This window comes from Phascolarctos cinereus, unplaced genomic scaffold (genome assembly GCF_003287225.1).
Source record: "Phascolarctos cinereus isolate Bilbo 61053 unplaced genomic scaffold, phaCin_HiC Scaffold_5;HRSCAF=322, whole genome shotgun sequence".
Taxonomy (NCBI): domain Eukaryota; kingdom Metazoa; phylum Chordata; class Mammalia; order Diprotodontia; family Phascolarctidae; genus Phascolarctos; species Phascolarctos cinereus.
Window position 1 is genome coordinate 300,342,730 of NW_027555958.1, and position 232,175 is coordinate 300,574,904.

At 38.7% G+C, this 232,175-nt stretch overlaps 3 protein-coding genes, 1 long non-coding RNA gene and 1 pseudogene across 9 annotated transcripts; 3 read left to right on the plus strand and 2 right to left on the minus strand.

Moving 5' to 3' along the window:
- Positions 1 to 38,090: 38,090 nt before the first annotated feature.
- On the plus strand, positions 38,091 to 38,529 carry LOC110215649 (large ribosomal subunit protein uL15 pseudogene; annotated as a pseudogene).
- An 18,285-nt stretch (positions 38,530 to 56,814) lies between these two features.
- LOC110215929 (transcription factor CP2-like protein 1) lies at positions 56,815 to 69,305 on the plus strand. 2 transcript variants are annotated; one of them, XM_020997785.2, is made up of 15 exons: positions 56,815 to 57,051; positions 57,771 to 57,925; positions 58,691 to 58,764; positions 59,337 to 59,505; positions 59,749 to 59,855; positions 61,089 to 61,241; positions 61,470 to 61,580; positions 62,327 to 62,424; positions 62,815 to 62,869; positions 63,400 to 63,493; positions 65,022 to 65,112; positions 65,599 to 65,681; positions 66,243 to 66,388; positions 66,653 to 66,704; positions 67,678 to 69,305. In XM_020997785.2, the coding sequence occupies exons 1-15, from the start codon at positions 56,969 to 56,971 to the stop codon at positions 67,713 to 67,715; spliced, it is 1,509 nt and encodes a 502-aa protein (XP_020853444.2). In that variant the 5' UTR covers positions 56,815 to 56,968; the 3' UTR covers positions 67,716 to 69,305. The 2 variants fall into 2 exon arrangements, with proteins under 2 accessions (XP_020853444.2, XP_020853446.2); XM_020997787.2 differs by having other exon boundaries at positions 59,337 to 59,442.
- A 552-nt stretch (positions 69,306 to 69,857) lies between these two features.
- Positions 69,858 to 178,403, minus strand: FBXL20 (F-box and leucine rich repeat protein 20). Of its 2 annotated transcripts, none has more exons than XM_020997551.2 (15): positions 178,028 to 178,403; positions 122,884 to 122,945; positions 100,206 to 100,260; positions 99,431 to 99,505; positions 97,922 to 98,016; positions 97,428 to 97,496; positions 95,005 to 95,100; positions 92,575 to 92,701; positions 91,262 to 91,336; positions 88,463 to 88,593; positions 85,681 to 85,741; positions 82,011 to 82,055; positions 79,812 to 79,868; positions 78,612 to 78,824; positions 69,858 to 77,320 (listed from the first exon to the last, which is right to left on the minus strand). In XM_020997551.2, exons 1-15 carry the CDS (start codon positions 178,214 to 178,216, stop codon positions 77,213 to 77,215), a joined length of 1,458 nt encoding a protein of 485 aa, XP_020853210.1. In that variant the 5' UTR covers positions 178,217 to 178,403; the 3' UTR covers positions 69,858 to 77,212. The 2 variants fall into 2 exon arrangements, with proteins under 2 accessions (XP_020853210.1, XP_020853211.1); XM_020997552.2 differs by lacking the exon at positions 178,028 to 178,403 and adding an exon at positions 177,119 to 177,529.
- LOC110215774 (uncharacterized) lies at positions 176,786 to 178,946 on the plus strand. 2 transcript variants are annotated; one of them, XR_002326609.2, is made up of 2 exons: positions 176,786 to 176,981; positions 178,491 to 178,946. It is a non-coding gene; the product is annotated as an uncharacterized LOC110215774 (long non-coding RNA). The 2 variants fall into 2 exon arrangements; XR_013487210.1 differs by lacking the exon at positions 176,786 to 176,981 and adding an exon at positions 177,585 to 177,739.
- Positions 178,947 to 180,719: 1,773 nt separating this feature from the next.
- On the minus strand, positions 180,720 to 217,840 carry MED1 (mediator complex subunit 1). Of its 3 annotated transcripts, XM_020997548.2 has the most exons (18): positions 217,599 to 217,840; positions 207,953 to 208,046; positions 206,931 to 207,037; positions 204,647 to 204,725; positions 203,679 to 203,733; positions 203,422 to 203,554; positions 202,694 to 202,722; positions 199,986 to 200,057; positions 198,733 to 198,807; positions 198,183 to 198,256; positions 197,717 to 197,806; positions 193,567 to 193,681; positions 192,506 to 192,630; positions 192,193 to 192,311; positions 191,080 to 191,281; positions 188,600 to 188,695; positions 188,377 to 188,482; positions 180,720 to 187,297 (listed from the first exon to the last, which is right to left on the minus strand). In XM_020997548.2, the coding sequence occupies exons 2-18, from the start codon at positions 207,990 to 207,992 to the stop codon at positions 184,051 to 184,053; spliced, it is 4,764 nt and encodes a 1,587-aa protein (XP_020853207.1). In that variant the 5' UTR covers positions 207,993 to 208,046; positions 217,599 to 217,840; the 3' UTR covers positions 180,720 to 184,050. The 3 variants fall into 3 exon arrangements, with proteins under 3 accessions (XP_020853207.1, XP_020853208.1, XP_020853209.1); XM_020997549.2 differs by lacking the exon at positions 207,953 to 208,046; XM_020997550.2 differs by lacking the exon at positions 217,599 to 217,840 and having other exon boundaries at positions 207,934 to 207,998.
- Between the last annotated feature and the right edge of the window lie 14,335 nt (positions 217,841 to 232,175).

Sequence of the window (232,175 nt, forward strand, 5' to 3'; positions counted from 1 at the left end):
CCTATCCAGAGCCCAGCCCTCAAGCCATTTATCCTCAAAAATCACTCCCTTTCCCCACACCTCCAGGAGATTTTTCTGCCCTGTCCAGACCAGCCTTCCCCTCTGTAGTGCCAGAATTTTAGATGCTTGAGCATTTCCAAGAAGAGTCGTTTATGTTTTCCTCCTGCTTGGGGCAAAATCCTAGTCTAGACAAAGTGGTAATGCGGGATTGTGGTCCTGGGTTTGGTGATCAGCTAGGAAGATGTTATAGCCTTCTTGTCAGGGACTACCCAGTTGCTCTATTATCTCATTTTCTTCCTTTTAAAGGATTTCTTGCCTTTCCCTCCTATTTCTCCAGGTAGGGAGAAAGACCTCCCCACACTCTTCTGGACTGCCAGTGGGGAGAGTGACTAAGAGAGAAGGAAAAAATGGGTTTGATTATCAAGCACTGAAAGAGATTCTAGTCAGATCTTATGATGAACTTCTCAGATGGAAATAAATCATGAGGCAGATGGCCAAGGGGGAGGCTGGGAAATTTCGAAAAACATATCCCACTCAGGCCCCAGGTCTCCTTAGCTGAGGCAGGGGGTTGGAGGCTATGACCTCTGGAGGTCCTTTGAGAATTGGATGACTTCCTGAAGCATCCCTGCTCCTGACCAGAATAGTCTTTCTTTAATAGTGTCTGAGTCATGGCCTGTGCTGCTACTGACTAATGATAGGCCACTCCCCAATCTTGTGTCTGACCCTGTTAATAAGGATAACAATTCACATTTTCAGAGTGCTTTCAGGTCAACAAAGGGCTTTCCCCACAGCACCTCTGTGGTATAGGTGGATCAAATATCTCCATTTTGAAGATGAGAAAACAGTCTAAAAGAGGTTGCCCAAGCTCACAAATCTTACAAGTATTGGGCTCAGGTCTCTTACTTCTATGTCATACTGCCTTTCAATGCTTCTAGACCCCAGAGGACTGAGGTTCCCAGAAGAGAAAGAGAGTGGAGTTAGGGCATCTACTCCTGGAGAAGGCTGAGGGAGGGACCACAGCAGAATCATATCCCATTTTCAGATAAGGTTGGACCCTCCATTCTCACTGGAAACTCAAATGAGTTACAGGAGGGTTTCATTTCGGGAGGAGGGATAGCAGTAAGAAGGTTAACAGTTAGACTACAAGAAGGATTGATCTGCTGCCCACCATGAGGGGTGGATAAACAAGCTGGAATTATCTAAGATGTTTCTTCGGAGGAGAACTAAGGGAGGAGAGGATGAGGTTGATTTGGCATGGTAGGGGATGGATTTTCATCCTTAAATCTGGGCCTTGATGAATTCTCTGTGTCCCCTCAGCAAAACCTAATGTATGTGATGTTCAAATGAGAAGACTTTTAAGTCCTTTTGCTTCCTCCCTGATGTCTCTGACCCTTTCTGAACAGACTGAAAATGCTGGGGCTGGAATAATGGCTCACTTCTACTTAGGTGTTCCCAGCCATGAAATCTGGCGATCCTATGGGAATGGGACTGAGTGGTTCATTTTTCCTGATTTTCTTGGTCTCTGTGCTGGGAAGGAGAGCAGTGGTAGTCAGCAATTTTACCCAAATGGGGTCACAAAGTGGGGGCAGTGCCTATGGATGGAAGGCAGTGGGGTTGGCCAAGAAACCAGCCCATGTCTCAGCCTTTCCTCCATCCGGGCAGGTCTTGTGCCCCTGGGCCCCTGGAGGCAGACACCACTCTAATGAGCTAACTGCCATAGCAGCCATCAGTAATTATGACTTTATGGAAATATGAAGGGAACTTACGCAAGTCCCTGACACACTTCCCGTCTCCCAGCATCTGGGACAGCCAGGTCCCCAGGGGCTGGTAGAAGGGACAAGAAGCCAAGCTGTGGGCCCCCACTTCACCACCAGCTTCCCAGAGCCTCAGGTAACTGGCACAGAGATGGATATTGGACTCTGTTTTCTAAGGCTGCCTGTCTCTTCATGTGTCTGTGTCTGCCTTCAGGTGAACTATTCTTTTTTCTTTGTTCCCCACCCTCCCCAAGGGGAAGGATGCTTCCTGGCTCTCTCACCCCCAAACTAGGGCTTTTGTGGGATGCCCTTATAGGCCAAGGGGGGCTACTGTGAAAGGAAGTATGGTATGGGGGACTCCCATGTATCCCAAAAGAAAACTATTTCTTTCAACTTTCCAGGAAAATACCTTCTCTCCCTTTCTCCCATGCAGACAGACCGGGCAGAGGGCAGAGGATTATAGATGCTGAGAAAACAGACATTAGGGAGGAGATACGGGGAATAAGTGAGAGGGGGGAGCCCTGTGAGTGTGGCCGCTTGACTATCCCCACTTGGCCCTGATCTGTCTCTAAAGTCTTCTGTCTCCTCTCATCCTCGACCCCAACCCACCAGGCACCTGCTGCCATGGTAACAGCCATGGGATTAGTGTTTCTGGGGTGGGGAAGAAAAAAGCTGATTGGATCCAGAGTTGTAGTGAGTAGAGGGGAGGGATATCTGGTGTTTCCCTGAATGATGGGATGAGGGTCTGTCTCCTGTTTTTTTTTTGGGGGGGTGTTGTTTGTTTTTGGAAAGGGGTAACTTGGGAGAGTGGGCAGATAGAAGGGATAAATCTGGATTGGGAGAGTACCTTTATCCCAAGTACTGATCCTCCCCATCTCTTCTGCTTGGAGGGAAAAGGGTCTTCATTCTTCTGTTATTCAAGATATTCAAGCTTGCCTGGTGCCCTGAGTACTAGGGGAGAGCTAGGAGGGGTAATGGCTAGGCTGAGGCCCTGTGTAAGGACTACATCCAGACCTGGTGGCCATAGGACATGTGGTAAACCACTCCACTCCAGTATCTTTGCCAAGAAAATCCCAAATGGGGTCACAAAGAGTTGGACATGAATGAAAACTACTGGAACAACAAACAACAAAGGAGAGAGAAACAGAGGGGCAATAAATATAGGGCAAATTGAGTCTCACTTCTAAACCGGTCTAGCTTTCAGGTTATTAACCCTTCATAGCAAAGACTATAGAGTTTAGGGCTTTTGTTCAGTTATATATAACTTTTCATGACCCCATTTTGGGGTTTTCTTGGCAAAGATACTGGAGTGGTTTACCATTTCTTTCTCCAGCTCATTTTACAGATGAAGAAACTGAGGAAAACAGGGTTAAGTGACTTGCCCAGGGTCACACAGCTAGTAAGTGTCTGAGGCCAGATTTGAACTCAGAAAGATGAGTCTTCTTGACTCCAGGCCTGGCACTTTATCCAATGTGCCACCTAACTGTCCATGGATTCAAGACTGGAAGACATCGTAGAAGTTAGTCTGAGGCAGTCTGACGTAGAGGACAGCGAGCCCGTCTCTGAGCCTGGGTTCAAGTCCTGCTCTGATATATGCTACCTGTATGATCCTAAACAAGACATTTGACCTTTCAATGTCCCTCAGGATAACAGATCTAGAGCTAAGAGGGACCTTAGAGACCAAGTCCAACCCCCTCATCTTACAAATAAGGAAATTGAAAGACAGAGAGACAAAGTAACTTGTCCAGGGTCATACAACTAGTAAGTACCTGAGGCAAAATTTGAACTCAGAGCTTCCAGTGCTCCAGCAAGTACTTCTCTAGCACTGTAAGGTTTGCAAAACACTTTATCCACATTTTCTCATTGTTCCTCACAAAAACTCTGTGAATAGTAGTTGCTATTATCATCCCTGTGTGACAGATGAAGAAACTGAGGATCACACAGCAAGCAAGTGTCTAAGGCAGGATTAGAATTCAGGTCTTCCTAAATCCAAGTCCTAAATCTCTATCCACAGCGCCACCTAGCGCCCATACTGGCTCTGTCTAGGACCATAAGTTCCAGAGCAGGTGTCCAGGTGCTTTTCTGTGCCTTGATAGAGGGGATTTTCTCACTCAGAGTTTCCTATTGCAGGGAAATCTTGGGTCCTATACAAAAATTAGATAATTTAGTACAACTCCAATTGAAGCAACAGCCTTCTAATTGATATCTCCATCTCCAAGCCCTCATTGCATATCAAAATTGGCTTAATCTTCCTAAAATGCTGATTTCGTTAGGGTCACCCCCCAAAAAAAAACCCTCCAATGACTCATTATTTTTCTAATCATTTTTAAATTTTATCTTAAATTTTAACGATGCCTTTTATTTTTATTTGTACCACCGTTGCCTCTCAATATACCTGACACTCAGAACCTTCCATTGCAACAAAGAAAAAAAATAACACTCACACCTTCACCTCATTATTTAGATAAGGAAAGTAAGGCCTAGAGGAGAGTGCCTTTTCCAAGGTCATACCACTAAGAAGTGGCAGGGCTAGGATTTCAATGCAGCTCTTATGAGTCTAAATACAGCGTTCCTATTGTTCAGTCTTGTCCAACTCTTTGTGACCCCATTTGGGGTTTTCTGGGTAGAGATACCAGAGTGGTTTGCCATTTCCTCCTCCAAGTCATTTTACAGATGAGAAAATTGAGGCAGACAAGGTTAAGTGATTTGTCTAGGGTCACACAGCTAGTAAGTACCTGAGGCCAGAGTGGGACTCACAAAGATGAGTCTTCCTGACTCCAAGCCCAGTTCACTGCACCACCTAGCTGACCACAATGTTCCTACTATATTATTTAGGGAGCGTGGCATAGAGGTTAGAAAGTAGATCCTGAAGTCAGGAAGATCTGGGTTCAAGTCTTGCCTCTAACAAACTAGGTAAATTTAACTCTGGGTAAGAAACTTAACCTCAGGGGCAGCTAGGTGGTGCAGTGGATGGAGCACTGGCCTTGGATTCAGGAGGACCTGAGTTCAAATCCAGCCTCAGACACATAACACTTACTAGCTGTGTGACCCTGGGCAAGTCACTCAACCCCACTGCCTAGCCAAAAAAAAAAAAAAAGAAACTTAACCTCTCAGTGCTCTAGACAATTCTCTAATCCTATATATTACAGAGATAGTGCTGATCTACATTGGCAAAAGGAATTTTCTCACCTGGGAGTTCCCTATACAAATGAAATCACAGGTCCAGTTCCTAACTCTCCACTGCCTCTATTTAAGAAGCTTTTCAGTTGAGCAATCCAAACCCTCAGCCTTGAAAGAGTACCCACTGAGTCCAGCCAAGAAGAGATGTCTATGCCCACAACAAGGATCCACCACCAACTTGTCAGTTGATATCCATTTATTAAGTTCCTGTTATGTGCCAGGCACTATTCTAAGCTCTGGGGTACAAAGAAAGGTAAAAGAATCCCTGCTCTCCAGGAGCTCACAGTCTCACAGAAGAACACAGGATATGGTCCAACCGTGGGAAAGAGTCAACCACCGGAAATCAGGAGATGTGTATTCTTAACAGAGTGGCTTACATATTACAGGCACTTTAATAATGCTTGTTCAATGGAATGGAATCAGCCTTAACTCAGCCACTGACACACTATGTGATCTTGTATTTGGGAAGGAAAGTCAGGGGTGGGGGAAGGAACGCACATTTATATAGTACCTACTAAGTGCCAGGCACTGTTTTAAATGCTTTATCTCATTTGATAAGATACATTTAAATATTATCTAATTTGATAAGATACATTTTCTCTGGGTCTCAGTTTCCCATAAAGCCATAAACCACATGAACTGCTCCATCTTTTGAAACATTTTCATTGATATCTTTTTCTTTTACATGAACCTTCACTACTAAATATATCTTTCATTCCTTCCCTAACCAATGAGTCATTCCTTGAAACAAAGGTTTTTTTTAAATCTAGTTCAACTCTTTCTTTTTGCAAAGAAAGGGCAAAAAGTACTTCAGAAAAATTGACCAGCACATCGACCAAGTCTGATGGTATATGAATTATTATATGCCCATAGTCCTCCACCTCTTCAATGAAGGGAAGTTGGTACATTTTCTCAACCCTTTGGAGCCAGCCTGGGTCATTACAATGCTACAAAATTCCATTATTTTTTTGTACTTTCTATTTACATTATTTTGGTCATTGTGTATATTGTTTTCCTGGTTCTGCTTACTTTATTCAGAATCAGTTCACATAAGTCTTTCCCATGCTTCTCTGGATTCCTCATATTTATCATTTAAGAGTACAGAGTATGTTCTCCTTTCTTTGAAATTCCATCCTCTCAGTTGTGAAGTGGTCCAACCATTTTGGAGAGAATTTGGAACTATGCCCAAAAAGCACTCAAACTGTGCATACCCTTTGATCCAGCAATACCACTACTAAGTCTGTATCCCAAAGAGATTTTAAAAAAGGGGGGGAGGGAAGAACCTATTTTTTTTTTTGGCTAGGCAGTGGGGATAACTGACTTGCCCAGGGTCACACAGCTAGTAAATGTTATGTGACTGAGGTCAAACTTGAACTCAGGATCTCTTGAATCCAGGGCTGGTGCTCTATCTACTGCGCCACCTAGCTTTCCCCGGGAGAACCTATTTGTACAAAACTATTTTTAGCAACTCTTTTTGTGGTGGGTAGAATTGGAAATTGAGGGGACGCCCATCAATTGGGGAATGGCTGAACAAGTTGTGGCATATGAATATAATGGAATACTATTGTGCTATAAGAAATGATGAGCAGACAGATTTCAGAAAAACCTGGGAAGATTTAAGTGAACTGATGCAAAGTGAAGTGAACAGAACCAGGAGAATTGTACATAACAACAGCAACTATGAATGACTTAGCTATTCTCAGCGATACAAACATCCAAGACAATTCCAAAGGCCTCATGATGAAAAATACTATCCACATCCAGAGAAAGAACTGATGGAGTTTGAATGCATAGCAAAGCATTCTATTTTCACTTTTGTGTGTGTCTCTGTGTTTTTTCTTTTGATCTATTTCTTCTTTCATAAGAAGATTGATATGGAAATATGTTTTACATGATTACACATATATAACCTATATCAAAATACTGCCTTGAGGGGGGGAGGAGGGAAAAAATTTGGAACTCAAAATTATTTTTTAAAATGAATGCTAAAATTTTTCTTTACATATAATTGGGAAAAGACAAAATACTATTAAAAAAGAAAGAAAGAAACTCCATCATCTCTTGGACACTCCGCTATCTTGCTTGGTTCTATTATTCTGACCACCTTTTTGGAGCTTTCGCTGGCTCCTGCTCCTCTTCCTCCTCATGTCCATTAAAGGTTAGCATTCACTAAGGCTCAGTCCTCTAAGCTATGATCTCTCCATGTCTTTCATTGGCTCCAATGGCTTCAGTTATCTTCTATGTGGAACTAACTCCCAAATTTACATCTCTGATCTTCCCATCTACCAGGAGCTCCAATCCCAAATTTGCAATATCCTGCTTGATATTTCCACTGGTCTCTTTCACTACCCCCTCAAACTCTACATATCCAAAACTGAATTTCTCTTACCTTTCAAAACAGCTCCCCATTCCAATTTCCCTGTCTCTATCAGTGATATTGTTCTACTCTTTACTCAGTTGTAAAACCTGTCATCAACAAAAATGTTTTCATTTATTTCATTAAATATTTCCCAATTACATTTTAAAAAATTAACATCCATTTAAAAAAATTTAGTTCCAAATTATCTCCCTTCTACTCTTCCCTCATCCTTGAGAAGACAAACAATATGATATCAATTATAAATGTGAAGTCATGCAAAATCTATTTCCACATTAGCCATGTTGCCAAAGAAAAGACACGAAAATCCCCAAGCAAGACAAAGTGAAAAAAGTATGCTTCAATCTGCTCTCAGAGTTCATCAGTTCCTTCTCTGGAGGTGGATAGCATTTTTCATCATCGATCCTTTGGAATTTGTCTTGGATCCTTGTCTTGATCAGAGTACCTCAGTCTTTCAAATCTGAACATCATTGTAATATTGCTATTACTGTGTACAATATTCTTCAGGTTCTGCTCATTTCACTTTGCATCAATGCATATAAGACTTCCCATAAAACCTGCTCATTTCTGATATGCCCCTAGTTCATCTCCTATACATAATAAAGTGAGTCATCAAGTCTTTCCAATTCTTCATTCATGATGTTTCTCAGATTATACAGATTCAAATCTGTCCCCTCCTCTTCATTCCCACCATCATTAACTTAGTCCAGGTCTCCCCATCTCATGACTGGATTGATGCAATAATTTCATGATTGGTCTGTCCAAGATTTAAACTCAGATCCATGAAGTCCAGCTCTCTATCCATAGTACCACCAATCACCCATACTAGCATTCCCTAAGAAAATAAGTTGCAAACCAGGTGCCCAGCTGATTATTTGAATTGGTAGACCAGCTTTTCTCATAAGGAGTTTCCTATTTCAATGAAATCTCGGGTTCTGTGCAAACAACAACAACAACAACAACAACAATAATAATCTTGTCCAACTCCAATTGAAGCATTAGATTCCTGATTGATCTCTTCCTTTCTGATCCATTCTTTATTTCACAGTTGGCTTCATACTCCTTCAGTGGTGATTTCATTGCATCATAGCCATCCAAAACACTCCCAAGGACTCTCTATTTTCTTTTTTTAAAATTTAATTCTATTTATGTTTGAAAGATGCTTTTTATTTTTTTACACCACAGCCGCTTCCAAATATACCTCAGCCCAACAGAACCTTCTCTTGTATCAAAGAAAAGAAAGTACAATTGACACCTTGTCATCAAATCTGACAGTGTATGCCATATTCTGCTCCCTTAGTCCCCCACCTTTATACTGAAAGGATCACAGGATCATAAATTTAAAGCTGGAAGGGATCCTAGAAGCCACCTAATACAACAACCCATTTTACAGATGAGGAAACTAAGGCTCAAAGAATTGTGATTTGCCTAGAGTCACATAGATCTTCCAAGTCCAGTACTTCATGTACTATATCGTGTTCTGTGTGACTATTTCTTCTGATGAATTCAGCTCCAATCCAATCCAATAAACATTTATTAAATGCCTACTATGTATCAGGCACTGTGCTTAGTGCTGGGGATATAATTAATAAAACAAAAGACAGTACCTGCCCTCGAGGAGTTTTTAATCTAAAGGGGGAGACAACCCACAAAAGGAGGCAGGAAAGGGTGACAGGACACCAGAGGGCATTTTATTCACCGGAGTTGAAGTCAGACAAGGCAGCAGATGCAAACTGGAATGAAAGGAGTCCAGTTCTGCCCTCTATAAAGGAAGGCATTGGGAGGAGTTTGGTGCTCTGTCCACCAGCCCTCCAATCAGAGGGGAGAGGGAGCTGAAGGAGGTGGACTCAATCAAGACTCCAGTTAGCATCACGGTGGTGAGTTCTGAAGCGATGAGCTTGTCCTGGGAGGGGCATCTTGTTCCATGGGGTTGAAACTAGGCAGGGCCTATGTTAGCAGATGCAAATACAATAATAGCCAGCATTTATATAGCACTTCAAGACTTAGAAAGCACTTCACAAAGATTATTGTCATTTGATACTCATAACAGAGCTCTGAGGTAAGCGCCATCATCACTTCCATTTTACTGGAGAGGAAACTAGGAGCCCAGAGAGATTAAGTGACCTAATTGCATATTGTCCACACGTCTAGTAAGTGGTAAAAGCAGAATATTAACTCAGATCAATCAGTCAACAAACATTTATTAAGCACTTACGATGTGCCAGGAACCGTGCTAGGTCCTTGGGATACAAAGGCAGGCAAAAAACACAGTCCCTGCCCTCAAGGAGCTCACATTCTAATTCTAATCTAAATAACATGGAAATAACCATGTACATACAAGATATATATTTATATAATGTATGTATATATACACACATATATATGGAGAGAACTCTCTATAGCTCTGACATTATATGTGTATGTATATATATGTGTAATATGTGTGAATATATAATAATCATATAATAAAATATATACATACGTGTGTAAGGTGTGTTCATATATATATATATATATATATATAATACAGAGACAGAGAAGGGGGAGAGAGAGAGGAAGAAAGAGAGGGAGAGGAGAGACAGAGAGAAAGAGGGACAGAGAGAGGGGGAGAGAAGGGGTGAGCTCTCTAGCTCTGACATATATATATGTGTGTGTGTATGTATGTGTGTATGGGAGGAGGGAGATGGGGAGAGAAAAAGGGACAGAGAGGGAGAGAGAGAGGGAAGAGACCTCTCTATATAGCTCTGCCACTTTTATATTGTGTGTGTGTGTATGGGGATATGTGTATGTTTGTGTATATACATATATTATATATATACATATACATGTATTATATATGTGTGTGTGTGTGTATATATATATATATATATATATATATATATATATATATATATATATATATATATATATATATATAGAGAGAGAGAGAGAGAGAGAGAGAGAGAGAGAGAGAGAGAGAGATAGAATATCTCAGAGGAAAGGCAGTAGCATGGAGGGGGTACTGAGGAAGACCTCCTATAGAAAACAGGATTTGAGTTGAAACCAAGTGTTGCTAGCTCATAGAGTATGTGGAGGGGAATAAAAAAGAAGACTGCAAAGGGAGGGAGGGACCAAGTCGTGAAGGACATTAAATGCCAAACAGGTCTTCCTGACTTCAAGTCCAGGTGGCCATCCATTCCACTAGCTAGCTAGCTATTAGCCTCATCACTGTAAATATTACTTTCCTTGTTCTGTTTTCCTTTCTGTTTCCAGCCATGCCACACTTAAACCCCTCTGCCTGATTTTCAGGACCTGCTATCATCTGGCTCTTCTCATTTCCAAAACACCACTTGTCAATACGCTTTTGTCTCTAATCAGGCCGCTCTTTCCATTGCCCATGAACCTGCCTCCATGATATAACCCACCTATCTAAAACGACCCATTTTTCAAGTCCTACCATTTCTAGGAAGGTTCCCTTGAACCTTCTCCTCTCAGTTCCTAGGGCACTGAGCATCTTTAGCTCTTAACCATTGGCTATCTTATTTTCTTTTTTATCTGTGTTATTCTTGTCCCCCAACTATACTGTACTCTCTCAAGAGAAGGAATTGTGTCATATAAGAGAAGCATTCTATTTCTTCATTCTATTTTTTTCTGCTACTAATTAGCAGTGGACATTTGAAGAAGGCACTTTTTCTTTCAGAGTTTCAATGGCCATCACTATAAAATGATTAATAATAAGCATAGTCATCCCTAAAGCACTCTTAAGTTTTGTTGTTGCTCACTCATTTTTCAGTCAAGCCTGATTCTTTGTGACCCCATTTGGGGTTTTCTTGACAGAGATACTAGACTGGTTTGCCATTTCCTTCTCCAGCTCATTTTACAGATGAGGAAACTGAGGCAAATAAGGTTAAGTGACTTGCTCAGGGTCACACAGCTAGTAAGGCCACATTTGAACTCAATAAAGATGAGTCTTCCTCACTCCAGACCTGTCACTCTATCCACTGCGCCACCTAGCTGCCAAATAGACATTTCCATATATATAGTATAACAGAAGAAGATTGTTTACTAAGCTACAGATCTGTATTAGGTATAGCTTGATTTTCTTTTAATATGTAATGAATATGTTCATTATGTATTATATTATATTATATTATATTATATTATATTATATTATATTATATTATATTATATTACATTATATTATTATATTATGTTATATCATATCATATTATACCATACTATACCATATTATATATTATATTATATCATATATTATTATATCATATTATATATATCATATCATATCATATTATATTATGTTATGTTATATTATATCATATTATGTCATATGTTATATATTATATTATAATACACAATAATATATACCTAATATTGTATTATAATACACAGTCACCAAAAGTATTAGTGTAGTTTTAAGCTACTAAAGCTGAAAATTGTATTAACTTTTGAGACACCCTTTATCATCATCATCATCATCATCATCATTATTCCTATTCTATCACTTTTTTTGCAGGAGGTGAGTGTCATGCCTCTTTATCAGTTCTCTGGAATTATGGTTGCTCTTTGCATCAAAACAAAGTTATTCGTCTTTATGTATAAATTTACATATATATGTATATATAAAATTACATATAAATTGTTTTGGTTCTGCTCACTTCACTCTGCATCAGTTCATGCAAGTCTTCCAAAAGAATGGCTGGACAAGTTGTGGCATAGGATAGTGATGGAATATTATTGTGCTAAAAGAGATGATGAGGAGGAAGCTTTCAGAAAAACCTGGAAAGACTTGTGTGAACTGATACAAAGTGAAGTGAGCAGAACTAAAAGAACATTATACACAGTAAAATAAATATCATAACAATGATCAACTGTGAAAGACTTGAGTTTCTTGTGAGGATCAAATGAGATTATGTATGTAAAGGGATCTGTAAACTTTAATACTCTATATACATGTTTGATATTCTATATACACTCATATTCTAGGACTCTGCCTCTGTGTCTCTCTGTTTCTATGTCTTTGTCTTTCTTTCTTCCTCCCCTCCCCCCACCATGGCTAGGCCCAGATATAGGACAGAGACAAAGGCCACTTGAGTAGGATCTACCTCTGTCTGTATCTCTGTCTGTCTGTCTGTCTGGATCTGACCCTTCTCATGCCCAGGTACTCTGCTCTCCCCTTTCTCCACACTGGGAGTTTGCAAGGATCTGAGCCTTTAGTCACAGACAGAATAAATAGTTGAAAGAGACACAGGATGGAACGTATAGACAGAGAGACATGTGAGCCCAGAAACAAGGACAGATGGTATGGACTTGTGGAGGCATGGGACGTGTGCATCCATAAACAAAGATAGATATATAAATACAAGACAGAAAAATCCAACCTAATACTTCTCCTGGACCTGTGTTTTTGTTGTTGTGACTGTTGAGTCATTTTTCAGTCGTGTCCAACTCTTCGTGACCCCCTTTGGGGATGTCTTGGCAAAGATACTGGAGTGATTTACCATTTCCTTCTTCAGTCCATTTTACAGATGAGGAAATTGAGGCGAACAGGTGCCCAGAGTCACAAAGCTAGTAAGTCTCTGAGGCTGGATTTGAACCCAGATCTTCCTGACTCTGGGCCACTCTATCCACTGCGCCCCATGTAGGTGAGTATGTATGTAGCTCCTACTATGCCAAGCCCCATCCAGACTGAGAGTGGTGTTTCTTTTCCTCAATCTCCTCATTTCTTGCTTACTTTATCAGTCACACATTTCCCACTCCTATTGCTCAGCTAGTCCTGCAAGCAGGACCCCAGAAGACCTGGCAGATGTGATTGCTGAACTACTGACAATTATCTTTGAAAAACTGTACAGTACAAGAGAGGGTAAGCCACAGGCAATTGTTGTCCTGGTTTTCAAAAAAAGGAAGAGACTGAGTTTTGCAAACTATATGTTGGTGAATGTTGTTTTAATTCCTGGTAACATTCTTGAATATGTTACTTACAGCCCAGGCCCCTCTAAATAGTAGACTCTCTGAAAGCAACCCTGAGGTCAAGGCATGCTTTGGGTCAAACCATAGGTACAGTGAAAAGAGCGCTGGATTTTCATTCAGGAAGACCTGAATTCACATCTAATGTCAGACACTGACTGTGTGATCCTGGGCAAGTTGCTTAACCTCTTTCTGCTTCAGTTCCCTCATCTGTAAAATGGCAATAATAATAATAACACCTACCTCCCCAGGATTGTTGTGAGAATAAGATAATATATGCAAAGTGCCTTACAGCATCATACACCTTAAAGCACCATATCAATGCTGTTATGAGCCCCCACTGATGTTTCTTTTGCTAGACAAAACAAAAGACACAGTTCAAAGCAAAAGACATTTAATTGACTAACTCAACAAGACAGACAAGAAAATTCTACCCATTTGCAACAGAAAATTCTTTCCTACAGCAAATTACCCACCCACTTCCCTGTGGAGAGTCTAATAATCCCTGTCCTTTCCAATTGACTCATCACCTGTCACCTAGATGACTGCATCACCCTTCTAATTGGTCTCCCTGACTCAAGTCTCTACGAACTCTCAACCATCCTACAGACTAAGTAATTTTCCATAAGTACAGAATTGACCATGACTTTCCTACTCAAACAATTCTGATGGCTTTCTATTATCTCTAGGATAAAATACGAACTTTTCTTTTTAGCTTTTAAAGCACTATACAGTCTGGTCCCAAGCTATCTTCTCAGCCACATGGAGTAGTATTCTCCCTCCACATTCTGTGATCCAGCCTAAGTGACCTTCTTTCTGTTCCTCACCTACAGCGCGCCTTCTTCCATCTCTGTGCCTTTGAACACGCCTAGAATGGATTCCCTTCTTACCTCTGATGAACGGCATCCTCTTCCTTCAAGATGCAGCTCAGTCGCCATCATCATGAGACCTTTCCTCCAGCTGCTATTGCCCTGACTCCCTCACTATCTCATATTTAACTACTCTGTATATGTTTCCATTTACAACTTTATTTTTGTGCTGCTTGTATTTTTATATGCACTTGTCTCTCCCATCAAAATGTAAGCCCTTTGGCAGCTGGGATTGTTTCATTATTTGTATTTATATTCCTGGTGCATGGCTGGCACATAGGAGGTGCTTAATAAGTACTTGGGATCCACCTCCAGAGAAGAACTAGGGAGTTTGAATGCAGATCAAAGTATACTGCTTGCTCTCTCTCTCTCTCTCTCTTCTCTCTCTCTCTCTCTCTCTCTCTCTCTTTCTCTCTCTCTCTCTCTCTCTCTCTTTTTTTCTTTCTCATGGTTTTCCCCTTTTGTTCTGATTCTTCTTTGACAACATGACTAATGTGGAAATATGTTTAATATGATTGTACATGTACAGCCTATATCAGATTGTTTACCGTCTTGGAGATGGGAGAGGGAAGGTAGGGAGGGAGAAAAAAATTTGTAACTCAAAATCTTATAAATATGAATGTTGGAAAAAAAATAAAATGCTATTAAGTGGGAAAAAAAAATAAGTACCTGCAGATTGATGAATTTATTGATTCATACCACAGGAGAAGCCAGGGGTGGGGAACCTGTGGCCTGGAGGCCACATGTAGCCCTCTAGGTCCTCAAGTACAGCCCTTTGACTTCAGGGCCACACTTGAGGACCTAGAGGACTACATGTGTTCTTGAGGCTGAAGGATCCCCACCCACTTTCTAGTCTAGGAAGTTTGCAGGCTCCCACGTTTTCCCTGCTTGTCCCAGCTTACAGTTTGCATTGTCTCCCAAAAGTCCTGTTTCCCCAACACTTTGAGAGGAAGACCAGCTCAGTCACTCACAAGAAGTGGTAGGAAACCTTGCTTTTGGCCTTGGGGCATGCTGGGAATCTCAGCCTTGAAGCCAGTAGTGTTTATTCTCTGGATAGGAAACACTTCGCATATTATCTCCTTCAGCTGATGTCAGTAGATGTCACTTCTCCCATAACAGATGTATTTCACCAGTGTGGTCTGTCTACTGCAGCTGAAAGGAAGGACTCTTGCAAGGGAACCCAGCATTTAGGCATTGTTGTTCCTTGTGCTTCCCAAGCTAGCTCCAGAAGGAATTTGGTGCAGTGTCCATAATCTTTCTCTTCCAACTTCTTTCAGACTCTTTTAAACTCTCCCTCATCCAGAGAGATGCCCCTATGTTGAGTGTCATGAATAGCTCTCTGGGACATGACATTCAGGACTCTATCTCAATGAGCACAGTTCTCTGACCTGAAACCTTGTGAAGGGATGTAGTGCAGAGAATCTGCACCTATCCAGACCTTAGTCTCTTACACATTAAAGGGATAGTTTATGAGTGTAGGACAGGGTCCCTAATCTATTTGATGAGATGACAGGTTATGAGGTTTAGGTAAGAGAGAATGAAATATAAGGATATACTCCTTTCAGGTTCTGAGTGGTCCATTTGTAAGAGAGTGATATTTCTCAATGATTTGCACTTAGTAATATGGCATTGAACATTAGAAGAAGGCAATTGATTGAGAGTATCAGTCATGCCCCTCATGGCCTAATCTAAAAAGCTGGCCCACTGTGAAATAGTCAAAAAGAAAGCCACCTATGGAGGACATACCTCGCTCTTCAAGAACCTCTGGGGAAATGCAGCAAGGTAGAGAGAGGGGATTTCTTTCTCCTTCCACCTACCGCCATTAACAATAGTGACTTGCAGTAGAAGCACATGGCAGTATCCAGAGGGACAGGCAGTCCAACAGCTGAGTCAAGTTGAGTTATCAGCAAGAAGAGAGAGCTCCTGAGGCCAGGACCCTACTGCTCGGAAGAGGGCATGCCTCAGAACCAAGACTAAAGGAGCAGAAGTGGGTAGGATCCCGCTGAGCCCAGGGTAAGAGTTCCGGATCTCCCCCATGAAAAGGGCATACAGTAGCCAGGGTCAGGATTTCAATGGGGGCAGAAGCTGGAGGAGTGGTGGTCATAGCCAAGGAGGGAAAGAGCAAAACCAAAGTCATCTGGAGCAGTGAGAAGACATCAGTGCCCCACAATATCAGAGGCAATGTGTTCACAGTAACATAGCATGTATTTGCAGGAAAGTGGGCGCCAGGTATATGGGGCAGATGTGTTGTTGCTACTTTTCTTACTTTGCTAATTCAATAAATGCCTTTGAGTTAATTAAACACACAGCTGGGGTTTTGTGAGATATAGTTTTAGGAGGATGCCTATACCCTGAGCACCTTGAACATCCTCCAGGAGACTTGACTATCAAGGGGTAGCCCAGAGGGGCTCCACATCAGTATTTAGAAAGGGAAGCAGGCTTCATCAAGAGCAAGTCATGCCAGATTAACCTCATTACCTTTTTTATTTTTCATTTATATCTGATTTTATTTTTTTATTTAATTTATTTTGATTTTATCAACAATCACTTCCATAAGCTTTTTGAGTTTTAAATTTTTCTCCTCACAACATCACTAATGTGAAAATATGTTTAATAAGAATGTATATGTATAGCCTATATAAGATTACTCGCCTCCCTCCCTACTTTCCTCCCCAAGACGGCGAATTCTTTGGATGTGGATAGCATTTTTCCATCATGAGGCCTTTGGAGATGTCTTAGATCCTTGTATTGCTGGGAAGGGTTAAGTCTATGAATATTAATCATTGCACAACATGGCTGTTGTTGTATACAACATTTTCCTGGTTCTGTTCACTTCGCTCAGCATCAGACTATACGAGTCTTTCCAGGTTCTTCTGAAGTCAGCCTGTTCATCGTTTCTTATAGCACAATAGTATTCCATTACATTCATATACCACAGCTTGTTCAGTCATTCCCCAACTGATGGGCATCCTCTCAATTTCCAATTCTTTGGAATTTCCTTTTATGACAGGGTTACCAGACTACAGGGTAGAGAAGGGAATGCTTTAGACATAATTTACCTAGATTTCAGCAAGGCATTTCACAAAGTGCTATCCTTGTGAACAGCTCCTACCCCTGGGCTATATGCTAATGTAGTTAAGTTCAAAATTGGTTGAAAGACTGGACCCAAAAAGTGGTCATGAATGGGTTTCTGTCCAAGGGAAGTCTTCTTAATTTTGTTCCTTTGTTTTGTGCTACTCAGCATGTTTACTAATGACTTAGATAAAAGGGCAGATGCACGCTTATCAGATTTGCAGATGCTACAAAATTAGGAGGGAGAGCTAAAAGACTAGGCAACAATCAGAATCTAAAAATAGGTCAGGAGACTAGAATGATGGGCTAAATCTAAGATTAAATTTAACCATCGGAGCTATTTATGTGGCATTTTGAGATTTCCAAAGCACTGTAAATATTCTATCTCTTATTTCTCCTAATAATCCTATAAAGTAGGTAGGGTAGTTTTTATTGTGCCCAATTTACAGAAAAGGAGCCTGAGGTTCAGAGAAGTTGGGTGCCTTTGCCCAAGGTCACATATTTAGTGTCAAAGATGGGATTGTAAACTAGGCTTTGCCCTATTTTGGGGCTAGAACTCATTTCACTCTGCCATACTACCTCTTGAATCCTTAGGGATAAAGGTAAAGTACCCTGGGGTTCAAGGAATCAATTGCACAAGTACAGGATTGGGAAGGTTTGGCTTGACAGAAGTTAGTAATAATAATAATAATAATAATGTTGTTGTTCAGTCATGTCCAACTTTTCATGACCCCATTTTGGGGTTTTCTTGGCAAAGATACTGGAGCGGTTTACCATTTCCTTCTCCAGCTCATTTTACAGATGAGGAAATGGAGACAAACAGAGTTAAGTGACTTGCCCAGGGTCACCCAGAAAGGAAGTGTCTGAGGCCAGGCTTGAGTGCAGGAAGATGAGTCTTTCTAACTCCAGGCCCGGCACTTTGCCCACTGCACCACCTAACCACCCCAATGACACTGGCTAGCATTTATATAGTACTTTAAGATTTATAAAGTGCTTCACAAGTATTATCTCATTTGAGCTTCACAACAACCCTATGAGATAGGTGCTATTGTTATCCCTATCTTACAGAGGAGAAAACTGAGGCAGACAGAGGTCAAGGGACTCGCCCAGAGTCACCCATCTAGTAAGTGTCTGAGTGAGGGATTCGAACCTGGGTCCCTCTGACTCCAGGCCTTGAACTCTACCTACATTGCCACCTCACTGCCTCTTAATATGAAAAATATCCTGAATTTTTAGCCTTCTACAAATTCAATATGAATCAACAATGTGATCTACTGGTCAAAAGAGCAAATAAAATCTGAGGCTACATCAAGAAGGCTGCGTCCAGAAGGGAGGAGATAACACTCAATCTATTTCTACTCAAATCAAACTGTCTTCATACAAAATGAGCATTGCACTCATTTCAACTTAAAAAGAAAAACATTAACAACTCAGAGCACGCCCAGATAAAGGTGACATGGATGGTGAGGGAACTGGAGACTACACCATAAGAGGACTAGAAGAAGGTAGTGAAATGTAGTCTGGAGAAAAGAAGATGTAATAAGACATGATAATTACTTTCAAGTAACCAATAATAATAATAGGGCAGCTAGGTGGTACAGTGGTTACAGCGCTTGGCCTGGAATCAGGTCCAAATCTGGCCATGTATACTTAACTAGCTGTGTGACCCTGGGCAAGTCACTTAACTCTGTTTACCTTAGTTTACTCCCTCTGTAAAATGAGCTGGAGAAGGAAATGGCAAACTACTCCAGTATCTTTGCCAAGGAACCCCTAAAGGGGTCACAGTCAGACACAACTGAAAAACAATTGAACCGAAACCAATAATAGATATAATTTATGTAGACCTCTTAGGTTTGCACTAAATAGGTTTCCATTATGGAAGAGAGATGAGATTTGCTCTGCTTGGCCCCAGCAAGCTAAACTAGGAGAGACAGATAGAAAGGTCAGAGAAGTAGATTTCCACCTCTTTCTGCTTATCCTTTCTCTGGCTTTCAGAGTGGTGACTGGGGAATGATTTGCCTGCAGTTTAGATTATAGGGGGAATTTAATCCACTGGAGAATGAATGAAGATGTCCTCATTTTAAAGATCAATTAATCATTACTGAAATTGAAATCCTCAACCTAGTACTAGACTAGATGCTTTGTGGGAAAACAGAAGAGGAACCTTAGCAGATGGAATGTCAGAGCTAGAAGGGACCTTGGCACACAGAATGTTAGATCTAGAAGACAGCTTAGAACATAGAATATCAGAGCTTGGAAGGACCTTAGAATATAAAATGTCAGAGCTTAGAATGCAGGACACCTAATACAGAATGCTGGACCCGGAAGGGAGCTTAGAACATACAATATCAGAGCTGGAAAAGGATCTTAGAACCTAGCATGTTAGATCTAGAAGAGAGTTTAGAATATAGAATATCAAGGCTAGAAGGGAGCTTAGAACATAGACTATCAGTGATGGAAGGGATCTTAAAACATAGAACATTAGATCGGTAAGAGAGTTTGGAATATGAAATATCAGAGCTGGAAGAGACCTTAGAATGTAGCACGTTTGATCTAGAAGAGAGTTTAGAATATCAGAGCTAGAAGGAGAGTTAGAACATAGACTCTCAGATCTGGAAGTGACTTTAGAACACGCAACGTTTTGGGTAGAAGGGAGCTTAGAATATAACATTTCAGAGTTGAAAGGGACATTTCAAAATGTTTTATTAAGTTCATAATAAAAAACGGAAAATTTTTAAAGATATGTTAACAATAATAATACACCCAAGTCCCAATGAGTGTGAATCACATGTATTCAAATTCATACTATCTGAAGTGTTAATTATGTAAAACACAGTCATTGGTTCCAGCCCAATGAATATATGCAGTTTGAATTATAATATTGTGACATCTTTACAGGATCCATTATTCACACTAATTGAGGACTTAGCTAGTTAGTATTTACAAGCATACCTCAAAAGATACTGCCTGTTTGGTTCCAGACCACCACAATAAAGTGAGTCACATGAATTTTTTGGTTTCCTAGCACATATAAAAGTTATGTTTACACTATACTATAATCTATTAAGTGTGCAACAATATTATGTCTAAAAAATAATGTACATACCTTCATTAAAAAATACTTTTTTGCTAAAAAAAAATGCCAACCATCATCTGAGCCCTCAGAGAGTTGTAATCTTTTTGCTGGTGGAAGGTCTTGCCTCCATATTGATGGCCGCTGACTGATCAGGGTGGTGGTTGCTGAAGGTTGCGGTGGCTGTGGCAATTTCTTAAAATAAGACAACAATGAAGTTTACCCCTTTCAGCTCATTCTTCCTTTCACTTCAGCACTTAGAGGCCATTGCAGGGTTATTAATTGACCTAATTTCAATATTGTTGTGTCTCAGGGAATTGGGAGGTCTGAGGACATCGAGATGTGTCAGCATAGCAGTCAGAATATACATAATATTTACCAGTTTTAATTTAATATTTAATTAAATTTAATTTATTAATATTTAAATTTACTATATAACTGTGTTAAGTTCACCATCTTCTATGGAAGTGGTTCAAAACAATTACAATGGTAACATCAAAAATCATTGATCACAGCTCACCATAACAGTAATAATGAATAATGAATTTCAATAACGAAAAAGTTTGAAGTATTGTGAGAATTACCAAAACGTGACACAGAAACATGATGTAAGCACATACTGTTGGAAAAAATGCCCCCGATAGACTTGCTCAACACAAGCTTTCAATTTGTAAAAAAAAAAAATTCGATTATCTGGGAAGCACAATAAAATCAGGTGTGCCTGTATATTGAGCTTAAAGATTTGCAAAGCTCATTAGAAATATTATCTCGTTTTATCTTTATAACAAAGCTGGGAAGTACCATTATTCTACCTGGGAGGTGCTATTATTCTCCACATTTTACAAATGAGGAAACTGAGGCAAACAGAAGTTAGGTGACTTGCAAGTAGATATTAGGTGCCTGGTACATAGTAGCAGAAGTAAAACTGAAAGTAACTGTTGGACAATTAGGTGGGAGACTGGGGCTTTTGGTAAAACTCCCATCAATGGGCAGAGAAGATTGACAGGCAGAGGATCTCAACTGCCCCTCCCTCTCTCCTTAATCTGGTCTCACTCAGCAGGCCCAATCAGCTTTCAGCAACCTTCGCGTCACCCTCAGCTCCCAATTTCCATTATCCACAACGGCAGGAGGGAGGCTGGAGACAGCGTCTAGCGACTGGGTCCTTATGTTGGCCCCCGCCCCGTGGCCACTCCTCATGGTTTAGCTAAGATTGAGCCTCCCTGTATCTCTTCCCAGAGCTCTTTCTAATCGTCAAAAAGTATTTATTAATTGACTTTATTGAGCTTCGCAGATATTACTTTTTTTTTTTTTTACAAATTGAAGGTTTTGGGCAACCCTGTTTCCAGCAAGTGTTAGCAGCGTCATTTTTTCCAATAGCATGTGCTCATATCATGTCTTTATGTCACCTTTTGGTAATTCTATATATCTGTATTTTATGTATACATAGATAATATATATGGTATTTATGTGTATACATGAATATGTGTGTGTATATATGTGTGTGCGCATATATCTATATATCTTATACTCATTATGCTAGTTAATATAATGAATTGGGGGCAGCTAGGTGGCACAGTGGATAGAATGCTGGGTCTGGAGTCAAGAAGATTCTTCCTGAGTTCAAATCTGGCCTCAACTCTTACTAACTGTGTAATCCTGGGCAAGTCACTTAGCCCTGTTGGCCTCAGTTTCCTCATCTGTAAAATAGGCTGGAGAAGGAAACGTCAAGCCACTCCAGTATCCTTGCCAAGAAAACCCCAAATGGGGTCGCAAAGAGTTGGACATGACTGAACAACAACATAATGAGTAGAGCTTGGAGTCAGGAACACCTGAGTTCAAATGTGCCTTCAGACACTCACTAATTTCATAACTCTCCTCCTGACATAGGAGACGGAAGTGGGACAGGAGACATTCAAATTCCACTTCAAATATTTATTCCACTACATGGCCCTGGGCAAATAATTTAACCTCTCTGTGCTTCAGTTTCCCCATATGTAAAATGGGGGTAATAATAGCATCTACCTCATAGGGTTGTTGTGAGGATCAAATGAAAGAGCACACATAAGGTGCTTTAAAAAATGTTAAAGTACAAGGCAACTAGATGGTGCAATGGTTACAGCCCTTGGGTCAGAAGGACCTGAGTTCAAATCCAGCCTCAGACACTTGACACTTACTAGCTGTGTGACCCTGGGCAAGTCACTTAATCCCATTGCCTCGCCAAAAAAGAAAGGGGAAAAAAAACCTTAAAGTACAAACACGAGTGCTAATTATTATCATTTGTATTAGCCTCTCTGTGCCTCAATTTCTTCATCTGTAAAATGGAGATAACAGCATTTACCTTATCTGGTTATTAGGAGAATAAAATGAGTTAAAATATGTAAAGTGCTTTGCAAACCTTAAGGCTCTATATAAATGCTATTATTGTTATTTATAAGCACCATTTTTTTTTAATGTGGAAGGAAAGGGAGGATTTAGTCCCCACCCATAATTCAGTTGATTAGTGACAGTATATAGTCACAGATGATAAGATGCTAACGTGTTAATTGGGTGTTGTATTTATATCCTGTTATCCCTTTTTCAAGTATGATCACCCCTCTCTAATTGAATCAGAGATGGGGAAATGCCATTGGATGACCAATGATTGGCTTTGTCCCTAGGGGATCCTCAAAACACACAGTCCAGTCACTTGAGCCAGGGCAGGAAGGACTTAGCAGTCAGGGAAGACCCCAGATCTTCACCTCTTGGGTGGGAGAAGGGGATTTTCTTTACTCATTCCCCATCAGTCAAGGCCTCTTTGGCAGCAGAGTTACTCACTCACCCAGGGGCACCCTATCCAGTAGTTGCAGAGTCAGCTAGGGAGTTCAAGACCTAATAGGAAGAGCAAAAACACACTTGCCATACAGACATAGATACAGAGAGATAGTCACTTGAGGCCAGAAGCAGCTGCTTCAAGGAACGTGAGCTCCAGCAGCAGAAAAAGGAGTTAACTATGGGCTCCAGAGAGGGCTAGCCTTGGCAATCGAAAGTCAATCACGGAGCAGAGCAGACACCCTGGGAACCTGGGTGGGTAATCTCAGGCCCCTCAGACACATTGCACCTGGAAGGGGGAGCTTTGTGAGGACTCCATGAAAAGCCAAAGGGCACTGAGGCCCTGCAGTTCAGAAGTTGTGAATTGTCTTGTCCACATATAGTCCCATGTGAGTTTAAATCCACTCTTCTCACTGGTGCTTTTGTATTTTGGGAGAGTGTAGACCACATTTGAAAAGACAAAGATGTTTTATTACAACTATTCCTACTCTACTTTTGCTAAGAGATAATTATGCCTACTGGCACACTGCAGGAGGCTCAAAAGCTTCATAGTAGAAGTGGGTACCCACAGAACCTCTAGAACCTGAGCATGGCAGTCTCCCTCTAGTGAACTGAACATGCCAGTGCAAGTGGAATTTGAGGGAACTATCCAAGGCGGAGTGCTACTTATATTTGATCTTATTACAGTGATTCTATAGATGGGATACTATCCTCTATATTCAAGAGGCTTCTTGCAAGTGTGAGCTTTTACTTTCTTTCTAAGTGAGACCTCGGTGTTGTTATGCCACACCTTCCATGCTCATGTAAGATTATTAATGAGAAAGAACTTTAGAGACCTGGGCTTGAATCTCATCTTGGATACTTTCTGGGTGACCACGATAATGGTTTAGTAGAAAGAGAATTGGATCTGGATTGAGGAGAAATTGGGGTCAGAGCCTTGCCTTAGACCTTAATGATTTGTGAGATCATGGGCAAAATGACTTAATCTTTCTGTACCTCATTTTCCTTATTTTTAAAATGGCAAAGAGTTGACACCTGTCGTATCTATCTCATGGTGCTATGGGTGAAGATCAAATGAGAAAATATATGTAAAGTGCTATGTAGATGTTAGCTTTGATGGGGCAGTGGGGAGGGAAGAAGGTAGAAATGAAGAATGTCTATTGCCCAGATTATGGCATGCAGTTCAATGGACAACCTGTAGAGCTCATCCATCAGTACTCCTATCTTGGACAGACACTGACTGAGTTGGGCTCGGAATTTAACAGAAAGGGAAAAGCATGCTGGATTGCCTTTGGGAAACTGCTAAGTTTTTAAATATCCCAATCTTCTCTCCAAAACCAAGACCCATTTAAAAAATTTTTAAATGTTATTTAAAAAATTTTTAAATTTGTTTTAAACTTAAATACAAAACGGGGGTGGGGGGAGAACATTTTTATGTACACAGCAGAACACAAAGACAGAATTCAATATAAAACCATGGAATTCCATTTCAGACTGTTTACCTTTCTTTTTTAAAACTACATAATAAATACTACCCAGCTTCTCTATGCTTCCTTCTAAGTTTTCTTTTGGTCTCTACTGTGCACTTTTTTTTACTTCCTCCCTCCCTACACTGCCCTAGAGAAGGCTGCAACTAAACCCTAATACATATGTGTGTGTGTGTGTGTGTGTATAAACATACAATTAAACCCAAATATATATGTACATACATACACATAAATATATGTGCAAAACCATATTGTACATAGTCTAATTATGAGTTCTTTCTCTGGAGGTAGATAGTATCTTCCTTCATAGGTCTAAGTCTTTCCATATTTTCCTAAAATCAACCAGCTCATTTTTTATAGAGCAGTAGTATTGCATCACAATCATATACCACAACTTGTTTAGTCATTCCCCAATTGAAGGGCATCTATCATTTTAACCAGTCTGACAGATGTAAGATGATATCTCAAAGTTTTAATAATTTGCATTTCTCTAATCAATGATGATTTAGAGCATTTTATTCATGAATTTTTTATATTGTTTTGATTTCTTCAACAAAAACTGCCTGTTTATATCCTTTGACCATTTATCTTCTTCAGGTAATTGGGGTTAAGTGACTTGCCCAGGGTCAGACAGTTAGTGTCAAATGTTTGGTCTGAGGCCAGATTTGAACTCAGGTCCTCCTGACTTCAGGGTCGGTGCTCTATCTACTGTACCACCTAGCTGCTCCTGACCATTTATCAATTGGGGAATGACTCATAGTCATAAATTCAACATAGTTATATATTTGAGAAGTGAGCCCTTTATCTAAGAGACTAGGTATGAAATCACCACCACCACCACCACAAATTTTTTGCTTTCCTTCTAATCTTAGCTACATTGGTTTTATAAGAACTTTTAAATTTAATATGACTGAAATTATCCATTTTGTACCTTACAATTGTCTTTTTCATTTATTCATAAATTGTTCTCCTATCCATGAGTCTGATAGGTAATATGTTTCATGTTCTTCTAATTTTCCTGTATTTCCCTTTATATCTAGGTCATGTATCCATTTTGACCTTGTCTTGGTGCATGGTTCAAGATATTGGCCTGTGACCAATTTTTGCCAAACTGCTTTCTAGCTTTTCCAACAATTTTTTTAATCAAATTCATATCTCCCAGACTCAAATCTTTACATTTGTCAGACACAAGGTTACTATAATCCTTTACTATGTATTGTATGTCTACTCTGTTCCACTAATCTACTTTTCTACTTCTTAGCCAGTACCAGATAGTTTTGATATTTACTGCCTTATAATATACGTTGAGGTCTGGTATTGCTGTATCTCCTTTCTTTACATTTTTTGTTAGTTTCTTTGAAATTCTCAACCTTTTGTTCTTCCACATCAATTTTATTATTATTTTTTCTAACTCAGTAAGATAATTTTTTAGTAATTTAATTGGGATGGCATTGAATAAATTAATTAATTAGGTAAAATTGTAATTTTATTATATTGGCTTTGCCTATCCCATGAACAATTAATATTTCTCTAATTATTTAAGCAAGACTTCATTTGTATAAAGAGGGTTTTATAATTATGTTCATGTAGTTTCAGCAAGTATACTTTCAGGTATTTTATATTGTCTACTGTTATTTTAAATGAGGTATCTCTTGTTTTCTCTTCTTGTAGGGTTTAATTGATGATATATAAAAATGCTGATGATTTGTGTGGGTTTATTTTATATCCTACTACTTTGCTAAAATTATTGATTGTTTTCAACTAATTTTTTAGTTGAATCTTTAGGATTTTCCAAATATACCATATCACCTGCAAAAAGGATAATCTATTACCTCACTTCTCATTTCATTCATCCTTCAAATCCTTTTTCTTCTCTTATTGCTATTGCTAGTATTTCTAAAACAATACTGAATAATATTGGTGACATACAGTGTATTTTCCCTGTTTATCTCTTTTAATTAAATCTATTTTAGCTTTAACTTTGTCTGAGATCATGATTGCTACCCCTACTTCTTCTTTTACATCAGATGAAGCACAATAATTTCTATTCTAGCCCTTTATTTTAACTCTGTATGTCTCTCATTTTTAATTGTGTTTCTTGTAAACAGAATATTATCAGATTCTGATTTTTAATCCATTCTGCTATCTTTTTCTATTTTATGATCAAATTCATCACTTTCCCATTCAAAGTTATAATTACTAGTTGTGCATTCCCCTCAATCCTATTTTTCTTCACTATTTATCCTTCTCACCCTGTTTACCCTATCCCTCCTTACATGTCTAATTTACTTCTAACCACTACCTTGCTCTCCAGTTCCTTAATCTGCCTTCCTAAGAATCTCTCCCTTTATTCTTTCCCGCCACCCTCCACCTTAATCTACCTATCCCTCTAAGGGTCCCTCTTTTGTCCTCTCCCCCCACCCTCTTAATTCTTAATCTACACCCTTCTAAAAATCCTTACCTTATCCTATCCCCTTATCCTCTTATTTTCTTTTTAAATTATAGAAGACTTTTATACCCTTTTAGCTGTATATGTTGTTCCCTCTTTAACTCAGTTTCATGAGAGTAAGATTCCAGCATTACTGGCCCTGCACCCCTACTTCTATTTTAAGTTTTGTTTTTTTTAATGAGGCAATTGGGGTTAAGTGACTTGCCCAGAGTCACACAGCTAGTGTTATGTGTCTGAGGGCGGATCTGAATTCAGGTCCTCCTGACTCCAGAGCCAGTGCTTTATCCACTGTGCCACCTAGGTGCCACCTAGCTGCCCCCTCCATCCCTACTTCTATATCACTTCTTCCTTTCACTCCTCACTTGTTTGAGATAATTGCTCCTTTTTACCTCTCCCTACCCAGTTTTACTTTTTAGAATCAACCCATCTTATTCAGTTCAACCCAAGACTTTGTTTCAAACCACCCAAGTAATGATGACAGTCTTAGGAGTACTGATAATATTTTCACATGTAAGAAGTAAACAGTTTGACCGTATTAAGTTCTTATAATTGATCTTTACTATTTATGTTTCTCCTGAATCTTATGTGTTGAATTTTCCATTAAATTCTGGCATTTTTGTCACAAATACCTGAAAGTCTTTCAATTCATTGAATATCCATATTTTTTTCATTCAGGAGTATACTCAACATTGCTGGTAAGTTATTTTGGTTGCTACCCCAGCTTTTTTGGTTTTCAAAATATTATGTTCCAAGACCTGTGATCTTTTAATGTAGAAGCTGCTAGGTCTTGTGTGATCCTGATTGTAGCTCTGTGGTATTTAAATTGTTTTTTTTTCCTTGTTGCTTGCAGTATTTTCTCCTTAACCTGGGAGCTTTGAAACTTGATTATGATATTCCTGTAAGTTTTAATCCTGGGATCTCTTTCAGGTGGTGATTGGTGGATTTTTTTCCTATTTCTACTTTATCTTTTCATTCTAAAACTTCAGGGCAATTTTCCTTAATAATTTCTTGTAATATTGTATCAAGACTCTTTTTTGGTCATAACTTCCAAGTAGTCCAAAAATTCTTATATTGTCTCTCCTCAATCTGTTCTCCAGATTAGTTTTTTTTCTAATAAGATGTTCCAGATTTTCTTCTATTTTTTTCTCATTCTTTTGAGTTTGGTTTATTATTTCTTGGTGTCTTATAACATCATTAGCTTCCCCTTGCCCAAGTCTAGTTTTCAAGGAGTTATTCTCTTCCTTGAGTTTTTGGACCTCCTTTTCTAATTTGTTGACTTTCTTCTCATAATTTTTTTGATTTTCTTGGGTTGCTCTTAATTTTTTCCTAATATTTCCTCAATCTCTTTTATTTGATTTTTGAAGTCCTTTTTAAGTTCTTCCAAGAACTCTTTCTGGGCTTGTGACCATTTGACATTTCTCTTTGAGTTAGGAATAGCTTTTTAAACTTCACTATCTTCCTCTGAATATGAATCCAGATCTTCTCTATCCACTTAGTAGCTGTCTGTGGTCATGTTCTTTCTCCTTTACTTATTTATTTTAATTTTAATTTTATTTTATGTTACTTTTAGAAGTTTATTATTGTAATTGGCTCAAGTCCCCTGGGTATTGGGAATGGTGCCCCAGACTTCCGGTCTTTCTTACTGTTATTTTCTGAGCTCTGACCAGGGTCCCAACCTTGTCTCCACCCCAAGCTTCAGCTATGGCCCCCAGCCATGCTATCCTACAAATGCACTCCCTGTGAAGACCCCTCTTTTTAATAATATGCCACCTGATGGCAAAGAATTGGAAATCAAGAGGATGCCCATCAATTGGGGAATGGCTGAGCAAGTTGTGGTATATGAATGTAATGGAATACTATCATTCCATAAGAAATGATGAGCAGACAGACTTCAGAAAAACCTGGAAAAACTTGTATGGTTTGATGCTGAGTGAAGTGAGCAGAGCCAAGAGAACATTGTACACAACAACAGCCGTGTTGTGTGATGATTAATATTGATAAACTTAACCCTTCCCAGCAATACAAGGATCTAAGACATCTCCAAAGGCTTCATGATGGAAAATGCTATCCACATCCAAAGAAAGAACTACGGAGTTTGAATGCAGATCAAAGCATACTATTTTCTATTTTTTTTTCTTCTGTTGTATTTTGTTTCCTCTTTCTGGTGGTTCCTCCTATTGGTTCTAATTCTTACTTACAACACCACTGATGTGAAAATATGTTTAATAGGAATGTATATGTATAGGCTATATCACATTGCACCCTCTTGGGGAGGGAGGTGGAGAGGAAGGGGGAGAAAAATTTAAAACTTAAAAGCACATGGAAGTGATTGTTGATAAATCAAAATAAATTAATTTTAAAAAAAGAAAAAAAATGCCACTATAGTTGTGATTTGGCTTCAAGTTATGGAACTATAACCAGCAGGTGTCACTATGGGGCAAGGTTCATTTGGACACTGACTCAACTCCTTCCTCCCAATAGGAAAGGGAGAAGGAAATTCTTTTGCCTTTCTCCTCCCACTAGATGCTGCAGGGTGTCTGTGTGTGTGTGTGTGTGTGTGTGTGTGTGCTCCCACGTGTACGCATCTTTTCCTTGGTCTAGTCTCTAGTCTATCCTCCTATGTTCAGAAACTGAATATTTTGCCTAAAGTGCCTGCATTGGTGCCAGTTATAACATAAATGACCCACTTTTAGCCTAGGTCCATGTGGATCATCACTTTGTTATAAACTTACAAAAGGTTATTAATTAAAAATCAACACCACAAGATCCTCCTCCACATTATAGCTTGTGGAATCTCTGCTAGAGCAAAACCTTGAAGTTTTGGGGTTTTTTCAAAGATATAAGTCTCCGACCTGGTTAAATTCTGTATATTTCCAGCTAGTCATTGGAAGCCTCCATTTTGCACTCCCTGGCACAGAAGCAACATGCAAGCATTCATCTCAAAATACTTCTGATTAAATACAGATTTTTTTAAATGTGTAACAAAACCTGGAACTAGAAACAACTTAAAGAAATAGAGGGAAAAGAAAATAAATCTACATTAAGAATCTGCAAAAATTAGTGAGGAAAAAATTAGGTAAGAGCACCTGCTAGAAAGCACTTAGGTAGAGAAAGTTGGGGGATTACTAAAAAACCTTTTCGCAGTTTTTCTCAGTTCTTAAAGGGATAATCAAATCTACCAGTTTCAGTCTGAGTTCTTTGTTCCATAAGTGGAGGCTTAGTTGCTGAAGCCTTTAGACCCAGAAATGCACACTGCAGGATGCCTGAAGAAATCTATAACCTCTCCCCTCCAGTGCAGGTTAGTCTAGTTTTTCCTCAACAAGTTATTGAGACATTCCTTAGGACTTGGTTGACTCAGGAGTTGTTGGGCTCAGACTGTTGATGTCCTCATCACTGAGTATAAAGCAGCCACAAAAATCTGGTGGAGTGGAGGGTGGGAAGGGGGAAGGGTGGGTCTCAGAGGTGGTGAGAACTGGTAACTCAGGATGGGTAGGTAAGTCCAGGGAATTTTACTCAGCTGAATCATCTCAAGATGTCCTCAGTGCCTGTACTTGCTGAATATCTTTCTCCTGCTGTGGCTAAGTAAATCTTTCGTTAGCTGATAAATGAGTTAGCAAGGGTCTCATTTTTTCCAGATTACCAGGGACTAGCCTGAGTCAGGCCCAGCCCAGAACAATTGCTGTAATCTCGTAGGATTGGAACATAATTAGTTCACCGAGGTGAGGGCTAGGTAGTGCAGAGGAAGATGAACCCAGATTGCCTTCATGCATCTGGTAGTATTTTTGGTGATGCCTCTAGAAATAGTGACTCCTTATTAAGAGGTGCACTCTACTCCTAGGAAAACTAGAGAGTAAATGCCTCTCCCCACTCCAAAAAAAAATGAGTGTGCTCCATGTCCCTTAAGACCTATACCAGGAAGATAATTCTGGCAAACTGTGTTTTAGGACCACTATCTTCCTTGGGCCTTCCAGCCTGAGTATCTAAGCTTCCTCCAAGTTCTACTAAGGAATGTCTTCAGAACTCAGTTTACTTTCAAAGCATCCCAGAGGGACTGACTTTTTTGGGGGATGGTGAAAGAAGAAGAACTAGTGTTCAGCCTTTGCTGGGAATGTTTGCTTTTGAGTTGCTAATGGTCATCACCCAATTGCTTTGAGAGGGGCCTCCTGAAAATGAGGGTGCTGCCAGCTTTAAGGCAGTCATCATCTTTGTGTAAGCTTGTTTGGTTTTGAATGGCTTTTTGGAAATGACAAAGTAAATGAACCAGCCATCCTCAGTCTCCAGGCTGAACTTCTAATTCTCTGGACTTTTTCTACCATGTCACAGAAATTTCTTCATCCTGGAAACTTACTTCGCACACTAGAAGTACCCTCCTACCTTGTGGCATCTTCCTTTGATTGGCTGGTTCCTTCTAGAACTGCCATTTAAAAAGGACACCCAGGCCAGCCATGTGTTCATTCTTCCCTGGGTTGCATTCCTTTCTCTACCATGTCCTTTCCCTTTATTTCTCTCTCTCCTCCTTTAGCTTTCTTTTATGTGTTATCTTTTAGATAACATTAGAATTTTGTCTATTAGAATATAAGCTTCTTGAGGGCAAGGACTGTCTTTCTGCTTGTATTTGTAATCCAATGTCTGACATGTAGTAAGTGTTTAATAAATGCTTATTGATATGACTCCAATATGACTGCATATGTATGTGGCCAACCATTGAGGGGTGGCATAAGGGACCTTGAAAGTGAAAAAAAATGCAAACTAAGGCAGATCCCTGGAATCTTTTTTTTTAAGGGCAATTGGGGTTAAGTGACTTGCCCAGGGTCACACAGCTAGTAAATGTCAAGTGTTGGGTCTAAGGCCGGACTTGAACTCAGGTCCTCCTGACTTCAGGGCCGGTGCTCTATCCACTGTGCCACTTAGCTGCCCCCAATCCCTGGAATCTTAAGAATATCTAACAGCTGTGCTAAAGAAAACATTTGAATTTTTCTTTCTTCTTTTTTAATTTGGAATCTGAGAGAACAACACCAATTTTGCCACAAGAATTTTGTTGTGATTCTTTGGTACAATGGTACAAGCCATTGGGGGAGACACTTAAAAGAATAATGCTAAGTTTTCCTCAGGAGCTAGAGATATTTCTGTATTGGGGATAATTGAGAAACGGCCCAATGTGCCAATTCTACCTCCATTTAATCAGCTGAGAATAGGCAGGGATGTTGTGCTAAAAGATTTAACAATCCCCCATCTTTCTCTATCCAAGTGCTTCTCTGTGAAATTTTTTCCTCAACATTTTTTGCAGATTCTAATATTGAATTCTACTATTGATTCTACTGTTGTAGTAGTCTGCTGGTGGGGCTGCAAGCCTCAAGTCTCTCCCCATGCCAATCCATTCTCCATTCAGCCGCCAAAAGAGCAAGTCATTCCTTTACTCAATAAATTCCAGTGGCTCCCCATCACCTTCAGGATCAAATATAAAATTTTTGGCATTCAAAGCTTTCCATAACCCTTCCTATCTTCTTATACAGTCTCCAACCTGGACTCTGATCCAGTGACACTGATATCTTGGCTGTTCCACAAACAAGACACTCCATCTCTGGGCTCCAACCATTCTCTCTGGCTATCTCCCATGCCTGAAATTCTCTCCATCCTCCATTGTTACTATGATCTCTCTGGCTTGCTTTAAGTGTCTACTAAAATCACATCTTTTACCAGAAGTTTTCCCCAATCCCTCCTAATTCTAGTGCCTTTCCTGTGTTAATGATACCCTATTTATCCTATATTTCCTATTACATATACTTACGTACATATATGTCTATACATTTGTGTCTATATGTATGCATGTACATATATATACATACATATATAAAGTGTTGTAAGCTGACTCTTCAGATTGTAAGCTCCTTGAGGAGGGAGATTCTTGCTTCTTTTTGTATCCCAAGAGCTTAGCACAATGCCTGCAGATAGTAAGTACTTAATAAATGTTGATGGATTGATTGATTTTCTTTTTCCCCTTCATTATTTCTTTAAGCAATTTCTACTTCCCAGTTTTGTTGCAAAATCCTCTCTAGGAAGGGACTAAGCTAAACGGACTGAGAAATGGCGTTGTTGGAAAAAGAGTTTGCTTGATGGCAACAAGGGAGGGGTGAAAACACCTAACCAGTCCCTATAGAAAAGGGGGGAGGGGAAGCAGTTTTTTTATATATATAAATATATTTATTTTCAGTTTTCAATATTTACTTCCACAAGTTTTTGAGTTCCAAATTTTCACCCCATCTCACCCCTCCCCCCACCCCAAGATGGCATGCATTCTGAATACCCCTTCCCCTAGTCTGTCCTCTCTTCTATCTCTTCCCCCCTTCTCTTATCCCCTTCCCCTTCTATTTTCCTGTAGGGCAGGACAGACTTCTGTACCCCATTTCCTGTATTTCTTATTTCCCAGTAGCATGTGAAAACATTTTTTTAAACACATGTTTTTAAAACTTTAGGCTTCAAATCTCCCTTCCTCCCTCCCCACCCACCCTCATCGAAAAGGCAAGCAACTCAATATAGGTTATACATGTTCAGTTATGCAAAACACTTCCATAGTAGACACGTTGTGAAAAACTAATTCTATTTCCCTTAATCCTATCCTGCCCCCCCCCATTTATTGTATTCTTTCTTTTGACCCTGTCCCTCCTCAGGAAGTATCTGCTTCTGATTACCCCCTTTCCCAATCTGCCCTCCTCTCTATCAACCCCCTGCTCTCTTGCCCCCTTCTCCCCCTATTTTCCCGTAGGGTAAGACAGATTTCCTTACCCAATTGGATGTGTATGTTATTCCCTCCTTAAGCCAAATCCTATGAGAACAAGATTCACTCATTCCCTCTCACCTGGAAGCAGTCTTTCAACGGCCTCTGATGGGCAAAAGTTTTATATTCCATTCCTTCCCTGATGGGGCACCTGAGGAAAAGACAGTCCTGGTGGGTGGGTCAGGAATAGCTAAGTGGGTGACAGTACAGGGCAGTTCTCTCTGACCTGTGATGAGGACGAGTAACTACGAAGCAAGTGCCATCATCTTTGCCATAGCCCTAATGTTCCTGGTTTTGTTCTTGCTTATGGTCAATTTTTTTTCATTGCAACCCACTATAAACTGCCACGATTTATCACCCTCCACATAGTTCTAGTTATTTAGACCCAGGACTCAGTCCTTCCTGGGACTCAGATTCAGTCACTTCTTCCAAGAACTGTTACACTTAGTTTTGGTTTTGATTTGGTGTTTCTCTTCTTCTTCTTTTAGTGCTGCCTATATCAGGCTTCCTGAATTGCAGAGGTCAAGGTAGAACAGTAACAGACCTAAAGCCATTTAAGTGGTGAAATATCCTTTGGAAGACCTTAAGGACTTTAACCATCAAAGGATGGGGTGTGGTAGGAACCATAGCTAACTCCTTCCCCATGCAGGTTAGGTTAGTTTTTCCTTAAAAAGACATTCCATAAGATTTGGTTGGCTCAGGAGAATAAGAGTCAAGAATGTTGATATCACCTGATGTCAATGCGCTCATCACCTGAGCACAAAGCAACCACAAGAACCTTCAGACAGCAGGGTTGGGGTGGGTCTCAGATGTTTGGTTGGTGGGTCAGGATGGGTAATGAAGGCAAGGGAGTTTCCCTTAGCTCAATCAACTTGAGGTATCCTCGTTGCCTTTCCTTGTTGAATATCCTTCTTCATCTATGGCTAAATAAATCCCCTTTTGCTAACTGTTAAATGACTGTCACATTTTTTTGTTTTAAAATGATTTTTATGAATGTTTTCTGTTCCTTATACCATCACAGTTTCTCATGTATCCTTCTCCCTTCCCATCCTCCTCCCCAAGAGCCATCCAATATGACAAATAGTGTTTGGGGTTTTTTTGGTGAGACAATTAGGGTTAATTGACTTGCCCAGATTTGAACTCAGGTCCTCCTGACTCCAGGGCCAGTGCCACCTAGCTGCCCCCAAATAGTATTTTTTAAAGAGGAACAAAAAGTCAGTATAACAGATTGGTACCCTGACAAAGTCCAAACACCTGTGCAATGTATAACACCTGTGGACCTCCTACCTCCACGAAGAAGAAGGTTGGGAGTCTTCTCACATCTCTTCATTCAAATCCCACTTGATCTTTATAATTTTGTCACATTTACTTTTGATTTTTTGGTTTGTGGTTGTTCTTTGATTTACATTGTTTTAGTTATTATATATATTGTTTTCTTGGTTCTGCTTACTTCATTCTGCATCAGTTCATATAGATCTTTCTATGCTTCTCTGTAGTCATCACATGCACCATTTCTTAGAGCATAGCAGTATTCTATTACATTAATGCACCACAATTAATTTATCAATTCCCTGGTTGTTGGGGATCTCCTTTGTCTCCAATTTTTGGCTATAACAAAGAAGTCCTGCTATAAATATTTTGAAGTACATGGGGACTTGTTTCTTATTGGTGGCTTCCTTGGGGTATAAACCCAGTAATAGAGTCTCTAGCTCAAAGAGTATGAACATTTTAGGCACTTTATTTGCATAATTCCAAATTGCTTTTCAAAGTGGTTGCACCATTTCACCACTCCACCAACAATATATTAGTGTGCTTCTCTTCCCACAACCCGTCCAGCACTGACTGTTGCCATTTTTTGTCATTTTTGTCAATTTGCAAGGTGTGCGGTGAAATTTGAGAAATGAGTATTGCATTTTGTTCCAACATTGAACCTAAACTACCAGGGGAGTGGTCTGAGTCAGAGTCAGTCTAGAACTCCACAGCACTGTTGCTGCTGCTGTTTCCACTGCAATATACTTTCAGCTCCATCTCCTCTCTCCCTCCTTCTCTGTCATATTTTAAAAATTTTTTTTTTAATTTTTAACGTGTGTTTTTAAAACTTTGATTTACAAATTTTCACCCTTCCTCCCTCCTCACCCACCCTCATTGAAAAGGCAAGCATCTCCATACAGGTTATAGATGTGTAGTCATGCAAAACACTTCCATAGTAGTCATGTTGTGAAAAACTATATTTCCCTTCACCCTATACTTCCCTGCATTTATTCTATTCTCTCTTTTGACCCTGTCCCTCCTCAGAAGTATTTGCTTCTGATTATCCCCTCCCCCAATCTGCCCTCCCCTCTAACAACCCCCTGCTCTCTTGTCCCCTTTGCCCCTTATTTTCCTGTAGGGTAAGATAGATTTCCATATCCTGTTGTGTATGTTATTCCCTCCTTAAACCAAATCCTATGAGAATAAGATTCATTCATTTCCCCTCACCTTCCCCCATTTCCCCTACATTGTAAAAGCCTTTTCTTTTTCTTATCTGTTTCATGTGAGATAATTTACCCCATTCTACTTCTCCCTTTCTCCTTCTCCCAGTATAATTCTCTCTCACCCCTTAATTTTATTTTCTAGATATCACCCCTTCATCTTCAACTCACCCTGTGCCATCTATCTATCTATCTATCTATCTATCTACTATCTATCTATACACACATACATGCAATTTTTTCCCCTCCCACTACCCTAATACTGACAAAGGACTCATGAGTTACAAATATCATCTTTCCATGCTGGAATGTAAACAGTTCAACCTTAATAAGTCTCTTAAGATTTCTCTTTCCCGTTTACCTCTCCCATGCTTCACTTGCATCTTGTATTTGAAAGTCAAATTTTATATTCAGTTCTGGTCTTTTCCTCAGGAATGTTTGAAAGTCCCCCATTTCATTGAATGACCATTTTTTACCCTGAAGGATTATACTCAGTTTTGCTGGATTCTGTCACAGTTTTATTCTAAAGCTCCCACAGTTACAAGTTTTCTCCCCATCCCAGAGCTTGCAATAGACGCAGGCTCTCTAGGGGGGAGGAGACAACACTGTCTCTTTGGAAACTTCAAATCCTAGAATTTAGTTTGTTTTTGAATCTCTTTCTGAACACAGTTCAATCTAGATGGTGAATTAGGGACAGCCACCCAGCTGAACTCTCCCAACATTCCTCTCCAAACAATTTAAAAATAATGGCTCAAATCAAATTTTGGAGTGGCATAGCCAACAAAAAATTGGAGTGAGATATTTTTCCAGCCTAAGAAAACTCAAGAGGTAGGCAAGAGAAATCTGTAACACCAGAGTAGATGTCTGGTAGAGGTCTATCTGGAGCCTACACATGTGGCAGCAGCAACAGCAGTAGCAGCTTTGGGAGTTCTCAGCCCAAAGATGGTAAGAGGGTTGGACAACTTGGTCAGAAAGAGATTACAGGGGACCCTTGGCTGGCACTGGGTACCAATCAGTATCTCTACTGCCCCAATGCAAGTCTGGGTCACAGTTCCAGAGTAGAGAGGAGTGCTGGTGGTTGGTCACAAGAGAATAGGGGCCCTATAGGGTTGGTCATAGTACAAAAGCAGAGAGGACAACTAGCTTGTGTAGCTGCAGGACAGCAGGGGCACTTCCTAGGTAAAGAAAGACCAGAGCTCAGACCAGGAGAACAGTGACCATACCTCTCCCAGGATCCTGCTAACTTGGAAGCACCAAAAACTTGGATACTCTCAGAACTAGCTTTGAAAAAAGCAACACACACACACAAAGCCTGAAGCTTGAGACAGTGCCTCCCCACCCCCAGGTGTGCAGAGCCCAACTTTACCATAAAATTCAAAGTCAATAAATAGGAAGGAAAAATGAACAAACAACAAATGAACAAAATGAACAACAACAACAAAAAAAGAATCTGACCGTAAAAAGCAGTGGCAGGAAAGACCAAGACTCAAAAGAAGACAACAATGTGAAAACAGCTACCAAAAAAATCCTCAAAGAAAAACGCTAATTGGATCCAAGCCCAACAAGAATTCCTGAAAAAAATTAAAGAGATAAGAACAGTAGAGGAAAAAATGGGAAAAGAAATGACAGTGATGCAAGAAAATTATGAAAAAAGAACTAACAGCTTGGTAAAAGAGGCACAAGAAATACTGAGGAAGATAATACCTTAAAAAACACATTTGGCCTAATGATTAAAAAAAAAAAGCAGGTCTTTGCTCTTCTCAGGACACTTGCAGTGCCCCTTCCTTTTCTCTTTTGCAACAGCCTGCTACATGCCTTCCCGACTAAGGAAGACTCGGAAGCCCCACGGCACCTCAGCCATGGCCAGGGGCGCATTGCAAGCACTGGAAGCACCCTGGAAGCCACAACAATGCAGGAGGGCTGCTCCATCACTGGATCAACTTCAACAAATATCATCCAGGTTATTTTTGGAAAGTGGGCATGAAGCATTACCACCGGAAGAAGAGCCAAAGCTGCTGCCCAACTGTCAACCTTGAGAAGCTGTGGACACTGGTCAGTGAGCAGACCAGGATTGATGCTGCCAAAAGCAAGGAGGAGCTTGCTCCTATGATTGTGTGGTCAGGGGTACTACAAAGTCCTAGAAAAGGAAAACTCCCCAAGCAGCCAGTCATTGTGAAGGCAAAGTTCTTCAGCAGAAGAGCAGAGGAAAAAATCAAGGGTATTGGCAGAGCCTATGTCCCTGTGGCGTAAAAATCCAATGTTATCAAATAAAACAAATGTCTTTATTTAAAAAAAAAGCACAAAAATTCACTGAAAAGAACTCTTTCAGAAGCATAATTGGACAAATGGAAAAAGAGGTACAAAACCTCATTGAAGAAAATAATTCCTTAAAAATTAGAATTGGGTAAGTAGAAGCTAATGACTCCATGAGATATCAAGAAACAATCAAAGTCAAAAGAATAAAAAAAGAAAAGAAAAGAAAATGTGAAATATGTCATTGGAACAACAACTGACCTGGAAAATAGATTGAGGAGAGACAGTTTAAGAATGGACTACCTGAAAGCCATGATCTAAGAAAGAGCCTAGACATTGTGTTTCAAGATATTATCAAGAAAACTACTCCTATTATCTTAGATCCAGAGGGTAAAACAGAAATTGAAAGAATCCACTTATCACCTCCTGAAAGAGATCCCAAAAGGAGAACTCCTAAGAATATTATAGCCAAATTCCAAAGCTCCCAGGTCAAAGAGAAAATACTTCAAGAAGCCAGAAAGAAACAATTCAATATCATAGAGCACAGTGAAGGTCACATAAGATTCAGCGGCTTCCTTGTAAAAGAGTAAAGGGCTTGGAATACAACATTCTGGAGGACAAAGGAGCTAGGATTATAACCAAGAACCTACCCAGCCAAACTGAGCGTAACCCCTGAGGAGGAAAAACAATGGATATTTAATGAAATAGAGGACTTTCAAGTATTCCTGATGAAAAGATCAGAGCTAAATAGAAAATATGACATTCAAACAAACAACTCAAGAGAAGCATAAAAAAAAAAAAAAATGAAAGAGTAATCATAAAGGATTCAATCAAGTTAAACTGCTTACATTCCTATATAGGAAGATGATACATGTAACTCCTAAAAACTTTAATATTATTAGGGCGGTTAAAGAGGATACATTGGAAGAAGGGGGAAGGTAGAAGTAGAATGGAGAAAATTTTCTCACACAAAAGAAGCATGCTTTTACAATGGAGGATAAAATTGGAGTGTGACAGGCAATACTTGAACCTCAATCTCAGCAAAATTGGTTTAAAGAAGGAAGTGTATATATACAAACTCAACTGTGTATAGAAATGTACCCAGTAGAGAAATAGGAGGCGAAAGGGATAAGAGAAAGGGAAGGGATAAAAGAGAGAGCAGATTAAGGGAGGCAGTTGTTAGAAGCAAAATAGACTTTTGAGGAGGGGCAGGATAAAAAGAGAGGAAGAAACAGAAGAAAATGGGATAGAGGGAAACACACAGTAATCATAACTGTGAAAGTAAACGAGGTGAGCTAACCCATAAAATGGAAGTAGATAGCAGAATGGATTATCAACCAGAATCCAACAATATGTTGTTTGCAAGAGACATACCTGAAAGAAAAAGACATATAGAGTTAAAATAAAGGGCTGCAGCAGAATCTAATATGCTTCAGCTGAAGTGAAAAAGGCAGGGATAGCAATCATGATCTCAGACAAGCAGTAGCCAAAAACAAAAAAAAAATACCTAATTGAAAGAGATAATCAGGGAAACTGCATTTCTCTAAAAGGTACCATGGAAAATGAAGTAATATCAAAAAAAATTTAAGGATAAATTTCTCTGATAAAGACCTCATTTCTGAAATGTATACTGAGCATAGAACTGAATCAAATTTATAAAAAATAAGAGCCATTCTCTAATTGATTAATGGTCAAAGGCAGTGTTCAGAAGAAGAAATCAAAGCTATTTATAGTGATATGAAAAAAATGCTTTAAATCACTATTGCTTAGAGAGATGTAAATTAAAACGACTCTGAGGTACCACTTCATACCTGTCAGAAATGACAAATGTTGGAGAGGATGAGGGGAAAATAGGTACACTAATGAACTGATGGTGGAGTTGTGAAATGATCCAATCATTCTAGAAAACAATTTGGAACTATGTCCAAAGAGCTATAAAATATTCATACCCTTTGACCCAGAAACACCAATACTAGGCCTATATCCCAAAGCAATCAAAGATAAAAGAAAAAAAACCTATATGCACTAAAATATTTACAGCAGCAATTTTTGTAACGGCAAAGAATTGGAAGTTGAGGGAATACTCATCAATTGGGGGATGGCTATACAAGTTGTGGCCTATGGTTGTGATGGAATACTATTGTGCTATAAGAAATAATGAAAATGTGGTTTCAGAAAAACATGGCAAGACCTATATGAACTGATGCAAAGCGAAGTGAGAAGAACCAGGAGATCACTGTGCACCGTAACAGCAATGTTGTAACAATGATCAACTGTGAAAGACTAGACTACTTTGATCAATACAGTGATCCAAGTCAACTCCAAAAGGCTCATGATGAAAAAATACTATCCACCTCCAGAAAGAAAACTGATGAACTCTGAGTGCAAATTGAAGTTCAATTTTCTCACTTTCTTTATTTTTCTTGCTTTTAAAAACTGGCTAATATGGAAATATATTTTGCATGATTTCATATGTATAATTGATATTACATTGCTTGCTTTCTCAGCTGGTAGGGAGGGGGAGAATTTGAAACTCCAAATTTAAAAAGAAAAGAATGTTAAAAATAAATTTAAAAAAAAACTGTCCGATCTCCAAAGAAACTGAAATTGCAAATCACCCAAAGGTCGATGGAAAGGCATATGGTAGAAGTGAGCAGGCTGCTACATATTACAAATAAGGAATTTGAAGTGTAAAGGTCAAAATCACACCCACCCTACTTGGCCCTGAAACATTTATCAGACGAGAACACATCTCAGTTTTCCACAAGCTGTGAACAATGCTTGTACACCTCCTTAGGTATGATAGAAAATCTGTCAGATTGGGAGACCTGTCTAAAACCAGGGAACTAGTTGGAATGAGAAATTCTAGTAAGCAGTAAAGCTGAATGGGGCATTCTAGACAAACCTCTGAGGAGAAACACCTTAAGTTTTCTCTCTTTTTGGGAGAAAAGTACCTAAGCCTCAGACTTGATTTTTCCTTTACCCCTTGGCAGCAGGAGGACCTTGTGAAGGTCAAAGGATCTGGAAGGTTTTGGACTTCCCAAGATCCCATCAGCACTCAGCTAACGACAAGAGCAGTCTGCTTAAAGTCTGCATCTGCCTCTGGAGCCAAAGACTAACTGGATGCAGATTCAAGGGTCTATGAGGCTATGGACCCTGGGCAAATCACTTAATCCCCCACTGACCCTAGCAGTTCTCCAAAGCTATAAATTGCAGAGTAGGTAAATTGCCAATCTACATTGGTAGAATGTATTTCTTCATTGGAAACTCTCTATCCCAATGAAGTCAAAGATCTGGTCCAAAAAGATAGAAAAGTAGATGAATGGAACCAACTTAATAAGCAATAATCAGATAACCAAACTCAATTAACTCACTGTTTGATAAAACTGAGGACATAAACTACTTGGGAAAGATTTCATATTTGACAGGAATTGTTGGGAAAAAATAGGTTTAGACCATCATCTTGTGCCATATGCCACAATATGTTCCAAATGGATACTCAAATATAAAAGGTAACATCACATTTTGAACATGAGGGAAATGGATGGAGATTAGCTCTCACAACTGTGGCTAGGGGAAGAATTTTTGTTTTGGTTTGGCTTTTTGAGACACTGTCTTCCTATCTTGCCCAGGCTGGAAGTACCAGCAGTTACTTATGGCCTAATCCCAATATGGTTTAGCACTAAAGCTCTGACCTCCTCCATTTTTCCTGACCCTCCTAGACTGGTTTACCCCTCTTTAGACAGCCAAATGGCCCTCCACTCCTGGGGGCCCACCATATTGGTGCCACACTTAGCCACACATGGTCTACCCTTAGCACCCGATCTTTTAAGTGATCCACCAACCTTATCCTCTCAAGAAGCAGGGATTGCAGACCTTTGAGCCACCATGTCTAGCTAGAGAAATAATTCTTAACTGAACAAGGGCTATAGGAGATCATAAAGGAAATATATGGATAATTTTGATAATACGAAATTGAAAACTTTTGCATAAACAAAATCAATACACATAGGATAAGAAGGAAAAGCTTGGATTGGGGGAAAAATCTTTCTATCAAATATCTCAGATAATGTCCTAATATCCAAGGTACATTGTGAATTTACACAAATATATATAATCAAGAGGAATTCCCCAAAAGATATGAATAAATGATCCTCAAAATAACTACAATTTTTTCTTTTTCTTTTAAAATCTTTGTTACAAGGTAAGATTCATTGGACAAAAGGAAGAAGGATGTATTTGGAAATGAATGGATATAAAAAACAAATGGTATCAATGTTTTGGGTTTTTTTGCTTTTTGGTGAGGCAATGGGGTTAAGTGACTTGCCCAGGGTCACACAGCTAGTAAGTGTCAAGTGTCTGAGACTGGATTTGAACACAGGTCCTCCTGACTTCAAGGCCAGAGCTCTATCCACTGCACCACCTAGCTGTCCCATCAATGATTTTTTTTTAAAGAAAAAAATACAACTTGGGAATCGAAATCACCTGAATTCTAGTCTCAAATGCACTACTAACTGGTTAACTGTCCTAAGTAAGGCATTTCCCTTCCTGGGCCTCATTTTCCTCTTCTGTATAATTGGAGCTAGATAAGGATAGATAGCTGTATAATTTGACTAGATAGTCTTTGAGGTTCTTTTCAGCTCCAGAGTCTTATGAGAAACATTTATTTTAGCATCCTTTACAGATCTAAAGTGACTTTGCTAGGTTAGGAACATAAAAATGTATTATGTATAACTTGGTTTGCTCATAAAATTATCATGCTTGATATATTTAGAGATGTGAAAGCCTGGGGGGAAAAAAGCCAAAAAAAAAAATCTAGGGGAAAAATCTTTTAAAAAGGAAAAGGACTATTAGGGAAAAAAAAGTTATCCCCCGAATTTTCCAGTCATGCCTTTTGTTCTGACACAATAGACACTTCCTAAAGAACACAACCAATTCCCCCCTAGAAAATACATTCCCCCCAAAACAATTAAGCAATAGTGCCTGATAGAATGACTCACATTTCTTGATACAAGTGATTGTGTGTCCAAATTGCATAATGGGCTACAATTCTAACTAACGTTTGTAGACCTGTGTTTCATCCTGACATCAATGAATTCTATCAGTGTAGACTCTGATGCAATTCTCCCACCTCATATAATTTTCATTAAGAATGAGTCAATTAGCATGATTGCACATGTATCACCTTTATCAAATTTCTTGCCTTCTCAATAATGGGGGAAGGGAGGGAGGATGGGAGAGAATCTGGAACTCAAAAATTGTAAAAATTTAAAAAAAGGTTAAATTGTTTTTACATGTAATTGGGAAAAAATAAAATATTAAAAAGAATCAGTCAATTATATTGAACTTGCATCTTGGTATGGCATTATGAACATCAGGTTCACAAAGTAAGGTCTTCCCTAACATCCGTTTTAACAACATATCCTACATACGTAATCAAGTAAGCATCTTTAATTATTTCTGCTGCTTCACCCAGTTGCCATTTATAACAGGAAACTTTCAGCTCTTATTAGCTGATGACAAAGGTGTTTAGGCATGTGGGCAATTCTTCTCCTATTGTATTGTCTGCAAGTGGGAGCATTTGAAGCTGTTTTGCACGTCTTGCCAAATATTCTTTTGACCGTAGCAACTGCAAGCAGCTCCAATGTTTCTCCTGTCAAATGAGGTTTTTACACTTAGCAATTCATTATGCAACCTTATATAATGCAACAAATCCTTTTGATGTCACAGATACGGTTTTTGGAAAGCTTTGTTGCTGCTTATTAAAGTATCTAAATTTTCCCTACAAAAATTCCCTTGCCTTGCCAATGTATTCTTTATGTACACTTTTAAGATGGCATTTTAGTTTATTAGGTTTCATGCTGTCTGCAACTGAAACATTTGTACAAAGCAAACACAGTGGTCTTTCTTCTACATTGATAATAGTATTTGTAAGTCCCATTGATAATTATGATGGATTATATTTTCTGGATTTGAGGTTTTTACTTTATATTTCTGTATTTCCACTGCTCCATTGTCTTTGCATATCAGACTCTCCAGTGGATTTTCTCCTTAAATCAGTTGTGGATTTATTCATCATGAAGGCATATAATTTCATTTAAAATAGTTAAAGACAATAAAACAACTGAATAATAAGGAAAGCAATGGTGAATTTCCAGTGATTATTTATAAGTATACTCCTAATTTTTTAATTTGAATTTTTTTTCATTTTTTTAGGAACAAATTTATTATATTGTACTTACCAATATAGTTATACTGATAAATATAAGCGCTATTATGGTATTTTTAATGGCCAAACAAATATTGTTTAACTTTGAGTTTCTACATTTCACATTCAAATGTAGCAATGAGTGAAGCAAGCAATTCACCTGTATCACAAGCCTACTCCAACAGCTGTTGACAGTGTCAGGTTGAACCTTTGGCCAAGTTTGACATACATGGACTTAAATTCAACCTAAGTTGTCTATATTTGATTAAATAATCTCTTTACCCCATTTACTATCAGCTGAAGTAAATTGGCCATATTAATCTTATGTTTGTCTGCTTTGACTGGAATTTCACTCTTATTGGAAAAAAATGCATGTATGACTCTAGAGTTGTATGTAAAATTATCCAATGATCTCAGCCCCATCATTTCATGATCTTTTTTTTTTTGTCTAGGCAATGGGGTTGTGACTTGCTCAGTGTCACACAGCTAGTAAGCATTATGTGTCTGAGACCGGATTTGAACTCAGGTCCTCCTGAATTCAGGGCCGGTGCTCTATCCACTGCGCCACCCAATTCACCCATCACTTTGTGATGTTGAGAAGTTCTTGCTCCTTACTTTTGGACCCCATGGGTTAGGGAACTCTGCCTCCAGGCAAATCACTTTTCCTCTCTGGGATGCAGCGTCTTGTGTACAATGAAGAAGTTGGACCAGATGGTTTCAAAGCTCTCTTTTAGCTCTAATATTCTGTAGTTCTAAGATCCTCTCCCCACTCAAAGCAAAGTCCATCCTTGTTGGTCAAAAAAGTCTCTTTAAAGTATGGTAACAATCAAAGACAACATGAATGCAGGGTAAGATGGGGACAGAAGGCTGGGACTCAGTTTCTCACCTCCCTGCAGTAATACTGATAACCACTGTGCCTGGGCCATCCCAGAGGTTTTCTTAGGCACCCCTCTGCTTCTGGGTGCAGGTGGTCATGGCATGTCAACAGCTTGTCACCAGGTTGAGCTTCCTATGGATGACAGTACTGAAGTTGGTATTTTGCCTATTCATCACTATCTCTTTGGTGCTGCTATCTTTTTTTTTTTAATACACAGATTCAGTTAAACCAGATCATTTTGAAAACATTTACAAATGAAACTGGAAGGAAGGGGGGAAAAGATTTTTAAAAAGAAAAAGATTTGTCAAGATTTCTAGAACCAACTCTTTTCTTCTATAAATATGGTTGGAGTCACTACATTTGTACTCTAACATGCTGTATAAAGAAAGGGAAAGTGTACTAAAGAAAACAAAATTGGGAAAAACACTTGGATCAGGTCAAGTATACACAGAAAGCATTGCGGGATCTACTCTCAAAATATCTGGAAGAAAGAATGATACTAAAAGCCTGTGGGTGGCTGGGTGACCCACAGACTTTACTACTGATAAAAATAGAAACTGAAGATATCATTAATTACCAACCCTTAATCTTACATTCTCATTTCTATAAATTCCTTTTTTTTCCTTTTTGATGGGTTAAGTGACTTGCGCAGGGTCACGAAGCTAGTAAGTGTCAAGTGTCTGAGGCTGGATTTTAAACTCAGGTCCTCCTGACTCCAAGGCTGGAGCTCTATCCCCTGCGCCACCTAACTGCCTCTCTATGAACTCTTTATGAGAGCAATTTACACACATATAGAGGACACCCTTAATGGAAATGTGAAGAGAATAGGTAACCATTCAAAAATAACAATCTATAGCAGATCATACAATTGGTGGGAAGATGCAGAGAATTAAGGATCCTACCATGTTGATTTTTTATTTACTAAATAAACAAAAACCCTCTTAGTTGATTCAGTAGAACAAAATGTACTCTTAATGACTGACTCTCTTCCTACAAAGTGTATCCCATTAATATATTAAAATCTGAGATTACGGAATCTTTCTTGATAGATGTAACAACAAATAACTGTTTGATGAGGAAAGCTATGCTCAAAAAAAGTATTTATCTGGATCATCTGGAATAGAGTCAAAATGGAAAAGATAGAGATGGAGATGACATCAAATCATGGAACACTGCAGAACCTCCCTAAATAAAAACCAAATTCACTCCAAACAGTCTAACACCCCACACAGAAAAAATCTGTTGATGAATGCCTACTGCCCATACTATGAGGGACAGGAGCTGGTCCAGTGTTACACACATAGCAAGAACAGGTACCCCATATGTTAAGAGGTGGAATGCTAATTGCTGACTTAATCAATGATAGAGGAGAGGTAAACTGGCATAGGGTGCCTGAACCTGGGGAGAACATCCTGGGATGGGGGCTTGAGCTAATAGTATTAGAATAACCCCACCGCCTTCATGGGTATTCCTGAAGGGGAGATATAGCTAGCCAGACCTCTGAAGACCCAACTCATCATCACTGTGAGTGGGAGTTAGGATAAGGAACCCAGGGTTTTTATGAGTTATTATTAACGGTAGCATCCTTTACATCTTGAAATTCCTGTGTCTTACTTTTTATGCCCGTTGTATTTACTAGTCTGGCTTCCTACTTTTCAAATATGTTGTATTTGTTTCTGAGGCATATCACCAGTAGGCAGGCTAGCTGCATGGTATTGAGTTTTTTGGCCATAGCAACCCATGGAACAAAGAAAAACATAAAATGGCCCTCAGTCCTGTGAAGCCATTTCAGCGGTGATTGTGGTTGGGGAAAGGAAAAACAGAGCGCTGAGAATCAAGTAGTTTTCAAGACCATCTATAAATTTTAATTTTGCTTTTGAGACTTTAATTATGAGATCTTTGTCCAACGACCCAAAAATGGATATATTCCTGGAGAAGGTGAATCATATCAATTGACATTCTTGTCAGAAGGAAAAAAGATGTCACAGTAAATGGAAGGATGCCGCAGGGGTATGCCTTAGAGATGCAGAGAAAGGAGTTGGCAGAGTGGATTTTATCATATGTCTAGAGGTAACAAGAAAAAATATTTCATGTGATATCTGGTCATCAGTGTGGTAGTACTAATAAGCATTTGCAAAAAGACTTCCATATAAATGATTGTAGCTTACGTACCAAAACTGGTTGCTAAGGAGAAAGAGGTAGAGAAATTTTATGATGAATCCTGTATGAAGACTTTGCAGATTAATGATACACACTCTGATACTATGTATAGGCACTGTGCTAAGTGCTTTTCAATTATTAGCTCATTTGATCCTCACAACAACCCTGAAAGGTAGGTGTTATTATTATCCTCGTTTTATAGATGAGGAAACTGAAGAAAACAGGGGTTAAGTGACTTGCCCAGGGTCACATACCTTGTAAGTGTCTGTGGGCAGATCTGAACTCAGGTCTTCCTCAATCTAGGTCCAGTGCTCTATCCACTCTATCACCTTAGATGCCCTGATATTGGGAACCTGGGTGACTGCAAAGCTGACAGTAGCCTTTATGGAAATTTGGAGGTATTTGGGAAAATGGTGAGTTTTATCGTACTGTAAAAAATAGGAGGGGCAGGTAGGTGGCGCAGTGGATAGAGCACCGGCTCTGAAGTCAGAAGGACCTGAGTTCAAATCCGGCCTCAGACCAAACACTAGCTGTGTGACCCTGGGCAAGTCACTTAACCCCAATTGCCTGGAAAAAAAAATATGAAGAATTCAGAGAAAATTCAAAAGACTTGTGTGAACTATTACAGAACCAAGTAAGTGAAATGCAGAGAAAAATTTACACAATGACCACATGTAAAGATAATATAAATAATGTAAAGGAAAACTTTAAGGCTATTAAAACTCTGACCTATGCAACTGACTAAAGAGGATTAATAATGAATGTATCTTCCTTGTTTGGGCAGAGAAGTGGTAGATGACAGGTTTGGAATGAGGTATATTCTCCAATATAATTGATTCATTTTGCTTAAATATACGTCATTTTAAGAGAGAGTTATAAGGTGGAGGAGAATCATAGAGAAACAAAAACAATGTAAAAAAGCAATAAAATATTTATTTTTACAAATATGCAGTCAGGTCTATTTTGAACATAGGATCAGAGATTTAAAAGGCACCTCACTGGTCATCAAATCTTGCCTCCTCATTTTATATGTGAGGAAACTGAGTCAGCGTTTAAGTGATTTGCCCAGATCACAGAGGTGGTAAATATCTAAGGTGAGATGTGAATCCAGGTTTTCCTGACTCCGGGTCCTATACTCTACTACTCCACCTGCTGCCTCAAGGATATTCAGCAGGGAGTTGGCCAATGAGAAGATTAGAGTGAGTTGTGTAACCAAGGGTGTTTAAAATGTTGTTCATCCTCCATTTTCAAAGAGGATCAATGACATCGTGGGGTAATGAGGCAGAGATAAGAGAAAGGGCCCAGGACATAGCCTTGAGGATTTCCCATAATTAATGGCTGGCATCAGGAGACCCAAAAAAAGAAACTAAGGAGGAATGGTCAAACATAGAGGAAGAGAACCAAATCAAGGAAGGAGAAAGTATCTAGAAGAAAGAGAAGGGGTGATCAGAAGTCTCCAAAGATGAAGAGAGGTCAGGTAGCATGAAGACATGGGAATGATTAATGTAGCAGTTAAGCAATGGTAGGTAACCTTAGAGAGCAGTTTCACTGTGGAAGGGCGGGATTGGGGGTGATGGTGCTCAGAAGCCAGACTGCAAAGGGTTGACAAGTGAATGGGGGAGAGAAGGGGAGGAAATGGAAGCAATATGTGAGTATACAGGAGTTTACCTGGCAAAAGGGAAGGGCAATGTAGCACAACAGCAGGAGGGAACAACAAGGTTAATTGAAGGTTTTCAATGAGGAGACCTGGGTCCCTTTTTAAAAAAAAAATTCATTTTTAAACTTAGTTTTTATTTCCTTTTGTTGAGTTCCAATTTCTTTTTTTTTAATTTTTTATTATTTTATTTTGATTTATCAACAGTCACTTCCATAAGCTTTTGTTTAAAATTTTTCTCCTCCTCCCTCTCCCTCCCTTCCCAAGACAGCATGCAAATCTGATATAGCCTTTGCATATAGATCCCTAGTAAACATATTTTCACATTAGTCATGTTCACATTAGTCAAGGAAGAATTAGAACTAATAGGAGGAACCACAAGAAAGAGGAAACAAAATTAAACAGAAGAAATAAAAGAGCAAATATGCTTCAATCTGCATTCAGACTCCATCGTTCGTTCTCTGGATGTGGATAGCACTTTCTATCATGAGACTTTTGGAGATGTCCTAGATCCTTGCATTGCTGAGAAGAGCTAAGTCTATCAATGTTAGTCATCACACAACGTGGCTGTTACTGTGTACAACGTTCTCCTGGTTCTGCTCACTTCACTCAGCATCAGTTCGTACAAGTCTTTCTAGGTTTTTCTGAAGTCTGCCTGCTCATCATTTCTTATAGCACAATAGTATTCCATTACATTCATATACCACAACTTGTTCAGCCATTCTCCAACTGATGGGCATCCCCTCAATTTCCAATTCTTTGCCACCACAAAAAGAGCTGCTATAAATATTTTTGTGTATGTGGGTCCTTTTCCCATTTGTATGATCTCTTTGGGATACAGCCCTAGAGGTGCTATTGCTGGGTCAGAGGGTATTCACATTTTTATAGCCCTTTGGGCATAGTTCCAAATTGCTCTCCAAAATGGTTGGATCATTTCACATTAAGTTCCAATTTCCGTCCCTCCCTCCAGCCCCTTCCCCACCCATTGAGAAGACAAGTAATATAATACCCATATAGATGTGCTGGGTGGGTCCCTTTGTAAGTGGTGTTGAAGGAATTAATGAATAAGGAGAGCTTGGGGATGATGGAAAAGAGAAGACATTGGGAGGTGAGCTAATGGGAAAGATGGGACAAACTAGGCTTGAGAGCACTGAAAGAGGAGCTGACCCTGGCAAGGAGAAGAACCATCTACCAGAGAGCAGCAAAAGATGAGAGGATGGGTGATGGTGAAGGTGGTTTTTTGTTTTTTTTTTTTAATAAAGGGACTTATTTAATAGCAGTAGATTTTGGCCAGTAGGGCACAGGCTCCACCCACAAGACAATCTTTTCCTCAGCTCTTCTGCTGAGGAACTTTACCTTCATGAGGAGTAATGTCTGGAGGAGCTTCCTTGGCCCAGGATTTTTTAGGAACCTCAGTGCATTAATAAAGGCAGCTAGGCAGCACAGTGGATAGGGCACTGGGCAAGTCAATGTGTGCCTCAGTTTCCTCAACTGTAAAATGAGGAAAACAATAGTACCTGCCTCCCAGGGTTGTTGTGAAGATCTAATGAGATTATATTTGTAAGCTGCTTAGCACAGTACCTGGCACGTAGAAGTCACCCAGGCTTGTCAATGGGGCATTATTCTTGACTGATCACTCTGGCTCACACCATATAGCTAAACAGCTGTCCAAGCTTCTCATTTTTATCTCCATGTCTGTTGCAGCCATCCACTTCTCTTCACTCTCATAGGTACCACCCTGGTTAAGGATTTCATCACCTCTTCCCTGAAATACTGAAATAGCCTTCTCTTTTTTTAAAAAAAAATGTTTATTTATTTTTAGTTTTCAACATTCACTTTTATAAGATTTTGAGTTCTAAATTTTCCCCCCTCCCTCTATTCTCTCCTCCCCAAGACACCATGCAATCTGATATAGGCTATATATGTATGATTGTATTAAACATATTTCCACATTAGTCATTTTTTTCTTTTTTTTTTGGCTAGGCAATAGGGTTAAGTGACTTGCCCAGGATCACAAAGTTAGTGAGTGTTATGTGTCTGAGGCCAGATTTGAACTCAGGTCTTCCTGACTCCAGGGCTGGTGCTGTATCCACTGTGCCACCTAGCTGCCCCGACATTAGTCATTTTGTGAAAGAAAACACAAAAAAGGGAAAATGGTACACTTGCAATAGCTTTTTCTAACTGGTCTCCTCGACTCGAGTTTTCTCCTCTCCAATCCACCCTGACATAGCTGCTAAAGTGATTTTCCTCCAGCACACATGCGATCAGATCCCTCCCCTACTCTGCAACCTCCAATGGCTCCCTATTGCTTTATAGGATGAAATAGAAATACCTCTGCGTCACTTTTAAAGTCCTTCATAACCTGGTCCCAACTTATTACCCATGACTTCCCTCCCTGCATGCTACAGTTCAGCCTAGCTAGACTTCTTTCTGTTCTTCACACACGATACTCTAGAGCCCATCTCCTTGCCTTTGCACTGGCTGAGGCTCATGCCTATAATGCATCCCCACCTCTTAAAATCCTTGATTTACTTCAAAATCCTTTCTTTCTTTCTTTTTTTTTTTTTTTTGGTGAGGCAATTGACTTACCCAGGGTCACACAGCTAGTAAAGTGTCACGTATCTGAGGTCACATTTGAAGTCAGGTCTTCCTGACTCCAAAGCCGGAGCTCTATCTACTGCGCCACCTAGCCGCCTCCCAAAATTCTTTTCAAACCTTCTACATGAATACTTTCCTGACTCCCCTTCCCTAGTATTATCCCTACCCCCAAAATGTATCCTGAATTTACTTTATATTTATTTTGCATGTGGTTTTGTGTTGTCTTCCCTGATAGACTATAAGCTTTTTGAGACAGGTACTACCTCATTTTTCTCTTTGTATGTTCCATGCCTAGCACAATGCCTGGTATATAGTAGATGCTTAATAAACAGATTGGGAGACTTGAGGAGAAAGGAGAATGTTTGGAACAGCAGCTGTGAAGAGTGAGATTCAAAGTCAGAGAAAAATAAAAGGATTATCATGAAACAGGAAGGCCCATCTGAGCAGTATAAATGATAGAGCAAAGAGATTATGCCCACAAAAGGATGTGGGCTGGTGAAGGGAGCTGATAGATAGCCTATTGTCTATGTAAAGTCAAGAGGAAGTCTCTGAGCCCACTGTGTAGGCTCCACAGTGGGAAGGGAAGAGGAAGGAAATAAGTAAGCATTTATATAGTACCTACTATGTGTTAGGCACAGGGCTAAGCACTTTACAAATATTATTTCACTTGATCCTCACAACAAAAGCCCTGTGAGGTAGGAGATGTAATTATCCCCATTTGCAGCTGAGGAAACAGGCAGAGAGGCTAAGTGATTTGCCTAGGGTCACACAGCTAGTAAGTGTTTGAGGCTGGATTTGAACCCAGGTCTTCCTGACTCCAGACCTACCACTCTATCCATTGTACTACGTTGCTGCCTCTACAAGAGAGATGTAAAGGCAGGGTTGTGTTGCATGAAACCTGCCCTCCTAGAGGGAGGACCTATGACATCACGGATTCACCGACCCATTGAAGTCTATCTTTTCTGGAATTAGTGAGAAGCACCAGCCCCTGCACAGAAAAAAAAAAGGGACATGCTTAGAGTGTTAATATCTTAGCATTGGGTGTGGGGAGGAGAGTCAGAGAAGGCAAAGAAGAAAGGGAGGGAACAAGGCTTGGGAGCTGCATGATCTCAGGGATGGAGGGACAGAGAGAGGGAAAGATTAGAGGAGCAGTAGAGACAGAGAGACAAATATTAAGAGAGAGAAAAATAGCAATATAACGTCATGGAGGGAAAAAAAAAGAATTGCAACAGCAGTCTAATCTCACTGGGGCTTTTGTCAACTCCTGGGCCTCAGCTGGAGGTGGGAGGATTGTTTCAGTTTTATGTATCCCACAGCTATTCTGGGACTCATTAGTACAAAAGTCTTACTTCTAGCCCTGGCATATGAAGAAACAGACTGAGAGATAAGAGGTGAGCCAAGAGAAAGAAACAGAAGCAGCTAGGTAGCACAGGGCATAGACTGCATTGCTTAGAATCAAGAAGGACCTGAGTTCAAATACTGCTTCAGGAGTACTTATCTTCCAGGCCTCTCATGAGAATAAAATGATATATTGGTAAAAGTATTCTTAGGGGCAGCTAGGTGCCCTGGAATCAGGACCTCAGACACTTGACACTTATTAGCCGTGTGACCCTGGGCTGGTCACTTAATCCTGATTGCCCTTAAAAAAAAAGTGCTCTGTCCCTCTGGGTCCTCTCCTCAAAATTTCTCTCTGCAGCCAGGAAGGCCTTAGGTCTCCCTCATCCCCCCAGCCTCAGCCCCCACCACTGGGCACTATAAACTTAGAGGATCATCCACTCCCTTACCTTCAGGCCCTCTTCCCTCTTTTTTTGTGGTTCTTGCTTAGTCTCATCTGACACTGTGACCCCATTTGGGGTTTTCTTGGCAAAGATACTGGAGTGATTTGTCATTTTCTTCTCCAGCTCATTTTACAGATGAGGAAACTGAGGCAAACAGGGTTAAGTGACTTGCCTAGGGCCACACAGCTAGTAAGTATCTGAGGCTGGATTTGAACTCAGGTCTTCCTGATTCCAGGCCCAGCACTCTGTGTACTATGGCACCACCTAACTCTCCTCTTACTGCCTGGTTTTCCTAGGGAGGGCAGGAGATGTTCAGAGCTAAAGAGGGAAAGAGAGGAGAGAGGAGAGAGGCTATGGTCCTGTCAATTCATCAATAAACTTTGGTGGAGGGCCTTTTCTTACCAAGGCACCGGGGCGGGCAGTGCCAAAGAGACTAAGGTATACTAAAAGGAAAACAGACCCTTCCCTGAGCTTGCAGTTATAGAATATGAGATTCAGATCTGGAAGGGAACTGAGCCTCAAAGAAGCTGAGACTTTCCCAGGACATAATTGCAGAGAGAGACCAAAGAATTCATAATTAGCTAATAATGGAGATGGGGCGAGGGGTGTCCGGATCTCCCAACACTCCACATCCTATGTCCCTCACTCCAGGATGGAGAGCCTTGCTCAGAGGTGGGCACAGGCATTAAGGCAATCAGCTTCCTAACAGGAGGTTATGTTTTGAAGCGAGGTGGAGGCATGGTTCTCCTTTCTAAACCTCCCTTCATTCCAGGGATGTTTTGTGTACAGTATGTGTGTGTGTGGGGCATGTTTTATATCCTCTGTGGGGCCTCTCAGTGGTGGCTTTGGTCCCCCCACCCCATCCTCCTCCTATCCTACTCACCCTCTGCACTTAACGATGCCTTTACTCCCACCTTCCCCCCTTATCCTGTTTAACCTCAAACAGCCAAGTTCTGGGTTGAGATAAGAACTCTGTTTAATATCAATAAGGGGCAAGGGAGTCCCCCTTTTAGGGCAGTCAGCATTTGCCCACAAGTACTCCATCCCCTGATGTGGAAGATACCAATGGGATGAGGAGTCAAGGAATGTCCAGATTGTCTTCATTAGGAGATATTGATTGCATTTACAAGCCCCACGAAGGAAAGTCTGGCCCAGGTCTGGGCACTCCATGTCCAGGGTGACCCAGTCTACTAGAGCATCCACCCCTCAGGGAGAGCGTAGCTAGCTAGCCCCTAGCTCCTCAGGTCTGTTTCCCCCCAGGCTCAGCTAGTCTGTTTCCACAACAAGGCAGGCTGTGTGCCCTGTAAACTTGGTCCCTCCCCATTCCACACCTCTATGCTGGGGACACTGTGACCTGAGTGGGGGTGGGAGCTCCCTGGACCCAACTCTCCTTTCAAGAATGAGAGAAGGGTGCAGCCCCTTCCCCCCTCCTCCAAACCAGGGAAGTTGGGGTGACTCCCACCACCAGGACCTAATGAGGAACCCTAGGACTCCTACACTCTCTCAATGGCGAGTAAACTAGCACCTCACTTCCAGAGCTAGAGCAGATAATGCCTTATGTTCACAGGATCTGGAGGTGAGTTGTATGCATGTGTATACGAGGATCTGTGTATATAAGATTGTGTGTGTATATACACATTCATATGTATATATGTATGCATACATACACAGTGCATGTGTATATACATGCATGCATGTATATGTGTGCACACACATGTGTGCAAAGCTATTTAAGTATACTGCGTGTGAATGTGTGTGGTAAATAGATAACTAGCTTTAAAGCCAGGATCCCCAGGATCTGGGTTCAAGTCTCATCTCTGACATATTCTGGTTGTCCCAAGGTTCTGAATCTTCAATCAGCAAATAAGCATTTATTAAGCATGGCCGAAGAAAGCTAAGTTTGACAACAGAGGTCTTGGGTTCAAATCCAGTCTCTGTTTCTCCCCATACCCCTCCTCTCCCACTTTGGACATGCACTTTTTTTTTTTTTTGGTGAGGCAATCAGGGTTAAGTGACTTGCCCAGGGTTACAATGGACCCGCACTTTGTCTTTGATATTTTGCCTCAAACTCTAGCTCTGTGACTGGAAGCAAGTATCAGTACCAGGCTTAACAACAGACCCTGGAGATACAAAGCCAAAAGCTTACTTTATCCAGCAGAGACAACATGAACATGTAAGGATATAGAGTATAGATAAAGAATAGGCGGCAGCTAGGTAGTACAGTAAAAAGACAGCACTGGCCCTGGAGTCAGGAGGACCTGAATTCAAATGCAGCCTCAGACACTTGACACTTATTAGCTGTGTGACCCTGGGCAAGTCACTTGACCCCAACTGCCTCAGAAAGAAAAAAAAAGATTCTGTATGTATAGAACTCTATCTCTGAACATCTATCTTCATGGTTCTGTGTGGGCCCCCCATATTTGTAAATGTTCTTCTCTGTTCATATCATGTTTTCATGTCTCTCGGTAAAATCATAGATTGAGAGCTGGAAAGAGTTTTAGAGGCCATTGAGTCATTCTCCCCTTCCCCCATTTTACAGATAAGAAAACTGAGACCCAGAGAGGTAAAGTGACTTGCCTAGGGTCACAGTGCTAGTAAGTATCTGAGGCAGAATTGGAAATGGAAAGTGACATGTCCAAAGTGGGGGGGGGGCGGGGAGAGAAAGAGACTGAATTTGAACCCAGGATCTTTGATATCAAATTCAGCTTTCTATACTGTATTACAACACACTGGGGAGGGAGAGAAAGTATAGAAGAATCCCCATAAACTTGTTTTCCTCATCTCAAGATCCAGCCTCCCCTACTGTCACCCTCCCATGGGTTAATAATTATTGGATATCCCGTTAGTGGCTCCCAGTCCCAGCCCCTTCCCAGACTCAGCTGCCTTTGGCCTGTCTGGGCTTTAGGAGGAGTCCTGCTCTCCAGCCAAACAGAGCCCTTAGGCTTGGCCCCGCCCCATCCCTGGGTTATTTTTCCAGGATCTATAAAGTAAGAGACCCCAGGTGGGGCCACTCCCAGTGGAAAGAACCTGTATTCCACCTCCAGGACGTTCTGGTGCTGCTGCTGCTGCTGTTCTGGGTTGCTACTCCTCCTCTTCGATTCCCTTCACCCCTTGAGCATCACCATTGCCTTCCACCATTCAGCATCTTACCCTTGCCCACAATGTTACTCTGGCACAACCAACCAGAACATCTGTGGCCCAGCCCAGGGGAACTATACCCCTGTCCCACTAGCAATCTGCTCAGGTAGGTGCTTCCAGCCCCAGGAATACCCCCAAGGCCTCTTCTCCCTCATCCTGCAGCTCGCCCTGAGGGCAGTCATTTGCCTAGGCACCCACCTTAATCCCTTGCAGTCAGTCCCTTCCAGTGTCTGTCCATTTCTCCCTGCCTCATCTGGGTGCTCCCTGTTGACCCTGGTTCCCCCAATCTGCAGAACAGGCCAGGGGAGGTGCTCCTCAAATAGGGAGTTTCTTTGAGGGGAGGGGAAAATGTCACCTAGGGTTGACTGAATGAGGAAAAGGTGGGCAGAAATGCCCCTCTTAGGTTTCCAGCCCCTTTGGAGTCTGAGTCCATCTGGGGCTTAGCCATAGTTCTGTGGATCTCCAAGCATTTCCTAAAGGTTTCATTCGCCTTTATGCATCCTCTGGGTTAAAGCAAAACCTGATCTTATCCAGAGAAAGAAGATTGTGAGGTCCAGGAAGGTTTAGTGACAGGGATGGGAGGTACTCTTTCAGGCACTGAACCATGTCAGCACTTCCTGGCTAGATTTCTGGAAGAAGGATTTTCTAAGGAGAGTCGGAGCCTTTTGGAAGATGGGCAGGACACACCCAAGGATATGGGAGAACTGGGAACCATCCTCTGTTAACCTGAGCTGTGAGTGGCCCAGTACTGGGGAGAGCAGGCAGTGTTTGAGAGATGGAGGAGGAGAGCCTGGCAGCTGAGGGACAGTGTCCATCTCACCCCAGCAGGGAGTCCCTGGCACTGCCGTACCTGAAGCAGGAGGACCCTGCCAGCATTTCTACCTCAGACATGCACTGTCCTGTCTTCCAATATGTCCTCTGTGCTGTCACCTCTCCTGCTGTCAAGCAACATGAGGAAACACTCACCTACCTGAACCAGGGTAGGGTACGACCGACATGGGGCAGGGGTGTTGGAGACCGACTACTCAGTGGGTTTTTATCGGGAACCTGGAAGACCCAGGTTTGGATCCTACCTGTAATACTTACTATCCATGTGACCTTGGGTGTCATTGGAATCTTAGTTTTCCCATCTGTAAAATGGGGGTAATAACATTTTCCTCACAGGGTTCTTGTAAGAGTTAAGCACATGATGTGTGGAAATTGCCCTGCAAACCTTAAAGGGCTATGTAAGTGTCAGTTGTTCGGTCTCTGTATCCCTAACACCTGGCTAGCATGGTACCTGGTACCCTGACAAAGGGACTTAAATGTTTTTGAATTATCATTAAGAGGCACAGTGATGTAGGGAATAGAAAGCCAGCTTTGGAGTTGGAAAATCTGGGTCCAGATTCTACTTCTGATGAATATTGGATGTAACCCCAGGCAGGTCGCTCAATTTCTCAGTGATCCAGACATCTCTCTAAGAACAAACTGTAGAGGTGCCAATTTGTGCTGTCAATCTTCATTGGAAACTCCCCGAATGGACCTTTAAACAAACTGTTATTAGTGGGATTGGAGCCCGGATACCACAATGGAGTTGATGAGTACAGATGATGGACCTGAGCCCCAGGGGGGTCACAGACCACAGTCAGCACGGGCAATAGGAGTTTGGAGGGCAAAGGGACCCCAGGATGGAAGGGATCATCTCTGGTCTTCAGATGGTCCTCCCGGCTTTAGGCATGACTGATTCCCATCCTGATCTCTTCCAGGGCAATCCTATGAAGTCCGGATGCTCTGTAACCCCAAACTAGGGGACGCTTCCCAGTGGCCTCGACTGCTGAAAGTGAGTCTCTCCTCACCTCTGAACCTTCATTTAGAGCAAATGCCGGATAAAAACTATTGCCCCTCAGGTGTGAAGGTGCTAGACAGGAGGTTGCCTTGTCTGCTGTTCCTTTCCCCGCCATCTTGAATGCTGGACACCATTCTTCAGAGGCAGCAAAGATAGAATAATGGAGAGAATATTGTATGGGAGGTCAGGAAGCCTAGGATTCAAACCACTAACTAGCAGTGTAAACATGGAACCACTTAAGTCACTTAACCTCTCCAAGAATCAGTTTCCTTACCTGTAAAATGGAAGAGATAACTTGTAGAGCCGGGTCTTACTGAGAGGCACAAAGGAGATCATGCATTTTAACACCTCCTGCAAACAAAAGCATTTGGGAAGCATCAGGCTCCCAGGCAAATAATTATTAATCAGTCTTTCAATCCCTGTAGGATTGAGCAATTGTCTTCTTATTAGGGGGTGGGGGAGAAGAGGGAGAGGAGAGGTAGCTTGAATCAGATGACGAGTACTTGGAGGGCTAGACTCTGGAATTTCTCAAGTGTGTCTCTGAGTGGGGGGTCTGGTGTCCACAGAGTGTGGTACGTGTGGTCTTCCACGACCGACGCCTGCAATACACGGAACAACAACAGCTGGAAGGCTGGCGGTGGAGCCGTCCAGGAGACAGGATACTGGATATTGGTGAGGGGAGGAAGGTGGAAGAGCCCCCCCATGGGACTTCCCTGGACAGGATACTGGATATCGGTGAGGGGAGGAAGGTGGAAGAGCCCTCCTCATGGGACTTCCCTGGACAGGATACTGGATATTGGTGAGGGGAGGAAGGTGGAAGAGCCCCCCCATGGGACTTCTCTGGATCCGTGGGGACCTGGAGAGGGGGCTTTGGGAGGCTGTGGTGGTGGGAAGCTTTCAGGATGCTGTTACTTTCTGCTGCTCCCTTTCTATGAGTTTAACTTTGGTGCCTGCCTACCTCTTCCCCTGTGCCTACAGATGTGCCCCTATCGGTGGGGGTGATAGAGCCCCAGGTACTGCCCTCACTTCTCAACACAGTGGAGTTTCTCTGGGATCCTGCAAAGAGGACATCTCTCTTCTTGCAGGTCAGGGGTTAGGGTATATCAGATATCATTCCTGCCCTCTAGTCGATCATTGACTGGGTGGTGGGATGAGGTATGATAGGACACAAACACATTAGGAATAACTAATGCCAGGAAGTATATGAAACTTGGTAGGTGACTGGTACTGGGGGAGCTCAGAGGCACTTGGGTGTTCAGGAGGAGATGGTCCTTGAGCTGGGGGCGGGGGGCACTCTGGGAGAGGAGAGCCCTGGGAGGCAGGATACTCCAAGCAGATGATTATGCTACTGGGTTTAGATAAGGACAATAAAGGGGTAAGAAGCAAGATGATGTGGGGTAAAATATTGAGCTGGGTTCTACTGATGCTAACTGGCAATTTGACTTTGGAAATCTTGGATGTTCCATTTAGAGGATCTGGGTTCAAATCTCACCTCTGACATACCAGTGCAACCAGGGCAAGTAACTTGACCTATGTCTCAGTTTCTTTATCTGTAAAATGGTTAGACTAGATGATCAGTGAGGGCTCTTCCACATCTAGATATGAATGATTCTGAGTCATTGTTCCTTAACTCACAGTTCCCCCATCTTGAAAAAAATGTTTATTTGCTATAAATACAAATATTAAATAAATAAATACATATACTTGCTATATGCTAAGCACTTTACAAATGTTATCTCATTTGAGCCTCACAACAAGGTTATTATAACCATTATACAGATGAGAAAACTAAGGCAGACAGAGGTGAAGTGATTTACCCAGGGTCACACAGCTGGTAAATGTCTGAAACTGGCTTTAAACTTAGGTCTTCCTGACTCTAGGCCCCGTATTCTACCCACTGCACCGTTTAGCTGCCACAACAAGGCCAGTAATGTTCCTTCCAGGTACAACGTCCTGGGATAGATATCAGAATAGGTAGAATATCCCACATGGGAGGAGAGGCTAGACCAAGTGATTCTTAACCATTGTGTAATGACAGCAGGATGGATCTCTCTGGTGGTCTGCTGAAGACCATAGGCCCCTTCTGAGAATCATTTGTTTAAATTCACAAAATGAAACAAAATAGACTACAAAGGAAATCCGTTATTTAGACATAGTCATAAAAAATGGTGGGGGTGTGTGTGTGTGTGTTTGCAGACCCCAGATGAAGATCTCCTAGAACAGATGAATCTGTTTTTTGGCTCTATCTGGTAGCAGAAATTCTGGCCCTGGCTAAGCCCCTACTTTTGTCCGCTTATCCCCTTCCTTTTCTGTCACAGGTTAATTGTATCAGTACAGAGTTCACCCCTCGAAAAAATGGTGGGGAGAAGGGTGTCCCCTTCCGCATCCAGATTGACACCTTCAAACCAGCTGACAAGGGGATACCCATAGAGCATCTGCACTCAGCCAGCTGCCTCATAAAAGTCTTCAAGGTCTCCATTTGGGCCCGAAACTGCCCTCTCCTCCTTGGACCCCAGCACTGTCTCCAGCCCATCTTGTCTTTGGCAGCTCCTCAAGTTGTCCTAACAGACCTCTGGGGGACGTGGGCTTCTTGACTGCTTTGCCCTCATTCCCATTTCCTGAATTGTTTTCCTAGAGGGGGGGTGGGTGGAGGGGGTTATGGATAGGACCCTGAGGTTTCCACATGGACTCCTCTGCAGCCTAAAGGGGCTGACCGGAAGCAGAAAACAGACAGAGAGAAGATTGAGAAGCAGTCACCACAGGAGAGACAGAAGTACCAGCCAGCCTATGAGACCACTGTCTTCACAGAGGTGTGTATATGTGCAGCAGCACCCCTACTGGGGCTGAGAGTTGAGGTTCTTGGTATGAATCCTTCTACGGTCTCATTTGTCTTAGTGGAAGGGCACCATAAGCAGTTGGGAAAAATAAGGCCTATATTGAAATATTTTAAAACTAAGCACAGAAGAAAAAGGCAGAAAATGTGGGTGAAAGCATAGACAAGCAAGATAGTTTTGCAAGTAATATGTAGAATTTATTGCTTTAAAAAGAAAAGTGAGTAGTGTGAAAGAGATATTCATGATCTCACTTAGAATCTTCTTTTGGTGTTCTGCTGTGTTATGTGGAAATGGCTTTTCTTTGGCGGTATTTAAATTCAGAATTAAAAAGAAAAAAGAAAACCAAGTCCTAGAGAGGATCAATTACTTTCCACAGGTTACATAGTCAGAGAGAACCCTAATCTAACTTCTAGCACAGAGCTCTGGATCTACACTGGTCGGTTTTTTTTTTTTTAGGATGGAAGCTGGAGAGGGTGGAGGTGGGGTGGGCAGAGAGACATCCTGGTTCTCCAAGCAGACATTCCCCTCAGGGATGGATCTACGTTCCTTATCCACAAGCCCTTTCTTCTGGGGAAGGAAGAGAACTGGGCACAAGGTGGCACCCTGGGTCTCTGAGGGAAGCAGAGCTGAGGATGAGAGCTAAGGAGGGGTCCCTTTCCTTTCTCAAATCCCAATCCTAGGGGAGTCACATGTCCTCTAAACATTCCCCCTCTTTTCCCCAGTGTTCACCGTGGCCTGAAACCTCTACCGGTCTTCATGCCTCTCCCAGCCCTTCTGGCCTGACTTCTCCCCATTCTTTCAAGTTCCTGACCCCTGACAGGTGAGTAGAAACTGGGGCAGGAGAAGAGGATTGGTCTCATCTGTTTCTTCTTCATCCCCTTCTTTTGCCCCTCAGAGGTATAAGGTCAAGGGTGATTAAAGGGGGGAGGGAAATGACATTGATTCATTCATTCACAAAACATTTACTGAGCACAGTTTAATGGGGCATGGAGGGTGGGGCACAAAGACGAATGGGACACAGTCCCTACCCTCCACGTGCTTCCAGTCTAACAGGGAGAGAGATAAGACAGGAACACAGATCACATGTTCCTATCCCAGGTAGTAACTGCAAGGCGATGGAGGTAACAAGGCTAAGTTCTGTAAGAGCTCAGAGGGCAGAAACAACACCCCAGTGTCCAGCCTTCCAAGTCCTGTCTGTTGTTTCTCATAGGATCTGTTCTTCCCCACCCTTCTCTCTGGACAGCTCAGTGGACAGCCCGGGTGAGGTAAATCTCCCCCCAGACTTTCCTGCTTCATCCCCTTTCTCAGCAGTGTCACCCTGCCCCCTGGTGGCCATGCTTGGCATTGACCTGAAATTAGTCGGACGGGCATTGCCCAGGTTGGATAGAGATGATACTTACTTCACATACACTTCTCTAGCACTTTAAAAGGTTTACAGAGTGATTTCCTCAAAACAACCCTGTGAGGTAGGAAGCATAAGCTCATGGTTCCTATTCAGATACAGAGAGACAGGGCTTCAGAGAGAACGTGTTACAGAGCAACATATGGGACTCTTGCTCATAACCTTTACTATCAGCCCAGGGCCTATAAAATGAAATCTGAAGTCCTCAGCCCCGCATTCAGCTCCTCTCCCAACCTATCTTCCCAGCTTTGCTTGTCATTTGAACACTCCTTGCACCTTCACACTCTAATCAGGTGCCTGGTACAAGCTCTACCCATGAGGTAACTTTAATCAATGCATTTTTTACCACTCACTAAAATAAGTACGCGTTTTGCCTCCTGCCTCCCTTCTCAGGCTCTCAGCCCTGGGGCTTCTATCTCAGAGACACAGCAGTGGTTACACCGTCACCGATTCTCCGGCTATTGCAGGCTGCTGGCCAACTTCACTGGTGAGGCTATCCCCTTGCCTCCACCTGCTGTGGGGTGGGTGGGCAGGACTCCCCAAATCTTTCTGTTTTGTCCCCAGCTTACTAAGCAAACAGCCAATACCTAGCATTTGTATGGCTTTAAGATCTGTGAAATACTTTACATATATCATTTGATCCTCATAACTAACATATATATATATATATATATATATATATATATATATATATATATAGAAGAGAGAGAGAGAGAGAGAGAGAGAGAGAGAGAGAGAGGTGCTATTGTTATTTCCATTTTATAGATGAAGAAACTGAAGTTGAGAAGCTAAGAGACTTTGCCCAGGGTTATATAGCTACTATGCGTCTGATTCAGGATTTAAACTGGGGTCAGTCCAATTCCACCCTGTAAAGTGGGGCTAGGGCAGCTAAGTGCCACAGTGGATAGAATGCTGAGCCTGGAGTCAGGAAGACCTAACTTCCCGGGTTCAAATCTTGCCTCAGATGCATAATAGCTGTGTGACCCTGGGCAAGTCACTTAACCTGTTTGCCTCAGTTTCCTCATTTGTAAGATGAGCTGGAGAAGGAAATGGCAAACCACTCCAGTATCTCTGCTAAGAAAACCTCAAATGGGATCATGGAGAAGTGGGGCTAACAAGACTTGCACTACTGGCTCCCACGGGATTGCAGTAACAATAATGGCTAGCATTTACATAATGCTTTAAGGTTTAGAAACTACTTTTCAAAGATTATTCTCATTTTATCCTCACAACAACCCTGAGAGGTAGATGTTCTTATTATCCCCAGTTTACATTTGAGGAAAATGAGGCAGACAGATTAAAGGACTCACTCAGGCTCATACAACTGGTGTGTCTGAGGTTAAATTTGAATGCAAGTCCAATACTCTCTCCACTGCGCCACCTAGCCGCCTACACTAAGAACTGAAGAGAATGCTCTTGAAGGGAGAAATATTCACTTGACAAGAGCTTCCTGGTCTTAATTCAATTATCAGTTTCACAGAAAAAACATACTATGCTGTCCTGGAGGTCACATAGCTGGAAATACAGATATATCAGGGTGGTGTCTATTTTTTATAATTGAGTTAAACTCAGAGTCAGGCAGGCACATTAGATTGTAAGCTCCTTGACAAGAGTCTTTTTGCCTCTATTTGTATCCCTAAGTGCTTAGTGCAATGCGTGGCACACATCTGTGTGCCAATCATTAAACATCATGTCTATGGACCAAGCTCAGATCATGTCTCTTAACATGCTTGTGTGACCCTGGATAAGTCACCTAGGTACTCAGTATACCAGGTAACTTTCTAAGCCTGAGAGCAGATAATGGTGCATTTGCATTCTGATAGGACTTTTGGGGAAAATCTTTCTAGACCCAATTCCACAAATATAAAGTGCCTTCTAAGTGCTAAGCGTTTTGGATACAAACACAAAAAAGTGCCTGCCCTCAAGGAGCTTATATTCAACACTAAGAAATCAATCTTTAATATTGGAATTTTAGACCGTATGCTTCTCCCCAAGCCTCTGGTATGTCTTTATAGGTGCAGATTTGCTAAAACTCTCCCGCCAGGACCTCATCCAAATCTGTGGAGCTGCTGATGGGATCCGTCTCTCCAATACCCTGAAAGCCAGGTATGAAACCTGGCACTGCCCACTTACTGAGTTCCTCAATGCTTGCCAGGCCTCTTCCTCTCTACCCCTCTCCTCCCTTCAGATCTCAGCTTGTCCTGCATTCTGCAAGACGCCTTTTCCCCTCGTGTCTTCCCTTTGTTGGTTACAAAGTTTGCCTTCATCAGGCTGTGAGCTCCTTTTGAGTAGGGGCTATCTTTCACCTTTTTTTCTATCATCAGTGCTTAGCACAGTGCCTGGCAGTTGACCGATGGGAAGATAAGGCATCAACTAGGAATGATTTCATCTGGAGGTGGGGGTAGGAAGCTGAATTCTCTCACCTCTCGTTGCTAGTAGCTAGCTAGGTCAGTTACTCCTGGTTCCAGCTCAGCACCAGTAGAGGCCCTTCAGGGGCCATTGAGATTGTTTCCTATGGTGTGTGGTCGAAGATGGTGGGAGCCGACTGTAGGGAAGGGAGAGGTTAACTAACAGCTCACATCTCTGGTCCAGGCCTATCCGTCCCAGACTTACCTTGTATGTGTCTCCAGAGGCCCTGAAACCAGGAAGTGAGACCCCACGGAGCCCAGACTCGGGTACAGAAGCCATTTCCATTACTTCTTTCTCCCACCAGGTAGAACCACAGATATGCAATCCCTTCCTGATGTCTATGGGGTTGGGGAGTTTGCATGATTCCCAGTTTGTCCTCACCGTGGCCCAGTGTTGGTCTGCTAACAGCTTTGTCAGGAACCCAAGAGGTCTTTCTCTCTTGAAAAGTCAGGTTTCTTCCTTCTCTTGCTCCTAAACCCAGAGTGAATGCTCAGGCAGTCTTTCCTGATCCACCAATTTGGTTCTAATATCTTGTTACATAACTTACTCTTGATTTTCAAGTCACTTTGTCTGGGACTATACTGTATTCTTCAAAGAATGTTAGCTCCCTGAGGGAAGGTACTGGGGCTTCCAAGTTAGAATTTTTTTTTCTTTCTGATTGCTCTGCATTGGGTTGAGTGCAGTCTTGGGTGAGAATTAGTGATGATGCAAGCCCCCTCAAACTGTTTGTATTTTTCTTGATCCAATCTCAGATTATTGCCAAGATCCCCTGGTCCTGCCTTTCCCTGGACCTTGGGTCATTTACTCCCTCATTCTGCTGCCTCTAGGGTCTTACCAGCAGATATATCTGGAGGAGCTCAGCACTGCTGAACTGACTGGAAAACTGGCTGAACTCTTATCTCTCCCAGCCAATCAAATCCATCGGCTATTTCGCAAAGGCCCTACTGGCATCCATGTACTCATCAGTGACCTGGTAAGAGGGTCACTACATCTTTTCCTCTTTTACCATACCGTTCCTGGGGAACTGTGTGTGTTATTTGTCTCTTTTGGACCATAAGATACCCTAATACATTCCTCAGCCAACCATCCTGGTGTCTTTCCAGGGTTTAGATATTTTCCCTCTGATCCAACCTCCCTTATGCTGGTTTGTCTAGATTTGTCCTGACTTTGGGGGTGGGAGTATCTAAACCAATTTCTCCTTTCCTAACTTGATACTCTCTTCTTGACTACTCCATAGGTGGTCCAAAATCTGGTGGATGAATCCTATTTTGTGGCTGTGGCAAAGAAAGGTAGGAGTACTAAGGGGACAGGCTGGCAAGTGGTGACAGCTGTGTGAGGGCCATATCTTAATCCAACATTTAAACACCTACTATATGCCAGATGTGGAGGCAGGGGGGAGCAACAGATATACAAGACAGTGTGGTATAGTGGACAGAACTGATGGTAGTAGAACCAGACCATCTGGATTTGAATTCCCACCCTACACTTACTGTGTGACCAGGCAAATCACCTGAATTCTCAGCATTCCAGGCTGATAAATCACACACTCATTTACCATCTACAATAATCCTCAGTGGGAGTTCCCCTACATATCCACTAGCACATTGCTGCACTCCAGACTATGGTCTAGGTAGGGAAAGGAGTACTAACAACATAAAACAATTTTAAGTGCCAAAAGAGTGACAGAAAGTATGGTCTCGAATATGGTTCTATACCTGGGGTCTATGAACTTTAATTATTTCAATATAATTGTTTCCTTTTATACATTTAAAAAGGGGTCCACAGGCTTCACCAGGTTTCCCAAAGTATCTCAAACACAAAAAAGATTAGAATTCATTTTTCAGGGGCTCAGGCAAAGGTAAGAACACTGGACTAGGATTACAAAGGATGTTTCACAAGGCTGTGAGCTAGGTAGTACAAGAATTATATCCATTTTATGGATGAAGAAACTAAGGCTCCTCAAGGAGGTTAGGTTCATAACTTACCTAGGGTCATAACAGTTGTAGCCATTAAGTGCCATGGCTCCCAAATGTGAAGGTGTTACTGTGTATTTGAGTGTTGAAGGAGGGCTTCTTGGAAATGGGCTATGAGCTAGGCTTTCCTTCATGGATCCAGGAAGAGGGAAAAAGGTAACAAAAGGGGCCTCTCAGGTTCCTTCCTATTATATCATGTCTGGACCACCACTTGGTCTATGGGGTTGGGGGTGGATCGGTTCAAGGGGATGAGTACCTACTTGAAAGTTACCCCTTTTCCTATTTCCAGTGCAGAATCCAGATGGCTACCACTTGTTTCTGAGTTAGGCTCCTGACAGGGTATCCAATCAAGACCAGGAAAAACAAAGCACTGGGGATACAAGCACAACATAAGCTGAGCCATAACTTAGGCCCTAATTGTGGCCAGAAATCAATTAAAAACCCCGGCCAATTACTTGAGACTGGTGCATGTGCAAAGCAGCTGTCACTGGCTTCTGCTCTTCCCTCCCTGAAGAACAGGGCAAACACCGGCTTCCAGGCTTTTTCATTCTTGCTTATTAGCAAGGGAGGTAGATGGAGTCCTAGGCTCAAAGGACTGGCATTATCCAGGTTGCACCAGGAACAGGCAATCTGAAGGAATTGGCACCATGGACTAGCCATGAAATATTGGCGGCCTCCTGATGGAGTCTCAAATCTTCACGTGAAAGAGACTGTCTATCAACATTCCTGTGTTAACTCAACTGCTGGTCTACCCCCACTTGTTCTGTACCCTACTACCCTTTTTTCTCCTAAGTCCATTTAAAAAAACCAAAATCTTATTTTTTTATCCTGGCTGCATAGCAGTGACTTTTAAATATTTTCAAGGTGCCATGGCAGACCCCAAGGTTTGGTTACTTGGTCATATCTGTGCCAAGAGGCCAGTGGGACTCATTCTAGCCAGGGCTGGGGCAACCCTGTGGCTATGACTTCATATTCTATCATGTTTTGGACTCAGTCCAGGCAGAACCAAATGCTCTGCAAGGCCTATTCCCAACCCTTGGTCCCGAGCAAAGTCTCATTAACAATCCAGTACACTTGTTTTTTTGGATGCCTACATAACATTAGCTTTGACCCCTCACTGGTTGACATTCAAATTCAAATACTCAAATGACTGGGTTTTAAAACTTTGATTCTAAAAGAATTTGGATTATAACCTACAGAGATATCTATAGAGTATTGCTTCAGTCTAGAGCAATACTCAGAAAAGGTATGATATAGGGTAAGAAATTGGCTGTAGTCCTGGGTCTTAGCCTTGCCATTAACCAGCTGCTTGTGTACAATGAGGCAACTGGACTGGCTGGCCTGTCTCTAAGGTTATCTCCAGATCTATAACACTCTAAGTCCTTAACAGGGTCCTTGAGATGTTTATTTTAATCCAATTTCAGTCAGAAATGTTGAGGTGGGCACCAGCCTGCACTATAGCAGAGGACAGTTTTAAGACCCAAGGTGAAGAGAAGAAACTCTTTCGAGTCAGGAAGCCCCTATCTTAGCTCAAATGGCTGGCTGCCTATTTTTGGTTGGGAGCCAGTGAAGAAGGTAGTTATGGCCATTGATAGGAGGACGGGTATGGAAACTAGCTGGTTTTTGTTGTCATAGATTAAGTGTTGAAAGGGACCTGAGGTCACGTAGCCCAGAGGTGTCAAACTCACAGCTCCCTAGTGCTGCCTGAACCAGATTAAAATGTAATCGGGAAATGTTTAACAAAATAAATAAAAATACGACATAGTTAGTTTGTGGTTTTCTAAGTCACTATGTGTGGCCCACAGGGATCCATTTCGATTCGAGTTTGATACCACTGCTCTAGTTCAACCCTAATTCACAGATGCCCAAATGTCATCAATGTTGGAACAGGGGCCTAAACTCCTCTTCTGATTAAAAAGTTACACCTTCTTTCCATGGCAGCCCTGCCTTCCCCCCACCTCTGAGGCTCAGAAGTCTTTCCCACTCTATGGAAAAACACTGCAACAGATGAGGAAAAATAAAATGGGGAGAGAAGGCTGGAATGGGACTTCCCTTCCCCTTCTTCTGTAATAGCCAAACAGGGATAAATGATTCCCACCTGAAGGTATTTCTGAGGGTAGTGGGGTCTACAGGGACAGTGTGCAGGGAGAAAGGTTTTGTTTCTGCTGCTGGCTGGCCCCCTTGGTTCCTATGGTTTGTTTGTGAACTTTACCCATAAATTCCGCAGGAGAGGGTTAGGGAAGGGAGGGGGTCACTTTTATTGTCTGGCATAGTTATTTCAAGAGTTGTTGGACTCTCCACCCCCAGGAATATATGCAATAAGTTTCAGAATGAAAACGAATAAAGGCCAGGATGTACCTGAGCCAGAATGGAGGAGGCCTATCACGCAGCCTCCTCTAGATTCCCACTTCTAAGCCCCAGAAGTCATGTACCACCACTCAGGTCATTTCCGCAACAAAATGAAAAGTCTTCACAGCTTATTTCCTTTAATTACATCATAAAACAATATTAGAACATACATGAAACAATAATAGTTACATAACAATTTACTTTATATATATATATTTATATATATATATATATATAAAAAAAACCTTTTTTTTTTTTTTTTGCTTTTTGAAGTCCAAAGATTTCATCAGATGAAAGCAAAAGAAATACTCTATTGCAAACCCTGGATTTTCTTTTTTTTAATAACCCTCCCCCCAACCCTCAAACTCAAAATAACTGGGAGGAAAGAAACACAGCCATGTGCACAGCTAAAGGAATTTTGTGTTAAGTAAAAATTATCATTTTGGAAACCATGGCAGCCTCAACAACTGGTTAAGAATGTTTTGTGAATGTACCTGGAGGAGAAATATAATTAATTCGGCAGCAGCTCTGAGCACATGAAAAAACACTCTGGGTAAAGAAATCCATGGAATTTCAGGTGGCAGGAATGTCTGGAATCTGAATGCCATTGGGACCTGCTCTGTTTCCTTCCAATGGGGGAAAGAGGAGTACATTTGTGGGGGTGGGGGTGGTGGAAGAAGGTACTGAAACACATCTCGGTTTGCTGGAAACAAACTATTCTCCAACAGCACCATTTGTCCACCCTTTGCCCCAGAGGCAATACCCCAGCAGAATTTTGTAGGCCTCTGGGCCCTACACAAAAAGAAAGGCCGCTTAGTCTATGGCTCTTGGGGACACTATAAAACGGGCAAACATGAACAGAGCAGTTGGCTAGTGCAGAGTTGCCAGGCTGTTTGGGAACACCCTCCAGGAAGAGAAAAAATAAAGCCATAGCCATCTTTGGGAAGTTAAATGTGGTACAGTAATAAGCTGACACCACTGACATCCTCTTCTCACTTGCTCTTCCTTCCCAAGCGCCTTAAAGGAGGAGACGGAGGCTAGCTTACACTGTTCTCCTCAGGGCAGGAGACTTCAAGGAGCTGCTTTAGGTAGGTCTTGTAAACATGCCAGTTGGCTCATAAAGGACTCAGAGGTTAGTGTTTCATTGTCAGGGGAGATGTCAGGCTCTTCTCACCAAGCCTCCAGTCAGATAGAACAGCCAGTGATGCACAAAATAACTTATTTTTAAAGGAGGGATTGGCACGGGTATGAGGGCAGAGGTTTGGGAGAGAGGAAGAACATCCTAATACATAAACCCAGGAAAATAGCAGCAAAAGCTTTGCTCATTACAGTGTTATATAGCACTAGGGAAGAAAACAATCCAAATCTTTATTTTAAAAAGTACAACTGGTCAAACTGTGCCAGTCAGCTCTTGAAAGCAGGGGTTGTTAAGACTTTATTTTCTCATCCTCCAGTGCCTTAAAAAGTTAAGAGTAACAAGCATTATTTCAGGGGCCAAGAAATTAGGGCCGAGATAAGAAACACATATGTGTGTAGAGACACACCTACATGTACATGAGCAGCAGTTGTGTGGATTTCAGAGAAACAGTGTTGGTAGGCAAGAGAAGCTGCTGTGGGAGAAATGTTTGGGGCAGTTTTCTTCTGGGACAACCATATCTCATAAAGACTTCCAAAGGTCCTTAGAAGAAAGCATGGACGTGGTTTAAAAAAATCTTTCAGAAAGTGGCTTCTTCTGGATCACGTTGTGGATTGGCCAACCTATATTCTTCCAGGTCCCAACGGGGGAAGGTCCCAACTGCCACCTAACCAACACTTGCCCTAGCCCTGACTAAGCAGTCAGGTACCACTGGCAACTGTTTCACTGTACTAACTTTGACACAGCTGGGACTTAATAAGAACTTGTTCATGGGTTGGTTCTATTTTTAGATACAATATCCCAAAGAAGGGAAATGTCACTTGATTAGCAATCCCTTCCAACCTCCAACATATACTTCATACAGACTGAAGAGTCAAACCAAGGGGGAGAGAGAATGAAAATACTACTGTTCATTAACAACCTTAGCATGAAAAAGACAAAGCAGAGGGTGGAAGGGGAAGGGAATAATCATAAAGTAGGAAAATTATCTACAATTTGATGATACTGGGTGTTTCCAGGCCAGGAACTGACCCAAAGGGCAGATTCTCCTACCCTAAGGCAAGACACCCTAACAGTCATTTGCTTCTTTCTTAACTTAATGCTTCCCTGACCAAAACAAAACAAAAATAAACAAAAAACACAAATCCAAGGCAAAAGACCCCAGAAGCTTTTATCAAAAATGACCAGAAACCAAATTTTTACAGAATTTGAAAACTTGCATGGGCTTATCAATCCTAGTGGCCTCTCCACTGATGTGGCCAAGAAGACACAGTGGCTTGGTTGTTTTTTTGAAATGTGACTAATAAAGCCAGAAATGATAATAGCACAACTCTTTAATACCACATCTATGAGCAATTATAATGAAGCCTGTTCTGCTGAAATTTAAGTGGGACTCCACTGGGACACAACTATATTCACCCAAGTACAGCTTTGGGACTAGTTCCTGAAATTCCCAAGCAGTACAATAAGCCCCAAAGAGGAAGGACCTGAAAGAATCCCATGCTAAGAACTCATTCACTTCATAAGAATTTTTCTAGTTATATGGAAGGTAATCTATCAGAAATCAGAGGGCTGGGTGATGGCAGGTAGTTCTCAATTTATATTCTCCCTCTCACCCCTCCCTTGTAGAACCATAGGCTTTTAGGGCTCATCTACATAATTAATTATGCAAGTATATAGAGGTTAGCACTGATCTCTTCCTGAATTATCTGGGTAATACAACCTGGCCTTACCAGACTTATCAAGCTCACTATAAATTTAGTGACTGCAGCTGAGTGGAAAGTGGACCATTCACATCTGTCCTCTGCCCATTCCTATGGGGCTGTTGGACCTCACTGGTAAGTTCTACTCCAAGATCTACAACTCAAAAACATTTTACCTTTGCCTAAAGGTTCTGCTAATCAACAATTTTGAGGAAAATAAAGCACAACAGCTAGGAAGCAGACGGAGGAGAGAGACTAGAAAGTATTTTAGAAGCGCTTAGCACCCTATAGAACAGGTCTGTTATGAGGGTGGCACAATGGGAAAAGATATCCTCACTGAACTCCTCGTTCTATTCTTCAATAACTGAGGCAGCAGTAACAATATCTATTTTTTCCAATCTGTGTCCATGGTGGGGTAATTAACGATGGCGGTATGAGTAGTCTTGGGAAGCAGCAGCAGCTTAAAGATAGTGGACAGGGCTCAATCATAATGCATTAATAGCATCCCTCCTCCTCCCCCCCACCCCCCAAAAAAAACCTCTCCACAATTTTATTAAGAAATTTCCTTAACATGTTGTTGATATGGATAGGAAAACAGGATAAGGACACACATTCTCCCCATTCCAGCTTACAATAACCAAAAAGATGCTCTTCTCCCCTTCATTCAATTTCAAGGTACTTTTCTTTTTATGTCACCCCTAACCCTCTCCCTCAGTCCTACCATTGGTGCACTGAACAACTGGCAACAGTATCTTACAAGGCAATAAAAAAATATGGTTGCATTTTCTATATTTTAAGTTCTGGTTAATTTGGCATTATTATAGTTATACTTAAATGTTCAGTGAGGGACACAATCTGGATGAAGACTGCATAAAAAGTATTTTGCAGATATCTCTCCAGAATATATAATTAAAGGAATATGTAACAAGTTTCTGACTTGTATCTGATTAAAAATTAGTCTATAACAGATATGGAGATTATTGGAAATTTACAAAGATCATTTAAGAGTCTCTTTAAAATAGCTGTAGGCTCCCAAAATATGTTAGAGATGAAATTAGAAAATTAGAAAAGAAAAAATGTACAAAGAGAAATATGAGCACAATGTACTTTCATATTCATCATAGCCCCAATACTGGGGGAAAAAAAAGATTGAAGTCAGAACCCTTTTCTCCTAGGATACATCCAGCAAACAGTTTGCTTTCAAGCTTATTTCAGCTCAATAAACAAACTTCAGACCTAGTGACAAATGGTCTGACTCACCAGAGAATGGCAGAACTCAAGGCTGATTGAGCATTTTTTTTTGCTACACACGAGCATTACTAGGAGGGAAAGGCATCGGAGACATCTAATATAACCTTAGCATTTTTGGGACGAGGCAGAGGCTTTATTTAAAGGGTAAAGAGGGACATCTGTTAAAAAAAAGTCTCGAGAGGATAAAGTGTAGAAATAAAATAAAATCAGGAAAAGCAAGCATTATTGGTTGAAGTTTGAAGAGACAGAAAGAATGTTCAGAAAATTGATGACTGACATTCAAGAATTCACTTCAGTTGGCATAGCACCAATGTCCCCTGGCTTGTGGTAACTAGTTGGATAGGGCTGTTTACCTCCTCTTTTTTTAATCTTGAAACCATTTCTGTAAAGAAACTCTCAAGTTACGTAGACCCCATTTTCTCTACTATAGGTGACACATCATATAGTGACAAAAAAAACAAGCAAATGCACTTTAAAGAGGGAGAAGTATTTGATTTAGGAAAGACCTCTTAAGATCACAGCTGTTGACAGGATTGTAGATATGGATAAATGGGGAGAACAATAATCTCAAGCTTCTTTCCATTCAACATAATAAGATCACTACATCTTATGTTTCTGGAAGCTACAATAGTCTTCTCCAAGGAAAATCTTTTAGGGCTTAGTTTGAATGAAGGCAAGGGGGATTTTCTCTAACAACAATGAAGCATTCTAATGAGAATCCTTTCCAAGCTTCAAAGGATCACAGTTTGTCATCAGAAATAAATAAATCCTAACATTAAATCCTAATGCTTAGAGCATGAAATTAAATTGGCCAATGCAACCCATTTCACAGACTTAATGTATCAGAAGCTTCATTCTCTTCCTCATGATTTCTAAAACACCAGCACTCTTCTTTCTATAGCATGGATTACCAGGTCAGGCCAGATCAGTTCTAATCTGCATCTGGGTCAGATCTCTATACTTTTAGAAATCAAGTCTCCAATAAAATACTAAATAGGAGAAGCTGTGTCCTTGAAAAGAAATAATTTTGATTTTTGGGAAAGGCATTTCAAATTGACATCTGTTTACTATAGGCATTGGAAGGCCTATAAAAGTCCACTGCTGCCACCTACTTCCTTCTCCTCTCCTCCCCAAGTGAATTGGCAAAGAATTTTAGGATCAGCCTGCCAGATCTGAACAGCATGCATTTTTCTGGAGGGAAAAAAAGGCCCTGAATTACTCTCCAGCATCCCCTTCCCCATTACACTTTTCAAAATTTAATACAAATTATCAGCTATGGTATCAAAACTTAACCTCCTGGATCAGTCTCTTTCCAAAGTTGTTAAGGTTTGTTATATTTTTTTAGGTATTTCCAAAATTAGGAACTGGGAAGGAGAAAAAGTTCTTTGTGGTTTTGAGCACAGTGAGTTCAAGACCAAAATTAAACACAATAAATGGTAGGCAGTGTCATAGGCTCCTTCCCAGCACTCTCTCATCTGCTGAAGTCTTTCTAATTAATGAAGAAACAAGCCAAGCTAATTCCAACATATGCTGGTGGTCTTAGGAGAGGGAGCCATCACCTGTAATTTGAAAAATGACCTTTGGAGTTGCTTAGATCAGTCAGAAAGTGACAAAAGGTTACCTTAACCATATAAATAAACTCCTATCAAACAACAAAAAGCTCCAACTCTGGAGGCCTAGAAATCTGTTACTTGTGCTTTAGAAAATCATCTCATTTTTCCTAATTCACTCCAAAAACCTTCCTCCCTCAGTTCTCAAGTACTGAAGTACATGCGGAGACAAGGACCACCTTCATCTGCACTTATTATCTTAGGCCTTCTGGGGGCTGCTCCCGATATCCTCCAGGATCCAATCCCACCGGTTTATGCTTACGCTGAATATCTGAAGTGCATCGACAAGACTGGGTAAGTGACTTCTTTGGGAAGGTTTTGCTGGTCCTTTGAACGACCAACATTAGACCTGAAATTGATGACCCTAAATACAACAGCCACACACTACCATAAGGTTCAGGTTGGTGTAGGAAGAAGGGGAGGAACACATAATAAAAACTGGCAGCACAGACAGCAATGTGTTTCATCTAAGTATTCTTCCTGAGACAAAACACTTAGCCAACAAAGTTAGCAATGCTGTTGAGCGTACATAAATCTCAGTTCACAGCATGAGATTCAAAAAGGGGTCAGGGGTTTTCAGACTGAGGTTTGGTATTTTTCCCAATCAATTCTGCTTAAAAAATGCTGCTCTCTCATGCCTTATGTAAGACACTCAACTGATTATCAGGATTCAACTCAAGGAAACATAGGGAGCATGATGATATTGAGCACAGCCACCTGTATTATCATGTCACAAGCTATGTTCTTTTCTTAAGGAAGAACTCAAAAGGCAAAAATATGAATTGTTTCCATAAGAGAGGGGCAAGAGCTCATATTTAGCTCATTTTCCCTCACCTGCTCTTTAGAGCTTCTCATCAGACTGAACCTTAGGCAGTCTTTCTAATGATAAAAAAGTGGAATTTTAAAATATTTTTACTAATAATTAATAACTTTTCTTTAAAAAGTATCCAGTAGCCTCAACTAAATCACCCCAAATGGAAAACTTTAAATAAGAAGACAGCAAAAGAGACAAAGGATGAGCAGGCGACAGAGAGTGCTTCAGCAAGCAACACAAAGAGAAAATGAGACACAGACACAAACACACTCAAAGACAGCTAGGGAGAACAACACAATGAATCAGTGAACAAAAGAAACAAATTTGGATATCAGAGATTTCAAGTTAAATCACTGTGACCATCTAGGAAATCTCTGAATTGAATGCTCTGACTGATGAGCATGCTCAGCATGTTGGTATGGAAACAAGGAAGTAGAGAAGCACTGTAATACAGTCTCATGAATGGTTGCCATCTTCATTCTCTTATGGGAGGAAGGATTTTTCTTTCTTTCTGGTCCCTGGTTGCAACATTTACTGTATTTGTCCATACTCTCCTTCCCTTTGGAGAGCTCTCATTAGTGTTCTGACATCCCCAAAAGAAACCTCAAACAAAAAGAACAAACAAACCCCAGCAGCAGTGACCCTGGGTTTGCGGGAATGCCCCCCACCTTGGATTCTGATTCTCTTCTGAGCATGCCCAGTAGGAATGGTTTCAAGTTACACCAATCTACCTGTCAGAAAAAAGCCAACACAGATTCAAGTCCCACTGTCACAGAGTACGTCAGCTGGAGTGGACGGTGTGGGTATATACGCATGTGTATGTGTGGCTTGGGGGATCCGGACACAGCCCTCTATTCTGGCCCTTGCTCAGAACACTGGGGTCGATTCCGCTGGAGAGACTCCGTGGTAACTCTAGAAGTGTCATTAAATACTTAGTTCACCAAGGCTGATCGCCTCCAACGTCATAGTATGATGCAGCATCTGCAGAAGCGCTGTCTGCTGCCCCCTACTGATGGAGGCGGAGTGACGGGTGCAAAGTAGGCATGAACTTTTATATTGGGTAAATGGGTCTGAAACAAGATAGAAACATTACCAAGGACTGCAAAGACATGATCTGCAAAGACATGATCTGCAAACATAACCAAGCTTACCTAATTTCACTGAGTCTCAGTATCTATATCAATAAAATAAGGAGACTTAACAGAATACTCAAGCCCACACTAAAGAGATAGCTAGAGTATAAACAAGCAATTTGGAAGAAATTAAACATGGGAAGTTAACACATAATTATTGTTACAAATATATTAAAATGCCACACAAATACTGTAGGCAAGAGATTTTTTCCCTGAAGCTATAACTGTCATTTTGGAAGGGTGTTTACATTATGCACGTGGGCAGTAAATAATAAAATATTTTGGCTGGCCCCTGGCATTCCTTTTCTCTTGGCTGAAAGAGGAACATGCAATTGCAATTGTACTTCTCAAATAGAAATTACCTGAATCAAGTGCATGTTCTTAGCCCATCAAGTCTGAGAAGAGAGATGGGCAGGTTAAGCACTCTCTGAAGGATAATGCTATGCTCTTGATGAAGTATTGGGCTACTTTTTATTGGATGAGTGCTAATAAGTCAACCTGGAATGGCTCCAGGGTTACAAACCTTCTCCTCTATCCTCAATCTCCCCTCCCTCTATCCAATCCTCACAGTAAATGACCTTAATTTCTATTTCCCTAAAGAGATTAAAGTCATTACCACTGAATGATTCCTAATGCCAGGAATACTTTTCCCTCTGCATCCCAAAATCTGACATTTAAAATCTTACTCATCTTTTAAGCCCTAGTTTAAATGTTACCTCCTCTATGAAGTCTTCCCTGATGTCCTTGTTAGAACTTACCTCACACACTGAATAAGGAATAAGGACAAAATGTTATTTTGTATTAGTTATTTAACATACATGTTAATATTTGTACTGTCTCCCTCTATTAGACTGTAAACTCCACAAAGCTACTATCTGTTATCTACTCTGTAGCACCTAGTGCAGTGCTCTGCAAATAGATAGCGCTTAATATATGCTTGTCATTGCTGTAAGGGGGTGAAACAATTCTCAAACTCAATACAGGAAAATAACTAAATTCTCAAACTCAACACAGGGAAATCTTTTTGATGTACTATTTCTCTCTCACAAATCACCAAACTTTTATGGTCTTGGAGCAGAAATCTCAACTGGACAGCCTGCTAGGGATGCACTCTCTTCATGTCCTCTCCTCCTCACAGATCTATGTTAAAATATAAATCCGAATCTGTAGAAACACTTAACATGGTAATGATAACCATAGTTTTGAGAGTGATACTGCTGCCTCTTACCCTGAGTCTCTTGATTCCAGCCCGGGTGATTTGCTGACAGTCATACAATTCTATCCTCTCAAGACTATGGCAGCTCTTCAGGTGCTCCAGGGATGCATCTGTGATAAGTGGACAATTGTCCAGCTCAATCACCTCCAGCTGGTCATGGGCACAGGCTCCATTCCCTAGGTGACGGATTCCATCGTCTGTAATCAGCTCACAATGAGACAGACTCTAGAGCCAAAAAGAACATGAAGAGGGCTGGAGTAATTCATGAGCACTACATGGAATTCAAAAAGATCTTATTTTAGGGTACTGAGAATATACTGTGAAGATACCTGATAATAGTCAGTCCATGAATTAAGAAAAGGCATTCCACAAAAGGTCTTCTGTTTCCCAGAGCAAATTAAGCCTGACCTTTTCTTAAGCTCAGGCACTTCTTGAGAATTAGTACTAAATTCTGGGTACCTGCTACAGCATCACATATATAGTAGGTACCAAGTGATGACAATTTCTATACTTAATACCTCTATTTGGGCATTTCTTTATATATGAGGTTAATTTTAAAGTTTCCTTTTTGCTTTACCACTAATAATAAGCCTTTTCTCCTTTCTTTCATGGCCTTTTCAACTCTCTCCTTCCCACCCCACACCCCAATCTTCGATTTCTCTTAAATCGCTGGTTCTTTCTATCTCTCAAGGATTTCCACGTGAAGTTCAGAATCCTAAAGATTTCCCACTTTGGGAAATGCAAACACACCAAAAATGAACTTGAACACAGTACTGATGGCTAGGTTGCCTTCAGTACTACTGGAAACCGCAGTGAGGAAAGCTTCTCCAGCAAGCCTTCCTTTGTTCTTTCTTGCAGGTACATCTGGCCTGGAGGTGAGAAGCAATCTATGTTCAAGCTGTCTCACGCCCGAGCTGCTGAAGATTTAAACATCATGCACACTGGAGTGTAATTCGCAGAGGGCATCTTAGCTTCTCCACGCCAGTTATTTCAGTCTCCAAGCGTTGGTTCGGGATATGTTTAACTCTTCCAGCTCCTACCTTATCTTCCCCTTCACTTAGGTCCTTCCCTGGTACTCTGTAGGCAATTCGGAGAAAAAAAAACCCTTTCCAAAAATGCAGCTAATCATACATCATTCTCATGAAAGTGAATTCACGGTACTGGTCCTGAAGAAAAGACTAAAATATAAATAGTGACGAAGATAAAACTCACCAACACCTGAAGTCTTGGACAGTGTATAGAGAGCTGAATTAATGTGCTATCTGTTATCTGAAAGAAACATATGAAGAAGTCTTTCTTAGGATTCTTTCTTTTTAAATCACCAAGCATTGAGCTTTCACTGGGGACATGTTCTGTGGGGACACAGATGAACAACAATACAAAGATAAAATGAAAGGGCCTTTGCGCTCAAAGAGCTTACATTCAATTGGGGAAGAACATGTACATACAAAATTGAGTAAAAAATATATGCAGATTAATTTCAGTAATGGGTGTGGGGAGTGGGGCATTAGTCCAATAGGAAGAGTCCAATCCCCAGTGGGCATGTGTGGTAAAGGGTGCCAGTAGGGACAGAGCTGACAGTGACAGGCACAAAGAAACAGAGAGTGATGGGGAAGGCAGTCTGTGACTCTCTTACAGGGTTGTCAGTGGAAGACATTAGGTGGTTATACCCTTTACCCTTCACAGCAGCTATGATAATACTAATTTAAATATTAACCCTTGATCAAAAGGTTAAAAAGACAGGGGAGGGGATAACAAATGATAAATCCCTTGCTGTGTCTGGTGAAGCAGAGGGAGGTAGACTTGTAGTGCTCATCCTACAGTTTAGGCTTCTTTCCAAGTAGGACAATGAGCCTTGCTGAGGTTTCATTTTTGGCTGCTCTAAGGAGTGAATGGTGACTCCATGATCAAAAAAAGTGACTTGGAAACATTCATGCGTCTTGAGCTATTTGGCCTATTGGCAGAAAGGTTACATACAGGAATATTCCATGGTTTAAATAGTTATTACTCTCTCTAAATGGCTAGGAAGCAGTATTAGCAATTGATCCAGATTAAGGTGCTGTCTTGGGAGAATGGTGAGGCAAAATGGAGTCCTGTCACTATTTTGGAAATGAATAGCTTAAAATATTACAAACTTAGAATTAGAAGGGACCTATGTTAAATAAATTCTCCAAATGAATGAGATAATTCTTTGAAATTCTTTACCACACATGCCAATTTGCAAAAGCTAAAAATGTCCATAAATAGTTCCTATTCCCAAATTACTTTAAAAAAATTATATTTTATCTTCTTAATTTACCATTCTGATCATATCACTCTTCTCTCTACCAAAGACCTTCCAAGGTTTTCTAATACAGTACTTACTGAATAAAGCATAAACTCTTGATTCTGGTATTCAAGGACCTCCATGACATGGCTCCAGCCTCTCTTCCCAGCTTATCTTTCTCTCCTCTCCCCTTCCACACAAAATGGACTTCATTATCTGTTCTTGGCCCTCTTGTCTCCTAAGTCAATGTGGGGATGTTTACATTCCTTTGGTTCAAGGTCTAACTCAAATGTTACCTACTCTATGAAGCTTTCTCTGACTGCCTTTTCCAGATTAATCTTTTCTCTCTTTACTAACTTCTCATGTTATCAGTTTATACCTGGCACTTGTCCTTCACACTTATCACATCGACTTTCCTATTACAGTTACATCTGTGGTTCTATATGGATTTGAAACTTTGCACACGTTCTGAGGTTCCCAAATGCTTGCTGAATAAAATATGGTTTCTGGAGCACAAAAAAAGCATTTACCTCATAGTTTCTTCTTCTTACTTTAACTGCTCTTTCTATTCCCACCCTCTTTTCCTCCTCAATCTTCCTGCAAAGTTCAACCTGTGATTTCATCAAAGTGGGCAATTCCCAGTGTGCAAATTCCCTCCCATGATTCAGATCAGCAATTATCTGTAACTATTCTATAAGGTTAAGTGACTTGTTCGAAGGCGTAAGCCAGTGTGTCTAAGTCATGGTTCTAAATCCAGATCCTTCTGATTCCACCGCTGGCCCTTCTATCCATTCATTAGGTCATCCTGTCTCTACTCCATCTATTAATGACCACGAGACTCTTGAATTAAATAAAGTATGTTCCTATCACTGTTTGTGTGCATGGGGACCTAGAAAGATAAGGAAATCCTGACACTGGAGTAGCATTCTCTACAGTCTCAGATGTTTAGGACTTGGGCTCCCCTGAAGCTTGGAAAGGTCAGAACACATATAATAAGAATTTCTTTCCTCAATAAAACCTTCAAACAAGTTTAGACATTTTTAAAAAGGTATGTTTTGGACATTCCTTATGCTCATCACAGTATTTTTGCAAAATTATAGCATTCCAGATAATGGTTCAAAGTGTTGGAGCTCCTATCATCTTACCTGAACACATTCTTCTAGGTCCATTTTTTCTAGTTCATGGCAATTCTGTAAAGTGTAAACAAAATATGAGAACATGAAAAAAAAACTCTGCAGAATCCAAAGAATCTCAGAGATGATGTCATTCTAATGTCATCCTTATAGTTCAATTATTTTGATTTTGTATTTTGGAGAACACTGATGTAAACAGGAGTCCTCAAATGTCTCAGCACTGAATAATTTACCAGTTCTAAGTCAGTCAGTCAACAAGCATTTATTAAGTGCCTACTATGTACCAAGAAAGGTGCTAAGCACTGGAGACATAACAAAAGGCAAAAACATAGTCCAGAGGCAACTAGTGAAAAGGCAGAGCTGGAAAATGGAATGTTGAGTGTGAGGGAAAATGGAATGTTGAGTGTGAGGGAAAACAACAAGGCCAGTGTCATGGGGTTATATAGACTAAGTGGAGAAGAGTAAAGTGTAGGAAGAAACCAGGTTATGAAGAGCTTTAAAAGGCAAAGGATTTTATATTTGAGCCTGGAGGCAAAAAGGAGCCAGCAAAGTTTACTAATAGAAGAGTGACATGATCAGACCCACATTTTAGGAAAATTCTTTGGTATATGAGCAGATGATGGACTGTAGAAAGGAGAGACTCGAGACAAGGAAGCCCACTAAAAGGCCACTGTAATCATCCATATGAGAAGTGATGAGGGCCTGTACAAGGGTGGCAGCTGGTTGGGGAGAAGGGGACATGTGAGAGACATTCTTCAGACAGAAAGAAATGACAAGATTTGGCAAGAGTGTATATGTAAAGTGAGTGTGAGTCAAGGACAACAGTGAGGTTGTGAATCTGGGTAACTAGGAGGATGGTGGAGTCCTTGATAGTAACAGATAAGTTCAGAAGAGGGGAAAGCTTTCAGGGAAGGACAATGAGTTCAGTTTTGGACATGCTGAGTTTGAGATGTCTACTGGACATACAGTTTGAGGTGTCTAATAGGCAAGAGTGATGCAAAGAGGTCAAGAGAGAAATCAGAGTTAGACAGATTGACCTGATAATTATCTGCATAGACACACAAAAACTGAAGGGAGCTGATGAGATCACCAAGTTAGAAAGTATAGAGGGGCAGCTAGGTGGCGCAATGGATAGACTGCTGGCCCTGGAGTCAGGAGGACCTAGTTCAATTTGGCCTCAGACACTTACTAGTTGTGCGACCCAGGGCAAGTCACTTAACCCCCAATCCTTCCCTCCAAAAAAGAAACCAGATGATTTTTAAAAAAATATGTTTTTAGGGGCAGCTAGGTGGAGCAGTGGATAGAGTACCGGCCCTGCAGTCAGGAGGACCTGAGTTCAAATCCGGCCTCTGATCAAACACTTGACACCTACTAGCTATGTGACCCTGGGCAAGACATTTAACCCCAAGTGCCTCAGGTTTAAAAGAAAATAGGTTACCAGGAGAAGAAGTGTCCAAGACAGAGCCCTGGGGGACATACCACAGTTTGGGGACATTGGTGAAGGAAGATCCAACAAAGGAGACTAAAAAAAAGCAATAAGACAAGTAGAAGAACAGGAGAGAACAGTGCCACAAAACCTGGAAGAAGAGAGTATTCAGGAGAAGAAGATGATGGACAGTGTCAAAGGCAGCAGAGTGATGAAGAACGATGAGGATGGAGAAAAGGCCATTAAATTTAGCCATTAAGAGATCACCAGTAACTGTGGAAAGATAAGGTCAGAAGCCAAACTGCAGAAAAGAGTAAGAGGAAACACTGATTACAGAAGGCTTTCTCAAGGAATTTAGCCATGAAAGGGAGGAGAGATATAAGAAGATAGTTGGAAGGGATAGTCAGATCAAGTGAGAATTTTTAAGGATAGGAGAAACATGAGCAGCAAGGAAACAGTAGACAGGGAGAGATCAAAGATTAGCGAGATGGGGAAGATGATAAAGGGGGCAATCTGGTAGAAAGTACAGGATGTATGGGATAAAATAGTTGAACATGGAAAATTTTGCTAATAAATTCTTTCAAGCACAAAGAATTCTATAAAAATTATTTCCTTGGAGGTAGGCATGAATGTCTTATTTTTAGTGCTTTTCTATTAAATTTTAGATATGCTATATCCTAAGTCACATTCTAATGCTGTTCCTAAAAGTCATGTCCCTTCCCACAAGCCATTATGCTAGTCAAAGGCATTCTGGTTTTACAGAATCATCATACTTATAAAGCATTCCAAGATGGCAAAGTACAGAATAGCTAAAAAGTCTTCCTATTTTAAAGTCTAATATTTCTTTTAGCACTCAACTTACATTACAAACACTGAGACAACCAAATTAGGTTTCCATTTCTCTTACTTCAAGAATCTGTGATTTCATTGGTGTGGGTACTTCCTCCACCTATGAAGATTGCAACCCCTCTCTATTTTAGTACAGAGATCTCCAAAGTGGGGCTGTGGAACACCTAAAGGGGTAACCAATCAGAGGGTTCAAAGATGGGTCCAATCCCACCCTCTCCCCACGAGCTAATCATGGGATTTGTCTCCAATAATCATACCCCTCACCCATAAACAGCAAGCAACTTTCCCCTACTCCATCCCTCCCACAGTAGGCCTCATGTAGCCTCCAGTTTCTCGCTTTCTGCAACAGCCTCTTTATGACCTAAACATAACCAGCACCCCACATTAACAGCTACAAAGGCTAAAAACATCACACCTCTCCTATCTCCCTCACCAGTATAGCCACACCTAGCTCCTTTATCAATCCATGGTTGTGGCAGGTACCCCAAGGAGGGTTCTGTGAGGAGGGGCAATGGCTAGTAAGAACAACTTCCCCACCCCTAGTTTTGTTTTCACTGGAACAGAATAAGCTACACAGATTAAGAGGCCATGGACGGGTTACAATGGGCATTGTATCCTTCCTGTCTCCCAGGTTCTCAAACTTCTCATTATTCTTACAATCCAAGTATGCCCCCTATTAAAACACTCTTAACTTCACACTTAGATAGATCTAATTTTCCAACGCATATAAAATGTCTTCCAAATAAAGAGTTTCAGTGGGTTTTGAACCCATTTATTAAAAATAAAACATTACCACATGTTTCAATAGCTTAGTAGAAATACCATTAATATTTTGCTAAGAGCAAAAACAATTTCTATACCATTAACTAGTATTATTTTCAAAATATTTTATCCTTATACAGTAGTACACATAAAAGACTTATAAATAATAAATATTCACATATTGGGAGTATGATTTTAAACTGCTTCTTTAAACAGGTCTTCATAAATAGCTGTGCCTTAAAAGAACGTAGCCCTCGGTGACAAATCCAATGATTGATCAATCTTTCCGAACATAGAATGAACCTCAAACAGGGAGGTTCTTTGAGGGCTGGCAAAGCTCATGAACCTAGTTTCACTTCTACACCATAATGAGCTGTTTTTCTTAGAAAATATAGAAAGGCCTCAGTAAGTACAGTTAAAACTTATGAAATTATAGGGAACAGGTTTGCTGAATCAGATCACAAGAAAGCTTTTCATGGTCACACACTGCATTTCTGAAGTTGTGGAGTAGTGACACAAGTGAACTGAAACAGGAAGTTGTGGAGCTGTACCTTGGCTTTGACAGAAATTGGAAGGATTCTTCCCCTCCCTCTAAAATTAATATGCAAAACAAATCTTAAAACAGAGACTAATGACAATACTCACCCTCGCCAGAGTAGTGAAGCCCACATCTGTTAGCTGAGAACACCTTGCCACTTCTAATATTCTGTCCAAAAAGGAAAAAACAAAACAGAGGAAAGTGGGAAAATTAAGGTATTTGACTACTAAAAGCTATGACTTATAAAATCCACGTGGAAGGAAAACAACCTCCTACATCTTTAGGGTGATTTAACATAGAATATTCATAATCAAGCATTTCTATATATAGATTACTCCACCAAGTCAGTGCTCTTCCTACTACACCAGATTGCTTCTTCACTAAGACACAACCACTAAAAGCTACTTGTTTGAATTACAAAGCCACTTCTCATTCCCAATCCCCAATTGCTACAGATCTTGAAGCCTAATACTCTGCCAAAAGCAGGCTCCCATAGATGCAAATTTCCTCAAACACAGATCCTCAGCAGGGAAAAGAGAGTAAAATTGCTGCACCCCTATTGTACTCCTTCCCCCAAGAAACTTAGTAGTCAGCCCCTGCTCCCCCCCAGCCTCACAATCCTAAAGCAGTTAAAAAGCAGCTTTCCCTTGTTAAGCAGAGGCTGAGAATCCCAATATTAAAATCAAGGCTGCTGGAAATAGCTACCACTGTAGCCTATATCATTATCTGTTTAAATAGGCTAGGAAAGTTAAAAATCAAGTACCAGAAAGTTATTGCCAATGAAAATAAATCAGAAACCAAAACAGTGTCTCTGATATTATAACATCAACATGTAGAAGGAAAACAAGATTTGATATAAACAAAATTTTCCACAACTATATGTATATTAAACTCTTTTATTATGCCAATTGTCAGGTTACATGAAAATTAATTTTTTAAAAAAATGAAAAGTCACACACTAACACCTAAAGTTCATTTTTTTTTTATTATGAGCTATCTATTTTTCCTCCCCTATATCTATCAAATAACGCTTGTCATAAAACATATAAAGGGCTGGCCAATGAACTGTTTCGAATCTACATTTTTGAGCTCCTCTAGAAAACTGCTTTAGCGTGCTTAAGAGAGTAGTTTTTTATCAGAAAGGTTTGGAAGTCCCCTATTTCATTGAATATCCATCTCCTCCCCTGAAAGATCATGCTCATTTTCACTGGGTAGTTGATCCTTGGTTGTAATCCAAGCTCCTTTGCCTTACAGAATATCATATTCCATGCCCTATGGTCTTTTAATGTAGAAGCTGCAAGGTCCTGGGTAGTCCTGACTGTCGTTCCATGATATTTAAACTGCTTCTTTCTGGCTGCTGCTTGCAGTATTTTCGCTTTGACCTGGTAATTTTGGAATTTGGTTACTATATTCCTTGGCGTTTTCAATTTGGGATCTCTTTCAGGAGGTGATAGGTGGATTCTTTCTATGACTATTTTACCCTCTGGTTCTAGGACCTCAGGGCAATTTTCCTGAATGATACTGTCCAGGCTCTTTTTTTCATAGTGATTTTCAAGGAGACCAATAATTTTTAAATTGTCTCTCCTGGATCAATTTTCCAGGTCAGTTGTTTTACCAATGAGGTATTTTAATTTTTATCTATTTTTTCATTCTTTTGTTTTTGTCTGACTGATTCTTGCTCTCTCATAGAGTCATTAGCTTCCATTTGCCCAATTCTAATTTTTAACAAATTGTTTTCTTCTATTAGATTTTGTACCTCCTTCTCCATTTGGCCAATTATATTTTTTAGGGACTTGTTTTTCTTTAGTGTAATTTTTTTCCAGTTGGCCAAGTGTATTTTTTAAGGACCTGTTAATCTTTGTTCTTCCTTTTCCAAGCTACTGATTCTCTTGCATACCTCTCATTTCTTTTCCAATTTTTTCTTCTAACTCTCTCATTTGACTTTTAAAAAATCTTTTTTGAGCTCTTCTAAGAAGGCTTTTTGGGCTTCAGACCAGTTCATATTCCCTTTTGAGGTTCCAGATGTGAGTTTGTTGACAATGTTGTCCTCTTCAGAATTTCTGCTTTGATCTTCACTGGTCCTATAATAAGAATCTATCGTATGTTTCTTCCTGCCCACGGTGTTTGCTTATTTCCTCACCTTTAAAGAGTTTAAGCTCTCCTGCTGGGGAGCAGAGGGCACCGACTAAAGTGTCCTGTGTTGGGAGCCTAGGGCCTAGTCACTGGTCCTGTGTGCTGGGGCCTCCAATGCTGGCAGCTGGAGGCTGCAGGGTATGGGCAGCCCACCTGGTGTTGGGCTGGAATTAGCAACACTGGAAGTCCAGCGGTAGGACTGTGTAGTGTGGTTCCGGGAAATCTCCTGCTCATCCGGGCCTTTCCCACTTTTCCATTTCTTTAGCTCCTTTCAGATGGATGTTGCAGGGGGTTTATCTGCCTGGGGCCTCTTGGAGCTCTGCTTCCCCTAGTTTTGCTGAGGCAGTGGGAGAGCCTGTTGCTATAGCATACTACCGTCTGACTTGAAGCTGGGCATCTGGCCTTATTTGTATGACTATTACATATTCTCATAAGTATACCAGTGGGAAACAGGATGAAGGGAAGGAAAATCAAAACTCTGGATTGACTACAGCAAGGCTTTTATTAACCCATCAGAGAATTAATTTTATGTCTTGACTTCTTTCTTGTGGAAAGGAACAAGAAGATGACTTTATTAGAAGAAGATATGAAGATAATTCTCCTCTTCTAACTGGTCACAAGTCAAATATGGTAAAAAATAATAGATGGCTAGTTATGGAAAAGAAACTCTGCCTCAAAACTTTTATCTTAGAACTTTGGGATGCCAAAAATAAAGAAATACAGTTTCTGTTTTTTGGCAAAGGATGGGATACTCACCTAAGCCGAGGGCAGTTTTGACCCAGGGCATTCAGAATTGCATCTGTGATATTGGAGCAGCCAGAAGCACACAGAGATTGCAATTTGTGGCAGCCTCTGCATATTGTAATGAGACCATCATCTGTGATTTGCTAAGACAAAAAGTAAAATCTTAGGTATTACTCAAAGAAGGGAAAAGCCATAAAAATAAACATTAACCGTATATACACAGGACCTAAAAGAATTCAGATCAAGTACAATGCAGCCAATGGGCCTCAACTAATTTAACATAATGTCTATTCTTTCCAGTTCCATTTACTTTGGGTTGTATGAGAAGTTGTTTGTGGAATAACTCAACAATTGCAGTTATTCCACAAAGGAAATTGTTACTAGATACTGTATAATTTTAATGTAGAATCAGAGAATAGGATAGGAGGACGTCGTGATTTAGGATGCTAGAAGACTGGTGTTCTCATTCCAACTCTAATCAACAACATGACTCCAGCTAAACTACTTAACCATTTTGCCTCGATTTAGCCTCCCTTGTAAAAGGAGTCTCTGATCTACCTACCTCATATAAAGAATTTGTTATGAGGGGGGGGAAATGACAAATCAGGTTAATGTTAAAAAGTAGTACATAAATACAAAACTTTATTATTAGATTCTGATAATAACAGATTATATTAGATTCTGATGGTTAAAGGGGGGAAATGTGTTGGTGGGACAAGTGAACACTTAGCAGACCAAATGGAATTTCTGTTATATGACTTTGAAAAGTAATGGCTGATTTCTGAGAGCTGATACTGAAACCCTCCCCTGCCCCCAACTTAAATTGAGAACCAGGGTACAATGTCTACTGAATATTTCAAAGACTGACAGATATGGCAGTTAGTTTGGTTTAACTTTTTCTCCCCTCTTCTTATGGGACAGAGGAAGGCTCAACTGAAGGAGAGCAGTAGTATACTGGCAGGAAAAAAGTATGTAAAAACCAGAGGTATTAATGTAACTCAAAAACAGAAAACTAATTGCAAGGATGTACAATTTTCTTTGTCTTTCAAAAACTGCTAGAGATGAGAAAACTACATAGGAGAACAGATGTGTCAATTATTCATTTGCTTTGATGTTGAAATTTACTCAAATTCTGACTTGTCAAATTATTCAAGAAAAGCATGAGTCAGCAATATAGTAAAGTTTCTTCCATGTTAAAATAAATAGAAAGGTTGGGCAACATCCTAGAAATTCATCATGAGTACAGATTCTGATAAGACATTTCTCCTTATTTTTTTGGTTTGTTTTTTGCAAAGCAACTGGGGTTAAATGACTTGCCCAGAGTCATACAGCAAGTAAGTGTCAAATGGTGAGGCCACACTTTAACTCGGGTCCTCCTGATTCCAGGGCCAGTGCTCTATCCACTATATCACCTAGCTGCCCCCATTTTCTCAGATTTTTAGGGATGGATTCTGTATTAGAAAATGGATGTGGGAACAGAACATACAAGAAGTAACATGAACACTACCTGTTCATTAATCTCTACCAATCCTCTACCTACTGCACCAACTACTGTCCCAACAACTTCCTGATTTAAAAAAATAACTTTTCTTCTTCAGAAAGAAAATTCATTATTTAAAAGTGTCCAAGAAAAAGTCGTATAATAAAGTTGGGGCAGACAAGCCAGAATGATTAAAATTTCTAACCCCATTAGTTAGGCAAGGGGGTAAGAAGAACAGCAAAATCCCTAGCTTCAACTCAATCTAGAGCTATGTTGGAGCTTTCCAAAGGCATTCATTTTTAGTTCTTCTGGCTGAAGGAAAGGAATGTTGGCATTGGCTATGATAGCATTCTTCAGCAGAAGAAGGAAAAAGGCAGAAGATAAAAAAGAGAAGAGATTTACAAAGGCAAAAAGAAAGATTTCTAAGACAGCAGTTGTAGCATTTTCATCCATCCATGAGATAAATGGCAAAGGGAGAAGAAATTTGACTACAAGGGAACTTTTTGGGCAGCATATGCCATCCTAAACACACTTATAAAGTTTATATGTAAAAACGTTATTTTTAACTTGCCAGTTACTTGCCAGTCCTGCTAATAAGCAAGATTATCATCAATAACCACAACTTTGGGAGTTCTTCATCTTAACAGTAACAATCCCAAAGATCAGAAGGTGGGTTATATATTCTGTCCTCAAGTTTACGACTGGACTATAGTTCAAAACAACCCATGGAGAAAGAGAACAACAGGTTGAAGATGTAGCATACCAAAACTTCTTTTGAGGTTAGAGGTTCTAGTCTCCCCAGGGCCATTCATTCTGCATTTTAAAAGTACGTATCCCATTAACATTCTGGGTCCCTGACAGATTGTCCCAGCAAGTGTTCTGAATAATTTGAAGGGGATTTTAGTCAGGTACCACGGTACATATGGTTTACACACAAGCTGAATTAAAATAGAGGACATTATGAATAACACTTCAATGAATCCACAAATACAAAATATAGACACAATAGATCACATTTGTACTGAATGTTGAAAATGACAAAGTGCTTTTCTCACAACAACTCTATGAGGTAGTATATTATTTATCCCTCTGTGACAATATGAAAAAAGGCTTGGAAAACTAAAGTGATTTGGCCAGCCTCACAACTAATAAGGTACTGGGCTAGGCCTTGTACTCCTAGACCAGTGCTTTTTCCATTAGAGAACACTAACCTTCAGATCAGTTTAGATGACTGAAAGGGGTTTGAGGGCTAGAAGGTACACTTTAGAAAAATCTCAGTAACAAGTTCATCTCTAACTCAAGCAAACAAAATCACAGCGAAGGCTACTTACTAGGCAGGTCTGCAGGTTTAAAGTCACCAGTTCGGGACAGTGTGTGCCAATGTATTTGAGAGCTTCATCCTCAAGCTAGAAAGACAGTAAAAAAGAAAAGGCTAGTTACTGACATTTCGAAGGAGATAGAATGGCTTTTTCCCATACTCCGAGGCTGGCTTAAATCATACTGTTTTGTATTATCAATATTTTATATAATTTTTGACCAATTTCTACTCACTGTACCACCATTACTAAAAGGAAAGAAGAAATGAGCATCACTTTGCCTATGAATGAGGCTTCTATAGATGTATGGGCTCTGCAGATGGCTTATGAGGCCAATCAGTTTCCCCTATCTCCACATCCTCCAGAAAACTCTTTAAAACCCAACTTCTGGAATCAAAAACTGAAAAAAGAACCCATAATGGGATTTTTTTGTTTTCTTGATGTGAGTTTTTTGTTTTTTGGGGTGTTTTTTTTTGCCACTGAATGATCACTGCCATGCTTACAGTGCTAAGAACAGATGGCATATAATTGATTACAAAATGTATTCCAATCAATATTTTTCAGGACTCCATAAATAACCAAAAGCGCAAGCTGTTGTTTTGTGGTAATCAAACCCCTGACATACTGCTTTGAACATCAGGGCCCCACCCATCCTGGCAAAAGAATGGTAGGAGCTACCCTCTAGTCTAGATATAATTTTACTACTGACTGAGATCTGAGACAAATTCTCATCTAAAACCTGCAACCACAGCTGAGTCATTATTCCAAATCCATTCTTTTTTCTCAAGCATGCTTGCAAAATTACCTTTTCTAATATAATAGAGATGAATTTCACCTTTTTTAAACAAGGTGTCTGTCTTCTGCCATGTATGACCAATGGGGTAATAAAGGGGAAAGAAAAGGTACCAAAATGATAGGTAGTATACAGGAATTAAAGAATTTGGCACATAAAAGAATTTAAGATTTCTTGGCAGCTAAACATTTGGTTAGAAATGCCAAGACTGCTTATAAATATCAACTCAAAGTCTCAAACAAAATAGTGACAACGTGAGCAGTTTTTTTTCATGTGGTAAGATTACAGAACAAAGCTCTGTTTTTCTATGTTACCCATTCAGGATGACCTTTCAAAGAAAAGCAATTCTACTATTAGATATGTTTATTACTTGCCAGATATTAAACTTCCTTATTTTTTTCCCAAAGTAAACAAGTTAAGGCTTAGTGAACATGTCTTTGATAAGCAAGTAGCAGGAAAAAATAATTATCTTTCTTAAGCCTCCTAACTCCATTGCCTTGATCTCATATTCTAAGGGTACTATGTTAAGTATTACCTGTGTGCAGCCTTTAAGAAATAAGGCTTTGAGCCCTCCACAGCCTCTCACTAGAGCCTGGATACCATCCTTGGTCACCTGGTCACACCATGAAATGTTCAGTTGTTCCAGCAGTGGACATCCCTCGCTTAAAAGGGGGAAAAACCCAAAACCAGAAAAAATCATCACAACTAAGTACTACTCCAAGACTTAGGACCCCAAAGTCCATTTTATGGGTTTTTCAGTCAATAAAAGAAATGGTTAATCTCCTCTTACTCACATAAACATACATTTACTTAACCAGACAGTAGAATATACAAGGTTCCATGTCAAAAAAAAAAAAAAAGAAATAAGTCTTTCAAAGTTAGTGAGGTATACCAGAAGTCATGTTAATATTCATGGTAATTGCAAACCTAACAAATAAAATTATTTTCCACAGACATTTTTCAAGTATGAGAGTTGCAATGAGGACCAACTTCATTATCCTTCAGAGGCTAGCTTACCATCACACTGGCTGTAGGGAGGGAAATTTTTTGGCTATAGAAATTTCAGAAATCTAATTAGTAATCTACATAGAAAATATAATTTTTATTACTAGAGGGAGTAACCACATTGATAAATTATATTTTTAACATGTTTCACTGGCCTTATTGACTGAAGAATATTTCACACTTGTTAAGTACTTTCTGATCTATCATTATTTCAACTGTTGCACACAATCACCCTGTGAAGTTTGGCAGCTATTAATGATAATAAGTACAGGAAGTTTAAATGTTCTGCTTTAGGTCACACAGTTAGCAAGACACAGCTGAGATTAGAACCTACCCCTCTGTGTGACCCTGGCCAAGTCATTTAAACCTGTTTGCTTCCATTTTCTAATTGGTAAAATTATCTTGATAAGGAGATGGCAAACCACTCCAGTATTTTTGCCTAAGAAAACCCCAAATAGGGTTATAAAGAGTTGGAGAAGACTGGAAAAAAAATACAACTGAAGAATAACTGAGCCAAGGCATTTAGGTGTTTTTTTGGCCACCTACATTCTGGACCTAACTATTTTATTTAATTTTCTTACCTAAGTTATCCTTTTCTCATCTTTTCTGAGAAGTTTTTATAAATCCAGGGCCTCACTGCATTTTGTATTCTTATTTCATTTTTATCATCTCATTTTCCTTAACTTTTTCTCTCATAATCTGCAGTCTAGTCCTTAAGAATTTAACTTATCATAAACCAGCTGATATTTGGATTATGGAAGGTATCTGGCATCTACTTGGCTCAATCTTGGAAACTTCTGCTCCAACTGAATTTAAAAAAAAAAATCTCATACAGTTCCACTATGCCATTTACTTAGCGAACCACCAGGCCAAGGTGGGTCTCAGTGAATTTTTGCAAACTGACTGAATGCAATCAATAAATATTTATTAGACGCCTATATTACACGAGGCACTGAACTGAGCACCTGGGATACAAATACAAAAGTGAGACTGTATCTGCCCTCAAGGAGTCTACATGTTATTGGGGGAGTTACCACACGTTCACAAGTAAGTAAATATAGGATGTATGCAAAAAAAAAATGTGATTGACAGGAGGGTCATTAACAAATAGGATAATCAGGAAGGGTACTTGAGCTGACCCTTGAAAGGACCTGGGAAACTCTATGAGGGTGACTGCAAGAAGGGAGAGCTATGCAATGGCTGGGAGGCAAGAGACAAAATGTTACACATAAGAACCAGAAAAAAGGACAATCTGGGCTGAAACACAGAAAGATGAAAGGGAGTAATGTATTATCAGCCTGGAAAGATGAGCGACTCCAAATTTTAAAGTTCTTTTAAATGCCAAACAGAGGCATTATGTTTTATTGCAGATGCAGAGAGAAGCTATTGAAGCTTCTTGCACAGGAGTAAACTGGTCAGATCTACATTAGAAAATTAGAAAATTTATCCATTTGGCAGCTGCAAAGCAGATGAATTGGAGAGGGAAGTGACTATATGTGAGGAACCCTATCAAGGACCTACTGAAATAGTTCGGTGAGAGATAATGAAGACCTGAACTAGGGTTAGTGAATTTGAAAGATGTTGTGAACACATCAGATTTAAGAACTGACTGGATATTGGTAACCTAGTTCTCATTAAGTATAAATGTTACCAGTCTAAGTTATCGCTAAGGTTTGTTTATCTGGTAAAGCACCCAAGAGAATTAACCCTCCTCCCTTTCACACATCGCATCTTGGTACACAATGTTCCAACTGTCACTGCTTCATCTTCCTTCCATTCCTCTGGAAAAAAAAAATCAGAAATGGTATTCGTGTATTATGTTTACCTCTGACCAAAGGTCCTAGTTATGTTTATGTCATCTTACTTGGGGCACCACTAAGAGTTCAGTTTGGTATAGGATGAGAGATCTAATTTGAACTAGTGTACATATGGTTAACACCGTAATATATCCAATCCCTACCTCAGTGCTTTTAGAGACATGTTGGTTATCGATGTACAGGAAGCCAAGTCAAGGTGCCTGAGTTTGGAACAGAACTTGCTAAGGCTAGTACATGTGCTGAAAGAGGATAAAAAAAAATTATCTATATTTTTAGACACTAACGAAACAAGACACAGAAACACACATCAACATTATAGAAAAACCCACCCTTATTTAAATCATATACACATAGGTAGCAGAAGCTTCAATTTCCACGTCCCAAATAGCCATAGCATTGCAAATTATATAAATTTTTTAAAGATGAGAATTGGGCTGGTGACATTCACTTATAAGAAACATAGAGATATGCACAAAGGGGATGATGGTGTTTAGTTCATATTTGGAAATTTTAGATGTCAGCGTAGTCTGATTATATTTGTTCTAAAAGGTTTGTTTGTTCTTCAGAAAAACAAGAAAATTAGGAATGTATTATATAGCATCCCTAGAGTACAGCCAAAAATGAAGATTCATCCCTTCTTTCTTCTCAAATTTCTGCTCAATACAATCCTTTAATAGACAGATGTTATTAAAGTAAGCAGCTAGGGGTAGGGAGAACTGTCATTATGGAAATGAGTCATTTGCATGGGAAATACAGAATGGACAAGGAATGGGGTCAAACTGGGTCTATGTAGGGGTACGATTATACACTGTAATTAGCTGATTTTCTATTATGCCATTCTTTTGAAAAACTCAAAATTCTCAAATTCTAAAGATTCATGAGAGTGACAATAAAAATGCCTTTTCTCTAAATTAAATATGGACCACTGGTACAAACTATTCACTGTAGGGGAAAGTCAAGTGCCTCTTACATTGAAAGGTTTCAAGGAGATTCACCTAATAACTATAAGATAAAGTCTTTCAACACCTTGTAATATTAATAACTCATGTCATGAACTTCAAGAATGGCACAGAACAAACTACAGCCTATAAATGGAATGTCTTCCCTTTTCTTTCATGCAATTACTTTCTAAAATATCCCTTTTCTCCACTAGTATTCCCTAATTGGAAAAAAGAAGCAGTAAATTCCTTCAGATCCTCATACTACTTCAGTGAGCTCATTCTACCTCAAACAGCCAATACAATACATTAACATTGCATATAACATCAAGATTTTGTTAAATTTGCATAAAGAATTAAGGGCTTCCTTTTAGTTATATATTCTTTATTGCCTCTTTCAGATTATGGATTTCCCATGGTGAAAACCATCAATAAACTTATAAATATAGAAGTACAAGGCACTATGCTAGGCTAGGCACTGAGGATACAAAAGATTTTTTAAAAAATGACAGTCCCTGCTCTTAAGGAGCTTACATTGATAAGTAAAATAAAAGGTAGGGAGTGATGAGGGCAAAGGAAGAGAACTAGACAAAATGCTTTGGAAAATCTAAAGAGAGACAGAACATTTTCAGCTGGAAAAGCTATACAGAGGTGGTAATCTCTGAACTGAGCCTTAAAGGAAAATAAAGGTCCTGAGGGTTAGAAATGAGGAGAATGTGTATTTGGCAAAGGAAAAGAATGCAAAAAGTGTGAGATGGCACACATCAAGGTAGGAGAACAGGTAACTGTCCAATTTGGCTGAAACAGAGTATGAGAAGGGGATTACATCTATGAAATGAGGCTAGAAAGGCAGTTTGAAGCCAGACCATGGAGAACTTTGAATGCTAGTATTTTACCATGGAGCCACTGAATGTTTTCGAGCACGGGAGTGACACAGTCAGTCCTGTGCAGAAAGGGGAAAAGAACAGAGACAAGAAAACCTATGCTTTCAAATGGTGGCCAGTAGTGCAACATCTGAAAAGTAAGTAATTCTTGTATTTCATATTCTCATAGTCTTCAACTGGCTATGATTTTTTTAATCTTTCGCTTTAATCCTTAAGGCAGGATTTGGGAACAGTTGCAAAACAATTTCAATTCTATTTATATCTGAACTTCAGTTTCTTTTGAAAAATTTGAAGCTCTGTCTCAAATGAAATAGTGTATCACTATGAATACAAAAAGTATTCACTGGTTATGGGATGGGGTCAAATTGGGCCCATTATGGGACAGAGTTTTAAACTACTGGGCCCATCGTAGGACAGAGTTTTATACTAACTATCCGCCACCTTTTCTATTATGCCATTCCTTTAAAGAATTCAAATTTTCAAACTTCTCAAGACTAAGGATTCATGTAAATCACAATAAAAATGCTATTTCTTTAAATTAAATATGGCCTTGGAACCTGAAGCTCAAACAGCCAACGGAAGCTAACATTAATTCTCACCAGAATCAAAGAGGAAAGTGGGTAGGATCAGTAGTCACTTTCCTCTAGCCTGTAAAATGATTTACTAACTTCTTGATGCACCAGCAAAGGGTAGAAAGGAAGGGACCAGGAACTTTACTTTCATCCTAAATTATATAGTACTTACGCATCTGTGGTCTTTGTACATCCATTCAGATTCAGTACTTCAATATTCCTACAATTCTGTGCAAAGGTCCTTTATGAGAATAGAAAAGAAAGGCTTTCAGAATAGTGGAACTCTAGACATTTTGAAGAAGATACTGTATCTTCTGGTACCATAAGAGTTCACAAATTTACTAAAACTTTTTCATTAATCACTTCTCAAACTCTGATATCTGTGGTATCCCAATGTCCCTAAGTAAAAAAGAGGTTCAGAATGCTCTAGACCACCAGAAGAGTCAGCCCCAATGGATAGTTTCTGGTTTTCTCAGCTCTAGTTCTTGCTTTCTTCCACAATTTATATACAGAGTTTCCTCAATGGACAATTTTCATGGTTAAAATACTTTATGTGAATTAGGACTCTTCAAAAACTGAGAAATTAAACCAGCATTTTCTGTATAAAGAATCTTTTTTGCTTAGTCAAAGGGGACATTTGACAACTAAAATAAGCTATGACATTACCTTAATGCATTGTCTCCTACTCCAAGACACCCACGCAGACTTAACTTTCGCAAGAAACCACCACATCTTTTAGAAATATTCTCTACTACTCGGCCCTATGAAAACAAAGAAAAGCAAATAAACCACTCCCTTTGAAAGCATTTAATTGTGGTTTCAACATGTCTAAAGGAATATGAAAGCCTTCAATTAATTTTATTTTTCCTTCCACTCATTTAAAAAGATCTAGCCAATTTGGAACCAAATCTCAAACATACTTGAATCTACAAAGCCTTCTCTAATTAAACATCTAGTCATTCGTCTATGCATTCCACTGTTATTTACACAATCAATAAGATATTCTGTACTTGAGGAAATGTTGCTTTCTACTGTTCATAGGTCACCTCATAAATGTCATTTTGTTCATTTTTTTTTACATGTAACTAAGAAATATTTAATAAAATAAATAAAAAACATATGGGGGTGAGAGCCAATACTATCTACAATTGGTTTTGTGTTCTCTTCCACATTAGCAGTGTCTATTCTAGTGCTCTCTTTAGGGCACTTAATGGAAGCTGGCTATATTGAGTGTACATTTTTATATGCTTCAGGTATACATACATAGATAATTATGGGGGGGGAGCCAGTTTAAGATCAGTGGGGAAAACGTAGAAACAATTTAAATTAAAAGCAATCTCTATTCCATTATGGTGTGAAGAAGACAAAATCATGGCTGCAAAGTTTCCTCAAAGCTCACTTTCATTTATTCATTTGATTATTCATTTCACAAATCTGGTATATTGCTTGACGGAAACCATTTCTACTGGAGCACTAAGAAATGGAAGAATGAGATGAGGGGGGAAAGGATTTGGGAGGGAGAAATTTTTTAAAAATCTTTAGCACAAAAGCTCTTAGTCTGGATTCATGGTTTTGTCCAGAGGTATTTTTAACAACTTTTCTAGAAAATCAAGAATGGTAATTATGAGCTTTCCTTTAGCTTTCGATTTTCATCTAAAGACAGGCCACACCCACTAAGGGCTAAAATCGCAAAAGGCAAATTTTGCAATGTGGCATCAGGTTTCCTCTCTTCATCAAAACCATACCTGCATACCTTCACCAAAACCATATCCAAAATGTTCAGTCTTAGGAGCAACATACACAGAAACCATTCCCTAAACAAGACACAAATTTGCTTGCTCTTTTAACAAAGATAAAATTACTCTTTAAAATGAGAAAGCATATATTGACTCTTTAAAATAAGAAAGCAAATGTACATAATTCCACTGTGAAATTTTCTTTGGTTCTTTTCCAAAGAAGGTTCTGCCTGACCTTAAAAGTTAAAATGAGCTTTTGGGACTCAAGGTTTCCCTGAAGTTCAAATGCATTCAAATTAATGATTTCTTTCTTTCTTTCTCTTTCTCTGTCTCTGTCTCTCTCAGGAAAAGGAGGGTTATACTAATTGTATTAATCTGGTCTATACAGTAATTACACTTTAACAAGAGAAATGGGATCACATATCACATATAATTATACCTCGATATCCCTCTGGAAATCAAACAAGTCAATTCGCTGCCAGTTGCTGCCATCTAGAGCTAGAACATTCCAAGCCTAGATTGGGGTGGTGGGAGAAGAGAAGAGGGGGAAGAAGAGTACATAGAGTTAATTGAAAAAAAGAAAAGTCAGTGTGACCTAAATCAATCTTCATGAAAGTCTACTTAAGATTAAAACAAAACAACACAACTTCCACAAAAAACCCACAGATAATTCATACTACACAATGACTATGAGAGATATAAAATACTCTCCAAATACCATGATCAACCTGAAAAAGAGCTGCCCTTACTTTTAACCAATATAGAACATTCACCTTAGTTCTTCCTACACTTAGATCCACAATTACACAAAAAGGTGAACGGATATGGAACCTCTTGACACATTGTAGAAAAGTGCTCAATGTGGGCAGTCATAGCAATGGTCAGAGCAAAACAGGCTATAGGATAAGGACTGAAGCCAGAAGCTATTTTCTAACTAGAAGATTTGGTCTTCTTAACCCAGGGAACATTAGTTATCAAAGGAACTGACCAGCCTGAAATTGATAAGCCTGAATTAGATGAGGATCTAAATTAGATCCTCAGATCTAATTCTAAATTAGATTTTCAGATCTAGATCTAAAAAATTCAGATCTAAATCAATTTAGTTTCACCAGAGGTCAAACAGTGTCTCCTGCAACATAAATACATACATGGTTAGATGATCATCACAACACCAGTATTATAAGCAGGTTTCATTATAATTCAGCTATTCTTACCCTGGATACTTGAGCACAGCGACACAATGTAACAACATCCAGAAAAGAGAATATTCTAAAATGAAAAGAAAAAATTTATTGTAGAATAAAATAAGTTTGTCTTAATTTTAGATACACATAACATAACAAAATGGAACACTTTAAACAAAAAGACTAGAGGCAGCTAGATGGCATAATGGATCGAGTACTGGCCCTGGATTCAGGAAGACCCGAGTTCAAATCTGGCCTCATACACTTGACACTTAACTAGCTGTAAAAGGCTAGGCTTTTTAATTCTGTTGGAACTTCACAAATAAAAGGACGTAAAACCTCAGCAGTTTTTTTTAAAGGACTAATACCACTCTTACCCTAAAAGTGAAAAATTTAGTTTTTCACCTTACAATACTGTTGACAATAAACACTTATTATTTATCAACATGACAGCAACAGTTCAGTTAAAAAACCTGAAAAAAAACCTGAAGTCAAGAAAAATGGATTCTAAAGCAACAAAGTCTCACAAAAAGCAAAACAAGGGTGTTGCCCTATTTCTATATAATAGTGGTAGACGTATATGGTGGTAAAAGTGTAAACACTTCCCCTCTACTAATAAAAAGTTATACAACTGCTAAAAAAGGAACAACAAAAGTCATTGCAATATCTATAAAATAGTAATGACATTTAGTTAGAATCTTTCTATCACCAATTCTAGTTCAGAAGCCTATAAAAATAGAATGACTTTAACATATCAATGACAAGAAAGGATCAGGACTTTTGCAGGCAACAGTAAATATAAGCATACATTAGGTTTGAAGTGGACAAATGTCTACCTGACTATGACCAGATCAATTCTACCATAGGCGATCTATGTAATGTGGTTGGGTATGTTGAAATCAACACTAAATGGGTCACTTTTGCATGAAACACTTTTCTCCATGAATATTCAGGTCATATTGGTCCAAAAAGCTAGTTTTTGTTATTGAAAATGTTATTTTTCATCACCTTCAATTTTATTGATGTTTCATTTTTACATTAGATCTTCAAAAAAGGTCTCTTGTAACAGTTAAGTAAAATTATTAACAGTGACCTAATCTGAAAGTGCATGCAACATTTCACATCTGTGAAATCCTCTAAATCCTGTGAAATCCCCCAGCCTCTATTTAAAAAACAAAAATAATAGAAACCCATTTCCCTTCCTGTGATCTCATCCCTATCCCACTGGGTAAAAAAAAAGGAAAAAAAATTTTTTCTAAAAATGCACAGACATGCAAAACAAACCCCCCTAACCGCTGTACTCGAAATCTATCTATTCTATCTCTGTATTCTAAAGCTCTCTAATGGATAGCACATTAATCTTCTGGAATCATATATGGTCAATGTCATAATTCTTACAGTTTTCAAAATGTTTTTATAATGCTGTCATTGTATAAATTGTTTTCCTAGTCCTATTCATTTCATTTTTTATCCATTTATGTCTTCAAATGATTCATTTTTATATTTGTTAAAAAATACTGCCTCTTAAATTACTAGTTTCTTTTGCCACCACAGAAAGATCTGTTATAAAACATTTGTATACCTTTTTCTCTTTTGTATAGCTGAGTCAAAGAGCATGCATTGTTTAGTAACTTTTTGTGTATAATTTCATATTGCTTTTCAAAATGGCTGTATCCATGTGTAGTATCCCCCAAAGTTTATCAATATACTTGTTTTCCCACAGTCCCTCCAAAATTTATCAATTTTCATTTTTTGGTCACCTATGCCATGATGATGGTTGTGAAATAGAATCTCAGAATTGCCTTAATGTGCATTTCTCTAATTAGTAGAGATCTGGAGTGGCTATAGATACCCTGGGTTTCTTCCCTTCAGAGCTGCCTGTTCTTAGACCATATATCAATTGAGGAATGGCTCACTTTCTTATAAATGTCTAAGATACAAGGAATTGATTCAAATTTACAAGAAAACATTTTGTTTTCTATGATTCTATTCCTTGTAAGCCATGAACTTTTCTCCTATTCATCCAACAAGTAATTTTTTAAAATATAATTTTGTTTTGAGAATTTCCCTGTCATCCTTTGTGATAACAAGAATGCTATAAAACCATTTGGTGTAGAGTATATCACATGATCCTTTATTCGATAATATATAGACCTTATGCACCTTAGTATGAAAAATTCTCAAATCCACTTTAAATATAAAAATGTTTATCACATGACTGATTAAAACTGAGTTGGGAGGGTTAAGTAAAGGGCTAATTTAGTAAGGTAATGAAACTGATCTACATCCAACAAGCTCTGTAAAATGTTATTCACAGATAGGTAGAGGTTTCCTGATTGTAAGACCTGAGAAGCAATTACAATGGAAACAGTAACATCAAATTAGTTAGGTGGATGTAGGAGTACCATAACGAAGCCTGGAGTATATACTATCCAGAAAAATAATCACAGTAGTTACAGCAATATTGGAGCATCCCCCTGACTTGCAATAAGCATGCCATGATTACTATATCAGTTAGCTAGTCAAAGGACAGATGCCTGTTTTTGGAAAAGAAAATGATTAATTTTGATAGGGATGGCATGCAAAGCCTTTTAAAATTTCCTTTATCACCAGGTCCCTCAACCTTTGTGTCTACCACTTTATTTTTTTTTTCTTTTTTAGTTTTCAACATGTGCTTTTGAATTTTAAATTTTTCTCCCCGTCCCTGTTTAACTCCCTCCCCAAGAGGGCATGCAATCTAAGTTCTACATATACATTTCTAATAAATATATTTTCACATTAGTCATGTTGTAGGGAAGAATTAGAACCAATAGGAGGAACCACAAGAAAGAGGAAATAAAACAGAAGAAAAAAAAAAGAGCAAATAATATGCTTCGATCTGCATTCAAACTCCATAGTTCTTTCTCTGGATGTACCACTTTATTTCTTACCTAACCAGAAAAGAAGCTTATGGTGGAAATAAGAGAAAAGGAAAAAGAATTGGTGAATGACTCAAAGATATCAGGTGCTGGGTAACACAAAGATTAGTAAGAAAGGGTAGAAGAGCATGCTTTTATGTAGAACAGATGAATGACAAGGACTTTAGCCTCCTGGAATATGTAAAAGGTTATCACTGACACTCTAACTGCTTAATAAGGAACAACAATCAGTGAACAAGCTAACATGTTAGTTCTTCAAAGTGACAGATGAATCTATAGTGACATGAAAGAAATGCTTTAAATCACTAGTAACTAGAGAAATGCAAATTAAAACAACTCCAAGGTACCACCTCATACCTTCCAAATTGGCTAACTGGACAGAAAAGGGAAATGATAAATGTTGGTGGAGATATCAAAAATAGGACATGAAAGCACTGTTGGTAGAGTTGTGAACTAATACAACCATTCTGGAGAACAATCTGGAACTATGCTCAAAGGGCTACAGAACTGTCATGCCTTTTGACCCAGCAATACTACTGAGTGTGTATCCCAAAGAGATCAAAAGAAAAGGACCTATATGTAGAAAAACACTTATAGCAGCTCTTTTTGTGGTGGCTAAGAATTGGAAATTGAGAGGCTGCCCAGCAAATGACGAGCAAGATGATTTCAGAAAAACCTGGACAGACTTACATGGACCAATGCAAAGTGAGGTAAGCAGAACCAGGAGAAGTGAAGGGAGCAGAACCAGGTGAACAGGCATGACTTTAAACAGAATTAGAAGGGCAGGATTTTAACCATTTCCCCATTTTAAGTCCCACAAATGGAATTAACTTCCTAAGCTCCCTGCCACACTGCTGAGCATTAAGAAGTGTTCTTTTGTTAGTAATAAGCAAACTAGAAACTCCTAAACAGGATTCCTCAAAACTAAATCAGTCTTTAAAATAGTTTAGTAAAATGAATTTGTGAATGAAAACTTCCCAACTTTCTACTGACAAAGAATATCAGTATTAAAAAGTCAAATATACTCACTTTTTAAAACATGGAATTACAAGAAAAACAACAACAACAAAAATAACCTCAGCCAAAGAAAAACTTCAACAGCCAGCAAACTGGCACAGGTGACAAAAGAGAGCAGTCAGTGTTGGAGGAGTTGTGGAAAGTCAAGCATACTATCAGTTGTTCATGGAATTTTAAATTGGTCCAAATGTTCTGAAAAGCAACGTGGAATTATGTAAAGAGAGTAACTAAAATACCCATACCTCCGACCCAGAGGGTCACACTGCTAGGTATGTACCCAGTCTGTGATAAAAAGAAAAACCCCAAACACACCGAATACTTTTTGTATGACCTGGAAACAAAGTAAATTTCCATTAACCGGGAAATAGCTAAACAAAATGTGGTATGTAATTAGGATAAATATAGAGAAGCATAGGGAGACTTAGATAAACCAATGCAAAGTGAAGTAAGCAGAGCCAGAAAAACAATATATACAACTTCAACAATGTAAATGGAAACTAGGTAACAGAAGTTAAATGCTGTGAATCAACAATCTTAGTCATCAAGAAAAGGTGCATTTTAAATCCCTTTCTCATCTTTGCAGAGATGATGAGCATTATAAGTGTGGAAAAATTTTATTATACTAATTAGCTTTGCTGAACTAATTTTCCTTCTTTTTTATTCTTTGAGTTAGCTCTCTAGGAATGGGTAGAAGAGGGAAATGTGGCTCCAGTGAAAACAAAAGGTATCAATACTTTTTTTTAAGCATTAGAAAAGGAAAGCAAACATTTTATAATGACATGATGTGCTAATTTAAATGGTTGATTTTGACTTTGCAAAAATAGATGGATTGATTACTATAGTAAATTAGACAAACTCAATGGGATAGCTTAATTTGAAGTACGCCGTTCACCAGGCAGTAATACACACAGAAAGGCAATGAGATTTATTCCTATTACTTTATAAGCACATCTTGTTTAGAAGGAAAAAAAAATCAAACCAAAAGACAAGTGCCCAGCAGTAATGGTGTAGGGAATAAATGTTTACTGGAGTGAATTCAAACAAAAGTAGTAAAATAGAGGGTCGTTATTCTTGAAGATCTTTAAATTGTTAGTGTTTCTTAAAGATTTTTATCAAGACATATATACTAAAGAACTAGAGAAGAATACCTTATTTATTTCCATTGTTAAATTGTGTGGTTGAAAAACAAATGCTCCAAGATGGTGGTTCCCTTATAGTGGTCTCAACAATGGTCTAAGCAGCCTGTGCTAAAAATTATTTAATGGCATCTTAAGCAATAAATAATTCCCCACTGTATTACAAACATATTTTTTCCTCTATGACAACAAGCATATGCATGTTTGAAACAACACAGGTTTGTTTCTGCAGCAATTTGAAACTGTATAACTATTTGTGTTTGTGCAGTAATTACATCAAATTCAATCATTTCTGACTAACTGCAAATTGTTCTTAACCCATTATCAAATTGTTGTAAAATCACCAAAAGAATCCGACATTTGAGCACAAACCAATTTTCAATGAAGCATGAGCAGACATGTGCAGACACCTTCATCCGCACTCTGCATATTGTACCACTGTGGTTCTTGTTTCCTCATTAGCGCTGTAATCATATGATTAAGATGTTACTAACGTTTACATTCCTGCAATACAAATGTCAGGCTGTTTGAAAACCATGATCATGCATGGACATCACATGCCATACTGAGACTATCAAAAACTACAGAGTCATAAGCTTTTATTACCTCTCACTGCAATATCGACTGTTTTCTAATTTAAACATATTTTCTGCGTATGTTACTATTTTTCTGTCTGGAATAATATTATAAAAACAGGTTAGCACATGGTCAATCAATCAGTAAATTTCCTGTGAGAGTATATAGCCAATGCTTCAATGGTAGAAGATAAGTCAAGTCTGAAGAGATTCTCTCCTTACAAAGGTTAGTTTTCATATGAACATTGTTAAAAAAAAAAAAAGAAATATTTTATATCTGAACTAGTGATTCATTTTTGTCAACTTGTTAAGTGGCTAAAAATAAAAAATGAATTGCCATCTCTCAGCAAGAGATTTTGTAAAATTCTACTTTCTATCACACCTGTATAAGCAAGTATTTTCATTTGCTTGTTTTAAATAAAAATACAAAAATACTCCATGCACACCAGATTTAAGACTCTAGTATTGATCCCAATATTGTAAACCTTTGTTTAAATAAAAAGTTCAACGTAGAATTTAGGCTTATATATCATTACTGTACTATGTTATTTTCCAAATTGTAACTTATATTCAACAAAATTTATAGAAGAAATTTAATATAAAACTAAGCATATGTGGTCTTGCTGGAGTATTTTGCAATTCTTAAATGTTCCACATAAGATGTTTATAATTATAGAGTTCTATAATTTTTACATTTATAATAACAATATAAAACTTAATTTGGAGCTACAGGGGCAACAGTTATCATTTTCATTATTCTAAGCACTTAATGAATCTAAAAGAATATTATGAGTAGTACATTAAATTGTCATGGGATTTCACAACATGTTACTCTGTTGCTGAAAGGGGATTTTGTTCACAAAATGTTGGGAGCTACCACTCTTAAAAGCTCAAAGAAAGAAAAGATGAAATCAGGCCTGAAAAAAGTCTAAGTCTCCATCACCACTTTTCCATAATCTCCTAAAACCTGGCTTCTGCCTTTCCTGCTCTAAAGGACCTATGACCTGCTTTGTTCTGGATATTATACTTCATACTATTAATGTAGCCCAAGTACTTATTAGCTTTTTTTTTGGCAGCCACACCATACTACTAACTCACAATGAGCTAAACTCACTTTTGTACATGAATGCCTCTCTTCCCCATTCTGTATTTGGAATCACAGAATATGCAGATGGAGGGCCAGAGATTATTTTTATTTCAGACTAGAAAGAGGTTCAGAGATGTAAATGACATACTTATGCTCCCAGACATAGGTAATTCATGGGAAGAACTATAATCCAGGTCTTCTCTTTCCACTAGACAACAATGCTTCTCACTATACCACTTGTGGCACTAATTCTGTTTATTTTGAGGTTAGTCAAGCTTAAATTTTGAAAACATTCTGTAGCTTTTCAGTATTTATCTTTTTTTTTAATTAATGAAAATTGACCATTCATCCCTTCTCCTCTCCCCCTCTCAACAAGAAAAACAAAATCCTTGTAACAAATAAACATTGTCAAGAAAAACAATCTCCACATTGGCTACATCCAAAATAAATGTCTCAATCTGTAGCCTAAATCTACCACTTCTCTCTCAAAAACTAGGTAGCATATTTTATCAAAAGTCAAATTTTCTATTCATCTGTGGTCTTTTCATTAGGAATGCTTGTACATCCTCTATTTCATTAAATATCCATTTTTCCCCTGAAGGATTATACTCAGTTTTGCTGGATAAGTGATTCTTGGTTGTAGTCCTAGCTCAGGAGTGGGGAATCTGCCCTCTAGGTCCTCAAGTGCAACCCTTTGAATCCAAACTTCACAGAACACATCCCCTAAATAAAAGGATTTGTTCTCTGAAACAGGTTCCCCACCTCTGTCCTAGCTCCTCTACCCTCCAGAATATCATATTCCAATCCATCCAATTCTTTAATATAGAAACTACTAGATCTTGCGTTCTACTGACTGGGGTTTCCATGATATTTAAGTTGTTTCTTTCTGGCTGTTTGCAGTTGGCTATAATATTCCTGGGAGTTTTCATTTTGGCGTCTCTTTTAGGAAGTGATCAGTGGACTTTTTCATTTTCTGTTTCACCCTCAGGTTCTTGGATATGAGGGCAGTTTCATTTTGATAACTTCTTGAAAGATGATGTCTATTCTCTTTTGTTGATTTTTCTGTTGTTGATTTTGTTGATACCTTTAGGTACTCCAATAATTCTTAAATTATCTCTCAATCTATTTTCCAGCTCAGTTGATTTCTCAATGATTTATTTCACATTTTCTTCTATTTTTTTCATCCTTTTCATTTTGTTTCTTGATATTTCATGGAGTTATTAGCTTCTATTTGCCCAACAGTAATTTTTTGGGGGGGCTAAGCAATGGGGTTGACTTGCCCAGGGTCACACACCTAATAAGTGTTAAGCGTCTAAGGCCGTATCTGAAACCTCTCCTATAATCATAGTACATGTATGACAATCTCCAGTATTCTCCTTCTTTGCTAACACAAAGATGGCAAATCACTTTTCTCCTAAAGTTTCCATTAGTTCCACTTCACCAAACCAGATCATTCTTATGTCACAACTAGAATAATTAAAGACATTTAACATAAACTAAGTGGGGACGAAACAAGACAAAATTTTTGGAATTTCATTAGAATCTCAAACTCCATTGGACTTTAGTTCAAAATTAAATAAGAATGTACTGAATATCTTTGATGTGGCAGGTACTCCATAGGGGATGGGAAGTGGGGGTGGGGGGAGAGATATAAAGATAAAAAGAAAGCCTCTGCCCTCAAAAAGTTTATATACACAATCAAAACACCTGAAAGATACCTGTGTTGTAAAGGAACCTGGGAATTCAATGTGGCAGTGGTGAGAGAAAATATTTCAAACATAGAGAAAAAAGCAAGGGGAGATGAGATCTGTTTTTGTCACATTTACTTAGAGAAGCCTAATGGACACTCAGGTGGAGACGTCCAACAGGTTCAAGCACTATTTCTTACAAAATGTCTTTACCGAAAGGCACCTTTCTTATACTGGTGCCATAATGGCCTTTTAAAAGTTTTATACTCTCCTACAGCTGATGACAAATACTAAATGATGACATACCAGAATCCCAGATATTATGTGAAAATCTAACCTTCCAGCTGTCAGTAGGAGTCATTATGGTGTAGTGAATACTCATTGCTTTCTCCATTTTAATTTCCAGTTCTGAAAGCTCATGACGCTTAAAGGAGAATGCTAGAACAACAAAAAAAGTAGCCTAGTAGGAACAAACCTCTGAAACTTGTTTTCTCTCATTCTAATCCCATGAAGAATCTTTCCTTCTCTGAGCCCACTAAAGAATGAACTTGTAGGAGAAAGGATTTCTTTCTTTACCCAAAGTGAATGTAAGAAAAAATGCAATGTTCCCTTCATTCTAACCAAATAGAACAGAATACAAAAAGTATAAAGAATTTAAGCCTCCCCAAAAAGAAATAAGGAATTTTCACTAACTTTCCAGTCTACAACCAAGCTTAATTTTTACCACCGTAAGATCCATGCTCATCTAGGAATGCTTTTAAAAATGCATGTTTGGGGGCAGCTAGGTGGCCCAGTGGATGGAACACACACTCCCTGGAGTCAGGACCTTCGTTCAAATCCAGCCTCAGATACATGACATTAGCTGTGTGATCCTGGGCAAGTCACTTAACCCCAATTACCTCAACCTTCCCCCCCAAATCATGTTTGTTCCTGAGCTTCTATACAGAATGATAAATTCTTATTTGCTAGGCCAATAGAATTAATCAGCAGGAGTCATAGTTTGGAAAGCAAAATTTATTCTAAAAATAGCAAATAATTTCATAAGGTTTTCTATAGTTGGTATTTTACTCTGTTTGGAACCCAAAGAAATGCCTATAATTTCAGGCAATCATGAAAATGCAATTTTGGTTTTATATTTCAAGTTGCAGATCTATTTTGAATTAGCCAAAGACACCTGCTGAAATCTATTATGCCGTTAAAACTCCTTTTTACTCTTAATAGAATTAAGGAGGATCAAGACCATGATTTTTTGAATTAATAATGTTAAATATGCATTTAATTCTCCAAGAAATGGATAAAGGAAGACAGATTAGCACAGATAACAGTAACTAATCTAAGTAAACAATTAACATGAATCCACAATCACTATTCCTTGTGTTACAGAATGAATGCTCAGGTTTCCACAAATGCTGAACCAGAACATGAACGTTAATGTTTCAAAAGAAGCACCCAAACCTTCAGAAGGCAAATGAAAATAGTAAATAGTTCAGAAAACTGGAAAAACACACCAGAACTTCTGCTTTTATATGGTTTGTTTACAAAAGATCTAGTCAGACTTTCTTGAAACTATTTTTACAGATCATGTTCTTGTCAAGGAAAATTATGTATGATTCATTTTCTCCTGTCACAAAGCTAGCTCTAACCTAGAGACTCTTATTACTTTGGGAGTCTTTGAGAAATCACCTTAACTATTCCCAACGAGGTAGCTGTGGAGTTAAATGGTAATAGAATATATAATGGTGAAGATACCAAAAGAAGCGGTAGTACATAAGCTAAAAAGAAGAGTTTAGGATATTTTTTCCTTTGTTCACCTTTTTTTAAGATTAAAAAAAGTTTTACTATTGCTTTTCAAAATAACCTACTTCCTGATTACCCTAAACCACCACCTCTAGGAGTGAAAACAGTTTAGTCAAACTGAACCACAAAACTACTACATCTGACAAGGCATACAATATTCTATTCCCTCACCTTTACTGGAAAAGAAGAGAGTGAGTTTCAGCACAGGTTCCAGGGACCAAGACTAATTATTGCAATTAATCTCAAGTTTCAGCAGGCAACTCCTTCAAAAGGAAATTTCATTCTTTGCTATCTGCCATCACTATCATATTAAAAAGCACTGCAGAAGGTACTTGTAATAATTCCTAGCAAAATACTATGGTCTGCATCGACTGTCTAAATCTACCACTGCCAGAGTCAAAAGGGAATAGGAATTCATTCTTTAGAGTAAATAAAGTAACTGTATGTTTGAATGAGAGAGTGTCTTTTAAAATTCATCAAGTCATAGAGCAGGAAAAGACTTCAAGGAATGGAACAGGCAGTCCTCAACTTACCAAAGGGTGGTGCTGTGTTTATGTGTAAGTTGGTTATTGGGAACTTAGAAGATTTTTCCCATGTAAACATTCTAAATGGTGATTAGATCTCCAGCCCAGTTCACAAAAGCCTATTTACCCTCACAAAGTAGGTGAAATTGTACCAACCTAGTGAACCTAAGTTCACATCAGAGAACTTGAGAATTAAAAGAGACTTCAACCTTTCTGGTCTGGCCAATACAAAACAGGAATCTTCATCATAACAAATTAAGTCTCTGCATAAGGCATCCCACTTTTAGAGATTTAGTGCTAGGAAACTTTTCCCGGTATCAAGCCTAAATTCCCTTTGAAAATTCTACCCATTGCTCCCAATTCTGTTTTCTTGGGCCTAATGGGATGATTTTTTTTCCCTCTTCCTAAATCCTCCTTTACACGACAGTCCTTCAAATAATGAATGAGGGCTATCATATTTCCCCTCAGTTTTCTCTTCTCCATGCTAACCATGCCCAAGTCTTTTAATCCCTTCCTCAAAAACACAGACTAAAGGTCATCACTATACTTGTTGCCCTCCTCTAGGCACTCTTCAGCTTATCAACATCCTTCATACACTGTGACAGCCAGAATTGCTAAAACACAATATGCCAGATGAGCTCTGAAGGAGGTAAAATATAGTGAAACTATCACTTCCTGATTCTTGAAAGTTATGCCCCTCTTAATGCTGCTCAAGATTCCTATAGCCTTTCTGGGTGCCATATCACACTACTGACTTCTTTGTAGTGTGAAGGCTAAAAAACAAACACATTTTTTCAGAACTGCTGCCTAACTGTGCCTCCCCACTCTTGCACTGAAGCTGATTTTCTGTACATAAGTATAAAATCACACACAAACCCCAAAACACTTCACTTTATTAGATTTGATCTTACCTATCCAAGTCCTTTCAGATCTTGACTGCCATATGTATGTTAGCTCATCCTACCAACTTATTGTCATCCACACCTGCTGAGCATGCCATCTATGCCTTTATTCAAGTCTTTGAAAAAAAACATTCAACAGCAAAAGGGCAAGCACAGATACTTGTGATATGCCACATATATGATTTCCTGCCTTGCTGACACTGAACAATTAACAATTCCTTTGTAAGTTTAGCCATCCAATTTTGATTCTATCTCCTATTATCTAAACTTAAAGTATTATCTACTATCTACTATTATCTAAACTTATCTATCTTTTCCAAACATCCAAGTAAAACTATATCCACAGCATTCCCCTCATCTACCAGTTAGTTTAATAATCCTGTCAAAACAAAACATGAGGTCTATCTGGCAGGAACTGTTGCTGGTGAAGCCACACTGACTTTACAATCACTGCCTTTCTAGGTTTTCTCCAAACATCTCTTTAATGATCCATTATAGAATCTTCTCACTATTCCTTTCTCTATTTTGGTAACTGGGACATCTGTGGAAAAGGGGGAAGGAAGGGTGTCTAGAAGTACCATATATAAAGCAAGAACCAGCAAAATGGCTGCATAAAAGTTGATCAGTGGAATAAATCAGGTATTCAACATACAAAAAACAAATGAACACAATAGCATGGTGCTCAACAACCAAAAGCCCTCAATTAAGGGAGTAAGGACTCACTATTCAACAAAAACTGTTGGTAAAGCTGAAAAGCAGTCTGGCAGAAATCAGATCTAGACAAAAATATCTCACACCATACAACCAAATAAACTCCAAGTGGATACATGACTTAAGACATAAAAGATAATATAATAAGTAAATTAGGGGCAAGAGAGAAATTAGTTTTCTAATCTATAGACAGGAAGACGTTGATGACTAAACAAGCAAGAGAGGAAAAAAGATAAAAGACAATTTGATGATACAAAATTAAGGTGTTTTGCACTAACAAAACCAACATAGTTAAATGACAAGATAAAAAGTTAACTAGGAAAACTGTTTTCTGAAGAGTCTCAAATCTAAAATTTATAAACAACTGATTCAAATTTGTAGGAATAAAAGCATGGCTCAATAATAGACAAAACATCAAAAGGTATGAACAGGCAGTCATCAAAGGAAGACATCCAAGCTATCAACAATCATATGAAAAAAATGTTCCAAATCATTACTAATTAGAGAAGTGCAAATTAGAGCATCTCTGAGGTTCCACCTGACATTAATCAGACTGAGAAAGACAACAATAAGAAAATGACATCTGTTGGAAGGGCTACGGAGAAAAGGCTATGAATTGGTCCAGCCATTCTGTAAAGCAATTTGGAATGATGCCCATCAAGTCACTAAACTGTGCATGCCTTTTGACCTACCAACACCATTGCTAGGCATATACACACTCCAAAGAAATCAAAGAAATGAGGGGAAAAGACCTCAATATACAAAAATATTTATAGCAGGTTTTTTTTGTAGTAGTCAAAACCTGGAACCTAAGGTGGGGGGGGAGTAGTGTGCCCCATTTTTTGGAGAAGGGCTAAATACATTATGGTAATATATAACAGAATGTTACATCACTGTAAGAAATGGCAAATCTCAGAGGAAAATGGAAGACTTCTATAAACTGATGAAGATTTAACCAGAACAGTTTATATCATAAAGAAAAAACTTTTAAAAGATTTTAGAACCTTAATACAATAACAAACCATGATTATCAAATCTATTTATCCAGTTCTAATCTCTCTTAACCTCCAATGTCTTATCTCCAACTCCCTACTGAACATCTAGAACTGGATGATCCATAAACATCTCAAACTCAATGGTTCAAAACTGACCTTATTATCTTTCCCCAAAAACACTCTTCTATTCCAACCTTCTCTACTGAAGACACTATCCTCAAACTTCTCATTCTCATCCCTCAATATCCAATCTGTTGCCAAATCTGATCAATCTTACCTCTGAGACATATCCCCTTTTCCCTTCTGACATTGCAACTACTCTGGCATAGGCCCTCATCATCTCATACCCGAAATACTATAACAGACTTCTGGTTGGTCACCCTTTCTCAAGTCTCTCCCCTCTCCTGTCCATCCTCCACTCAGTTACCAAAGTGATCTTCCTTAAGTACAAGTTAGATAATGTCACATCTTCCATTCAATAAACTCCTAATAATCCCTAATACCTTCAAGATGAAATATAAAATGGTCTGTTAGGCATTTAAAGCTATTCGTAAGCAGACCCCTTTCTGCCTTTCCAGTCTTCTTAAACCTTACCCACCCCATGTACTCAATGATCTAGTGGTACTGGACTAGATCCACTGTTGGATCAAGTAACAGTAGCTGTTCCTTGTACAAGATACTTAATCTCCCAACTTCCTGCATTTTCACTGACTGTGCACCACCTTCTGCAAGAAGCCTTTCTAAAGTCCTCCGTAATCTTAGTGCCTCTTAGTGCCTTCCCTCTAAGATCACCCCCAAAATATGCTACACATATCCTGTTCGTATATGATTATTTGCATGCTGTCTCCTCCATTAGATCACGAGCAGTGATAATGTTTTTGCTTTTCATTGTATCCCCAGTGCTTAGTACAGTCCTTGGCACAAAGCAGGCACTTAACATGCTACCCATCTCTTAACAGAAGTGCCTGCAGAAGACACATAACGTTTTTGGACATGGCCAATGAATGGAATTTGTTTTGCTTGACTGTGCTTATATGTTATGAAGGTTTTCTTTTCTTTTTTTAAATTAAATTGTGGGAGAGAAAGGAGAAAATAAATGCTTGTTAACTGAAAATGTAACACAATTTAAAGTTTTATTCTTTTATCTAATGTGCTTAGCATGTAGCAGGTGCAAAAATAATTGAATACTTTACAATAATTTGTTTTATTTCATTTTTTGTGATTTTTTTTTCATTTTTTGATGTTGGTTGTCCTCTTTAAAAAAGACTGGCTAATGATTTATCTATTTTATAAGGACTTTCTTGGGTCTGTTTTAAAAACAACTTTTAATCTCTTTGATTTTCAGAATTTCTATTTTGGTGTTTACTTGGGGTTTTAAACTTTGTTGGTTTTCTAGGGCTGTTTTATTTTTTGAGGGGGAGGAGAAGGGGACAGGGTTTGTTACATGTCCAATTAACTGATCTGTTCTTCCTCTTCTTTATTGATTAGAGTGTTCAAGAGACATAAAAGTTCCCTTCAAGTCTACTGGCTATATTTCTAAGGTTCTGGCATATTGCTTCACTGTTCTTATTTTCTTTAATGAAATTTTCTATTGTTTACATAATTCATTCTTTGATTCACCAACTCTTTTAGATTAAGATATTCATTCTTTGAATTATGTTTTAATTGCTTCAAAACTCTTTATTGGATAATTTTTATTTGCAGTCTCTGGTAAAAGATTTGTCAAATAGTTTGGGTTTACTGAATCTGTGAGGTTTTTTAATGCCCTAGACACATGGTCAGTTTTTTTTAAAGTGTTATAAACAACTCAGAAATGTGTCTTCCTTTTTGTTTTCATTCAGTACTCACCAGAGAGACATTATACCTAACTTTTCTAAATTTCTATTCACATTTTTGACTTACTGTTTATATTTGTTAGATTTGTTTAACTCTGGGATAGGGGGGAAGATTTGCTATCTATTCCTTCTGTAAATCAATTAACTTTTCCATTAAGTATTTAGATGCTATGCCACTCAGTGGATAGATGTTACGTATTGAAAGTAATTCATTATCCATGGTTCTAAGCATAATGTTAGTTTACCTATTTATCTCTTTTATCAAATCTATTTTTACTGCTGTCTTGTCTGAGAGCATGACAGCTACTCTTGATTTTCCAAATTCTTCTGAAGTCTATTAGAACCTGTCCTAGGCCCTAACTTTTACTGTGTGAAAGTTTCTGTTTCAAGTATGTTTTTTTATTAATAACATTGTTGTATTCTACTTTCTAACTCATTCTGCTACCCTTCTCCATTTAATAGGTGAGTTCATTCCATTCAGGTTCACAGTTACGACTGTTAGTTCCTATTAACAATTTTCCTCTATCCTATTTTCTTGTATTTTTTTCCTCTTCCCACCCACATCCCCCTCTTTACAGAGGGAAGAGGGTTGTGAGAAAGGTGTATGCTCAATAGTTACCTATATATTTAATGCAATCTGCTTCCATCCTACTTTTCCTCGTCTTCCCCTTGCCCGTTCCCTATCCTAGGTTCTTCACACTTCCTTTCCTTCCTTTTATTCAATTTCAAAATCCACCCTCTGAAACTGGAAGCTTATTTGGCTTATGACTAAGCCCTACTTGAATCTAGCGTGTCTTTTAATTCTCATCTCCCTTCTTCCTGTTTCTACCTGATTCCCTTTGAATTTATTTCTACATGAATCTCTTTGTGTGTGGGCATTTGTGTTCAACCTTTTGTCTAACTCAGATCCAAGTGAGCTAAATATGTAGAGCATTTATCCACCTCCTTCCTCCATGTTTGGTGCATACTACTTTACTCTATACTACTTTGGTGCATACTACTTTACTTTATACTCCCTTTCCTCTCTCTTTCTTCCCCTTAAGTATTCTTTTTTTCCTCTTTTCTTTGGCCTATTTTATAATTTTTCTGTCCCACTTCTTGCTTTTACTCTTTCAGCATCTCATTCTAGTAGCACAACATTCCTTTTCTTTTTCACTGTTTCAATCTGCTGAAAAATGGAAAACCAAAAGTTTGTGCAAACTATGTTTAATGTAAGGGGCAGGGGCAGCTAAGTGGTGCAGTAGATAGAGCACCGGCCCTTAAGACAGAAGAACCTCAGTTCAAATCCAGTCTCAGACCACGCACTTGACACTTACTAGCTGTGTGACCCTGGGTAAGTCACTTAACCCCAACTGCATTAAAAAAAAAGTTCCTTACTAAAAATAATAATAATAATAATAATAATAATAAAAAGGTAAAAATAAAGTAAGGGACAAAACTTTTTACCAACCCAGCTCCAGACCATATGAAATCATGCTCGCAAATATCCAACTCACATTTTCTATCTCCCCCAATATATAGGTATCTCCCCTTCTCCTTGCATTAGGAGCTGTACTGACATCAATATTGCTATTAATTCTGGAAACTATGGTTCCATTCACCATCCCTATGCCTTTCCACACCAAAAAACCTCTCTCTGGCCACTATTATTCAATATGTTTTCTGACCTTATTAGAATTCCTTGAGGACAAGGACTGTCTAGCTTTGGTATCTGTGCCTCCAGCACTCAGCACAGTCCTTGGCCCTCAAAAAGAGATTTAAAAAAAAAAAGTCTTTCATTCATATAATCTGAGTAAGAACCTCAGATGATCTCCAACAACTCATGATGAAGAATGTTATTAACTGGTGTTCAATGCATTAACTTTGTGATTTCAATTTTAACAGCTCAAATGCTCCCCCCCCCTTTTTTATCTTACTTCTTGCTTCTTGGCTGTGTTCTATATTGCTGAGGATACTGACCAAATAAAATCTAGTCAATCAAGGTATTAATGTACAATCATATAACTGGCTCACTTAAAAATCTGTCTCTAAATATTTTAATTTTTAATCAAATCAGACCATTTACTTATCAATTGCCAAAATTTGGGACAAAGTAAAATAATTAAGGTAACAAGTAACATCTGAGCAGCTATCAATTACAGAAAAGGCAAAATTAGTAAAACTTGTCTTATCTGATCATTTATGATCTACTAATCTAGATACTTTGTTTTTGTACCAGATTTGTGATTTTATTAGAGTAAGGCAGAGGTGTTAAACTCAGTAGAAATGGATCCCTTGAGGCCCCTTACTGACTTAGAAAACCACAAAAAACTATATTGTATTGAACTGCTATCTATTTCCTTAAAAATTTCCCAATTATGTTTTTGTCTGGTTTTGCAGGCCACAATTGGCCACTGCCATAGTTTTACAACTCTGGTGTAAAGAACTTCAAAGAGGGAATCCTTCTACTACTTTGTTATTTATTCTGCATCCCATAGTCAGAGACCTGCCTACAGCACTATGCATCAGAAGCAGGACTAGATATCACATTTTCCTGACTGGTTGTACTCACCTTGCCTCAAACACACACAAAGCAACCCATCCACAATCTCTTCCTAATTTTAAAAACTCTGTGGTTCCTATCCACCTGCACTATATTTACCATGACATTTATGGCCTAGGACATCAGTTAATTGTACAAAAAATGAAGAGATAGACAAAAAAGGTCCTGCAAGTTTCTTATGAATAATAATTCCCCTCATGAGCAATACTCCTTCATCTTGAAACCACTCCAACTCCCACAACAAAAGGGGTATGCAGGATCAAGTACATATTACTAGACCTCTCATTTTTTGTAGTTATCAATACCATCCTCATAAAAGCAGCATTGGAAATTATGCAAATATACATTGTACTAAAGACAAAACTCTTTGTCTTCCAAACACTGATGCTCATTTCCAGAAGGCACCCTTAGATAAATGCACTGAGTCTTCCTTTCAAAGGGTACACTGTCAATCTGTGCTTAGTGAATTTCACAGTATGCAAACAATGAATTCCAGCTCTCAAAAATCATTACTTATGAACTTTGTTTCAAAAAACACGGGCAAAGAATTAGTGAATAAGCTGAAGGTAAGCCAAAATCAGAACACTTGCTTGATTCATTGGTAACGCCTAATCTTCATCATGTAGCAGACAATGGAGTAGTCTACTTCCAACAGCAGAATTTTCTGGCTCTATATTAACATATGCTGGGTCAAACAATTGGACATGATAGTATAAAATGTAGCCTATCAAGTGCTGTCACAGAATTCAAACTATACTCGATTTTCTTGAGGAAGAATTCATCTTTTTAGGGAATAGTACAATATACCTTGTCACAAGAAATTCCAAACATTCTAAAACTTATAATAAACAAGATGTCATGTGAAACTACATAGGACTCATTTTTGCTTTGACTATCTAAAGGCCCAGTAATCTCTAATTCAGTTAACAGAATTCATAATTATTTAGTATATTTCATGCTATGAACACCTGTCTTTCCCCAAAATGTTGTCAGTGACAGGCAATATTTTAAGTTGTTTGTAAATTAACTTATTTTCCTATAGAAACAATACATAAATCTTAGTTCTCTAGGTTAATCCCACAAAATCCTACTTAGCCTGTAGTGTACTTTTAACACATACCAGTTGCACTGTACAAATCACAACCGATATATAGAAAAAAGGTTTCTATGAGGAAATGAATTTAGAGTTTCAATCTGGTAGACTAAAAGAATTGAACCAAGGGTTCTGAAGTAAGGAGCTGGAAAAGGACTCAGGACCCATAGTAGAGGTAAGGCAAAGGGAAACGGTAAGAAAGCGGGGATAGTTACTAATACTAGTTAGGAATGACCCTCCATTACTCTCTATTCTTTCACCTGGGACATGATTTATCCTCCTTTTCTTTGCCTTTCCTCCTGTTACTGAAAACTGATACTATGTGTAGGTTAAAGGTGATGATGAAGACAAATGTCTGGGGTCATAGGAAGAACAGTAGAAAAATATTTTCTTTCTTACCTCTCTTATGAGACTTGCACTAAGTTTTGAGAGAGGGAATAGCAGGATGATAAAACATAATTCCTCCCCCAACCATCTCTTCTTCTCCTGCCAATCAGTGTTTTATGCTGATGGGTAGAGACAAGGGCAAGAAGGCTTTGTCCTCCATCCCCCCAGTCCACTACAAACCCCACAGCCTACTAATTTTTTGCAATGGGATGAAGGTCCCTGTAGGTATCATCTACAGCAGCCAGAAAGCAGCAAAAGGAGAAGTCGCAGCTAGGTGGCACAGTGGATAGAGTACCAGCCCTGGATTCAGCAGGACCTTCTGAGTTCAAATCCGGCCTCAGACATATAACACTAGCTGTGTGACCCCGGGCAAGTCACTTAACCCCCAATGCCTAACAATAAAGAAAGAAAGAAAGAAAGAAAAAGAAAGAAAGAAAGAAAGAAAGAAAGAAAGAAAGAAAGAAAGAAAGAAGAAAGAGAAAGAAAGAAAGAAAGAAAGAAAGAAAGAAAGAAAGAAAGAAAGAAAGAAAGAAAGAAAGAAAGAAAGAAAGAAAGAAAGAAAGAAAGAAAGAAAGAAAGAAAGAAAGAAAGAAGCAAAGGGAGAATGAAACACTTGGCAATAGTAAAAAGAAAAGTGGAATTTCTCCAGGATGTCCTGGCTAGGGCAATCATTTGTAAGGAATTTAAGTTGTATGAATAAGTTAGGTACTAAAAATCTAAACTTGTCTGTCTTTAACTCATAAACAAGTATACATGAAATATACTTTATGTAGTCTCAAGGAATCTTTTCATAGATACCTATTTAATGTTTTAAATTTCCAACCACTCTGGAGAATAATTCAGAATTATGCCCAAAGCGCTATAAAACTCTACATATCCTTTAACTCAGCAATACTATTACTAGGTCTGTATCCCAAAGAGACAAAAGAAAAAGGGAAAGAAGCTGTGTATAAAAATATTTATAGCAGCACTTTCATGGTGGCAAAAAACTGGAATGTCCCTCAACTGGGGAATGGCTGAACTAATTTGTGGTATATGATTGTGATGGAATATTATTGTGCTGTAAGAAAATATGAAGGGAATGGTTTCAGAAAAACTTGAAAGACTCATATGACCTGATACAAAGTGAAGTGAGCAGAACCAGGAAAACACTGGACAAAGTAAGAACAATAGGGTAACAATGTTGAATTATAACAACTGTGAAACTCAGTTACTCTGATCTATACAGTAATCCATAATTCCAAAGGACTCACAATGAAAAATGCTATCCACCTCCAGAAAGAACTGATCAACTTGGAGTGGAGATTGAAGCATACTTTTTTCCACTTTATTTTTCTTGAAGTTTTTTCGGGGGTCTACATGGCTAACATGAAAATGTTTTGCACAACTTTGTATGTATAATGGTTATCATATTGCTTGCTTTTTCAATGGGCAGGGGAGGAACTGGAGAGAAGAGAATTTCAAACTCAAGACTTAAAAAAAAGTCCATTTCCCCCCTAAATTTTTTGTGTAATTTCTCCTCTCATGTTGTGAATCTCTCCCCAGTCATCTTTGCTTTATTCAGTATTAGAATCAAATTATTGTTGTTGTTCAGTAGCTTTCAGTCATGTCCAACTCTGCATGACCTTACATGGGATTTTCTTGGCAAAGATACTGGAGTGGTCTGCCATTTCTTCTCCAGCTCATTTTAAAGATGAGGAAACTGAGGCAAACAGGGTTAAGTGAACTGCCTAGGGTCACACTGTTATTAAGTGGCTGAGGCCATATTTGAACTAAGGAAGATGAGTTTTCCTGATTCCAGGCCCAGTACTCTATCCACAGTACCACCTAGCTATAAACTAGTCCAGCAGGAAATATAGAAACCCTATTTAACAAAATGTCTCTTTCTTTCACTCCTATAATAAAAAGCATTTTATTTCTTGGTTTATCTTTTGTTGGTTAAATATCCACATCCTACCTGTAGCTATAAAAGCGATCTTTTTAATTTTTTCATGGTATCTAATATTCAGATAGCATATCTACTTTTAGCTGATTTGTGGTATATGGTATAAGATGTTCGTCTATACTTAACTTCTGTCTAACTGCTTTCCACTTTTTTCCAGGAGGCCCTGTCAACCGGCTAATTCTTTCCCAAGTAATTAATGATAAGTTCAATTGTATCTAATTTTTAATGACCTAGTCCCTAACATTGACCTAAATTTTCTATTTTTTAACCAATACTCTATATGGGGTTGCAAGGGCTATTACCCCTCATTCCTATTCCCCCCTCCCCCATAATTTCCCTTAGGATTCTAGAGCTCTAGTTCCTGCAAATAAGTTTTACATTATTTGGTCTGGCTCCATAAACCAGTCCCTTGATGACTAATATAACACTAAATGTATAAATTATTTTAGGTAGTAGTTATTTTTATTACATTGGCATATCCTAGTCAAGAACATCGACTATTTCTCTTTAGGTGCTTTGTAATTATTACTTTACAGGTGGTTAGGTAAGCCATAGTGGACTGATTCAGATATTTTATGCATTTTGTAGTTAGTCTGAATAGGAGTTCTGTTTCCATTATTTCCTTCTGGATTTTGTTATTGCCACATAGAAATGCTACTGACTTATATGGGTTTTATTTTGTGTCCTGGTTGTTTACTGTCACTACTATTACAATTAGGTTCTTTGCTGATTTTCTAGGGTTTTCTAAGTAAACCATATCATGCAGTTTTATAACTTCATTGCTTATATTTATGTTTTTAATATCTTTCCTAGTTTTACTGCTATTGCTAGCATTTCTTTAACTATGTCAAACAACAGCAGGAGGAAATGGCAACTATATTTAATTCCTGTATTTACTGTAAAGCTTCTGGTATTTCTCAACTGAATATAATAGTAGCATTTGGTTTTAGATACTTTTTTCATGTTTGTTTTTTTTAAAAAGTGTGAATGGATAAAGTTTAATCAAATATCTGATAAGACGTCAGAGATATCTTCTCACTCTAAAACCAAGCTATAAAGGAATTAACACAAATAGATATTACTTGCAGTTCTTCAAACAGGGCACTACAGTGTGTCTGCATTATCTGGACCCGTACCTGAAGAGTTTGTTTTGTCTCCTCACCGCTTTCTCTTAGTTTCTTTAACTTCCTTCAAGACTCAAACACAAATCTCTGCAAGAGGCCTTTCTGGTTCTCCCTGCAACTAATACTGACCCCTCTCAGACTGCAATCTAGTTACTTCCCTGTTAGAATGTAAGCTCCTTGAAAGAGGGACTGTATTTGCCTTTCTTTGTAACTCTAGTCCTAAGCACAGTGCTGGTACATAGTAGATGCTTAATAAACACTTTTTGACTTGGACAAGAATTAATCAATAAACAACATAAATTTGTTACTGACAATACAACAGCAGCAGCAGCAGTAGAAAACATTAAGACTGTCCAAACATATAGTAATAATTCTCTGTAATAAGCATTGGGTACAAAACAGAACAAAATAATTCCAATTTCACAGACTTACCTTAGCAGTAGTTCCTTGGGAAGCTTTTTATTGATCACAGCTTCATCATTGTTTGAGAACATCTGGGGGGAAAAAAGAATGTAAAGTTCTACAACTTTTAGAAACTCTACTCTGCTCATATAGTAGAAATTCTTTTAAGAATGAAGTCAGAAAAGTAACCCAAGACAAAACAGTATTTTTAAATCCATCCCTCTTCCAAACTTCCTTAGATCCATGAAAACTATTACCATCCTGTCAGTCACTCAGATTCCTAACCTTGGAGTCATCCTTGTGTTCTGTCTCCTTTATTCCCCTCATCTAATCAATTACTAAATACTGTTAATTCTATTTCTTATCTGTCCTCAGGTCTCTATTCACACACCTACTTTCTCACATACTATACCAACTTCCCTAGGTCAGAGTCTCTCATCTGGAGACCAGCCTCCAAATGGTCTCCTTGCTTCAGTTCTACCTTCCCCTTTCAATGAGGTTCTTTCTACAGCTACCACATTGACCTTTATAACAAAAAAAATAAAATAAAGAAATCTGACAACGCTACACCCTTCCTAAAAATCTTAAGTAGTTCACTCCTCAGCATGGCAATTTGGCTCCCAATTAATTACCTTGCTAGTATTACTTCATATAATTCCCCTTCCTACACTCTCAGTTTCCCCCTGCAAGGTTTATTTCCTGTATGGAACAGTCAATCTCTCCCCTCCAGGCCTTTGCATAAGACATGCCTGCACAACCTTTGCCTGTCAAAGGATTTCCTCTACATACAAAGGATGTTTTCCTCTACATTTTTCATTGGCCACCTGAAATCCTTGTGTAGACCTGGCATAAGAGATTCCTTCATATCTCTAAAATGCACTAACTCAATAGTTCCCAAACTTATTTGGCTTACCACCCCCCTTTTCAAAAAAAAAAAAAAACTCAGCGACCCCTAGAAACCCTTCAATGGATTTTTTAACGTGTGTCATTTCAAAAATATATAATGTTTGAAATGACACTAATTTAATATTTTATTGTAAATTTGCAGGTTTTTTTCCTGCATTGACGTTTTGATGATGCAATACCGGGGGGCATATAACCATATAGTATCATATTGTAAACAAGTCATTACATGCACATCTTCCTGCTAGACTTCCATACAATGAGCTACCTGCTTGCCTACCAACACTTGCTTGTTAAGACCTGTTGGCTGGCTTGACCATTGACTGGGCTATAACTTGCATTTTGTGTTTTTATTTAGAAAATAACGTCCTAATCATGACTTTAACTGTCACAACAGGTGACGTCTGAATGGTTTTCCAAATTTTTCTTATCTTCTTTCCTTATGCTGACACTATCCCCTTATTTTTATTAAACACCTCCCAACTGCACTTGAGGCTGCTACCACCCCCCCATCTTCTAGTCCCCCAGGGGGCAGTATTGCCCACTTTAGGAACTTGTGCACTGACTCCTCAATTCTACACCATACAATTCATGTATCACTTCCTACCCAGTACCTTTCTTGGCACATATGGTCTTAAGCTGTTAGCACTGTCTAAGGTTATTTTGTATGACTGTTGACATACTTGATATTTATTTTTGTACGTGCTGTATTTCTTCAGTAAAATATAAGCTCCTTCACGGAAAGTATTCTTTCACTCATTTAGTTTTACTCCTAGGACCTAGAAGTAGTAGTTTAATGTTTGTGAGTTTTACTTAAAATCACTCCCGAAGCTAAAGGATTACTCAAGGTCACTTAAAACATCATAAATCCTGGAAAAGAAAATCCCTACAGTGGGAACAACCACAAAAAAACTAACCTAATTTAAGATATCTTTAAACATCTCTCATATTTAGCTTATTATCTATAAAGCTTCCATTAATGGTATGAATCTTTTAAAAACTTGGAGGGAAAGGAAGCGTCTTTTTCAATGCCTTTTACAGCCTACGGTACAAACTGATCTACATAAGTCATTCCTATCAGGAATGGACAGCCTCAAGTCAGAACCATCACTGTTGCTAGAGAAAGTCTGTGGCTTAGTTGCCTTAGCAAACCAGGGATAAAAATATATAACCAAGAACCCAAACACTGGAAAATCTCTAAAGGAAGTTAGCTGAAAAAGACTTGTTCTTATTACTGAAATGAAATTAGGAGACTAATTTTTCTACTTTATTAAAATAGTACTTTCAGCATTAAGTTTGCTCATATTAACTAGCAAAATGAATCTTCAATGCCTGGCTAAGAAGTTAACACATCAGCTGACTTGCAATGAAAAACCACCAAAACATCCAAGCAGAAATTACTAAGTAACTATGCGTAAGGCACCAAAGGTTTTCACAGCAGGGCAAAATGATAAAAGCTGTCTTTTAGGAGGATTAGCTGGGGAGCAGTTACGTAGCAGAAATGGAATAGGAAAAGACTAGTTAAGCAGGAAAATATTTCAATAGCCCATGGCAGAGTCACCACTGGGTGGTGGCAGAAAGAATGAATAAAAGAGAACACAAGAGACATGGTGAAGGAAAAATAACTTAGTGACTGATCAGAAGGCAGAAAGAAAGGAATGAATCAAAGATGCCTACAAAATTCAATTTCAACACTAAGTTAGGAGAATAGTTCATGAATAGTTAAGTTAAGAAGAGATGGTTTGGGGGTTTTGTGGGGAAAGGAAGGAAGGACCAAGTGTTGTTAAGACCACTAAGATGAGAGTAAGAAGACTGTGTTCCAGCCCCAGGCACTGTAACTCTGGAAAAGTCACAAATAAGAAGTCAGAAGAGAATTACTTGTTGGTAGAAATGGAAGGGGATGTGTGGCTGTCTGCATAGATATGATAGCTCGTTTACATGAGTAAATGAGCTCTATAAAGGAACAGACAAGAAAAGCAAAGACTCAGGACACCCAGCTAAAATCTGGGAAGGAATCAGGAGAAAGAAACAGAATGGTTAGCAAGACAGGTAGATAATTAGCAGTATGTGTGACAGAAGCCAAAAGAACAGTTTCAAGGAGTAGATAAGTGCCCAATGTCAGAGAAAGATCAAGACAAAGGCCTCTGCATTTGGCAAAAAGGTTAGGGGCATCCAGAGAAAAAACAGTTTTACAAGAGTAGTGGGGGTAAAAACCAGATCATAGGAGGTTAAGAAGGGAATTCATTCCAATACAAAAACATTCATTTACTGTGAAAGAATATAAAGATGAAAAACAACATAACTGCTGTCTTCAAAGAACTTACACACTAGTAGAAACAGTCATATACAAATATAACTATAAAACAAATTTTAAAATAAAAATATGAAACATAAAATTAGAATGGCCTGAGAAACACAAGACTTATTCTTGCTAAGAAGGGATGGGGGCAGGGGGAGGAGGAAGCCTGGACTACTGGGGAAAGGATGGTGCCACCAGTAGAAACAGGGAAATTAGGAGGAAGATTTAAGGCAATCATAATTTCAGTTTTTGACACGTTGAGTGTCCAACAAAGTATTCAAGTAAAGAGCTTTCTTTTATGAGATAGGATAGGGAAGGGAAAATACTTGTGAACTGAAAAAATAAAATAAAAAAAAAAAGCTTCACGGGGGACAGCTAGGTGGATAGAGGACCAGCCCTGAAGTCAGGAGTACCTGAGTTCAAATCCAGCTTCAGACCAAACACTTGACACTTACTGTGTGACTCTGGGCAAGTCACTTAACCCCAACTGCCTTAAAAAAAAAAAAGCTTCACGGTAAGATAGATGAAACCATTCTAATGAAATTATATACAAATGAAATTTTATGTGAAAAGGTGATGAGAATCAATTAAGACATGCCTATGATCATAGTCAATTCCAAGGTAATTTCAAATACACTGAGCTAGTTGAATTTCTAATTTTAAAATGAGTTAGCCACATTCAACAGCCCCTTCTGATGAGTGTATATTCCTAAACATTTAGATTTTTAAAATCCCGGTGACTTGGTCTGTTTTGGCACTTGACTGTTGCTCTGTGTAAAACTATAATCATTTTCCCCCTAAATTAGATGATTGAGGAATAAATATGACTTTCAAACCTCTAGTTCCAAAAAGACTGAAATTGTCCAAGTGAGATTCTAAATACTATGAAGCAACTTTTTAAAAAATATTATGTCTTTGTGATAATTTGTTTGACACACTCAACTCTAACTATAATAAAGCATTTCTATAATCTAGTTTACAAACTTAAAAATTACCAAGCAGAAAAATAAGACCTGAGGGACCAAGCCAATTGTCATTTATGCAAATGAAGTCTGAAACCAGGGTCTGGCTGGAAATGTGGAGGTTGATAGACTGGGCAAAGTAGGGGAAAAATAAATATTCATTTGCTCAGTGAATAAGCATTTTTATGAATAAGTAAATAATTTTTAAGTATCCTCACTATCTCTCCATCACACCTCCCCATATCCAAAATCTGCTGCCAAGGCCTGTCCATTTCACCTTTGCAACACCTCTCCAATACAAGTCCTCCTCTCTTCTGACACTACCATCACTCTAGTGCAGGCCTTCATCACCTCACACCTGGACTATTTCAATGGCCTGTCTCAGGTCTCTTCCTACTCCAATCTATCCTCCATTCAGTCACTAAAGTGATTTTCCTAAAACACAGGTCAGATCAACTCAATCACCTCCCCACCCTCCAAAACACACACACACACACACACACACACACACACACACGCACGCGCGCGCACGCTATCTCTCTTTCTCTCCCTCTCCCCTCATCAAATACAAATGCGGTGTTTGGCATTCAAAGATTTTCATAATCTAGCCCCCTCCTACCTTTCCAGGCTTCTTATACCTGAAGATCACCATTGGCTCTCTGGCTATTCCAGAAACAAAATATTTTATCTTTTGGTTCCAGGCATTTTCTCTGGCTCTTCTGGCATGGAACACTCCCTTGTCCACTCCAACTACAGAGTTCCCTAGCTTAGGTACCAACTTAAATCCCACCTTTTAAAGAAAATTTTCCCAAACTCCTCTTAATTCTAGTACTTCCTCTCCATTTATTTCCTATTTATCCTGCATATAGCTTGCTTTGTATATATTTGTTTGCATGTTATCTCTTCCATTAGGTTTTAAGTTCCTTGAGGGCAGGCACCCGGTTTTTTTTTTCTGTTTTATTAGTTTGGTTTCTTTTTGTATCCCCAGGGCTTAGTACAGCGTACATAGTAGGCCCTTAACAAATATTTGGGGGCAGCTGGGTGGCACAGTGGATAGAGAGCGCCAGCCCTTTAGTCTGGAAGACCCAAGTTCAAATCTGGCCTCAGATCAAATACTTGACACTTACTAGCTGTGTGATCCTGGGCAAGTCACTTAACCCCAACTACCTAAGCAAAAACAAACAAACAAACAAACAAAAACTAAAAACCACAAACAAAAAAATCCCACAAATATCTGATTGATGAAGTAACACTAAATCACTTCAGAGGAAGGACTCCAGAAGAGCTATGCTTTACAGCTAATAAAACAAAGGGCAGGCTAACTTGTCAGAATATAGAAATAAAATTTATTTTTAAAATTTTTATGCCACATCCAGAGAAAGAACTATGGAGTCTGAATACAGATGGAAGAATACTATTTGCTTGCCTTTCCCTTTGTTGTTTTGTTTTATTGTTTCATTCTCGTGGTTACTCCCATTAGCTCTAATGTTCTTTACATCATGACTGAGAAAATATGCTTAACATGAAAGTATAAGTAGAGCCTTTATCAGATTGCACACCATCTTGGGAGGTGGGGGTTATGGGGGAAGGAGGACAGGGAGAGGGAGAAAATTTAAAACTCAAAAAGCTCATGGGGGCAGCTAGGTGGCACTGTGGACAGAGCTCTGGCCTTGGAGTCAGGAGGACCTGAGTTCAAACCCAGCCTCAGACACTTGATACTTACTAGCTGTGTGACCCTGGGCAAGTCACTTAACCACAACTGCCTCACCCCCCAAAAAAAATTTGTGGAAGTGAATGCTGAATACTAAAAATAAATAATTATTTTTAAAAATAAGGTATCTATGACCATCTTTCCGATCTCAGAGAATGACTAATCATAGGGGTGATGGTAGAGAGTTAAGTAGACAAGATGAAGCTAATATAAACAAAGTGGTTTTGTTGTTGAAGTTGTTGAAGGGGAAGGGGAAGAATTCAAATGCGTTATAACTAACATCAGTGAGGAGAATTCACAGAGTATAAAACTCCTTCCACCAATGCACATCAGCAAGTCACCTGTAATTTCTAGTCTTAGAGAAAGAGTTCTTAACTTGAGATTTATGAATTTTCAAAATATTTCATAACTATATTTCAACATAAATGGTTTACTTCGTAATCTTACATAATTTATTGTACATATCTAAAACCTTTATTCTGAGAAAGAGTCCATATGGCTGCCAATGGGGTTAGTGATACAAAAAAGGTGTAAAAAAAAAAAAAGTTGCCAGAGGCACTAAGTTAAATTTGTTTTCAACATATACTATTCAGTGAAGATCTTTACATTAAAAAAATAGATTAAGTTGATGGCCTGTTTATTTCATATAATACAATATAACACAAGTTCCAGTAAAACAAAATAACAGAAACAAATCACTTGGACTTCACAGTTAACAGACTACTACCAGTACAGTACTTCTTCAACAGAGACTACCCAATTTGTGGCTAATAGCATGTTTGTCACTAAACTACCTAAAGAGGTAACTTGGTATTTGGGTTTAAAGCTTACATAGAATTGCAGTGAGGCTCCAAGCTGCAATGCCCAGATCTATATTTCAGGGGCCACTTATAATCTATCATCCATATTTGGAAAAAATCTTTGAAGTTGTAGATTTACAAACAAATTTACTCCCATAAGCAATTTTTATTGACACAGATTATGCTGCTCCTCTACATCCAGCAACACCAGATGTTTTTTCTAATAGACTAGTTTTCTTGCCAGAAACTAAGAGAAAACATCTTTCTGTGAACAGTTAAACCTAAAACAAAGTAAATATACCCCCTCCACCCAATATCTTATTCCCAGTAGGAATATAACAGCTTTTTAGATACAAACTACAGCCAGTTCATTATGATCTCATGACTAAATATCTCCTAAGAAAAGAATCCTGAGATATAAAACAATAAAGAAAGGGTACTGGGGACCAGACAATGCTAAGTAGGCCCAACGTCTCTCTTTTTTAAAAATTAATTTATTTTGATTTATCAACAATCACTTCCATATGCTTTTGAGCTTAAAATTTTTCTCACCCTTCCTCCCCACCACTCTCCCCAAGATGGCACACAATCTGATATAGGCTTTACATTTACGTTCCTATTAAACATATTTTCACATTAGTGATGTTGTAAGTAAAAATTAAAACCAACAGGAGGAACCATCAGAAAGAGGAAACAAAACTCAACAGAAGAGAAAAAAAATTCAACAATTCAACTTCCATAGTTCTTTCTTTGGATGTGGACAGCATTTTCCATCTGGAGATGTCTTAGATCCTTGTACTGCTAAGAAGGGTTAAGTTTATCAATTAGTCATCGCACAACATGGCTGTTATTGTGTACGAAGTCCTCTTGGTTCTGCTCACTTCACTCAGCATCAGACCACATAAGTCTTTCCAGGTTTTTCTGAAGTCAGCCTGTTCATCATTTCTTATAGCACAGTAGCATTCCATTACATTCATGTACCACAACTTGCTCAGCCATTCCCCAACTGATGGGCATCCTCTCAATTTCCAATTCTTTGCCACCACAAAAAGAGCTGCTATGAATATTTTTGTATATGTGGGTCCTTTTCCCATTTGCATGATCTCTTTGGGATACAGCCCTGGAAGTGCTATGCCTGGGTCAAAGGGTATGCACATTTTTGTAGCCCTTTGGGCATAGTTCCAAATTGTTCTCCAAAATGGTTGGATCATTTCACAACTCCACCAACAATGCATCAGTGTTCCAATTTTCCCACATCTTCTCCAACATTTATCATTTTCCTGTTTTGTCATGTTGGCCAATCTGATAGGTGTGAGTTGTTTTCATTTGCATTTCTCTAATCAATAATGATTTAGAGCATTTTTTCATATGACTATAGATGGCTTTAATTTCTTCATATGAGAACTGTCTGTTCATATCCTTTGACCATTTATCAATTGGGGAATGGCTTGTATTCTTACAAATTTGACTTAATTCTCTATATATTTTAGAAATGAGGCCCTTATCAGAGAGACTGGTTGCAAAAATTCTTTCCCAATTTTCTACCTTCCTTCTAATCTTAATTGCACTGGCTTTGTTTGTGCAAAAACTTTTCAACTTAATGTAATCGAAATTATCCATTTTGCTTTTCTTAGTGTTCTCTATCTCCTGGTTGGTCACGAATTCTTATGTCCTCCATAGATCTGATAGGTAAACTATTCCTTGCTTTCTCAGTTTGCTTATAGTATCAGCCTTTATATCTAAATCATGAACCCATTTTGACTTTATTTTGGTATATGGTGTGAGATTTTGGTCCATAAATAGGCCCAACTTCTCCACCTTTGGACAACTTCTGGGATCCAACTCAATTTCTTGGGTCTTTTTCTACCTTGAATTCTTTTTTGCTCACAGTCCAACTATCTAATACCAATGTCTGTTCTGAATAAAAGATCTTGCTTTTTTCCATTTAGATTATTCTACCATATCCAACTTCATCCACCAAAATATTTTCTGGTTCTGAGTAATCCCACATGACCTACCGGGTGGCTGGACCATACTTTAAACAATACTACTCCATTTGAAAAATGCCCTACTTTAAAAATAAAAACAAAAAAACCTCTTTGGAGTTATGAAGCCAAAGGGAAAAGTGACTAGATATTTACATCAAACAACAGGCATCTAATACAGACAGAAAAAAAAAGACATTTAAAAGCTTTAATTAGGAAGGGGTGGATAGTAAATAAACCCAATCCAATTTCAAAAAGCCCTAAGAGAATGGATGGCTTAAAATTCCCATGCAAAAGTTCCACCTCATGTGCCAGAACTCAAAAACTGGCAGAACTTTTGGAATTTTCCAAGGCATATGTCAGTTAGTAATTTTACATTATCACTCAATACACAAAGCAATTTCACAGTTCTGAAAGTATTTCTAAAGCTATTATGCATTTACATAACAACATTATTGATTTGTAGAAGTAGTATTTCTTTGGTTGATCCAGGAATATAATTTCAGAGTTCCATAGCCATTACCTGTTCTATATAGAACTACAGAATTTCATAGTTGAAATTCAGTGGCCATCTAGTCCAACTTAAACACAAAATGGAAGCCAACTATAATATACCTGACAACTATAATATACCTGACAACTATAATATACCAGAATCTCTTCTGGAATCCCTTCAATAAAGTGGAACTCACCAATTCCCAAGGTAGATCATGCTATTTTTTATTAGGAAGTTTTTCCTAACATCAATATTAAACTTGTTTATTTAACTATCACTCCTGGTTCTGCCCTTTGAAGCCAAAGAGGTCAAACCATTCTCATATGTAACAGCCCTTCAAATATATGAATATAACCAACAGGGTGATGGGACCTGGATCCCTACAAAGAAAAGACCACATCTTAGAAAGCAACTCTCAGTCCCTGAATTTTCCCATACATTTCAGCAGCCCAGATCACTGGTGCCTCAGCCCAAGGCAACTGGCCCACCCCAGCCCACCTATATCACCTAATTAGCTTACTTGACATCCTTTCAGACTACCTGCACATATGATCACTCCTTAATCCCAACTAGACAACCAAATTAGCCTACTAGATAGTCCTTTCATAGTTTCACCTGGCCCACCCTGGACTACTTAGCATTCCTTAATCCCATCCAGATCCTTTCACAATCCCTTTTTAAATATAAGCATCCAAAAAAAAAAGAGTGCTAAAGAAAAAAGGGGCAGCTAGGTGGTGCAGTGGATAAAGCACCGGCCCTGGATTCAGGAGGACCTGAGTTCAAATTCAGCCTCAGACACATAACACTAGCTGTGTGACCCTGGGCAAGTCACTTAACCCCACTGCCTAGCCCCCCAAAAAAAAGTACTAAATATAAGCATCAGTTTTACTCCATTAAGTTGTAGGTTCACTAGGAACCTTGCCTGCTACTATTGTTACAATAAACTACCCCTAGACTGGAAGATGGTTTGAGTGTGTGAATTCATTCTAGGCAGACATCGTCTTGTACCCTGACATTTTGGGATTCCCAGAAATCCCAAACAGCATCACGACTGTATCAAGTCCTCCTTGAATTTTCTCTTCTCCAGAGCAGACATTCCTAGCTCTTTCAATACATTCTTTCTATAACATAAACTCATCTTTCATCATATTGGTTGCCCTCCTTTGGACACCCTCTAGGTTTATCAATATCTTTACTAACATAAGGTTAATGAGGAATGGAGCTAGACCCCAAAAAGGAAAAACCCTGGACTTTCCCACATGGCCAAATCTCTGGAATTCTCCTGAGGCTATAATGCTATCCCTATGGCCCCAGGCTACTTCCCACCTTTAATCCTAGTTCTATTACCTCACAGACTACTTGACCACTCCTAGATCCCTCCCATAGTCTTTCTGTATATAAGGTCCATCTTGTCTCCATTAAGATGCTTAGATTCTTATAATCTAGCCACTGCTTACTCATGTTCAGACTTCTCAAGAGTCTGCCCAATATGATGGATGTTCTAATAAACCTTGTCTTTGGCTAAAAGAAGGCTTGGGTCGAATTCTTTGAGGCAGACCCTGTGTATTGTGATTTTGGGGTCCCAGGACCCCTGAACCTCTAAACCGCATCATTTTGGTGGCCTGTACGGGGAAACTGCCTAACCCTAAGTTCTTCTCCAGCCAAGACTGGAAGGTACGTAAGTCTCCTCCCTCCCTCCTTTCTTGCTCTGCAGTTGGGGTCGCTCTCCAAGCACCAAGGCTTAGAAGTCCTTTTCAGGCAGACAGTTAGGAGGCTGTCTCTCACTCAGCCTGATGCTATCAGGCTCTCAGTCCACTGGATCAGTTCAAGGCCATGGACCTGGGTACACCTTCCACAGCATGGAGGACAAGGACGGATGCCCTGTCTGGAAGTGTATGCTCAATTCTGTTAATTCCCTCAGCACTAGGGAACTGGGGAAAACTGCAGTTGCTTTTTGGTTCTCTGAGGCTTACTTACTCCCTTCCCTCTGCATCTCTGAATCCTCCTTCATGGATCTTGGCATATTCTGGAGGTTTTGTGATTGATCATTAAGGAGTTTTGAAACACCTATACAACCTGGTCACACCCTTCCCTTGAGTCAAGAGGGTTATCTGTTAACCCCTCTCATAGGAGAAGAGGGTTTCATTCTTTACCCCTCACCTTTAATGCTGATTAAAGGAAGGAGGGGTGAGGGGCAGCAGCTACGGCTTGGGCCCCTCCTGGCAATGGCCTTGGGCTCTAGGGCAATCTTTGCCTGGAAGCATCACCCAGGTTCAGCACAACCTGCTCAGGGTAAAGAAGCTGGCCTCCGAACCTGCGTAAGCACTTTCTTCCTAAAGCTTTAGTTTTAACTGTCAATGATGAGATATTGATTCTCTGTGTAAAGTAACTTGAAAACGCATTTGACAGAACTGAAGTCACCTGATTGGTAATGGGTTAGTTTCAAGTTTCAAATTGGTGAACTTTTTCTATCAGTTATGTCAAGCAACTTTTCATAATTTGGTTACCACTAAAATAGTTTGGCTATTATTGGTTATTGTTTTAATGTGTAAACTAGCTGAAAAGCTTGTTTGAGTTATGTATGACTTGCTGAGAATTTGCAAGTGTAACTGGCTTTTTACACCAGGACAAATTTAAGTTTGAGATGTAAATCCTGGAAAAGTTTTTTCCTAAACTGTGATTAGTAAAACTTGCTGTTTGAGGTAAAAGCTCATAGAAGATTTTATTTTGAGTTGTCTGATGAATCATAATCCATCAATAATCAATAATCCACCACCTTGAGAGAAATGCCACAAGCTACTCAAAGAATGTGATACTGGTGGGAAGTCAGCATTGGGAGTCTGCCCAATATGATGGATGTTCTAATAAACCTTGTGTTTGGCTAAAAGAAAGCTTGAGTTAATTTCTTTCAGGCAGGACCCATGTGTCGTGATTTCGGGGTCCCAGCATCCCCAAACCTCAACATAGTCAAAGCTAATTTCATCTGCAATATAAGGAAAACTTGCTAACAACTAAGAGCTATTAAAAATGAAATCACTCATCTCAAAATGTAGCTAAGTTACAAAAGTATTCAAGTAGAGGAGAAATAAAATTTTTTCTATATCAGGAAAGAGGAAGCATTAGTTGACCTCAAACGTTCTTCCCAGTTCTAATATTCTGAGTCTGTTACAGAAACCAAAAGAAATCTAATAAATTAGAATCATGATTTATTTTTTAAAATACCCATGACATAGCATAATAATTAGATTAAAAGTTACAACTATTGAATTTTAGTAGGCAAAGAATAAAAAATTTATGCCAATTCATTATACAGAATTGGAAATTGAGGGAATGTCCATCAATTAGGGAATGGCTGAATAAGTTGTGGTACCTGAACGTAATGGAATACTATTGTGCTATAAGAAATGATGAGCAGGCGGACTTCATAAAGACTTGGAAAGACTTATATGAACCGATCCTGAGTGAAATGAGCAGAACCAGGAGAACACTATACATGGCCACAGCCATACTGTGGCTGACCTTGACAGACTCTGCTCTTCTCAGCAATGCAAGGATCTAAGACAACTCCTAAAGACTCTGATGGAAAATGCTATCCATATCCAGAGAAAGAACTCTGGAGTCTGAATGCAGATGGAAGCATACTATTTGCTCTCTTTTTCTTTCATTGTTTTGTTTTGTTTCTTCTTTTTTGTGGTTCTTTCCATTAGTTCTAATTCTTCTTTACAACATGACTCATGTGAAAATATGTTTAATGGGAATATATAAGTAGCGCCTATATCAGACTGCATGCTGTCTTGGGGAGGGGGGGAGGAGAGGGTGGAGGAGAAAATTCAAAACTCAAAACAGAAGTGAATGTTGAAAGCTAAAAATAAATAAATTAATTATTTAAAGAAAAAAAAAGAAACTGAGTCCTCACTCTGCTCTTGGGCTCAGAGCCACACAGTGATGTTTCTGGAACTTGTTCTTTGCACAGGTAGGGCCCCTGTATCACATGACCCTGACCACTCCTCTCCTCACTCTGGAATTGTGACCTGGAACTGGCTAACAGGTAACACTGTTGCCAGATGATTGGTACCTGTCCCTCCTTACCATCCCTGGGCCTCTCTTGCCAACCACAGCCTGCTGCTACTTCTACCTGCTCCTGTTTCGGCCTCCTGCTGCTCTGCAGTGGTACCAAGCTCCAGGCCTGCCCCACTGTCTCCTGACCTTTCTATCTTCCTAAGCTGTTCTGAACTGAAAAAAAGACTCAGTGACTTTTTATTGGCTCTCCTGATCAGAACTGGGCCTACTATGCTTTACAGGTCATTTTGGAGGAATTTGTAGAGAGCTAAGGCAAAAAAGTTATTCCTAGACCACTCTTTCCACACACACTTACTCCTTACATGACCCTGTGCCAGTCCCTCTGGTTCTTCATCTTTAAAACTGGGATAATAACACCTATTTCAGTGCTAACTGGCAAAATATGACCAACATATGAACTGGATCCACTTAAGTATCTATATGTGATGTAACATACACAAAGCCCCAAAAAGAACTGGATTCAAGTACTGTCTCCACACACATACTGGCTTTCAAACACCCAGGACTTGTTATAACCTTCCAGTGCCCTGGGCAATTCTAAAATTTTAAGTTGTAGGGTAGTTGCAGATTTACACTGGTAAAAGGATCCTCACCAAAAGTTCCTTATAAAAAATCCTAAAAAAAATCTCTGTATATGTATCTTATGTCAAATACACTGACTAATGCTATTGGTGATGATTGTGACCATAACTGAGACCATCTTCATATCCCTCATGACATCAAAAGCCTAATGCCTTGCACACAGTGGGCACTCAAATATGTATTTAATAAATAAATCTTGGCATAAGTTTACGTACTACCTTCCTCACAAAGGCTCACTTTTTCCTGAATAGCAGCAACATTGGGGGAAAGCATATTCAGCAATTATTTAATAAGTATCCACTATGGAATACAAGACTGTAGTTGCCCTGAAGAAAGCTACCATCTAGTAGTGAGCATAAGACATATAGATATTAGGAATATTCGTTCTATTATATGGTATGTCATATGGTAGTTAAAAAGATATGCATGGTAAAAATTAAATGCTAATGAGGTGAAATTTGACTTGGGCCTTGGTATTTCCCAATAAAAAGATTCCACTAAGATTTGGCACCTTTTTAACTGAATATGTGGAAAAGAAATATCACCCTCAAAACATATTTTTAAAAGAAAAAGGGAGCATTAATATATTACTTTAAAAAGATAATTACATACCTCAAAAAATGGGGTTTTTATGTTTCAAATTACTAGGGAATGGACTAATTACCCACCAGTCTAGGATCACAGATTTAGAACTATGAGAAACCTAAAGGCCAATTAGTCTGAACCTCTCTTTTTTATGGATGAGGAAACTGAGGCTCAGAGAGGTTCAAGTGACTTAGTGTGAGTCATACTAAGACTGGACTCAAAGCCAAGTCCTCTGAACTCCAAGTCCAATGTAATTTCCACTGTATCACACTACCTCTCTGTGGCTGGTTTAAAGTATACTGGTGATGGAATTTAAACATTCCTTACTTTTAATAATTAACTCTTGCAAAGGTGTAAACAATAGAGACAATAAAATTGACACTGAGGGCCTAGGCTAACAGTTGACTCTCTGTGGCTTTTTAACCTAGAAGTTAAATTCTTATTTCAGGTAATACTTATTTAGAAGATAGAACCAACAGGTACCATGAATTGCTAAATTTTCACAACTGATCTTGTCCTGCCAATTCTCCCATTTGGTTATCATCACCAACTATTTCCTCTTCCTCCTATTCCAGTTTCTTTGGAATCTAACTATATGTCTGCAAAGCAGCTCTATGTGGTGAAGGATTTCAAAAACAATGAGTAGATCCTACAAAAGATGACATCTTAAGTTAGTCACCTTTATATAATGTAAAAGTCAGCCAGCAGTCACATGTTTGCTGAAATAACTAATTATGATTAAAGGCTATGGTACTTTAAAACAGGCAATATTTTAAAAGGGGCAGTGAAGACTAGCCATTCTAATGGCTGAGGTTAAGAAACTAGCTTTTCAAGTCCTACCTCTGACATGTATTGGTAGTATGATACTAAGCAAGTCACTTAACTTCTCAGCACTCTAGAGAGCTGACTCATGTAGAGAAGGTATTGATCTGCACTAATAGGACTTTCTTCACCTATACCAATAAAATCACTGGCCTAGTCCTTACTCTATGGTATACCACAATTTGTTTAGCCATTCCCTAACTGAAGGGCATCAACTTTTCCAGTTTTTAAAAGAAGAAATACAAACTATTTTTTTTTGAAGATTGCTTCAAATTACTAATAAGAGAAATGAAAATCAAAATAACTTTAAGGCTACACATTATACCCAGCAAACTGGCGAAGATGACAAAGGATGTAAATAGTCAGTGTTGGAGGGGCAGAAAAAAGACAAGCATACACACACTGTTGAAAATTGTGAACTGACCTAATCCTTTTGGAAAGCAATTTGAAATGTCCATACCCTTTGACCCAGATGTGCCGGCAGACATATACCCCAAAGATCTCAAAGAAAGAAAAGGTGCCACATTCACCAAAACAAGTCATAGCACTTTTTGTGATGGCAAAGAAAGAGTTTGAATGTGAGAGGCAAATTACCATCTTATGTGTCTTCCAAAAGTAAACCTAAAATAATGATTTAGCCCACCAACTCCATCTCCAGCCTACTCCTTATTGTAAAAGCTTGGCACATAATAACTACCTTTTGCCTGAAAACCCCAGGTTAAGGTTCTCCACAGTTGTCCACACACAGATATCTTCATGTCTTTGAATATGTGTTTCAATGAATGTGTAGATAAGAAAATAATTATTTACTCAATTATATACCTTGGTAACACATCTACCTTATTTTTACTTACTGAAAGCCTTCAGTCTTGAAATTATAAGCTAGATAATCACTGATAATTTCAAAATCATTTTCCAAAGAAACAATCTTCTTCCCAAAATCGCTAAGATCTAAAACCTAAAGTTTTCCACTGAACACTTCAAATACTATGTACCTTGTAAAATATTCATGTTCCTTTTAAGAAAGTTATCCCCATTTCTCTAAGTTCTATAATATGGAAGATTAGAAGAACTGCCCTCATAAAAAACACATTAAGCTGAAAAACTAGAGGTGGCTCTAGCAAAACATTCAAAGGAGTTTTTATGTTTAACTTCCCTTTATCTGGAGTAACCACAAAATGAAAACAATTATAAATCAACATAATGCAGGCTGCAAACTACCTACTCAACAGCTACATACTTCAACTAAAGACCAATTAGCAAGATAAAGAATGTTAAATGAACTAGTGGTCAGCTGAAACTTTTGAATCTCAATTATTTTCTAATTTAAACATCACATATACCTCTAACACTAAGTCTAATAGCTACCCATAAACATACATGATTAGATATTGGTATGGATCTTCAAACTGACTCTTCTGGTGTGTCATTAGGAAGATACATACTTCAAATGAAGTCTTCCTAAATATCTTCCACTGTTGCAGGTGTAACATAGCAATGAAATCCATATTTAATTCTTATGTCCATGTACCTCTGAAACAATGCTGGCCACATCATAACTATCTGACAAGAATGTGAATGCACAATGCATAAACGAAGAAATACAAGAATGTACTTCTCTGTCTCAACTACTGAATTTTAAGTGTGGGGTACTATTTATAGAAGAAAAATAAAGATGGCTAAATGGACCAAAATTAAAGCACTATTCAGTTTCCTGTTTCATTATACCAAAATACCAAATATTTTCTGTTTTAGTACACATAGTCATTACGGTTAGAACCATTTAAAAATATTTTTTTTTTAATTTTTAAGTTTTTTTATATCTGATTCTGTTTTTCAATTTATTTACTTTTAGTTTTCAACATTTACTTCCACAAGATTTTGAGTTCCAAATTTGCAACCCATCTCCCCCTCCCCCCACCCCAAGATGGCATGCATTCTGAATATCCCTTCCCCTAGTCTGCTCTCCCTTCTTTCTCTACCCCCTTCTCTTATCCCCTTCTGTTTTCCTGTAGGGCAGGATAGATTTCTGTACCCATTTCCTGTATTTCTTATTTCCCAGTTGCATGTGAAAACATTTTTTTCAAAATATGTGTTTTTAAAACTTTGGATTCCAAATCTTCTCCCTTCCTCCCTTCCTCCCTCCCCATCCACCCTCAATGAAAAGGCAAGCAACTCAATATAGGTTATATATAGGGCGGTATAGGATTAAGGGAAATAGAGTTAGTTTTTCACAACATGACTATTATGGAAGTGTATTTTTCTTAGAGGCTTTGGATGTAGGAGCTTTGGCTTCGTTGTCTTCTTCTGGTTGTGTGTTTTGATCTTCTTTGTCACCAAAGTAAGATAATACAGTCTGACACTTTTTGCGCTGCTTGCTCATGATCCTGGCCAATTACTAGAGTTATAAACTCTTTGTTTAGGTAGAGTCTGTTTCCAGTGTGGAGAATGTGCTGCCCCAAGCTTCAGGGGTTTTGTGCAGCTGTTTTTAGAGATACTTCTAGGGACCTGCAAATTTTTAGTTCTTCCAAGGTGCTATGATCAAGGGCGAGGTGTTTACTCCTTTCCTGGTCTGTGCTCTGGTCTGTAAGTGACCACAAGCACTCTTTTCTGCCTTGGAACTGTGAAGAAGATTTGCTCTCCACAGCCACTACAAGCTCTACCGTGCCAGTGCTCCTCCTCACCCCAGCACCACCACCCAGAACTGTGACCCAGATCCAAGCACAGGCAAAGCAAGAGATTCCTGCAATCCCCCTCTGATCAGCCACTGATTACCCCTCAGTCTGTGGGCCAGAAGTTCAGGAGGCAGCCTTCACCCCAGGCTGCGCTCTGGGAATAGAGCTGAGACCACCTTGCTTCTTTCTCAGTACCACAGAAACAGACTTTTCCCACTGACTTTCTAAGTTGTCTTTGGTGTTTGTGGGTTGACAGGTCTGGAAACCACCACAGCTGCCCAAGATTCAGTCCTCTGAGGCCTGCTCCAGGTTCGCTGCGGCCTGTGTGCCCACGCCAAGCTGTGCTCCTCTACCAGACTTGTGCGAATATACCTTTCAGATCAACCATCCAGGTTGTCTTGGGCTGAAAATTTGTTTCACTCTGTCTTTTTGTGGGTTCTGCAGCTTTAGAATTTGTTTAGAGCCATTTTTTATAGGTATTTGGAGGAGTTTGGGGGAGAACTCAAGCAAGACACTGCTTTCACTCCGCCATCTTGGCTCTGCCCCCATGACCATTTTTTAAACATCAATTTCAAGAGTTACTTTAATTCACCCACACTGATGAATTAATGAAAAATATTTATCCTTTCTACCAAAATGCCAAACAATGAACTACAGACTTGCTAATTATGAAGGTATTTTTAAATATTTAACTAAAGGCTCACATACTAGGTTTTTAATTCATCAACAATAATATCTATATGAAGAGGCTAATATGTTTTGTTTTTGTTTTTTTCAGGCAAGTGGGGTTAAGTGACTTGCCCAGGGTCACACAGCCAGTTAAGCGTCAAGTGTTTGGTCTGAGGCCTCATTTGAACTCAAGTCCTCCTGACTTCAGGGCTGGTGCTCTATCCACTGCACCACCTAGCTGCCCCCTGAAGAGGGTAATGTGGACAAGGCTAATGTGGAAGATACACGCAATGCAAAAAAACCAAACACATTGATACACAAAATTTCACAGGCCAAACCAAAAACACTGAATTTGTCCAATCATTTATAGCCAAGTATTCCTGGAGGTGAAATATTAACTAGCAAATGGTAGTAAAATATTCTGAATCGCTTTTTCAACATTCAACAAAATTTTAAGTGCCTACTACATGCAACTCTGGTCCTTAGTGAGGACAAAAAATGATGACCCTAAAAAGAGTCATCAAATTTTGGTTCTGTATTCCACTGCCCAAGTTCAACAAATTACTGAAAGCATAAGGTAAATGCAGCCCAATTCTACACATGCTAAATTTATGCTCATTTGATATAGTTAATTTAGTTTATACAGCCATGTTTAAGATTCAACTGCTGGGGCAGCTAGGTGGCACAGTGAATAGAGCACCAGCCCTAGAGTCAGGAGGGCCTGAGTTCAAACCCAGCCTCAGACACATAACACTCACTAGTTGTGTGACTCTGGGCAAGTCATTTAACCCCAATTCCCTCACCAAAAAAAAAGATTCAATTGCCCTAAACTTTCTTATGCTCTAGCCATTACAAACTGCAGCACCAGTCCTAGCTAGCTGCCTTTAAGAGGGGGCAAGATGAAAGTATGTGGATGGCTCTGTACCCATTGCCACTATGAGAAAAAAACAATTCAAAAGTAAATGTCTGTTGAAGCTAGGTCAACAGCATCACTTTAGACATAAGCACACAAGCAGGCTCCTTACATATAAAGCATGTAAGACACTACATAAACCCAATGGCCTGTTGTCCCTGAGGTCTTTTTTTTTCTATCTTGATTTAATGTGTACTTAAATCTCCTGGGGAATGACAGTCTTTAGAATTCGGCAGCTGCTATGAAGAGCTCTATTGTTAGCAGTGGTACTGTTTTGTTATTCTAAGCATCTGTGTCAGGAGAAACAAGAACTTTAATTGCAAAGTCAAATCAGTAAATACTTGCCTTATCCTTCCTTGCTATTATTCCTTTACCTTCTCAACACAGAGAGTTTTCTATAAACTATGGAGAAGATGTCAGGAAAAAGTATATGGCATAGAGTATAATTTGAGGGCTTATATACAACACAAAATGCTATAGTATATAAATGTAATATTTATCTTCCTTGAAAGTAATGAAGTCCCTACCCTGAAAAGCTTAGAATAGGGGACTAGGACAAGTACATATAATAAGCATGATACAAAGTAGACTTGTACATAAACAGATGGTATACCCTTTATAACATATTCTCTCTCCCTCTCCCTCTCTTTCTTTTTCTGTCTCTCTCTCTCACACATACACACACACACCACACACACACACACACACGTCAGTCTCATAGAACATAAAATCCAAGGAATGTCACTGTTCATATAAAGCTGATCACAATCATACTGTCACAAGCACTGCTTCCAGGTTAACACTATCCTGGCTGAATGACCCCCAGTCATATATATTGCATTTAGCTGGCCTAACATGATTTAGATCAGGGCTTACATAAGCAGGATAATGTATAGAAAGACTACCGGATTTATAGCTAGGGAGACAACCCATATTTATTACCTATAACTATGACTAACTTCAATTCTCTGTGCCTCAGAATCCTTATCTATTAAATGGGAATAATATATATGGTACTGATGTCACAGGGTTGTTGAAAGAAATAAAATTAAGTAACATAATTAACAAATGTGAAAGCACTCTATGTCAGCTGCTTTACATACAGAGAAACTAAGACACTTAATCAAGATTAAAAAAAAAGCCTTATGATGGTGGCCTGTTTTTCAAAAAGCCATCAGATTCTTTGTGTTTTACTCTCTTTACGTGAGATTGAATAGTTTTTTCCTTTGGGAGTGGGGAAATGTTAGTGATGGTGGTGTTATATATAGTAATATCTCTCTGTCACGTAAGAAGTTTGTGTTTATATAAGAAAGAAATAAACATAATTCTACCTGGTATCATTATATGGTGCAGAAATTACTTGGGACAAGCAATAATTCTGATAAGGTTTTATTTTGTGACAGGAATGGTCATACATATATGCTTTCACTGACACTAAGCTGACCCTGACCAGATGAAATCAGGTTTTTTAATCATTTTTTTTTCAGTGAACAAAAATCTATTTTCTCTCCTTCCCACCCCTCAAACCCGAGGGTGGGGGGGAAGGGGGAGAGAAACCTTCGTAACAAATATGCAATTAAGCAAAACAAATTCCTACATCACCCATGTCCAAAAAATAGATGTTTCCTTCTGCATCTTGAGTCTAACAACTTTATCAGAAGGTGGTGAGCATACTACATCACTAATCCATCTGATTACTATATTGATCATTGGCTTAAGCTTTCAAAGCCATCCATCTCAGACACTTGCCTACCAGGTGACTTTCAGCAAGTCATCTGACTTCTTTCAGCCTCCTATACTGAGAGATAACAATAAGATGGCTGGGAGGATCAAAGGAGAGAATACCTGCAAAGCACTTTGCTATTTGTCTTTACAGTGTTGCTGTGATTATATGAACTGGTGTTGGTTCTTCTCACTTCACTCTGCATCAGTTCATACAAATCTCCTCAGGTTTCTCTGAAGCTGTCCCCTTGATCATTTCTTACAACATAACAGTATTCCATTACATTCACAGAACATAATTTACTGAAGCTTCCCCCAATTAATGGGCACCCTCTTCGTCTCCAGTTCTATGCCATCACAAAAAGAGCAGGCACAAATATTGTAGTACAAATAGGTCTCTTTTTTTCTTTGAGTTATAATGCCATTACTGCTGGGTCAAAGAGTACAAAGAATGCAGTAATTTATAAAGAATAGCTCCAAACTGCTTCCCAGAACACCTAGATTAATTTTTGGTCTACCAACAATGCCCACTGCTGTGTTTGTTTTCCCAGAGGCTCTCCAAAACTTGTCATTTTGCTTTTTGTCAACTTTGCCATGTGATAGGCATGAGGTGAAGCCTCAGAGTTGCTTTAACTGAAATTCTTTAATTATTAGTGAGTTTTATCATTATTACTGATAGCTTGAATTTCTTCCTTTGAAAACTGACTGCTTGTATCCTTTGACCACATATTAACTGAAAAAATTAGACACTTAGTAAAGATCTCCCTTCCCTACTTACCTCATTCACTTCTAATTTAAGCTAATTTCCCCACCTTTAGACTAGACTTTGTTACCCAGGACAGCTGGATTTCCTGCTAGAAATGTTTCATTGTTCTTTTTAGTTTTATTTCTAACACTGAGATTTTTAAAAATGGATATTCCTTCCAGTAAAGATACAAAAGTTGTATTCCAAGGAAAACAATGCAATGACTGTTAAGAGACATTGCAGTTGCTGCTGGTGTTGGGAAATGTTTCAAGGATCCATTAAGCTCCAAATAAAACAAGCTCAGTCACATGAAGCAAAAAGAATAGTCTTAAACAAAAAACACCATCGAAAAAATTACAAATTACCACTATGAAAAAGTTTAATTCTCAGAAAACAATCAAAGAGTTTCAAAGGGTACAGCAGCTGATGAAGTTGTTACTGATTCCTCTGTAGTGCAATGTAGGTTTTTCAAGCTGAAAGCACACAGAACAGGAAAAGAACATATGCTAAATGTTGCTATGAAGAAAAACACTTGTAATGAGCAAGACAATATAAAAACTACAGTATACTGAAGTTTTAAAAGTGTTAATTTTTACTAATGAAATTCACTTTTTTCCTTCAAAACCAATGTCATGGGTCGAGAAGACACATCTGATCATTTTCATCAGATTATAAAACATGGACCCCAAAGAGTGTTATAGGGATGGTTTAACTTCCAGTGGGGGCAGGAAGATGTGTTCTCATAGAGGGAATACTGAACTCTGATAAATATACTCATATAATCTGTGCCACCTTTGACACTGTTTATCACTCTCTCTTCCTTGATACTCTCTTCTCTCTAGGTTTTTGGGACACCATTCTCTCCCGGTTTTCCTCCTATCTACCTAACCATTTCTTCTCTGTTTCTTTTGTTGGATCGTCTTCCACATTATAATCTCTAACTGTAGGTGGTTCCTCAGGGTTCTGTACTGAGCCCTCTCTTGTTCTCCCTCTATACTACTTTACTTGGTGATCTCATGATTCCCATGAATTTAATTACCACCTTTATGCTGATGATTCCACCTTTCCTGCCAATCTTTCTGCTGACTTCCAATCTTACATCTCCAACTACAGACATCTCCTGAATTAGATGCCCAATAAACTTAAATTCAGTATGAACAAAACAGAACTCATTATCTTTCCTCCTAATCACCTCAATGACCTCCTACCTTCCCTTTTACTGTAGAAGGCAACACCATCCTCCTTATCCCTTAGGCTCAAAACCTAGGAGTCATCCTGGATTTCTCACTATCTCACCGCCCCCCCATATTCAAACTATTGACAAGGCCTTTCATCTTTGCAACCTCTCCCAAATAGCAGCCCCCTCTTCTCTGATACTGCTACCATTCTAGTACAGCCTCTCATCACCTCACAACTAATGGAACAGCCTGCTGGTAGATCTGCCTGCCTCAAGTCTCTGCTCCAATCAATCCATTCTCCATTCAGCCACTGAAATGATCTACCTAAAACACAAGTCTAATCACGTCACCTCTCCTACTCAATACACTCCTGCGGCTTCCTACTGCCTCCAAGAGCAAACACAAAATGCTCTGTTTGGCATTCAAAGCCCTTCATAACCTATTCCCCTCCTACTTTTCCAGTGTGTTTTTTTATACCCTACTCCCCAACACAAACTCTTTGATCCAATGACATGGCCTCTTAGGTATTCCAAGAACAAGAAACTCCATCTTTTGGCTTCAGGCATTCTCTCTGGCTGCCCCCATACCTGGAATAGGTCTGCCTTCTCCACTCTGACTACTAACCTCCCTGGCTTCATTTTAGTCCTAACTAAAAATCCCACCTTCTACAGGAGACCTTCCATAACTCCTCTAATTCCAATACCCTCCATCTGTCAATTATTTCCTATTTATCCTGTACATAGTTTGCTTTGTTTATATTTGTTTGTATGTTGTCTCCCCTACTAGCCCCTTGTGGGCATCTTTTTGATCCCCAGAACTTAGTACAGTGCCTGGAATACCATAGGCGACTCATAAATATTTATTGGACTGAACTGAATTGAGAAGCAAAATTGTTCCAGAGTTATAGAAATTCCCAAATGGAGAAAGAACATCTTGCACCATGCCACAAGTCACAAAAGGATTTACTAAAGTGGTAAGAGATAAAGATATGTCAATGGCCTGGGAAACTTGCTTGATTTAAATCACATTGAAAACCTAAAGGCTATAAATCAAGGCTAGACTTCGGAAAACAGACTGTTTAAAGGTATGCTTAACATCCAATGTGATAAAATTGTCCTTTCATGATGAGGATTTAGAGAAATCAAAATCTTAACTCGGTGCTAAATCCAGGAAACAAGTGACTGCAGCAAAAGTAGACACTGCACCTAAAAAGGTTTTTTTGTTTTTTGTTTGTTAACTGGGGTTAAGTGACTTGCCCAGGGTCACACAGCTAGCAACTGTTATGTCTGAGGTCATATTTGAACTCAGGTCCTCCTGAATCCAGGGCTGGTGCTCTATCCACTGCGCCACCTAGCTACCCCTAAAAAGTTTTTTTTAAAGATATAAAAACTTGGGGGGCTTATTGTAAGAGTCAATAAATTTAATTAATTACTTTACTCATACCATAGCACTATATTTATCCTACTATTACTATTATATTATAAGCTTCTTGAGGGCAGGAATGCTAGGATTCAGGTCTCTAGACTTTCTATTTCATATTCTTTTAGTTAAGTTACACTAAGCGTGACATTTCAATTCATATGGCATATCTTCACCTACAATTCAATAAATGTTAAATACCTAATATGTGCAGGAAGGCACTGGGGTTAAAAGGCAAAAAATAGAATAAAATCCCTGTCCTCTAGTTTACAAATCAAATATAATAGGGTGAATAAGAAAAGTAAACAAATAATTACGATAACATGTAGACTGTGATAAGGCAAAAGAGAGTTCCAAACAAAGAAGTGAGAGATAAAGGAGGCCTTTAAGAAAGGCTTTAGTGTGTAAACTGACTGGAAGTGTCCAGGGAAACAGGGAAGTACTTCAAATGGCTGTGATCCAGGGGAATGCAATCTAGGCAGGTAGAAAATGGTCTAAGAATGGAAATGAGAGAAAAGCAGAAGACCAAGGGGTGGGGAACATGTGACCCTCTAAGTCCTCAAGTGTGGCCCTTTGACTGAATCCAAACTTCTCAGCTGAGGACCTAGAGAGCCACATGTGGCTTCGAGGCTGCAGGTTCCCCACACCAGCACAAGACCAAAAAGAGTACTCAATAGTTTAGGTTTGAACAAACATAGTAGGCAAAGGTAATACACAGTTAAATAAGACTGGAAGGGCAGGGAGAGATTATGGAGTATCTTAAATGTCAGTTTATTTTATAGACAATTCAGTGTCACTAGAGTTTTTTACCACCTGAGGGAGAAAGGTAAATATAATTAGATTTGTGGAACAAAGATTATATTATTTTGACTTCTGTTTGAAGGATGGATAATAGGGGCAGCTAGGTGGCACAGTGGAGAGCACTGGCCCTGACGTCAGGAGGACCTGAGTTCAAATCTGCTCTCAGACCAAACACTTGACACTTACTAGCTATGTGACCCTGGGCAAGTCACTTAACCCCAATTGCCTAAAATAAATAAAGCAAACCAAAAAAAAATTAGGCTTTGAAGGATGGATGATAAAATAGTATTGAAAGTTAATTTAAAACTATTTCTTGAATCCAGTTGAACAATAGAAATCCAGTTTCCCTGGGATTAATAGCCCCCCTAAACATTAAAATATTATAATTTCAATGCTACCTAAATTAATTTGCATAATCAGTGCCATACCAAATTACCAAATAGTTACTTTATAGCAAGTAGACAAAATAATAACAAAATTCATCTGGAAGAACAAAAGGTCAAGAGTCTGAAGAGTAATAACAAAAAAAAGTGTGAAAGAAGAGAGACTAGCAATACTAGGTCTCAAACTATAATAACAAACCCAGCAGTCAAAACTTTTTGGTACTGGTTAAAAAACAGAAAAACTGATTGGTGGAACAGGTGGTACACAAGATCCAGAAGCAATTCAACACAGTAGCACAGTTTTCTATAAATTCAAGGATTAAAACTTCTGGTAAAACAGGAAAGCAAGCTGGCTGAAATTAGGCTCAAACCTAAAGCTCACATCATATACTACAATAATCTCCAAACAGATTCAGGACCTAGACTTTTTAGAAAAGGCTGTATCATAAATTAGAAGAGCAGGAAAGGAGATATCCTTCACAACTAAGAATAGTGGAAGAATTCTTGATCAAAGATAATCACAAGACATAAAAGAACAAATTTAAATTAGGTACAGTTGAAAAAGTCTTTGCAAAATACATGCAATTAGAATTAGAAAGGAAATGGTTAACTAGGGGGAAAAATCTTTTCAGAAAGTTTTGCTGATAAAATTCTGATATCCAAGATAAATGAAATTGACAGAAAGAAAACAAAAAAAAAACCACCCAATGATCAAAGGATATTAACATGTAGTTCTCAGAAAAAGAAAGACAAGATATCAACAATCATAGGATTAAATGCTCCAAATTGCTAATAATTATTAAAGAAATGGAAATTAAAACAACTCTGAGACTCCATCTTGCATCTACCAAATTGGCAGGGAAGGTAAAAAAGGAAAATGTAAACTGCTAGAAGGGCTTGTGGAAGACAAGTACATTAATGCCCTATTGGGAAAGAAGTGAACAGAACCTGAACAACAAATTATACTATGACTACAAACTTTACAATAAGTAAACTCAAGAGGCTTAAGAACTCTGATCAAGGCAATGACCAATTAGGATACCAGAATAATGATAAATCATGTTTTCTATCTCTTAACTGAGAGGTGGTAGACTAGAGGTGTAAAATGTGATGTATATTTTTATTAGACATGGCTAAATTATGAAATTATTTTGCTTCACTAATCTTATTTTTTACGGGAAAGGCTTTTGAGGGGAAGCATCATAATGGAAGATATGGGAGGAAGCAATAATACAAGAAAAAAGATCACTAATTAAATATTTTAAAAATACATACAAGAGAGCAGAATAAAGTTCAAAAGACTAGCAGAGCAGCATTGTAATTACAGTGCTAAATTTAATACAACCTTTAAAAAATAAGTTGTATGTAATATGTCCTGTAAAAAAAAGTATATGTAACAGATTCTCAGTTTCATACATAATGATTTTTCTTTTATTCATGATTGAAGGAAATGTCCATGTTTGTTAATGTCTGTCAAGTTGATCATGAAAAAACTAATTACTTAATTACATCATTTTCCTAACAGTATCATAAAAGGGACCTTATTAATATTTAGTATGAAGAGACTACTCAAAAAAATAAAGAATAAATCCTTAAACTTCAGTAACTAGTGTATCTGAAATAAACTCAGTTCTTCAGGAAAGATTAATTTTGTTGAGATTGGGTAGGCCAACAAATATGTTATCGGATGAGATCACCACCTGTACCAGATAGGAAGAAGTGACGTAAGACCTAAATATAGGAGTAACTAGGAACCAAAATCTCAAGAGGTATAATCTCAGCTCCAACATAGTCTCTCACTGTACCTTGGGGATAGACCAATTAATCTCTGCTAAACCCTAATTTAGAGATGGAAATCTACCCACCTCCATCTGTGAATTTGTTTTACTAGTTATTAGGAAAGATTTGAGGGGAGGGAAGGAGGAAGAATTTGTGGACTGTAGGTAATAGTGATGCAAAAATAAAAAGAAAGAAATGAGCATCAATGAAACATTATGAAGTGCACAGAAGAGAGCAGAAAGAACACAGATAAGAAGGGAAGTGCTGATACTATCGATTATAATATATGCCTTTATAAAAAGTTGTATGTAATAAAGCTTCACAGTTTCATATACAATCACTTTCTGTTCACTGAATATGAAATGTGCATATTTATTTTAAAAAATGAAACAATTTTATGGAGCAGCTAGGTGGCACAGTGGATAGAGCACCAACCCTGGATTCAGGAGGACCTGAGTTCAAATATGACCTCAGACATAACACTTGCTAGCTGTGTGACCCTGGGCAAGTCACTTAACCCCATTGCCTAACCAAAACAAAAACTAACCAAAAAAAACCCTAAAACCAAAAATGAAACAATTTTTAAAAATTATATCTACCTATATTTTATGAGTGCTAAAAGGATTGATGTTTGCATTAAGGTCAAAAGTGTTACTAAGGTAAAAAGGCATGAAAAATGGGTTCTCAAAAGAGCTGCAAACTTACCAACCATATAAGTGCTACCTGTTAATCATTAAAAGAATAATGCAAATCAACATTCAGGTTTTACCTCATATTGCACAAATTGGCAAAGACAGCAAAAAGTGAAAAGAACGGTCAACAGTGGAGGGGTGTGGAAAGACAAGTACATAATGCTTGCTCATATGAAAGGAGCCTTAAATGTCCATCTAGCCCAACCTCCTAATTTTACAAATAAGGAAAATGAAGCCCAAGTAGGTTAAGTGACTTGCCCAATGTATTCTACATACTGTAGCATTCCTGACTTATGGAAAAGCAGTTTGGAATATGCAAAGAAATATGCATATTATGCAAATTATCTATACCATTTAACCCAAAGACCCCATTGTTAAGCATGTACTCCATGGAAGTCAATGACAAAAGAAAAACAACAAATACAAGATATTTACAACAACACCTTTTTTTAAAAAAATAGTAATAAAGACCCACCAAACCGAGAAATGACTAAAAAGTTGTGGTTCATAAACGTAATGGAATATCACAATGCTATGAGAAATGATGAATATGATACAGGGAAACACAGAGATGTATATGAATGGATGCAAAGTAAAGTAAGTAGAATAAGGAAAACAATAAATACAATGACAACAATGTAAATGGAAAGAACAACAAAACAACAGAAACTAAATTTATTTTGACCAACATTGGTAACAAAGAAGAGACTTGAAAAGGCCCTACCCCCTACTTTTTTTGCAGAAATAGGGAACTATGGACTTGGAACTGCTTATGTGCTGATTATGTCAACACATTGTCAATAGATAGATTGCCAATAGATTGAGTCTCTGAACAGATTAAAGAACTGTTACTAAAGCAGCTGGACCTAAAGATCATAGTTCATATCCGTAAAAGCTCAGCATATGGAAATATTCTGTGTGCACACCTATAAAGAGCACTGGGGGCAGGGGGAGAGGAATTATATTTTTCCCCCCACAATGAATTATTTTCTTTTCCATAATTTATACAGTACTCTCTTCTATTCTTCCACTCAACTAATTCCAGGACATAAAAGTAACATTAAAAAAAATAAGCAAGAAAACATCATATGTTCATAGGGAACTCGTCACAGTTGCTTTTTTCCCCACTTTTTTATTCCCTGTTATAAGGGATTGCTCTCTGGGAGAGAAGTGTGAAGGAATACACTGAGAAATGTAAGTGATATGAAAACAAAAGATTACCAATTTTTTAAAAATTATTTTTAAAAATTCCCTGGCTGTTCTCAAAAAATGGGTATAGACAATTGGAGAGAGGATTCTAGGAAGATGGTGGAATATGTCAGAAAACTTTTGGCTCTCCAAATTTCCTCCACAAAAAAAAGACAGAACATGGCCTCAGAGCAGCAGAAATAAACATGGGGTAAAGTATTTGTTCTCCTAAGACAACCAGGAGACTCCACGAAAGACCTGCCCTTCAGGGGCAGAGGTATGGCCAGAGTGAAGTGGAAACACCTCCAGCCTTACTCAACAAAATCAAGAAACAAAGTCATGAGGGAAGCTGGGTGGAGAGGGGAGCCTCAGCCTTACAAACTTTCATCTGAAAGACAAGGTAGGGGTCTGATGCTAAGTAGGAGAAGATTGAAAGATGTTCCACTGTGGAGGGACAAACACAACTGTGCTGACCACACATGTCCTAGGCTGTGGCTTTGCCTCCTGTGGAGAAGCTAGCACACACTTGATGAGTACAGTAGGGAGGGGCAGGACCCTATTGGCTGTGGGCACTTTGCAGGAAAGCAGAATCCCAGGTTTCAGTTCCAGGGAAGAGGACAGCCACTAGAGGGGCTGCAGGGACCAAGATCATTTGTGGGACAGTGTGGCTGGGGGCTCTAACTGTGGCTTAGAAGTGGAGAAAAGAGCCCAAGGTTTGGCCCCAAGACAGACCTCAGAAAATAACAGTAAGAAGGACCTGAGGCTTGGAGCATCATTTCCCATACCTTGGGACTAAAACTTGATTACATTAATAGGGGCTAAAAACAAAAACAAAAAACAAAAAATAAAAATGAGTAAGCAAAGGAGAAAGAATCCAACCATAGATAGTTATTAAGGGGATAGAGAAGATCTGGGGTTCATATTCAGATGCTAATGGAGCTGAAAAAAAAAATCACTCCATTTTGAATGAGAAATGTCAAACGGTCCCAAGCAAAAAAAGAGTTCTAGGAAAAACTTACAAACAACCAATCTGGAGAACAGATTGAGGAGAAATAAGAATAGCCAGACTACCTGAAAATTATGGTAAAAAAAAAATTTTGGTACATTATAAGAAATTATCAATGAAAATGCACTAAAATTCTAGAACAAGAAGGCAAAGTAGAAATAGAAAAAAATCTACTGATCACCACCTGAAACAGATTCCAGGAATATCACAGCCAAGTTTCAAAGCTCCCAGGTTAAGGTGAAAATATTGGAAGCAACAAGAAAAAAAAAAGTAAATATCAGGGAGCTATAATAAGGACTTCACAAGACCTAGCAGCTATTACGTTGAAGAACCATAGGTCTTGGAATACTATATTCTATAGAGCAATAGAGCTAGGGTTACAACCAAGGGTAACTTACCCAGTGAAGTTAAATGTAATCCTGAATGAAAACAAAACAAAAAACAGGACTTTCAGGTTTTTTAGGGTTTTTTTTAAACAAAAACCCCAGAACTTAAGGGAAATTTTGATATATAATGTCCAGGAGAAATATAAGGTAAATATTAAAGACAAATTATAAGGCAGTCACTAAGGTCAAATTGTTTACTTCATATATGTGAAAATATTAGCAGTACTCTTATGACTGTCATTATTTGAGTAGTTTGAAAGAAAGATGTGGGCTAAGCTGAGTATGATGGGGTGATTCTAAAAAAATTAAATTGTAGGAAGATAAAAAGGAGTAATGATCTCATACAAATGAGTCATAAAAGGAAAAAAATGATACAGAAGAAGCTAAGCTAGTAGGAAGGAGGGCAAGTACCTACTCTCCTTTGAAATGGATTAAAGAGGGAATAACACCCATATCTTCTAATGCAGAAAGAAGTAAGAGGGCAAGGGGATAGGGTGGGGGAAGAGGATAACAGAGGGACTCCTGGAAGGGTGCGTGGGTTAAGAAGTAGGAGGAGGCAAGGTAGCCTAGCCCACGGAAGTAAAGCAGAGGAGCAAGGAGTGATAAGGTAAATACAGTGAGAAGGACAGTGAGAAAAAATAGGAAGGAGGAAACTATACTAGTAATTGTAGCTTAAAATGTGAATATGACAAATTTACTGATAGAATCAAACTGATAAGAGATTAAAAATCTGAATTTAGGAAATATTATAAAAATGAGAGATAACACACAAAGATAAAGTAAAGGGCAGGAGTAGAATTTAGTATGTAAAAAAAAAGCAGGGATGGTAATCATGATCTCAGACAAATCTAAAGTTAAAATAGATTTAATCAAAAGTGAAAACAGAGAAACTATATGTGTGAGCAATATTATTCAAAATTGTTTTAGACCATTTAAAAGACCTAGAGAGTAGAAAATGCCTGAGCATATGCCTGCCATAACAGACATTAAGAACTATATGAACATAAACATAAAACACTTTTTATACAAATAAACTCAGATCTAAATAACTGAAATAATATTTATTGTTCATGGGTAGGTAAAGCCACTATAATCCCCCCTACCCCCCATGCCCCACCCCCTACCCTCCCTGAGGAACTGGGGTTAAGTTACTTGCCCAGGGTCATACAACTAGTGTCAGGTGTTTGGTCTGAGGTTGGATATGAACTCAGGTCCTCCTCACTTCAGGGCCGGTGTTCTATCCACTGCACCACCTAGCTGCCTCTACTATAATTTTTTTAAATGACAATTTTACCTAACTAATCTATTCAATATCACCCCAATTAACTTACTGAAAAGAATTTTACTGAGTTAGAAAAAATAATAAAGTTCATTTGGAAGAACAAAACGTCAAGAACATTAGAGAAACAAACAGAAAAAATGAAAAAAAATGTAACGGAAGGAGATTCAGCAGTATCAGACCATAAACTATATAAAGTGAGAACATTGTTGAAGTGTAAAAAAGGTAACTTTGATTATTTTTTTCCTTTCTTCCTTTTTTTCCCAAGGAAATTGGGGTCATGTGACTTGCCCAGGGTCACACAGCTAGTGTCAGGTATTTGGTCGGAGGTTGGATTTGAACTCAGGTCCTCCTGACTTCAGTGCCAGAGCTCTATCCACTATGCCACCCAGCTGCTCCTCAATTTTGATTATTTTTTTTAAATTTTCTTGTATAAATAAAATCTATGTAGCCAAGAATAGAAGAAATGAAGAAAATTAGGGGGAAAAACTTTCACAGACAATCTCTCAGGATGTGATTGGGATGGAATATTGCTTTGGTGTAGGAAATGATTAATGGGTTGATTTAGTAAAACATGGAAAGTCTTGGACTTATGAAGGAAGATGCTATCCACCTTCAGAGAAACAGATGATAGGAGGAAATACCATAGTACAATCTTACATATATGTGTATGAGTGTCTATGAGTATATGTGCATATGTTTATAGATACAGATATAGATGTATAGAGATATATGTATATGCATATATATCCACACTTAATTGTAGCCTTCTTTAGGATGGGGGGGAAATAAAGTAAAAAGTACACAGCAGAGAATAAAAGAAAACCAACAAGGAAGCAAAGAAAAGCTGGGCAGCTTTGAAAACAGTATGTAGTATTCATTATATAGGTTTTCTTGAAATGGAAATTTATTATTTTATATTGAATTCTCTCTTATGGTCTGCTGTGTATATGGCATTTTTTTCTCATTCTGTATTCAAGTTTAAAATAAAAAATTACCCAAAAAATGGATATAGGTGGTTAAGTGATACATGGAAAGAGTCTTCATTTTGCTGCAAATGAAGCCCCCAAATGGAAAAATATATACATTTGCAATCCTGTCATCTGTTAATTTTGACTTACATGTGAGAAATGGGTTTTCCTGTTAGAAATCTGTTATAAAAAAAGAGAAAGAAAGAGAAAGACAGAAAGCTATTACCTATTTTACATTTTCAAGTCATGGAAGAAAGGTACAGTATTTAAGTATACATCACTTGGCAACTGCAGATGCCTAATATATTTTACATTTGATCAAGAAGTAACCCCAGCTTCACTAAAAGAAAGAATGTAGCATTAAACTTAGTTTTCTACCCTCCACCAACAGAAACAGTAACCAGGCGTGAATGAGCTGCAGCAAGTAACTTGAGAAGATAAGGATACTGGGTAGGGAAAGAAAAGTGGGAAAATCATTTTAGCATCTATCTTTTTTTCACTTATGCCTTTCATTTTTACATCACAGTTATTTCTGGATATGCCCCAAGGAACTAAACTCTATCTACTTAAAAACAGTTATGCTAAAATAATCAATTTAAACTGTAAATATTACTTCTTTTTAAAAATAATATGCAACCTGCTTGTCTCTGCTTACTCATGTAACAGCTTCATTTTCTACAAATTCTGTGCAAAACAAAGTGGAAAGAATTGCCAGTTTGAGGGGTCACAGTGGTTTGGCTCAGTGTTTAATATGTCAACCCAAGCAATTAGTGACAATTTCTAGGCAAATGTAAGCAAAATTATTTTTATTAGCAAGAGATAATGGTTTCTGCAAATAGTTCAGAGATGCTGCTGAATATTTGCTATTTAACCAAAATGTTGAAAAATTATAGGTAGGTTTGCCATGCTGAGAAAACCTAAACTATACAAATCTAAACTTCCAAGATAGATAAATTAAAAGATGATTAATTTCATCTCAAAATAACTTTTCACTACACAAAACTTTTATTATTCCCCAACACCAAGTTATTTTATTTTTACAACTTATACAGAATTTTCTTCCTCTCTTCAACCAAACTAATTCCAGAATTTATGAAACAAAGGTTAAAAAACCCCCATCATATTTTAACATGGAATTCTGGCAAACTATAATCAACATTTATATTCTTCACTTAATTATTTATCTACAGGGAACTTAACATCTGTCCCCCAAGTGGCTCTTTACCAACTTCTACATTAAGAGTCAGCAAGTTGACAAAACCATTCCCAGTTCCAAATTGCCAGCAAAAGATGTCCCTACTAATATCTGTCCTAATCCAAAATGTCTACCTATTTTCTTGTTGCTGGTCCTTTCACCTCTGTAGCTGTCAGAGCAAGCAAATGGCAGTCACTATGGGTTTCTTTCCACAAAGCCTATGGCATCTTAATAATACCTTTATAGTCATTATCTTAAAAATTAACAAGGCCAATCATTGTGATTTTACTTACTTTTCTAAATGATGAAAATTTAACTACTACCATCTATCTGTCTAATCAAGAAGATGCACCAAGTAATGGTGTTTAGATTCCATAAAACTGTGCAGTTCTGGGTATGATTCCAACCTTGAACTTCATACTATCTAACATGGACAGTCAACAAATCAGGCAGCATATGAGATTGATTTTTCTCTTCTTTCATTCAGTTCCCTCCCTTGTTAATTCTCACCTAGTTCCCCTGAAATCACTGAAAAATACAAACAAATAGGCAATTTTTTTTCATAAGCTAAGTCACTATACATACAACTATAAATGAACATAAATGGAATGCTTCAGTCCATTTAAAATAATCCTGCCAAGACTTTAAATTGATCTAGTTCCAGAAAAAAAAATCACGTTTTACATACCTAGAGAAGAATAGAGAGTTTTATCACTACTAGGTCTGTATCCCCAAGAGATTTTTAGATAAGGGAAAAGAACCTATTCTTACAAAAATACTTATGACAGCTCTTTTTGCAATGGCAAAGAATTGTAAACTGAGGAGAAGACCAATCTATTGGGGAATAGCTAAACAAGTTGCAGTATATAATTGTAATAGAATATTATTGTGCTACAAGAAATGAAAAACCTGGGTCAGACTTAGATAACTGATGCATAGTCAAGTGAGTAGACCAGGAGAACACTGTACATTGTAACAACAATACTGTATGATGATCAATTGAGAATGACTATTCTCAGCAATATAACAATCCAAGACAATTCCAAAGGATGTAGGATGAAAAATGCTGTCTACTTCTGCAGAAAGAACTGATGGAGTCCGAATGCAGATCAAAGCATACTATTTTTCACTTTATCTTTTTCATGGCTTTTTTTGGAGTCTGTTTTCTTTCACAACATGACTAATATGGAAATATATTTTGCATGATTGCAAATTTGTAGCCCATATCAAATTGCTTATGATCTCAGAGAGGGGTTGAAGAAACAGGGTGAAAATTTGGAACTCAAAATTTTTTTTAAAAATGTTAAAAATTTTTTACATGCAACTGGGAAGAAAATAAAATAAAAGGGAAGGAAGGAAGAATCTAGGATTTTCCTTTTTAAATCATGGTTTTAAGGAAGTCCAATGAGTCTTAGGTTACTTGTCTCTGACCTATTTTCCAGATCATTTGTTTTAGACAGACAATACTATAAGATATTTGTCGTGTTGTTCAGTCATTTTTAGTCATATCCAACTCTTCCTGGCCCTATTTGGAGATTTCTTGGCAAAGACTCTGAAGTAGTTTGCCATTTCTTTCTTCAGCAGATCACAGCAAAAAGAGGTTAAGTAACTTGCCCAGGATCACACAGCTAGTAAGTGCCTAAGGCCAAATTTGATCTCAGATCTTCCTGACTTCAGACCCTGAGCTCTATCCACTGCACCACCTAGCCGGTCCATAAAATATTTACTTCTATTTTTTAAAAAATATTTTGATTTTGTTCTTTCTTATTATTTCAGAGTCATTGATTTATATTTGGTCTATTCTAGTTTTCAAGAAATCCATTCCTTGCGTAAGGTTTCCTACTTTCTTTTCTAACCTATTTAGTATCTTCAAGATTCCTGCTGCTAGAATTTTTATTATATTTTTTATCTCTTATTCTTTCTTTTGAGCTGTTGCAGTTTTTATAGTTACCATCTCTTTCTAGTTCAGATTTTTTAGTATCTTTACCTCTACAACATTTTTTTATAGAGGTCACTGTCTTCTTTGGTTTACTTGTCTCTTAGTTCCTGAATTAGAGCTTTATATCAGAACCAAACTCCATCTCCTACTGTACTTTTGAGTGGGTAGTAAGCCCTGGTTGGTTTCTACCTGGGTCCCAGCACTGAGTTCCACTTCCCAAGGTGAAGCCCCCTTGGACATCTATGGTTCAGAGCACTGAATTATCAGGGCCCTCTATGGCATCTTAGAACACAGATTAGGGGCCCTAAGAGCCCTTGGACTTGCGATGTACGACTGAATGCTTTCCAGCTAAGACTGCTGCTGCAGTGCCTGGTGTTTTCCAAGGTCCTTGCTTAGGTTTTCTGACTACCCCTACCTAGGGCTCTGAAAGAGCCCCTGATTCTCACTACCTCTCAATACAGGGTCTTGTGGCTTACAAATGTCTCTGCTGGTCTCTGGTCTTGTTAGGAGGTTATCATTTATTTTTTTGCCTGCGCTGGCTTTTCTGGTAGGCCTCTTTCCTATTGCCAGTAGGCTTCTGACTTTTTGTGCAGTTCTGGGTCACTTAATGTAATTTCTCATTGGATCCCTTGATCATTATTTAGTCCAGTACTATATTGAGGATTTTTGCTAGAGTAGGTGAGGGACACCTAGACTATTATAACAGCCTCCCACTGAGTCTCTTGATTCCACTCTTTCCTACCTGCCAAACCGTTCTCCACACAGCCACTAAAAGAAGCTTCCTAAACTACAGGTTTGACTATATCACTCCCTTATTTAAAAAACTTTCATACTCTTTGCCTCTAGAATAAACTACAAATTTTTATGCCTGGTATTTTATGCTTTCCACAATCTTGATCCCCTTTGTTGTACTCCTGCCAAAATGGCCTACTAGCCACTCTCTAAATCAGCATTCTACCTTCACCTCTGCGCATTTGCACAATATATCTCCAATGCCACAAATGTACTCCTCTCTTATTTCCACTTCTAGAATCCATATTTTCATTCAAGGCTCAAATCAAATGCCAATTTCCCTTCACCCCAGTTGTTAGGGATCTCTCCATTCTCAAATAGCTTTATTTATCTGTGTATTTGCATAGTTCAGGAATATCACCAATTGTTCATTTCTATCTAATGTATAAAACTTTTTGCAAATGATGTGATCTAGTCCTTCTAACATTTTGTTATTAAAACAAAAAAAAAACTAATGTTGTTTCTTTTTTCCTATGTCCTTTATGACTTTTTGTACAATAAGAAATGACAGATATAAGGAATTCAGAAAAACACGGGGAAATCTGTATGAAGTATCAAGAAAGGAAAATAATGGCTACAATAAATTTTAAAAACATTAAAAAGTAGCTTAGAATAGATAAATTATGATAACTTATCTTGGTACTAGAAAAGATGAAACATATCCGCTTGATGGACAGATGAATAACAAGGGCAGAGTTAAGTTGCACCTATTTGTTATGATAGTGGATTCAACTGGAAGAGAAGAGGATGGAGGAATGTTTATTCAGGAGTTACTCCTATATTTTAAAAAAGCATCAATAAGAAAAGTTTTTGTTAAAAAAATAACCATTATGTCTCTTACTTCAAGGGAGAAGAAGCTAAGTTTAATTCTTTTTATTCTGAGGCCACTAGAAGGCACAGTATAGAGTGCTGGGGCTGGAATTAGAAGGACCAGAATTCAAAGCCAGGCTCCCACACTTAGCTGTATGATCCTGGGCAAGTCATGTAACCTGTCTGCCTCAGTTTCCTCTTCTGTAAAATGGGGATAATAGCATCTACCACCCAGAACTCTAGTGAGGATGGAATGAGATAATATTTGTAAAGTGCTTAGCACAGTAACAGGAACCTAAGACGTGCTTAGCAAATGCTAGTTTTCTTCCTTTTACTTGAAAAGGAAATTGATCACAAGACTGACAATACAAAAGAATTCCCTTCAGAAATACAAAATGCTCACCAAATACAATCTGTAAATAATCCAATTCAAGAAAGGGAAGTAGAATTAACTTTAAAGGAGATAACAAAGGAAAATAATCTCCTTGTTCCAACTGGATTTACAGTTGAATTCTGTCAAACTTTTAAAGAATACAAATGTGAACACTACCCTAGAAAATTCATTATTGAAAAAACCTCATCCTCAGGAAAGATCTCACCACACTGAAGAGCTCCCCATGCTATGGGAGGGAGAGTGAGACTGCAAAGGAAACCCATTCAGTTCCTAGCGCTGCCTATGGCTGGCGAGCAGAAGATAATCTGTGACAAATGGCCAGAAAAAGGGGTAGCTAGGTGGCACAGTGGATAGAGCACCAGCCTTGGATTCAGGAGGACCTGAGTTCAAATTGGGCCTCAGACACATAACACTTACTAGCTGTGTGACCCTGGGCAAGTCACTTAACTCCACTGCCTAGCCAAAAAAGAAAATAATAATAATTTAAAAATAAAAAAAAAAGATCTCATCAACCCAGGTATTCCATCCCTCATTACCACCCCTCTGTTCCTTACATGCAAAGGTGGGGCCAGCTCCAAAACCTTCTTTCAAGGAGGAAGCTCAGCTCAGATTATCACATTTCTCACCTGGCTGCATAACTTTGGGATTTCTCTGACTTCCCCACCATTCACTCCTCTACCTCCCCTGGTCCCCTCTCTCTCAGCTTTTAGAGACTTCCTTTACTGTATAGTCTTTCCTCATGAGATAGTGAGCTCCTTGAGGGCAGGGATTGCCTTTCTATTTTCATATTTTTTGTCATTTAGCACTTACCACAGTGTCCAACTCATCCTAGGTGGTTAATAAATATTGACTGATTGAAAAGTAATTACAGTACAAAATGCAAGTAGAATTTAATAAATCATTTGACTTCACAATAAACACCTTTCCTTTATAAATCTCAAAAATTGAGAAAGAATGTACTCTACCAAACTTTATGAGACATAGTCCTAATATCCAAACCAGTAAAGGATAAATCAAAGAAAAGCAACAAGAGACCAATATAATTAATGAAACTGATTCAAAAAAAATTTAATATCATGGCCAAGATTACATTGACTTATCTAATACAAAATCATCATGATCAAGTCGAATTTATACCAGACATGCAAGAATAGTTCAATGTTTAGGCACAGAGATATTTTAAAATAACATGAAAAGCTAAGAACAAAGGAAACATATGCAATGGGTAAACATTAGATGCTTTTCCAATTAAAAAAAAGTAAAACAAAGACATCCTTTTTCCCTGCAACTCTACTGAAGCTTAGTCTTTACTGATTCCCTAGGATTTTAAAAGAGTTGAGTCTCCTCTTTGCCTATCTTTCCCTGCTATTATTTATTCTTGAAATGCTAGCAATGGCAATAAGGCAAAAAAGAGACTCAGTTCTCTCCCTATTTACTGATGACATAATGGTTTGTTTGGAAAATCCTAACCTATCAGCAAGAAACTAAATAGACAATAGCTTCAGCAAAATTGCAGACTACAAAATAAAGTAAATCCACAAAAATCAATAGCCTTTAACATATATTAACAAAATCCAGACAGCAACAATTAAAAGATCAGTGTCATTCAAAATAACTAGAAAATACATAAAACATCTGAGCATCAACCTACCAAAGGACACTGAATATCTATGCAGATTCAATTAAAAATTATTTCCCTCAAGAAATAAGCAAATGAAATAGCAGAAGGAACATTCAATGATAACGTTTGGGTCATGTTACTCTAATAAAAATGGCAATACTACCATAATTATAGATTTAATCATCTGTAATTTAGTAATTAATTCACAGATTTAGGTAATCAAACTATCAAACACATAACTTTACACAAAATGAGACAAATTCATTTGGAGGTTAAAAAAAAAGATTTAGACAGTGAAAGGAAATAACGAAAACAGGATAGAAATGAAGGAGGAATAGCAATTCCAGATGTGAAATACAATATAAAATCCAATCACTGAAACTATTTGGTCCTGTTTAAAAAAAATCTATAAACAGAACAAATTAGACAACTGGAAAATCTCAGAATATGCAAAATAAAATAAATCCACAAACATAAATTACCTAGGGAAAACCTCTTAGGTGAGAAAAACATTTGGAGAACTTATAAAGCACTCAGGTAGAAATTACTAAATCTCAAAATAAATCAAAAAGGATTGATTAATTAATCTATTAAACATCATGCCACAAAGAAATTAAAAGAAAAGCAGATTATATGTCTTTGACAATTATGGTTCTTAAGCAAACAAGACATAGAGGCAATTACAAAACATAAAACAGATAACTTCAAACAGAAAACTTTTTCATAAACAAAATTAATGCAACTAGGATAAGAAAGGAAGTAGTCAACTGGGGAAAATAATCTTTGTATTCCATCTCTTATAAGGGTATGATATGCAAACTACATGGGAAACTGACAAAAACATATGTATGAAAGCCACTCCCCAATACATAAACAATCAAAGGACACAAATAGTTCTAAACAAAACAAAACAAAACAAAAAAACTATTGACAACCATATGAAAGAATGCTACAAATCACTATATTAAATCCAAATCAAAACAACCCCTCACACCCAGAAAATTGACAAAAAAATAGGAATAGTCAATGTTGGGAGAGTTACGGAAAGACAAGACAAACTAATACGTTATTAGTGGGCTGTGAATTAGTCTAACCATTCAGGAAATGATTTGAAATTAGACAAAGAAAATGACTAAATTGTTCATATCCCTTGACCCACAGATTCCACTGCCAGATATGTGCCCCAAGGTTATCACTGGGGGAAAAAAAGGCTCCACATATACCAAATTATTTATAGCAACACTTTTTGTGGAAGCAAAAAACTGGAAATAAGATAGATGCACGTTGATTAGGGAATGGCTAAACAAATTGTGATATGTGAATGAAATGGAATATTACTATGCTCCAACAAATGAATACAGAGGAGCAAGGAAAAGAAGCATATGAACTTTTAGAAAGTGAGTAGGCAGAACCAAGAAAACAATACATGTAAAAAACTGAATATTGCAAAATTAGAAACAAAAAGTTTGGCACAAAAAGCAAGATAACACATCATCCTACCCCCAATGCCTTTGCAGAAGTGAATGTATGGCTGCAGGGGTAACACAGTTCATTGCCTATATCAGATTTTTTCAAGGTACTGATTACATTTGTTGAATTTTTGTTCTCTCCCTCTTTTTAAAGAAAATTCTTTGTTATAAGGTATGGCTCTCTATGAAGGGGGAGAGATACAGGGGAAAATCTAGTCAATGGAAAAGCAAAATACATCAGTAAAAGCATATTTAATTTAAAAAATAATAATAAAATGTTCATACCCTTTAACCCAGTCATTCTGCTGCAAAGCATATACCCCAAAAGAAGTCATTAACAAAAATAAAAGAACCATATACACCAAAATATTTATAGCAGCACTTTTTGTAAAAGCAAAGAACTGGAAACAAATTAGAGGTCCATCAATTTGAGAATGAAAAACACATCATGGTATAACAGAATATTACTGTGCTGTAAGAAACTACAAGCATGATAAATACAAAGAAGCTTGGAAAAACCTATGTGAACTGAAACAAAGTTAAGTAAACAGCCCAAAAAAATACACATGGACTGTTGTAATATAAAGGAAAACCACCACCACTAAACAATAAAAAGAAATATCATCAAATTGTGATGACTCAGCTAGGCTCCAAATTAAGATTAATAGGTTACCTCCCTTTCATTCCTCTTTAAAGACAGGGGTCCTTGGATATGGAATGTTGGATTCACTCCAAGTAAATATTAGTTATGCAGAATTTTTTCCTCTTCTTTAAAAAGAAAAATATTCTTTGCTATAGAGCATGGCTCTCTGGGAAGAGTGGTATAACAAGAAATATGAGTGATATTAAAAAATCAATAGAAGTCTACTTCCAAAAAACTGGAAAATTAAGTTCACCACTGATCTGCAGTTAAGATGGTGACATGAAAGGCTGTACCAATCTCGTTCTCCCACTTTTACAACCCAGCACACAGCTGGAAAAGGTACCAGATAAGCACTGACAAAGAAACCAAGGAGAAACTAAGCTTCTACACGCAGTCCAGAACTGCATATAGATAGCCAGAAGCCTATGGAAGCTAGGAGAGGCAATGCAACCAAGAAGCCAGAATAGGATCAAGTTAACATGGACTGAAACCAGATCCTGGCCCCTGAAATGCGGGATGGAGCCAGAGACCATTGGTCCACTGCAAAAGGAGATAGGCCCTGATTACTCTTCAGAGAACAAAGGGAGCCACAGCAGAAGACGGAAATAACTTAGCACCTGGGGAAGGGGAGTACAACCTTGAAGGAGGACTAAAATCTAACTAATTAATATTTGGGAACAACATAAGGAGAAAGAAATAGCCTTTGATTGAATCCAAATTTGGATTCAGTCAAAGGGCTGCACTTGAGGACCTAGAGGGCCCATGTGGCCTGAAGGCCGCAGGTTCCTCACCCCTGTGGTAGCCACTGGCCAAGGACAGCACTCAAACTAGATCACCAAGAGATGAAGAACAAAGCTAGGGACTAAGGGAGAGGAAAGATAGTAGTCCCAGTCAACCCATCCAATATGGAGCAGTATTCAGCCCACAGAAGGGACAGGAAGATACAAAACCTTAAAGGGCCTATTCTACATATCCAAGAGAACTGGAAGGACAGAATCAAAGTCCCAATCCAAGAACTAGGATGGAAATATTAATAAACAGAAGAAAACACTAAACAAAATTAAAAACTACTATGGGTTATGAGAATCCTAAGAAGTAACTGCAAACAAAAAGATTCAGAACTGTCTATTTTGAAGAACTAAAGCAAGAGTGAAAAAGTGAAATCAGAATTGAAATAAGAGTTTTAGATAGAAAAAAGTTCTATTTCACAGAAATATGGAAAGAGGATAAATACCTTAGAACAGAAGACTAAAAATCTTATATTAATAGTGGACTCCCTGAAAAACAATGGAAAAATCAGAACATAAGGACTCTACAAGACAAGAAATATTAGAAAAGCAAAAGACTCAAAAAACAGAAAATGTAAGAAATCTAGCAAAAAAAACTGCTGGAAAATTAGTAAAGAATTTTAAAATCAGACTCACTGAAAAGCACAATCAAACAAAAAAATCTAGATATATTTCAAGAAATCATAAATGGACACTGTTCAGATCTATTAGAACCAGAGGTGGCTGTTGTTCAGTCTTTTCAGTCGTATCTGCCTCTTCATGATTTGGGGTTTTCTTGGCAAAGATACTGGAGTGGTTTGCCATTTCCTTCACCAGTTTATTTTATAGATAAGGAAACTGAGGTAAACAGAGTTAAGTGACTTGCCCAGGGTCACACAGCGATTAAGTATCTGGGGCCAGATTTGACCTCAGGAAAATGATTTTTTCTGACTTCAAGCCAGGCTCTCTATCCATTGTGCCACCTAGCACAGCAAACAGAAAGGATCGAATAATCATCTCCTGAAAGGAACCCTAAATTATAAACACCCAGGATCATCATAGACAAAATTCAGAGTTTTCAAAGGTAAAGGGAAAAAAAAGCACTGCAATACCAAAAAAACCCCGCACAAAATCTTATAAGACAATGAATATAAAGGAGAGAAAATCTAAAAATGTAATATTCCAAAAGGCAAAAGATCTTACAATCAAGAATAACTCATCCTGCAAAACTAAGTATAATCCTAGAAGGGGAAAATGGAAACCTAGTATACCATTCAATCAATAAACATTTATTAAGTGCCTAACTATGAAGGCACTGTGGCTGGAGATACAAAAGAGACAAAAGATAGTCCCTCCCCTCAAGGATATCACATTCTAATTAATGGGGGAAACAACATGCAAATAAATACACAAACAAGCTTTATATAGGATAAATAGGAAATAATAGAGGGAAGGAAGGTACTAGAATTAACAGTGGTTACAAAAGGCTTCCTGTATGAAATGGGACTTTAGCTGGTACTTAAAGGAAGTGAGGGAAGTCAGTAGGCTAAGTGAGAAGAGAGAGCACTCTAGGCATGGAAGACAACCACAGGCAAGTGTCTCGAGCCAAAAGATGGAGTATATTGTTTGTGGAACAGATAAGAGGTCACTGAATCAAACAGTACATGGTAGGGAGTGAGGTGTAAGAAGACTAGAAAGGTAGGAGTGGCCTGGGTTATAAAAGGTCTTGAATGTCAAACAGAACATTTTGTATTTGATCTCAGAAGTGCTAAGGAATCATCAACTCCAGGGTAGCAATCATCAAGCTCAGACAAGACAACAGTAAAAACATGATTAGAATAAGTAGGGACGCTACATTAAATTTAAAAGTACCATAAATAATGAAATAATATTAACATTTAATATATATGCACTGAATATCATGGCATCAAAGTACTTAAAGAAAAAGTTAATTAAATTGCAGAAACTGCAAAACTGTAACAGTTGGAGAACTTCAATGTGTCGATTTCAGAACTCAGTAATTCTAACAAAAAGGAATTAAGGACTTCCATCCAAAAGCTAGAAATGATACATCTCTGGAAATGAATGAATGGGAATAGAAAGAAATATATATATTTCTCAACTTTGCATGGCATCTTTACAAAAATGTAAAGGCCACTATAAAGAACTTGTATTGGGGCATAAAAAAAAAACCCATAAACAAATGCAAAAAAGCCAAAATATGAAATATATCCTTTACAAGACAATAAAAACTGCAATCAATATGGTCTCTGAAGAATCAATTTTAAATTCATCAATTTAATCAATTAAATTAAAATTTAATTTCTTTAGAATCTGAATCAAAGAACAAATCATAAAACAATAATTTAATCAAATAAAATGGCAACAATGAGATAATGTGCCAAAAGTCCCAGGATGTAATGAAAACAATCCTGAGGGAAATATCTTTAAATATTTTCATCAACAAAAGAAAGAATAGATTAATGAATTGGCATGCAATTTTTAAAAATGGGAAAGCAATGAATTTTAATATTCCAATCAAACACAAAAACAGAAATTTTGAAATATACAAGACTGAAGGCAAAAACTCACTGAATTGATAAATAAAATTAGGAGTTAGGTTTATCCATTTTATTAGTTTTTTAACATTATCTAATTTGGTTTAAAAAATAGGAAAATCACATCGCCAATATAAAAAGTTTTAAGAGAGAGAGAATTCACAATTAAAAGGAAATAAAAGGACAGAGTTAGAAACTTTTTTCCAATTCTATGCCAAAAATACTGATTAATGAAATGGATAGTCATAAATATATAAAATATCTAGATTAATACAACAAAGAATTTAAATGACCAAATATCAGAAAAAGAAATTAAACAAGCCATAAATGAACTCTGGAGACCAAATGGATTTACAAGTGAATTCTATTAAACATTCAAAGAACTAATTCCAATTTCATATAAATTTTTTTGCAAAAACAGAAAGGAGTTGTACAAAACTTCTGCTGTGAGAAAATATGGCACTGATACAGAGAAAGAAAACTATAGAACAAAATCCCTAATGAACAGTGATACAAATATCAATCCAATTATTAACGAAAAGGCTAACAAACACATATTTAAAAGATTAAATCCTATGACCAAAGTGGATTTATAGTGGGAATGTAAGGCTGGTTCAATATTAGGAAAATTATAAGCATATTAATAACTAAAACATGAGTTACATAATTATATAAATAGATCTAGGGAGAGCTAGATGGCATAGTAGATAGAGTGCCAGGCCTGGAGTCAGAATTCAAATCCAGCCTTAGACACTCACTAGCAGTGTGATCCTGGGCAAGTCACTTAACCCTGTTTGCCTCAGTTTCCTCATCTAAAATGAGCTAGAGAAGGAAACAGTAAACCACTCCGGTATCTTTGCCAAGAAAACTTCAAAATAGGGTCACAGAGAGTTGAACATGTCTGGAAACAATTGAACAAATAAAATAAACAAGTATAGAAAAGACTTTGGAGAAAATGCAATGTCGTTTTATGGTTTGGTTTTGTTCTCTGCTTCTTAAAAATTAGTATTTTTCACATTCTTTTTTAAATTTTGAGTTCCAAATTCTCTTCCTCCCTGCTGCCCCTCCCCCGCCCACTGAAAAGGCACAAAATATATCAATTATACACGTCAAATCACGAAAAACTAATTTCTTTATTAGCCATATGAAAAAAAGTGAGAAAAATAAAGCAAGAAAACCATATTTCAGTTTCACTCAGAGATCTTTCTCTGGAGGTGGATAGCATTTTTCATCATGAGTCCTTTGAAACTGTCTTAGATCACTGTATTGATCAAGATAGCTAAGTCTTTCACAGTTGATCATCATTACGATACTGTTGGTTCTGCTAACATCTCTTTAAGAACAGAACACTAAAAAACACAAAAATAAATGAACCAATCTTCAATATAGAGAATAGCAGTTAATACTTCATAAAACAAAGAGCTAGCATTATCTGTAATTCCTTTCCAGTAAGATTAGCTATATGACAAGAATGTCCTTTGTCACCTCTATTGTTTCATATAATGGAAAGATTAGTTATAGCAATAAGACCAGATAAAAAATTTGTGGGAATAAGCATACTGAAGGGGAAGGGGAAGGAGGAGGAAGGAAATATGTATTTATTAATCACCTACTATGTGCTAGGAACTGTGCTAAATGCTTTAGAAATATTATCTCATCAGTAAAAAAAATTATCATTTTTTACAGATGATATAATAGTTTACTTAAGTGAAGCATTATCTATGTTTAACAGGAATGTATATGTATAGCCTATATCAGATCGCGGGAGGGAGGAAGGGAGAAAAATTTTAAACTCAAAAGCTTATGGAAACGATTGTTGATAAATCATAATAAAAAAAATTTTTAAAAGAGAAGCAGTCAACCAAAAATTAATTGAAGTAATTAATAACTTCAACATAACAGCAAGATATAAAATAAATCCACAAAATCATTCTTTTTATACATTATCAACAAATTCAGCAGGAAGAGAAAGAAAAAGAAAATCCATTCAAAACAATTGAGAATGTATGAAATATCTGGAAGTTCATCTACAAAGCCACACACAAGAATAATATGAATATATTACAAAACACTATAACGGTATACTTCAAAGATTCTGCAGGTTAAGTTCCAGACTGACACAATACAGTAAGTATCAAAAGTCATACGAATTTTTCAGTTTCCCAGTGAATATAAATGTTATGTTTATACCATACTGTAGTCTATTAAATATACAATAGTATTATATCTAAAAAACAATGTACATGCCTTAATTTAAAAATACTTAACTGCTAAAAAATTCTAACCATCATCTAAACCTTCAGTGAGTCATAATCTTTTTGCTAGTGGAAGATCTTGCCCCCATACTGATGGCTGCTGACTGATCAGGGTAGTAACTGCTGAAGGTCAGGGTGGCTGTGGCAACAATGAAGACAACAATAAAGCTTGCCACAGGTACTGACTCTTCCTTTCACTTGAACACTTAGAGGCCACTGTAGGTTATTAATCGGCCTAATTTCAATACTGTTATGTCTCAGGAAATTGGGAGGCCAGAAGAGGAAAAAAGATGGGTAATTCCCAGTCAGCTGAGCAATCAGGACACACACAACATTTATCAAATAAGTCTACTATCTTATATGGGGACAGTTTGTGGTGCACCAAAACAATTATAATAGTAACATCAAAGAATAGCGACCACAGATTACCATAACACATATAATAATAATGATGAAAAAGTTTTAATACTGAATCACCAAAATGTGACAGAGATATGATGTAAGCATATGCTGTTGGAAAATTTAATTTGCACCAATTTGCTAGATACAGGGTCGACACAAAGCTTCATTCTATAAAAAAAGAGTATCTGTGAAGCATGATAAAAGTGAAGCACAAGAAAACGAGGTATGACTGTAAAGACAAATTTAAATTAACTGAACAAATATTATTTGTGGTTGGGCCATACCAACATAATAAAAATGAAAGTATTGGGGCAGCTAGGTGGCGCAGTGGATAGAGCACCGGCCCTGAAGTCAGGAGGACCTGAGTTCAAATTCCGCCTCAGACCAAACACTTGACACTAGCTGTATGACCCTGGGCAAGTCACTTAACCCCAATTGCCTAAAAGTTTAAAAAAAAAACAAAAACAAAAAAAATTTAAAAAAAATGAAAGTGTGACCTGAGTTGCTATAATATCAAAGGGTTAATTTATAGACTTGAGCTCTAATCTGACCTCAGACATTCACAAACTGTGTTACTCTGGGCAAGTCACTTAACCTGTCTGCCTCAGTTTCCTCAAATGTAAAATGAGGATAATAATAGCACCTACCTCACAAGGTAGTGATGAGATATTTGTAATGCACTTAATGCAGTACCTGGCACATGGTAGGTGTTTAATACATACTTGTTTCCTTCCTTCCTTTCTTCTAGAACTAGAAAAAAGTAACAAAATTTCATCTAGAGAAACAAAAGGTCAAGAATCCCAAGGGAAATAATGAAAAAAAGTAGGAAATAAGAGAGTCTAGTTAATAGCAATAGTTCCCAAACTATAATGCAAAGCAGTAATCATCAAAATAATTTGGTAATGGTTAAGGAATAGAAAAGGTCAATAGGACAGATCAGGCACACAAGAGAAAGAATCAATTCCACACAGCATAATGTTCAGTAAACACAAGGCCACCCCAGTACTAGTACTCAAACAAAATTGCTTAGAACATTATAAAGCAGTCAGGCAGAACTTGAAGTTTAGATTAACATATTCCATCTTATACCACAATAAACTCCAAATAGATATATAATCTGTATATAAAAAGCTATATCACAAGATAGAAAAGCAGTAAAAAAGATACCATTCACTAGTATGGATAAGAAAAATGTTCTCCACCAAACAAGGAACAGAGAGGATTACCGGAGATGGAATTAATAAGAACCAGATATATTGATTCCCCAATAGATAAATGTTTTATCAAAGTATGTGAACAGACAACTCTCAAAAGAAGGTTGTTACCATATGAATAGCCTAACTCACGAATAAGAAGAGAAATGGAAATTAAAACAACTCAAACATGCCACCTCACCTACAAGACTGGCAAAGATGGAAAACGACAATTATTGAAGGCCCCATGAGAAGACAGGCATACTATTGCACAGTTGGTAGAGCCGTATTTTAGAAAGCAATTTGGAATTATACTTCATCACTAAACTGCACACCACTTGACCCAGCAATACCACAGCTAGACCTATACTCCAAGAGACCAAAGACGGGGGAAAGGAGTCAGATACACAAAAATATAGTAGCACTTTTTAAATCTGGGAGGGCTTTTATGAACTGATGCAATGTGAGGTGAGAACCAAGACAATAATTTATACAACTATAATATAATAAAGGAAAACTGTGAAAAATTTAACAATTCTGATCAATGAAATAACCAATGACAACTGCAAAAACTAATCATAAATCATGGCTATCTCTTGGCAGGGAGGTGATAAGACTAAAAAGTACAGAATGAGACAAAGGTTTTTAGACATGGTAAAAGTGTGGATTCATTTTGCTTGACTATACTTATTTGTTAGAGGTGAAGACTTTTTGGGGGGACAAAGGTTTTTTTGGGGGAGGGGGTGCGGAAATTGGGTTTAAGTGACTTGCCCAGGGTCACATAGCTAATAAGTGCCAAGTGTCTGGTCTGAGACCGAATCTGAACTCAGGTCCTCCTCTGCACAACCTAACTGCCCCCTATAAGGGAATCTGTCCATTTAAGGAGTGTCTTTTTTTTTTTGAAGGTAATTGGGGTTAAGTGACTTGCCCGGAGTCACACAGCTAGTAAATGTCTAAGGCCAAATTTGAACTCAGATCCTTTGGTTTGATTCCAAGGCCCGCGGACATAGACAAGCAGAGTAGTGCTGAAACTAGTGTTAAGTTGCATGTAAATGCTAAAATTAACAAACTGTACATAATATTCTTTTTCATATACACATTTTTTTTTCCTGTTCCTGCCATTGGAAAAGGTTGATATTTGAATTAAGTTCATAATATTAAAAAAAGAAAAAAATTTTTTTAAAGAAAATGAAGCTGACATGCTGTCATTAATGAATATCAATAAATTTTAAAAAAAAAGATAAATGCCTTCAACAATGCTAGATACCCTCAGCTTCCACTCTGGGTTTTATACAAATTTAACTCATTAAATTATAAGTAAAGGAAAATGTCTCCTCTCTTTGAACTTTCAAACCTCTAAATACTTAAATACTAAATACTTAAAAACAAAACTCTTTAATCTTATCAGTACTTTCTAAACCTCCATCATGTAGTTTTTTAAAGAGAGTGGAATGACCACTGACAACTACTAATTTTCTAATGAAACCTAATTTCCAAACGAACCAATTTTCACGCAGAAATTTTCGAAATCTTTACATCACAGAATTTTAGAGCTAGAAGGAAACTTGTACATGATCAAATCCTATCCCTTCGTCTTATAGCAGAAGAAACTGACTGAGCTATCTATCCCCTCCAAGATGCATAGTAACTTGCTCGGACAGATTGGAACCCAATTACAAATCAATTCTCTTTCTTCTATATTACAACAGATAGAAAATTGAAGCAGTAAAGTGAAATTCTTTGTGCTTTCAGAAACCATGAATACCCAAGTGAAAATTTTTAGGGTGTGTATTTTTTATATATCCAAATAAGGTACTTTTTTCTCATTAAAACCTCATGATAAAGATACCAAGGCACCTAAGTGACATAAAATTAAGAAACCTATATAAAGATCATAAAATGGGATTAGCAGTATCTCTTTCCCATTGATCTCAATAGAATTCTTTTGAGTACTAAGACACTATTAAATATCAAGCATATTTTATACAACACTGTGGTAGTAAAAGTCTTTTATAATTTTGTAAAATGCATGATAACCGTAACTCCCCAATGTAACATAATTCACTCAAGAGTCTAGTTATAATATTGCTTTTATACAACTGTATTATAAAATAGTATTGTACGGTACCTGTAACTTGAAGGACAAGAATAGATTGGTTGTCCTGAGAGTGAAAATGAAACAAAATTTAAAGGATGAAAAACTTCAGAAAAGACAGTTTTTCCATGCATTTTAATTGGCTGGGTATTAAATGCCTAGTAACCACTTCATTATTTCAAGGATTCTGTGATCATGAGCTCCTTCCAACTGTACAGATGACTATCCATACACACTTTCTTATCTTTGTGACGTGTTTTCTATGACTTCCAATAAATCTCTAACAAGAAGAATCCACCCAACATGAGCAAAGGTCTTCTAATCTCTTAACAATGTAGGGCTGCCAATGAAGAATGGAGGCTTTTCATTTTTTATCCCTTTATCTCCATATATCAACAGCCTTTTGGAGTGGTACATCTGATATCTATTGCTACATTTCTTCTGAATAGTCTTTCACTAGTAATATATCGCAGCTTACCCATGCACCTCTATGTTGTCTATGAAACTGCCTGATAGTGTATCAAGCAGGAACTTTTGAGGACACCCATGCCTTAGTGTCTGGCATATGTTTACATTTTATGTCTGTTTAAGTTTTAACTACTTTTTCCTTACCTTTACAAGCATTTGATCTCACTGAGATCGTTATTTAGGAGTTTAACAATATTAATTTTCTCATCACTTGAGCATTTTGAAGTCAACTATATATTTACTTTAAAATATCCTACTTTTTGGCTGGTCTACATTACCATAACATTTAACAGGAATTCATAGTGAATGCTACATTTTACAAAAACTTTCAGCATTTTTACTTCTGGGCAAGAGATGAAAAGAACTGACTTCCCAATGCATGCTATGTAAAGTCTTCTCACCACAAAGGACTTTAATAATTTTAACAAGCCCAAAACACAAAAGTATTTTCTCATTATAGACTTACAGCCTTTCTTAAAGTATAAGTCTGTCCATGTTACATATTTCCTTATCTTATGAAATATAAAACTTCTGTACAGGGATATACATAGGTGAAAGATTGTTGTGCTTTACCATATAAAGATATATTTTTAATGATGTTAGCAAAAATTTTATTTTAAATAATATTCAACAATTTACTAATAATTTTGCTAGCAAAAACAGGGTTAAGAAAAGCAAATATTTTAAGAAAAACTCATTTTAGATGAAGAATTTCCCTAAAAGATTTCCTGATTCCTAAATCTTTCATTTGTCCCCTGGTTCAGAATATTTTAAATCATACATTCAGTAACAACATTATACAAATAATTTTTCAAATAATTTTCTCTCTTCTTTTTCCTACCTTAAAGTCAGTTCCAGAAATTTTCACTTGCAAGCTACATGCCTATAATAAGGCAACTTGACTTTCAATAAAGACATTTCCTTCGGAGAGAAATCTGATTGTTCTTGTTTTTGCATATATCATAGCTATACCTAAGTTATGAATTAATATCTACAATAAAATGCAAAGGAGCAATATAATTTAAAAGCATAGCTCCAAAGAAGTGCTACCTAAAATGGAAATAAGCTTAAACAAGAAACAGAAAATGAACCAGAAATATTAAAATCTATATAACCACTATTTAGATCTCTGTACATTTGGCCTTTTCTTTCAAGATTCTTGTGAGCTTCAAAGTTTCCATTCAATATTATTTTAGTTACAGTCTAGAATTGTATACTAATACTTAATAATCTGAAACCAAACATACTTCTTTATGTCTACTTTCTATTTAGGAACCCTAGCTTCTGTAAAAGTGCAAATCCAATAGGAAGCTTAAAATACATTTCTATACCTTTTTTAACCTATCTGATCAATTTAAGAAACATACTAAGGAGACTAGAAACTTTTCTCTCTAATTCTTCCCGTAGTACTGTAACAATGTATTTTATAACCCACTCAAACCGGCAAAACCACATAAAGTCAAACCAATCAATAAACATTTAAGATCCTTTGGTAAGATCTTCTCCCTAGAGGTGTCTAGAACTTCCTACAACTCTTACTTTTCTAACTAGCTTTTTCCAATGTCATCCTTCAAATGGAAATGAAGGAAAACACCTGGCTATGTACACTAAGCTGTGTGTGATCCCAGATCAACCTGAGTCTCTGCCCAAAAAGGCCATGTAACGTTTACTCTCTGCTTCTTCTGGAAGTCTCTGCCTTATCATCCTTATCCCCTTCCTATATTACTGTGCTACCGTAATTCACCTAGAGACAATTAAAACATACAGCAGTTTGCTTCCTAACTCGCACCACGACGTCTACTTTGTTTTCACGTTTCCTCTTCCAGCCTTTAATTTTATATCACTCTGTGAAGTATGTACAACCTCAGAACTAGGAGGGGGTGGGGGAAAGACTGGGGGGGGGGTGAGAATTATAGATTGGGGTGAATTTTCTGAATAAGTCTCTCGGATCTCTCTCCTCTCATTCCCCCCAACATACCTTTAAGAAGATCCCTCAAAACAACAGAGAAGAGGAAGTTTGAGAACAATACCTAAACCAAGCAACCAAAAATATAAACAAAAAAACCTCAACCCGAACAAGAAACCAGAACCCATGTTCCTCTCTGGGTTCCCCCAGATTCCCACTCCGGCTTCCCTACTTTGAGGCAGGACGGTCCGGCCCGAAGAATCTCCTCCCCTCCTTGACTACCTACCCCTTCACCCAGGATCTTAATCTGGAGTCCATTCTACGAGAAGGGGGTGGGAGAGGAACAAGAAAAAGGGGGGAGGGCGGCAGTCGCCCCTCGGGACGACTGGAGAGTTGTAAGGAGTTTGGACGCGGGGAGGAGCAGGGGGTACGTTTCAGAAATGAGGGCGCCCCAAGGCACTGGCTGGATGGAGGGGGAAGGGCGCCTTCCAGGGCTCATTGTCTGCGGAGGAGGCCACGGCCCCGCCGGGCGGCGTCCACGGCCCGGCCGGCGGCGGAGGATGTGGGGCAGCTGGGCTGCAGAGGGGTCGGTAAGGAAACCTGGCAGCCAGATCTATGGACGCACGGCCGGACCACCGGGGCCTGGCTAGGGTGGGGTAGGTGGGCAAGGGAAATTCCCCTCCCCTCTTTCCCTCTCTCGCCAACCCCCTTGGCCCCGGGCTCACACCTCAAACCTGCTCTTGGTCACCCCGTTCATGTCCCTCCTCATAGGGCCGGCGGGCGCGGCCGCGACCGGGCGCTGCGGCGTGCAGACGGGGAGGCTGGCTGGGGCCCGCGGGGAGGGCCGGGACGGCCCGGTGCTGAGAGGGCAAGGGAAGCGGGCACCAGCCCGGGGAGAGGAGGCCGCGGCAGCGACAGCGGCAGCAGCAGCGACTCCGGCGGGGCCTCCACCACCTCCCGCAGCGGGAGCCGCTGGCTCGCTTCTCTTCCCTCTCTCTCTTCTCTATTTCTTTCTCTCTCTCTCTCTCTTTCTCTGTCTCTGTCTCTCTATCTCTCTCTCTCCCCAGCCTCAACTTCAACCCAAAACAAAAACACTCCCCACCTGCCAGCAACGCCGCCGTTCATTGGGCAGCGCCGCCGGGGCCCCAGCAAGGATGGGGGAGGGGAAGAATGAGGGGGGAGGGGGAGAGGGAGGAGAGGCGCGAGCACGAGCGCGAGCGCAAGGCGGCGGCGCGAGAGAGACCACCTCCTCCTCTCCGGGCGAGCCCCCACCCCCGCCCATCCCTAGTCCCTCCGGGCGGGGCAAGCCCCTTCAGTATCAAAGGAGCCAAAGGAAAGCTGGGTGTTGGTGTGTGAGCGTAGATGGCGTGTGTGTCTGAGTGTGTCTTTTGGGGGGCGGTGATCGTAAGTGCTTGCGCTTGTGCGCGTGCAGGTCGGGAGGAGGAGGAAGGCTCCCGAGCTGCTGGAAGCCAGCACCCCCCCGCCCCCACCCCCAACGCCTGACCCCCGCGGGGATCGGCCACGAGCCACCCCGTCAAGAATCACCCCGGGGCGACGTGTGTGCTGTCCTACCGTACAGGACACCATTCCCCGGGCCCCCAGGCTCCTCTCCCCCTGGCGCCCCACTAGCACTCACGGTAGACTTGAGCCCGAAATGCAGCAGGCGGTCCCGGCTTGGAGCCATTTTCCTTCTCTCTCTTTCCGGACCTCTTTCGCTTAGGGCCGTGTTGGTGTTCGTGCTGCCGCCGCCTCCCCCGCCCCCGTGGATTGCTTTAAGGGGAGCGGCGGGGAGGCCCCGGAGGCTGCTGCGGGGGGTGTGTGTCATCGTGCATGGCCTGGCTGGGGAGGGGGCGCATGGCACCAAGGGGTTTAGAGGGCCCCTACCGCACCAGGTGGGAGAAGGGGGAAAAGAGAGTCCCAGACCTGGGGAGTCAGGGGGTGCGGCACGCCTGCATGGATAGTGTGTCTAGGGCCAGGGATGGGGAAGGGGCGCGTGGGGGTGGGGGTGGGGGAGGCGAGACGGGGAGGAGCTGGGCTGTTCCGCGTTGGCCCCGCCCTTTCAGCCTTCGTCCCGCTTCCCTCGGCCAATGGCCTACTAGGTCTGTCCGTCCTCCAATCAAGACGCCTATTGGTGAAACCCTACTCTTGACGACATTTTAGCGGGAGAAACAAGCGTGAAAGGGCCAGGAGACATGAGAATCTTTAGACACAGCAGGATCCGAGGGAATACTCCTCCATTTAATTTGAAAGATTCTACGGAAGTAAAAGTCTTTTATTGTAATAATATTTGTCCCATGGCGCCTACTATTTGTGAGGTCCTGGCCCTGACTTGTGTGCGTGTATGGTTTATCCTTCGTTCGAAGAGGACCACGACATCAGGAAGATGATACTCAAGCCCGGAGTAGGAAGGCATCTCACGGATTAGGAAACCATCTGAATGAGCATTCTCAGCAATAATTAATTGTTTCTGTGGCGCTTTAAAAGTTACAAAGCGATTTTCTCACAGGAACTCTATGAAGTAGGTAGTATAAATAATAAAAAATAAAACTTTCCCATCTCCTCTCCAATCCATCTTCCACACAATTACCGACATAATCTAAAATATTACTTTACTTCATGCGTGCTATGTTCCATCCAAGTTGGCCTATTTGGTGGTTCCAGAATTCAATATTCTGTCTCACATCATATACGTTTGAATAGACTTTCTCCAAGCCTCGAGGCCAGGAATGAATTTAACTTCCTCCTTACCTCCACCTTTCCAAGGCTCAACTCCAGTATTGCCTTCTGGAAATCTTTTACAATCTGCCCCCCTCCCCAAATTTTGTGTTTTACTGTTTAAATGCAATAAAGACAAGCCCAGGAGAAGAATAGTAAGACCTTCGATCCTCAGCAAGTGAAGTAATCTCTTTGTGCTCCGCAACTCTGTAAAATTCAACTGCAGTGAAGGTCCCCACCAGATTTCATAGGAATTTCCTTATCAAGAGTTCTCTTTAGCAATAAAATCAGTGGTCTGTCCCTAGCCTTTTCTATTTTAAATGTTGCATGCCTCCATTAGAATATTGGGTCCTTTTTGTTTTGTCTCAACACCACTTAGGGACTTTAAACACATTACACACAGTTCGATCCTACAGATAAGGAAACAGGATCACAGGTCAAATGATGTCACAGGTCAATGACCTAATGGCAGAAATTTTTTAAACGAGAGTTCTTACTCCTCCTTTAAATCTTTGCTAAAATGTTAATACTCATACAGACTATGTTTGTGACCGTCAATTATGTAGTATATCAAAAGCCCCATTTTCCAAGTAAGCAAAGCAAACTGCGATTCAGTAAAATTAATCTGCCAGGCGTAACACAGCTGAAACACTGGAGCTAAGACTTAGTCTGCAGTAGTACTATCTACCTTGAATATATATGCTCAAAAAAAGTTGAAAGAATGGACTAGTTTCTCACACCCCTTTAATAAGCATTTGTACTGAGTCTGAAGTTAACTTTTCAGTTACATATGAAACTTATCAGAGTGAGTAATGTAAAATATAAGGCCAATTGTGGAATTATCTCTAGTTAACTTTATTTTCATCTTCACAAATAAAAATTACTTGAACAATTAACATAGCTTTGTCAGTGGTAGTAGAGTTGGACTTTAAGGTCTCAGCAATAGGGTCCTATACCAGTAACTTTCAAACAAAATAATATTGCTCTACCAAACTGTAATGTTAGTTTTTCATGAAACTCTCATTTTCTGAAGTATGGCACACTCAAACGCCAGTTGTAAATAGCTGTGAATCATAAAAGTCTGTGTATTTTATTCCTCCATATTATTACTTTAACATAATCAAAGTGACCAAAGGCTGATTCCAGAAATGGAAATCCCTACATCAATGCTCTTTGCACACATTTTAGTTACTTGTTAACACCAATCGGTCCTGCGTGGTTGTCTCCTTCAAGTGTAGGGCCTCCACAGCAGGATTCCTGTTGGCTTAAATGAACCATTTAAAAGGATTTTACTGCCTAACCACAGACAGTGTGATCAAATATAATTAAAGGGTTATTCATTTCCCTTGAGGCAGTTTAAGATAAAAAGAAATACATATTCTCTTCACCTATTTTCCAGCTTATGCTGATTCACCCATGCCAAACTCACCACTAATCCAATAAAACTAATCTCTCTTCAGGGAGTCTTCTGTGCCTTTTTAAAAAATTTAATTTTAAAGACAAGTTTCTGTGGAATGAATGAATAAAAAGTAATAGTTGTTGGGGGGGGAAACGTGGAGTTACACTGTGAATTTTAGTTTGGGGAAAAAAATAAGATTTCAGGCACAAAGCTATCACACTTGGGACAAGATTGCTTCTTATCAAAGAAATTTATTTGCAAGTAAATAAACAGGTTCTTTTGCAATGTTTTGGAAAAAACAAACCCACAAAACAGATTTTTGTCTACTTTCCAAAAAAAAAAAAAAAAGGAAAACCCCAAAGTATTTACAAAATTGCACAAACAAAAGTCAAATTGGAAAACATTCTTTCTAGGATGATTTAGAAAAGACCCACCCCTGCTCCTGATGCACATTTCTGAACTCAAGAACTGTACAAGTTCAGTTCCTACAGTTTAGCATAATTCCCATCCTGGCTTTTGATGTTAACCACCCCCCCCCCAAAAAAAAGATAAGAATCCAACCCCAAGGTAAAAATAAAGACAAAATAACAGCCCCTCCCCAACCTAAGAGAATGAATGCCCTTGCACTATGAACAAGTACCTCCTTTACTGTGGCATCTGCAAGAAGTGACTTAATCATGGATACTGCATGACTCATAGGCTCCCTGAAAAAGTTTGTTCTAACTGGAGTTCATGATATTGCTGTATTGCATTTTCTGGCCTGGACCTTAGGAAGGAAAATCCTGTCAGTACAAAACCAACATCCTCAATCCTTGTTTTGGCAAGTAATATACCCTGCTTCATGTTTCCCTCTCAAATACTTTGCTTTAAAAACACAATTTATTTTTTTGGATCATTTGAAATCCTCATGTGCATTAGAGCAGCTTACTATTTTGACTAACCATTCCTAACAAGAAAACCAGAAGACAAAATAAAATTTAATCTCATAAAAGAATTGAGGATTGTTGTCTGCTTTGTTCTTCATTTGGGAGGGGAAGATAGAGGGAGAATACAGGGAATCAGGTCAAACTAAATATACACAAGACACCAGCTAAAAAAAAGTACACGTATGCTTAATTTCCTTGCTGTTTGAAAGAAGAGGGAGGAGGAGAGTTCCAGGCTTGGTTTATTTCACCTCTTCTCCACCCCATGGAGAAATGCAGTGCTCCCTGGTTGTCATGCAGGGTGCAGCAGGTTAACCCCGGCTTCCTGTTAAGCAAGTTCAGATGCTGGGTCAAAGTGTGGGACGTGCTCATCCAGAAAATGCTGGGGCTTATCTTTCATCTACATCCTAACTCAGGATTCTTTGATCTGGGTTGGAAAGACAGAAAAAGCTTCCCAGTTTAATTGTTTTGGTATTTGTACCAACCATTTGGGAAAGTTTAACCCCTGGTATTCCAATATTACCTAGTGACCCTTTTTAAGGTTTTTCCCACAAAAAAAGAAAACTTAAAACTTTTTGCTGCAGAAGTCAATGGAAGAGGATTGAAACCAGGTGACTACCTGTGAAAAGTTCTACCTGGTTTTATATCTGAGAGACTGCCACTGTATCAGCATCTCGAGATAAAGCTCTCTGGTATCACCTTGCCCATGTCCCTTTAGTGTCACCCAAGTCATTTGATTCTGACATGGTAAGAGATAACTGTCCTTGCTCTACTTAGCAACATTTCCTACTTCCTATTACCTAGGGACACAAAGGTGGCAGGGTTGGTGAAAAGTCAGTCCCGGCCTATGGATAACCCAAAAAGGGAGAACACTGGAGGAAGAACTCAAGAGAGTCCCAGAGAAAAAGCCAAAGCTGACTTTCCAACAATATGCTAACTCCAACCTGCAGAAACAGAGCTGGGAAAAACTCTTTCTTGTTTGTCAAGGTCACTCAACTCTGACACTAAAAACAATGCACAACCTGGCACATTTCTTTTTAAAGTCCAGAAGAGTTGTGCTGGATAGAAGGCCCCATCCTATTGATGCAGATCATGGATGAAATCAAGGATGGCACAGTGCAGGTGTCAGAATCAAAGTAAGGCCGCAGTTTTTTTTTTCAAGAGGACCCTCCAAATATGAGAGCTTGTGCTGCACCTGTACTGTTTTCCTGGATTTCTTTCTTTCTATAGTGCCTATTATTGTAGTCCCTAAGAAGTCAGGTGAAGACCTGTTTCTCCAAAAGGTCCAATTATGTAGCTACATAGTAGCTATGATATATCTCCATGCCCACCTATCATTCCAGGCACCTCACTTCCTCAGTGAGCTTGAAATTGATTCAAGAGAAACTATGGCTGCAAATTCATAACTTCTCTCATTTAGGGAGCACACAGTGGAGTGACCAGAGATCTGAGTTCCCATTCCTTCAGATGAAGGGAGATAGGGAACTCAGCTTTCAGGAAAGGCAATCACTTCTCCTGCAGGCAAAATATTGGAAAGAGGGCTTTTGGCACATTTAAAGACAGAAGAAGTGTTAGCCCTGATGTGATTTAAATGTTACTAAACTAGGGAGCTATGACATTAAACCACAATTTTGTTGTATTTAAAAACATGTTAACATCCTGAAAGCCATCCCAGGTTTTCTGGGTTTGTTTTTGTTTTAAAGGAAAAAAAAAAGAAATTAAAATCAAACCTAACCTCCCCAGGAGGAGGAAAGTATCCCCTAACAATTTTTAGGGTATCAATAAGCCCTATGAAAAACTCTATGAAATTAATTCTCATACAGAATTCAAAGCATTCTGTTTTTTGTTAAACTGACTTCAAAGATGGGCCTTTATCAGACCGACTAGACCCAATGCTGCAGTGACAACTCTGGGTCCATACTTTGTACTATCAGGCCTTGCTCTTTTCTTTTCAATTTCTTTGAACTCTACACCCTATAGAATTAGAAGAGAAACACTGCATAAAAACAAGGTATTAAAATATTGACAAATAAATAGCTAAAATCACCTTCCTGTCCCCAAGCCTACTCCTCATAAGCAGACACCCTGCATTATTTAGTGTCTAAAAGCAACTGAGATTCTTCATTTGCGCCTGCCTCAAATGGACAAGCGAACAAGGGTGAACAGCCTTCATGCAAATGCATCAAGGAATATACTGCTTTTTCATTTCCTACCCAGTCTTTCCAACACATGCACTAAAATGACAGTTTAAAACATGGCCTAAAAATGGATAAAGGGAGAAAAAAATATATATGAAAATTTTCAGCATAACTATTTCCCGCCCTTTCCCTTCCCACATCCCTTCCCCTCCCACCCAAAGCAAATCTGCAATTTCTACTTTCTCTGGCAAAGTAACACAGAATTCTTGGCTGCCCAGAACCAAACCCCATAGCCAAAGATCAATACAAGGGTCTCTCTAGGTCTAATGTTGCCAAGCACAGTCAAAACCAAGTCACCCAAGATTATCTGGGGCAAAGCAGACCCCTGTGGTTTATCCTTTAGGATGATTTTCTACAATTCTCATTAGACGGAGCTTTTAATTGATGCGGTTTTTTCTTCTTTTTCTTTTAGAAAACAAGGTTTTTAATTGCCAATGAGAGCCACATCCATAAGATCATCATCTTCCTCCCCCATTATGAAGTCAGGGCTGAGCCTTGAGGGCCTATCTTGTAAGATGGTATTACTTGTCATGGACATGGACTGCTCTGAAGAAATAGGTGATTTAGACCAGCTCTCTGGCTTGATACTATGAGATTTCTTCTTGTCTCGTTCTTTGTCCCGGTCCCGTTCTCTGTCCCGATCTTTATCTTTTACTTTCTTCTTTTCCTTTTTGTGCTTCTTATGTTTCTCTGTGCTATACTCTGGAAGTGGACGGATGCCATCATCTGAGCTGGGGCTGTTCTGGTAGGACTTTTCTGCTATTGAGGAACCTGACTCACTCTCACTATCCAGGTTCTGAGGGGTATATGCTGGTGACTTACTGTGGCTAGGAGAACCACGTTCATGCTTTGGAGTGGAGCCACTGATCAGAGGAGAGCCATAGTTTTTGGAAGAGGCCATCTGAGGCCTGAGCCCTTCCCCACTACCTTCCCCAGGTTTCTGCAAAGTCACTTTGGCTTTAATGCTGGGGGATCCCCCATCATGCTTGCTGATGATAATTTTGGCCACCCCTGTGCTCCCCACATTTTTAGATTCTGAAGTCTTCTTTGAAGAGTCCACTGAACTCCCAGAGACAGAGACCTTTGATTTGTCTTTATCACTCTTTTCCCGCTTTCCTTGGAATTCCCCTCCCGACATATTGTGTTTGGAGGACATAGGATGGCTAGAAGAATTGGCACTCACTCCCATCTGACCCTCCATTGGGTCTTCACCTCCAGGACCACTAGTGACAACCCCATGCTTCAGTTTATCTATGACAGCTGTCAAAGATGGCTTCTTATTTCTACTGGGAGATTTCCCTTTGGAGCTCCCATGCTGATTCTGAGATGAAGATATGGAGGAGCCACCAGAAAAGGAAGAGGAAGAGGCTGTGCAAGAATTAGATGATGGGGGTGTTTTCTGAGACAATGAGCCTGAGGAGCCCAACCCTGAAGACTTCATGCCAGAGCCTGAACTAGTCCCAGACATATGAGAGCCACCAGAACCTGAACTGATAGGAGACTTGGCTTTAGAGGATGGGGGAGTTCCAGGTACAGGTTTCATTGGAGAAGCAAGTTTGTCAGAGCTTCCAGATGGCCTCGAATGGGAAGGAGAGATGTTTGGTTTACTCAAAGATGGGTTCATGAGTGATGATGGCTTTCCTTGAGGTTTCACTTTGTTGCTCCCAGAGCTACTACTGAGCCCATGTTTGGTAATAGGAGAAGAACCTGGTTTCCCTACAGACTGGGATGAACTTTTTGACTGGCTAGACCCAGAACACCCTTGGCTGGAATACATACTGCTACTCATCTTGGAACCTGAAGAACCTTCTGATTTACTGCTTTTCATTTTTCCTGAAGCAGAAGTGGAAGAGGAAGAGGAGGAAGAAGAATGGCCATGGTGGCTCTTACTTCCTGAGGAAGACACAGATCCACTGCTGGTGTACTGACTGTGTGAAGAGGGCTTGGCCACCATTACAGTCCCCTTGGGAATCTGAATGGTGATTTTAGGAATGGGTGGTGTGGCAACACCTGGAGGAGTCTGAGATCTTCCTGAACTTCCAGGTGACTTGGACCCACCTGTGCTGGCAGGTGGAGTAAAAGGCCTGTTAGAAGAACTGTGAGATGGAGACTTCCCATCTGTGTCCGCTTTTTTCCGCTTTGGAGGCTTGTCTTTGCTTTTGCCATCGCTGGAAGGGGTTCGGCTACGTTTTCCTGGTTTACTGTCTAATGCTGGCCCTGAAAGACTGCTATTCCCAGTGCCATTGCCATCCTTTACTCGTTTTTGAGTCTTATCCTTCCCCAAGTCTCCCATACTCAATAAAGGGCTCTGGCTCCCACTGTGGTGCTCCATTATGTCAGCAGGTCCCAGTGCCTTACTGGCTACTGCAATAATACTGAAGTCTACTGTGTCAGCTTGGCTGTTGCCCTTAAACTTATTTTCTCCACTATCACCCGCAAGTACTGGCATTCCCAAAGTATTTAGTGCCTGGGAGGCAAATCCTTTGAAATCATCATTATCACCACTTTGGCTGCTTTCATCAAAATACTCTTCCCCAAAACCACTTTGGCTTTGGCTGTTCAGCAAGTCAGGATTGAAATCTACTCCATCAGGAAAAAAATGATTAGTAGGAGAGTCACTATTGGGGCTTCCAGTAGCATCCGCAATCAGGTCAGCAGGGTCAGTATAGGGGTTCTCATTATTGTTGTTTTGGAAAACATCAGGATCAAAGAGGGCACTCTGGGAATGTGCAGAGCTTGAAGAGTCTCTAACAGGAGTATCAATGGGTGGACAGTCATCACTGGTGCTGGGGAGCTTGGAGGCCTCTTCTGCAATGTCTGAGAGAATGTCAGTCACATCAGCACCAATACTGTCTGAACTAGACAGTCGGACCATTCTCTGAATACTGGGCTGAGGGTGAGGTATTGGCTGTGGGTAAGTTGTGGGAGGAGTGCTACACTGGCTAGGTGCTGGAGTGATGTGTGGAGTGTCCAGTGTGTCAGCAGTCATGTTAACATCAAAGATTGGGTTCTGTGAGTCAACATCCATTGAAAACAGCTCTCTCTGAAAGTCATCTTCAGTCTGGTGCTTGGGCTTTTCAGGCAGTACTCTTGACGACTTCTTCTTCTTCGTCTTATTGGCCCCTGAGCCCATTTCCATTCGAGGTGAGCCAGAAGAGGAGTTCTGCCTCTCTAATGGACTGCTTCCATAAAGGGTTGAGAAATCCTGGGCAGGATTATCTTTAAGAAGGTTCATGAGCATCGGGTGGTTCTTGGTGTTGCTGGCTGGCGAGGAGACAGGCGGCGGCGTGTGATGAGGAGGGGTCGGACTCGAGCCAATGGTAGACCCCACGTTCCCTGTGATTTGCAACAAACTGGTAAGAATTGGGTTCTGAGACACCTTGCTGAAGTCCTCCCCATGGCCCACCGACTCATGCCGCTCTTTCATGTTCATGCTCATATTAAACAAGGTGGTAATGGGACCCCCCGGAAAGGTGTTGGTTGGTGTAGTGGTACCACTCATTGGGTTGCTGCCTGTGGTCATGCCATACCCTGGGCTGCTAGCCGGGGGCAGGTTCTTTTTCACCATGTCTTCAACTGTTTCTGCAATGAGGGACAGGGCTGGTGTGTCGGCCTGAATGGTTTCAGCTTTCCTCCGAATAGCCCTCATCGTCACAGGAATGGACATACATCTGTAAGACAGCACAAAGACAAGTTAATATTGCAATGGCCTCTGACTAGGACCAATGTTACATTTTCATTCAAGAAAACAGGTTTTGATGTTTTAATGTATGATATTTAGACATCCCATTTAAGACTGTCTGACTTTGGTTTTCATATACAGTGAAAAGGATGAAAAAGAGAAATATCTCTATCAAAGACCAAAGCTTTGAATGAGTTACTCATTCCAATGATGGCTGACCCTGAACATACTTAAATTTATGCAATACATATCAAAAAAAAAAACCCAAAAACCAAACAAGGGTCCCAAATTCTTATTTTCATATAGAAATGAAAAAAAATAGGAACTGAAAATCATGGTAAAATTTCCTCCTGGAAAAGTGCCACACGGAGGCTAAATGTGATAAATGACTTTTTTTACTAATGAAATAGGAGCAAAACCATCCAGTACATGAGGTTCTAAAACCTGTGGCTTATGTGGCTAATGCTACATCAGAGGGTTTGAAATATACTCCTGCTGGTATCAAATTTTGCTCATTTTAAAGTAACTAGAAATAAAATTTTTAAGGAAAATTATTTTTTAAAATACCCAAACAGCTGTGTTTGAAAATGATTCACATTAGAAAAGCTAATAAACTGCAAATCAAACTTTCTGCCTTAAGGCAAGGCAGCCTAGCTTAAATGCCCTCTCCCAAGCTGCTGGTGACAGTTACAACTGTTTTACAAAACAGTAATGCTTCCAGAAATCGTTCCCAGTGGGTACAGGCATTAAGGTACACCTAAATAGAGGCCAGCATATTTCTTTTGCCATAGGTATTTTAGAAGGAACATTCTTCTTCCTCTCCAAAATGCACTTGGAATCTGCCTAATACCAAACAAAGCTAGACGATCTCAACCTTTGTTAATACAGTTACAAATTTAAACTTTCACTTTTGAAAGAGAAAGCACAAATGGATGGCAAATTCAAAGCAGTGAATGACTACTTCCCTCATAAGTTTGACATTAGTGCTAATACACATTTAAGACACCAATAAGGCAACATGCTTTCAACCAAATTCCATTAATAGTTTTGCAAAGGCAACAGCTTTACCTCTGAACAACTTTGGCAATGAAGTCATCTGTGCAGATGAGAGCATCCGACAGACCTTTGTAGAGTTTACAACTGACATGGGTAGAATCCTGCACATCCATTACCACTGAAAAACAAACACAAGGGACATTTGGAAAAGATCTGACTTTTAACTTTAGTGAAATACATTTCTTGAATTTCTATAAACACCTCCCCCTGATACTGGACACACAACACAACTCACCACACACCAAGGAGTCATTCACAGGATGTTGAAAGGACACGCTGAAACAGGTATCAGAAAGAGGACAAACCTCAAACTGAAGGATCCCAGGAGAATCTGAAAGAAGAAAGGCTCATAAAGCAATCTGAAAAAACACCAAGACTTGAGATAAACTGTAGACTCTGAATTCACAGAGAAGTATTCTCCTTCTCCCTGGAGGCACAATCTTTGAGCTCTATACGCAAAGCTTGTCATGCCACCCACACAAGTTAGAACACAGAAAAGAAACAGACCCCAAGTTGGCTGGAATTAGCTCTGGTAACTATATACTGAATATTTCCCCAAAAGTATACATCAAAATGTATATCTTTCCAATATAAAGACACAGTTAATCCTCTAAAGACTGGAAAATGTTAGCAGTTGTAAATACTCTGGGCTGGAAGCGAGCAATGAAAATAAAAGCTGCTGAGGGAAGTTTTTCATTCCATTTGGTGGGAGTTTAGATCCAGACTCGTTGCCCAGAAACACTGCATTTCTAACAGAGTATGCAGCTGTCAGCAGGCCAGCCCATGGCTTAGTAAGCAAGAATGTCAAGTATATCCTTGTCTATTTGCCTCTGAACCTCATTTCATATATTCACTCAACATGCCAAACCCCAACTGAGCTTTTCATCATTTCAGAGCCAAAAAATATTCTGGATAAAGGACATATTTCTGTACAAGACTAGCTCTATAGCGATTCTGAGTACACCTGCTATCTCAAACATTTTAAGTAGGATCAGGAATCTCTCCTGGGATTTCCCAAATGGCCACATTCAAGAACATTAAACAGGCCAGCCAACCCTAGATAGTAGATGTTCTACAGCTACAATTACTCAAGAACAGCAGTTTGGAATCAATAGAAGGAATCAAGACAGCCTGGTATGAATTCTCTCTACTATTACATAGACTCCTAATTCACAAAAGTTAATCGAGTTACTAAAGCTCTCTGAGCTTCCATTTCCCAATCAATAAAACAGAAATATTAATTATACCACCTACCTCAGGGGATGCTAGAAAGTACCTGATAAACCTTAACACTCTAAAAAGTGACTGAGATATTCACAAATAACTTTTACATTTGAATATAATTCTTGTTCCTCTGAACACAAGCAAAGTTTTTATCACCTCCACTCTTTTTGCCTACCTACACTCACTGAACCAAATCTCACTCAGACATAAAAAAGAAGAAGAGGAAACATATGACTAGGGAGAGAATTCAAAGGCATAACAAGGCCAACCAGAAATCAGGCTATGGCCTCTATAGGCCCCTGATTCACTGCCTAGAAAAGAGCTGTAAAACTCTAACAACAAAAAAACGCACTGGGCTCAGCCCAATGACTATGCAACCATGGTGATGAGGCCACAACTAGAAGGCAGGTACAGAGTCAAAGGATAGGAGATATAGTTCCGAGTAGCAACTCCTGATACAGAAGGATAACAACTAACAGGATAGGAGCCTGGAGCCGAAAGGTCCATTTTACATATGAGAAATTGAGGCCCAAAACAGATAGTATCTGACTTGGGATATGAATCATGTCTTGCTGACTCCAAGTCTAGCACTCAAAACCATATGACCAATATCCAATGGGAAAGAATCCAATCAGAATCCAATACTTTGCTCCCCCTGACTTTGATCATTATTCATCTTGCCCATTACTGTATCAGGAGCTATAGTTCTGGCCCAACACCAACTCTACCACTCTCCTCACAGAGAGAAGCAGCACAGTACAATATGCAGGAGTGAAGGAAAAAAGCATCTATTAAGAGCTTATTATGTTCTGAGCACAAGGCAAACTTCTAGGGATACAAACATCAAAGAGACACAACTAATGCTCTTGAGAAGCTTATGTCTTAACACATAGTAAACACTATTGTATGGGGGAAAGAGGGTGTGTGTGTGTGCTAGAGATGGGTGTTTTGGTTTCAGAAGCAACAGGGACGGCACCTGCATCCAGGGGACAATGCAGTGACATGCCCTTTTCCTGAAGCAATGGCAGCGTTCATTTCATTCCTGTTCCTTACAACGGGTTTGGGGATCAGAAGGAAAGATGGTTGGGGTGAATTACAGTCAGGGGTCTGGGGCCCTGGGGACTGAATGGGCTCTCTCTATTCACGGTCAAACAACCCCAGCAGGGGTTGATAGAAATACTGGAACTAGAGTCAGACAGACCTGGGTTTCATTTCCACTTCTTACAACACTTAAGAGTTGTGTGACCACGGGAACGTCACCTCAGTCATCTGAGCCTCTCAGTCACCTCATCTGTAAAATGGGGATAACAATCCCAGCAGTAGTACCTCACTCCCTCACAGGGCTATTGTGAGGCTCAGAGAAGAGAATGTATGTAACCTGCAAACCCTGAAGCCTTATAGAAATGTCACCTATGGTGTTAAAGCAGAAATTCCTTCATAAGAAGTCTTCCAGACCCTGCCAGTAAACACATGAGAAGAAAGAGGCAACACCTTCTTTCAGAATCGTTCTCTTGACACAGCTTCCAATAAGGGTGTTGTAGGCCACTTGGTGTCTGATTAGGTTGAGGATGAGTGGTACACGACCAGGATGCTGAAAAGTGACTTTATCAATGAGGGTTCCCTGGAGGCTCCGACCGTCTGGGAGAGGGGCATCCTTATTGAGGAAATAGCAGTGCTGCTGGCCTGGAAGAGCCTAGGTGACAAAACCAAAAAAAACAAATGCAGTGAGCAAGTACCATAGGAGTATTCCCAAAACCTGGTCCATTAAAAGGCAACAATGAACTTTGAGGAATAATATAAATCTCCACAAGTTCACTAACCAGTTAGGATGGTAAATTCCAACTTTGTTAAATGGACCATGAAAAATCTATCTCTTTAGGAAAGAATAAATTAAACCAATATATACAAATGAGAGTCCATATTAATTTAGGAGGAAAGAAAAAGGAAATTCTGTGACTTTCATTGGTAATTCATTCTAGTGTTGAATCCTCAAAATATAAATTCTACATTATATTTTATGCCTTCTCTCTTTTAGTTATAAGACAATTCATTTGTATTACTCAAGGACTTTTCCAAGTTAAAGCACTTTGTTAACTTGAAATGATCAAAAAAAAAAAAGGAATTTTTTTTGGGGGGGGCTAGGCAAGGGGGTTAAGTGACTTGCCCAGGGTCACGCAGCTAGTGAAGTGTTTTGTGCCTGAGGCCGGATTTGAACTCAGGTCCTCTTGAGTCCAGGGCCAATGCTCTATCCACTGTGCCACCTAGCTGCCCCAAGAAAAGGAATTCTTAACACCAACTTGTAAGATCACAACAGTAAAAATACTATTGAGAAACTTCTATTTGAAGATATTTAAACACTGACATTTATGTAAGGTTTTAAAATTATCAACAATGACTTGGTTCCTTGGCTTAGCAAATCATTGATGTCCAATATCTCAGCCCAATGTTTTGGGGACTACTACTATATAAAAAGATTAAGGAAAAAGGGATATGGTTCAATAGTCCCAAAGAATATTTTACCTACTCCCAGTGATGCTGTCAGAGAGGAAGGAAAGGAAATATTACCTCAGGACCCCCAGATAATGCTCCCTGAAACTCACTTACCGCATAAAAGCGCATGTTGTGGTTCAAAGGTACTGGATCTGGATCCTTTGATAGTTCAAACTGAGTGATCAATTCATAGAGAGGCACATAAATTGGTTGGGTATCAAACAATGGAATTCCTAGGGAAACAAAGCATAAAATAATGACGAGACTGTGGTATTTAGCTTCTTCCCCTCAAGATTCTCCTTCATTTATTCAACAACTATTTTATGTATGTTCTTAGCACTAGGCACCTTACACAATACAGATCTGGATTTGAAGAATTTCCCTTTCATATTTATGGTAGATGTATGACTCTATACTCAAAACACACCTGTACAACTCTGTAGTTTCTGGACAAATGCTCTAGATACTGGGATTGGCCGGGGAAACTTCAAGAAAAAACAGGCAGGTAGGTCAACACTGTTGGCACTAGTGATTGAGGAGAAAGAAGGGGTCCTGAAAATAAAAAAGTTAAGTTCTTAGTTGACTTCAAAAACTTAAAAGTAAGACCCAAACATGTATACAAACCCATACTAAAACATAATGACTTTCAAGCTCACTGTTTCAATTACTTTACTCTAATCCTCATTTTACAGATGAGGAAAGTAGAAGGGAATTCTACAGAGTTTACGTGGTTTGTCAAAGGTGAATCAGTGACAGAGTCAGGTCAGAACCCAGGCTGCCTGATTCCTACTCCTATTCTCATTCCCTTTTTAACACACTTTGAAACACTGGTTAGAAGCATAACTTCTGGGTATCCATTGGTTACTCCAACATGCTCCCAAATAAGTAACAAAAGGTAAGGTTTTAATCAAGTAAATTGAGGGATTAGACAAGGTAGCCTGTAAGGTCTCCCTCAGGTCTATGATCCTATGATTGTAATATTCAGGAAGTGAGGTCTGAGACACATACTAGCTGTGTGGCCAGAGAAGAGTAAGAGCAACTGTTAAGACAAGGGGAAGAGAGGGGGCAACTAGGTGGAGAAGTAGACAGAGCACCGGCCCTGGATTCAGGAGGACCTGAATTCAAATCCAGCCTCAGACACTTGACACTTACTACCTGTGTGACCCTGGGCAAAGTCACTTAACCCCACTGCCTAACCAAAAAAAAAAAAAAAGAGACAAGGGGAAGAGGCATAGTTATCTATACCCAACCTCTTTAAGAAGTTCCATGATTAAATCTCAGAGATAATTATCTTTACCTTATTACAGATAAAAGGAAATGAATGGGAATACTATATAGATGTGTCAAAAGACTAAACTCATCAATTTAAATGTAGTAAATCAGAGAAAGAGACAAATAAAAATAATAGCGTCTTTCTTGACATTTGTTCCCCACTAGACTAGAAGTTGAATCAACTGGCTTGCTAACTCAGAAATGTTTTTTCCTTACCATTTGTTGTCAATAGGATGTGATCCCATAATTAATGGTGCAATTGGGAGTTTGTACATGGCAGATGGAGTTCCTTCGATTGTGACTGATGCATTCATGCCCAAAGTCCGAGGAACTGAAAGGCAGAAAGAGGAAAAGAAAAAAACCAAGATTCCACAGCCTTAGGATTCCACACAGATTAAAAAACAGATGATAAACTAACACAAGCTAGTTCATACAATTGCCAGATATATTTTCCTCATGCATAGTTTTGGTCATGTCACTTATGTACTCAAAATCCCTCAATGTTTTCCTACTACCAATCACATAAAGTTCAAAATCCTTAATCTGACAATCAAGGCCATTCAAGCTCAGGCAACAGGCTCCTATTAATAGTCTCTTCTCTGTCCTCCACATTTCAGTCTACAATGATTACTTGCCATGTCCACTACGCCCAGACTTTGTTCACACTGTTCCTCATGATTGAAATGTCCTCTCCTGGTCTCAAATACAAAACTCAACTCAAATATTACCTCCTTCTAGGAAGCCTTCTTAATTCTCCTAGTCAGTAATGATACCATCCCTTCTCTCAGTTACCTCACATAGAACTCTGCTTACATCCTATACATGTATTTTATATGTGTATATGTATGCATGTGTGTATATATGTATACATGTGCATGTGTATGTATAGGTATACATATATGATTTTGTATTCTATCTATGGATAGCAGCAGAATGGCAAAGTGGAGAAAATATTATGATTGCAGTCACAAAGGTTCAGATCCTGCCTGTCTCTTACCTGGCTGTGTAACCCTGAGCAAGGTGCCCTTCAGCCATTAGGACTTAAACCTTGAGCCACAGAGCTGCCTGTGTGGAGAGAGCTCTGATAAAGAATTCTCTATGCTAAGGAAAGCAGACCAGGAATGGGAATTACAGATATTTTGCTGATTCACAACCTTTTGTGAATTTTAAACTTTTAAACAGTGCTCTTACAGGTGTCTTAATTTAATTAACATTATATGGGAGTTAAATTAATTAACATTATATGGGAGTTAAAAATTTTTTTAAATAAGAGTCTTGCTCTCTCTAACCTGTTTTACCTGCCTCACAGGGGTGTTATGAAGAAAGCAATTTGTAGAAGTAATGGCCAATGATTGCTATTTTTATTAATTATTACTGTCTACAGAATTTAGCTATTAGTAATACCTTTTTCAGCTGAGATACCAAAAGCTATTTTTCTTGGTTGATTAAACCAAGACCCTCAATAAGAAAAACCAGATACAGGAAATAACACAATACAAGGAAGAAATATCTATCTATTTATACAAACCATTATATTCTAGGTTTAATACAAAATCTAAGGAAACAGTAATTCAGGCTAGCTATGAATTCTTCTTCTCAATAATTCCAAGTTACTGTAACAGTAAATTCAGCAGCAAAGAAAACAAGATTCAACATGACCTGAAAACATTTCTCAGAAATCCATAAAAAACTTTAACCCTAATAGGTTTGTAATAAGAAATGATAAAAGGGAAATCTAAACAGACTTTTATGAACTGATGCAGAGGAAAATGAGCAGAACTAGGAGAAAAATTTATACAATGACTACAACCTTAATGACTTCTTTAAAGAAAAACAACTTTGATAAGCCTAAGAACTCTGATCAATGTAGTAACTTGCTTATGCCTGATAATGAACCATACTGCCCACACTTCCTGGGAGAGGTGACAGAGCAGAGACAGAATAAGACATGTTTTTAGACAAGGCACGTGTGAATCTTTTTCCTTGGCTATTCTATAATTCTGAGGGGCTTTGGAGGGTAGCTTATGGTGATACAGAGTTATGAGGGAGAAGAAATCGTGACAGTGATAACAAAACAAAAGAAGAAAAGTTTTTAAAAAAAAGCACGAACAAAACATTTTTTAAATGAACAAAAGACTTCCAGGTTGCATAACCAAAAAGATGGAGGACTACACATTTTCTCTAATCCTCACTACCTCTCAAATCTCTCCAAAATAGGAATCACATGCAAGATATAAAGCAATTTTAGTTGTCTCCATGGGCTAAGACACCAAGAATCCTAATGATATGACAATTTAATGAACCAACAGCAAAGAAGACTAATCCCACTCCTCAACTCCTCCTCTACCACTCACCATACTCTAGCAAGAGGGCTGCTCAAAACAACTCAAGGACTTTTGACAGAACTCAACTCTACCCTATCACATTCTTCATAGTAGTAGATAACCACAAAGCAAAAAGACTGCTTTGGCTAGGCCAGCAGTGAGGCAGCACTCTATGCTGTGACAAATCAAAAGACACCATCCAGCTGGGGTCAACTGTGTCCACACAGAAATGACTTGGGGCAGAGACTGAGGCCTGTGAAACATGATTGTGTAGTATAAATAGAAGTTAAGATGGCTTGGAGGTCCAGGCTCTAAGGTATGAAAGGTAAAAGTGTCAGACAATGAATGAAAGGGAAATATAAGCAGGAAAAAAAAAGACAAATCCAAGATCTCAGGAGGAAAAAACACAAAGATCCTGTGTTTTTTATCAGTCCTGTTCACTTCTATTAATAGGACTTTTCGTGACCCCATTTGCGGTTTTCCTAGCAAAGATACTGAAGTGCTTTGCCATTTCCTTCTCCAGGTCATTTTACAGATGAGGAAACTGAGGTAAACAGGGTTAACTGACTTGCCCAGGTCACACAGCTAGTAAGTGTCTGAGGCCAAATTTGAACTCAGGTCTTCCTTACTTTACTCCCAGAGCTCTATCCAATGTACCACCTAGCTTCCCAAAGATCCTAAGCATAAGCATATCAAAGCAACAGAGGAGATATTAATAACAGAAGGGAATACGGTCTTCACATCACCTAAGAAGTACAGACTTCTATAAATAAATATTATAAGACAATGAAAAATTAATCAAGACCCAATGCAGCAGAGGACCCTGTGGATTTCCAAAACAATATGGAACCAGAGCAGGATGTTCCTTACTGGATTAAAAGAGAAATAAGAATTGTGTAAGCAAAATTTATGGCCTGCTCAGAAAAAATAATTGGCATAACAGAAGAACACTGCCTCCATCAAGTCTCACTAAATAATAACTAATAATAATAATGATGGTAGCTAATAACTAGCATTTATATGTGCTGAGTGCCTTACAATTATATCTCACTTGATCCTCACAACAACTCTGGAAAATAGGTACTATTATTATTCCTATTTAACAGATGAGAAAACTGAGGCAAACCAAGGTTAACTGACTTGCCCAGGGTCATGCAGCTACTAAGTGCCTCAGGCCAGATTTGAATTCAAGTCTTCCTGACAAAAGAGAGAATAACTGATTGGGAACATAAATAAACAGAAGTAAAAGACAACTAAAGAAAAAAGAGAAAAAAGCAATAATGTTTAAAAAAAAAAGATTTCCATACAAGCAGAACATGCTGATCCCAAAGGCAAGATGCATAAAGACAACTTAAGGATTATAGGTACCCCAGAAGAACATAAGTCACAAACATAAGAAATAATACAAGAAAACTGCCCAGAACTTTTGAAAACAGAAAACAAAGGGCCAATAATTCACAGTCTTCAGAGAAAAACACTGTGCTGCAAACTCTAAAAAATAAATGAGAGCAAAAAAGTTCAGAAAGGGACACAGACAAGCAAGTGCAATGTTGGCACTGCTAAGTTAATTTTAATATATACTTTAAAACAATCTATAGGTAAGAGGGACTCAAGATTCTGTATATAATATACTTCTGCTTTTGGTAAATGTAAATATTTACGTTGCTTGATGTTTGTCATGTACATAATAAAGAATTAACAATAAAATAAAAAGCAAATAGAAGCCATCTACCTACCACTTCTACAGCATTTCACCTGAATAACACACAATGATCTCAATTCCTTATTTCTGTATAAGTGCTTTAAGACAAGTACTTAATATCTGATGGAGTACCGACCTTGGAGTCAAGAAAACATGAGTTCAAATCCTGCCTCTGACACCAAGCTATATAAACATGTGAAAATCACTTAACCTCTCCAAGTCTCAGTTTCCTCATTTGTAAAATGAAGTTGTTCAACTAGAAGGCCTCTTAAGATTTCCACCTCTAAAGCGATGATAACTGATTTATCTATAAACCTTCCTATAGAAAAGCAAGACTTACCATTATTTTCATGCAAAATGATTGGGGTTGCTGTCTTATCTTCCAACAGATCATAGGGAGAGGCATAGTACTTCAAATTCATCAAATGACCTATGAAAATTAAAATTAGCTTATGTCTAAACGGAGCTATAATTCAGGTGAATTACTTATAAAGTCATAAAGTCATTCATATCCCTGTGAAAAAAAGTTTCATATACAGTGATTCACTCTCCAAAGTAATTCATGATATTTTATGAATTATGTTTTATGTCTTTATGAACAGTTCTTGGGGCCATGCTTTCCTTAATGCAACAAAAGAAACCACTCTAGGCTTTCTAGTCAAGAGCAGAAAGTCAGTGTAAATGGACACTGAATTGAAAATCAGTTAACTTTCATCTAATGCATATTTTAATAACAAACTTGAGATAAACTGGCTGGTCACCTAAAGATATCCGTTTTTCAAAATAAGCAAAATATAATGACATACCCCCACTTCTTGGGGTGAGATATCCAACACTGCCATGAAGTATCTTGTCTAGGGGACTTGCATTGGTAGCTTTCCTGTAAGACAAAGTTTTACCATAAATGAGCATTAGTTTTCCTTATCCATATTATGGTCTAAGAGTTCCCTTCAACACTCAATCTGTCCTGAACACTTTTAACTATAATTGTACATGGAATAGGTCTCATTCACTATCTAGTAAAGGTAATTAATTATTTTAACATACAATGCTAATAAGATTCTACCTCTGGTCAACATAAGATTTAGAGACTATAGTAGCATTTCTCTAAATGGCAGGGCAAGGTACCACAAAGACTGAGAGCTATGGAATATTAAATGACTATTTACTGGTTAAAATAACTAAGAGATATAATGCAGGAATAATCATGTGTGTGGAACATGGTGGTAACCATGTGGCAAAGGGGGCTTGCTTGAGCAGCACATATATTATGTACTTTGGGAATGAGAGGATTAACAAAATTTGAAAACCACTGTCCTACATATAAAAAGTGAATTTGGCTTTAGCCAATCTTACCAGTACATAAGTGCCATTTTGGATAGATCTTGTTCTAGGGATTGGAGAGCCAAGTACATTTTAGTCTTTAGTTTGCTGGAGAGAGAATTGGGGGGGAAAAAAAGTCAAAATAACTGTTAGCATGAAATTGTAAGCATCAATTTGGAATAATGCAAAAAAGTAACTGAAATGTTCACAAGAAGCCACTACTAGGCATCTACCCAGGGAAGTCAGTAAGAAAAAGAAAGGTAACATATACACTAAAATATTTATAGTAGCACTTCTGAAGTACCAAAGAACTGAAAACAAAATAGATACCCATCAACTGGGGAATGGCTAAACAAGTTGAGATACACTAATTTAATGGATTATTACTATATTATAAATTGATGAATATGATGAACACAGCAAAATATAGGAATACTTAAATACCTTGAACTAAAAGCAAAGTAAGAAAAATGAGGAAAATTATACATTAGGACAACAAACATACGAAAAGAACAGTAAGAATAAAACAGAAAATGAATGCTACAAAATGCTACAAGCTCGGTCTGAAAGAAGACATGAGATGGTATCTTCCCTGCTTCTTGGAAGAGTTGGGGGATTATGGGTGTAGAACACTGTATGTGAGACATCATTTAGATTTGCTACTGTTGCTGAACTTATTCTTTTTTTTCTTTGTTAATAAGGGATTACTGTCTTGAAAGGGGATATGGAAGGAACATTTTAGAAATGCAGATAATATAAAAAGCAAAAGATATCAATACATTTTACAAAATAAATTATTTCCATCACTTCAATGTAAAATGGCCAGAAAGAAAGGAGAATGCATACACTGGAAGCAAACATTTCTTAAACACCTCAAAGGTACTTCAGTTTGGTTCACTAAAGTTGATTTTGCAATTTCAGATAGAAGGATCCAAGGCAGAATCCTAGATGGGGTAACTCAATGAAACTGACATACTAGTTTCACAATACCTATTCTTCTCTGTTCAATATGCTAAAATACTAATACAATAACAAACATTACAATCACTCACTCTTTTGCCCTTACAATCAGCTTTACAGACATTGAAATTTAGCTTTAGGAGATTTCTGTTAGCTCTATTTTCAAGATCTCAATATGGATAAAAACAGTAAAATGGATTGGTTCACAGACAATCCTAGTAAATTTCTTAGCACAATAATGATAATACATGAACGTCTATCAATGGCTCATAATGAAACAATATTTTTCTTAACCAAAAAAAGAGAAAAAATTTAAAAGAACGTACTTGTCCCCTGGAAGTTTATAGAGATTAACAAGGCCTTTAAGATGCTTGGAGAATTCATCAAAATTTTTCTCCCTGTGGGACGAAAATGTTCAGTGAAAACAATGGACAAAAATTAAATTCAACTTAATTAAAATAACAAAGTTCAACAATTTATTTCCTTCTTTCTCCCTGGCTCTGACTCATTATAGTGAAGAAGCTACCAACAGACCTTGATTAATTCACACTGCAAGGATAACATACTAGTCTGAATATAGGTCACACTTCTCTACTCCCAACTTTACCCCCCTAATTTGGCATCCATAAAATCAAAATGTAGCCTCTAGTTGCAGTGTGTGTGCCTCCATGAAAACTGTATTCTTTCTCCTTGGACAAATGGGAGAAATTTATCCCTAAATAATATGCTATGCCGACAGATCACTCTGTTTTGTAAATAAATTCCAGGTGTTAAGAGAATACTGACTGAGGCAGCTAGATGGCGCAGTGACTAGAGCACTGGACCTGGAACTGGGACGACCCAAGTTCAAATCCTGCCTCAGATACTAGCTCTGTGACCCTAGGCAATTCACTTAACCACTGTCTGCTCAGTTTCCTCATCTATAAAATTAGGATAACAGTATCCATCTCCTAAGACCGTTCTGGGCATTAAAGGAAATAATAATCGTAAAGTGTTTTGTAAATCTTAAAGAGTTACATAAATGTTATTATTTTTAATATTAACATTAGTATTCTTATTATGCTAATGTTAAATCTACAGGAGCTAGGAAATACATTTAGCTCTTTCTCAGTAACATGTCAATAACACAGCTTTCTAATGTTTCAACCAATACATTATAGTTCATTATTCTGCATCAAAATTTTGACTGAATTTTTTTTTAAGGCAATTGGGGTTAAGTGACTTGCCCAGGGTCACACAGCTAGTAAGTGTCATGTGTTTGGTCTGAGGCCGGATTTGAATTCAGGTCCTCCTGACTTCAGGGCAGGTGCTCTATCCCCTGTGCCACCTAGCTGCCCCTTGAATTTTAAAATTAAATTTTACTAAAGTCAAAATTCTTTCTTATGTTGGATGGCTCTGTGGGAGAGAAGAAGGGGCAGGATTTAAAGGAGAATTTAAGTACTGTATAGCTCAGTGTATACAGCTCTAGGCCTGGAGTAAGGAAGACCTGAGTTCAAATCCAGTCTCAGACACTTACTAGTTGTGTGACCCTGGGTAAGCCACTTAACCTCTGTTTGACTCTGGAGAAGGAAATAGCAAACTACTCGGTACCCTTACCAAGAAAACCCCGTGGACAACATTGGTGTGCTATGCTCCACAGGGTCACAGTGAGATGTCTTTTATTTCAATAATTCCTAAATTTCCAAATATATCCTATCTCTCCCAATTCCCCTTCCCAGTAAGACTTTCAAAAAATAAGCATTTGTTAAGCACCTAATATGTGCTAAAGACCAACTTTAAACAGTCCTTGTTCTCAAGAAGCTTATTTCTAATGGGACAGATGCATCATATATACAAAATAAATACGACAGTATTCCTTGTAACAAAGGGAGAAAAAGAGTTAAATAAAACCAACCAAAATATCTAATATATATGCTAACACTGCACTGAGATTTACAAAAGCAAAAAAATACAAATTTCCACTTCAGTTTCGTATTAAGATTGTTGCAGTAAAAAAAAAAAAAGATCGTCGCAGTAGAAGTCAACAGTATACTCCATTCCTTACAGAGTTAAGGGACTAACGGTGTGAAATAGTTCAAATATGCTAAGATTCACCTAAGGTGTTTATTAGTTTTTCTTTTGTCCTTTTTTTTTTTTAATTCTTATTACAAAGGGTGGCTCACTGAGTAGGAAAGGAAAGAAGGAAAATAAAGGTGATTCAAAAACAAAAAGATTTCATTAAAAAAAAGTTTTTTAATCCAGAGCACAGAAGTAAGACATCTCTTACTTTGTTCATGTTAATGTCAAATGGGTATAATCTCATTACATTTCTACCAGGGTCTTTAAGACTTCAAGCTTAAGACTTAAAATTTAATTGAATCTCTGTTAATATGCTATATTATGTTAAAGTCATACATTCCAAGATACATCCAGGTAGGATTCTGAAAGTTCAGATTTGATGTTAAATATAAAAAATTTTAGAGTTTCTTTCCTCCAAGAACATTCAAATAGGCAAGCCTAAGTTTGTTTTAAAATACAAGTGACAAAGTTGTCTTCCAGTCTATAATAAGTGTAGTGATCCAAGTGAACAGATACATTCTTCACATAACACTCTTGAAGCAGGAGTTTCATGACTGGAAGGAAGGAGGGAAAAGTGCCAAGCCAAGGAGGCAGAAGCACTTACACAAGCTATTCTGCCAAAGGAAAAAAGCTCTTGCCTTGGGCCTTACAAACAGAGGCAGATAAATGAATGATGTCAATAACTAATAAAAAAGTGTCTTTCTAAAAGTGAAAACTTTGAAAGATTTTCTTCATGTTACTTGAATATTTTCTCTGAATGTTCCATCATTCAGTGATTATGTTCCAGGTATTTTTTTTCCCTCTGCAGAGTTCACATGGCTAAATTAGGCCAAGATATAAAAAGGAAAGTAACTTAGAAAGCTGCTATGAAATTTTAAGCAAAGGTGCTGAAAACCTACCAAAATTTCAATTTCCTTCAGAGATCAGAACAACATTGTCAATCAGTATCAAGTAATTTAAAATATCACTTTCTCACCTCAGTTGTTGCACCAACTCAGGACAGCTCTGAAAACAAAAAGATTGTTTTTTAAAAATCTAAACACAACATTTTTGAAACACTGAGTTTCTCCCCTTTTTTCCCCAGAACACTTTATAATAAAAGCCTGAAAAGAAAACATCCTTTTTCAGTTGATAATCCAATGGGGTTTCTTCAAAATCTAGGTAAATACATAGCTAGCTTAAAAAAAGGAATAGTGCTCAGTAAATATCCTAGAACCTCTCTTTAAAAGCATCACTGCAGGTCAATACCCACAACACTGTGTTTTAACAGGTTATTCTAGTATTTCCACTTACTGACTTTGAATTGAAATTCATATCAGAACTTTTTATATTAAATTCCATGTAATAACAAGCTAAGTAACAGAATAAAAGACAATACTAAAGCAAGTCAATTTAGTTCAAGGGACCCATACAGAGTATGAGAAGCCTGTCAAAGAGCTAATTTCTCTTAATGGAAAAATAATCTATGTGCATAATAAGCATGGTAAACTCTAGTATTCATTTCATATTTCATAGGAGGTAGAGGAAGGTTTCTTGAAAGGAAAAGAGTATAGGAAAAAGGGTTGGGAACCCTTGATTTATGCAGTGGCTCATTAAATACCTGAACTTAAGTCACTTAAACCCTAAGAATTATCAACAATTCACTTTTAGTTTGTCTCCCTGTATAAGTTCAACAGTTTCCAAAGAAATCTCAGGAACACATACCACGGGATTCTCTCCATGATGAGCTACTTTGACATCAGAAAGATGCCCTGTAGGATCTAACTGTACTTCCACATAGAACATATCTGATGTGATGTAACATTCGGTACCATTGGCACTAAGATGAGAGCCCAATCTGACAGGAACCAAACAAACAAAAAAATAATTATTAAAAGATAAATGGAGAACTCCCTCCTCCTATCCCCGAAGTCAACAATGACTTAAAATGTTTCTGTGTCTACAGTTAGAAAACTACTTACGCATTCTGCCTTGCTATAGACTCCAAACGGTCAGTCATTGCTGGCAAAGACGTCACTGAAAAAAGGTAAAAATGAACATTACCAAGAAGGTTCAAAGCCAACCTAATTAGCACATTGTTATGTACTCTTTGGCAGTGGATCATTGTGAGGCATCTAGATGACCCTCCAAAACATACATCTGCATACCCATGTGATTGGTAAAACTGCTTCTAAATTGTAAGGGATTAGTACCAAGATCTGCAGGAAGGCTAGATTCTAAAGAGAGTTAAAATAAGCAACATCTATTGGAAGAACTGAAGACTGAACTTCCCCATCCCAACTTTCATCATTCAAGGGTAGCTATGTTTTAACTGAAAGAGTCCAAACACTTTTTATGATAGTATTAAAAAATTAGGAGCAACATCAATCACACATAGGAATAATAAACAGCTCAGATGATCCAGTCTTACTGGTGACAAGTTACAACAAAAAACCTCTGCAGTTGTCTGAGAGTAAACAGAGTATAACAGTTGTCAAATTGATTATGTGAATTCATTTTAACTCTTTTTATCACTTTCCTAAAAACATGCTCCATTAACAACGCAAAAATATTTTCAGTGAAACAGTGTTTGTTTACTTCTAAAGTAACAAATTATTCAAATCAAAAATCATATGAATTTGTAATTTCAGTGTTACGTATAGTAAGAAGTTGACCTTGATAGAATGCTTTAGGAATTACAACATGCTTCACATGTTACTTCACTTGGGCCTCACAATAAGAGATAGATAAGATAGGTCCTACATTAAAAGTATTATCCCTGATTGACAGATGAGGAAATTGAGGCTTAGGTAGGTGAAAATAATCCATCCAAGGTCACCAAGCCAAAAAGTATCAGAGGTTTTTGCTCATTTCAAAGTACAAAGTTCTTTCCTCTATGCCACATTGTCTCTCCTGTACATATAATATCTGAGACTGAGGCCAGACAAACCTTTGAGTGCCTTCTGCAAGGTCTCCAAACAGCTGACCAAATACTGGTGACCACCAGTACTCATCACAACCCGCTTTTCCTATGTAGAGGGAAAAGAGAATAAATATTGAATTAATCTTACTGGTAACCACTGAATTACAGCAGAATCTCACTACCATAAGAATAACTGATACTTATAAAAGACTTCCCAGACATTATGTCACCAGATACCCACAGGTATTATTCTTCCCATTTTACAAATGAGGAAGCAGAGGTTCAGCAAGATAAAAAGACTTTGCCATGGTAACAAAAAGTCAGAAGGATTATTAGGCCCCATGTCCCTTCTGACTCCCAGTCCAGGGTTCTTTCCTCAGTATTACTCTGCTTTTCCCTCATGCCTAAATCGGTTTATGACCTTCTCTCTGCACAAAACCTTTCAGGATAACCAACTGCCTGCTGAAAAAGTTCAAGCTCTTTAGCCCGGCCTATGAGGGAATCCACAGTCTACTATCATCTCAGCTTTCTTCCCCTCCTAACATTCTCTTCTATGTACTTTTATGCTCCAACCAAACTAGACTCTTTACCATTCCTTGCACAGACTCTCTCTGCTTTTCTACTTTCATGCCTATGCTTACATTGTTCCTTATAATCCCCTACCTCATATACACTCCTGCTGAATTCTTGATCATTCTTTGAAGCCCCATTCAAATGTTCTATTCTCAGGGAAGTCTTCCTGACTCCCCAATCATTAATGACCATTTTCCTCCTCAGATGTCACAAAATATTTTCTTTGTATTGTTTTTATCCACTTACACATTATTTAGCATTGTCGTTTTGTTTTAGATGAATATACCTCTACTAGGAAAGGTAGCATGGTATAATGGATAAAAAGTAGGCTTCAAAGCCAGGAAGACCTAGGTTCTGATACCACCTCAAACACATACACGTCACTTAACCTCTCCGTACTCAAAGTTAGAGATGTGGCTCCCTGAAGTAGGTAAATAATAATTGGGAAATATTTAACAAAATAAATGAAAACATAACATAGATGATGTTAATTTGTGTTTTCTAAATCAATATGTAGCTGCAAAGATCTTTGTATTTGAGTTTGACACTATTATTCTAAGTAAATAGCAGATTATATAATATTATAGATTATAGATTATAAATAGCAGATAAGGTGCCCACCTCCATTAGTAAAGAAAGTTACCTATTTGGACATTCCCTATACCAGTGAAATCATAAGACCAGTCCCTATTTAATACTCCCCTACTAGACTCTAACCTACATGGAGTCAGGAAATATGCCTTAATCTAAACATGGTATTAACTCTTAAGGCTTAGTATAATATTAACACACACAGTATTATTTAATACTTTTAAAACTTACTTGAAAGGCCTATCAAACATGCTCTGTATGATGACAATAATAAAAAGTGACATTTATATTGAACTTTAAGTCTAACAAAGTGCTCAATATACATTACTCACTAGAGCCTCATTGCACCTCTATCGGACTGGTAACAGATAAGATTATACCAATTTTAAAATTAAGGAATTAAGGTTGAAGGGTTAAAAGAGACACAGGTAGTGTCTGAGGTAGGATTTAAAACCAAATCTTCCTGATTCCAAGTCTAGCACTGTAAAAAAGAAACTGGGAAGCCTTTCTGGGCAAATAAACCAACCTTTATTACAGAAACAAAGATGGTGATCTGCAGTTTACCCAGTACGGTCTGAGACCCCAAATAACAAGATTCACAGTTATTTACAGGTCTCTTGATTCATGCATGGTGCAGCAAAGTCCTCTAGAAACTGATTCATGTATGATGCAAGATTACATTTTTACAGGCTAACTTTGTTCTTTCCATGATGTCTCAATTAGCTTTATACAGGGCTTTCTTACTTTATCAAGCCCCTTTATACTTCATCTTTTTTCTTTCTTTTTTGTTAGGCAATGGGGTTAAGTGACTTGCCCAGGGTCACACAGCTACTAAGTGTCAAGTGTTTGGTCTGAGGGTGGATTCGAACTAAGGTCCTCCTGACTTCAGGGCCAGTGCTCTATCCGCTGCCCCAGATCCTGAATTTTTTTAAACCACTAACTCAATTTCATAACCATCTCATAGGTGGATCTCTAAAATTGATAGCAACAATATAAAGACTATATACTGTAATAAATTAAAAGAAAAAGAAACTGTAGAATGAAATTCATGAAGATATACCACTTTGAGTACATACATGACTTTTGCAAGTAACCTGTTAAAGCATCTTTCAGAAAATACTTTGCCCCAGATTCTCATCGCCCTTACCGTAACTTGACGAATGAGCTTAAAGGTTTCACTCCAAGGTCTGTTTTGGTTAAATTTTGCATGGAGTCTTTCCAAAAGGGAACTCATCTTAGTCAGTTTCTCAGCCTCTAAAATATAAACAAAGATATATCATTAGGAAATCTTATTTATACCATGACCTACTATTCTGTTTTCTTGCAAAATATTTATAGTTATACTCAAATATTACTGCCTCAGCCAACAATATCTCAATACTAGATTATAAGCAAACCCAACTAAAATGCCCTTTGGCCAACTGCCTATCATGCTATAATTCGATGGATACACTAAAACAGATGCTTGTAAGATTTCACCTAACATCGTTATTTTTGTGGGATCAAATAAAATCAATAGACAGGATGTCACATTAGATGAACCTCAGAAAGAATATTTAAAATAAAATATATTTAATGATACAAAGACACATTAACTAATGACCATAACTAAGGAAGCTACAGCTGAACTGCATTCTGTCCAACCAAGTAAAGAGAGAATAATTGGAAGCCATCTCTATTTCATATTATCAAGATTTGTAAATAGTTTGGTAACTGAACATTTACATCAGTTTTTAGGAACCTCTTGCAGCAAATTTATGTCATAAATCTGAACATGGCCTTCATCTAGTTAGAATTTGGGCAAAATTCAAAAACATTTATAGTGTACCTACAAAGTGCAGAGTACTGTTCTAGGCCCTCATGGAGATTTAACACAGTTCCTGCCTCACAAAGCATACAGTCTAGAAAAGGAATAAGATAAACACATAACCATAATATATTATATGATTACATTAGAAAACCACAAATGTGCTATGTGAGACACCAAAGGGATGATTGTTCCCAATCAGATGAAAGAAATTTAAGACATCAGGGCTCAGAACCTGGAGACCAATTTGTACAATAACCACAATATTATAAAGACAAACAACTTTGAAAAGCTTAAGAATTCTTATCAAGAAAATGACCAATCACAACTCAAGAAGGCTCACCATGAAACATCCTGCTCACCTCCTGAGAGAGATGATGAATTCAATATAAACTGAAACATATTTTTTTGGATGTATGGCCAGCGCAAGAATTTGTTGTGCTTGACTATAAATGTCTGTAATAGAGAATGGGGGGTGGGGTGGGAGAGGAGAAGAGAAGGAGATGTTTAGGTTTGGGTTTTTTGGTTTGTTTGTTTTTTTTGCTTTCTCAATGGGGTGGGAGGGCACAACAGAAGGAAGTGGGAAGGACAGAAGGCAGATCTTCCTTTGAAAATGAAATAAAATTTAATTCTTTAAAATGGCATATCAGGGAAGTAAAGCCTTCATGGAAGAAGCAGCATGAGTTGGAGTTTAAAGGCTACTCAAGTACCATATCACACCTATCAGATGGGCCAACATGACAAAACAGGACAATGATAAACACTGGAAAAGATGTGGGAAAATTGGAACACTAATGCATTGTTGGTGGAGTTGTGAAATGATCCAACCATTTTGGAGAACAATTTGGAACTATGCCCAAAGGGCTATAAATTGTACATACCCTTTGACCCAGCAATATCACTTCTAGGTTTGTATCCCAAAGAGATCATAAAAAAGGGAAAAGGACCCACATGTATAAAAATATTTATAGTAGCTCTTTTTGTGGTGGCTAAGAATTGGAAATTGAGGGGATGCCCATCAACTGGGGAATGGCTGAACAAGTTGTGATATATGAATGTAATGGAATACTATTGTGCTATAAGAAATGATAAGCAGGCAGACTTCAAAAAAACCTGGAAGACTTCCATGAACGTATGCAGAATGAAATGAGCAGAACCAGGAGAACACTGTACATAGTAACAGCCACACTGACTGACTTTGACAGACGTGGCTCTTCACTGCAATACAAGAATCTAAGACAACTCCAAAAGACTGACGATGGAAATTGGTACCCACATCCAGAGAAAGAACTATAGAGTCTGAATGCAGATGGAAGCATACTATTTGCTCTCTTTTTCCTTTGTTGTTTTGTTTTATTGCTTCATTTTAGTGGCTCCTCCCATTAGTTCTAATTGTGCTTTACATCATGACTAATGAGAAAATATACTTAATATGAATGTATGAGTAGAGCTTATATCAGATTGCACACCACCCTGGGAGTAGTGGGGAGGGCAGAGAAAATTTAAAACTCAAAATCTTATGGAAGTGAATGTTGAAAACTAAAAATAAATTAATTATCAAAAAATAGGCTACTCAAGAAATCTGGTGGTCAAGAAAAAGGGAGAGGAAATACCATGAATAGGAAATAGTATTAGCAGACAACAAAGTACAAGGAATGTTCAGGGCATGATCAACAGTCCAGTTTAGCTAGAGCGGAAGACTTAGTATATGAACAGGTTTAAAAAGCAGAGTGCCCACTGAAGATTTCTGCATAGTTACATAACCAAATGTGCACATTAAAAAAAAAATCACACTTTAGTAGCAGTATAAAACATGTTTTGGAGAAGAAAGAAAGGTGAAGCCTTTCCTTTTCTGATAGTCTTCTATTTTTTGTTAGGAGGTTACTGCAATAATACAAGCGATTGATAATGATGGCCTGTAACAGAGAGGTAGCAATAGGAACAAGGGAAAGTATGAATGCTGGAAATGTTTTGGTGTAAAATTAACAGCACTTGGCAATTGATTATACATAAGGGGTGAGGGAAAGGTTGTCAACTATCAACAAACATTTATAAAAGGCCTATTATACAAAAAGCATCATCTTAAACACTGAGAATACACAAAGACTATAGCTACTGCCCTCAAGAAGCGTCCATCCTACTGGAGGGATTATAACATCCCAAATAAGCATAAGATATTTTAAGCAAAGAAAGGAAAGAAGGAAGAAAAGAATATTTCTCCTAGGAACAAGAATTTCCAGACTAGAAGAGGAAGATCATGAAGGCAAGGAATTCCAGAGTTATAGCTAGCCAAAGGGGCAAAGGTGGGTTTGGAGGTAAGGGAAGCAACAGTAAGAGAGATGGTCAGTGGAGACTGAAAAAGGATCAAGGAACCATAGGTCAGAAGGAGGAAATGAGTAGCTGTGTTATTTACTTTAGAGAGGCAATATGGTGGCATAGTGTTAAGAGCATAGGACTCAGAGTCAAAAGAAAACTAGATCTGCATATGGAGTTCCAACACCTACTAGTTATTTGGGCAAGTCATTTAATCTCATAGAGCCTCATTTTCCTCATCTGAAAAGTAGAAATGGTGATACTTGCAATAGCAAGCAGAGCAGTACAGTGAAAAGAGCATTGGCTCTGGAATGAGAGAACCTGGGCTCAAATCCCACCTCTGATGCTGACTACCTGTTTTAACTTCACTAGGCTTCAGTTTATTATCTGTAAAATGAGGAGGCCAACATCCCTTCCAGTTCAAAATTTATGATTCTATGAACACTCACCTCAAAGTAATGGTGTAAATAAAATGTTCTGCCAACTTCAAAGCCCTATATAAATGCAACATTTTATTATTTATTATTATTTATTTGTTCAACAAATTTATTTATTGTTCAATAAATATTTATTATGTACCTACTATGTACAAGATATTGAGGCTACAAAACAGAGGAAAAGAGGATATTCAAATACAATATGTATGCAGATAAGTAAATTTAAGATAATTAAAGGAGGGAGAAAGCACTAAGAACTGAGTGGGTCAAGCAGACTTCAAGGAAAATGTGGGCCCTTAGTTGAGCTTTGAAGAATATACATTCCTGTCATGGGGGGCATTCTATGTAATGGCACAGAGATAGAATATGGATTTGAGGGAATAGCTAGTAGGCCAGTTAGACTGAAACCCAAAGTATGTTTACAGAAATAAGATGCAAAGGTAGGAGCCTAACTGTAGTGGGCTTTAAATGCCAGGCAAAAGAGGTTGTATTTTTATCTCTGAGGAATAAGTAGCCACTGAAGACTTTTTTAATTTTTTTATTTTTAGGCAATTGGGGTTAAGTGACAGCTAGTAAGTGTTAAGTGCTTGATCTGAGGCCAGATTTGAACTCAGGTACTCCTGACTTCAGGCCCGGTGCTCTATCCACTGCACCACCTAGCTGCCCCCACTGAAGACTTTTAAGCAGAGGGATGGCAAATTCAGATAGGTGGCTTGAGAAATTATTTGGCAACTATAATATATAGAGAGAAAAAAGCAGAAGCAGGTAGACTTTTTACAATCTTTTGGGATGCTATTACAATAATCCAGATAAGAGCCAGGTCTGAACTAGAGTGGTAGCAGTTTTAGTGGAGCTCATGGGGCAGATGCAATGCTATAGGGATAAAATTATAAGTCTTGGTTATTAATTAGCTATAGAGAGAGTACAGGACTGGAACAGAGAATGACTATGAGGTTTTGAACCGAAGTAATGGGACAACTGTGACACTTTCAACAGAAACAGGAACATCAGAAAGTAGTGGGGGAATGTGGGGAGGAAGCAGACAAGATGAGTTGTCCTAAACACATTAAGCTTGAAATACCTATGGGACATTCAGGTGGAGATGTCCAACACATAGTCAGTAATGCAGAACTGTAATTCAAGAGAAAGACAAATAACATTTTTACTTTCCTTTACTGTATTATACAAAATTTGATTTTGTTGTTAGATTATCTTAACTTAAAAGTCTTATGCCAAAAAAGTTTTGCGTAAGGAGAAATATATTTTTAACTAGCCTTTTTAATTCTCTTATGGCTGTGTTAGCCAACAGTCAACAAGCATTTATTAAGCATCTACCTTGTGCCAAGCATTGACCATGATAAGTTCTGGAGATACAAGAAAAGGCAAAAACCAGACCTTTCCTCAAGGAGCTCACAATCTAATGGGGAGACAATACACAAACAATTATGTACAAATAAGATATATTAAGGATAAATTAGAAACAGTCTCAGAGTGAAGGCATTAAAATTAAGGAGAACTGATAAAGGCTTCTTACAGAGAGCTTCTTGGTTGTCTTCTATTAAGTCTTGGAACAAGGGAGACATGGTCATACTCATGTCTTAGGAATATCATATGGCAGTTGTATGCAAGATGGATTGGTGAGACCAGAAACGAGAAACAGAAAAAAAAAATAGCGGCTACTCCAACAGCCCAGATGAAAGGACAGGAATATTTGACCTAGAGTAGTGGCCCAGTATGTGAAGAGGAGATAGAAAGGAAAGATACAGTCAAGCTGCTAGGAATGAAGGGTGAAAAGGGAATGTTTTTGCCAGAGTTCAATTTTATATGGGTCACTTTTGAAAGTGTTATCCTCAACATAACATAATCTGTTGAGATGTTTCTTGAAATTCATACAAACTAAAGATAACTGGATGGCAGATAATCAAAAGTTCAGTTAAGATGAAGGAGCAAAGAATAGGAGCAAAAAGAAATCATTACCAAGTATAATTCCTATATAGAACGTTAATTCACCTTATTCCCCACTTTCTAAACTATTCAGGCTCTACTCCAGCAAGACAGCATTTCATCCATTTCCAAGTTGGAGACCCTACACTTATTCCCTCTCATCAGAAAAAGCCTATTTCTTCTTTTCCACCTAAAATACCTCTTCTTTGCCTGGTCTGCCAAAATAACTAGTATCAGATTGTGCTTTCATATAGATGGAGACCTGAAATTCATGCCCTAAGCTGAAGTTTCCTGAATACTAATGAAAATTTTCTATCTCCTGTATCCCTAGAGTGATCTCATCCACTATTATGTCCCAGCCCAACTTTCCTCCTCATACTGCCTCCCCCAGCTCCCAAATTCAACATATGCTAAACTGAACTCATCATTTTTCTCCCTCCCCGAACCTCCAACTCTCCCTAACTTCTCTATTTCTATTGACAGCATCACCTTTTTCTCCTAGTATGCCAGATTGGGGTCATCTTTGATGTTTCTCTTTCCCTCATCCCCTATATATCCAGTTAGTTGCCAAGTCATGTCATTTCTATTTCCACAGTGTCCCTCATCAGGGTACTTTTCTCTTTCCTGACTACAACCACCTAAGTTCAGGTCCCAAACTCTATTCACCTAAATGATCAAAAATGGATCCTAATTTCTTGCTTCCAAACTATTTAGTGTCCAATCTAGTCTCCACACTAATAACCAAATAATTTTCCTAACACACCTCCATGATCATATTACTCCTCGTACTTTAAAAGCCTTCAGGGGCCTTCCAAATAAAATGTGAACTACAATAACATAAACAAATGATACTAAAAAGCTGAATGGTAGTTACAATTTTATCACCAGAGAAAAGACAAAGATACATATTTCCTTCCTTTTGTTAGGGGGACTATTGCTGCTAAATGCTGTATATGCAATTGGATTTGGTGTCTGTTTTGGTTTAACTGTTTTTGTTACAAGGGAGGACTCACTGGGTGGTAGAAGAAAGAAAATATGTGCTGCAATAATATATTACAAACGCAAAATCAAAAAGTATCAATAAACACTTTTTTAATCAAGCATAAACTCCTGACCCTGATGTTAAAGAACTTTCATAATCTAGCATTGCTTACTTGTCCATCATCATCTGATGTATGGGTCATTTGACTTATCCTGCTATTTATCCTAGCCCAAACAAGTGACAGGAGGACATTCTGACCCCTCTTATTCTTCAAGATCCTCAATTCTTCATTCTCAAGTTGGCCGCCCAGATACTCTATATATCTAGAAAATATTTAGTTAGGTACCCTGTGCTATCTATTTCAGAGCTACTGAGAGAAAAGTACCTTCTTAAGTATTAAAGCACTTCAGTAATGTTAGCTAATGCTGTCAGCATCATTTTTCAAAATTTCGTATTCCACTATGCCCAAAGGGCTATAAAAACGTGCATACCCTTTGACCCAGCAATAGCACTTCTAGGGCTATTTCCCAAAGAGATCATAAAAAAGGGAAAAGGACCCACATGTACAAAAATATTTATAGCAGCTCTTTCTGTCATGGCAAAGAACTGGAAGTTGAGGGGATGCCCATCAACTGTGGAATGGCTGAACAGGTTGTGGTATATGAATGTAATGGAATACTATTGTGCTATAAGAAATGATGAGCAAGTAGACTTCAGAAAAACCTGGAAAGACTTACATGAACTGATGCTAAGTGAAATGAGCAGAACCAGGAGAACACTGTACACAGTTAACAGCCACATCGTGGGATGACTGACTTTGACAGACTTAGCTCTTCTCAGCAATGCAACGATCTAAGACATCTCCAAAAGTCTCATGATGGAAAATCTATCCCATATCTAGAGAAAGAACTATGGAGTCTGAATGCAGATAGAAGCATACTATTTGCTTTTTTTTCCTTCTGTTTTGTATTGCTTGTTCTTTCTTGTGGTTCCTCCTATTGGTTCTAATTCTTCTTTACAATATCACTAATATGAAAATATGTTTAATAGGAATGTATATGTAGAGTCTATATCAAGACTCCATGCCGTCTTGGGGATGGAGGTGGGGAGGGAGGAGGAGAAAATTTAAAACTCAAAAGCTTATGGAAGTGATTGTTGAAACTAAAAATAAATTTTTTTAAAAATTGCATATGCCAGTCAAACTAAACTACTTTTTATCTCCCATTCTACATCCTCCACCTTGCACTCTCCTGTTCTCATGCTTTAGTCCATGCCATCCTCTATACCTGGAATTAATTGTCCCAGCATCAGTCTTAAGGAACTCAGCAGCCAGCTCTCATATGGTGCTTTCTCTGTTCTCTCTCCCTACTTCTGAGTGAAAGCGAACACCCCTTCAAACTTCTTCTCACTGTTTACCTGGGTCTCTCTTTTACATTTATTGTCCAAAACAGAACTCGTGGGGCAGCTAGGTGGTGCAGTGGATAAAGCTCCAACCTAGGAGTCAGGAGGACCTAAGTTCAAATGTGGCCTCAAACACTTGACACTTCTTAGCTGTCTGACCCTGGGCAAGTCACTTAACCCCAATTGCCTCACCAAAAAGCAAAAACAAAGAAACAAAAAAAAAACCCTGCACGTTCAAATTAGAACTCATTGTCTTCTCCCCTAACAAACTCATCCCCCCTTCTTCCAGCTTCCCTATTTCTGTCAAGAGCACCATAATTCCTCTATAATAATCAATTTCCCAAACTTGGTATCATCCTTGATTTTGCTCTCCTTCAAACCTCATATTAAGTCAACTGCCACATCTTCTCAATTTTGCTTCGATTTTCCCCATCTGTCCTCTTCTCTCCACTTATTCCAAATCAGCACCTTGAGGATATGGAGTGCCAATTTGGCCTTTAAATCCCTAGTATTTAACATAGTGCCTAGCACATAGTAGGCACTTAATAAATGCCTGCTGATTGACAGAATCAGGCTCTCCTATCTCTAATATGGACTACTGCAACAGCCTAACTTGTCTTCCTATTTTCAATCTCTCCTCTCTCCAATCCATCCTCTAAAGAGCTACCAAATTAACAGTCCAAAAGCACAGGTCTGATCACATCACATTCGTGCTCAAGAAGGTTCAATGGCTTCCTACTGTCTCTAGGACCTTTAATACCCTTCAATTTGTCTTCAACATATTTTATCAGACTGTCTAATAATCCTCTTCACACACTGTACAGGATATTGACACTCTTCCCTCTCTATATCTGGAATGTTCTCCTTTCTTAATGTTGCTTCTTGGAATCTCCTTCTCCTTTCAAAACTCAGCTCAAGTGCCACCTCTGTACATGAGGCTGTGCTGATTTCCTGCTCCCCTCCCCCGACAAGTCATTATTTTGTATATATTTCGAATTTGTGTTTGTGTGTGTGTACATTCCTATGTTTGTATACATGTGTATATACAGTTTCTCCCAATAGAATAACTTATTTTGTCTCTATATAAAAAGTACTCAACAGATCGCCTTGATAAATATTATGTTTTTAATGAGTATTGTGGAATTGAATCTCACTAGACCTTGTATCAGAGGTGTAAACTGTAAAGAGTCTGTGTCATTTCTCAAGAAGCACTGAGAAATCATGGATGGAATACTGGATTTCAGTAAGACCTGTCCTCAAATCCATCTTCAGATACTAGCTATGTAAAGGCAACCAAGTCACTTAACCTCTTTGACCCTCAGTTTCCTCATCTGTAAAGGGATAGGGACTGGACCAGTGACCTCACTGGTAGAGGGAACTCTCAATTGGGAAAACTCCCTCTATCAATTCAAGTTAGTACACCTTCTCGGCAACTTGTGGTTGCCTAGGGCACTAAGATGAAGTGATTTGCTCAGTCACACAGTCAATATGTGTAAGAGATAAGACTTGAATCCAGCTCTTTCTGGTTTTGAGGCCAGCTTTCTATCCTATAAGCCATATGTTTCTTTAAAAGGAAGATAATAATAGCATCTACATTATATGGTTTTGAGAAGGATATGCTATTATTAGATGGTTTTGTTTTGAGAGAATGTACCTTGTAATTCGATCTAACAGGCATTTATCAATCATCACAGTGCTAGATGCTTAGGAAGACCAAAGGAAACCAAGACCACACAGAAACAATCCCTACTCTCAAGGAGCTTATTTTCTACTATTGGGAAACAACACAAGCAAATACAAAACAATACAAAGTAATAAAGGAAAGCACTGATAACTAGAGGAATAAGGAATATGGGGGGCGGGGGTGTCAGGAAGTGGGAGGAGGAATGTCATGGCAGGGAGAAGAGCAGAAGAAACGTTACTGGGGGAGGGAAAATTAGGAGGAGGAATGTCATCCGGATATTTGTTGGAAGGTATCCACTGCGTCAAAACAAAGTCAAATAACAATAGGCAGCTAGGTGTCATAGTGGATAAAGCACTGAATTTGGAGTCAGGAAGACCTGAGTAAGTTCAATCCTGCCTCACCAGCTGGATAACCCTGGACAAGTCAATCTCCCTCAACTTCAGTTTCCTCTTCTATAAAATGGAGATAATTAACAGAATCTACCTCACAAGACTGTTGTAAGGATAAAATGAGAAAACCTATGTACACAAGCTTTACAAACATCAATACACTATATAAATGCTAGCATCGAAGCAGCCAGATGGTGCCGTGGATAGAGCACTGAATCTGTCGTCTGGAAGGACTTAAGTTCAAATCCAGCCTCAGCCACTTATTAGCTCTCTGTGACCCTGAGCAAGCCATTTAAAGTGTCTGCCTCAGTTTTCTCGTCAGAAAAATGGGGATACACCACCTACCTCCCAGGGTTGTTGTGAAGATAAAAACGAGATAAAGTTTGTAAAGTGCTCTGCAAACTCTAAAGCGCTATTACTCATGCTACTTAATAGACTTTTCCAAAAACAAGCAATGAATCTCATACTCGATCTGAAGACTGCTCGTGCTACAAGCTAGCCTCTCTATCGGCACAGCCGTTTCTACTTCTGTAGTTATTTGTGGGTTTCTGGCATGTGTCTGTTAATTCTTGCATACCCTTATGTAAACAATGAGTTTACTCGAGCTGGTTCCCAGGTGCAGGGGAAGCCAGACCAGGGCAGAGGGTCCTTGAGGCCACAGATGCCCAGCCACCCCTCTCCCAACCCCTCGCCTGACCATCGGCAGAAGCGCGGACGGCGTCTCCTCCCGTACCCTGCCCTCCAAGTACGGCAAGGGCTCGGCCAACCTGCGAGGAGCCCACCCACTTCCCTCCGGGCCCCAAACCTACGCCTCCGCGCTCGGCCTGGCCCATCCTCCCCTCGGCCTCAAGCACTAACCTTCTGCCTCCCCCTGAGCCTTCATCCCGGAGGCGGGGAGGGAGGGCCTTCGCCCGCCACACAACGGGAGACACCCTTCCCCACCCACCAGCGGGGGGCTGAGCCGCCTCAGGCTTCCCGGGGCGCTGGGCTCCGGGGCCGCCCGCTCCGCCCCCCGCCCCCGGGGAGGCTCAGTCCGAAGCGCCCGGCGGCAAAAGTTGAAGGGTGCCCGCGGCCGCCGCCATCTTCCCCAATGGACCCTCCCCAAGGCTCGCGAGAGCAGCGGGGAGCCGGCGCAGGGCGTGCGTGCGTACGTATGTTTACGTGCCTGGTGCCGAAGAAGCACGCACGCAAGACTCGCGGAAAGTGCTCGCGAGATTTCGCCGAGTTCCTCTTCCTCTTTCTTCGCGAATGTGGACTGCAGGTTCTTGCCGGTGACTTTGATAGTCGAGTGTGCTGGGGTGGACGGTACTGTGTACCTGGAGGAGTAAGCGCTTGCAGAAATAGTTTTGCCACTTTGGGCAGCCAAAAAGTTTGCCATCTAAAGCCTTTTGTTTCTAGTTGAGGAAAGGTCAGAGAAAGGCTCACTCCCCTTTCATCATTATCACAGCTCCTAGTTCTTTAGGGCTTGGAGGTTGCAAAGAATTCTTCGTTCTTTATAACACGTGCAGCAACCCTGTGAGGTAGGTAGCGTGACTGCTGTGGTGCGCCCCACTTTACAGATAAGCGAACTCAGTTCTAGAGAGGTGAATTGAGAGGATAGGATTTTAGGGTATGGAGGGACTTTTGAAATAATTTAGTCCAACGCCTTGGCGTTTCAAAAAAAAGAAAACAGATCTAGACGGGAGGAGTAACAGCAATCAGCCGGCAAAATTAAGCCCATCCTAAGTACAAGACTCTGTGCTAGGGGCTGAAGGGTGCAAGTGCAAGAATGACTTAGCCTTTGCCCTCAAAAAACTTAAATTCTAGTAATGTTTGACTTGCCTAATAGGGTCACGCAGGTAATAAAGAGCAAAGTTGGGCTTTGAAACCAGACTCCCAACTACTGCTTTTTGACTTTTCCACCACACAATGCCGTATTCAAAAGTCTTAGGTCTAGTAAGTGGTAAAACCAGGACTTGAATGCAGTACAGTTATTGCTACATGAAGAAACCGCCCCCATTTTTCATGGTCACCCAAAAGCCTTAGGTTAGGAATAATCACTTCTCTCTCTGGCTTCACTATTCTGATAAGAAAATATATTCTAATAAAAAAGTTGTTTCCATTAAGAAAGCATCAGTCCATGCATCAGTACTGGGTGTACACATGCTTTTTAAACAATGTTAGAACCCAGAGGAAATAAAGAAAGAGGTTGGGCCACTCTGCAGGCAGTTAGGAGGGTGATAATGGATATTAAAAACTCAATTCTTTATTTTGTTTTCCTTCCTAAGGAAAATAACCTTCTGACAGGGAAGTTTCATGATTTTTCTATAGGCAAAAGAAATTTACCAGTCTGGAGATCATTTTTCTTGGTAGGAAAAAACAAGCAAAACAAAAGTTGAATATGAAAGCCATTACCATTAGACTTTGAAATATTAAGCAAAAATAGTTGAAAGGAACAAACTCAAATGAGAAGGTAAGAAAGAAGCTAACCGGCCTCCATGAATCACCACGCTTAAAAAAAATCTGAAGAGGGATTATACTTGTTCTGTTTGGCCTAAGAAAATTGTATAAAAACAGATGCAGGGGTCAGCTAGATGGCACAGTGGATAGAGGTCGGCCTTGGAGTCAGGAGGACCTGAGTTCAAATGCGGCCTCAGACACATGATACTCATATCTGTATGACCCTGCGCAAGTCACTTAACCCCAATTGCCTTGCAAAAATAAAAAAAAAAATAACAGAGGCAGGTTTTAGACAGCTATTCAAAAGTAGAATGGGTGTGGCTGCTAGATGGTACAGTGGATAGAGGAAAACCCCGGGGAGTCAGGAGGACCTGAATTCAAATGAGGCCTCACACACTTACTAGTTGTATGACCCTGGGCAAATCACTTTAACCCCAATTACCTTTAAAAAAAAATTGGAGTGAATTGTTCAGTTAGTAGTGAGTTCACAGACTTTGAGAGTTGTAAAGGACCCTAGTGGCTAACTGGTCCAACCCATACACAAAAATAACCCCTACTCTTAACATACCAGACAATTTATTGGAGACCTCCAAGGAAGAAGAACTTACTACCTCTCAAAAGCAGTTCATTCTGCTATTAGATACTTGAAATTGTTAGGAAATTTTTTCTGACATCAAGCCTAAATATGCCTCATTGCAACTTCTACCCATTGTGCCTGCTTGGGTGGGAGGTAGGGTAGAATGAGTATAATCTCTCCTCCACATGATAATCCTTCAAATTTTTTAAGGTAGCATTCCAGTCCTCATGTACCCTCTTACCCCTACCCCATTCTCCTTTATCCTGTGTTAAACCTGTCCAGTTCCTTTAGCCATCTTCATTTGTCATGGAGTCGTTTTGGTTCCCTTCCATTTTGGTTGTCCTTCACTTTACAATTTATTGATATCTTTCTTAAATCATAGTATCCAGAACTGAATACAGTACTTAAGATGAGGTCTGCTGAGGGCAGAGGACTATGATATTATCCCCTCCCTATTTTTGGAAGCTATAATATAATGGCTGGGTACATAGTAAAACATCATAAGTGCTTTATGTGTCTGTGTCCCTCTTATTGCAGCCTTCTGGGAACATTAATCCTAAAACAAATAATGGAAGATATGAGCATGCTAATTTCCATTTAAGCATGCAACCAAAAGGAAATACCCTACTTAAGGGTTAAAAATGTGTTGCCAGTAACCAATTTTACTCTCGTTTCTTTGTAAAAATATTAAAAACTCATATCTTCCCCTTGATAAAACTTTTTAAAATGTATAAAGAATCTCATTTTCTCAAAATTGCCAAATAATTTTAGAGATTTGCATGAAGAATCTAGGATAATATATGTAAAAACTATGGTCTTATACTTGGGGAAAAATTGTGAATGTCCAGAGAACAAATAAATGTATGTAGCTTAAAATTTTTAAAGTTTACTTGGGGTCACACAGCCAATCTTCTGTCTGAGGCAGAACTTGAATCCACCTCAAAAACTACAATGCCAGCTCTCTGTGCATAACACTATCTCTTTAGGATATTGATGAAAGGAGGTAAATGTTCCATAATGGATATGTTTTTATTAAAAGAATTGTTTATCTGAATTTTGAGGCTCTGAATGATTCATTGCACCAGACATACAACCCCAGCTGAGATTCACACAGAATTCCATCCAGCTAACTAGTACCTTCCTTCCCAAAACTTGCATACTTTTTGTGTATACCTAGCCTAGAGGAAGGTGCAAATTATTTGGGACAAGCAGTTATTTTGATGTGGTTACATTTTGTGAAAGCCGTGGTTACGCATGCATTCTACTGACACTAGTGCTGCTCAGAATATCCTACTTAAACCAGATGAAACCAAATTAAGCTGGTGCTTTCACTGTTAGCTAGTTTTCTGTGACGGAGTGCTGAGTTTTAATTCTGTGGTTTTAAAGAGTGGCTATTACTCCAATGAAACATGCAAATATCTTACAGGGCACATTTCAGTTATTAATAGAAATATTGCAAGAGATATTGGTGTGAAGTTAAGCATTTCAAGAATCATTCAAGCCTGAAGTAAAACAGAATGTCTTACTGATGCACTAGGAAAGGTGGTTTTTAAAAAAAACAAACCAAGAACTGACAGACTCTTGTTGCAAAACAACTTAATTAATTCTCAGAAAATAAACAGACCTTAAGAGTAACCTGGAAGGAAGCTGACGCTTAAAGTTGGAAAAACATTGAGATGACCAGTTAAAAAAAGAAGCAGCTAATCATTACTAAGCAGAAAAAATTATTGTCATGGACAAGACAGTACAAAGACTCCAGTACTGAAGATTGTAAATAGGTCATTTTTATTGATAAATAAAGTATTTACTAAACTCTACATGCTAGGCACTGTGTTAAATGCTGGGACTAACTAAAAGAAAGACAATCCCTGACCTCAAAAGAACTCGCATACTAATAAGGGAAGGCTGTCCAGAAAAGGAATCTGAAAAGGGGAAAGGGAGAGGTTATTTGCCTGAGGACCAGGTGGAAAAGTTGTCTGGAGAGTTATGGGCTAATCCTTTTTGGCTGATGTTGGTGTTGTTTGCTTTCTCTCTTTCTTTCTGAACCATGACTTCAGGGAGGTGATGCCATGACATGCAAATGAATTGGATTTAAGTGAGGGAGGGCTGTGCAAAGTCACCAGACTCACTTTCTCTTCTAGAGCCATCTGGGTCCAGTGGCCAGATGTAGTTCAGGAAAACTGGAGATGGCCCAAGATGCAGCTGGAGATCCTGACCTTTTAAAGCTAAGGTCTTTAACAGGTCTCATTTTGACTGAGGCAATGCCTGATCAGTGATTGAGGATTAAAAGAATTGAAGCAGAAACTGCCTCTTTACATTGTCACAAATTTAAAAAATTAAAATAAAAAATTAAATAAATAAAAATCAATCTGGGAGAGGAAGACCCTCTGGGTTTCTGGCCAAAACAGAAACAACTGCTATTTATATTCATTCTGTGCCAATCAGGGCCCAAACAATGACCAAGTAGGGTTTGGCTTGGAACCTATGGTTGGCCAATTTTCAAGAGCCACAGTGATTTGGGGTTAAGGCTGGTCTTTTAAGGGGGGAAAAAAAGTACATCCTCAAACGGAAGTTCCCAGGAGGGATTTATCTATGGGACTGGGAGACCCTAGATGCAGGTTTTATGTGCCTCAGAAGGCATTTGAGGGAAGAGGTGGGGAAATAGTCCTAGAATTCCTGGGCTGAAAAAGGTTTGAAGGGAGGAAGATCAATTTTTTAAGTTCAGGACTATTCCAAAACCATTGTCAAGTAGGAGCCAAGATGAGCCTGTAAAAGCTAAGCATTGTCACCAAGCAGTAAAATATCTACCCCAAAAAAAGTATTTGGGGGGATTTTTTTTAATGAGGCCTGGAACTTCTAGTGCTGGAAGTCTTATGCTATTGAGGAGGTGATGAATTAATATCCTAAGAAACAGAATTGTTTCCAAGTTACAGAAATTTCCAAATGGAGATAGAATGAATACTTCTGGCACAACCTTGTCCCATACAACACATCCCAGAAAGTTGAGAAATGTATCCAAGGAATGGAGAGAAATATGATTCATTGACCTGGAAACAAACTCCATTAGATTGTAAGCTCCTTTAAGGTAGAGGCTGTCTTTGATCTCTTTTTGTATCCCCAGGGGGCTTAGCACCTGCCAGGCACATAGTAATAAGTGTTTACTGATTGATTGGTTGATTGATTTAAACTCCATTGAAAACCTTTGGGCTTTAATCTATGCTAGACTTGGAAAAGTATTTATTACATTAACTACCCAATGTAAAAAAACTGTGATTGCAGCAATTAACCAACAAACATTTATTAAGTACTTACTATGCGCTAAGTTCCAGAGTATTCAGAAAAAAGCAAAAGCAGTGCCTAATTTCAGGGAACTTTTATTTTATTCAGGGTACAACATGATAAAGAATTAAAATGTGCCAAGATCTTGTGAACTCAGTGCCAGATTATATAAAACCAGCGATTGTGGCAAAAAGAGAATGTGCTATGTATTGAATGTTTTTGAAAGATGTAAAAAGTTATAAGGTTTATTATATATGTCAATAAATTTAATCATTTTACTCTGTCCAAGTTTGCTCATTATAGATTTACAGTGTTTTAGAATGTAAGTTCTATATGGGCCGAGACTTTAGTGTTTGTCATTGTTTCCCCTGGGGTTAGCACAGTGCCTGACACTTAGCATAAAACTTTGAATGATTGATTGAAGTCACTTGTTAACTTCCTGACCCCCACTCACCCAGGTAACTCTTGAAACTGGGACCAAAGAGTTATCGGGTGGTACTGGGTGTAGAAAGAGGTCCCCAAGCTGATGAAGGGATAGGTCTAAACCAAAAATAGATAAAAGCTGTAATAAAAGGAAGTAATTATACAATGACTTTTTTGACTGGTAATGCTATTTTTAATATGGAAATATTTAATATAGAATAAATAGAACTACAACCAAAATTTGAGATGGGCCCCTGAGAAGTCTCTTAGCCTTAAAATCTTTATTAAACTTCTGTTAAATATTTGCTCTTGTGTGCTCCCCAAAGGAAAGGTTTCAGTTTCTGGTCTGCTTTGTATGGTATATAAGTTTTGTGGTGAAAGCATTGACTTCATCTGACTCATCACCTTGGCTGACAAAAAGTAAAGGCTATACCAATAAAGCAAACCGGGCAGATCCAGATTTCTGAGTTGAAAGTATTTTTCTAGACCAAAGCAACCTTCACAAATAATCATTTTAAAAAAGGACCTACCCATAGCCATAACAAAGTCAGCATCCCCTTCTCCAGGACTCCATAGACCTGGTAACAAGAGTGTTTTCTATGGTGGAAATTTATTTTCTACGGAACCAGTTTTGTTTTAATCTCGGTGCTTTTCCTTTTATGTCCAAACGTTCCCAACCACTTTTTCAGTCACAGAAAAATAATTGAGTTAGTAGTTTTCTCACTTTTTTCACAGTATGACCCAAAGCAGGTCACCTGTTAAGTGATGAGAATATGTGATGTAGTAGAAAGATGTGTGTACATGTACGTATAGTGAGGGGAAAGAAGCATGGTTCTAGCTCTGTCGCTAATCCTCTGGTCTCAGGCAAGTAATGTAAACTTTTTTTGAAAAAATTATGAACTTCATAAAACATCAATGGAGATGGGCATTCTCTTATATACCAAATAATTGAAAAACAAGATTATACATGAAACCGAAACTCTATTCTGTACAACTTCTTTAACTACATATTACATTTCATTTATCAGTATCAGTCTGGCCCTGATCATCATCCTCTTCTGAACTTTCTCCTGCTTCCTTCTATGGTTTTTAATCAATGGATACTTTCTCTCTCTCTCTCTCTCTCTCTCTCTCTCTCTCTCTCTCTCTCTCTCTCTCTCTCTCTCTCTCTCTCTCTCTGTTTCTCTTATCCCTATCACTACTCTCCCCAGTCCCCTGCAAAAATCTCCCTGCCAAAAAAATTTAAACCCTTTTGTAACAAATATTGACAATGAAAAACCCCATAATTTGGCCATATCTGAATTTATCTTGTTTTGTACCCTTGATCTATCACCCCTCAGCATCAGTTTTCTAGAGTCAAGACTGGCGATTACATTGATAATTCTTAAGCCTTTTGCAGTGGTTTTCCTTTATAATGTACTCATTTTATAAATTATCCTGATTCTACTAACTATACTGTGTATGTGTTCATAGATACTTTCTGTGAATCCTTGTACTTTAAGTCATTTGTTATGGCTTAATAATTTGTTTCATTATATTTATATAACGTAATTTGTTCAGCCATTAAGTTTGTTTCATTACATTCGTATAGCATGGTTTGTTCAGCCATTCCCCAATAGATGAGCACCCACTAGTTAGATGAATTCTCAGCTCTAACAAAGCATTAGTATTCCTGTCCTCTCAGCCCCCTAACAATTGTTATTTTCCTTTTTTGCTATCTTTGCCAATGCATTAAACATGAGGTAGAACTTAAGAGTTATTTTATTTTAAATTTCTCTTATTAGTAATTTGGAACTTTATTTTTTCAAATAGTTGATGATTTATAATTTTCCCTTCTTTTAAGAACTCTCTGTTCATATCCTTTTAAACCATTTATCTGTTGAGAAATGGCCCTTGTTCTTATATATCTAATAGTTATAAGCCATAACTGAGCCTAAGGGGCTGAGGTGCTGTGCCCTTTTCCTCTCCTCCTAGGGATTCCTCTTACTGAATGAGTTTACTCCTAGGGGAGCCTGTCCTCTAATGAGAGCTGTTAGGCTTCTTTTCTCATATCCTTTTGTTCTTTATTCACCTACCCCAGAGCTCTGGGAGAAAGTACTTAAAGCTATGATTTTTTTTTTCTCGTGTCTGGGGTCTCCCCAAAAAGAGGAAGGACAAAAGTCTTCAGTGTGCAATTTGAGTCAAATTTAGTTAGGACAGTTATGTATTTCCTCCATACAAAAGAAATACTAAATATGAAGACTCACAAGCATTGACAGTGACTCAAAATAGGGTACATTAACTCAGAGTTACTGTTATACTCTCCTAGCAGATTGAGACTTAAAAACCACATCAAGGCATAAAAAATTTGTGAGACAGTGCAAATCACCAGGAAGGTCAAATTCAAGTGAACCACGCCTTATACACAGAGAAGTACACAGATCATTAACCACTCACTGTTACCCTATGGCTAGCAAACTCTTTCTACCTAGTGTAATGAATAGAGCATTGGACCTGAAGTTAAAAGATCTGAGTTAAAATTCTGCTTCAAACACCAGTTGTGTGACCCTGGACATGTCACTTAACCTCTCCTTGCCTCAGTTTCCTCATCTGTAAAATGGGAATAACAGCACCTATTTCTCAGGGTTGTTGTGAGAATCAAATGAAATAATATTTATAAAGTGCTTTGCAAACTGTAAAGTAGTATGTACATGCTGTTGCTCAGTGAGATCCAATTCATCATGACCTGTGTACCATACTGTCCATAGGGTTTTCTTGGCAAAGATCTTGGAGTGGTTTGCCATTTCCTTCTCCAATGGATTAAGACAAACAGAAGTTAAGTGACTTTCCCAGGGTCACACAGTTAGTAAGTATCTGAATCTGGATTTGAACTCAGGTCTTCCTGACTCCAGGCCCAGTGGAACCAGCTGTATCTACTGAGCCATCTAGCTGCTTCCTTATATGCATGCTAGGTGCTATTTATTATTAATAATAATCATTATAATTGTTATTATCTCTGTATCCCAATAATTATCATTGGCCACCTAGGCACAAATTATCGATAACCCTACCTTCTGTCTTTAAATCCCTATCCTTCTCAACCCTACCTTACCCTTGTCCACTCCATTTCTGCCTATGCTATTAAAGAGCTGATTCTTTTTTCATACTTTGCTTAGCCTGCTTCTCTTCTCTTGAGATGCCCATGGAGCCAACTTTCCTCAATATCATCCTTTTCAATCACAGATCAGCCCTCTCCTTGCACCATGCTTGTTCCAGCTTCTCAAATCAATAGGAAATCTCTTTCCATTGATTCTGAGTGTTTCACTTTTATACAAATTGCGTAAGGATATAGTGCTTGGTACATAGTAAGCTCTTAATAAATGATTTTTGACTTGACTCAGGTCTGATTGTCTCAATAAAAAAATATGCTAACCTAGTCCAAGTAGCAGAGCCAAATAAGAATAGTTTCAAGCCTACCATTACTACTATGGCCTCCCTTTCCATGAGGCTACTAGATGGCACATTGGATAGTGCACACTGGAATCAGACTCATCTTCATGAGTTCAAATCCAGCTTCAGACACTCACTAGCTGTGTGACCCTGGGAAAGTCACTTAGCCCTGTTTGCCTCAGTTTCCTCATCTGTAAAATGAGCTGGAGAAGGAAATGGTAAACCACTCCAGTGTCTCTGCCAAGAAAATCCTGAATGGGGTCATGGAGAGTCTGAAACGACTGAACAACAGCAACGATAACAATAACCACCCTTTCCATGAGGAACAAAACTCCCTTCATCCTAGACCTCTTTCTCTTATATTCCTTTCAGCTTGTGTCATCATTACTTTTATTCTTTTTGCAACCTTTCCTCCTTAAAGTTTATTGCATCAAAGTTTTCCATATCATTCAAAACACGATGACTATTGTTTACCAGGCCCAGGTAATTTTCCTTCCTTTCTCAGGGATTTCAGCATTTGACTCACTGTCATCTTCTTTCCCAATTTCTGTTCTTATCCTAGGAGACTTCAGCATGCAAAATGATGTTCCTTCCAGCTTCCTAACCTCCTAATTGCTCAGTCTTTTTAAGTCTTCCTTCACTCCACCTTAGGCACACACAGGGATAGCCACACTCGGGATTACACCATTGCTTACAAATGGTCCACTCCCTTAAAAAATTAACTTGTAATCATTTCAACTCTCTCAAAATCTCACCCCTCCCCTTTGACCCAGCAATAACACTTTTATGGCTGTATTCCAAAGAAATAATAAAAATGGGAAAAGGACTCACATATACAAAAATATTTATAGCAGCTCTTTCTGTGGTGGCAAAGAATTGGAAATTGAGGGGATGCCCATCAACTAGGGAATGGCTGAACAAGTTGTGGTATATGAATATAATGGAATACTATTGTGCTGTAAGAAATGATGAGCAGAGAGATTTCAGAAAAACCTGGGAAGACTTGTATGGATTGATGCAGAGTGAAGTGAGCAGAACCAGAAGAACATTGTACACAGTAACAGCCATGTTGTGTGATGACTAACGCTGATAGACTTAGCCCTTCTCAGCAATGCAAAGATCTAAGACATTTCCAAAAGTCTCATTATGGAAAATGCTACCCACATCAAGAGAAAGAATTATGGAGTTTGAATGCAGATGAAAGCATACTATTTGCTCTTTTTTTCCCTCTGTTTAGTTTTGTTTCCTCTTTCTTGTGGTTCTTCCTATGGATTCTAATTCTTCCTTACAACATGACTAATATGAAAATATGTTTAATAGGAATGTATATGTAGAGCCTATATTAGATTACACACCATCTTGGGGAAGGAGGTGGAAACGGATGGGGAGAAAATTTAAAACCCAAAAGCTTATGGAAGTGATTGTTGAAAACTCAAAATAAAATAATTTTTAAAAAAACCTCACCTCTCCTAAATGTATTTTTTGACCATTAGAATCTCCAATTCTTCACCACTTAGTTCTTTTTACCTCATCTGTCTTCACTTTTTTTCCTTCACATCCCTGACCCTATAGTTAACCAGTCCAACTCCTCACTGTCATCAATTCTCAAATCTTTCACCTCCTTGTCCTATCAAAGCTCATCCCTTGCTAAACTCCACCCCTGAATTAATGCCATCCTCTTCCTTTGCTCTTTAAAAAAATTGTTTTTCAATTAACAAATATTTTCTCTTCCAATTTAGAAAAGAAATCTTTTTGACAAATAGGCATACTCAAGCTAAACAAATTCCTACATTGGATGAGTCCAAAAATGTATCTCGTTCTGCATGTTGAATCCATCACCTATTAGGAGGTATATAGCATTCTTTATGATGGTGGAATCCTTGTTGATCATTACATTGATCAGAGTTGTTTTCTTTCAAAATTATTATTATTAATCAATTATTTTCCTGGTTCTCATTTTAATTAATTAATTCACACAAATTTTCTTAGGTTTCTCTGAATCCATCCCTTTTGTTACTTTTGTTTTGTATTAGGCAATTGGGGTTAAGTGACTTGCCCAGGGTCACACAGCTAGTAAGTGTCAAGTGTTTGGTCTGAGGGCAGATTTGAACTCAGGTCCTCCTGACTTCAGGGCCAGTGTTCTATCCACTTCACCACCTAGCTGCCCCCTTTTGTTACTTCTTATGGCATAATAGTATTCCATTGCATTTTGGTTCCTCTATTCTTACATGCTGCGGAATGGAACAGGAAGAAGTCACAGAACCATACTGGCTGAGTATACTACAAATTCATACTGTTCAGCTTCAGTTAGGTCTTTGGTGTAGGAGGCAATCTCTTTTTTCCCTTCCTAATCAATTCCCTATCTCACTGCCTACAGAAGCTATTCTCAACCTCCTCTCCTCATTTCCTAGAGCACACCCTCTCCCATCTCCCCCACTGCCTGAGCTGAGGGATTGTCTTGCTTTACTGAGAAAATTGGAGCAATAGCTCACTCTTTGCTCCTTTCTATTTCAAAAATGTATTATCTCACTCTCTTTTCCCCCACTTTATTATAATGAGGTGTCCATTTTCCTTTCCAAGGCCAATCCTACTTGTGCCCTTGATTGCATCCCTTCCCCTCAGTTATCCTTCCTCCTTTCTCTCCAATCTTCAGCCTCTCCATATGTATTGGTACTTTCCCTATTGCCCTCAATCCCCCATCCTAAGAAGAAAAAAAACTTCTAATAAACTCAACAACCCCTTAGACTCTGCCCCCCCACCATATCTGTCCTACCTTTCTCAGCCAAATTCCTAGAAAAAGCTGTCTACATTTTTTGCTCCTACTTCCTTCTACCTTAACCATTGCAATCTGGCTTCTGACTTTATCATTGACCTGATACAACTTTCTCCAATGAATTCTTAATTGCCAAATCTGATGGTCTTTTCTTAGCTCTCATCGTATTTGACTTCTGTGCTTTTGACACTGCTTTAACTTCTCTGCATTTGACACTGTTGGGTACCTTCTCTACTCCTGCATACTTTCTCTAGTTTTGGTTTTTGTGACACTATTTTCTCCTGGTTTTCATACTATTTACCTGGTCACTCCTTCTCAGTCTCTTTTGCTGGCTCATCATCTATATCACATATCCTAGCTGTGGGTGTTCACTAAGGTTTTGTCTTGGACTCTGTTCTCTCTCCATGCTCTTCCTTGGTCAATTCAGCTCCCATGCTCCCATGTTTAATATCTCTTTGCAGATGACATAGATCTATTTGGCAATAAGAGAGAATTTATGCCAGGTACTGTGCAAGGTGCTGAGGATGAAAAGAATGAAACAATCCTTATTCCTAAGCAGGTTACATTCTAACCAGAAAGACAAGAGGTACGTATGGAGTCATATATAGAATGAATATAAAGAAAATAAACTCAAGGCATTTAGAGAGAGAGAGAGAATAGTAGCCTTTGGGGAAATTAAGAAAGGCTTCATATAAAAGGTAGTACTTGAGATGTATCTTAATCAAAGAGAAAGATTAAGTGAGGTGGAAGAGAGAGTTTGGTGGAAAGCCAGTTTGGTTGAATCATAGAGTACAGGATGGGTTTAATGTACAATGAGGCTGGGAAGATAGTTTGGGACAAGTTTGTGAAGGGTTTTAAAAGCTAAATAGAGGAGTTTATATTTTATTCTATAGGCAATAGGTAGCTACTAGTGGTTATTGAGTAGGAGAGTGAAACAGATCTGTGCTTAAGGGAAATCACTTTGGCAGCTGTGTGGAAGAGGTTAAACTGGAAAAGGGCAAAACTTGTGGCAGGAAGACTAATTAGGAGGCTGTTGCAAAAATATGAGCAAGAGATGATGAAGTTCTGAATCAAAGTCACGGCAACAATTTCTCCCATGAACTTCATATCCACATCTACTGCCTGTTAGACATTTCAAGGCCCACTATGATTCAGCTGCCTTCTCCCTCCACCCCTGCTGCCCCCTTCTCTTGGTTAGTTCCTAATGGAATCTCCATTTTGAGGAAATGAAAAGCCATCTTTCATTCTCCAGACTTCATTAGACTCCCTTCTTCCCCAGCTTTTCACCGCTCTTTTACAGGTTGTGTTCCCTCATTAGAATGCAATATTTTAAAGACAGACAGACTGTCTTTCTTTTTGCTTGCATTTGTATCCCCAGTACTAAGTCTGGCATTTGGGGAAGTGCTTTATAAATGCTTGTTGACTTGATATCTAGAGACATCTCAGACATGTCTAAAACAGGATTTAGTATCTTTTCTCCCAAACCCACTTCTCTTCCAAACTTTCTTTTATCTGTCAAAGCTACCACCATTCTTTCACTTCCTCAGGTTCATAACCTTTACATAAACCTTTTGCTTCTCACTCTTCCTCACCTCAGATATTCAACATCAGTCCAACCTCTTTATATGCTATTCACAGTCAATAAAGCATTTGCAATGTTTAATAAGCAGTTGGTAATGTGGGACTGAAGCTCAGGAGAAAAACTGTTGATTGGCATATAGTAGGCACATAATAAGTGCTAACTTTATTGATTAATCAGATCAATCACTTGTAGATAGAAAAGTTTGAAGAGGAAAATTAGGTGGAGCAGAGAAGCCTTCACAGATGAGATAACTGCCTGAGCTGAACTGTAATAGGGACCCCAAAAGTCTTTACCCTCAAGAAGCTTACATTTTGTGGAGAAACCATCTTTATACACAATAAATGATACATACGAAATAATAAATAAAAAGTAAATTATATATACAATATATACGAGGTAAATAATATATACAAAGTAAATTTTATACACACACAATATGAAGTGATTATATTGACGAGGTTAACCTTGGTGACTAGAATGAATGGACGGATGAAGAGTTTACAATGTGCAAAGTACTGAGGTTACAAATAGAAAAGATGGACCTGTCTCTTAAGGAGCTCACATACTGTTGGAGGAGATAATACATATAGAAGATTTTAGCAGCAAGTCAAATAGGGAAGGACAGTGGAGCCTTCGACAGTAACAAGAAGTTTGGAGGTGGGAAGGGTATTGAGGGAAAGATCGTATGGGGTAATGGCCATGTTTTCAGACTCCTGTAGGAGCAAGAGGTCCTTGTAGGTCCTGCAGTGGTTATCTCAGGCAGCTGAGGGTAAAGTTGAAGGCAAGAACACTGTGTAAGGTTACTAAGGAAGCTGCTGGCTAAGGTAAGCTCCCGATAAAGTCTTGTTTGAAAAAAAAAACAGGATGTAGATTATCAATAAAGATTTGTTTTAATTTTAAAAAAATTGGCTACCTATATTCTCGCGAGAGGTC

Coding starts and splice junctions, on each gene's coding strand:
- LOC110215929 (XM_020997785.2), top strand. CDS start 56,969: ATGTTACTCTGGCACAACCAACCAGAACATCTGTGGCCCAGCCCAGGG. Junction 61,581..62,326: donor AGACCACTGTCTTCACAGAG/GTGTGTATATGT, acceptor TCTTTTCCCCAG/TGTTCACCGTGGCCTGAAAC. Junction 65,113..65,598: donor TCCAATACCCTGAAAGCCAG/GTATGAAACCTG, acceptor TCTCTGGTCCAG/GCCTATCCGTCCCAGACTTA.
- MED1 (XM_020997548.2), bottom strand. CDS start 207,992: ATGTTTCAGTTTATATTGAATTCATCATCTCTCTCAGGAG. Junction 207,038..207,952: donor TTCATCATCTCTCTCAGGAG/GTGAGCAGGATG, acceptor TTTATATTTTAG/AGGCTGAGAAACTGACTAAG. Junction 193,682..197,716: donor CATTTTGCATGAAAATAATG/GTAAGTCTTGCT, acceptor TCTGCCTTTCAG/TTCCTCGGACTTTGGGCATG.
- FBXL20 (XM_020997551.2), bottom strand. CDS start 178,216: ATGACACACACCCCCCGCAGCAGCCTCCGGGGCCTCCCCGCCGCTCCC. Junction 99,506..100,205: donor GCTGTGCTCAAGTATCCAGG/GTAAGAATAGCT, acceptor ACCCCAATCTAG/GCTTGGAATGTTCTAGCTCT. Junction 88,594..91,261: donor TAAACCTGCAGACCTGCCTA/GTAAGTAGCCTT, acceptor TTTTTGTCTTAG/CAAATCACAGATGATGGTCT.